Source organism: Eretmochelys imbricata, chromosome 5, assembly GCF_965152235.1.
Source record: "Eretmochelys imbricata isolate rEreImb1 chromosome 5, rEreImb1.hap1, whole genome shotgun sequence".
NCBI classification, from domain to species: domain Eukaryota; kingdom Metazoa; phylum Chordata; order Testudines; family Cheloniidae; genus Eretmochelys; species Eretmochelys imbricata.
This window is the reverse complement of record NC_135576.1, coordinates 37,058,678-37,310,163: the sequence shown is the minus strand read 5'-3', so window position 1 is coordinate 37,310,163 and position 251,486 is coordinate 37,058,678. Positions and strand designations below refer to the sequence as shown.

The 251,486-nt window shown below is 42.1% G+C and overlaps 1 protein-coding gene across 7 annotated transcripts; it reads right to left on the bottom strand.

Annotated features, from left to right (window-relative positions):
- Positions 1–9,099: 9,099 nt before the first annotated feature.
- Positions 9,100–197,398, bottom strand: RAB3C (RAB3C, member RAS oncogene family). 7 transcript variants are annotated; one of them, XM_077816882.1, is made up of 5 exons: positions 197,292–197,398; positions 182,166–182,393; positions 111,211–111,329; positions 25,960–26,084; positions 9,100–10,382 (listed from the first exon to the last, which is right to left on the bottom strand). In XM_077816882.1, exons 1-5 carry the CDS (start codon positions 197,313–197,315, stop codon positions 10,195–10,197), a joined length of 684 nt encoding a protein of 227 aa, XP_077673008.1. In that variant the 5' UTR covers positions 197,316–197,398; the 3' UTR covers positions 9,100–10,194. The 7 variants fall into 7 exon arrangements, with proteins under 7 accessions (XP_077673008.1, XP_077673003.1, XP_077673004.1 ...); XM_077816877.1 differs by lacking the exons at positions 9,100–10,382; positions 25,960–26,084; positions 182,166–182,393; positions 197,292–197,398 and adding exons at positions 96,985–97,560; positions 98,149–102,014; positions 112,513–112,805; XM_077816878.1 differs by lacking the exons at positions 9,100–10,382; positions 25,960–26,084; positions 182,166–182,393; positions 197,292–197,398 and adding exons at positions 96,985–97,560; positions 98,149–98,728; positions 112,513–112,805.
- Between the last annotated feature and the right edge of the window lie 54,088 nt (positions 197,399–251,486).

The window sequence follows — 251,486 nt, the reverse complement described above, 5'->3', positions numbered from 1 at the left end:
AAGCTATCCTTGAAATTACTAGTTTAAAAAATACTGTTTTAAAGCTTACTTCTTATTCTGCACCCATCACCATGGTATCTGAGTGTCTGATAGTTACCCTGCAAATTCCTGGCAGATGAGTAATAAACAGAATAAACAGATGACGCCTACTGCCTTTCCACAGAAAAGTTTAATAGATACAGGCCTCGTGGTTTGCTTTAAAGAGCTATTTTCTTTTGTCTGTGTCTTTGCAAAAACAACCTTATCCTTCTTTGGCTTGAGTATTTCTCAAAGGTTTAATGCTAAGATAGCAACTTGGTCTCACCCATGTACCTTATTGTGCCGGTTTTCTGTGCCTACATTAGAGAAGTGGCCAAATCTTAGCAAAAGTTCTACTGAATTCAGTAGGAGCACTATTAGGCCCATAGTTTGTGAAGCTCAGACATCAGAGTGAAGAATGTTACTGGCAGGATACTCAGCTACTGTACGTGTTGCATTACTACATACCGTTGGTCAAAACTGAAGACCACTTTAATAACTGCAAGGAATTAAACAAGCACCGGCAGGCTGCGGGAGGCACCTCACCACAACAGACAATTTCATGAATATAGTCTCTTGAATATTTATTAAAAAGAAAAGGAGGACTTGTGGCACCTTAGAGACTAACCAATTTATTTGAGCATAAGCTTTCGTATGCATCCAATGAAGTGAGCTGTAGCTCACAAAAGCTTATGCTCAAATAAATTGGTTAGCCTCTAAGGTGCCACAAGTCCTCCTGTTCTTTTTGTGAATACAGACTAACATGGCTGCTACTCTGAAACTTGAATATTTATTGTAATCTCAAAATTAATACCCCAAACAAAAATAAACAAAACAAAATCCACTTGTTATACAGAAGTCACATACAAACAGAATATCCAATGGAATACACACAGTCTTTATTTCCACATAGAATTAAAACTCTGCACATGGATAAAATGTGTACTTCACATCCAAACAAGAGCTCCTGTGGACATATGTTGAAGAGTCACAACATCTGTCACCCAGCAGCATTTTAAACTCACATTTTTGGAACCACAGTCACTGTATTGTAGTGGCAGTTAGAGGCGGAGGAAGAGTTGGATCCTAACCACCTCACAAATATCTTCTAAGCAAGTACTCCAACATCTCTTTAAGAACAATTCAGCAAGTAAAGTTAGTATGGGGAGCTAGAACAGCTACATGTTTTCAAAGTAGGCATTTGGGTTTGTTTTTTATGTACTCATACATGTATAGGGATAGTAAAAATACCAGGTCAAATTACCAGTCATGGTGACAAACCCTTGCAAACCCTCGAGCAGTCAGGTCACTTAACAGCAGTAGTAAAATATAGGCAATGCATCCTCAGTCTGTATATTTGTGTTTCAGTGGTATCTTAGCCTTACTGTGTCTGTTCCTTGGCTACAGGGATGTTTATATTTTTTCTTTCATTCTGCAGTTCCCAAATTTCCCCTATCACACGCTTTCATTTTCATGCAATTTTGCATAGTTTGGCAGATTGTTTCACAACAGAAGGTGGTATAAAACACAGGGAAGCGTTTGGGACAGATGCTTAGGCCTTTACTAGGATTGTCCTCTACTGTTTAATGTAATCTGACTACTTTGCTTATTCTCTAGCACTATGCGATGACATGGCAGAGGCGAAAGAAAGCAGAGCTATTGGTTTCCTGCATTATTTGGCTATTGCCTCTTTTTGATGAGAGCTAGCTTTTCTAAAATAGCTACGACATATGCTAAAACAGCCTTGTAAAATTGTCATGACAATGTATCAGACCAAGGCACAAAATCTACTAATGTACCTTTTACCATGATGCTAATGGGAAAACTGAATGTGATGTTAGTAACCCATGAAAAAATGTTACTCACCTTGGTCCTGATTCAGCAGTTCATCCTTATTCAGTAAAGGGCACGTTCCTCTAGACAACCAGCATATTGTACAATGGGGATGCAGCATAAGTTAATTAACAGCATTAACTTCTGCTCAGAGGTTTGCAATCACAGTAGGGGAACCACTGGCAGAACAGCCATCAAGTGGCTACAATGAAGCATGTGCTTAAATGCTTTACTGAATAAGGATGGGCTTAAGCAGGTGTTTAAATGTGCTGCCTCATTTGAGGTCCTTGAGTGAATGGCTGAGTACGACTGTGCAAGGCTAAAGTAAAAGGAAAAAATGATTTGATGTCGCCTTCTAATCTCTGGGCAAGATACTGTGCAAAATTCTGCTCTCACTTACACTGCTGATGGGTGCCAGGGGAGTTACTCAAAATTTACAGCAGTCTAAGAGACCAGAATTTGGCCTAGAATGTGCCTTCTATCTTACTTCAGTATCTGATTTAAAGTTAAAAATAGAAGCAGCAGAATGGGTTCATTTAGGGTTAACATTTTGCTTTGGACCACATTGGATGTGAGACACAAGCTCCTTCAAAAAACAAACTGAACTCAAGACACCAAACAGAAGATGCTAAGTACATTTCAACATGGTTGGAGACTCCTATTTAATATTCTAGGCTTAGTGTAATCATGAATGAACCATGCAATTATATAGATATTTTTTAAAAAGTGGCCACATGATATTATGCTGTACAGGCAGACAGAGCATGTAATTGACTCTTCAGATTAAAAAAACGAAGGCTTTTCCTTAAGAGCTGAGTTCCAAGACAGTCTCTTTTTCTGTTTCCAGAGAACATGCTTCTAAAATATTATGTGGGGTTTTTCTTTAGGAATGGCTAAAGGTATCTTTTGATTGAGAAAAGGTCTCCCCACTACTAGTGATATACCACAATCATTTTTTGGGAAAGGACACTCACAGTTCTAAAAGTAAAATTGACATGCACTTGTGGTAAAGGTACGAACGTCTGTTACTGTTGTCTCATATATGAAAAATAGTTTAAATGAATTAAGAATAGTTTATTCTTACACTACACTGATAAAGTATTTACTGTATAAATTTCACTACTAGACTCTTACAGCTACTAGACATCTTTTAAATAAGCCACACAGCCATCATCGACACCATATCACACATACATGACACTTCTCCCTTTCATACGAATTTATATACACTGAGTAAGTCATTAAATATTGCACTTATTGGCCCATGTTCCCTCAGTTCAGAGGTGTTCAAAAATAGAAAACAAATCTATTTTTATAACGTTTTTCATGCAACATTTAAGACACTTCAGTTCCACAAACACTAGTAAATAGTTTACACATTCTGACAGTCCAACTGAACCACAACACGGCTGACATTACCAACAATATATTAAACGGGATTACAGCACAAACAGTTTTCATTTAACACTAATTTGCAGGTACATGTCAGGATTACTCAAGTAAATTCATTACTGGAAGTGGTGAGCAATCCCTAACTTTTGTTTCCACATGTTATGCAAGAGCATGAAATTGTCAGAAGATTCGGACATGGTCTCTCCCCTCCCCACCCAAAACAGGTGTCTGTGTACAAGTGATGTGCCATCCGCTTCTGCCATCACCATGAACAGTAATCCTATGGCCTGTGGATTTAACCCAAGCAGTTTCTAGTGACAATGAGAATTTCTGGGTAAGTTCCACTGCAATAATAACAATAAAAAACACTGCACTAAAAATGAACAAATACCTGTGCAAACTGAACCAGTGTTCAGGATATATTTGTTTGTGTCTGAAAATTCTACACGTGCAGTAAAAATCTTTGCTTGGATGAACATTAAGGAAAAAATAAACAAAGTAAATAACTAAAAAAAGCTTAACAGACAGGGTGAAATGAATTTACTTGACCCATTTAATGACGAAACTAATCACATACTCAGACTATTCAGATGCTTTGCCTTTTGAATGGAGACTTTACACGTAGTGAACCTTGAAGAATCTAAGTTCCAATCGGTATTAAAAAAAAACCCACTCATGGATCAGCTCCTCAGCTGGTGAACACACAGCATAGTTCCATTGGTTTAAGGGAAGCTATGCTGATTTATACAAGATGAGGATTGGGCCCTGTGGATCCAAAGGATTAATGGTGGAACTCCACTCGAGTTACACCCAAGAGGAATTTGGTCCATTTGCTGTATATCAAGTCTGTCCATGAAATGGGTCGAGGAATCTTTCATAACATTCAAGCAACAGAGCAGTCATTTAGCTGTTGCCATTGAAAAGTGATAACAACAAACCATGCTCCTGAAAAATGAAGCCTGTAATTTTTTTTAAGTAGAAAGCATCATTGGCTTCTCTGCTATTGAAGGAACAATGGTAGCACTGGACGTAACATTTAGAATGCCATGCATTTCCTAGCAAAAGACAATTAAAACTCAAGCAATTCTGAAAGTTAGGAGCAAGCTCCAGCAGTGTTTGCACCATAAAATAGCACTTCATTCCTAAAATAACAAAAGGTGCAAGCAGCACAGCTGTACCTACAGAGCTGAGCAGCCTGGGAAGAAAACCGAATCTTTCAGACTGATGCTCTGGAAAGGCCACACAGATCTAGTTGCTCAGGTAGTTTCTCTATGCATTACATAAAGTATAGCACAAAGGAACAAACAGTTCCAGTTAACAGTCACGCACATTGCAGTTCAGAAAGAGAATGAGTTGGGTTTATATATATATATATATATATATATATGTATATGTGGAGAGAGAAAGAGAGAGAGAGAGAGAGAAAGACAGGCCAGCTCATAGTATTTCAGACACCAAAGAAATCGGTCTAAATAAACAAAATGAAATACAAACACAGTTACAAGTTAATTGATCTGTAAGGACAGGCACATTTATCACATCTGAAAATGAACTTTTGTCAGAATTAAGACCATGCAATTGCAGTTTCAACTCAAAAGGGCTTGCAAGCCATTGTGATCAATCCCATCGGTTCATGCATTTGAATACTGCAGGGCCCAGTCTCTTACATTTGTTCCACTTGTTTCCATTTGGAACGCTGCGTGACAGCTTGTCCATGCACTGAGACAGACAACTGTGACTCCATGACAAAGATGGTGTATTACCTATGTATGCAATTACTGTAGCACTAATGTTATTCTTGGTTGGCACTTTGGAAGGGTGGTGTCATGCAGTAGTTCAGGTGGCCCCACGGGCTCAGACCCCAGGCAATGGGGGCTTTGTCCACTTCAAGGTCTATTCTCCCATTAAACTGTGATAGAGGAGAAGGGTTTCTTTTTCCTCCTCGTAACAGCCATTAACTCGAGGTAATAAATGTCAGTAATAATACTATAGTATTTTACCCAGACAAATCCCCTCCAGAGCCCTCAATGAGAAATAAGACTGCAAAGCTCAAATTCCACCCCCCTCCATTACACATGCAGACTGAGTAGTTACATAGTCTGTGCCACAGTGAACATGGCAAGATTCTCTTTAAAATTCAGTGCTGATGATGGACTGAAAACACTGGAGGCTGATGTGCTCTCTGTATCCATAGAACAGATAGAACTGGCAGAGGCAGAGCAAGCTTTCTCTCCACTGCCCGACCTTACAAATGGGCCTAAACCCTGACCTCTGGGTGTGAGAAGGTCTGTGAGTTACCATGGGCCATTCAGTTCCCTAATTCTCTGCTGAGACTAGCAACAAAGGTACAAATTAGTGATGATTGGTCCTGGATTTTATGATGTGGCCACCAGGAACTGGACTGAGACTAGGCAGCTAGTTTTTCAAAATCTGTCCCCAAGTAGCCAGTTTAACAATGCTGCTGTTAAACGTTTTTAAAATACTTTTTGTGATTATTATTAGTCCTGACCCTCATATTGGTTTTGTGTGGCTGGACCTCTGCATCTATGCAACACTCTCCTTAAGTCCCGGGAGCACCCCACAAATTTATGGGTCACACACGTGGATCTGACTGATCCCTGCTCCTATCTTCTTCACCTTGCACATCCAATGACTATGTGTGTGTGAAGCCATTTGTGATGGGATTTGCCAAAGCACTCAGTGTTGGTTTCACTCTGTTCCCATTGCAGTCAATGGCATTTTTACTAGTAAAGTCAACAGAAGCAGAATTAGGCTGACACCGAGTGCTTTTGAAAATCCCACCTTAGAAATTAAATAGGGTGGGGCAACCTGATTTGAAGGAAAATTAAAAAACACAGTTGTGATGCTTCCCCCTATTGGAAAAAGGATGGTAAGTTTGAAAAGATCACTTTCCTTGTGTGTATCTCTGTAATAGCCTGATTCCAGCCAAGAACTGAAAGGCCAAGTTCTGAGCTAATATGCCACAAATGGTTTTTATGATGCTTCCTGGCCTGAAACCTCATGAGATTTCTAGCACAAGGCCATAGTCTTGGAGTTGGACTTGTGAGAGTAAAGGTCTACCTACACCCATCTGCTGAAAGGATCAGGATCTTTGCAGGTCTCAGGCTGTCTGGACTGTTCAGCTAAAGTCTGGCTAAGAATCCAGACTTTTGGGATGTGATCAGAAATGAAACTAAGAACACTTTAAAGTTCACCCAATACTAATTCTGACCACTATCTGGTGAGGGGCATATAATGTAAAGTTTGTATATAGCTACAAAGCAACTGGGAGTTCCCATCCAGGGATAGGGTTTTTTTTTGCTCCATCTCTCATACTAGTTTTCCTATATGCATATGTTTTCCTTATAAAGCACGGTCGGCCTCCTAAGGACAAGTTTGCTCTTGCACCCTGCTACCTTCCCATTGCTTATAATGTATTAAACAGGGGCGAGGCAGGGCAAGTGCTTCTTTTTACAATAGGAAGGAGACGAGAATCCCCCTGCAAAATCCCCCCATTCCATTTATTTTAATGTATTTAATTTAAATTGACAAAAAATATCATCTTTCACTCAACCTGCCTCACACTTCTTAATAAGTTAGGCTAGTGCTGCCAGCTGTCCTTCAGATCACAGCACTACGGAGTGTCTACATTGTCAACAGAGGATCAAAGGACTGGAATTAAAATCTAAGTGAGACGATCGTGATGGTACCTTCTGACCTTAAATTCTATGAGGGAAAACCAAGGCCTGGGTGCACTGAATGGGTGAGATAGCAAATTGCCTTCTCCTCTTCCTCCTCATGCTGCTGCATGGCTGCAGCCATGCTACAGCCCGTGTCCCTGAGCAAAGATTGGGGGAGCGCTAGGACTTGTGGTGTACTACACACTCCAGAGCGCATGTCTGAATTAGTGTGAGATGTGGCAATGTCCCCTGTCCCACCTGCCATGTACCAACAAACACCAGAAGGAGGCTGGTGGTGGGAGGCAGTCCAAGGTGCACGTTGTCTGAAGATGCTGTAAGAGCTACAGCCCAAAAACTGCCCCAGGAGGCATTACAGCACATATCATGCTGGAGAATGGCAGCAAGCCCTGTTTGGCAGCAATGCTTGGGACTCTGCACAGAAGTTACAAGGGACCTGGCTCACTGCAGTGGGAGGCATGCTCCCCTAGAGCATTGTACAAAGGGAAACACAGTGGAAGTTAGTTAACAGCATTAAAGATATAACATGATCCAAGGGCTGGAAGTTGAAGCTAGATAAATTCAAACTGGAAATAAGGCAGACACTTTTAACAGTGAGCGTAATTAAGCACAGGAACATTTTACCAAAGGTTGTGGTGGATTCTCCATCAGTGACAGTTTTTAAATCCAAGTTTGGATGTTTTTTCTAACAGCTATGCTCTAGAAATTATTTTGGGGAAGTTCTATGCCCTGTATTATAGAGAAGGTCAGACTAAATGATCACAGTGGTTCTTTCTGGCTTTGGAATCTATGCATTAATTTTTTGCTCTACAGCTTCTATTCTCTACCCTTCTACCAGGTCATCATCATCAAACATGCATAGTCTACTGAGGACCATGGTGCTAGCCAGAGTGACCACTGCTGATGACATCGCACCAGGCATTAAGTAGTGAAGTTCCCAGGGCTGGTTCAGTTGAGAGGACTGGTTGAAAATTTTCCTTCAAGACTGTTTTCCATAAAAAATTTAAAAAAAGAGGGGTGTGGGGGGGGAGGGAGGGGGCAGGTGGTGGTGATGGTTCAATAACACCAACATTTTCTGGGAAAGCATCTGTTTTCCTTAAAATGTTTCAATTTTTTTTGTTAATTGGAAAACCAATACAAATCTTTGGCCAAATACTTCTATCCTCAAAGTACCTTGGAGTGCATAGCCACAGCGGGAGGAGTACAACTATCAAGCTGGAGGCCTAGAAATGGGAGGGAGGGCCAGGAAGAGTAGTGACTGGCATGCCATGGGGATGCCAAGAGCTAGGCAAATTGGCTCTGCTCGATTACACTTTCTCTTCCCCTTCCTACTAATCTGCCCACAACAGGGATAAATGTAGGGCAGTGAATAGCCATAGAATCATAGAATATCAGGGTTGGAAGGGACCTCAGGAGGTCATCTAGTCCAACCCCCTGCTCAAAGCAGGACCAATCCCCTTTCCCTTTCCTCAGGTTTTTCCATGGAGCCAAATGATATGGCTCATTTTTCACTAAGAAAAACAGTGTAGGTGCTAGCTAGGAGTGTTAACTGATATGTGTAAGATCCTAGTGTAGTCAAGTCAATTTATAGTTTTAACAGAAGTTTACACTTGGGTTTACCTCAACCAACTAATGTGTTAATCTTGCCTAAACTAGGATTTTAACATACAATAGTTACAGTGTCTTAACTACACCTTTTTCTCTAGTGTAGACATGGCCTTAGTGTGTTTGATGAGATTATATAAATTACCTTACGAAAAAGGCAATGTGTTGCATAGGTATTGCCTTACAGTCAGGTATGGCATTAGCAGCTGCTCTAACACATTTTCCTATTTTTCTTCCCGTTTTTGTGTTATGTCTAGCTTGAGAAATGTCATCCTGGTACTGAAGCTGATCTGGTAAGAACAATAAAAAGTTAATGTTGCCTCAATGATGTCATTGAGGAATATCACTGTATTCTAGATAAGGCAACAGTGCAAAGTGCTTCCAATTAGTAGAGCAAGAGCTTATTAACATGGTGAGAAATGACAATTTTAAAAAATGCTTTAAAAAAAACCTGCAGTCATTCTGCTGTCTTCACAGCCTTTCGTGGATTTTCTAAGTGATTGACACAGTCTAGTGGAGGAACTCATTGGAGAACTTTTTATTTCTCTGTGAATTTTCCAAAAATGTTGCCAATTTCTTACTGTCACAAGAAAGCCCTCAGCAAGATATATCTAGATCAAACTATTTTTCAAATTGAACAGATCCATTTCTGTCCTCACAAACAAGTCCTGCTGACTTCAATAGGAGTGGCACTTCTGAGGAGAGAAATGGGCCTTTGCAATCAATACAGAGGAGATTCTCTCAGACTATAAAATTAATATATAGACACCATTTTCAAGAATGAAACATGAAATTCCTAAAGGCCAAAATAATGCAACCTCCGGAACCATATGGGTAGGTTATTTTTGGTTATGAATAAATGTACATAACAGATTTGGCTCTGCTGGGGTAATATCAAGAACTGTAGCATATTATCTAAACCAGGTAACTTAAAGAAGAATGACATTTCACAACTCTCTTCTATATCAGTATTGTAGTGAATTGGCTTGTGGATGGAAATGGAACACAGCCAGCCCCTATCCTGCCAGCAGCTAACAGAATTTCTCCTTATATCGAGGGGTAGGAGCCTGTGTTTTAGGTTAGGCAGCTGCTGTCACTCTGAATTTCGAAGTGGCCATGTTGTGTGGGGTAGAGGTAACTGAATTCTGGTGATGGACATGGATTTGCCAGAGCATTACCTTTAGGGAAGTGTGCCTCAGACAAATTATCTGGATAAGACAGGGAATAGACAGTATATTCAGATAATACTTTAAAATAGATTTTTCAGTCAATGAAAATTTAAATGGCATCAGAAAGCTTATTCCTAAATACCGTGATCATTACATCAAGGAGTAAATGGTATAATTTGAAACTGATTAAGTTAAAGTCAGTTGTAGACAACCTGTGTTCTGAGGTCACAGAACCAGCTGAAGCAAGTGTAATGTACGTAGGATAAAAAGAAAAGACAGACAATTAGCCACATGCAAAGATGCTTAGAAATGGGCAGACCTTACAAATTGTTTGCACACATTGTACCAGCCATTGACGTAAAATAAACACATTGTCCCCAAATAAATTAAAAAGACAGTATAAATAAAGGCTTATAGACCATCTGTAAATACTCTGTTGGCAATAGAACACACTGGAGCTGCCTCTGTTGATAACTGTATTAACAGCCGCAGTTGGGTTGCTGTGGAGGAGGGGTGTCCTTTAGTCTTGTGTTCTGTTTTCCAGCAGCGATGGCAGGATCCGTCTCCAGACTTTCTGACATTTTGTCGCAGATGATATCTACAAGCCGCTCGAATGTCTGCTTGACATTTATGTTGTCCTTGGCACTTGTTTCAAAAAATTCAAAACCTGGTAAAATAAAGAAAACACACGTTGGTCATTACATACTCTTAGATCCTTCGGTAACTATTAACTCCTCCTGAGGAAGGGAAAAAGCAGAGAGAAAGGTGGGCAGGACACAAGAAAGAGAGACAGCACATGCAAAATAGTGATATCATCAAGAGTATGAGCTAAATTTTGACCACTGTTGCATGGGTGTCAATCCAGAGTAACTACATAAAAGTCATTTTATTTACACCAAAGTAGTTGAAATAATCAATCTGATCTCTTCCATAAATCATATTCAAAGATGATTTAATCATAGTTGATTTTGTGCTATGCTAAAATTGAGAGCAGTATCATTTTAATAATGCCCCATATCATGGAACTACATCTGGCTCTTGTGAGGGGAATAACTCAGAATAACTCTCTTGGTCTTTTTCCAGCTCTAATTACTATGTTCCCATGAGCATTGCTCCACTGGTAACGGGCATTGCAGTTGGGCCGCTACTGCTGATGCCAGAACAGATGACTGAAATTGGAAGGAACCAAGAAGAAAGAAAACAAATCAAGAAAGGCTTTTACCAATTTGTTATGTAATCTGGGGATGGAAAACAAGTTTTGAAGCAAAAATATTTCTAAATGTAAGTTGTTTTCCTTCAAAAAATTGTGGGTGGGTACTGTAACCCTCTCATCCCATTGTGCAACGACTAAAGTAGCACTATGATCCATGAGGCAGAGTGCTTACACTGAAATTCTTTAATACAGCCAGCTCTCATGAGCACGTTCCTCTTGGTCATCTTTACCTCCAAGGCCCTCTCTTAGCTGGAAGTAGCGTAGCTGGAAGTAACCTGCTGGTCAGCCTGACACCTCACTGGGTTCACACCATCTGCTGGATTGTCCCATTCTCTCACCTGCCTGACCTCTCTCCTCCCTTCCCACTTTTCCCCTCTGCTCCAGCTTCCCCCCACAGCTACGACACTAGTCACCTGACTGCCCTTCATCAATTCACCAGCCTTTCTTTTACTGATTTCCCCCTTTCCAATTTGTGAACTGGAATGAAGTGGTTCACAAAACAACTAAATTCACTGGTAATATTATAAAAGTTAATTGGCATTCACAAAGCGTTCTTCGTCTTTTTGATTCACTTTGGTTAATGACATACACCTATCTCTGTGTTTTACTGTTAGGAACCCAATAACAAAATGTCTGTCATTTTACTCTTAACTAGTATCAAGGTTAACAGCTACTGAAGGGAAAGTATTTGGAGGTCTGGAAGAAAATTTAAAACAACATTCATCGTTATGTTTTGAAATATTTATGTTCGTGTTCTTTGTTGCCTTTACACTGCTCTGGGGCAGAGTAAGTAGACAGATTTGTTTCATATATAGTGTATTTTCTAATCAGGGAGTTAGTCTTTTTTTTTTTATATAAAAGGTTACATTTAAAGCAGCAATTCTAATAACTTGTTGAATGCACCAACTATTCAGGCCAATTAGTAATTTAGAGCTTACCTGTTCTTTTTTTTATAGGGCTAAGTGCCAGTGCAGACTTGCTGTGGACAGTCATCTTTAGCCTGGAGTGATGTCCCAGCATATGCTCGGCAAGCAATATCACTGCTACTTACTGTACAACAATGGAGGATCCAGGCTGTCTATAAGGGTAAGATGAGTCTATATTTTCCACTGACTGATTGTACGTTTCGTCTGGAATTGCCGGGACACATTCTTCCCTCCTGTACAGTACTGTAAATCTAGACTAATTCTACTGCCTTCACTGAACTTACTCCAGTTTTATAACGGTGCAAATAAAATTAGAAATTTGCCCAGGACTGGATTTTGTCCCGAGCGCTTTGGGACAAGGACGGCTATTTCATCTCTTTGGACAGTGCGTAGCACGATGGGGCCCTGACCTAGTTGAGGCTTCTAAGCATTACCATAATACACAACAATTAAGTCATATAAAACACTTATGACTATTCTAGTTGAACATTTGTATCATCTGCTTTCTTAGACTGTAAGATTGTCAGTGGAGAGACCAGGTTTTATATGACACTAAATACAATGTCAGTGCTCAGCAAATCATTCTTACTAATCATGTCAATGACCAATGTATTATTTTCAATGCTTAGATTTGTGAACCATTTCTCCCCCTCCCCCCGCAACTATGTCAAAGACAGAGGTGATGCTGCTGTAAGAATCTAAAGGGGCTGGTATCTGCACATTTCTTAAAGAAGTTCATAATTTAGGGTTGCTTTTGAATTCCCAGTTGGAACTTTGATTTTTCAGGTTTCCTCAGTAGACAAAAGTCCCTTTTCCCCCCCTCATCTGGATCTGGTAAGATGATGGTGACCATTTCTTCTTTGCAGACACAGCTACTGTTCTCCATGCTTTTGGTACCTCAAGCCTGGATTATGCAAGGTGTTCTATGTGGGGCTAGCTTTGAAGGTCAGTTGGTTGGTATGTGAGCCACAGAGAACATATTCATTTACTTCGGGATGCAATTATGGTGTTTGTCTTTGTACAACAAGCAATCTGGTTTGGATTCTGGCTACTGGAGAATCTGCCCCTCTCCATGGACTACCACATAGCTAAGATCAAACGGCCTATGTTTACAGATGGCCCCTAGATTTGAGTACCTGAGGCTGGAGTTAGGATGTTTCCTGTGGTGGGCCTTGGCTTTGTAGTTCACTTCGCCTAATGGATTATCAGATCCCAAGCCTGATGTTAACCTCTGGGTCACAAATGGCATCTACACTGCAGCGAGACACCCAGGGCTGCCCTGTGCCAGCTGACTTGGGCTCACAGGGCTTAGACTAAAGGGCTGTTTAACTGTGGTGTAGACGTTCAGGCTCAGGCTGGAGTCTGGGCTATAGGACCCTGTGAGGTGTGATGGTCCCAGAGCTCAAGCTGCAGCCCAAGACCATCTCTTTACTTAGGCTTTTGCCTGAGGCAAAAGGGGAGCTAAAGGTGATAAATAGTTTAAAGGAGCATGAGAATCTTAAAATATTGACATTGGACAACAAGTTGTTCCATGCCCTAAGACTGCCTTTATAGTCAGTTAAAAATAATTAACAAATAGGAATAGGCAGATTTCAGACAGTGCTTTACTGATATTATTCTTGGTTTTTCTTTTTATAAAAGCACCTTGCCACCATCAGTGTTTTCCTCCCATTCATGGTGAACAGCTTTTCATTTCCTGGATCTATATACAAATATGGTCACCTCAACTTCGGCTTTCCTGCTCCTTTTACCAATCTTGAGTGTGTTGATATTTACTCTGTCTTCCCAACTCAGTGCTATTCATTTTAGCCCCTTGTCTGCATGTTTGCCTGCTTTCCAGGTTGCAGAATCTGCTGTTTTATTTCCTCTGGATTCTGGCAGCTGAAGCTGGTTCTCTTTTCAACTTTGCTAGCAGATCCTTTTACAAGGCAATCCAAGCAGTTTGGGGGAGGTCTGTGTGCATCTGAAATTCTGTTTAACAGATGTCCACTTACTGCCAGGCTGATTAATACAACAGAATTAGGAAACCTTAATGGGACTGGGATTTTGTTAGCAACTAACAGGCATGGCTGAGCTCAAGGTTCACTGCACAATTTTTCAAATATTTAACATAAGTAAGAAACTCTCAACATAGACTTTTCCATTTATACAAGCAACCAGCACAGGGCCTTATTTGACAGGAAGTAAACATCTGCTGTCTCTTATGCTCTATTGACCACGAAAAGTAGCTGCAACCAGGGCCGGCTCCAGGCACCAGCGAAGGAAGCAGGTGCCTGGGCCGGCCAACAGAAAGGGGCGGCACTCTGTCCATGATTGGGGCAGCATGACCGCATCTTCGGCGGCAATTTGGCGACGGATCCTTCACTCCCTCTCTCCCTCTTCAGCGGCAATTCGGCGGCAGGTCCTGCTTCTTTTTTTTCTTTGCCGCTTGGGGCGGCAAAAAAGCTGGAGCCGGCCCTGGCTGCAACTGTATATTTTAGGATACTGAGCACAGCTGAAGATGTCATGATAATGGTAAAAAAAAGCTTGTTTGCAAAATCAGCATTGGATGCTGTGGGTTATGTTCAAGGAAGTAAAGGGTTTGTAGCAAGTTACTTAGCATCAGCACTACGACTGCATTAGTGCTGTGGCTCATTGATCTAAGAGAGTGGTTTTCAACCTGTGGTGTGCGGACCATTGGTAGTCTGCAGACTATGTCTAAGGGTTCTGCAGAAGGTGACTACAAAAATAAAAGTTTCAAATCCCAGAAAAAGCATTGTTTTTCTGATCAAAAGTATGCAAATACCTCCACCTACAGGTCAAAACCTGGATGTGCTGTTATTACCATAGAAGACCCTTTCTCATGCTGCATCAAATGCCGTGCTGAGCACATGCAACATTTATAGGTGAATTCTGTTCAGTCAGTTTTCAGTCTAAGACTTCTATGGTAGAGGGTCCGTGGACCACAGGTTGAATTTCCAAAGGGGTCTGCACCTCTATCTGAAATTTTTTAGGGGTCCACAAATGAAAAAAGGTTGAAAACCACTGATCTAAGACAGCTGACTCCCAGCAAGTCTATTAAACCAAGACAACTTTAAGGCAGTAAAAGAGAGAAAATAAGCAAGGAAGAGATCTTAATTAAACAACACTGTAGTGAAACAGCATTTCCTTCAACCTGTCTTTCAAGACTTAACCGTGGCAACCATGGTTGTTGATTCAGCTAATGCATTACATTAGGAAATTTAGAATGTCTTCAATACATTCTGCTCCCCGTTACATTGGCTACATCTATTGGAACTAAAATTTAACCAGGACTAGCTGACATAATGCTGGACACAATACATCCTCGTCTACAGACTGCAAAGTCATGGTCTGTATCATATTTAGTTAACTGTACTACTCACACTTGGGTTCTAACACAGGAACATTTTGTAGTGACAAAAGGCCTCCATTTAATACTCATACCATTGCAATCTGTTCTAACATATTTATGAATAGCACTGTGCTCTGCAGGAGTCAGAGCATGTTATAATTAGTCTTGTCTCAAGGTGTCAAAGGCATTGTGTGAAGAACTGGGTCAGGGTCTATTATCAAAAGAAAACGTCATACTCTTCTAGCCAAATGCAGATAAAAAAAGCCTGTTTGAATACTCCTGTCACCTGGGCATCCAGAAACAGACCATGTACTAACATGATACAATTCTGTAGTGGAGACAAAGCCTATCTGTGGTACTGCCACTGTTGAGATCATCAGAGTTGTTTGGGCTGACACTTCCTAGGTTAGATGACAGGGAACTGATGGCAGGCTGTCCACTGTGAAGACCCCTTGACTTTAGAATTCACTCTATCCCTGGTCTGCTTGGCCTAGATTGGTTAACTTTTGGGTACACTGCCAAGCCCAAGATTGTCCCCAGGCATATGGAAAGGTGATGGGTGGATGTGCTGAAATATATTGGGACATAATGGCAGGTGTATGATATTTTAATGGTAGTTCAGTAATTACTGTAAGAACGAGCTATGATGAATATTCTTAATATTTTAAATGTATATAAGGTGCTTAGTACCGAGAGAGATGGCACTAAAGCCTAAATTATTTAAATCTCTAGGAGTGAGGTTAGATATGTGACCCAGTCTTATGTTTGTTAATAGTGTAGGTTATGTAAGCTGAGGGGTACAATGTAGTGCACTGGAATCTAGCGATACAACTTCCATAATATCAACAAGAGATGTGTGGCTCTCATGCATTGATTTAAGTATTTTCCCTTCTTTCTTGAAAGCATCAAGACCATAATAAAAGGCACTGTATAAATAAATCATGCCTTAGGAGCTTATTTAATTTCTGATCTCCAAACAATTACTTAGCTCATAGGTGCCAACTTCCCCTCTGCCCGGTGGGTGCTCGACCCCTCTCTGCCCCGGCCCCGCCCCTGACCCACCTCTTCCCACCCCTGCAGTAACCTTGCCCTGCCCCCATTCCACCCCTTCCCCACTCCTGGGGCCAGGTCATACCCCCCTCCGGGAACCTCCCCTGGCTGCAGGAAGTTCTGTGGCTGCTGTCTGGAACCCAGCTCTAAAGGCAGTATCGCCACCAGCCACAGTGTAGAAATGAGGGTGGCATGGTTTGGCATTGCCACCTTACTTCTGTGCTGCTGGTGGGCAAGCAGTTGCCCTCCGGCTGCCCAGCTCTGAAGGCAGCAGCACAGAAGTAAGGGTGGCAATACCACAACCCTCACGATAGCCTTGCAAACCTCCCCCACAACCCCATTTTAGGTTGAGACCCGCCCCCACAGTTACAACACTGTGAGATTTTAGATTTAAATATCTGAAACCATGAAATTTAAGATTTTTAAAATCCTATTACTGTGAAACTTACCAAAATGGACATTGAATTTGGTAGGGCCCTAGATATCTCTTTTGATTAAATCTATTTGTTGTACTTTGTATCTGAACCAACCCAGTGCACTGATTCAAGGGAAGGATGCACTGAAGCCAGATAACAGGCTGCACTGTATTGTCTTTTCAAAAGAGCAACACATTTAACCTCTGTAAATGTTCCAGGAGAGGGCTGAACACTCCAGGGCAAATGGTTTGGGGAGAATTCAGGACTGGAAGGGTGTTGGAGTCACCCTACTAAGAGTAACTGGGCAGTGGAAGCCAGGATGTGACCTACATATTTGTAGGCTGGCTGTTGGCATCAGGGCTGTGAACCACCACAGCAGAGTACAGAAGGCCCCAGAGTCGCAGGGCAGGTGGTGACACAACCCCTTACTAGTCTGAGCTGAACCCCAAAAATCACAGTATATTTCCTCGCATGCTGGAAGCTTTCAATGTTCTCTGGCAGTCTCAAGCAGTGGATGACTGTTCAGCTCAGTTGGGGAGAGGGTGGAAAAGAAGATCCTCTACAGTTTCAGTACTATGTGCTGGAACTTAGCTGCAAGGTTTGCAGTGCAACCCTGGGCACTCCTGAGCATTGGGCCACTGGGAACCCATTAAAATAATTAATCTTTGCACAGTTACTACTGTCTGCTTTGCAGGAAGTTAGAAGGAGGAAGCCATTCCAAATAGGCTGCTCTGTTTGGAGGCCAGATTCTGATAAAATCAGGAACCACTCCAATGATTTCAGGGGAGTTATTCCATATTTACATTGGTGTAAATAAGACTGCAGTGGTATAGAAAAGCAGCATACCATTACTTTTTTGGGAGGCATGTAAGCAGTCTTGTCCACCCAAAAACCATCTCTGCCACCTCCCTTGATCCCTTGGGTAGTGTGGGAGCACGGCTTGTGTTGCTCTCAATCTACCTTTCTGCTCCTTTTCCCAGGAGCCAAACAGGCAAAGCTGAAAGCTGAATACCAGTCAGAGGGGTGCCTCACGCTCTGCTTATCATACCACAAAAGCGTTCTTTTGTTAGCTGCTCCTTTCCCTATGTCCATGTACTTCAGGCAGAACAAGAGGGGCTGATGAAAGAGAGGGGAGTTGGTGTGTGGTGAATAAGCAAGAGGAGGAGGAGAGGAAAAAGGACTGGAACATGAATGGTTGGGAAAGGACAGAATTTGGGAGAATGAAGCTGAAAGCATCTGGAAAGTTGGGGGTGGAGTGGGGTTCAGAGAAAAGAAGAGCATGATTGGGTGGGTCAGAGGTAGGACAGGAAAACTAGGGAGGGAAATACAGAACAAGAAAAAAGAAGGGTATAAGCTGTAGAGTGTAGATGAGGCAATGATGTGGGTGGATAAAATACCTTGAAACAGAGGAGCAGCAATGGGAAGGAAGAGAGTGATACAGAGCAAAGGGGAGAAAAAGGGGGGAAGAAATCCTCAGAGCTGGGAATGAGAGAACAGAGCAATTGGACCAAATTATATTCTGTTGCACTCAGCAATAATGCTATCAAAGACAAAATGGCTGCCTTGTTTCCACTGAAAATGTGAATTTTCACATAATTTTTAAGGCAGATGCCATCTTTATACAAAAAATGATCCCACTTACATTTGGAAATTGGCCCATTTTTGCTAGAAAAGTGTGTGGGGAGGTACCTTAACAAAAGGTTTCAAGAAGTGCAAACTCCTCAGTCCTGTTTGTTTTTCATTTCACTATGAATATTTTGCAGACATCTGTGCCACAGACCTCTCCTCCCCTACTGATTCCTGCTTGAAATATTTCATTAGGTGGGCCCAGAGACACTGCACTTCTGTACTTCAGTTCTATCTGCTTTGATCCCTTGTTTGGTATCTTTCCATTGCTGCTTGTTAACACAGAGAAAAGATTTTTCTGTGCAAGCAGGTGTCTGCGTGAGGCAGCTCCCTTGTGATTATAAAGACAGCAGAGGCTCACAGAACACCCTGTTCCCACCATCTGTGATGTTCTGTGCAGCAGAAGTGGAGGACACAATGCAGAGTAGAGCACGACATGACAAAGCCGGAGAGCAAGCAGGGTGCATTAAGTGGAATGGAACAGAAGCTGAAGGAATTGAGGAAACCTGTAATGTCAAAAGTGCTACCTGGGTGAGAATGTTGTGTTTGGATGATGCATCAGGATTTTCTCTCTTTCTGTCCCCCTCCTCCATTTCTCTCCGTCTCCTCTCCCTTTGCTGCCTCTCTTACACCTCTTGGTGACTCTCCCTGTTCCCCTTCAAGGTGGCCAAACATGTAGCTGCCACAAGGTGCCACACCCATGTCAACCCCAACAAGTGAGCATGCTAGTGTGATGTTTGTTACTCAGGCTCCAGGGCAGCGTGCTGTGTAATATGAGCTGCTTCGTACTGACAGAGCTCTGGCATGATAACTACTAGTCGTGCTAGCAGAACTGAGCTCTCTTCCCACTTTATTATACCCTGGCTAGGGCAAGCTTCAGGTTCTCCCCTCTTCCTCTTTAAGAAGAAACCTCCATGCACTCTTTCCTTACTGCTCTCCACAAATGCAACCAGCTCTGGACACAATCCCATGGGAGGAGGGTAGGAAAAGGAAATAACTCCCCCCCTCACAGCTGATATGACACAGCACTTTTGGAGGTCAGAAGGGAAAGTCACACACTGGACTTCAGACCTTACAGCCTTGGGGACCCAAAGTCCAGATGTACTGGCCCTTTTACCCTTCACCTGCCCTGTAACTTTCAGAGGGTGAAGAGCTGGTAAATCTCTCTCTCTGCCTTGCTGGTTCCAATCAGCAACATGTTTATTGTTTCACTACATTTAAAACTAGGCATGAGCAGCTGGAATACTCATTACAAAGCCTGGGACTCAGGAGCTGGGAGTACATTGTGAGAGTCCTGGCAAGCATAGATCTACCACGATTGTAAAGCTGTGCAAATGCTGGCCCAGAGACACAAACAACCTGAGCTGCTGCCTTCTCCCCCTTCTGCCTTTATTGGTTTTGCAGAGACTGGTTGGGATGCTCATTAACTTGTTTACCTGCACTTTCAAAAGAATAAAAAGAAGGGAGGAGGAGGGGGGAGGAAATGGCAAGTAAAGAGTTTATAGAAAGGGGCAGAACAGTCTCTAGAGGTTTGTCTTTGTGAGAAAATAAGTAGAACCCTGTACAGATACAAAATTTGTATCTGCATCCGGTCAGCGATCTGTAAACATGGTCCGGGCATATAAAGCAGATTTGCAGGGCTCTAACAATAAGATTGGGTTAGAACATGAGCTTAAGGAGTCATGCTAAGTATCATGATGTTGAACACAACTCTGCAGTTAGTGTAGATGGGAGCAAGTGGTGTTTAACATATCAGCTCATCAGGAGCAACTCTACAGTTTCAGTAGTGTTTACCCACAACCAGTTGATGTGATGTTAACACAGCTCATCCCAGTCTACACTGGTGGTGATGTGGCATTTTCTTAATATGACTTCTCAAGGTTGTGTTCTGTTCCAACCTAGCATTCTACTGAAGACAAGCCAGTGATCTGTCACAGCTCTTTGTTGGAGACCCGCAGAATAACATTTTGAGGAGTAGCGGGGGATTGGAGAGGTAGGTCTGTGAGAGACTTCCTCTCTTATGAGGCAGTGCACAACAGACAAAGCTTTACAGCCAGTGGGACAGAATCATTTAAAATGGTGGAGTGACTATCATCACCCTTCAAAGGGTCATCTACCCTGCAACTGGATCAGGGAGCTGATTACAACATGCTTCTGTTTTGTAGTGTACATGGGGCCTACACTAGCTGAACCATGCTAAAGACTGGGACAGGTCCAAGGGTTTGGATAAATTTAGGGACAAGAGTTAAAATACCATTCGATCTTATACGTTAGACTGCACTGACATTGAGTCAGGGAACAGCTATGCTGTAAGCAGCATCTGTCACATGGCAGCCATTGTAATGCAGGTTAATGCTAATCCTTCCCTTATGGTGGCCAATTTTTCAAAAAAAATAAAAGGGGACCCCTTGGTTATACCAGCATGCACAGGTTTGGGGTGCAGCTATCTAGTGAACCCCTCCTTCTCTACCCTCTCAGCACAGATGCCTTCCATAGATATTCTGGTTTCACTGATTTTGGTCGTGGCTTTGGGCTATCTTTGGAAAGTTTAAATACATTTAAAGAACGCCTCACGACAGGGCCTGAACAAAAGTGTCCTCTGCTTATCAGAGACATTCAGCAAACAAAGTCCCAGGTTCTGCTTTTTATCAAATGACTTTCATATAACACAGGTCTCTGAGTCCATGAAAGTAATGAGTCTGGCAAGTCTTTCTCCCCCAGAAAAGCATCATGTAGACAGGTGCTTTGGAGCTTTTTAATCATGCTGTCAATGGCCTGTTGTGTGTTGTGACTAAACGGTGTGACTGAAGAGTACTGGAGCACTCTCCAGTGCTGGCAATCTGGCTCCTTGCACAGGCATGATATTAACACTTAAAAATCATTAAAAGAGGCGTACAACAGAGTTCATCCGCAACCCAATTAATTTCACTTTTAAATGTGAAGTTAAATGCAGCTCTACATCAGCATTCTTAGAACTCATGACTAGACCAGCATCATCACTAAACCCCTCAGCCAGCTGTCGAAGCAAAATACGAGTGTGCTTATTTACACACTGCAGTATCCTCTCTTTCTCTAATTAGGGAAAATGACAGTGAGGTACTGCAGAATACATGGGGCCCTGGTTACAGGGCAGTGTACTGGACTACATACTGCATAAGCATATGATAGTGCCTAAAACTCTGCTTCAGGACCCATCTGGATTCTAAATGAGATTTCATTTGAAGACACCTCATCATCCCTAGTGGCATTCTTGTCTGTCTCTAGCAATCTCTCAGCACTGCCATCATGCACATTTTTGAGCCAAGAACAAAATTAAACAAAATAAGCAGGCTGTTTGTTTTGGGTTGGAGGAGATAAACTCCCTTCAATTCTCACCTATGGTAAAACGGATTTCCAGAGTACACATCAGAGGTAGGGGAGAACACACACAGTGAAGGAGGGTAAAGATGGAGGCAGAAAAATCAAAATGTACAGTAGGAAAGAAAAAATAGGGCAAAGGAAGGGAGGGGGAAAGGAGGAGGAACAAAACCAAGGGAGACATAGAAAGTTATGTATGATTTAATAAAAATTCAAGGACAAACTGCCTGGCTCTGGTATGGTTGCAGAAAGGAGGTGGTGGGGAATTGCTCAATAATACACTGAAAGGTGCCAGATCCTAGATACAGAGCTAGATCAGAGCCTCTACCCTACTTCTGCGCACCCCTCAGGAGACCAAGTTTCAGACAGACTCCCTTCTAGTGTGTGTGCGCGCGTGTGCACACGTGTGTGCACGTTGGGGGGGGGGGAACGACACTATGGCAGAGTTGACCAGACATGTGGGGTAGGATATGTAGTGCTGTCCTAATGAGCGGTGCAGTGTGAACACTTCAACTGAGTTTTGGGGGCATTCTGGGGGGCATTGCGTTCCCAGAGCAACCCTGGGGGCCTAGGCCTTAGTGGCACAATCTGTCCCAGATTGCCAACATTTGTAATACATTTATGATATACACAGAGAACCTGAGTTTTAAAGTGACACCTGCATAATTGTCTATGCAAAAAAAATGCATACAAAATTGTGTACTTAATTTGCATATGCAGTTACCTGGATTTTGCATGCTAATTGGGTAACTGTGCTTGCAACGGCTATAAGTGTGTTTAATTGGCCATTTGCATGTGCAATTACTTAGTTTGTGCATAGTAATGGTCACAACTCTCAACCTGTTGGATACAGTATATCACAAAGACCACAAATGAGGGAAACGGCAACTAAAACAAAAAATCGTGCAGAACACTTAAAATGCTGAGAGATTCTTTTGGTGTAAATAACTCTTAGCTCATGACTCTTGATTTCTGATGTAAATAATTTTAAACAGTATAAGCGAAGGGACACCAGTCCTGTGTAAAATGGGAGCTGTCCCTTTGTCAAGGTTCCTCCCCCACTCTGAACTCTAGGGTACAGATGTGGGGACCTGCATGAAAAACCTCCTAAGCTTATCTTTACCAGCTTAGGTCAAAACTTCCCCAAGGTACAAAATATTCCACCCATTGTCCTTGGACTGGCCGCTACCACCACCAAACTAATACTGGTTACTGGGGAAGAGCTGTTTGGACGCGTCCTTCCCCCCAAAATACTTCCCAAAACCTTGCACCCCACTTCCTGGACAAGGTTTGGTAAAAAGCCTCACCAATTTGCCTAGGTGACTAGGCAGACCCAGACCCTTGGATCTTAAGAACAATGAACAATCCTCCCAACACTTGCACCCCCCCTTTCCTGGGAAATGTTGGATAAAAAGCCTCACCAATTTGCATAGGTGACCACAGACCCAAACCCTTGGATCTGAGAACAATGAAAAAGCATTCAGTTTCTTACAAGACGACTTTTAATAAAAATAGAAATAAATAGAAATGAAGAAATCCCCCCTGTAAAATCAGGATGGTAGATATCTTGCAGGGTAATTAGATTCAAAAACATAGAGAACCCCTCTAGGCAAAACCTTAAGTTACAAAAAAGATACACAGACAGAAATAGTTATTCTATTCAGCACAATTCTTTTCTCAGCCATTTAAAGAAATCATAATCTAACACATACCTAGCTAGATTACTTACTAAAAGTTCTAAGACTCCATTCCTGGTCTATCCCTGGCAAAGACCAGCATATAGACAGACACAGACCCTTTGTTTCTCTCCCTCCTCCCAGCTTTTGAAAGTATCTTGTCTCCTCATTGGTCATTTTGGTCAGCTGCCAGCGAGGTTACCTTTAGCTTCTTAACCCTTTACAGGTGAGAGGAGCTTTCCCCTGGCCAGGAGGGATTTCAAAGGGGTTTACCCTTCCCTTTATATTTATGACACCCTTGAAATGAGAGACACATGACAACTATGGTTACAGCAACTATGTCACCAATTTAGGTATTTGAATATACATATGTTTTTGCATATACAATGGGGCATATGCAATTTTCAAAATTTTCCAAAATGTTTTACATGTCCCAGAATGTTTTAAGCATGTGCAAAAGTGTTGTCAGGATTGGGGCTTAAATGCGATTTTTCATTCATCAATGATGTAGAATTTAGATTAATATGAATGTTTTTAAAGCACTGATATTCCATACACAATATATTACGTTTAACAGCTCTTTTCTGTAAAAAAAAATTTTGTTGAAAAAAGCTGACAATAAATTGATGTGTAGTATTTTTGCTGTATGCAGAGTTTTATATGAACTGACTTGTTTGAATTCAATAGCTATTTTCACCACATCAATATTAACATGACATTAATTGGCTCCCTCTACTGGCCTATTTGCCACATTTATATATTTCCTTTGCCAGGTTATGTGTTCTGCAGTGAGCAAGCTGTGGTTGCATACCTAAAATTCCTTTTCATGTCAGCACGATAAAAAAAATTAAGTTGTTAGATTAATGTGTTAAACAAGCATGAAATAGCAGCTAAATAAGAAAAAGAAAATGGGACATTCTGCCTCACATACATCTCTGACTGTTGCCAAAGGACAGAGATGGTTGGAAAACTTCTGATGGAATCATTTTCCATTCGAAAAATGCAGTTCCATCAAAACTAAAATGCACTGCAAAATCATTTTTATTTTGCCAACATTTTGTTTCAAAGAAAAAAGGGTGGTAGTGGTGGGGGGAGAGAGGGGAGGGGAGTTCCAATAGTGTCAAAACCGCTTCTTGTGCAAAGGTGGTGAGCTGAAGTTTATCATGTGTTCACCAGGAATCAAAAAGTGCCCTGCCACAGCGAGTTTTAACGCATGGAAAAAATGTATCTTTTTATAGAAGTGACTGGTAAACCTCCAAAGGCTTAGGGGTTGGATTTTGGTAACCCCCTGAACATCTGGATACTTATCCAAAATATTGGGATCTGTGGAGTCTGCTAAATTGGGTAGGAAATCTTAACATCAGGTTCTTGTGAGATTCTGATATTTTCTGATTCTGGCTCAGTCAAAATACCACAAAGCTACTTTCATACCACAAGAAAAGCTACTTCCACTGTTCGGCAGAACAAAGGACAGATGCTCAAAGCTGCATAATAATTATCCTTGTGGTTAGGACTACCACCTAGAAATCAGAATCTGGCTAACAGATCCTGCCTCATTTACATCAGTGTACATGTAGAGTAACTCCACTGATTTCAGTGGGAGCTGAAGGCCTTTCTGGATGTTATAAATAATAATCCAAGTTTTCTGAATTTGCAAAAAAGTTTCAGTTGATGTTTTGGCTAAAGATGTGACTTTTTAAAAACTAGTTATATGTACAAAAGAGAATATTTAAGCAGTGAGTTTTTCCACTTTTACTGAAGAATGTATATGGGATTTTAGGAAAGTGGGTCTTATCACTGTATGAAACAAATATTAGCAGGGCTCTAATGGGAGGGACAAGAAAATTACAAACTCAGACACCCTGAACCCAGAGGAATTGCTGGTAGCTAGCTTGCAAGCCCCTTATAGTGTTGTTTTGGGCAAGTATACGCAGGTGGTTGGTAGAAGCACATCAACTTCAAAGGGATACACATGTGAGTAGCATGGTCTGTGGTCTCCAATTGCTGTGCTGACAATTCAGCAAGGAACTAAAGGGCAGACCTCCATCCTTACCCTAAGCCTAGAGTAGGAGCTTTAGAAGGTTAGAATGCCTCATAGTTAATTCATGCTGGAGAAGCTAATTTTACTGTGTTACTCTTAATCACTCACTGTTTTCTCATAACTGATTCTGCTTAGTTTTTTTATTTATTTTATTTCCTAGTTTGTGCGTAGTGTGTAATGTTATTTTCTGTATTTAGTAACCCTTACCATACTCTCTAAGGGATAGAATAAAGAACTGACTATGATGCTATACCAAACAAGTCTCTACTCTAAACTCAAGGGCTCCTTCAGGAAACTGTGCGGGTAGTAGTGTCCTGTCACAGCACTGAATAAACCCACCACAGGATGTAGCATTAACTGTGTACCCCATTCTACTGGTATTACAGACCTAATGATTCCAGTACAAGCAGCTCACATCTCAGCCAGCAAAAGTATAGAAGGCAGGTGTTGCATATCACTTGCTATTGATAGATTTCTTTATACTGGCAGGTGGATGAACTTTGTTAAAACTCTTGCAGCAATTAGTGATAGTACTCAGTGCAATGTTACAATCAATCACAGAACCTGCTTATCATTTCTCTTCTTACCAAGTTGCTCTGCTAAATGTTTGCCTCTCTCAGTGGAGATTACCCGCTCGTCCTCCATGTCACATTTATTACCGACCAAAATAACCTGGGCATTATCCCACGAGTATGTTTTGATTTGAGTTGACCTTAAAAAGATAGAGAGAAAAAGAGTTAAAGCAAATTAAACTGCCCCCAAAATCAAATTTAAACAGAATCATAACAAGACAAATGAGGACAAAACTGACATCTGGACTAAAATGGTTCTATGCAGTTCTGGTGTTCAAATAAGCATAGGGTTGTAGGACACAAAACATAGGAGTAATATTAGTATAGTCTACAATCCCCCTGGTCAGAAGGCAGAATCCTTTCAGGGTTTCTTCTGCCAGCAGCCTTCTTCCTTTATTACTGAAAAGGAACTGCCATGCTTCCCTCTCCTTAGCATAAAAATGATGTATTTTCACATTGTAACAAAAGACCTTCCAGAGTGTTTTTTAGGAAAAAAATGAACAGTTTATTCATATATTATCTTCCACCTTTCAAAATTAAATTTAACAGCAAAACTTCAAAGGCATTCTGGCTTCCTCCTCTTATTTCTTCCCAGCATATTGCCCTGGAGCCCTTTGTGCTAACAGGGTTATGTTATCCAAAAAAAGTATGTGTCACCACGATATTGTATTAGATAATTTTTCACACTATATCACAATCTTGTTTCCTGACTTTAGGCAGCAGCAAACCAGTCTTACCATGGTTCTGTTTCTTTTTTTAAAAATTTATTTATGATACATCCACAGAACTAAGTAGCTGCTGCTGCAGAGTTTGGTTCCATTGTCCAGGGAGGCCCTGGTTAGGCATAAGAGAGGATTAAATAGCATCATAATGCTGTTGCTCAGTTACTTTTGAAACTGTAAAGTTCTGGTTGTACACCCAGTAGTGACACTTTTTCACCACATAGCTATACTATGCATATATTTGGAAGTCCATAGGTTTTGTGCATACCTACCATGTTATACTTTACCTGGGTACCATGGCAGAGACACGATGTGGGAAATCCTCCACTCTGGTTGTACTCAGCGCAAGACCAGAGGATGGACATGTGCAAAAAATGACTGCCACCTTTGTAACCCCCTAGATCCTGTAGCCAATCTGCCTATGTCCAGACACCCAGCACAAGTTAGAGCAGTCTGTTGTAGCTTACAGTGCCAACACACAGCCCTCAAACGTTCATTCCAGTAGCTGGATATCACTGGAGCATGGAGGGGCTCAGCCACTCACGGCTCTCCCAATGACACATCACCTGCACTGAGGCCATAGGGTGAGTTGCACAGAATTTGCTACTGCAGCTCTACACCACCTGAGGATTTGCACTGCATGGGAATTTTCAAGGGGCTGGTTAGGCTGGCTTTAGGGTGGCTTTGCTCCACCATAGTAAGCAAAAGGCAGATGAAGTGGGTCTGAAGATCTAGACCTACATATTTGGCATTTGAAGTATTTAATGATGATATATGTGGTCTGAAGTATTTGTTTATACACTGTTCTCATTGGTCTGACATGCTTTTTCCAACATTAAAATGGGAATTCTACCTCACATTTTTGAAGGCAAGTTCTCAAATGGCTATTTTGTCATGGATATATTTTTAATAAAAGTCATAGACAGGTCACAGGCAATGAAGAAAAATTCATGGAAGCCTGTGACTTTTACTAAAAGTATCTGTGATAAAATGGGGAGCTGTGGGGTTCCCACACCTCCTGCGGCAGCTGTGAGGCCCTGGCTTGGAGCTTGGGGACCCTACTGCCCATGGGGCTCAGAGCTCCAGGGTCCCCTGGTGCCTGCAGCTTGGAGTTGTGGGGTTCCCCAGTGGCTTGGAGCTCTGGGAGCCCCCACTGGCCATGGTACCCTGGAGCCCCAGGGTACCCCCGCTGCTCTGGAGGGGCCCCTGCAGTTTCTGGGAGCTGTGGGGTACCCCCACCGCCTGCAGTGGCTTTGGAGCTCAGGAGGGGCGGCGGGGGGACCCTACAGCTCCCAGCCACTGCAAACTGAAGTCATGGAGGTCTTTGGAGGTCACAGACTCCATGACCTCTGTGACAAAAATCATAGTCTTAATCATCAGGTACTATAACTAGAGCAGTCTATAGAGGTCAGAATTTTATTAATATTCATAAAAAGAAAAGGAGTACTTGTGGCACCTTAGAGACTAACCAATTTATTTGAGCATGAGCTTTCGTGAGCTACAGCTCACTTCATCAGATGCATACCGTGGAAACTGCAGCAGACTTTATATATACACAGAGAATATGAAACAATACCTCCTCCCACCCCACTGTCCTGCTGGAAATAGCTTATCTAAAGTGATCATCAGGTTGGGCCATTTCCAGCAGGAGAGTGAGTTTGTGTGTGTATGGGGGTGGGGGGTGATGTGAGAAAACCTGGATTTGTGCTGGAAATGGCCCAACCTGATGATCACTTTAGATAAGCTATTACCAGCAGGACAGTGGGGTGGGAGGAGGTATTGTTTCATATTCTCTGTGTATATATAAAGTCTGCTGCAGTTTCCACGGTATGCATCTGATGAAGTGAGCTGTAGCTCACGAAAGCTCATGCTCAAATAAATTGGTTAGTCTCTAAGGTGCCACAGGTACTCCTTTTCTTTTTGCGAATACAGACTAACACGGCTGTTACTCTGAAACCTGTCATTAATATTTATATTCGCTTAAAGAGACTATCACTTAGAAAATAGGACACCATCAATTAGTTTTGGCAGAAATGTATTTTTGGAACCATGCTGAGTTCTTATGGAATTTGTGGTTAATCACAATATGGTTAATAGTTTTCACCAGAGCTACAGTGGTCACGGTGGTAAACTTGGAGATGGCAGTAACTCAAATCAACCCATTAGTGACTCTTATTTGTGATCAGTCATGAGTTCAAGCCCATTGGCATTCTATATTTCAGTGGAAAATGGAAGTTTTAAAAATAAAAGTGTAGTGAGAGTAAAATAAATAGTTCTAGTCAACGAGTAAGTTAGTCATGCATTTATATGCAAGGCTGAAATCCGAAATACAAAGGTTTTCACTGTAAAACGGTTTGTTTGGTTTACATGTGTATGCACCACACATACTGGTTTGGGTGTCTTTGAACATAAGAATTAGAAACACCCTTTATTAAAAAGTGTTGTTGTGCTTTCTAGTACTTGAGAACCTGAGCATACAAAACACAGCTCTTCCCACAAAAAAAAAAAAAATTAACAGTCTTTGATAATCTGACTGGTCTAGATCTCATTTTGAAGTTGTAGGGAGTTTCTTATTTCAGCTAAAAGTTAAGAGATCTTGTCCTTAATAAGGACAGAAGGAGAGTCAGAAAAAGAAAATTTGACCCCAAGTTCTCACTAGTCTTACATGATCTGCTTCTGTTCAGAGATGACTTTGCTGTGCAGAAATGCAAATGATTGTCTGTGGGAGCATTCAGTGCAAATTTCTCCCCATCCCCTCCTCACTACACTGTCACATCAATAGAAGAATGGATTCAAAGTAATTTAATAGGGCCACCACCATTATGTTTTCCTCTGACATACATTTCAACTAATGGCTTCTATAGATCTTTTCATCCACAAGTCACCACAAAAGCCAACACAAACATCTATTAAAAACACAATTTTTCCCCTTCCTTGCATATACGACTTTTAAAATGGCACAACCTTCTGACAGACCTAAACTATATAGTTTTGTCCTTGAAAAGAACTTTAGCCTCAGGAAAACTGAAGATATGAAAAGGCAAAGCGGATATTTGCAGCGAGTTGAATATAACAATTGTTGTCCAGTCTGACTGACCTACTGTATGGCAATAGTAATTTACCCTGCAAATCTTTCATATGCTAGTTCCATTGTAGGTATGCAATCCACAACATGCTTTAATTTTTTTTATTGAATGGGCACCACAGACACACGTTAATGCAGCAGTTCAATGATTCGTTCTTTCCAGTGATCAATTCAAGTCTTGCACTGCAATTCAGCCAGCCATATTGCTTGCAAGACAAGAGCATGTTGGTAAAATGCTGACTAAAGCAACACTGTCTTCTCACCATTCTGCAGTAGTGCCTCAAAGCACTACAATTCACACTAATGTTACTGTAGTGGTTTGGACCATTGCTTTAGAACACTGTCAATACTAGAGTCTTCCCCCCCCCGCCCCATTAGGTTTGATGGTGTTAGCCATTTGTGCGGAAGCTATTCTGTAGCAGGCAGCTACCTCTTCAGGAAGACAGCCTTTAAATGCTATTTTGTGTACAATAAAACTATAAACATTTAAAAACAAATAGTCCAGAAAGGCTCAGGTGCATGAACGCGAGCACACAGTTTTGCTCGAAGGCTCAAACCCTACCTATTTCTGCTGTAAAATAATTAAATTTAACTCTTATTACCTCTCAAAACAACAAGCAGGCTCTTTAGATTAATGGGGTGTGGCATGTTTTTATACGTTTCCTTACAGTACCATTTACAGAAGCAGGGAATAATATCACAGCATTGCCTAAACAGTCATTTTCTGTTACATCATCTCTTACAAACACAGAGCTTTCAAAGGGGGGAATTAGTGTGTCTTTTATGACCATACCATTGCAGGGATTGAATCAGAACACCATGGGACACTAGCACTGTGCATTCTGAACTACCCCACAGCTGCTAGAATGCCTGTATTTAACACTCCCTCCGATGGGAAATTACCAGCTATGGCCCAATATCCCGAGATCTTTATTCAGGTAAAACTCTCCCTGAGGTCAATGGAAGATTTACTTGAGTAAGAATCTGGCCTTTAGAAAACAGGACCACATTTTCAAAAGGCAGAAGACCTGGTCTGTGTGCAAAAGTGAACTCCTCCACAGCTGCACAACTTCAAATCCTTGTGCATGCAAATGGCTAATCATCTGCTCAGATAACCATTTGTGTAGGTATTTGTGTGTGCAAATATTGTGACCAAACAAGCATCTGGACAGGCATTCCCTGGGGATTCCATTTTTGAAAATGTACCCACAGAAGATCTATCCTTATCAAATGGAACAAATCCCTAAATACCTTATTACTGCACCCATGAAAATTCTCTAGAATAGTCTTATCCACTCATGGAGAGGTTTGCAAAGAGAAACATTTGGAAACCTGTGCATTAATAAGCCCTAAGACCCATCAATGCCTTAGTGTATCTCTCTCCTGTGGTAGGTATATTCTCATTCAGGGGGGTACTGAGGAGAACTATGGTTTTCCCTCCCCCCCCATCTTAAATGAGAAATTATTGAAACATAGTGCAGGTCTGAGCTGAAATAAAAATAAATCTTTGTGCCAAATAAGTCCAGTCTCTTGGCCTCTGTTTTTCAGCATGCCACTGACTTGCCCCGGCCTGTCCCTTTTATTAACAGGGGACATGACCAGTAATGCTGCTGGAAGCTGTGTTCACAGATATACTAACCCTTTTGCAGGGATGTAGTACTTCTTTTCCGCCTTCTTAGAAATAGGTGAAATCTGAGAGGGGGGTCTCCCACAGCAATTTGGCAAGCTTAAGGACCACTGGGTGGCCGGGTAGTTCGACCTGGGCTGGGGTGGAGGAGGAAATAATGTTGAAGAGGTCATCAGACTCCTCCGTGACCTCCTCAGTTTTGAAGTTCAAGTTGGCAGCCACCCTTAAGAAGGGCCTGGTGCTCCATGAAGTCGTTTGGGGGGGGGGGGGGTTGCCCATTTGGGAATTACTCACCACCCGTTTGTCTGGAGACGATGACGACAACTGCACCGCCTAGGGAGGGGCGGGTTTCCGTTCCTTCTCCGGGGACGGCTCCTGCGCTGCCCCCATATCGGATTTGGTACTGTGTTCTGACTCTGGTGCCGGCGGCGGTTAGTCTAAGGCAGTGAGGGAGGACTGGTGGGAATATGGGACTGGCATTATGGGCATGCCCCTGGGGTCCAATACGGCCACTGAGCGGGCCCCGTCCCTGCTGTCGCTACAGGTGCTGTGCCAGTTTCATGGGTCGGCGGTGAATCACCCCTCCTTAGCGAGGGGCTGAACTCCTGATCCAACTCTGACCATTGCCCTTCCGGGGGCCAAGGTGGAGCTGTCGAGGCCTGAGTTTGCCGACTGACCCTGGTCGGCGACCAGTGAGGTGAGCATTGGTTTTAAGGTGAGCATTTTTTAAGGCCAAGTAGCCTCCTACCCCCATGTCTTCAAGGAAGGGCAGAAGGCCTGGTCTTCCAGCAGCATGTTCAGGAGGCATCACTCTCCATTAGTGATTGGACAGATATGGGGCATCTCCCCTACTCTCTCTCCAGTGGGGAACATTTCCTCCTTTCTTTTCATCTGGGGGGGGGGGGGCGAGGAGGCTCTAGCATTCTTCTCAGCTCTGTTGGAGATGAGGCAGGTTTGGAGATTTTGCCACCCTACTGAATGTCCTCTATTCTCTAGTGAGTAACCCCAGGTACCCAGACTCCTCCTTTGTCTTCTAGACCTTTGTGATACCCAGTGTCTCTCTGGGTCCTCCCAGATCTCCCTTAATGTCCTTCAATCCCATGCATCCACCAGCTTTCTGTTTACCTTTCGGCCTTCTCTCTCCCCCACTCAGCCCCTGGGATGGGATAGGGGTAGGGGCACTACAGAACTATTCAGTGCTCAGACTGGGTGGTCATTTGGATTCTGCCTGCTCTCTGGCCGCTTTATATTTAGCTCTCACACCCTGCAGGGGGCAGAGCAGCTGAGTAAGGAGACAGAAAGCTGAGGTAGCCTCAGGCCTTCCACCTGTTACCCATGGCAACCCATTATGGCAGGACGATATCCATTTTTTTTTTTTCACATCAGCTGTTAGCTGAGCTGCCTGGGACAACAAAAACCTAGGATTGAGGTTAAAAACCTGGCCAGTCTGGGCCAAAATGGGATTGTTGGCAAGCACAATCCTGGGTAGCCTTTGCAGGCTCAGGTAAACATCCAATATTTGGATGCTTATTTGAATCTTGAACTTCTTATGGCTCGGATCATTTCGATATTCCTACTGTATTAAAAATATCCAAACATTCACCAGAATGCACCCAACCCAGTGGCAGCTCAGGACTGTACACAGCTGCAAGAAACAACTAGTTTGGAGAATTATCCCTGGAAAAAACAGTTTCCAGTTACTAACTAAGAAAACTTTAAGTTTTCAACTTTTGAACACCAGTTAGAATATCCAGGCTCAAACATCCTGTTTCTCCTGCCGCGGGCCGAGCTAACCGGAACCGCCATACAATTGAGAATAAAGGCTGGTATAAAACCGCTGTATCTCCATGCAAAGGTTTAAATAGTCATCACAAAGAGAAGACAATGACTTTGAGTGTGCCCTGCTCATAAGATTCAAAGGGGAGTGGGCATGTTAGAATCTCTTAACATGTTCCCTTTGGATCCCGTCACTGTTAGTTTAATGGCTGCTGATTTTAGTGCTGAGATGTTCATCTTTCTCACTCAACTATGCTGAGTGAATCTGCTCTGTCAGTCCCAATTCTACTCTATCTTGGAGGAGGAAATACTAGTGTGTTACAGACAGCAGACTAAGTCCCCCCGGTGGGATAGTGGACCAGCAGGGACAGGGGCAGAGGAGACTGAGTGCCAAGAACCAAAACAATTATAAGACATTTTTTCTTCAGCACCACAGAGTGGGAAGAAAATGGGAGCCACTGAGAAGTGGAGGGAGTAGTAGAAATGGGATATACCAAACATTCTGTTGTTGGTAAACTGATTTTGCCAGCAACAGGCCTTGATGCATAAATATTGACCAGGCTGGTCAAACAGCATTCCACAAACTCAATTCTTTCTGAATTAAAGGGCAAGTGTAGTTAAAAATGCACTTTAGTTGTGAAATAAACCTACGCTGACGGAAGCTGAAGAATATCAATGACTCAATACCTCCTACTGACAGACTTTATCTTCCTTGTGCAAGGTCCTGCTGTGTGCATCTTCCAACTACAGGCTAATTTTTTACCTTCCCTGGGAGGCAGATATATTGAACATGCAGAAGCTGTGTGACAGGTGTGACATTAATGAAGTTCTGGTTCATTTACTGCTAGCGGACTAGTTAAGAGAAAATGAGCATTACACGGAAAAATCACAGCTTTGCCCTACTCCAGTAGAAACTGGATCTACTGTAAGTCAAATTCCTTTATTTTTTACCAGTGAACAAGAGTGAAAGGAAACCTTATCAGGAAAATCTGCCATAAGCCTCTGTGGCAGCAAATTCATAAATTAACACCACAAGCCACATTCCAGTCCTCAGATAACAAGAATAAAAATATATTTATAAGCCTTTCAGGTGGTAGCAGTAAGCTTACCTCCTGATAGAATGCATTTATTTTGTTTTGGTAACACCACACTAGAAAATGTGACCCTAGTTTCTAACCTCTCAATTCAGAAAGAGTTTAGTGCCTTCAGAAAAAAAAAAAGGAGCTAAACATTAAAGTAAAAAGCTCACATCCTAAATGAAATCTATATTCATGCCAGTATATAAACGGCTCTGATTATCCCAATATGGTATGTGTATATGCTATATGCTAGCCCAGTAATGTCAGCTGTTGTGAATGATCTGCGTGTGCAATTAACACAACACAGGGGATGTGTAGGGGATGGCCAGGAGGTGGAGGAGAAATGGGTTAAAAGAGAACCCAGAGAAGGCACAGAGAAATTGGGAGGCTAATGATGGGGAAGAAAGAGGCCCAGGAAAGGGCTGAGAGACAGAGAAATATGAAGGCCAGAGAATGTGATGGGTTGGACCCATAATCCAGGATGACACTTGATATGTTGGGGGTCCCACTGGTTCCGCCTGTTCCACCAGCCTAGGTTTCCTCACCCTGTCCTAGCTGTGCCAGGCCCTCAAGCCTTCTCCAGCGCACAGATAGGGACCCACCCAGCTGCAAATGGACGCAGACACTGAGATCAGCTGTGTGTGAGAGGAATTAGCTCAAGGGTTCACCCAGCGCTCACGTGCACACCCCCTTTGGGGAATAACCCCAAATAATATTGTCTTGTGCTGTATAGAAAGATCTGCACAGTGCAAGCTCATTAAAATTCACCCTCTCCCTCAAAGGAGAGATATGCACAGGCTTTTTGCCCACCCCCAAATATGAATTGCACAAACTGGGTTTTGAAATGAACAAGAAATAAGTTTAACTACAAAGGGTAAATTTTAAGTGATTATAACAGATAGCAAACAGAAGAAGGAAGCTTACTGAGCAAATAAAACAAAACATGCAAACTAAGCTTAATACACTCAAGAAACAGGTTACAAAATGTAATCTCACCCCAAATGTTGTTTTAGGCAAGTTGCAGGGTTTCTGTAGCTTAGAGTTCCCGTTATTTCTCTTTCCAGGCTGAGAAAGGGGTCCAGTCTGTACTCAACCTTGCCTTTCTCTTCAGGTGTTTTTAGCAGTCTTTCTTCCTGGGCAGGCAATGGAGGAGAGTCTAGATTGCCTTGCTTCCTTGCCTTAAATAGAATTCACATAAGGCAGGAAGCCTTTGTTTCCAGTGGAAAAGTACCAGCAGTGTCCAAGGTGGTATTTTGTACCAGGTGACATTATCACATGACCTTGCAGTGTCAGGGCAACCATGAGACAGCTTATTTGCAAGGTCCACAGGAAGGAACTCCTGGGAAGATGGGGGATTCACATCTTCGAAGACTGATTGTCTTTTCCTAATGGCCCATTAAGGCTGATTGCTTACTGTCTGGTGGGCATTTCCTAAGCGCATACCCACACAGCTGTAATTGTTACATAGACAATATTCCTAACTTCAGATACAGAAATGATACATGCATACAAATTGGATAAACACATTCAGTAAATCATAACTAAAGCTATGATTTAGTCACAGGAATTTTTAGTAAAAGTCATGGACTGGTCATGGGCAATAAACAAGCATTCATGGCCCGTGACCTGTCCAAGACTTATACCTGTGTTTAAATGGGAGGGCGGGGGGCGCTAGGTGTGTGTGTGTGTGGGGGGGGCTGCTGGTGGATGGCTTGTCAGGTAGGTGCTGCTATATTTCACAGCTGTGCAGGATTGAAAGGGAAGTGGAAGTGTAGCCTCTAACTGTTTGGGTGACGTTAACAGTGCATTTCCTTGTATTCAAATGTTTGACTTTTTTTTTGGGTCCACTCTTACCTGGGAATTTCAAGTCTTTCAATTTTAAGAACAACTATATTATGTTAAGGCATTTCCCCCCAAAGTTAGTGACACAGAATGTTTTTCAATTTTAACTCTCACATAAGGCATTGTTTTCCTCCAGGAAATTATATGTCACTGCTTTTATGGACTACTTCTTTCCCACAGTGAATACTATTTTCGATTAGAATAAAATTTAATCTACTATAATACAAGCAATTTTGTTAAGATTTACAATTCAGTTTCAGTTTGCATCATGCCTGTATAATAGGTTTTTGAATAAATGTACTGAAAATCTGCAATATTCAGATGAGAAATCATTTGTGATACTCAAATGCTAACTCACAGGGTGGCTGATATATGCTACTGAAAAAGATCATTATGCTGAAAAAAAATTAATATGCATGTTTTATAGATGGAATTAGGACCAACAATTCAGCAGCCTGCCACCACACCTAATTTGCATAAAATGGATCATACTGCAGACGTTCTGATCTGCTGTATACTTGGAACACTCTTGTGCTTCCTGCCTTCTTCCCTGCCTTCTTCTACACGTGAAACTCTTTCCCCATCCAATATAGCACTAGCAAGAGCCTGTTGCGCACCACCAATACTAACACTTACCATTCAAAATGCTGTCACCATGCCTTACATTAGAAAAATGCCTATGCTCTAAGATAGGCCTATACGCCATTCTCTATGCCCCACTATAGATTTTGTGTCTGATGTCCATTTGTTTAGACTGGAAGAACATCAGGATAGGGACACAATTGTGTTCTTCTTCTTGTGTGAACAGCACTCTACAGCTGGCACTTAAACAAGACTAATACAGAGGCATGGGACTTTTACAGGTCCCAGCATGCAACACTTTGGTGTGATCTGAGTTTCCTTTCTGTGGACTCTATAGGCTGCTCCTCTATAACATAGAGGAAGGTGCCTATGAACTATAATACAAAACTCTGATCCCCTCAGGGTTATGTGGGCCTTGACCTCAGGTGTGAATCAACTCAGATGATAATGAGGAGTCCTTGTGGCACTTTAGAGACTAACAAATTTATCTGGGCATAAGCTTTCGTGGACTAAAACACTTTAGAGACTAATGCATCTGATGAAGTCGGTTTTAGCCCACGAAAGCTTATGCAAATTGTTTTTGCTGATACAGACTAACATGGCTACCACTCTGAACCTTGTCAGATGATAGTATAATTAAAAATAGTTAGTAAATTATCTGCCAAAGTCAACAGCATTTCATTCCTTTTCTGTTTTGCATATCTTTTCACCTCATTGGTTGGTAGACTGACTGTTTACATAGACATTTTGGAGAAAACAATGAATAATTTGCTCAGCATCAATGGGTAAGAGATGTCCAGTCTACTTCATATACACTGTGACAAAGTTCCTCCTCTGCCTTGGTGGGTCCTGCACTTTTTGGCAGATTTGCTCACCTCAGAGTTCACAGTAGCCCTCAGTTTGGCTGCTTCTGCTAGAGGCTCAAACCTGCCATTTACTCAGCTAACCTCATCACTGGCCAGCATAGGGGAAATGGAGAACAATCTCTACAGTCTCTGTTGTCCCACCTAGTGAGTCGGGGACAGGCCAGATCCTTTTCCAAATTAGACCTTCACTTCTGGCGTTGCTCACAGACCAGGTCAACTCCTCCTGTGTACAATCAGGAATTGAGGGCGGGGGGGGAGAAGAACCCAGACACACCCTCTACACCAGGTTCCAGCCCAGGGCCCTGTGGATAGTAGCTGCCTACATCTCCTGTATCAGCGGCATGACAGCTACAGCTGCCTACATCTCCTGTATCAGCGGCATGACAGCTACAGCTGCCTACATCTCCTGTATCAGCGGCATGACAGCTACAGCTGCCTGGGCTACTTCCCCATGGCCTCCCCCCAGCACCTTCTTTATCCTTACCACAGGATCTTCTTCCTGAAGCCCAATAATGCTTGTACTCCTCAGTCCTCCAGCAGCACAACTTCTCACTCCCTGCTCCTTGCATGCCCTCCACTAACTGATGGGAGGTCCTTTTTTAAACCAGGTGTCCTGATTAGTCTGCCTGCCATAATTGATTCTAGTATGTTCTTAATTTGCTCCAGGTGTCTTAATTAGCTTGCATGTCTTAATTGGTTCTAGCAGGTTCCTGATTGCTCTAGCGCAGTCCCTGCTCTGGTTACTCAGGGAACAGAAAACTATTCATCCAGTGGCCAGTATATTTGCCTTCTATCAGAGTTCTGTACCCCACTGGTCTGGGTCTGTCAAAATACCTTTTATATAGTGATAAAAATGTACCAATTAAAGTTATTAATATTTATCTGACTCAAAGAAGAAACACAAAATTCTATCTTGGAACAAGGTAAAGCAGTGGCCATAATCCGTAAGGATTACTTATGTGTCATCCAACTAATTTAACACATTTTTCACAGTGGGGCATAGTAACAATACATGTTAATGGAGAGTTTTCATGTCAAGCACAAGGCTGTGAGCTGTGTCACACCATGCAAACTGATTTAGCAATTCACTATAAGACCAAAAGGCTGCACGTTTTCATCTTCACCCTACTGAGAAACTTGCTGTTAAATTATGATCCTTCAAAGCTACTACTACACACGCACAGCATGCACAATCATCAAAGATTACGGTTTGGAAGGAGAGGGAATAGAAGTGTTTCTGATTAAAATAATATTCATGGAAAACATTGAGACTAAAATACAGTTTGTTCTTGCACATCTTTTGACTATCCCTGTTGTTTAGTTCTCCAGATGCCCCAATATAAATGATCCTGTTAATCATCAGTTTACACTGATTGCAGAGACTGTCTTTGGAAGTCTGAACAATACAACTGGAAAACACAGTAGTAAAGTAATGTCAAAAGGAGCCTTCTTGTATTTACCTAAGCAGTTGTTGTATCTGTTTTCAGTGTACACCTTCAAATATAAGGAACATACTACTGTCCATAGCAGATAGAGAAGATACACTCATTGTGTGCTCTCTCAGGAAGACTTTACTTTTGTTCTTTCATGGTGTGTTATTCTCTCAATATAAAACAAAGGTCATTCTGAAAGTATATGGTTTCTCTCTATGCATGGAAAACACATACTCGAATCAAAGCGTTTTGAGCAGGAAGCGGTTAAATATCACGCAGATCTGAGATTCAAGACTTGGATAAATTAACTAATGTTAAAATAACACTGCTGCTCTGAGGGGCCAGCAATTATACTAACATGAAGCATCAGTAGTGCATTGTGATTACAGCTCCTGGTTTGTAATAGTCAGTTATATAAAAGCCATGATCTGGTTATGAAAAACATATAGAAGTTGTGCATGTATAGTTTAAAAACTGCCCAAAACCATGGGACACATTTTAATCAAACTGTCCTCTCTTTTGAAATAAAAAACCTGTTTAAAACTATTCAATAACTGCACATTAGTTGTTTAAAGCCATTGTTCCAGTGTTGCAGGATAAACTCTGCGGCACAGAACACAGGAACTGTCAAAGCAGGTGCAACCAGTTGTCCATCTAGTCCAATATCCTGTGTAACCATGGCCAGTACCAGATACTTCAGAAAAAGGTGCAAGAAACCCCAGAGTAGACAAATATGGGGTAATTTGCCATTATGGGAAGTTTCTTACTAACCTGTCAGTCAGTGATTATGTCCTGATGCATGAAGGTTTATATCACTTAAAAATACAATTTATTTAATCCAATATTCACACCGTTCATATTACACCAAAATTTTCAAACTTGGATGCCTAAAATTAAACATCTAAATAAGCAGCCCGATTCTCAGAGGTGTTAAACACAGTGGGATGGGGCCATTTTGTAGTTCTGTTCGGCTCTGGCCCAAATCTCATTAAAACAGCTGATCCTGTGAGATTTTACCATTTGGGGCTGAAATCTCCTAAGAATAACTTTTATCATGTGGTGCCATCAACCCCTAACCCTAACTTTAGTTTTTATTTGGTCTGAAAGACTAAGCCTAACCTAGATCTGAACAGTATTACTTTGCCTCTTCTCTACCTCAGACGTGTTTGCAGAATGAAATTCACTCTGCCTTGCACAAAGCCCAAGGATGTAGGAATGTAACTTCTCTAGGATTTAGGATTTACACTGACTTTTTGCTGCCATATCATAAAAAATTCACCTCACATTTGCTGTCCCCTACTCTCATTAGGCCTGTTTTTGCCAGGAATGCTTTTCAAGTCTCTCCAACTTCTAGTATATCTGTGTTTTGGATTATATTTCCCCACATGTTTTAGCTTTCATTTTTCCAGGTTTAACCTAATTTTGCAATCGCCTCTACTATTTCTGATCTTGCCAGTTCCTTCTGTATTATTTCCCTATCACTTCTTCACTCCTCCCTATTTAGTTTCATCTGCAAATTTAACACATTCTGTAACTCCTTTCCCAATTCATTAACAAAGATGTTAGTAAAATTATATCGAACCTTAATCCCTGCAGAACCCCACTAGACATCTTAGTCCACCCTTGATATGGTACTATTTTGTTACATTTTGTTCATGATCCAGCCAGTTTACAATCTGTGTGACAAAGCTCTTATCTAAGTTAATTTGAATTTTGTTGGGAAGATTTTAATGACACAGACATGGTATCAAACGTTTTATTAAAATCAAGATAGATTACATCTATTGCATTCCATTACATGCTAATTTTGAAATTTGAGTCAACATTTTTCCATCATGATTTGATCTCTTAAAATCACAGTTACCTATTCTATTATCAGGCCAGGCTCAGTGCTTTGTTTGAACACTCCAAAATGTAGTATGGAACTTGCAGTTGTCACATTTCCTTGCACCAATACTAGTTTGGAAGTACAATTTCTCTGTTTGACTGTGCACTTTCTCCGGGCATAAATGAAGGCCCAAAGTTTTTGAAATGTTGACAACAGGTATTTGTGGATATTTCTTCTCTGCACATTCTTGCCATTATTTTGATATTTGAAATTAGATTTGCCAGATGGTGTTTCCCCTGATCACACTGTTAACTGATAAAGGCAATGGTGATATAGATTAGCATCAACCAGGGAAATAAGAGTTAAACAATTAAACAGTAATGTATTTGTTTTGGGTCCCTCTAGACAACCTCGGAGCTACTACAGCAGCACTTTGCTATGTGGGATATTGTTGGAATTGGCTCTCTTTGGGACAACAGCTGACACGAGGAGCAGGAAACTGCGGAGTAACACCAGTCTTTTTACTAAAAAGAAAAAGAGTACTTGTGGCACCTTAGAGACTAACAAATTTATTTGAGCATAAGCTTTCGTGAGCTACAGCTCACTTCATCGGATGAATTCAGTGGAAAATACAGTGGGGAGACTTATATACACAGAGAACATGAAACAATGGGTGTTACCATACACACTGTAAGAAGAGTGATCACTTAAGGTGAGCTATTACCAGCAGGAGAGCGGGGGGGTCGGGGTGGCATATCTGCCACTTTTAGGTTTGTAATAGAGTGACCAAAGAGATTGAAGTGTCCTCTGACTGGTTTTTGAATGTTATAATTCTTGACTCTGATTTGTGTCCATTTATTCTTTTACGTAGAGACTGTCCAGTTTGACCAATGTACATGGCAGCGGGGCATTGCTGGCACATGATGGCATATATCACATTGGTAGATGTGCAGGTGAACAAGCCTCTGATAGTGTGGCTGATGTGATTAGGTCCTATGATGGTGTCCCCTGAATAGATATGTGGACACAGTTGACAACGGGCTTTGTTGCAAGGACAGGTTCCTGGGTTAGTGGTTCTGTTGTGTGGTTGCTGGTGAGCATTTGCTTCAGGTTGGGGGGCTGTCTGTAAGCAAGGACTGGCCTGTCTCTCAAGATCTGTGAGAGTGATGGGTCGTCCTTCAGGATAGGTTTTAGATCCTTGATGATGCATTGGAGAGGTTTTAGTTGGGGGCTGAAGATGATGGCTAGTGGCGTTCTGTTATTTTCTTTGTTGGGCCTGTCCTGTAGTAGGTGACTTCTGGGTACTCTTCTGGCTCTGTCAATCTGTTTCTGCACTTCAGCAGGTGGGTACTGTAGTTGTAAGAATGCTTGATAGAGATCCTGTAGGTGTTTGTCTCTGTCTGAGGGGTTGGAACAAATGCGGTTGTATCATAGAGCTTGGCTGTAGACAATGGATCGTGTGGTGTGGTCTGGGTGAAAGCTGGAGGCATGCAGGTACGTATAGCAGTCAGTAGGTTTCCGGTATAGGGTGGTGTTTATGTGACCATCGCTTATGAGCACCATAGTGTCCAGGAAGTGAATCTCTTGTGTGGACTGGTCCAGGCTGAGGTTGATGGTGGGATGGAAATTGTTGAAATCATGGTGGAATTCCTCAAGGGCTTCTTTTCCATGGGTCCAGATGATGAATATGTCATCAATATAGCGCAAGTAGAGTAGGGGCATTAGGGGACGAGAGCTGAGGAAGCGTTGTTCTAAGTCAGCCATAAAAATGTTGGCATACTGTGGGGCCATGCAGGTACCCATAGAAGTGTCGCTGATTTGAAGGTATACATTGTCCCCAAATGTGAAATAGTTATGGGTGAGGACAAAGTCACGAAGTTCAGCCACCGGGTTTGCCGTGACATTGTCGGGGATACTGTTCCTGACGGCTTGTAGTCCATTTTTGTGTGGAATGTTGGTGTAGAGTGGCCAGGATGCTGTTTTCAGGAAGATCATCGATGGATTGTAGTTTCCTCAGGAAGTCAGTGGTGTCTCGAAGGTAGCTGGGAGTGCTGGTAGCGTAGGGCCTGAGGAGGGAGTCTACATAGCCAGACAATCCTGCTGTCAGGGTGCCGATGACTGAGATGATGGGGCATCCAGGATTTCCAGGTTTATGGATCTTGGGTAGCAGACAGAACACCCCAGTTCAGGGTTCCAGGGGTGTGTCTGTGCGGATTTGTTCTTGTGCTTTTTCAGGGAGTTTCTTGAGCAGATGGTGTAGTTTCTTTTGGTGACCCTCAGTGGGATCAGAGGGTAATGGCTTGTAGAAAGTGGTGTTGGAGAGCTGCCGAGCAGCCTCTTGTTCATATTCCGACCTATTCATGATGACAACAGCACCTCCTTTGTCAGCCTTTTTGATTATTATGTCAGAGTTGTTTCTGAGGCTGTGGATGGCATTGTGTACTGCACGGCTGAGGTTATGGGGCAAGTGATGCTGCTTTTCCACAATTTCAGCCCGTGCACATCGGCGGAAGCACTCTATGTAGAAGTCCAGTCTGTTGTTTCGACCTTCAGGAGGAGTCCACCCAGAAACCTTCCTTTTGTAGTCTTGGTAGCAAGGTCTCTGTGGGTTAGTATGTTGTTCAGAGGTGTGTTGGAAATATTCCTTGAGTCGGAGATGTCGAAAATAGGATTCTAGGTCACCACAGAACTGTATCATGTTCGTGGGGGTGTAGGGGCAGAAGGAGGGGCCCCGAGATAGGACAGATTTTTCTGCTGGGCTAAGAGTATAGTTGGATAGATTAACAATATTGCTGCGTGGGTTAAGGGAACCACTGTTGTGGCCCCTTGTGGCATGTAGTCGTTTAGATAGTTTAGTGTCCTTTTTCTTTTGTAGAGAAGCAAAGTGTGTGTTGTAAATGGCTTGTCTAGTTTTTGTAAAGTCCAGCCATGAGGAAGTTTGTGTGGAAGGTTGTTTTTTTATGAGAGTACGCAGTTTTGAGAGCTCATTCTTAATCTTTCCCTGTTTGCTGTAGAGGATGTTGATCAGGTGGTTCCGCAGTTTCTTTGAGAGCGTGTGGCACAAGCTGTCAGCATAGTCTGTGTGGTATGTAAACTGTAATGGATTTTTTACCTTCGGTCCTTTTGGTATGATGTCCATCTGTTTGCATTTGGAAAGGAAGATGATGTCCCTGTCCTCGCTCTCCTGCTGGTAATAGCTCACCTTAAGTGATCACTCTGGTTACAGTGTGTATGTAACACCCATTATTTCATGTTCTCTCTGTATATAAATCTCCCCACTGTATTTTCCACTGAATGCATCCGATGAAGTGAGCTGTAGCTCACGAAAGCTTATGCTCAGATAAATTTGTTAGTCTCTAAGGTGCCACAAGTACTCCTGTTCTTTTTGCGAATACAGACTAACAGGGCTGCTACTCAGAAACCAGTCTTTTTACTGTCATATTACTGCCTGCCATAGGGTGGCAGCATTGTCCTGTTGCCTCAACCTGTCAGCAGAAGGTGGAATTCTGCAGGAAGTTGCAAGTTAATTTCTGTTGACTCACTGGGGCAAGTGTTGTTTATTAAACATCCTGAATGTAAGCAGTAATGTCAACCCCAAGCATTCAAAAATCACATCAGACATCCCCCTCCCCCATGAATCATGAGATTTTTAAAAATAATACATTTTGGAGAGGTTTCATGTTTTTTGAGGCTTTAGGATTCATGTTTTCAACCTTTTTTTCTGCAATCATTAGGGCTAAAAACATTCCTGTGTGTCTGTAATTTAAGAAAACACTAAGGGAGAGGGAAGTGACATCACAGGAGCTGAATGGCTGTTTGGGCCTTTTGCTCTGTGTTAAAACTGGCACAATCCGCAGACATCACTGTTCTCTGCCCTCCACCCACCATGACTTCTCAAAAAGTCTCTCCTAATTCTTAGATAGATAGTTCACATAAAGAGACCAATCTGAACAATTATTTCCAGAAAAGGAATTCACACAGCAGTGAGACTGCATAGCAGGGTGAGCTGGAAAAATCCAAGATGGCAGGTCCTTCAGGGGAAGAAGGGAGCAGGAGAGAGGGCTCTCTGTCACTAAAGAAGATTTTGGTGAGCTAGTTTTCAATATTAGATCCCTAAAATCCCCCCAAACTGCCACAGTGGATGAAATTAAGACTGATCTCATTGAAACAGGTGGGAGTGACTGGTCTGGAAATAGGCCTGGGGGAGAGAGTGAAGGCAATGAGGTCTGCTGCAGAACGGAATTCAGATTCCAGAAAAAAGGAGAGCGAGATCTGGCAGAGAATGTGGCAGACATGGAGAAACGTGTGAGGAGAGGATTTAAGGATTAGGGGTCAACCTGAAGGAGTGAAGAAAGGGGATCCAGTGCAATTCCTAAACCAGGCAGTATATCTCTTCTTATACCCAGGAGAAGACAGAGAGATTGAGGCAGACAGAGTTCACAGAGCCCTGTGCTCTCCCCTCTTACATTCCAACAGACCAAGAGACATATTTTTGGTGACTGCACTATTTTGTGCAACAAGAGTAAATTTTAAGAAGAGCCAGAGATCTTCCTGTAATAATGCTAGGGGATCATAAAGTATTGATCTCCCAAGACTTAGCAGCCACCACTCTAACAAAACAAAACAAAAACAAAGCAAAAAAAGGAGAGCTAGCTGAAGTCATAGCAGCATTAAGGGAAGTTCATAAGCTACAGACTAGGTTCATTTTTAAGCACCTCTTCACCCTAAGGGACAGACATATGATATAAGAGGGGGAAAAGGAGACAGGATTAGGACCTTTGGAAAGGTAAAGCTAACAGAAGGCAGCCCAGACTCCCATGAAGACACAGACATTAAATCAGCAAGCCAGAATGATGATTGGCAATTAGTAAAACCTAGAAGAAAGAGATCACCAAAAATAGGAACAGTAAAGTCAAGAAATTGATTAATCAGGAGATGGACATCCAAGATGAATCTGAAAAAGAGTAAGGAAAGTAATAAGAGAGTGAAAAAACAAGTAGAGTATCCACTTGGCTTATAAAGAACTCTGAACCACCTAATAAGGATATTATTTAAATACCAGAATATAGTGGGGAATGGAAGCAAGAATTACAAAGATGTGTTAGCTGTCTGATTTGGTGGAGGAAGGCAGGCGTGTGCTGCATGCTAAAAAATAGGACTTAAATGGAGAAGGGGGCTGACATAGAACTTAGTGTCTTCCTCCCTGATATTGGTCATTCTAAAAGAGAACAGTGCCCCAGCTCCAAGTGTGGTGGATGTTGAGGTCCCCGCAATGGGAGTTCATTGTACTGGAGGACTGGGCAGGTTAGCTGGATCCATCTAGGATGTTGGTGAATCTCCACATTGTAAAAGGGGAAGGGTTTTTTGGTTTTTCTTTTTTTCCTGGTTTCTGGAGGCTTGAGGGATTTTTTGGCGGATGGGGGGAGAAGATGGGGAAGGGATTGGAGAAACTAAGACTAATGTTCTAATATTTAACTTGATATTTATGCAGAGTGTGTTAATTTTACATTACTGTAGAATGGAGGGAGGAGTGGACAGACTGGTTGGTACCTAGTCTCAAAGGAACAGGTGGAGGTGAGATAAAGTTAAAAAAATTATCACAGGAGAGAAAAGTTGTGTAAGGGTGATTACAATAAAAATCTTTAGATCCAAACAAAGTTTTATATTAGCAAATGAAAATGGATATTTCATGCTGAATAATATTTTTGGCTTAAGTAAGTGGAGAGACCTACCAGAGTCACACATACGCTTTCAGTTAAAAAATATTACTGTAAAAAAAATCAGATGGGTAAAAAAATCCAGTAATTAGAATTAGGGCTTTAGAGAATGTTTGGCTTTACTTTTTCTTCATACAATCTTATCTACCAGCTAACAATTTACATATCTTTTATTAAGGCTAATGCAATTACGTGCTATAGCATAAATACCAGTGGTCTTAATCGTGGTTTAAAAGGAAAAAAAGTTTTTCAAACTACCAAAGCTGAAGCCCCAGATGCATGCTTTCTACAAGAAGTGCACATTAAGAAGGAACATAATAAATACAAAAGGGAACTGGTTACATATTCCTAATATTTCTTCAGTAACATCAAATAACAGAGGAATAACATATATTTTTTCCAATTCAAGGATAAATATTTAGATAATGAAGGCAGATGTCTACTAGTTAGAGGCAGGGCTGGCTCTACACTTTTTGCAGCCCCAAGCAGCATGCCAAATTGCTGCCTGAAGAAGGGAGCTGCAGCCGAATTGCCGCGGGACTGTGAAGATACAAGCTGATGCCGAATTGCTGCGGTAGCGAAAAAACCCATGCTGTCCTAACGTCGCACGGACTGCCACCCCTTTAAGATTGCCGCCCCAGGCACCTGCTTGGAATGCTGGTGCCTGGAGCCGGCCCTGGTTAGAGGCACAATTGGTGACAGAATGCTAGCATTAGGAAGTATTTATACCCTTAATCGAGGTCAAAAGCCTTTTGCTAGAAAAATTCTCTCCGACATTATAAGATTTTAGAGATGGAGATATTATTGAGATGGGAGGCAATTATAATTGTGTTTGAAACCCAAGGTTAAATGGGTCAGAATAACAAAGGATAGAAAATCAGGCACAGAATTAATCTCTCTAATGATCAAGATTAGTGTGATTCCTGGAAGTATCTTAATCTAAAGGAAAGAGAATACTCCTTCTTTTCAATACTCCATATAACAATGTCTGCACAGCAAAGTTGCATCTCCTGGTCAGATGTACTAGTTTGGTTTTTTATTAGAAACTGGGAAGACACTCCTAAAACAAAAAGTTGGAGATTAAACATCCCATCTCTATATGACCAGAAAAGAGTTCAAAATATCAGAGAGGAAATTAAGAAATATTTAAGGAAAGAAAGGCTGACCATATTTTAATAAGCACTCTATGAGATCTCTTCAAAGCCGTGATTGGGGCAGTTTAATTAACAAAGAATCCTGTGTTCAAAAAGTTAGAAAAGGGGAAATGAAAACATTACTAAATGAAGTTGAAAAACTTAAAAGATTACATTGGACAAATCAATCGCATTACATGTATAAAGATAGGCGCCAGAAGCAAGTTAGATTTACTACAAACAGAAGAAGCTGAACAGGCAATCAGACACACAGAACAATTACATTATGAAAAAGGTAACAAAAAAGTGATAGATACGAGCTAAAAGATAGAAAAATTTAAAAGAAAATAAAACAACATCTCCAGTCTAGAAAGCGCCAAATGAATTTGCAACTGGCCTAAAAGATACATGTGACACTTTTGCAAATGTCTGTACTCCCCAGAGTCAGCCGACCATAAGTTAATAAAGGAATATTTAGCTAAAGCTGACATACCAAAACCAGATCACCCAAACCTAGAATTCCTTGAGGAAGATATTCAAGCAAAGGAAGTCCTGGAGGGTAAGTCCCTTAAAAACTGTAAATGTCCTGGCCCTGATGGATTTTCTCCAGATTTCTATACATTTTTAGGATGCAACTAATACAACAATTGACAAATCTCATCAATAAAATATCAAAAGAATAAAAGATCTCAGATACTTGGAGAGAAGTACAAATCATTGTTATTCCAAAATCTGGTAAGGACTCATCCAATGGTGTGTTTTACAGGACCATGTCCTTATTAAATCAAGATGAAAAACTTTATGCTGTTGTCTTAGCAAATAGCTTGAAAAAATATTACCTATATATAAAGAGAAGAGACAAGGTTTGTATCAAACAGGCTAATGGATAATGTTCAGCGTTTTGGATCTCATCTTATTTGCAGACTCCACCAAGCAGCCTCATCTATTTTGATCGCTAGATGCAGAAAAACCTTTTGACAGAGTGAACTGGCAGTTCTTAAAAGATACTCTATATGCAATTGGTAGGCCCTAAATTTCAAAATTGGATTTCAGTTTTATATTCCAATTTATATGCTGCTATAACAGTAAATGGATATGTATCAAAAAAATCCGGCCCTTTTATAGGCACATACTAAGGATACTCATTATTAACTCTTCATGGAGGATAGGTTCATCAATGGCTATTAGCCAAGTGGTCAGGGATGCAACCCCACGCTCTGGGTATCCCTAAGTCTCTGACTGCTGGAAGCTGGGAGTGGATGACTGGGGATGGATCACTTGATAATTGCCCTGTTCTGTTCATTTTCTTCAAAGCACCTGGCATTGGCCACTGTCGGAAGACAGGAACTGGGCTAAATGAACCATTGGTTTCATAGAATATCAGGGTTGGAAGGGACCTCAGGAGGTCATCTAGTCCAACCCCCTGCTCAAAGCAGGACCAATCCCTGACTAAATCATCCCAGCCAGGGCTTTGCCAAATCTGACCTGGAAAACCTCTAAGGAAGGAGATTCCACCACCTCCCTAGGTAACCCATTCCAGTGCTTCACCCCCTCCTAGTGAAAAAGTTGTTCCTGACATCCAACCTAAACCTCCCCCACTGCAACTTGAGACCATTGCTCCTTGTTCTGTCATCTGGTACCACTGAGAACAGTCTAGATCCATCCTCTTTGGAACCCCCTTTCAGCTAGTTGAAAGCAGCTATCAAATCCTCCCTCATTCTTCTCTTCTGCAGACTAAACAATCCCAGTTCCCTCAGCCTCTCCTCGTAAGTCATTTGCTCCAGCCCCTTAATCATTTTTGTTGCCCTCCGCTGGATGCTTTCCAATTTTTCCACATCCTTCTTGTAGTGTGGGGCCCAAAACTGGACACAGTACTCCAGATGTGGCCTCACCAATGTCGAATAGAGGGGAATGATCACGTCCCTCGATCTGCTGGCAATGCCCCTACTTATACAGCCCAAAATGCCGTTAGCCTTCTTGGCAACAAGGGCACACTGTTGACTCATATCCAGCTTCTCGTCCACTGTAACCCCACGGTCCTTTTCTGCAGAACTGCTGCCTAGCCATTCGGTCCCTAGACTGTAGCAGTGCATGGGATTCTTCCGTCCTAAGTGCAGGACTCTGCACTTGTCCTTGTTGAACCTCATCAGATTTCTTTTGGCCCAATCCTCTAATTTGTGTAGGTCCCTCTGTATCCTATCCCTACCCTTCAGCGTATCTACCACTCCTCCCAGTTTAGTGTCATCATTAGTTTATTTTGACCCAGTATGGCCGTTCTCATGTTCTCTTCTTTTTGCCCTGGTAATGGAATCATTTGCCCAATCACTCAGAAATAATCCTAATATAAATGGAATTACAGTAGGAAACAGGGAACACAAATTAGCCTTATATACAGACAATATCATCATATTTATTACGAATCCAGCTCACACACTATTAGAATTGCAAGAGGAAATATTAAATTTGGCAAAAAGTGTCAGGATTTAAGGTAAGTCAGAACTCCTGTACATAGGTTTGGGTTCTGACCTACAAAAAAAAAAATATAAAAGACAAATACAAATGGGTAACTACTTCAGGCATGTCTATACTACAGACTTAAGTTGACCTATATTAGGTTGACTTATAGCCACAGTAGTAATTACTGTGTTGGCTGATGTCCCCACTACCCTCCTTCTGTCAGTGGTGCTCATCCTCACCAGGAGCACTTCCACTGACTGAAGAGGGGCAGGGTGGGGCCAGTTTGGAGTGGGAAAGCTACCCAGGTTTCTTGCCTACCTGCTAGGAGTGGGGGCCAGCTCCCCTGGCCTTCCAGCTTCCCCGTTCCCCACCGGCAGTCGGGGGCAGCAGCCCGGGTTTCTTGGCTCCCTGACTGGGGAGCTGGTTGGGCACAGCCTGGTTGGGAGCGGGGAGTCGGGGGAAGCCGGGCTCCAGCTGCCAGCTTTCTTGTCAATTTCACGGCTCCAGCATGAAGCCCTGAAATTGACAAGACAGCAACCGCCAATGTAAGTAACGCAGTGTCTCCACAGACACTGTCACCCTAACTACACCAACATAAGTCCTACGCCTCTCGTGGAGGTGGAATTATTATGTCGGTGTAGTAGGGCACTTACATCGGTGGGACAAGGCTATCGTATGTAAACTGACATAACTAGGTTGACTTAAGATGCCTTATCTGGTGTAGACCAGGTCTTTAATAAAATACCTAGCAATATACATTTCTAAAAGTTGGTATGAGATATAACATTAATTATACTCCTTTGATTAAGAAAATCAAGACAGATCTTGAAAATTGGTCAAAATACAACATTTCATAGGCAAAATTGTGGCATTTAAAATTAATGTCTTACCCGGAATTAACTTCCTTTTCCAAACACTCTTGGTTTTAGTCCAAGGAAGTTTCTTAGATCAGTGGTGATCCATGATGAACAAATTAATTTGGGAAAATAAGAAACCCAGGGTTAACTAATCTACTTTACAAAGGCCATTGCAAGAGGGAGGATTGGCTTTAGCAACATTAAGCACTATTATCAAGATTGTTAGATCAGAAACCTAATGTACTAGATAACACAAAACATTAATAAGCAGAGCGTAGAGACAGAACAAGCTCATTGTTGTGAAATCAAACTCCACATGATCCCCCCTTGAAATCAAACTCCACATGATCCCCTGGATAAAGAAAACCTGTGGCCAAAAAAATCAATAGATAACCACCCTTTTATGAAAGCAATAAAAGAAACTTGGGATAGTTTATTTAGAAAGCTAAACGTATACCCATCTTTTCTAACACCCATAGTAGATTAGAATTTAATCCCAATAAAAGGCTGGGAAGTTTTGACATTCGGGACTTTACAGATATATCAAAATGTGGCCACTGTTTAGAGACAGTAAATTTAGATTACTTACTGATCCCTACTTAAGTTGTAAAACAAGTTTTATAAGATTTCGGTGATAAAAGAAAGGATCTATTAATAAATAAAATAATACAAAAGTAAAATTCTTATGTAATCACTCGATTCTAAGAGCTGAGGCTTTAAGAAAAAACACCAAATATCATGAGAGTTGGCAATACTGTATAATGGAAAAGATAAAATATACATTTTAAATGAATGAGCTAAAAACATTTTTGTATGCAGTGTAGCCGTGTCAGTGTCAGTCCCAGGATATTGGAGATACAAGTTGGGTGAGGTAATATCTTTTATTGGACCAACTTCTGTTGGTGAGAGAGGAATGCTTTGGAGTCACACAGAGCTCTTCTTCAGGTCTGGGAAAGGTAACAATGGAACCCTAATGACAACCATACACAAGAAATGCACACCTACCTTCACAGATTCAGCAACCACCCCAACCATACCAAGGAATCTGTTATCTACAGCCAGGCACTCAGATAACATAGAATATGCTCTGGGGAGAAAGTCCGGGATATAAATCTTAACACTCTTAAAACCACCTTCAGCAAACAAGGACACTCCATCAGAGAAGTAGATTGCATCATGGAACAGGCCACACAAATATCCAGAGAGAACTTGGTTCAATACAGAAATAAAACTCCCTCCAACTACACACCCCTAACTGTCACCTATCACCTCACACTGGAACTCATATGGGGTATCATCAAAGAACTACAACGCCTACTTGATGTGGACCTGAAAGAAATATTTCCTGAACCCACACTTCTGGCCTTCAAATAACCCCCTAGCCTCTCCAAGCTCATCATCAGGACCAAATTTCTCACACACTAGGACATACCAACTCAAAGCGGCACCAGTCCCTGCCAGAACAACAGATGCAAAACCTGCATACATCTCTTCACTGCTACAATGATCAATGACTCAATGATCAAGACTCCCCCACCCGCAATACACGTTTGAAGATCCATGGATCTTACATATGCCCATCACAATAGGTGAAACCAGATGACCACTACACTCTCGAATGAACTCACACAGGAACAGGATAAAAGACAAAAACACCTTGCCTTTCCTGGCGCTGCTGCCTACCTACTACCGGACAACTGGGCTGCGGTCCTCCCACTCCCTGAGACCTCCACTGCCTCCTCCACTGCACCTCCCACCCCAAGATCCCCGCTGCTCCCTGCGTTCCTCCTCCTTGGGATGGGGGAATGAGGAGCGATACGGAGACCCAGCGGCTGGTGGAGTGAGGAGGCTCCCTCGGGTGCTACTGGGGCCGGTGGCTCGGCGGGGGTGGGCCTTCAGGTGCGGGAGGAGCTGGCACTTGGGGAGGATACCTGCAGCTCTTGGCCCGACTCTGGCAGGGGGGAGAGGGCCATCATGGGAGGGGGTGCCGGCGGCTTGGCCTGGTGCTCGGGGAGGCTGCCGGCTCAGCCTGGCACGCGGGGGTGGCGGCTCGGTCTGGCGCTGGGGGTGGGCAGTGGGTCTGGGGGGCCAGCTTGGGCGGGCGGGCCAGGACTCCTCCAGTCCGAAGGGCCCCCTCAGAGCTTTTCCTTTTACGGTGCGGGGTGTGTGTGTGTGGACCTCTGGCATGTGAGGGAGGGACCTTGGGCAGAAAGGGTGGTGCCAGTGGGCTAGCCTCCAAAAGCCGGGGTTCGCCCGCCGCCCATGCTCTTGAGTACCTTTCCCAGACCTGAAGAAGAGCTCTGTGTGGCCCAAAAGCATGTCTCTCTCATCAACAGAAGTAGGCCCAATAAAAGATATTACCTCACCGACCTTGTCTCTCTAAAACATTTTAACTAATATATTTTAAAACCCTAATGGGTGATTTGTATTTTCATATGTTATCACTTAGGTTCTGCCTAAGGTTCACCTTGACCAGCTAACACATGTTAAAATACAACTCACCCTGTTTATACTGGGATTTTAAAATGTGTTAGTTAAAACATATTAGTGAACACATTTTAAAAATTACCCCTTCCATCCTAGTCGAGACAAGTACTAAGTGCTTGATAACACTCTTTTGGAATGTCAGGGGGAGAAAACAGTTTTCACACACTCCCCCACAAACACAAGGCCTGCGATTGCAAACCACCAAGGCTGAATTAAACAGCCCCTTAGTGTAAACTCTGTGAGCCTGTCAGCTGACCTGACCCAGCTGAGGGTTTTTAATTGTAGTGTAGATATACCCAATGAGTCTAACTCTAGTGGTTCTCAAACTTTTTGTATTGGCCACCCCTTTCAGACAGCAAGCTTCTGAGTATGACCCCCCCCTTATAAATTAAAAACACAATTTTATATTTCACACTATTTTAAATGGTAAATTTATAACCCTATTATTTAAAATGAATTTACTTTTTCACGCCACTTTTAAATTAAGACTAAAACACATTTTTATTGATTTATTATTATAAGAAGAAATTTTTTTAATATAGTTACTGTTTAATACTGGCAAGGGTGGGGGGCAAAGAAACTTTGTCAATATCACTTTTTATAGCAGACTTAGTACCACATTGCCATCCTTACTTCTTTGCTACTGCTGGCGGCAGGCACTGCATTCAGAGCTGGGCGGCTGGAAAGCAACAGCTGCTGGCCAGGCACCCAGATCTGAAGGCAGCACCGCTGCCAGCAGCAGCACAGAGCTGCAGAAGTAAGGGTAGCAATGCCATACCATGCCACCCTTATTACTGCGTAACGCTTCACCTTTGCGCTGGGAGGGGTGGCTATGGGAGGCCTAATGCAAATTTTGGGGTGGCTACAGTCGCTACAAATCTCCCCCCCCACCACAGTGCTGTCCCTGATTGTGTGTCTGACTGTTAAATTATAAATTACTTTCTTTTGCGATCTCAGTGTTCTGACAAGTCTGTGGTTTAATGCAGCTCTTCAGCTGTTGAACAATTAAGCCCTCTAATGTTGTCTCAGACCTTTTTAGTCTCAAGACAACAAACCTGTGCGCACAATACTACAGTCCCGAGAGTCCAATTTCCTTAAATATATTTTGTTTGGGAACAACAATTGCTGCATTATACATATACAATACTTTTTGAAGTAAATACGCTACACTGTGACGGAAAGGTGTGTTTAATTTTCTAAAACGCTAGATTTAAATTATATATTTTATAGCAGTTGCTCTCTGTTTCGTGCATGTTCTCATAACCCCCCTGTAATAACCTCGCCACCCCCTGAGGAGTTGCAACGCCCATTTTGAGAACCCCTCTGCTAAGCAATGAAGCAGCCATCACAGAGGCATGATCTTAGATGGCCTATCTTGTTTCCTAGGAAAAAACAGCTGTATATCTAACACTGCAAAAAAAAAGTTGTGTTCTTAACAAGAGTTACAATATCAGTGAAGACATAGCAACTGTGCTGGGATGAAGTTTTTAGGGATGCTACTGCGTAAGGGAAGAGCATGTGCTCAGAATAATACGTGGATTTCTATTTTGTTTGTTTGTTTTACAACAGTTATGTCACATGATAATGGGTACATTAGAAATAGAGTACATGGATTAAATCTGCTAGAGGTCAAGGCACTAACCCTGCCTTCTGGCGCCATCAGGGCTCTCACTGGGACAGTCTGTATCTGTCAGTAATCTGGCACTTTTTCTTTGAGGCTGTCATTTTGTTCTGCATAATCTCAGCTTTCTCTTTCTCTCTCATTTATTTTTTTAAAGGTAATTCTCTAGGCCACATGGCTGGGGAGTAAACCTTGAAAATATGAAGTAAACTGTGTGCAGGGTGCTGATTTGCATTTGCAAAGAGTCTGAAACATTGGCTCACAGGAGGAGAATGCCTGATTCATCTCAATGAGGTGTTAACTCAGATACCCCCATCAAAACATGTCACAAAAGGAGACAGGATCACAGATCTGTCCAATCTACTGTTAATGGCATCTCATTTTGTTGCCATGAATGGATGGCATTTCTGAGACATCACCCTGTTCTCCCCCCACCCCCCGAGTCTGATCAGTGAAGCCAAAAGGCTAGAGAAGAGGAGCGGAGCCCTACGGTGCAGCTGAGTCTCACCAAAAGGGAGTCAACCCCACAAAGCCCAGCAAAGTATTCATTTCCCTCTTTAGGGAAGTCAGTTTGAAATTTAGGAATGTTCCTAGATTCCTTGCTGTCAGCAAGTTCTTACATTGCAAGTGACATGCTCCGTCATCTACTGCTGACTAGGAGACTGTCCTGTCCTATGGAGGATGACCTGATTTCAATTATATGCACCTTTGTCAGCTCCCAGATGGATTACAGCAATGCAATCCACCTAGATGTAAAGCAACTGGCACTCAGAAAACTCTAACTAGTGCAGAACACAGCAGAATGTGTCCTCAGCAACATGGGCTAGCGTGAGCACCTCACACCAGTCCTCCACAGTCTCCTCTACCCATAGAATAGAGAGTCAAATGAAGTGGAATGCATGGTACCCTTCCCCTCCCCAACTGCCCATTGAAATTGAGTCCCTAGACAACTTGCAGGAGAATGCTGATTTGTTGAAATTGAAAGTGTTCGCAAACCAGGGTTGGGTTCATTGAATCTCCCAACTTAAAAAAAAAATGTCAAGAAAAACGTTTTGACATTTTGAAACAAAAAATTCCAATTTTCCAGGTTGAAACAAATTTTCATTTAGAAATTTTAAGCTAGAATGTTAAAAAAAAAGAGAGGTCAGAATCAAAGCAAAAGTTTTGAAATGATCAAACCAGAACGTTTCAATTAACCTGACATGGAAAACATTTTGATGTTTCCATTAGCAACGTTTTTTGAGACTTTGACTTTTTGTCCCAATTGAAGGTGGGGAAACAAAAATCAAACTCTCAAAAATATTCTTGGGACAGGACCATAGTTTCCAGCCCAACACTGCTTCCAGGCCACCAGGGAGAAGGGTGCTCATGTTGTGGAACTGGCACTTCCCAATTCCTTGGCACTTGAACTCGGACCTGCAGATTCGGTCTCCCTTCTACAAAAAGAAAAGGAGTACTTGTGGCACCTTAGAGATTAACCAATTTATTTGAGCATAAGCTTTCGTGAGCTACAGCTCACTTCATCGGATGCATCTGATGCCACAAGGTGCCACAAGTACTCCTTTTCTTTTTGCGAATACAGACTAACACGGCTGTTACTCTGAAACTGGTCTCCCTTCTGTGTACATAAAGCACAAAAGAGCTTTTGGCCCTTAAGGGTAAGAGTTACAGCATCCATTCAACACACTGATGAAAAAAACTAGGAAAGATACTATGTATGCAGTAAAAAAAACGAGGAGGACTTGTGGCACCTTGGAGACTAACAAATGTATTTGGGCATAAGCTTTCGTGGGCTATACCCCACTTCATCGGATGCATGCAGTGGAAAATACAGTAGGAAGATATATATATATATATATATATATATATATACATACACACACAGAGAACATGAAACAATGGGTTCATACCCATACCCACTGTAACGAGACCAATTAATTAAGGTTAGACCAACTTTCTCTCCAGTGAAAGATAGGTCACCCACCTTGTCTCTCTAATATCCTGTGACTGACATGGCTACAACACCACTGCATACATCGGTTTTTTTCCTGATATTTTCAACAGTGCATTGAACAGATCATCTGATACAAGGCATTTTAAAAACGATTGTAAAGACAGCTGGCAGAGGAAAGATTCAGGGTGGGGATATGGGAGTGGAAGGGAATGTGGCTGGGGGAGACACCGGTAATGAGTTATCCTAAGCAAGTCTAGTAATGCATACCTTGGTGGTCCAGGAGCAGGTGATAGGGGATAATACTGTGCCTGTTCCTAGCCTTTCTGATAATAATCTCTTAATGTTGAGGTGTTGCATTATCCTTAACCAGTTTAAAATGGTAAGGTAAATCAGATAACACATACAGAACATCAGACTTGAACAGAGGGTGACACAGAAGGTGCCATTAATATATTGTATATTATGCTGCATATTTATATACGGTATATCAGAGTGTGTGGGTAGGAAAAAAACAACATCTGTAACCTCAATAAAAACTACAACAAATGTGCAGTATTTTTGTTAAATGTATGATGATGGCTAAATCAGAAAAGCATTCTCCTCATCAATTTGTATATTCTTTAGCCTATGAAAGATTTTATTAAAATGCCTGAGCAGCATTAAGAAGCCCTCAGTGGATTCTGAACAATGGATATCTAAACAGAGATCTGACCAACATTTTCACAAAAAGGGAAATCCAAAGGCAAAATGCATCTGTCACTGATATAGATCTCTAATATAACCAGAACTCAGTTTGCTGATTTACTTCCTATTCATTCATTCATTCATTCATTCAATCATAGCAAAAAATACATATATATCTATATATAAAGAAAAACAAATTAAGAGCACCCTCCCAATTTGTGTGAAAAGAAGTTGAATATAGATAACTCACCTGGGCAGGAGAGATATGCAAGAAGGAAGTAGCTGCTATATTACAAACCAAAAAGGAGTTGGGCCTACAGCATATATATGCAATAAGCACAAAGCCATCTTTGGCTGTTTTCAGGAGAGAGGCAGGGGTGCTGCAGGAAGATGCCACAGAATCCTTATATGGAAAGAAGACAGTGTGGAGCAGCATGCAAAGCAGGATGAATTAAATGTGCGATTAAATGAACAGCTTGCTTTTTGTACTTCAGTTAAGTTCAAAGCTTTCCGACCAACCACTTTGAACAGACTTGGCAATGAAATAAATGACAACCTGGCTCATAAAACCCTCATGCAGCAAAGCAGCATGCAAGGTAAAATTGATCTTTTTATATCCCTCTCTCCTTCACTTTTGTTCATGGCTTGAAAAAAATTACTGGACACTATTATCTCGAGACAGATGCTAAAGATGTGGGACCTATAATGGTAATTAAGGGAAGCTCAGGGCACCCCAGACTAGGAGAGACCACAAATGGTATTTTCTAACAGGTCTACACCTGAGGTATGTGGAGGGGGTCTTGTTTTTTGTGTACATCTCAGAGAGTGAATTGTGGTATGGTAGAAAGTGTTATCTTAATGGTTAGAGTACGGGACTTGGAGGCAAGAAACATGTGCTCTAATTGTGGCTCTGATGCTGACTTGCTGTTATCCCTATGCAAACCCTTGGAAGACACTGCCGTTGCACCAGTGCCACTGAAAACATAATGCAAAGACAATGGTGTATACAGCATAATTTGGCCTACAGAAATAGTGATGATACACAAGAAGGAAAAAACAGAGCTTGACTTTCACATCCCAGACTGAGATTGCAAAACAGGAAAACTTTCTTTTTGTTTACTTATACTTTGTGGACATTTGATATGTCTACCACTGGGAGACAATAATGAAACCCCAGAGGTTATTTTTGCAGAGTCACTATACCCTGAAACAGCCAGAAGATTGACCCTTTCAAAATGACACACGTGGAAACCAAGGTTTTCAGAGAAAGGGTGCCTGAAGCTAGGACCTAAATCTAAACTTGGGCTCCTAAATAAGTGGTCTGATCTTCAAAGGTGCTGAGCACCCAGGCACTCCCACTGAAGTCACTGGGAACAGGTGGCTGTTCCAGGATTGCCAACCTAGCGCAGCAGCCTATTAAGCACCATACAGGTGCTCAGGGCTGCAGCTGGGAGAGATGCCTCTCCCCCAGCCCCGGACCTTCCGCGGACGGGAGAGGCGCCTCTCCTCACTGGCCCCAGCCCAGTCCCGGACCTGGCATGGCCAGGGGAAAGGTGCCTCTCCCCCAGCCCCAACCTAGCCCTGGACCTACCAGGGCCGGGGAAGAGGCACCTATCCCGTGGCCCAAACCCCGCAGCTGCTGCGATGGGGAGAAGTACCCCTTCCCCCTCAGTCCAAGTGCTGCTGCAGGGAGAGAGAGCTGGGGGGAGTCCTCTCTCCCTGCCGTAGCCCCGAGGCAGCTTGTACCCCGAGCCCCTCATCCCCGACCCCACCCCCGAGTCCGCTCCCCCTGCCAGAGCCCTCACTGCCCACACACCCCGACCCTTTGCCCCAGCCCTGAGCCCCTCATCTCCAGCCCCACCCCAGAGCCCGCACCTCCAGCTGGAGTCCACACATCACCTCCATATTGGTGTCCATAACAAAATTCATTCCACACATGGGTGGGAAAAACTAGAGGGAACACTGTTGCCAACCCCAGAGGTCCTAAAATCATGAGTCAGACACATCAAAATCATAAAATTGGCCCCCAAATAACGGGATTTTAAAATACATCTATTGTATTTTTGGTTTGATTTTGGAACTCCCCCTGCCCATCCCCATGACTATTAGTGTTGATCACTCTCCCAAATTTAGAGAGTATGGTGATGTTGGCCCCTGCTGAAGGAGCTCTCACCCTGATGGCTGCCTGTACCCTGCCCCCTCAATTTCCAAATCAATCCTGTACTCCCAGTCCCTATCCAGTCTTCCCCCACATCTTGGAAATTTCTGATGAATGCCTTTTTGTTTATATACTCTTGTGCAAAACACTTAACGCTTCTCCGAGGCTGTTCTGCGATCAGCTCCCACCTCTGAACTGCCAATGATGCCAGCCTGGATTGCCCATTTGTTAAACCGTCCAGCAAGCACCTTTGCGCTTTCTCCCATGCCGCCCTTATGAATGGGAGGAACTCCTTGTAAAAATCAGGAAGGCAACTAGCTTCCTTTAAATCTCTCCTTAAAGAGCAGCTGTGTAGTGATGCCTACACTTAACGATTAAATGACTGGGGTGGCATAACTACTGCTTATTACACTAATTGTAACTGTCTCACTGTTAGCTTGTTCTTGCTTTAGCTGCCTGATGTCTTCACTCTTATCCTTAGATTGTAAGCACTTTGAGGCAGGAACTTTTTGTTATATACATGTACGGTGCCTCGCACAGAGGAGCCCTGATCTTTGATTGTGGCCTCTAGGTTCTAGAGCCATTGTATAGTAAAGACAGCTGCAAATGAAGGAGGCTCCAAGCCAGTGAGTAGGGTTCATAGTAGGTCAGAGCTAAGTTTTTGGACTCATGGGTTTCCTGGTCGCAAACACAGGGGCTAGGATACTGGTTTTCAGTCCGTGCATTTTGGAGGCAGAAAAGCCCGGAGGAGGAGAGGTAGCGAAAGTAGAAAGACTGCGCTCGTATAGAGCTTGCAGGAGAGCACATGTGGGGGTTTCTGAGCAAGGAAACTGCCTACTATTTGTTCCTACTGTGTTCAGGGAAACAGGACTTTATGTGAATTCGTTGTAACTAAACAAAATTACTGCAAGATCATACACGATTTGTGTAATCTATTTTTAATCTTAACAAATAGCAAAACTCCACAAGCACCAGCCCAAAGGGACAAAAGTAATAATAATTATTCTGCTTTTGTATATATCATTTATATGTAACAGTGTTCTTCTTGTTATTTTTTATTGTATAGTACGATAAGGATGAAGGGCACTTTACCAATGTAATTAAAACTCCAGAACCATGCCTTAAAGAACTGATAATAAAAAGCATTCTGATGTTATGGCAATAAAATAAAAACAGAATGCTACATGCCAGACTGAGACATTGCTGTTTATTATATTTTGGAGGCAGTCTGTGTATTCCTACAAGGTCAAAGAAAATAAAATGTCCTATTCACATAATAAAAGGAATAAGTATACTCAGTCCAAACTTTGAAATTAAAATAATTGCTGAAGAAGGGTTTTCTGTAATGGCCAAGAACTGCTTTCTTTAACTGAAAATCAACCAGCTGATATAATTTATTTGGACTATCAAAAAGCCTTTGACAAGTTCTTTGCAAAAGGCTATTAAGGAAACGAAGTAATGATATGGTGAGATTTTAAGTATTGTCATGGATCAGAAACTGGCTTGGAGACACAAAACAGAGAGTGGGAACAAATAGTCAAATATTTAACATAGCAAAAACTTAAGACACCCCAGAATTCCATACTAGGACCAGTGTTCTTAACACAGGCATTAGTAAACTGAAAAGGGTGAATAGTGAGATGACAACATTTACAGATGACAAATTTCTTAGGGTAGTCAAGTCTAAAGATGACAGAGGAACTTAAGTGGGATCTAACATAGTTAAGGGAATGGGCAGTACAGTGCTGATGAAATTCAGTGTTGACAAATGCAAAATACTCCAGATTTGAAAGAATAATCTGAACTGCTCCTGCATCTTGACAGGCTCTAAATTAACTGTAACCACTCAGGAGTGTCACTGTGGCCAGCTCAATGAAAACCTCTGTTCAGTGTGCAGTGGCTGTCAAATAAGTAAATAAAATGTTGGACACATATAGAAGGGGATAGTAAATAATATTGAAAACACTGTTCCCTCTTTTGGCCTAAGTGGTTAGGGAATATTCGGGGTTGCAGGTTGTTTCTGATAGGAGGAGAAACTGATGATAGTCAAGTATTTCTTTGATGCAGTCCTGTTTATTTACAAAGAACATATACAACTGTTTCCCATATCACAGTAGGATCAAACAGCAGGAGGCAGCTTCTTTGCTCACAGTTCCAAGCTTTTTCCAGCCAGCACTCTGCCCTAAAAGCTCTCTCTATTTCCTTTCTCTCAGGGCCACATTTCTAGTGCTTCTCTAGCTGTCTAGTTGGCTTTTTTGGCTGCTTTTGTCTGCCTCTTCTTTGGCTGCTTCTGCACCCTGATACACACTCCTTCACTTAACGATACCCAGTGAAACCCCTCTTCACAAATAGCTCAGTTTCTGGCCAGCTTTGCATGTGCCAGCGTTTTGGGTGGCTGCTCCTACTGTTTCAGTCTACCTTACTCCAAACTGGAGCTTACGTGCTTCTTACATTTATCCTGCACGAAGGGTGGTTATCACACTCACCAGACTGAATGAGGTTTCACCCAGCCTCCATCATGACAATTCTATAATGCTGTTATATAAATCACTGGTACGTGCTCACTCGGTATACAGTGTTGAGTTCTGGTTACTCTTTCTCAAGGAAGATACAGCAGAAATAGAGGGGTTCAGAGAAAGGTTACAAAAACTTATGAGAGGCATGGAGAAACTTCTGTATGGGGAGATGTTGAAAAGACTGCAGCTCTTTATTTTAGGGGAGATGAATAAAGTGGGGCATGAGGGATTTACACAAACCGAACGATTGGAAGAAGGCAAATATAGTGCCCATATTTTAAAAAGGGAAGAAGGAGAACCCAGGGAACTACAGACCGGTCAGCCTCACTTCAGTCCCAGGCAAAATCATGGGGCAGGTCCTCAAGGAATCCATTTTGAAGCACTTGGAGGAGAGCAAGGTGATCAGGAACAGTCAGCATGGATTCACCAAGGGCAAGTCATGCCTCACCAACCTGATTGCCTTCTATGGTGAGATAACTGGCTCTGTGGATATGGGGAAAGCAGTGGATGTGATATACCTTGAATTTAGCAAATCTTTTGATACAGTCTCCCACAGTATTCTTGCCAGCAAGTTAAAAAAGTATGGATTGGATGAATGGACTATATGGTGGATAGAAAGCTAGCTAGATTGTCAGGCTCAACGGGTAGTGATCAACAGCTCCATGTCTAGTTGGCAGCCAGTATCAAACTGAGTGCCCCAGGGGTCGATCCTGGGGCTGGTTTTGTTCAACATCTTTATCAATTATCTGGATGACGGGATTAATTGCACCCTCAGCAAGTTTGTAGATGACACTAAACTGCGAGGAGAGGTAGATACGCTGGAGGGTAGGGATAGGGTCCAGAGTGACCTAGACAAATTGGAGGATTGGGCCAAAAGAAATCTGATGAGGTTCAACAAGGACAAGCGCAGAGTCCTGCACTTAGGACGGAAGAATCCCATGCACCGCTAAAGGCTGGGGACCGACTGGCTAAGCAGCAGTTCTAAGGACCTGGGGATTACAGTGGATGAGACGCAGGATATGAGTCAGCAGAGTGCCTTTGTTGCCAAGAAGGCCAACAGCATATTGGGCTGTATTAGTAGGAGCATTGCCAGTAGATCGAGGGAAGTGATTATTCCCCTCTATTCAGCATTGGTGAGGCCATACCTGGAGTATTGGTCCGATGAGATGGAGAGATGGAGATGAAGATGGCATGATAAGACTGTCCACAATGGCATGTAGCCCACATGACTGTAGCCCACATGACTGCCCACAATGGCATGTAGCCAATCTGTGAATGCTTTTAGCAAATATATCCAACTGCTGGTGATGGGACACTTGATGAGGAAGTCTCTGAGTTACTACAGATAATTCTTTCCCAGGTATCTGCCTGTTGGGTCTTGCCCACATGCTCAGGGTTTGACTGATCGCCGTATTTGGGGTCAAGAAGGAATATTCCCCAGGGTCAGATTGGCAAAGACCCTATGGGGTTTTCTCCTTCCTCTGCAGCATGGGGCATGGGTCATTTGCAGGTTTAAACTAGTGTAAATGGTGAATTCTCTGTAACTTTAAGTCTTTAAACCATGATTTGAGGACTTCAGTAACACAGCCATAGTTTAGAGGTCTATTACCAGGAGTGGGTGGGTGACGGCCTGCAATGTGAGGGATGTCAGATTAGATGATCATGATGGTCCCTTCTCACCTTTAAGTCTATGAGTCTAAGTAGAATAGGTGCAGGAACTGAGGAGAAACACAAGACTAACAGCAATTCACATTGGTTTGATGCCAATCCCTTTGAATGCTGGAGTGTCTGGTTCACATTGGCTACATAGATAGGACAATGCAGGATTCACCAAGGCCTGATTTTGCTATAATGTATTGCAGTTTTTACACTGAAAAGCTTTTGCTAATTATTAAACAAGTTGAAGTATAGACAAATGAATAAATAAAATAAACCTCCCCTTCCGGACTAAGATCACTTGAAATCAGGACTTTGATACAGCATATGTGATCCTTTCTCAGATATATTTTTGAAACTGCTCTCCAAAATGTAGGGAACCAAAGCAGACAGGCAGGCAGATTCTACAGAAATTAAGGCCCAAATTCTCATTTACACTAGATTGCCTTTCATCATTCTGGTACTATAAAGGAACTGTGGTGTAAAGGGACTTTAGTGTGTGTGACAGTCAGGCTCTAAAAGGTACAATACACAGAAAACAAAGTCAAAATAGATATATAGTTATATATAAATCAAACTTGGCCCTGTGAATTCAAGAAGCAATGTTCCTTCCATCTTCACTATCATAACAATGTCATTGTGATGGGTTCGGTCACAAAGACCCTCTTGGGACTGTAACCTGATGTGCTGAGATTACCTCTGAGCCCGTTTTCCCTGCCAGTTTGGGACTCCAGAACCCTGCCCTATTGAGCCAGACACACTAGCCTGCTGAAACACATACCCAGGTCTGGTCCATGCCCCCAAAGCTGAAGACTTTAACCAAAAACTGCTCAGCAGGTCACCCACCTCCAGTACCCAGACACCCAGTTCCCAATAGGATCCAAACCCCAAATAAATCCGTTTGAGTCTGTATAAAGCTTATACAGGGTAAACTCATAAATTGTCCACCCTCTATAACACTGATAGAGAGATATGCACAGCTGTTTGCTCCCCCAGGTATTAATCGCTTACCCTGGGTTTATCAATAAACAAAAGTGATTTTATTAAGTATAAAAATTAGGATTTAAGTGGTTCCAAGTAATAACAGACAGAACAAAGTAAGTTACCAAGCAAAATAAAACAGAACATGCAAGTCTAAGCCTAATACATTAAGAAACTGATTACAGACAAATCTCACTCTCAGAGATGTTCCAATAAGCTTCTTTCACAGACTAGACTCCTTCCTAGTCTGGGCCCAATCCTTTCCCCGGTACAGTCCTTGTTAGTTCCAGCAGACATCGTAGGTGGAAACTAGAGGTTTTCTCATGACTGGAAGCTCCCTTTGTTCTGTTCCACCCCCTTTTATATCTTTGGTACAAGGCAGGAAACTTTTGTCTCTCTGGGTTCCCACCACTCCTTCTAAATGGCAAAGCACCAGGTTTAAGATGGATTCCAGTTCAGATGACACGTTCACATGTCACTGTAAGACCTCATTCTCCATTCTTCCAGGGCTGGCCTGCACATACCCAGGAAGGTTTGCAAGTAAACAGAGCCATTTACAGGTCATTGATTCTGAAGCAGCCTTATAGCTTCCACTTAATATGTCTGCATCAGTAATACAAGTTTATATCTTATTCTCTTAACTCCAGATATAGAAATAATACATGCAAACAAATGGGATGAACACTCTCAGCAGATCATAAGCTTTGTAATGATACATTAAAAGAGACCTTTTGCATAAAGCATATTCCAATTACATCATATTCACACTTATAAACATATTTTTATAAAGCATATGGAGTGCAACATCACAGTCATACCAGGTAAGATCCTCAGCTATCTATCCTGCTGCTATCTTCCACCCAAAATCTTTCACATCTTTGTCAATAAGCAACCAGTAAACCAAAATAAAGCATCTTTTTTGCTAGCTGGCTAAATATAATATTTCATTTTAAATGTAAAAGTGAATTTTATATGACTTCCTAATGTAACAGTGAAGGCTCATAGTTACAAAACAATGTACAATAAGTGACTGAGTGTATGGGTTAACTAATGTGTTTAATATAACAGAAGGACAAGATAAAGTAATGAGCACTGATTAATGCTCAACACATACAGAAAGTGAACTGACTTTCTATCAAGGTTATGGATGATAGTCATCAAGAGAGGGGTAAAATTATTTTGTTGATTAGAAGTGAAAAGAGACAAAAGAGAATAAAAACAAGTTAGAGTGACAGAGCAATTATCAAGACAAATGCTTACTGGTGGGTTGCAAACAACCCCCCAAAGTGTGAATTTATTGAGCATGAAAGCATATATTTTGCAACCTCTCTGTTTGACCTGGATTGTAAGCAATTTTTCAAAATAACCTAACTGAGGACTCCCATTGGGAACATGTTGTCAACAACATTTTATACAAAGGTCCAGCCAGAATATTTGTATATCAGCACCTTTGGTAAGTGATGTGGCAAAATAAACCCACAGGGATACATCATTTTTTCCCATTGGCTTATGCAAAAATGTCCCACAAAGTGTGCTTTTTACATTGATCACTCCAAGAAAGAGGCTCTCAAAAAAAAAAACACAAAAAAAAACCACTCATCAGAACTTTCATAAAAGAAGAAACATGAGTGCATTTAATTGCTTCTTCCTGAACTCACCACCAGCTGGCTGGGATTCTGGAGAAGTTCCAGCATAATTGAAAATCCCCTCAAATACATTTCTGGGGGAAACATCAAGAAGATCAATCGTGTATGGAGAAGGAGTACTAGTGGCATCTTAGAGAGTCTCTAAGCTGCCACTAGTACTCCTTTTCTTTTTGCGAATATAGACTAACACAGCTGCTACTCTGAAACCAATCATGTATGGGCATTTACTGATTACAGTAGCTCTCTTTCTAGTAAGAGAACTCTGTGACATTAGAAAAGTAATTACAATGCCATCTTGAACTAAACAGAAGTTCCACCTGATCCTTGGATGGCAGTTCTAGCCATGAAATATAACTAGAGCTGAGTCAGACATCTGAACACCACTCTGGTTTCACTGGTACATAACTGAAAAGACTATTACAGAATCCTATCAATTGATCCCACTTATTCCTTTGAACTATTTAACCACTTTTTAGAAAGTGTGGTCCAGACTGTAGGGAAGTATATGAATAACTTAAGCATTGAAATTATGCAACTTTATAATTAATATTTGGGAGGATTATGATTAACAAGTAGTTAACTTTAGAGTTATCTTTCATAGGATTGTTATACTGATGATCACAGAGGTATGAATGCCGTTGATAAGGTCCTCTATTAAAGTGACCTATAGTTTCAATATATAATTGGACAATTGTCTTCTCAAAGGAGGCACTATTTAGTTCTGTTTTTATCTTCTTGTTTTATATTCTGTAATTTTACTTTTACTGATAGTACCATATAGGAAATTGAAAAAGAGCCTGTAATATCAATATTTTAGTAAAACAAACACAAATCAATAAACTTATAAAAGAAACAATTACTATGAAATATTGATAAAATATGAAATAGTTTTAATATAGTATCACTCTCATACTCTTTATTTACCAGTTAAAGAGGAAAGAATCATTTAAGGCTTTTCAGTGGTCACCACAGTAAGCCTTGTGTTCTACCTGTCCAGTGGAATACTGGTTGAATAGGAACAATCATTAAAGAGAAAAACAATAAGCATTTAAACCATTTCTAGGAAACAATGCACAGCTGTGTGCAAATGGTCAGCATACGCAGAGGAACGGCTCTGAAATAAAAATATGTCCTGCCTTTATGAGTAATTAGCAGAATGGCAGAGCAATCAACTAATAAAAACAAAAAAGATGGCAATCTACTCTAGAACATACAAACAAATCGGTGTTATTGAACACCATTAACCTGGTATTGACAGAGCCTTGTTACTCTTCCTAGAATCCAGTACCTCTTCTAGCTACCTAAAAGACAGAGTACAGAAGAAACTATTGTGAACTAATGAGCAGATACCCAGGAATCTATCCAAAATTAATCTATCTTTCCTATAAGATAGATTTTTTTGTTCAAGTGCTGGTTGTCATTTACAATAACTCTAAAAACGTGCTACCAAGACAGCTGCATTAAGCAGTTTAAATATTAACTACCTCATATTTACTTTTATTGCCTCTTTGTCCTGGTACAGGGAGAGCAGTATGTAAGTTCAGAGTTTATGGCAGAAAATGAAAAGAGCCATTCAGCTAAAGTGAAACAGGTGGAAGCATGGCAGAGATTTCTAAAGAATGGGATTGGTTACCTTGGAAACAGATTTGAATTGTTTCATCAAATAACAAGATGCTGAATGTTGACCTATTTTCCACCACAGTGCATGGATTTAAGGTGGAACTTTTGCAAAGTTTATGCAAAAGCTTTTCATGTTTATTTTTATCTTTTGTATTGCTTAATGGGGGGAGGGATAGCTCAGTGGTTTGAGCATTGGCCTGCAAAACGCAGGGTTGTGAGTTCAATCGTTGAGGGGGCCATTTAGGGATCTGGGGTTAAAAATTGGGGATTGATCCTGCTTTGAGCAGGGGGCTGGACTAGATGACCTTCTGAGGTCCCTTCCAACCCTGATATTCTATGAATTGCATTGCTTTATTACTTGTGGTGCCCTGGTGCTTTAAATGAGACAAAAAACTTCAAAACATCAGGGTAAAAGTGCAGATATGAGATAAATGTGTTCCCTACAAGGATCTGTATTCAATGTAGCGTTGTAAATATCTTTGAACATTCATAGCCCTTTGGCCCACATTTTATTATCTTAAAGAAAATACTGAATAAATGTAGTAAGCAACTGATCTATAGAAAGCAACTGATCTACCTGTATATATATAAAGAAGCTACTTTCCATCCATATCATAGACCTTGCAAACCTGAAATAAAGTCCTACCAGAACCTAAACCTGCCCTCTCACAGCCTCATATCACAAACATATGAAAAATAGATCACACCCTAGATACTTCTCTCTCCTTTTTTCCCTCTCTCTCGTTTTCCATGTGTGTGTGTGTGTGTGTGTGAGCATGTGTGCGCACATGTGCATAATGCCTGATTACGGCCTTTGGGTGCTACTGCAATAAAAATATTTAATCAAATAAAATAAAATGGTAACTGCACTTGAGTACATTAATCCATTTCCTATTTCTAAGCCCATTCCATTAGACATCAGAGCACATGGAAATAAAATATAGGAAGAGTCTCTCTCACTCTCTGTCTCTCTCTCTCTCACACACACACACACACTGGTGAAATGGGCAAGTGTAGGGGAAAAACCCCATTAAGTGGATTTCAATTGGACATGACCAAGGAAGAAAATGACTGAACAGTGATAGTGAGCACTATTGTGAAAGAAAGATTGCACTGTATGTCTATAGCAACATTGGTTGCACTACTGGTGAGCTCAATTAAAAAGTACCATTTAGGAAGAACAAAGTAAAGAAAAATATTGGTTCACTAGTGCTATGGGAAGTTTCTCATAAGAGGTGCCAAAAGATGTTAATGTTTACAATGTTACAGTTCCCTGTGATTTTATGGTGAGTCTTCTGGTATTTGGCATTTTTCTTAAAGCTCCAGCTCCTGAAATCATGTGATTACATCTGGCCTTTCATTTAAAAAAACCCAGCAGTATGTTTTTATCCCTCACAGATGTGGAAAAATACTGGAAAACACGAACTTTAAGGCTCAAAAACCAGAAGGCAAATAAGAACTCCGTTTTTGTTTTTTTAAATTATGTAATTTTTTAGCAAATCCTATGATTTTGCGGGGCCTGACTCATGACTTTTGAACAACTTGTGGTTGGCAATACTATGTTTAGCAAGAAGAAAAGGTGACTTACTGTACCTGAAAATCCCACCAGCTTGCACAGTGGTAATAGTATCACCAAAGAAACCTGAACACTGGAAATGCATGAAACAAGCCACCACCTTTCCTGTTCTGCAGGCCACTTTCTCTTCCCTGTATTTCTTCCGTATCTATTATATCCTAAACAGAGTCAACTACTTCTTTCTAACAGTTATTTTTCCTTATTTTATCCTTATTTTCCATCATGTGACCTCAGCTTTTACCTCAGGTTAGCAGTTCCAGTTCAACCCCAAGCTCCCCTCTAGGCTTTAGCTCAAGCTGCTAACCCAAGTTAAAAACTCAGTTACTGTTAAATTGGTTAGTCTCTAAGGTGCCACAAGTACTCCTTTTCTTTTTGCGAATACAGACTAACACGGCTGTTACTCTGAAACCTGTCATTATGCAAGGCACTGCATTTAGCCGTATGGAGTGGAAATCTATCAACTGCATGAAAAAACTTGCACAGATACAGACAGACATCATCTTCCTTTCCAAATGCAAACAGATGGACATCGTACCAAAAGGACTGAAGGTAAAAAATCCATTACAACCTACATACCACACAGACTATGCTGACAGCTTGTGCCACACGCTCTCAAAGAAACTGCGGAATCACCTGATATTACCAGCAGGACAGTGGGGTGGGAGGAGGTATTGTTTCATATTCTCTGTGTATATATAAAGTCTGCTGCAGTTTCCACGGTATGCATCTGATGAAGTGAGCTGTAGCTCACGAAAGCTCATGCTCAAATAAATTGGTTAGTCTCTAAGGTGCCACAAGTACTCCTTTTCTTTTTGTGTTTTCACTGCTATTTTAACCCAACTTAGCGAACTAGCAAAAACACCTTTTATCTGCAGTGTAGACATACTTACAATAACAGTTCAAAAACACATTGCATGAATCATTTATATTGACAAAATGTCAACAATGAGGCTATCATCTCTTTTGTAGTTCATAATACCCAAAAGTCCAATTTCCTTCTTTTCCTGTTATACCCATCTGTTGACATCTGAGCAGCAGGAATACATTTTACAGTCCTCATGTTCATGCCCATCCATTATTCTAATTAGCTCTCTCTATCAAGCTAAAGATTGTTTATAACATATCTTTGGATGGACAATTTGTTAACGATGCAAGATGCACAAGTTGCATTTTTTCTGGAGCAGAAATTTTTAACATTCACAGTAATGGCTCTTTTCTTCTTTGTAACAAACAGCTTTTGGTTATAGCTCAGTACAGAACAGCAGCATAAAAATCAGGTTCAAATACATATAGTAAGATTAATACAGGACAGGCTGCTGCAAGAGGTGCTTACTTTTTCAATAAAACAGCTGAACCCCAGTATTTCTTGATAACTTCAGTCTTTGAAAAATTGCATCATACTAGTAGCTTCACCAGGCATTCCTTTAACAGCCATATCCTTTTGAAAATATGGTAAATAACTCTGGATGCAGCATTTATGCGAGGTACAGCCAGAATATTTATACATCAGCACCTTTGATTTATAAATGACATACTTTGAGTCATATTTTACTCCTCTAGGAACAGCAATGTTCAGTTAGTCATCATCACAAGTGACACACAGGCTAAAGATGTTAGAGATTCCTTAGCACCAAACATCTCTTCCCTATTTAACGTGCTGCAGAACCTCTATATTCAGATAGTTTCTCTTTGATACAACAGTATTTTTGTATGTCTGATCTGAATTTGCCATCTAGCTGCCAAGTTAATTAAATACTATCAAACATTTAAATAGCATTACACTGAAATAAACAAATGCTATGAGTTAACTGATGAAATGAACGTAGCCACCCAACAAACTAAGATCCACCTGAAGGAAGAAACAGGCTTTATTTTATCCACTTTTATTTTCATTTTTACCTTGCCAGCATTACTGTAGCATTCCTAAGTTGATATGTATGTTAGAAAATTTAAATTCACATTAACTCTGTTTAAAAACTGGCTGGAAGACCAAGGTTAATTTCCTGTGCCCTGTGCCTTTAAGAAGTGGAGCTTTTCTGAAGATGTTGAAGGGGACACAGGTCTAGGTGGGGAGTGGGGTGTGGCCTACACAAAGTTTGGTGGTGTGCTCCCGTAAGACTCTCCAGCAGTGTGGGTTGTACCAAATTTGGGGTTTGGAGGATTCTAAATATAATAAAATGCTCCTGTGTTTTAAGGAGTCCTTGGCCTGGCAGCATTACTCTAGCACTGCTGGGGATTCTCTCTCACATTACTGGTGTGCTTGCTCAGAGTGTGCATTCCCAAAGATTGAGATAATGGAGGGCGTGGGTAGGCACAACACAAATGCTAGCAGTGCCATTTCTTTCTTCCCCACTTGTCCTTTAACAGAATGAAATCCCAGTAGTTTAACTTACTCCTACCCTTCTTAACAAGTGCACTTCATTAGCCAGATCTTCAAACCTTTCTTCTTTTGCCATTTGATTATAGGTGTCTCAGTTTGCAGTCTTATTCTGTTTTCCACCCTAATTAACATCTCAGACAAAAAAAAAAATCTCATTTACAACTTTAAAAAACCCAAAGCAGGAAAACAATTAATTGATTTTTGACTATTTAGTAGGAAGATTCTGACAACTGTTTTCTCTAATAATGATTGGTGCTTTGCTTCTTTTATCCCATTTGAAGGCCTAAGGAAATGTGAAATGGACTCATTGCTGACTGCCTGGCTATGATTCAGAGTAATACACTGTGACATACTGCCCCGATATAATATTTGAACCTCCTGTTACAGTTCAGGACAACACCACATGTGTTCCTCCTCTATGGTACACCACGGGCACTCTCACTCAGGCTTCCAGCTCCCAAGTCATTGCCTTTCTTGGGTGGAAACCCGCATCCCTCTTCCTTCTGACCAGGGTGTTTCTCAGCTGAACAATTCCCTGCCTTCACTGTGGTATTCTTAGCAAGAGATTTTGTCTGAGTGAGCAAGCGAGCTTACTTTCTCTTCAGACACTAATAACAGAGTACATAAGAATGGCTGTAGTGGATCAGACCAATGATCCATCTAGCCCAGTATCCTGTCTTCCGACTGGCCAATGCCAGGTGCTTCAGAGGGAATGAACAGAACGGGTAATCATCAAGTGATCCATCCCCTGTCGTCCCAGCTTCTGACATTGCTCACTGTTATAGTACTACACAGCACTTGCTAAGCAAGCCTATATTATTCTTAAGGTAAAAACACTACAGAGAAAACATCTAAAAACAATAAAAGAATGTACACACATAATAAGCTTACCAGAGATCAACCCAATCCTAACATGGGCTCTAGCAGGAGCAGTTCTTCAAAACCACACCAAAGGGATCTCTTTTGTGGGCCCAAGTTCATCACAGCTTCAGCTCAGAACTAGCACCTTCATGACATGTTTAGTCCACCCTTTATACAGTTCAGGACTCTTTGATCTGGAGTTTCCAGGAGCTCAATTGATTTATCCCCTCAGGGCATAGCTTCAAAAGGATGGATTCAAAGTGACCATTTGCATTCCGCTCACCCCCAAGTATTTCCTAAGAAATCCACTTTACATGGATTGTTCCAAAAAGTCCTTTGAAGTTCCTCATATCTCCCAGAGATCACATTAATCCTGTCTTCCTGATAAAGCAATCCATACAATTCCACAGTAGTACATACACATTTGCATTTTTAATACAATGGACGCAAAAGGTATTAAACCTAATTCAATTCAAGGTTTAACTTCATTCAATAAGGTTTGTCCAGCATATTGTCAGTCTGTCACACCTCCTTCCGAAAATTGCCTTTCCTTTCTGCTCAGTTTCCCAGTTTTTGATTATGGCAGTGTAAATCAAAAGACTGCTACAAAAATAATCAGGAAATGCTAATAAAAAAATTGCCATAAATTACTAGTTAATTGCAGAATGTTAAATAGGCTACACTCCAAGCATTCATATTTCTCACATGCTTAATTAGAGACCACTTGCTAAAGCCATCCTTGCTGAATTTGATAGACTTAACCATATTTGAAAAGAAGAAACAAAAGCCATTTAGGCTTGATTTTCAGAGGGTCTGAGCATCTCAACTCCCATTGACTTCAATAGGCTCTTCACGTCAATAGCTACAAAATGGGTAAAAAGTTCTGGAGTGCTGGGGGAAATCAACCCAACACTGTGATGCATCAATAGCTTTCAGTTGAGTATACCCAGAAAGACAACACAATTAACATCAGGGTTAAAAAGCCACAATAAAAACATGGTAAGGAAATCTACTGACAAAATGATGCTTACAAGTGAATCAAAACACTTTGTGTTTAAGAGCATTCTCTTCCCTAGATTTCACATATAGAATATTGGTCTTACTATTGTATTCAAGATTCATCACATGAGACAGGAACGCTGAATTTCCTGGGGTTTTTAATTAATGCTCTTATCAATTATCTCTAATAAAAACAGCTTTTAACAAAATTATATTCAAATATCTTACCAATTACTTTTTTACAATGTTTTCTTCCACCTGACTTTAGTTCTTCCACTATTAATTCATTCTTCGTTGTAATCTTGATTCCCAGTCAATCAAATTCAAAGTCTAGGGGAGACAGACTAATATCTGCTCTGTTATATGGCAGAGTGAAATGCAGAAGTGAATTGATAGCATGATTTGCAACCTAATGCACTAAATGATTTGGCTATACTACTAAATACAGTGCAACATCCCATAATTTCTCACTCGGTTGCACAGGATGTAAAGCTTCATTACATTCATTTGCTTTAACATCTGAATTTGAAAAAATAGTCAAGAAATAGGTGTCAGTGTACTATATTTTGTCATGATGGTTGCATATCATAAATATTATTATTTGGAATATACAGAACTACAGAAGTACATGCCAGTGAATAAAAACAAAGACAGAGGGTGTAATCTTGGCCCCACTGAAGCTAATTGGGGTTTTGTCACTGACTTCAAGGAACTTAAATCTCTGCTAATATGAAAACATCAGGAGAGGTGCAACAACATAGGGATACAATAAACCAGGGAGGGAACAGGCCCCCCCACATGATATTGATGCTTAAGCAAGATCACTGCAAAAATGGGAAAGAAAACATTGACAAGTATCACTGCAGACTACAATACTCAAAATGATGTCACAGAACTATTAGGGAAAGGAAAACAGTGCTACTGTAGCCATGCAGGGGGCCTTACAAAGGGATGCTATGCAGTTTAAATGAACAAACACACTACTGAATTAATGGAACAATGATTGGCACTCAATATCATAGGATACTATACCAGTGAAAGAAGGGATGTTATAACAGTATTTTAATGTAACATGTCCATTTATGTAATAGCTGCATTAAGGACCAACCCTGCAACACTTTGCTCTCCTGAGTATCTTTATTCTTTATTTCAACTCTCTGCTTGAAACCCTTCCTTTTGTATACTCAGGATCTTGCCAATCTCTTTAAGAGGATATGTGCCCCTCAACTATATCCTAGATTGTTCAGTATTTGCTAGGTGAGGCCATATTTTGTTTCTCTGAGTCAGCCCCACTACACTTTCCCCACAAGCTCCCTCAAGCACCTTGTTCTTCACCAGCCAGATGGAAGCCTAGCACTGTTTCTCCTCAGTGTGGCTCCAGTAGGCAAGGAAGGCTTTAGGCCAAGATTTTAAAAAGCGACTAGTAATTTTGAGTGCCCAACTTTACAACTTTAAATGGGCCAGAAGTTTGCTTGGGATTTTCCAAAAATCTGAGCTCTGTAAGATGTCTCAAGTTGGGCTCCCAAAAATGGAGATCGCAAAACCATTATCATATCACTCCCAGCAGATATTATATGGATTTCCCTAAGTTTCTACAAAAGATAAAAGAATTTTCTGATGATTCTATCAGACCTTTTACATTCTTTTTTAGACAGACTATAAAAACATTTCTGAAGATTGAACAAAATTGGTAGGCATCCCCATGTAACTACTGAAAGTTTAGGCTTTAAACTACATTTTAATTGTGCTAATACACATACCATAATAGATAAACCTAAAGAGAGAGTTTCAGATTCTTAACTAAATTTAAATTTATGCACATAAAGAAACACATATTTCAAGATAAAAGTATTTAAAATGCTTATTTCGCCTCAACATTTTTCTAGAGCTTAAATTCATACCATTTTAAAATAGGTTGCAATAATTTTTCCACGAACTGGAGAAATTGGAGTCCTGATGATCTTTCCTGTGACTCTCTCCACCTGCTCCAGTAGTGACTGATATTAAATACTGTATCAGAAGGTTTCTTCCCCAACCTTTTTATCTAGTTTATGTTTTATTCTTTCCTGTCCCTCCTTGTCTGACTCGAATACCTCTATGTCGGTTTTTATAATGGAGCCTCAACACTAATATCTGAGTGTCTCCTACTGACTTGCAACCAAAATTACAGGAGCCAGTGTTCTTTCCTTCTTCATGTCTTGATGTAGTCAGATTTACTCTTTTTCTCTTCCCATCCCCTTACTACTCCTAATACAAACAGACCAAAGTGTACAAATATTTAATTAAAATAAATTTCCCACACAATTTTGTCCTGTAGGATGGAAGAGAAGAAAAAAAATTCTCAAGTGACAGATTCCGGTCATGTTGCTTAATATACTTCTGGAAGGCATGCATTAAAAAGGGGGAGAGAAAATGAGTGAAGACGGTCAGCTAGATCTCAGCCTCTTTTAAATGTGGACCTGTCAGATTTGTGAAACTGGGCCTGAAATTGGTTTTGTAAGTCCTGTAGTACTCCATACCAATTTTCCTAATTTCTGTAGTATCTGGCTGGTGAATCTTGCCTATATGCTCAGGGTTTAGCTGATCGCCATATTTGGGGTCGGGAAGGAATTTTCCTCCAGGCCAGATTGGAAGAGGCCCTGGAGGTTTTTCGCCTTCCTCTATAGCATGGGGCACGGATCACTTGCTGGAGGATTCTCTGCTACTTGAAGTCTTTAAACCACGATTTGAGAACTTCAGTAGCTCAGACATAGGTGAGAGGTTTTTCACAAGAGTGGGTGGGTGAAATTCTGTGGCCTGCGTTGTGCAGAAGGTCAGACTAGATGAGCATAATGGTCCCTTCTGACCTTAGTATCTATGAATCTATGAATCTCTTTTCCTTGCTGTGCACAAAGCACAGTAAACAGAGATTTATTGTACATGTTGCAGGAGATATTTCAAGGTGTTATAATTTGATTTTTCACTCCCACTTTGAAAGTTTCTCTCTTATATAATGTTAACTATGGGCAAAGATGAGGTGAGTGCAAGGGAGGAGGAGCCTTAGCCTTGCCCTCCAGGCCCTGAGTCAAACACCAGCTCCATTTTTGGAAAACCCAAGGGACATAGCAAGAGATGAGGATGGAGTCTTCCCCCTCTTCCACACCAGTAGGAAGAGGTGGCATGTAGCAGTGTCTGCTTCTGTATGTGTTACTGGACAAAGTTTTCTGGAACTGCTGTCAGGTCTTTTAACTCTCCTCCCTATTCCTTACTCATCCCCCACCCCATCACATGCGCTAACTTAAAATTTACAACAGAAGCTAATACATTTGCATTGCAGGCTTTGACTATGCCAGAGTAAGATACCACTGTTAAATCCCTCATGCCCAGGAAATGACAAAGGAAATCACTGAACACTTGGGCTAGATGTGGCATTCACCGCGTAGCACAACATCTCCAGCCACTAGGCTGGTGCAGATTCTTCTCAGCCTCTCTCTGGGGGCCATTATTAGAGAGGGGACAGGCTATGGTTCCAATATCATCCTGGCTCCCTTTTGGGAGACTTGTTCTTGGAGTGGGTGCAAGCAGCAGGGTCAGGGTAGGCCCAAGGCCCACAATCCTATTTTCACGGTCAGTTTTGTAGGGCATAGGTGCTAGAACTAGGGGTGCTGCCGCACCTCCTGGCTTCCATATATTAAGTTGCTAGGCAGCAGCTGCTGTTGAGGCACAGTTCACTACAGGGCTCAGCTAACATTCATACAAAACATAAAAACAAAGAGGAAAGGGGCAGTTAATGGTTGTGTGGGAAAGCTCAGGCAAAAGCAGAGAAGAGGGCTGTCTTGCCATGTTTACACTCCAAAAAGAGGAGAGCTTTAACTTGGCTCTTTTTTATACCCCCAAGAAGGAAAGATCAGCTTTGGTTTCTGTTTCAGTTTTTTGCCCTGTGAGTTATTCTCTCTGTTGTGAGGTAAAGCTCACTCCAAGGGCTTGTCTACACGGGTAATACCTCAGAATAGCTATTGCAGAATAGCTCTTCTGTGAACAATCTTATTCTGCATTAAGTGTGACTTTGTACCATTTAGCTCAATCCACTCTTAATGCACAATGAGAGTTTCCACATGGAAAATTATTGCAGAATAGCTACTGCACTTGAAATTCTCACCCTAACTTATTCTGCCCTAACTTTGCCATGTATACAAGCCCTAGTTGTTGTTACAGAGCCCTAGAACTTTTAGATGAATCTAGAAATGGAACTCTAGCAGGGTGGTGACCCGCTCTGGGGCTGAAAGGGCTTGAAACCAGCCCTGCAAGAGGGCTGGGACTGCGAGAGGGCTGCTGCTGAGGAAAGCAGCAAGCCTTGGCTGACTTGGGAAGCAGCCACAGCTGGGCCATGCCCCAATCAGCGCGCAGCTGGACCCTATAAAAGGCTGGGAGCCAGGAGCTCAGGCAGTCTCTCTTTGATTGTAGCTGCCTGGGGACTGAGCAAGCTACTTGAGTAGAGCAGTGCTGGGGGAAGGCAAAAAGAGCTGGGGAGCTCCTGCCTGGAAACCCCCCCCGAAACCGGTTCTGGGTCTGTGAAGGGGCAGCAGGTCCTACCCCTTTTGCCTATGATGACTGGCTCTTATACTGCAGTCTGCCCCAGGGAGTGGGGGCTAGACGATGACTGGCAGTAGCCGCTGAAGCAAGGTGGGACTAGGGGGTTGGGAGTTCCCTGGAGAGAGGAGATCCTGAGAGTGAGGGGATACTCCTGGGCAGAATGCCTAGATAAAGGGGCACCAGGGTCTGGGAGGGACACTGGCAGAGAGTGCTCTGGAGCTGGTAAAAAGAGCTAATTCCCAGACAACCAGCAGGAGGCACTGCTGAGCGAGTCTCGTGCTGTTACAGGAACGTTTTCATCTGTCTACGGTGGAGATAGGCTGGAGTTGTGAAGTTTGAATCAGGATTCAAAGCCAAACTCCTCTAATGTCTTGAAGGAGTTTAGATCTGGGTTTCAATCTGGGACTTTCTCTGATCCATACAGAGATGGATATACTCTAGGTTATAATATCTGAGCCTATTTCACAAATTTCTCAAGTCACAGACATTTGTTTGCCTCTTCTATTCACATAAGAAAAATAGATTTCCTAATGGAAACTCTTTCTGAGACTAACTTGTTGTGGCAATTAGAGCAAATGTGGTGCTGCTTTGACAGGTCTGCTAGATTTGTACAAAACATAACATGTCCAGAAAATATGCATGTCCTTTGATTCCCTGAGAAACTGAAGTATACAGTATTTTCCACCATCTTGTAATCTGCTTTCTCTCTGCCAACAGGAATATGTCACCATATCAAGGCTATTGTCATTGTTCATGATTCCCCCAAGAGACAGAAATTCTGAAAGTCACATTTAGCTGTCAGTGCCAGGAAGTTCTTTGTGTGGATTTGGCATGAAACTGACAACATGAGACTACCTTTTTTATTTGGGGAGAGCACCTGTATCTTTGATTTTTACATTTTAAGTGTCTAGTATGTTGAATTCAATATGAATTTATCATTTTAATTACCAGAGTCTTGCAGTGTAGCAATAAGAGGCACTCCACAGGTCACTTTACTAGCGTGTCCATCAAAAGGTTGAGTTGGTCTTTGAAAACAAATGTGACTATACAGTATTAGGTCATATTGCTATATGTATCAATAAGACTCCAATGACCACTCTCTTGTTTCTGGATTAGAAGGCTATGAGTTCCACACTAGAGGCTTGGTGCCGTATTTAGTGCTGATGCTATACATCCCATTCTGTACAAGGCTATTGTAGTTCTGAGACCCTGTGTGGGGAATTCGCCAATCCTCAAAACTTGGATTTGGTTCAGGGCGTATAATTTTCCTCTAAGCTTAAGAAGTTCTAAGTTACAATGTGGAAACAACTAAATCTTCTAAAGTTTTCATATTTCAGTTGGCAGAGTTTGTTAATACAGATCAGTCAACAGTCACATGCCATATCTTGGTAGTCGAGATTTCAAATGCTGAGTGACAATGTAACTTTGTCAGCACACACACTCATGGGCTGATAGAGTGCATTTGTTATTATTCAGCCAATAAAAGCTATCATCAATCTCAAGACATTTTTTAAAGTGTTTTACTAAGAATAAATATTGAGACCGGACAATAACATTTAGATTTTTTGCCATTGGCTGTGATCCATAGTAGAATAAAATGGCAGACTAGATGGGCATATTGGAATCAGTATTTCATATGCTTTGACTAACAGATGTTATGCTTAATGCTAACATATTATTATGATTAAGTGTATCTGTTCTAGTAAAACCAGGCAGTCTACTATTAGTACCTATCCGTCATTTTGCCACTTCATCTTGTAGAAAAATAAAGGCAGGTCACTTAGCCTAGAAAACAAGTAAGATATCCAATCTCTCAAATAAATCAGTTTAATTTGGTTAGTGAAGATCAATTTAGCACAGCTGCATTTGAATGTTAATTCAAACTACTCAGATTTTGATCTCATTTACACCCATGTAAAACAACATACATCTGAGATAGTGCACCAGATTCTGATCTATCTATAAATATCCCTATTTAACAAGATGCATAGCTATATTGCCCCAGTAGTGTTATAATGAAATTCCAATACTTCAAATTCAGGAAAGCAGGATTATTTGCAAACTGACGCTCACTTTTGCAATATATTATTGATGCTCAGTTCACCTAACAGCTAAGAGACAGTGCATTACAAAATTGACTTGTCATGTTTCCTAACATGACATCATGAAGGTTAACATGCAGAAACGTTCATGAACTGTAAGATAATTCTACTTGAATTATCCCCATGAATTAATATTGAAGCTAGCTATAGTTAGATAGAATAGCTCTCTAGATGAACCTGTAAACACTTTTTGCCAGGTGCAGATGACAGTAAGAAATTCAATGAGATTAGGGGATCCTTTCTAAAATAAAGGAAATGTATGGCTCAAGCTCTCTCCCAGAATCTGTATTCCACTCCAAGCTCTAGGAAATAAAACTGTAACTTCCTTGGCCACCCTCCCAGATGTTTCTTTCCCACTTGCAAGCACACGAGTCCTTGGTAATATGAAATCACCAAAACCTGTTGTTTATGAAATATTAGCAAAACTCTAATAGGATATGAGAGGTGTGGCCAAACCCAGAGCTAATTAACTGCCCTGCAGGTTTAGGGCCAAGAACTCAATCTCCACCCACTTAAACTTCACTCACAAGCCTGACTGGATTCAATGGTAGTCAAGTGAGTGCTAGGAGGCAGCCCTTCCTGTCTGTCTGCTTTAGTCCAGAAGCACCAGGTCCTTCTGCACTCTGCAATGTTCCTACTGGTCCAATTCTATATAGTTAGGTCAGCCCCACTGCGACCAGTATGATCCTGCAGTCGGGTCAGCCACAATGCCATCAGACTGGTCCTGCAGAATCTACGTATCACAGGGTTCCATATCTCTAGACAGAAAACCCAGAGTACAACAGGACCCCAGACACACTCCTGGCTTTCTCCTCTGTGAGCCCCATAGACTTGTCCCTGCTCTGCACTGGCCCCTGGAGGAGAGGGTTGAAAACAAGGCAGAGGGATGATGTGAGAGTAAGAGCAAGAGAGTTCAGTAAACACTGAATGGGTGAAGGGATGGGTCAAGGAGAATGGTAGAGAGGTTGAAGTAAAAAGTGAGAAGCCACAGGGGTTGTCAGGAATTAGGGCCTGCAGCGGCTCCTGCCCACTCATGAGGCAACAAATAAGCACAGTTGGTCCACAGCAGAACCACCTGATTGAATAAGGCAGTCAGGTGGCTTACCTTTAACCCCACCAGCTGAAGAAGATCAGTGGCTGCTTAATACACACACACAGATTCTCTGTCTTCCCATGCTCACCTCACTCCAAGGACTGTTCCAGTCTAGACCATGCCCTGCACCCAGCCTTGCTCCAGCCAAAACCCAGCCATGCACATGGCCTTGTTCCAGTCCTGCTCCTGCCTTCCCTGACTGCAGTTAATCTGGTTCTGACCCTTGGCTCTGATTCCTGGCTCCGACTCTGTCTCAACCCTTGGCTCTGGCATTCAGACTCTGACCACTAGGTCTGACTCCTGCTCTGATTGCTAGGCCTGACTGCCTATGAGTTGGTCTCCTAACAGTCTGAACAGCCCCAACTAAAAGGAAGGAATAATTCAGGGAAATAGGGGTCTAGCTCCGTGGGCATGGATCCCAACAAGACCAGTGTCTCCCTGTTGATAGAATCTGCAGGCCCAGAATCTGTAAGCATAGATTGCTGCCCTGCAGGTGCAAAAACTGGTCCTGTAAGCCCTACTCACACCACCTGCCACCCCGACCCTGACCCCTCACAAACCAAAGATTCTGCTGCCAGATAAATTCAGCAGCAACCATACCAAATTCTGCAAGCTCCCAAGTCAGTGTCTGCTTCTACTATGTTGTCATGGGATAAGAGGGAAGATCCTTTTATGGATTGAGAACTGGTTAAAAGACAGGGAACAAAGGGTAGGAATAAATGGTAAATTCTCAGAATGGAGAGGGATAACTAGTGGTGTTCCCCAAGGGTCAGTCCTAGGACCAATCCTATTGAACTTATTCATAAATGATCTGGAGAAAGGGGTAAACAGTGAGGTGGCAAAGGTTGCCGATGATACTGAACTGCTCAAGAGAGCTAAGACCAAAGCAGACTGTGAAGAACTTCAAAAAGATCTCACAAAACTAACTGATTGGGCAACAAAATGGCAAATGAAATTTCATGTGGATAAATGTAAAGTAATGCACATTGGAAAAAATAACCCCAACTATACATACAATATGATGGGGGCTAATTTCGCTACCACTAATCAGAAGAAAGATCTTGGAGTCATTATGGATAGTTCTCTGAGGATGTTCACGCAGTGTGCAGCGGCAGTCAAAAAAGCAAACAGGATGTTAGGAATCATTAAAAAACGGATAGAGAATAAGATGGAGAATATCTTATTGGCCTTATATAAATCCATGGTACGCCCACATCTTGAATACTGTGTACAGATGTGGTCCCCCCATCTCAAAAAAGATATACTGGCATTAGAAAAGGTTCAGAAAAGGCAACTAAAATGATTAGGGGTTTGGAATGGGTCCCATATGAGGAAAGATTAAAGAGGCTAGGACTTTTCAGATTGGAAAAGAGGAGACTAAGGGGGGGATATGATATAGGTATATAAAGTCATGAGTGGTGTGGAGAAAGTGAATAAGGAAAAGTTATTTACTTGTTCCCATAATATAAGAACTAGGGGCCACCAAATGAAATTAATAGGTAGCAGGTTTAAAAGAAGTGAAAGGAAGTTCTTCTTCACTCAGCGCACAATCAATCTGTGGAACTCCTTGCCTGAGGAGGTTGTGAAGGCTCGGACTATAACAGGGTTTAAAAGAGAACTGGATAAATTCATGGAGGTTAAGTCCATTAATGGCTATTAGCCAGGATGGGTAAGGAATGGTGTCCCGGGCCTTTGTTTGTCAGGGGGTGGAGATGGATGGCAGGAGAGAGTTCAGTAGATCACTGCCTGTTAGGTTCCCTCCCTCTGGGGCACCTGGCATTGGCTGCTGTTGGTGGACAGGATGCTGGGCTGGATGGACCTTTGGTCTGACCCAGTATGGCCATTCTTATGTTCTTATGACCACAAGCCTTCCCCACTGATGAAGCCCAATAGAAGTTATTAACCTGCTGACCAGGAAGGCTTTGGCCTTGACTTCCCCACTCCTAGAGAAATCTAGCCTGCTCCTTGGCTAGTTGGAGAACTTTGGGTGCAAGCCATGGCAGTAATTTTTGATGACCTGAACTGTGCGCACTCAGCAGAGGCTGCCCTCTGAGAACTGTGGTAGAATTGCCAAACAGTTGCTCAGTATTTGGTAGCATTCCAATACCTAGTGACTGACACCAAGTGGCATGAGGCAGAGCAGCATTACCATTTCCAGCTTGCTCTCGGTGCGGAGATCAAGGACGAGCTGGCACTGGACATTTTCATCAAATTATGCATCAAATCAAGTGGTACATAAAATTAAGTGACCTCTGTGCCTGCATTAGAGGCTGCTTGTCTTCTCCAGCCCCTGCCCCCTCTACAACAACTGTGGTCCAATGCATCCATGGACTTTATTGTGGATCTGCCATGCTCTCAAGAGCATGCAATGATTTTAGTGGTGGTGGAACTGTTTACCAAATGGCATACTTTGTCCCGGACCCTGCCATCGCTACCATTCCAGAGACTCCCCATCTCTTCCTGAATACAGTTTTGGAAACACAGACTGCCAACTGATATCATGTCAGACCAAGACTTTCAGTTCATCTCCCATTTCTGGCAGGACTTTCTAATACTTCTGGGCATAGAAAGCTCCATCTCATCTGCGTACCACCCACACACTAATGGGAAAACAGAAAGGGTTAACCATGTCTTTGAGCAATATCTTTGCTGTTTTGTGAACTATCACCAAAACGACTGGGTTTCCTTTCTTCCCCATGTGGAATTTGCATATAATAATGGCACCCATGCCTCCACCTCTCAAAGTCCTTTTTTCTCCAACTACAGATTTCACCCAGACATCCACATGGGATCTCTGGTAGCCACTGTCACAGACTTAATTGCTCACCACCTTCAAGTACATCTAGAACTAAAGGAACACCCAGTGTCTACCAAGGAGGCATACAAGCATCACAACGATCAGAGCCGCCAAGCCACCCTTACTCTTGCCACTGGGAATCAGGTTTAGGTGTCCACCCAGAATCTTAAGTTGACTCACCTGTCGACTAAGTTAGACCACAAGTATCTGGACTTGTTTAGATTCTGGAATAAATCAGGTTAGTGGCATTCTAGTTGCAGTTACCTGAATCCCTCAGGATCCACCCTATGTTCCATGTCTCCCTCCCAAAGCTGTTCACCGAGAAGACACTCCCATCCTGCTCCACTCCATTGCTCCTGCCTATCACCCTTCAGGGACAAGAAGAGTACTTTGCTTGACAGACCTGGACTCTCAATGGATTAGGGGGCAACTCCAGTACTTAGTAGACTGAGAAGGTTATAGCCCTGATGAAAAATCTTGAGAACCAGTGGAAAATATTCACACCCCAGATCTGCTACAAAATTTTCACCAAACCTACCCTTAGAAACTAGGCCGTGGGGCACCTGAGATGCCATCAAAGGGGTGAGGGGTACTGTCAGAATGATGGCCTGCAGCTGAAGCAGTCAATGAGCTCAGTGGGACCACTACAGAAACACCTAATTGACTAAGGCAATCAGGTGGCTTGTCCTTAAGCCCAGCAGCTGCAGAGAATGACCAGCTTTTCAGTGCACACACCCACAGATTCTTTGCCTCCCTGTGCTTGCCTCAGCCTTGATCCTGCCCTGCTCTAGCCTAGACCCTGCCTTACTCCTGCCTTGGAACCAGCCCTGTTCTTGCCTTCCCTGACTCCAGGTCATCTGGTTCTGATCCTTGACCCTTGGCTCTGGCATTCAGATTCCAACAAGTAGGCCTGACTCCTGCTCCACCACAAGGCCTGTCTGCCTATTATCTGGTCTCCTGACAGGGTGGAGTAAAGAAGGAAAAGGCATGGGGAGAGGAAGAAGGTGGAGAGAAGAAGGAGATGGAAAAAGCTTCATTCAAAAAATTGTCGGGCTGTTGGGAGCTGGGGGACGGATGAGGAAAAGAAAGGAGAAGACAGCTTGATAGACAGTCAAAAGGATACAATCAGATGTTGAGGTTGTAGATATAGAACAATGAGGCGGCAACTATGAGCAAAGAAGATGGCTGGCAGTACTGAAGAGGAACAGGACACATTTATAGTTCAGGAAGTTCAGGTATGACCTGGATTTTCTTCAGAAGTGTCCTGGTGCCAGGAGAACATAAGTGGAAGGAGTAAGCTAAAACTGAGGGTCTTTGGGAAAAGTGGAGTAATCAAAGAGAGGAACAAGAGAGTCAAGTTTGAAGGAGAGTGTGGAATGGAGAAAGTTGGTGCCGGAATTAAAAAGGTGGGGGCTCAGAGCTGCGGAGAAGTCAGAGATATCAGTAGACTACCAGCCATGAAAGGACTATTTTACATGCCAAGTTTTGGAGGGAATGGGAGCCAGAAGGGAGAGAGGAATGGTTACAAGAATAAGAACAAAGACTCTTCTCCTCCCATGATTCTGTGGTCTGAGAATTAAATGCCATAGGAATAAAGTTGCTCAAATTAAAATGTATTATATATAAGGTTTTCATTATTTGTATATCTATACAGATATAGATGCAGCGCCTCTGGGCTGAGACCAAGTACAGACAATTTCAGTCCTGCAAGTGATTTTTTTCCTATAATTTATGTGAGTAAAAAACAAGAGATAACGAAAATTGTCTTGCAAACTTAACAATAGCAGTCACTACTACTAGACTGCTATGAAGCCTTAATAGCTATATTGAGTGTAAATTATTTGAAAACATTTTTCTATGCAGTTCAAAACTTTTAATCAAAGGTTTATTATTTCCAAGACAAAAACAGTCAAATAAGGATTTGCATAAATTTCCATTTGTAATATGCATATTTAAATTCAGGATTAACAAAAAGAAAAAGATAAGGAAATATCTTCATCATAGCAGTTCGGTCCAAGCTACTGTGTTGCTTAAGACAAATATCAGATATAGCAACCGACAGAGCCCCTCAGAAGCTAACAGGAAAACACTACTGTTCCATAACTCACTAAGAGTCATCTTCAAGGCAAGCCTATAGCCATCCATTTTAGCAAAGCTACAAATTTCAAAGATGTTTTTATTTCACCTGGATTATCTTCCTGGCATATCCAAGATTTTAATTTATACTGACTTAATTTTTCTGTGGTTATTAGTAACTGTTCTGTGTTAAAAGTTACGGAAGCCATCAATTAAAAATGGAAATCAATTTTTCTTGGCAACATTTTCCTTTGTATGAACAGGATGTTCATGCTGAGAGGCAGTTACAGTGTGTGCTACCCCACACATCTTTTGTGATATACCTCACCCTTGTCCTGTAACATCCTGGCTACATCAATTCTGGCCATTCCTTGAGAAAGAGATTTCCAGTTGTGCCAGACTCTGTGGTGGATCTCTGAAACTGACAAGTGTGCCTGTATCGGGAACTGAAACCAACTCATCACTTATGACCTACACAAAGCCAGGCCTTTTGACGGAAAGGCTAATATATCAGCCTAGAGCAGCACATTTATTAATAAGCAGTTTACAATTTCTAGCATTCAACCCAAAATAAGGTGAAAAGCTGCTAAGCGCACACTTAAATTATAAAAAAGTCTGTATTCTAACAGATTTGTTCCATCAAGTTCTTAATTTATAAAAAGCTTCCTCATAATATTTTGTTGAGTTTTGATGAGAGAGAATATACTTTTCAAAAGGTGTCACTCGTCTGCCAGGGGACTTACACTATGAAAAGCGTTAACTTCAGCAGAATGCTGTGCTCCAGTCTGGTTCAATTAATCTCACATCAAGTTAGTTGACATACAACTATACTTAACCATGTGCATTGTAACTGGAACGATTTCACCCCACCGGTACCCTGGCTCCCTATGTTAAGCAATATCACTCATTCACACATCCATTGTGAGGATGCTACTGCCAGAATGGTTGAGAAGATCAGGGCAAACCTGAGCCTACCACTGTACACAAACTCCTCAAACATGCAAAAGCAGGCTTGTCATTGAGGCACCTGTTATGGGCTGACTTCTCTGCCTTGTCAATGTGGCATGAAGAATGGTCTGCAGCTGATGTCAGAAACCAGTCTCTTGTAACTGACCTGACCAGGTGTGTACCCAGGTTTGATCTGCCACATTGGCCCTGGGCCCTTCTGAACCGATTTCAAATGGGCCAGGGTCAATGTGCAGTCAGCCTTCACACTTAGCGTCAATGAGAGGATCCCATATCCTGCTGTGGCCAAAACCAGACAGTCACACATCACTGATGACCACCCTCTGACCAGATGTGATGGTGGACTGAGGGCTCTGCACTTTGCTGATAAGGCTACTCCAAATTGGTTTGGCAAGCTCCACATCTGATAAGAAGATAGTAAGAAGAGGCCAATGGAATAAATCTTTTTACAGGTTCGTGAAGCAGCAGTGGTATCTTTAGTTTTGTGATAAAAGGCTGTTTAATTTTATAGTTTTAAATGGTACAAATGCCTTTTTATATGCATCTATTATAAAAACAACACAGCCTGAAAAAAATAGATACTTAATTGAAATTCCTTTGAAAACTCAGCCCTTAATGCTTCTTTTTGCTTTTACAGTATATTAGCTGTGCAGTGATCCTCTGACATTTTAATTTTTAAAATCACAGGATTGAAATAAAACAACCAGCTTCAAATGTGCAGCTTATTGTAGCTGTTTGTGTGCAAAATGGAACCATGCAGAGAAACTGAGGTATCTGTTTAAATCCGCTCCTCTGTATCAAGCCCAGGTAAACAGGTATGGGGCAGGCATGTTCCACAAGAGACAGAATCTTCTCCCAGACTGCTCCACAGTTTTTGTTGCTCCCTCAAGCTGCAGTAGCCTTCGTGACAACTCCCCTATGCCTCGTGTCTGGGGTGGATTTGTGTACTCAAATTGGCCACAGCTCTGACGCGATCCAGCTCACCTCCACAACAACTCCCAAAGCTGCCCTGGATACAGCCCCACAGAGCACAGCTCCATGTCACACAGGAGGTACGGATAGCCTGCACAAGGCTCTCTGGGCGGCATAACTGCCCGAGTTATACTGCCTATCAGGCCTTACATGCTTGAGGACTGGGGAGGAGAGGGGGTGTTTGCCCACAAGGGTATACCTCTTCAACGCACAACAAAATGATCGTATTTCTCTTAAATGATGGAACTGCTCTATATCAAGAGGTAAAAGAAAAAACATCCTATTTGTAGATCAAACACCTGCTGCCTGTTAGCATTCAACTGCAAATTAAACTGACAGGCAGAAGCAAAGAGAATGGTAAAACATATACTCTGCAGCAGTGCATGTAGCAAGAGAGAAGCTCGCCTAATGGTCTTAATCATTGTGCAGCTTTTCTATTAATATACTAACCTCATTTCTAATTTTCTTTCATCTATTGACAACAATTCAAAAGATACCACTGCATCCCTTCCTAAGGGATGCAATGTGAAAGCCATTGTTGATGGGTGAAGAGCTATTTCCAGCACAGATATTATTATTGGTGTGGCCAGAGTAGCTAAAGTTTTGGCTCAATTGGATCTGTTCTCTATGCATTCACATCCAATATGTCCACAAGAGCAACACACCCAGCATCCAGCTAGCAGATGCAGACTCTGAGCCCAATCCAGCTCTCACTGAAGTCTGTAGGAGTCTTTCCATTAACTTCACTCAGCGCTCAATCAGGTCCACAGCTAAATTAGATAAGTTCATTCTAGTGTCTGCCTGTCAGTTGACGGACAACAAGGAATGCTAGCGGTTCTGAAAAACGCTTCTTGTATGACATTTAGGATACATCTGCTCTACAATGAAACACCTGTGGCTTGCCTGTATCAGCTGACATGGGGCTCGGGCTACAGGGCTGTTTAATTGTACTGCAGATGTTCAGGCCTGGGCTGGAGACTGAGCTCTGGGACCCCATGAGAGGGGAAGGTCTTTTCAACCTTTTTTCTTTCAATTTTTTCAAACTTCATAGAACGCACAGTCAATGCGTGGAACTCTTTGGCAGGGGATGTTGTAAAGGCCAAAACTATAAACAGCATTCAAAAAAGAACTAGATAAGTTCCTGGAGGATAGGTCCATCAATGGCTATTAGCCAGGATGTGGAGGGATGCAACACCATGCTCTGAGAGTCCCTATCCTCTGTTTGCCAGAAGCTGGCGTAACCGACAGACGCTGGTAATCGGGATTGAACCTGGGACCTCTAGAGCTTAGTGCATGAGCTAAAAGCCACATGGCTGTTAGCGAAGGCTATAGAGCAGACTCATTTATCTCTCTCTAAGTTGTCTTGGTGCCACTAGATGGGATAGAACACCACACTCAGGAGATGTGTGGGTTACATACTTCTCCTAGCTGAGGAAACGCGTCCCGAGCTTCAGAGACTTCCCAGTTAAAATACCAGATGAGTCCCCACTTGTAACACCAACAAACCCCGGTCACTGGCGGCCAGGATTGAACTGGGGACCTCTGGAGCTTAGTGCATGAGCCTCTACTGCATGAGCTAAAACCCATACGGCTCTTAGCTAAGGCTGTAGAGCGGACTCATTAATCTCTAAGTGGTCTCGATACCACTAGATGGGACAGAACACCACACACCCAGAAGGTGTGTGGGTTACACTAGGAGTAGATGAAAGGAGATGGATCACTTGATGATTGTTTGTTCTGTTCATTCTCTCTGAAGCACCTGGCATTGGCCACCGTCGGAAGACAGGATACTGGGCTAGACAGACCATTGGTCTGACCCTGTATGGCCGTTCTTATATTTTTATAATAAATGTAGGCAAAGAAGACATTAGCTGAACTTTGACCAGATTTCCAGTGACCAAAGTTGGTAAACACTAGTTTGAGTCTGTTTTTAAGATGCAGAATAGTGGGTTATCTGCTTCAAACAGCAAGATAGCTTGTCAAATAAAAAAAACTCCTAACCATATCAAGTTTTATCTTTATGTTTCCCACCAATAAACGGCAAAATAGGTACTCTTACCCCTTTTAGCTCAGGGCTCTGGGGATGTTCCAGTTGGATGTAGAAACTGATGGAGTCTTTTATTTATTAATATAACCTTGATTATTTATAATGGATGAACTGTCAGGCAATAGGGATGAGAGTGGTTTAAACTAATGCTCAAAGCAGACATCAGATCTAGTACTTGGATCAGGCATCAGGAACCAAGTGTTGGGATCAGAGGCGAGGGTCAACCAGGAGTCAGTTAGAATCCAAAAGCACAGGTCAAGCTGGAGGGCAGGAATTGGAGCGAGCAAGGTAACAGCTAAGGAAGGGTGCAAGGCTGGGAGCAAGGCAGGAGCAGCAGGAACAAAGTAACACAGAAGCAATCACAGTGGGGGACTTGAGCATTAAGCAGTCAGCAAGCAGTTTCTGCTGATGGCTTAAGAGCTGCCCTGTTGGGTCCTCCAGCCAAGCAGGAGGTGTGGCCAATCAGGCAACCTGCTGCAGGCCAGCTGTACGATGAGATTTATAGAACCATAGCAATTTAGGACTAGAAAGGACCTCGAGAGATCATCTAGTCGCATCCCCTGCACTGAGGCAGGACTAAGTATTAAGACCATCCCTGACAGGTGTTTATCTAACCCAGGGGTTCCAAAATTTGGTTCACGACTTGTTCAGGGTAAGCCCCTGGCGGGCCACCGCACCACTTCCCGCAGCTCCCATTGGCCGGGAACGGCGACCCACGGCCACTGGGAGCTGCGAGTGGCTGTACCCACGGACACTCAGGTAAACGAAGCATCTCATGGCCCACCAGGGGCTTACCCTGAACAAGCCACGAACCAAGTTTGGGAATGCCTGGTCTAACTTGTTCTTAAAAACCTCCCTAGGTAATTTGTTCCAGTGCTTAACCACCCTGACAGTTAGGAAGTTTTTCCTAATGTTTAACCTAAATCTCCCTTGCTGCAATTTAAGCCCATTACTTCTTGTCCTGTCCTCAGTTGCAAAGGAGAACAATTTATCACCGACCTCTTCATAACAATCTTTTATGTACTTGAAGACTTTTATGTCCACCCTCCGTCGTCTTTTCTCCAGACTAAACAAACCCAATTTTTTCAATCTTTCCTTGTAGGTCCTGTTTTCTAGATCTTTAATCATTTTTGTTGCTCTTCTCTTGACTTTCTCCCGAAGTGTGGTGCCCAGAACTGGATACAATACTCCAGCTGGGGCCTTATCAGTGCTGAGTAGAGTTAAAGAAGGTTGCCTGGAGACTAGTGCTGTTGCAGGCCCTGATTCCTGACATGTACAAAGTCCTGTGTTTCTGAATGCAGAAGAAGAAGAGGCGCCATTTCTTAGATTACAGCCCCCCAGCCTCTTTAGCCAACACCAGACCCAGAGGGTCTCACTATCTTTTTCCAGGGTCACACTGTGCTTATATGCTTCTGCTTACCTTTCTTGCCTCTCCCTCTCTTTCTATTTTTGTCTATGCTAAATTTCTATGTGATCGCCCTTCCCACCCTATCCCACACACCCACCCAAAACTGCATTCAGCCAAATTCTCCTGGGCAGGTTCTCACCTTTTGTTTTAAGAGGGAGCTTATCCTTACAGTTATATTAATTGATGGGTGAGTTCACACCCATCAATCTCAATGGGAGTTTTAACTCAATCCATAACAAAATTTCATCTAGCTGATAACAGTACTGTAACATCATGGATATCCAACTGGGAAAGATGAGGCCACATTGTTTTACAATCCAAAAATCCTTTAATACAACCAGAGTTCTCATTCAGAAGTACTTGTTCCCCTCAAGCTGGCTACAGGTAGAACCACATCAACAATGCTTAAATTCATTGTCCATTCCCACCAGCCTCTCTGAAACACACACCTGCAACCCAGGTAGTTGGGGAGGGGAACCAATTGCAGTAGATTACATCTGTACTGAAAAGCAAACAAACAAAACTATGGCAGCTAGTCTCAGAGCCCCGATCAACTGATTCAAGCTCACAGGGCTTGTGCTTTAGGGCTGAAAATAGTATTGTAGACATTTCTGCTCGGGCTCTGAAACCTGGCGAGAGGGGTGGGCTCAGCTCTAGTCTCAGCAGGAATAGCTACCCTGATATTTTTAGCTCTGTAGCATGAGACCCATGAGCCTGAGTCAGTTGACCCAGGCTCTGAGCCCCACACCTGCAGGTCTTTTTTTTTTTTCTTGCACAGTGTAGACATACCCTAAGAATCTAGATGCTTTTTTTTATTTTAGATTAAAGACAACAACAACAACAAAAAGGAGGAAAGAAATGTTAAATCCCTGTGAGAGAAAAAGGTGAGACTCTCTTTCTCTCTCTCACTCTGAAAGTTCCTTTATATGGAACCCCCTCACAGTCAGTCCCACGTACACTCAGAAAGTATCCATTTACAATGAAGTTTTTAGTGGTTTAACTTCTAATATTTTTGCATGCACAGCAGAGCTCTATATTCAGCCTAGTCTCACATGAAGACTAGAGTCTAATTGCTATTGCCTTTGTCCAGCTCCTATTCTTAGTACCCATCTCCTGTGTCACACGGACAAGTATAAAAGGACACAGTGATTAGATGTAGGCTGCCTTGACCTTGATTTCGCCTTCACTGAGGGTATGTCTACACTACGGAATAAGGTCGAATTTATAGAAGTCGTTTTTTTAGAAATCGGTTTTATATACTCGAGTGTGTGTGTCCCCACAGAAAATGCTCTAAGTGCATTAAGTGCATTAACTCGGCGGAGCGCTTCCACAGTACTGAGGCTAGTGTCGACTTCCGGAGTGTTTCACTGTGGGTGGCTATCCCACAGTTCCCGCAGTCTCCGCTGCCCATTGGAATTCTGGGTTGAGATCCCAATGCCTGATGGGGCTAAAACATTGTCGCGGGTGGTTCTGAGTACATATCGTCAGGCCCCTGTTCCCTCCCTCCCTCCGTGAAAGCAAGGGCAGACAATCGTTTCGCGCCTTTTTTCCTGAGTTACCTGTGCAGATGCCATACCACGGCAAGCATGGAGCCCGCTCAGGTAACCGTCACAGTATGTCTCCTGGGTGCTGACAGACACGGTACTGCATTGCTACACAGTAGCAGCAACCCATTGCCTTCTCGCAGCAGACGGTGCAATATGACTGGTAGCCGTCATTGTCACGTCCGAGGTGCTCCTGGCCATGTCGGCCGGGAGCGCCTGGGTAGACATGGGCGCAGGGACTAAGTTTGGAGTGACTTGACCAGGTCATTCTCTTTAGTCCTGCAGTCAGTCCTATTGAACTGTCTTATGGTGAGCAGGCAGGCAATACAGATTGCTAGCAGTCATACTGTACCATCTTCCGCCGGGCAGGCAAGAGATGAGGATGGCTAGCAGTCCTACTGCATCGTCTTCTGCCGGGCAGCCATGAGATGTGGATGGCATGCAGTCCTTCTGCACCGTTTGCTGCCAGCCAAAGATGTAAAAGATAGATGGAGTGGATCAAAACAAGAAATAGACCAGATTTGTTTTGTACTCATTTGCTTCCCCCACTCCCCTGTCTAGGGGACTCATTCTTCTAGGTCACACTGCAGTCACTCACAGAGAAGGTGCAGCAAGGTAAATCTAGCCATGTATCAATCAGAGGCCAGACTAACCTCGTTGTTCCAATAAGAACAATAACTTAGGTGCACCATTTCTTATTGGAACCCTCCGTGAAGTCCTGCCTGAAATACTCCTTGATGTAAAGCCACCCCCTTTGTTGATTTTAGCTCCCTGAAGCCAACCCTGTAAGCTGTGTCCTCAGTCACCCCTCCCTGCGTCAGAGCAACGGCAAACAATCGTGCATCTGAGTTGAGAGTACTGTCCAGAGCAGTCACAATGGAGCACTCTGATGGGGCTAAAGCATTGTCGCGGGTGGTTCTAGGTACATATCGTCAAGCCCCCGTTCCCTCCCTCCCTCCGTGAAAGCAAGGGCAGACAATCGTTTCGCGCCTTTTTTCCTGAGTTACCTGTGCAGATGCCATACCATGGCAAGCATGGAGCCCGCTCAGGTAACCGTAACCCTATGTCTCCTGGGTGCTGGCAGACGTGGTACTGCATTGCTACACAGTAGCAGCAACCCATTGCCTTGTGGCAGCAGACGGTACAGTACAACTGGTAGCCGTCCTCGTCATGTCTGAGGTGCTCCTGGCCACGTCGGCCAGGAGCGCCTGGGCAGACATGGGCGCAGGGACTAAATTTGGAGTGACTCGACCAGGTCATTCTCTTTAGTCCTGCAGTCAGTCCTATTGAACCGTCTTATGGTGAGCAGGCAGGCAATACGGATAGCTAGCAGTCCTATTGCATCATCTTCTGCCGGGCAGCCATGAGATGTGGATGGCATGCAGTCCTTCTGCACCGTCTGCTGCCAGCCAAAGATGTAAAAGATAGATGGAGTGGATCAAAACAAGAAATAGACCAGATTTGTTTTGTACTCATTTGCTTCCCCCCTCCCCCGTCTAGGGGACTCATTCCTCTAGGTCACACTGCAGTCACTCACAGAGAAGGTGCAGCAAGGTAAATCTAGCCATGTATCAATCGGAGGCCAGACTAACCTCCTTGTTCCAATAAGAACAATAACTTAGGTGCACCATTTCTTATTGGAACCCTCCGTGAAGTCCTGCCTGAAATACTCCTTGATGTAAAGCCACCCCCTTTGTTGATTTTAGCTCCCTGAAGCCAACCCTGTAAGCCGTGTCGTCAGTCGCCCCTCCCTCCGTCAGAGCAACGGCAGACAATCGTTCCGTGCCTTTTTTCTGTGCGGACGCCATACCAATGCAACATGGAGGCCGCTCAGCTCACTTTGGCAATTAGGAGCACATTAAACACCACACGCATTATCCAGCAGTATATGCAGCACCAGAACCTGGCAAAGCGATACCGGGCGAGGAGGTGACGTCAGCGCGGTCATGTGAGTGATCAGGACATGGACACAGATTTCTCTGAAAGCATGGGCCCTGCCAATGCATGCATCATGGTGCTAATGGGGCAGGTTCATGCTGTGAAACGCCGATTCTGGGCTCGGGAAACAAGCACAGACTGGTGGGACCGCATAGTGTTGCGGGTCTGGGACGATTCCCAGTGGCTGCGAAACTTTCGCATGCGCAGGGGCACTTTCATGGAACTTTGTGACTTGCTTTCCCCTGCCCTGAAGCGCATGAATACCAAGATGAGAGCAGCCCTCACAGTTGAGAAGCGAGTGGCGATAGCCCTGTGGAAGCTTGCAACGCCAGACAGCTACCGGTCAGTTGGGAATCAATTTGGAGTGGGCAAATCTACTGTGGGGGCTGCTGTGATGCAAGTAGCCCACGCAATCAAAGATCTGCTGATATCAAGGGTAGTGACCCTGGGAAATGTGCAGGTCATAGTGGATGGCTTTGCTGCAATGGGATTCCCTAACTGTGGTGGGGCCATAGACGGAACCCATATCCCTATCTTGGCACCGGAGCACCAACCCGGCGAGTACATAAACCGCAAGGGGTACTTTTCAGTAGTGCTGCAAGCTCTGGTGGATCACAAGGGACGTTTCACCAACGTCAACGTGGGATGGCCGGGAAAGGTACATGACGCTCGCATCTTCAGGAACTCTGGTCTGTTTCAAAAGCTGCAGGAAGGGACTTTATTCCCAGACCAGAAAATAACTGTTGGGGATGTTGAAATGCCTATATGTATCCTTGGGGACCCAGCCTACCCCTTAATGCCATGGCTCATGAAGCCGTACACAGGCAGCCTGGACAGTAGTCAGGAGCTGTTCAACTGCAGGCTGAGCAAGTGCAGAATGGTGGTAGAATGTGCATTTGGATGTTTAAAGGCGTGCTGGCGCAGTTTACTGACTCGCTTAGACCTCAGCGAAACCAATATTCCCACTGTTATTACTGCTTGCTGTGTGCTCCACAATATCTGTGAGAGTAAGGGGGAGACGTTTATGGTGGGGTGGGAGGTTGAGGCAAATCGCCTGGCTGCTGGTTATGTGCAGCCAGACACCAGGGCAGTTAGAAGAGCACAGGAGGGTGCGGTACGCATCAGAGAAGCTTTGAAAACCAGTTTCATGACTGACCAGGCTACGGTGTGAAAGTTCTCTTTGCTTCTCCTTGATGAAACCCCCCGCCCCTTGGTTCACTCTACTTCCCTGCAAGCTAACCACCCTCCCCTCCTCCCTTTAATCATTGCTTGCAGAGGCAATAAAGTCATTGTTGCTTCACATTCATGCATTCTTTATTCATTCATCACACAAATAGGGGGATGACTACCAAGGTAGCCCAGGAGGGGTGGTGGAGGAGGGAAGGAAAATGTCACACAGCACTTTAAAAGTTTACAACTTTAAAATTTATTGAATGACAGCCTTCTTTTTTTTGGGCAATCCTCTGTGGCGGAGTGGCTGGTTGGCCGCTGGCCCCCCCACAGCGTTCTTGGGTGTCTGGGTGTGGAGGCTATGGAACTTGGGGAGGAGGGCGATTGGTTACACAGGGGCTGTAGTGGCAGTCTGTGCTCCAGTTGCCTTTGCTGCAGCTCAACCATACACTGGAGCATACTGGTTTGGTCCTCCAGCAGCCTCAGCATTGAATCCTGCCTCCTCTCATCACGCTGTTGCCACATTTGAGCTTCAGCCCTGTCTTCAGCCCGCCACTTACTCTCAGCCCACCACTTACTCTCTTCAGCCCGCCACCTCTCCTCCCGGTCATTTTGTGCTTTCCTGCACTCTGACATTATTTGCCTCCACACATTCGTCTGTGCTCTGTCAGTGTGGGAGGACAGCATGAGCTCAGAGAACATTTCATCACGAGTGCGTTTTTTTTTCTTTCTAATCTTCACTAGCCTCTGGGAAGGAGAAGATCCTGTGATCATTGAAACACATGCAGCTGGTGGAGAAAAAAAAAGGGACAGCGGTATTTAAAAAGACACATTTTATAAAATAGTGGCTACACTCTTTCAGGGTAAACCTTGCTGTTAATATTACATACATAGCACATGTGCTTTCGTTACAAGGTCGCATTTTGCCTCCCCCTACCGCATGGCTACCCCCTCAACCCTCCCCCCTCCCCGTGGCTAACAGCAGGGAACATTTCTGTTCAGCCACAGGTAAACAGCCCAGCAGGAACGGGCTCCTCTGAGTGTCCCCTGAAGAAAAGCACCCTATTTCAACCAGGTGACCATGAATGATATCTCACTCTCCTGAGGATAACACAGAGAGATAAAGAACGGATGTTGTTTGAACGCCAGCAAACATACACTGCAATGCTTTGTTGTACAATGATTCCCGAGTACGTGTTACTGGCCTGGAGTGGTAAAGTGTCCTACCATGGAGGACGCAATAAGGCTGCCCTCCCCAGAAACCTTTTGCAAAGGCTTTGGGAGTACATCCAGGAGAGCCGCGAATGCCAGGGCAAAGTAATCCTTTCACATGCTTGCTTTTAAACCATGTATAGTATTTTAAAAGGTACACTCACCGGAGGTCTCTTCTCCGCCTGCCAAGTCCAGGAAGCACCCTTGGGTGGGTTCGGGGGGTACTGGCTCCAGGTCCAGGGTGAGAAACAGTTCCTGGCTGTCGGGAAAACTGGTTTCTCTGCTTGCTTGCTGTGAGCTATCTACAACCTCATCATCATCATCATCATCTTCTTCGTCCCCAAAACCTGCTTCCGTGTTGCCTCCATCTCCATTGAAGGAGTCAAACAACACGGCTGGGGTAGTGGTGGCTAAACCCCCTAAAATGGCATGCAGCTTATCATAGAAGCGGCATGTTTGGGGCTCTGACCCGGAGCGGCCGTTCGTCTCTCTGGTTTTCTGGTAGGCTTGCCTCAGCTCCTTAAGTTTCACGCGGCACTGCTTCGGGTCCCTGTTATGGCCTCTGTCCTTCATGCCCTGGGAGATTTTGACAAAGGTTTTGGCATTTTGAAAACTGGAACAGAGTTCTGATAGCACGGATTCCTCTCCCCATACAGCGATCAGATCCTGTACCTCCCGTTCAGTCCATGCTGGAGCTCTTTTGCGATTCTGGGACTCCATCATGGTCACCTGCAGCTTGCCACGCTGGCCAAACAGGAAATGAGATTCAAAAGTTCGCGGTTCTTTTCCTGTCTACCTGGCCAGTGCATCTGAGTTGAGAGTGCTGTCCAGAGCGGTCACAATGGAGCACTCTGGGATGGCTCCCGGAGGCCAATACCGTTGAATTGTGTCCACAGTACCCCAAATTCGACACGGCAAGGCTGATTTAAGCGCTAATCCACTTGTCAGGGGTGGAGTAAGGAAATCGATTTTAAGAGCCCTTTAAGTCGAAATAAAGGGCTTTATCGTGTGGATGGGTGCAGGTTTACATCGATTTAACGCTACTAAATTCGACCTAAAGTCCTAGTGTAGACCAGGGCTTTACCTCATCTAAGGGTAAAGCACCTTTTACTGTGTAGCATATTAGGACTAAATTCTGCAGCAAGACTCACGGAAATATGCAATAAGAGTATAAGACCCAGAACAGACCAGCAGCAGCCTGCTGTCGCAAGCTTCCCACCTCTTCATAAGCCAGCCTAGACCATCTCCTAAAGCCCCCACACTCTGCTTGCTGTTTCCTGCCCTTCCCAGGGGACATGGGGTAGCAGATAGGAAGGATTACTTCTGGAAGAAGTAGTCTCCTAAGAATCAGAACAGGATGTGTGAGGCTTCAGAAGGAGGCTGCAGATTGCGAGCTGTTAAAACAGAGCGGGAAGAGGAGCTGGAGCAAGAGGTGCTGTCTTTGCAAGAACTTCTGAACTGTTGTCTTTAGGGTAATGCAGCAAGGGAGAGGCAGTGGCAGAAGTCCTCCATTCAAAGTCATTAAACACACAGACTAACACCCTATCTGGGCTGAAACCTTTATGGGGAAAAAAACCCCACTCAATTCTATTGATGTCCATTAAAAACGTAGTGTTAACTAGAGCTGTCCAGAAAATAGAATTTCTATCCTACGAAGAAGTTTTGTCCCAATTCAAGTCAAAAATTTAAAAATCTCAAAATTTTTCATAAATTCTAAAAAATTCTATTTTAGAAGAACTGACACAGAATTTTTCAAATTGCTGTCTGCCCTCAGGAAAGACTACTGTCAAATTCATTTTCATTCTTGATTATTATTAATTATTATTATTATTATTATTGTAAAAAGGCATTTTCCACCAGAAAATCATTTCGATGGAAAATTCCTGACTAGCTCCAGTGTTAACATGATTTGGCAGAAATGTTCAAACTCTGAGATGGGAGTTAAAATATCTGAGTTGTCATAGTTTTCTATGGAAGGAATTGCTTCTGACTGCTGCAAGCTGGTGCAAAACAGCATGCAAATATACATACTGTCTGACAACATAAAAGAGAGAACAAATGCAATCACTGTAATCTTATAACTAAGGCCATGTCTACAATAGCACTTAAGTCGGCAAAACTTTTGTCACTCAGGGGTGCGAAAAAACACCCCGCCAAACGACATACATTTTGCCGGCATTAGCACTAGTGTGCACAGCACTATGTCGGCATGAGATGCTCTCCTGCCGACACAGCCACTGCCGCTCGTTGAGCTGGTTTTATTATGTCAACGGGAGAATTCTCTCCCGACAACATAATGCAACTACATGAGCGCTCTCACAGAGGCACGGCCGTGTCAGTACACCCATGCCGCTGTAAGCTTGTAAGTGTAGCCATGGATTCTCATACTTCATTGCACTGTGGCCTCCTTCTAACAACAAAAATTACTATATGACCCCAGGAGGGGACACCGAAGCCTGAATCTGCCCAAGCTCTGCCACACTGCGTGGGGGGGCCAAAGTCCAAGTACTTCCCCATAGGCAGGGGGAACAAAGCAGAAGCCCAAGGGCTTGAACCCCGGGCTCCAGCAAGCCTAAGCCAGACCTGGCAACCCCATTAAACTGTGGTCACAACCCACTTTGTGGTTGCGACCTGAAGTTTTAGAACCACTGGCCTAAGCTATTCAGACAACATGCACTCAGAGAGCATGATACTGCTCTCCGCATTCTCTTATATCTTGTTCAAATTTAGTAAAATTAATTAAAGAAAATCAAATTCCACTAAGCCAATTACATCGATCATGTGGACCTTGTCAAAAGAGTTCAGCTAAACGGTTGTTTTTCAGTTTAGACTGTAGGCTCGACACAGACAAATTAAAATGACTTACAAGCTGTTTTTCCATTCACAGGAAATAGATCCACCCCACTGGCACAAGGCCATGCCAACCGCAAACCCTTCACTTGCAAGGACAGCTGTGCTAGAGGGGAGAAATCACCTACAGGGGAGAACAGCTTAAAAATCCAGCCAGAGCTCCAGAGGAGATCCTCTGGCAGAGGCTTCTTAGGAGATCTGCTGAATCAAATTGTTTTTGCTTTGCAATTTCTACTCATGGGCAGATTTTCAGAAGTGCTCAGCACTCAGCTGCAATCATTGAGAAAAATGGGAGTGTCTGGGTGATAAGCACTTCACTGCAGGAAGACAGCGTGTCTAACAAAGCGCCCAGTACTTACATATTTGTTTTCCATAAAAGAAAAGCATTCCCAGCTGACCTGGCCCCGCTCCCTTTCCAGTGGGCTGGCTACTTCAGGCTCACCTGAGGAGAGGGAATTATAGATGTACTTTCTGCAGCCAGGAGCAGAAGCTAGCAGAATCCAACGACAGGATCTGGCCCCTTCACTCTGACCTGAGCAGTCTTAACTCTGTTTCAAGGACTGTCATTTCTGACTGAGAAAGAAAAGTGGTAACCTCCATTTTGCTAAGGCCCATGACAAATTTGGAGCTTTACAGGTCACATTCTGATTCCTTCCCTTTACGGAAAGTGTGAAAGTACTGAATGTTTTTACCAAATTTATGCACAAACAGTTGCATCCTGCTCTCTATTAAGTAGAGCTCACAAAAAACAAACAAACACTGTTAGCTACAATTCAGATTCTAGCAGTTCAAAATGTTTGAGAGTCAGAGCAATAAAATCAATATTTTACCTCTTCTTTACTGCTTTAATTTGTATTAGCAATACATCCAGTCCCTAAAATAACTGAAAAAATAATCAGACAAAAGTCTATTAAGAGAGTGGTTATTGGACGCATAAGCAATGGAAATAGAAGAGGGATGATTTCTTTGTGGGACAGTTAGTCAAGAGATAATTTTTAATCTTTAAAACTAACATTTATATATATCATGATACATATTACACCAAATAAAAACTAGCTATTTTGATCAATCTCAAAAGGTAATTGGAAATGGGGAATCATCAATCAATGACAGTGTTTCTTGTGGAGTCCTGCAGGGATCTGTTCTTGGCCCAGTGCTATTCAATATCTTTATCAACGTTCTGGAAGAAATAAAATAATTGTGGCTAAAGTTTGCAGATGACAGAAACACTGGTGGAGTGGTAAACAATGATAAGGTCAGTTATATAGGCCAGTTTGGAACACTTGATTAACTGGAGCAATGTGTGTTTTAGAATAGCAAAAAGAATTACCATACCCTAGAAACAAAGAATGGAAGTCACATATGCAGCGATTGGAAAGCAACAACTCTGAAAAGAATTTAGGAGTTGTTGTGAACAAATAACTGAACATGTACTCTCACTCAGGGTGATGCTAAGAAAGCCAATGTGATCACTGCTCAGCTAATGCAGAGGAGTAGGGAGGTGGGATTACCTCCGTATACTGCACTTTAGTGAGACCATTACTGGAGTACTGTGTTTAGAAGAGCCTCAAAAAATGCTGACTAATTGGAAAGGGTTCAGACAAGAGCTACAATTATTCAAGATGTGGAAGGCCTAATACAGAGAGACTAAAGAAGCTCATTCTATTTAGTTTACCCAAGAGAAGATTAAGTGGTGACTTGATCGTAGTCTACAAGTACCTACATGGGGAGAAGATTTTTGACAGTAGAATTGTCTTTACTTAGCATACAACAAGATCCAATGGCTGGAAGCTGAACCTTGACAAACTGAGATTAGAAATTTTAGCAGCGAGGTAATTAGTCACTGGAAAACTGACATAGGGATGAGTTGGCTTTTCCATTATTTGAAATATTTAAATCAAGATTAGATTTATTTATTTTCTAAATATCTCTAGCAATTATTGCAGGAATTACTGGGTGAAATTCTCAGGCCTGTGTTAGGCAAGAGACTAGACTAGGTAATCACAAGAGTTCCTTCTGGACTTAAAAAAAAAAGTATGAATACCAAAAAAGTCAACACAAATACTTTAATTTGGGTGATTTGTATTTGGTGGCTGTTATTTTTATGTAACAGATATAATTTGACCATAGAGTCAGCCAGTAGCTAAAATGCTAAAAACGGGGGGGGGGCAAAAATGGAACAACTGAGGTATTCTGATACCACTGTAATGAACACAGTATTATTATTAGTAGTACATATAGTTATGGATTGGGATCCCGTTGTGTTAGGTGCTGTACAAACACAGAACAAAAAAATGGTCCCTGCGACAAAGAGCTTACAAGAAATAAATGTAGGTATAAATGCCTACATAGCTAAAAGAGTGGAGAGCTAATAAGTTGTTTTCAATGTTTTTATGAATCTGGAAAAGATGTTCTGTTTGGCTTCTGACTAGATGAACTAAACAAAACTAGTTTGGAATACGGTAAAGTGGTTGTATAGATTTTATAGATAGGATATACTGGTTGCCATTAAAAAAAAACACTTATCAACAGCTTCAGTACTACACGGTATAGGAAATAAATGTAGTAACTTTGAAACCATAGTCTTCTGGCTATTGGCAAATGTTGAATATTTAATGCCATCCGCTGTATTTGTGCATCTCCATGTCCTTTTACATATCCACCCATGTCTCTTTTTTTAAATAAGGTATTAACTAAATAACTGAAAAAAGCAAACAGTTGTCAACGCTTTTCTTGAGAATTAAACTAGATATATGAGGACCGCTCTGAACAAAACAAGAATTGACCTAACCCTCCTCCCAAACCTCTACCAAACTTTCTGACCCTCCAAATAGATTCTAGTTAGGTTAAAAAAAACTTTTGCTATTCTCCTTAGTTTTCATGTACCTCTATCTGATTCAATTTGGGAAAGGAGGGTAAATACATACATTCTTGGCGTGGGTGTGTGATCCAGCTGAAATTTACATTTCTTATGAGATTTCTAGCTAAACTCGCAGTCCAAAAATGTTCCACGTGTTGTATGGTATTAGATTACAAGACATCAGTTGTGAAGACGATCCCATCTCTAAAAAAATAAAACTCTCTCTGTCCTAGGGATTGCATCTGTTGGGGTACAGCGGTCGGTCTGTTGTTATAAAGGAGAAGGTTCAAACAGACTTTCAGGTGAGAGGAAAAACAGCATCTTACCAGAGTACATCAGCCTCAGAACAGATTGCTCATAAGACAGCATCATCTAGGTCCAAATTTTACACGGAACTCCTTTATCAAACGCTGAAGAGCTCAGGCACAGACGGTGTCCTTAGTGTATTGACTTTTCTATTTAAAATCATGAGGTCAGTGGCATTTGTGCCTGAGCAAGGACTGCGGAAGGCCTGCAGAACCCCTACGAAGTGGCAGTACTGCCGCTGGAGCTCGTCCCCCTCCCTGGAAAGCGTTTACAAAGTTCAACGAGCCTTGACCGGTTTCTTTGTTTAGCTTCTTGCACTTTGTTACTGCAGCACTGAACCCAGCGCCGTCTCTAATTTTCCTGACTGACAGGAGCATGCTGCAGTTTTATGAGTGCGGGAGCCGGGGCTAATCAACAATAATTATCAGCTGTGAAATGGAAGCAATCACGCTGAGATCAGGAGCAGCAGGACAGCAGCTATACTCACAAAAGAAAGAAGACAAACCAGCCCATACCACCTCCTGACAAGCGAGATGCTTTGGTAGTCTGCCACGGTATCACCACCCAGACCATGGACCAGCCCTTCCAAGCTCCTTATCATGCTCACCCCACATGCCCACCGAGTGTCTACAGTTGCTGCCAACAGTTTGGAGAGAGACTGGCTAAGAAACAATGAAAAATGTGTTCCACAAACACCTTAAACTCTGCAGCTTTTAACTTATTTTCTAGCTGCATTCTACAGCGATTTATCTTGTCTTTCAGTGGCATGCTTGGGTATTGCTATCTTAGAAGTGGCAGAGTGCCAAACACCAGATGCAGAAGGTGGGAAAACATTCAGGCAGGGAAATATATAAATAATAAATAATTTATTCTGTTCACTTACTGTATAAATAGCTTTCTATTTGGGGAACTCAGATAAGCGTTCTCCCCTAACTGCTTTGAATCAGAGAGGTTCTCCTTCTATCTGGGGATCTCAAAGCACTTTACACATATTAGTGATTTAAGCTTCATATCACCCCAAGAGATAGGCAAATCCTGTATTTCCATGTAACACATGGTAAAACCAAAGCACAGAAAAATACAGCGCATATAATCAGCTGGGCAGCACCCTTCTGCAGGTACAAGACTGTTTGTTAAAAACTGGAATAATCACATTTCTATCTACAATTTCTCTGCAGGCACAAAAACAGACATAAGTTTTATGTCTGCAAAATTACATCTTCAAAAGGGGAGTTGGACCTTAGCCTAGCTGCACATAAACTACAAAGTGACTGGCTCAAGGTCAACAGGAAGTTGTTGCAGACCTAGGAATATGACCTAAATCCCTTGACTTTCAGTCTTGTGTCTTAACCATAAGGCCATGCTTCCTCCCCTTGATGTGCAAGGCAGTATGGAAATGGAAGGAGGCAGAGCAAGGAGAAGCCAAGAGGGATATGGCATAAAGGTAAAATAAGATTTGAGCATGCTTAGTGATTGATGTTTACATTCTGTCACCTGTACAGCATCATACTGGTGCATAGCACTTTACAGACAATTAAAAATAGTAGATCCCTTAAGAGTCTGTGGAACAGCATTTACAGCATGTCATGTAGGGCAAAGTGATTCACAGATTACAGATAACCCATAGCACTACTTATCCTTCACCAAATACAATTATACCACTACCACCAAGATGCTCAGTGCTTGGCTGAGATCAGCTCATGGATGAAGAACAGCTGGTTGAAGCTGAATCTGAGAAAAAGAGAAGTTATGCTGGTGAGCAGAGGAAGGCACTCTAAGGAGTTTGCAGCCACGGTGAGTCTCCTTTGGCTGAAGGTACATACCCACAATTGGTCAATTCAGTCTACAATTTAAAAGTGCTCCTAGACTCCTTGCTGATACTAAGCTCTTGTCTACCAGCATCCATGTCTGAATATTTTCTACCATTTCTGATTGGCTAGGAGACTCCATTCTATCTTGGTGGGCAATGGCCTTGTCTCAGTTATACATTCCTTTCTCACCTCCCATCTGAACGACAGCAGTGCAATATACATGGGTACGAAGCCCTCAGCCTTTAAGAACACTTAAGTACAAAACACCGTGGAGTTTCTGTTGTATGGATGTTGATCTCAAAGTCCCAAAGAGTTAAAGGTGTTTAATGTTGGACAATGAACATTTATAAATAGTGAGAGCTAAGTTCCAGGTTCTTTTAAACAGAGGCCTTGGTTTTATGGTTACTGGGGAAACACCCAAAAACATTCATTCAAATGAAAAGTTTATTGACTAAATAAAAGAAAGAACAAGAAATCAAAACAGGCATTTATATTGAAACTGTGGTTGAGTGATTATGCAAAACAAACGTAGTCATAACCATTAAAGCCTTTCTCCTTTGGGAGGCAAAATGTCAATCTAATTTTCCAGAACAACCTTTCTTTGATGAAAAGGAAAGGGTTGATTTTACTGTGCTGTACAGTGGGCATTTACTTATCCTGTTCTTAATGGACGGACAGACAAACACAAAGTGGAGGAGAGACAGGATGGAACAGATGGTTGAAATATGGATTTTGTTGATGTTTTTTAGGACACTGGACTGCTGATTAGTTATAAGTGGTTTCTTTTGGCTGGCAAGTCGACCATGACACCTACTACTTGGATCCTGGTTTACAATCTGGTCAGGGATGTCATCTGATTGGATCTTTTCTTCTTAGTGGCAGTGACATAGTGCATCTGGCGAAGACACATGACATTGATGGGAGAGAGCTCTCCTGTCGACATAATTACTCTATCTCAATGAGCGGCAGAAGCTATGTTGGCGGGAGAGCGTCTCCCACCATCATAGCATGGTGTAGACACCGCTTTAAGTCAATGTAACTTACGTTGCTCAAGGGGGTGGTTTTTTCCATACCACTGAGCAATGTAACTTATATCGACTTAAGTGGTAGTGTGTAGACAAGGCAGGCTTGGATGACTACAGCATAGTTGACTTCAGTATTTGATTGAAAGCTAGGGAAGTGAGAGAGGACAGAAGGAAAGAAAATTGAGGGTGGAAGGGATATAACACAATAAGGGAAGGGAAGACAGTGAGGATCTTATGTGCCTTTTCAGTGCTGGCAGTTAGATAACCCCATTCATGGGCTGAGGATTGGATGTCTTAATAATATGATGACTTCAGCATTTCAGGTAAAAACAAAGTTCTTTAAACAAGATTAAGGCCAGATGGCCTTCCCTTCAGGTAAAAAGTCCTTTAAATGTGTCGAGGTGAGTTGCAGTGCTGGCAGTTTGGGGGATGCGTTGGGATGCAAGGTGGGATAGGAGATATGAGAGAGAGAGTTGATCTGAATTAATCTGAACAGAATTGATGATGTCCTTTTTCAAAGTCTCTTTTTAAGGAACCCCAAATGGGGAAAAGTGGGCATAACAGTTTATCTCGCTCATTATTTTGTCTACCAATTAGGCCTAATATGCATCAGACCAGTTTTGCTCTATTAACTTCCAATTCCACATCTTCTGTTTTTACCAGCCATAATTTCAACAGTCTTTGGATTATATCAACATGGCCTTTTTGGTTTAGACTAATCCAGCTTCTTTTGTCTGGTTCTTTTGCGCTTGTTACAACATTCAATCTTGTAAACAACATGACCTATTTTTCATGGTTATTGTAATATCTGATAAATTTTCACATACTTTTTACATTTGAGCTTACAACAGAGGTACACTTTGCAGGCTCAGTTGTCACAACAATGTCCCCTCAACAACACAGGCTACCATGAGCACATCACACCTGTCCTTCACTCTATGCTGGCTTCCTGTAGAATATCTAATCATAGAATCATAGAATATCAGGGTTGGAAGGAACCTCAGGAGGTCATCTAGTCCAACCCCCTGATCAAAGCAGGACCAATCCCCAGTTTTTGCCCCTGATCCCTAAATGGCCCCCTCAAGGATTGAACTCACAACCCTGGGTTTAGCAGGCCAATGCTCAAACCACTGAGATCAAGTTAAAGAGCTCAGTTCTTACCTTCAACGTGCTCACTGGCCTGCGCCGAGCACCTCTAAAAGATAAACTAAAGCTCTGGGACAAAGACTGTGACTGACAACTCCACTACTCAGGCACTATGGAACTTTCTGACATAAAGGTAAAGTTTGCCTGTGTGACAGACAGAGCTTTCTCTGTGAAACAAACTCTCCCAGAAACTCAGGGCCATCACAAATCACTCACTGCCTACCACTGCAAGTGCTAGAGGCTCTTCTTTGACCTTGCCTTCTGTAAAATAAATAGTTTCAGAGTAGCAGCCGTGTTAGTCTGTATCCGCAAAAAGAACAGGAGTACTTGTGGCACCTTAGAGACTAACAAATTAATATATTAGAGCATAAGCTTTCATGGGCTACAGCCCACTACATCGGATGCATAGAATGGAACATTATATATACACACACACAGATAAGTTGGAAGTTACCATACGAACTGTGAGAGGCTAATTAGTTAAGATGAGCTATTATCAGCAGGAGAAAAAAACTTTTGTAGTGATAATCAAGATGGCCCATTTAGACAGTTGACAAGTTAAGTATCCTCACACCTTCACAAGTTTCAGAGTAACAGCCCTGTTAGTCTGTATTCGCAAAAAGAAAAGGAGTACTTGTGGCACCTTAGAGACTAACCAATTTATTTGAGCATAAGCTTTCGTGAGCTACAGCTCACTTCATCGCAGGCATAGTGTGGAAAGTGTAGAAGATCTTTTTATATACACACAAAGCATGAAAAAATACCTCCTCCCACCCCACTCTCCTGCAGCTAATAGCTTATCTAAAGTGATCACTCTCCTTACAATGTGTATGATAATCAAGGTGGGCCATTTCCAGCACAAATCCAGGGTTTAACAAGAACGTCTGAGGAGGAGGGCGGGGAGGTAGGTTACCTTGCATAATGACTTAGCCACTCCCAGTCTCTATTCAAGCCTAAATTAATTGTATCCAATTTGCAAATGAATTCCAATTCAACAATTTCTCGCTGGAGTCTGGATTTGAAGTTTTTTTGTTGTAATATCACAACTTTCATGTCTGTAATCTCGTGACCAGAGAGATTGAAGTGTTCTCTGACTGGTTTATGAATGTTATAATTCTTGACATCTGATTTGTGTCCATTTATTCTTTTACGTAGAGACTGTCCAGTTTGACCAATGTACATGGCAGAGGAGCATTGCTGGCACATGATGGCATATATCACATTGGTGGATGTGCAGGTGAACGAGCCTCTGATAGTGTGGCTGATGTTATTAGGCCCTGTGATGGTGTCCCCTGAATAGATATGTGGGCACAGTTGGCAACGGGCTTTGTTGCAAGGATAGGTTCCTGGGTTAGTGGTTCTGTTGTGAGGTATGTGGTTGCTGGTGAGTATTTGCTTCAGGTTGGGGGGCTGTCTGTAGGCAAGGACTGGCCTGTCTCCCAAGGTTTGTGAAAGTGTTGGGTCATCCTTCAGGATAGGTTGTAGATCCTTAATAATGCGTTGGAGGGGTTTTAGTTGGGGGCTGAAGGTGACGGCTAGTGGTGTTCTGTTATTTTCAACACCACTTTCTACAAGCCATTACCCTCTGATCCCACTGAGAGTAACCAAAAGAAACTACAGCATGAAGTGAGCTGTAGCTCACGAAAGCTTATGCTCAAATAAATTGGTTAGTCTCTAAGGTGCCACAAGTACTCCTTTTCTTTTTGCGAATACAGACTAACACGGCTGTTACTCTGAAACCTGTCAGAAGATGAAATGACCATGATGCTGATTGTAATTTGCTTTAGTTTTTTAGAACTCAGAGGATTTAAAGTGGATAACCAGAGGTACAATTTTCATGAGGGAGCTGAAGGAGATTCTTTCCCCATAATGCCCCTAGAGGTGATTTACACAAATTTCCCATTACAATCCAATAACAAAAGGTATGAATGTTCAAGAAAAAGCCAGAGATATCCTGACATGTTGTAGATATGATTATTGATGGGGAACAGGATAGATTCTTGGTTCAGACTACAAAATGTTTGATAATCATAAGCCCAATTCTACTTTGAATTACACCCCATTGAAATGCCACAGAAATTGCCTAACATTGATGGTACCATAACTAATAGAAAATTTTGCTTGTCCTGTTCCTTCTTCAGACATAACACTAGGACAGCAGTGTTGAGTAAATGAGGTTAACAGAACACTGATAGAAAAATAAATCAGAAGACAAGCTTCACAACTGGTGTCACCGTTTTCTTCAGAGCATTCACATTGCAGAACGTCCGAGTGCTGCCCTTACCAGCTAGCCTACACGCTAATACACTATTTCACATAGTTCTATAAATAGACTATGGAAAGCAAAGGTGCAAGTGTTAAAATATTAATCAACCCCCCAGAAAACGTAGTGATTGTGATAAATTATATGTAGGACTCCATATCTGTCACCGAAGTCGCGCAAGTCATGGATTCTGTGACTTTCCGCAGCCCCCGGGGCCAGCCGCACCGGCAGCTGCTTGGGCGGCTAACCCCAGGGACTGTCCAAGCAGTGGCCAGTGCGGCTGGGTCTGGGGACCACCCAAGCAGCAGTCCCAGGGCGGTGGGAGCAGCCACAGATCGGTAGCCTCCCAGCGGCAGTCGCGGGTGTGGCTGGAGCAGCAGTGGGTGGGCAGCCCCTGGCAGCTGGCCTTGGTGGTATTAACAGAACATTGATAGAAAAATAAATCAGAAGACAAGCTCCACAAAATTAAGGCTATGATTTAGTCAGGAGTATTTATAGTACAAGTCATGGACAGGTCACGGGCCGTGAATTTTTGTTCATTGCCCATGACCTGTCCATGATTTTTACTAAAAATACCCATGACTAAATCATAGCCTTAATTTTACCCAACAGGTCCTACAGCATCCATTGTGTTTTCTCAAAACAGAAAACTAAAAGCTATCTTTTGGGCAAAGGAAATGACAAGTCTGAAAAACAGAAGGCAATGCTTCACTTAAGTAATAAATACAAGCCTCCTCCTCTCCGACCCCCAAATCATTCATGGGCCAGTTTCTGCAATGTGACTCGAGAAACCTCAAAATCAAATCCATATTGACAAGATGTAAATTAGTATTTGAGTTGACTGGGCTTGGAGAATTGTTTCCTGAAATGGTTCACATCATAACAGCAAGCAGCAGGAATAAAGTGGTAATCAAATACTCTGTCTCTCACCTTAGTTCTAGTGCTTAGTTCCAAGTTTTACTTACCAGTCTTGCACAGCATTGAAGGATTCTTCATTCGTGATGTCATACATTAAAATGAAGCCCATTGCACCCCGGTAATAGGCTGTGGTAATTGTCCTATATCTTTCCTGACCTGCCGTGTCCTAAAACAACAAAAATAATCTTTTATATAAATGTTACCTTGTCAAGTGATTTGTATCTTTCTGAAAATCAGAAGTGAACTTTGAAAAATTTTCATCTTCACACCTTTGAAATTCCATTCAAGTCACTGGGCAGCTTTTCATTCTCTTTTTTTAAAGAGATGAAGGATTGTCCTGTGGTTAAGGCACTAGACTGGGACTTAGGAGATCTTGGTACTATTCCTAGCTTTCCCAGTCAATTCATCTCTGTGTCTCAGTCTCCCACCTGTAAAATGGGGATAATAATACTTCCATTCACACACAGCCTTTGTCTATCTTGTCCATTTACATTGCAAGCTCTTTGGGACAGGGACCGTCACTTATTATGTTAATATAGAGTACCCGATTTTGGTTAAGGTTTTAAGGTTCTAGTTTAATAAAAATGTTAACAATAATAATTAAAATATATTACAGGAAATAATATAATCATTCTGTTTCAAAATAACACTTATTTGGATTTTTAAAGACCCCAAAGGTATCCTTAAATCTTGCACAAATAGAACATTTCACTGAAATTCCATCAAGCAACGTCTAGTATGAACTTTTACTACACCTACTGTACCATTGACTGCAGAGGTCTTAAGTTAATTCTGGTTTGTTTTTTAAACAAATGCTGTAAGGGAATTATATCATCGCAAAATTTTAATAGTACAAAAATTTATTTTTGCTAGAACATGGAAAGGACTACTTCAGCTGTTCCCTAGTAGAAGAAACTGACAAAAATGACAAATGTATTAATTGGAATATTTTCTAAAATAATTCTTATGGTACAAGTAGTACCACCTCATTAGAGAAAATATATTTAAATGAGTGTTCTTTTCTGCATGTACATCAATCATCCTACAAATAAAGAAGAAATTAAATTCCACCCACTTCATAAATCAATTATAAGAAGATCATTTTTTTAAAAATGTAACAGATCTGATTACCATACACAAACAATTTCTTAGGCAGAACACTAGGAGGGAATTCAGGTCAAATTACAGTCACTACAGTCTAGGTTTAATTTTAATGACCTTGCACGGAAAACAAGCATAGAAAGCTAGAGCCTGATATACCTCTTATTTACCTAGATTTACACTAGAGTAACCCCACAACTTCAGTAGAGTTACTCCTGATTTACACCAGTATGAGAGGAGAATCAGACCTTTGATGTAGACATACAATTTCCCATGATACTTCATTGTTCTAGACATACCAGCGGGCTTCATGCACTAGAATTTATCGATCATAGGCTAGCAGTGTCCATAGAGCACAGTCCTTACTAGCTCCCATGGTGTACATCGCAACAGGAAAAGTATGCCACTGAGAAGTACACCAGCATAAATCAGGAGCCAGGCTGGCTCTAGGCACCGGCAAAACAAGCAGGTGCTTGGGGCGGCACATTTCTAGGGGCGGCATTCTGGCGCTGGCCATGCCGCCCCTAGAAATGTGCCCCCATCGCCCCAGCTCGCCTCCGCTCCACCCCCGCCTACTCCCCTGAGCGCGCTGCCGCCGCTCCGCTTCTCCCCCCTCCCTTCCAGGCTTGCCACACGCCAAACAGCTGATAAGCCTGGGAGGGAGGGAGAAACCGGCGTGCTCGGGGGGGGAGGCGGTGGTGGTGGAGTGGAGGTGATCTGGGACGGGGAGCGGTTCCTGTAACCCCCCCCCCCATTACTTCCTGTGCTCCCCCCCACCCTTGCTCCTCTCTGCTCCGCCTGCTCCCTTGAACACGCTGCCTCTCCCTCGCCTGAGAGGGAGGGGGGAGAAGTGGAGCAGCAGTGTGTTCAGGGGAGCGGGCAGAGCGGAGGGGAGCTAGGGTGGCGGTTGCGGGGGGGGAGAGTCACAGGAAGCAATGGGGGGGAATGCGGCACGCCCGGGGGAGGAGGCGGGGCCGGGGATTTGGGGAAGGGGCGGAGTTGTGGTGGAGCCAGGGGCAGGAGGACACAAAAAAAAAGGCGGGGGCGACCAAAATTTTTTTTGCTTGGGGGGCAAAAATCCTAGAGCTGGCCCTGATCAGGAGTACCTCCAGTGAGGTCTGAACAGTGTGTAAAATTGCAATTCCTGGAGTTTTGGGTTTGTTCTCAAAGTTCAGAGATGAACTCATGGGTTTGGGAACTCATGAGAACTGAATTTAATACAAGGTTTGCATGAACTGCCACAAACAAAAACTATGGAGTTTCATGGAGCTCTGTTTTATAGCTCTACTGATATTTGTATTCATTTGTCACACAATCAAACACAATGCTTTACCATTCCCACATTAGCCCAATGAAACTTTTCATGGTTCCTAAAGAGTTGTAAGATTCAACAGAAATGAGAATACTATTAAGAGGGCCATATGTAAGCATCTGAAAACTAGAAAATTCAGTTTTTTTTATGGTCACCCATCTTTACCATACGTTGAAAACTCATTTTAGAAATATTGCTTTCTGAACACGTTGTTAGGATACAGATATTCAGGCCTGTCGGTAAAGGCCTGTACTCTAAGAATTTAGGTGTATTCTTATCACTTGGCTAGTTATAGAGGTATAAAAGAAAGAATCAAAAATCACTGTCTGCCGGTGTAAGGTCCTTCTCTTACTGGGACAGTCTGAGGCCCTGTCCTTACGCTAAGGCCTTTGGCTAAGCAGCAGAGGCAGCCATAAGCTGGGAAGCGACTGGTCACAGCCTCACATTCCAAACTAGTCACATTGAAAGAAGGTGCTATTGGGCTGTTAGGAATACAATCCTGTCCTGATAATGCCTATCACCTCCAGAGAAAGGGAAGTGCCTACAAAATGTAAAAGGAAACTTCGTTTGATAGCATCCTGTCTGGCAAGAACTCACTTATCAATAGTTGTGATGTGAAATCCTCCCTTCTGCATTGTTTTGTCATTATAGTTCCCACTTTGTTATTGTTTGTCTGTATAATCTCTGTCTGGTTCTGTGATTGTTTCCATCTGCTGTATAATTAATTTTGCTGGGTGTAAACTAATTAAGGTGGTGGGATATAATTGGTTACATAATCATGTTAAAAGAAAAGGGGTACTTGTGGCACCTTAGAGACTAACCAATTTATTTGAGCATAAGCTTTCGTGAGCTACAGCTCACTTCATCGGATTGAAGTGAGCTGTAGCTCACGAAAGCTTATGCTCAAATAAATTGGTTAGTCTCTAAGGTGCCCCAAGTACTCCTTTTCTTTTTGCAAATACAGACTAACACGGCTGTTACGCTGAAAATAATCATGTTACAATATGTTAGGATTGGTTCGTTAAATTTCAGGAAAATGATTGGTTAAGGTAAAGCTAAGCAGCACTCAAGTTTTACTATATAGTCTGCAGTCAATCAGGAAGTGAGTGGGGGGTGGGTGGGAATGGGAACAGGGAATGGGGGCGGGGAAATTGGAATCATGTTTTGCTAAAGGGGGAAATGGGAACAGGGAATGGGGGTAAGGAAATTGGAATCATGTTTGGCTAAGGGCAGGAATGGGAACAGAGACACATGTGTAAGACCTGGGTGTCAGAGCTGGGAAGGAGGACACTAAGGAAGGAAACTGGAATCATGCTTGCTGGAAGTTCACCCCAATAAACATTGAATTGTTTGTACCTTTGAACTTCGGGTATTGTTGCTCTCTGTTCATGCGAGAAGGACCAAGGAAGTAAGTGGGTGAAGGAATAAGCCCCCTAACACACGTCAATGTAAAATTAGAGATAGGTCCATGTCAAAGACTCAGATCTGACAACTCCCAAACACTGGGCCACTTCTGATCTTCATGAACTTTTGCAACTGGTTCCTATATCTATAAATGACTAAACAAAAAAGTCCAGATCCAAAACAGCATCCTCTACCTTAAATCTGGCAAAGCTTCAATCCAGATCTGCAGCTGAGGCCCATCTTTACATAAAATTAATTATCTACAAACTTTAGTCCACTTGTTTCTCTCCCTTTTTTCTTTTACACATATTTCAGTTTTGACATAGCTGAGAAAGCCTAAACCAATGAACAGAAAGGCTCTAAAATACTGGCTATGAAGTTATCAAAATCTTGGATATAGAGCTTACTGTCTTGGTGACTTATCACTAGAATTTTTCACTGTATGATCTGCAGACAGGTTTTAGTGTGAATCACCTGAAGCAAAATAATATTTTCTCCTGCTTATCAGACTAATATATTTCCCCCTATACAAATCTCAGGTTAACAGACAAATACACAGTCACTGTCAAAAAGTGTCTGGATTCCATATCTATTCTGGACAGTAATACTGTAGACTTGCTATAGGGCAGGCTTTTACTCTAACAGTAAAGAAAGGGTATTAAGCCAATAAAACTATGGGAAATTAAAACTTTTTCTATGAAAAAAATATAAGGAAACTGCTTAAACATGAAGGAAATAAGGTGATATTCCTTCCTCTAATAATGATGGATCCACTGGCTTTCTTGCTTGGCTGAGGAATACAATTATACCTTCATACTTTTTATTTAACAGGCACATGTTGAGAAAACTAGCTGGCTTATGAGACCTTTAGAAAGTACAAGAACCCAACACAATCAAGTCCCAGTCCAAACTGGAGATTACCATAAAATATATATTTGCTGCTATTACTAATAAGTAGCAAATAGTAGTAGTGAATACTAGTAAATAAAGTAGACTCCCATAATTTCCTCAGTCTAAATTCTTGAAAGCAAAGAGGTCTCCTCTTCCTGTAGCCTCATTATGTGTAGGCAATTTACTTTTAAGTGTATATGACGTATAACGAAACCACAGTTGGCTTTGGAAATTGACATTGGTACCTCCTTGATCAGAAGAGGCATGGAATAAGATTTGGAGGAATATTTACACTGCAATTTGGTTGTCTCTCTTCTCCAATCTTCCTCCTTTACTATGGTGGAATGTACTCTGGATTCTAATTCAGATGCACAAAACTGCCCTACCAATGACTCTTTCTGATTATATTATGTGATAACTGGTACTGTTATGCACATCATGTTACAGCATCCTTCTACCTATTTATTCTGCAACCAAGATAATTTAGTCTTCTAACAGATAATTCATTTAACACTAGTTAGAAGAATGTCATTGCTCATTTCCAAATCAGAAATTTATAGTATTTGCACATACAGTATTTATACTGGAAAGGTTTTTAATATGCTATTAACTTTAGCCATTATAAAAATTCTGCAATACTGGAAGGCTTATATACAACCTCTATACTTCTTTAGAACTATTGAAACAGTTCACTTCATACTTGATTTGTTTCCTATAGTCCCTGACAAAAAGGGCCTACCTGGTGCAAAGGGGCTGAGGGGGAAACGGCCCAGGGAGAGAGATGGACAAAGGGAGAGAAGGAGGGCAGGCAGGAAGGCTGCCGCCAAAGGGTCCCTGGGTCAGGACCCAGAGTAGAGGGCGGGCCTGGGTACCCCCCTTGCACTTCCACCTGGCCGTTAGGAGTGGCCATCATGGACTGCACCAGACCTTTGCCAAAAGGGGTTAGACTTTTGAGTGTGGTTGGCCACTGTGGCTGGGGTTAAGAGAAAGACTGCTGATAACACCAAACCCCTGGAAGGGGGTGAGACCAGAGTAGTGGGCACTGCCAGAGGGCAGCGTCCTGAAGAGGATGCCATGATCTGGGAGAAACGCAGGTTGAGACGCCAATCTAGGGTGAAAGACGGACGGGACACCACCGGCAGAGGGCACTCCGCATGAACTGAGCTAATTCCCAGAGTCAACAGCAGGAGGCGCTGTGGTGGTGAGTCCCAACCCTGTCACACAACCTTTACTACAGGCATCACTACCAGTATCAGCAGTAACATAATTAAAATTCATATTAATATGAAATCCAATCAGAAACATGTTATATGTTAAAGACATGGTCATGTGGAATGAATATGATATTTACAAAGAGAGGGAGGTTACAAAGAATTTTCTATTTAAATAGAAGAGTTAAACATACCAGTGTTACCTGGGGTCCAATGCATTCAGAAACCTCTTATTTTATTCTGCCTACGATTTAGGAGCTTCTTGAATATACAGAGAAAGTTACAGCTGTGTGATTGTTAAAATACTCAAAATAATCTGAGTTATCAAAGATAAATGGCATATTTGAAGTATCAAACATCTTAATGTGAAATGTTATATTTTAGTACAGTTTGCTATGATTGAATTTACTTGGAACAGTTAATTCCATCAACACAATGAAACTTCCAGCCCTTGTTTTTATTATGCTTTGTTTTTGAGAAAAGATTGAGCATATTTCATCACATCTGCATCTTAAAAGCAGTCCCAATTTTTATACTAATGTACTGATGTGCACCTGCACCCAAAGACAATCCTTGTATCAGTTCAAACATGGCTACTGACTGATGTTACTTGGTCGGATTCCTTCATTCATGAGTACTGGATTGCTCAGAAGATCATCTCTTGTTTTGTTTAAACTGTGAAATGCTGAAGTCTGCATTTTATACTGGTGTCTTTTTTCTAAGCAAAAATGTAATAAAGTAGGCCTGAGGAAAAATTATAAAACTTGACCTATTATTCCATTACCGTGTTACCATGGCAATTCATCTTCCTGGGAGAGCAGAGAAACTAGATATATAGATCTTCTATGGTGCCATTTCAGTTCTCTTGTGATAGACTATAAAAGTAATGTCTGTTGTATCTTATCAGATCTGACAATGATCTTCATTAAAGAACTAGAGTAGAGGAACAGCAGGGAATGAATGACGGTGAGTGAGTGCTCAGTCAAAAGTTCAATATTGTGAAGACTAATAAAAAGGGCACTTTAAAAATGTTTAACAAAAGATTTTAACTGCTAACTGACCAAAAATGTCAATGTAAAACTCACATTTCCAAATTCTACTCTCATACTCATGTAATCTCATGGCTTTAGTCCGACTGGCTGGTTGGCCCAACTATGCTTAATCTGCAAACTCGGAGATCCAGTGAAGGCAAGGTTCAAGCAATCACCCAGCTTCTGTGCATTGCACATTAACTGGCAGAACCTCTGCTGACATCCCAAATCAAGATCAATAGGATTTGCAACACATAAAGGAGTTAATCCCTTCTCCTATATGTGGACTGAAGCATATGCAGTCATCCAAACAGGCTGGATGCTGTTGTATATGTTTGCATATTGTAGAGGTTCTTTTTGCCAGTTGGACAGTGTATCCACCCTGCCCATTAAGAATTCCCGAGTGGTGTATGTACATATGTTGATGCATGTGGGCTGAGAAGAGGGGCAGAGGAAACACATAATAAGTATAAAAAAATCACCTGTTCCCATGTCTAGGTGAAAGGAAGTATTTTAGTTCCCCTTTATTAGGCTAGTTGACCTTCCTACCCATCTGCTCAGGGTTAGCAATTTCCCTTCAACCCACTCAAATCCTTGTCAGTTATCCTTTTATGAAAACCTGGCCAAAGAGAATAATCTTGTATTGGGCCCTGAGCTCAAACTCAGGCTCTTTTTAACCAAAGAGGAGGCAAATTCCAGAGCTGAGGGTACGTCTCCGGAAATACCCTGAAATAACCACTAACATTTCATCGAGTTGCCTATCACCATAATCTCAGTTTTACCTGGGTTGAGTTCAAGCCACCTCAAAAGACCGAGAAAGACGAACTCGAGCACTAGAATACCTCTCTATTTAAGGAAAGACTCCCAGGACATGGAAAGAGAAGGAGGGGGGACAGGGAGTGAAAAAGACATGATCAAAGCAATGGAACTAGAGAATTTTACTTTTCTGGAGGTTCAGTTGGATTTTTCAAGTGCCTGTGAATCTGGAAGTCAAGGCAAACCTAATGGCGGTATGGAAAAAGCTTCAAAATGAAGGGAACCTGCTAGTCCACATTTATGGTGACCATGTGAGCCAGGTTTCATTCACACACCTCTCCTGTGGGACTATCACTTGAACAATGCTTTAGGCAAAGGGAAGGGCATGGAGATTTGCCCAAGATCATTTATCATGTCTTTGGAAGGAACCGCATATAGCTTCACAAGTCCCAGACATAAGAACATAAAAATGGCCATACTGGGTCAGACCAAAGGTCCATCCAGCCCAGCATCCTGTCCACCAACAGCAGCCAATGCCAGGTGCCCCAAAGTGAGTGAACCTAACGGGTAATGATCAAGTGATCTCTCTCGTGCAATCCATCTCCACCTTCTGACAAACAAAGGCCCGGGACACCATTCCTTACCCATCCTGGCTAATAGCCATTAATGGACTTAACCTCCATGAATTTATCCAGTTCTCTTTTAAACCCTGTTATAGTCCTAGCCTTCACAAACTCCTCAGGCAAGGACTTCCACAGGCTGACTGTGCGCTGTGTGAAGAACTTCCTTTTATTTGTTTTAAATGCTGCTGCCCATTAATTTAATGTGGTGGCCCCTAGTTCTTATATTATGGGAACAAGCAAATAACTTTTCCTTATTCACTTTCTCCACACCACTCATGATTTTATATACCTCTATCATATCCCCCCTTAGTCTCCTCTTTTCCAAGCTGAAAAGTCCTAGCCTCTTTAATCTCTCCTCATATGGGACCCGTTCCAAACCCCTGATCATTTTAGTTGCCCTTCTCTGAACCTTTTCTAACGCCATATATCTTTTTTGAGATGGAGACCACAGCTGTACGCAGTATTCAAGATGTGGGCGTACCATGGATTTATAGTCCTGTGCTTTAATGATATTTCTTCTCTAATATTTATAGTATACTTTGAGAGCTTGGAAATCTTTCCCCTTCAAAATACCAAATTTCAGCATGCAACATATTTTTAGATAAGCTATAAATCTCTGAAAATTAAACTTTATAGTGAAAATCCTAATAGATGTTTAATGGCATACAATGCCATCAAGTATAATATTGCAATATTACTCCATGCTTTAAAAAAACCCCAAAAGTCTAGCATAGGTTATTAAAACATTTTTTAACTAAAAATGGCCTCTTTAAAAAAGCATGTAACATTGTTTTTACAGATTATGAACACCCACTTCCCTACCCCAAACAACTTGCTTTTAGATTCAGACCTGGTGCACAAGCAAAAAAAGCTGAAACATCTCATTACACACACCACATAAGGAAAAAAGGTGTGGATGGTTTAATGCAAAGAAAGAGAGGAGGCAAAAGAGTGGGGGGGAAATACATATGTGCTCATGCATGGCATTTGGAAACTCAAGAAGAATAACAAGCAGGGTCAAAAAATTCTATCATGTGTACCATTGTCAGCCTCCAAGCCCTTACTGAAGCATGAAATAAAGCACTGGTCTCGTTTCTTAATAGCCAAAAGAAGGGGACTAATACTGAAATAGCCAATATTTATAACAGTTAGCATTTTCAAAGTACCTGCAAATACTGGGACTGGGGCTGACAAAAACTTAGTGCAGCTCAAGATAAATGGGTGGAGGCACAAAGATGTCCTTTGCACTCCCCTGAACCTGGCCCATCTGGTCTCTGCTCCAGCCACAGTGTAAAGTGGAGCAGCTGGGGCCATAATGGCATCCAGAGATGTCCCGACCATGTCCTAGGTTCCTTCTGTCACAGACTGTCTAGTGGCCAATGAGAACAGCTGTAGTAGATTCTACAGTGACCCTACATCACTCAAGGAGTCTCCAGTGGAAAACTAGTTAGCTTCACAGTTGCTCTGCAGCAGTGATATAAATAGGGCCCTACCAAATTCACTGCCATGAAAAACATGTCACGGACTGTGGAATCTGGTCTCCCACCATGAAATATGGTCTCTTGTGTGCTTTTACCCTATACTATACAGATTTCACGGGGAAGACCAGCGTTTTTCAAATTGGCATCCTGACCCAAAATGGAGTTGCAAGGGGCCCCAAGGTTATTTTAGGGGGGTCGTGGTATTGCCACCCTTACTTCTGCACTGTCTTCAGAGCGGGGTAGCCAGAGAGTGGTGGCTGTTGGCCTGGAGCCTAGCTCGGAAGGCAGAACCCTGCCAGCAGCAGCACAGAAGTAAGGGTGGCAATACAACACCAAAATGTTGACCAGAAGTGGACCGTGAATTTGGTACAGCCCTAGAAATAAAGCAACCCTGACACAGCCAAAGATTACACCACATTTTGTTCCTTAGCCAAATAAATATTACCAGAAATTTTGCAGCTGTAGCTCATTAAGGACTAGCGTGTGGACCTGATCAAATTTAGATCCAAACTTTATATAACATCACAGTTGTTGTTGGGTTTTTTTTGTTTTGTTTTTTTTTGTATTGTGACCATACCTAGAAGCTCAAAAAAAATCAGTTCCCCATTTTACTAGTCACTGGTTAAACACAGAGGAAGGGCCAGTCCTGAAGGCCTTACAATTTACTGACAAAGGGTGAGAAAATCATCTCCATTTTATAATGGGAGAACTGAGGCACAGAGAGATTAAACAAATATTAAATTAGACATCATTAGAGATGGACCTGAGCTAGTGCCTGGCTCCATCAGAGTCACAAAGTAGGGTCCTGTTAGGGTCAGTCCTGCATCCAGTACTAGTCAATGATTTAATTAATGACTTTGATAATGGAGTGGAGAGAATGCTTCTAGTATTTGCAAATTATACCAAGCTAGGAAGGGTTTCTAGTACTTTGGAGGACAGGACTGGAATTCAAAATGACCTTTGAAAATTAGAGAATTGGTCTGAAATCAACGAGATGAAATTCAATAAAGTGTAAAGAACAAAGGGAAAAAATCAAATGCACACTTACAAAATGGGAAATATCTGGCTTTGTGATAGTACTGCTTAAAAGTTATAGTGGATTAAAAATTGAATACAGGTCAATAACACGATGTAATTGCAAAAAAGGCTAATATCATTCTAGGGTATATCAACAGTATAGAAGACATGAAAGGCAACTGTCCCATTCTACTCCGCACTGGTGAGGCCTCAGCTAGAGTATTGTGCCTATTTCTGCGTGACAGATTTTAGGAAAGATGTGGATAAATTGGAGAGAACCAGAGGAGAGCAACAAAAATGATAACCGGTTTAGAAAACCTGACTTATGAGGAAAGGTTAAAAAAACTGTCCATGTTTAGTCTGGAGAAAAGATGATTAAGGGGGGAACCTGATAAGTCTTCAAGTATGTTAAAGGCTACTATAAAGACGACACTGATCAATTTTTCTGTAGTCACAGAATAGGACAAGTAATGAATTTAATGTGCAGCAAGGGAGATTTAGATAAGATATTTGGAAAACCTTTCTAACTATGGCTATGTCTACACTACCGAGTATGATGGCAAAACTAATGTTACTGAGAGGTGTGACTATTCCACCCTCCTGAGCGACGTAAGTGCTCGTGTGCACAGTGTTATGTAGACGGGAAAGTTTCTCCCATCGACATACCTTATGCCGTTTATGGGGGTGGGATTTTTATGCTGACAGGAGAGCTCTCTCCTGTTAGCATGGAGCATCTTCACTAGATGCGCTGCAGCGGTACGTGTAGTCATGGCCTATAAGGGTAGCTAAGCTCAGGAATAGGCTTCCAAGGGAGGTTGTGGAATCCCCATTATTGGGGGTTTTTAATAATAGGTTAGACAAACTCCTGTCAGGGATGGTCTAAGTTTTCTTGGGCCTGACTCAGCACAGAGGGCTGGACTTGATGACCTCTTAAAGTTCTTTACAGACCTACATTTCTATGATCCTATTAGAAAAATAAGAAACAGTTAGAATGAATCCTTTTAGTTTCTAGTGGAACCAGACTCTAAACAATGCATCTCTCTTACACTTGGCTCTGGTGACCTCTAAGGGTACTTGCAATCTAATGGAGTTTCTAAAACTGGCTGTTCTGCCCACAGAGCAATTTATAACCTAAAAATAGATGTGTTCTTGCTCTGTCAGACCTGTATTTGGTTTAAAGTTGTGATAAACCTTTCATTTCTTTGACTGACTTCTCACCTTCCCCTCAAAGGCTTTTGACTTTCATTTGGCAGACTTAACTGTTTTCTCCATGCAAATTAGGAGCACGAGGCTGGATGTCTGCTGACTGCCCAGATAATTAGATGAGAACTTGAAGGTGCTTCCTAGTTATGAGGTAACAGTAATGCATTGAACTAAAGTATTAACCCAGAGACTGAAAGTCAAGGTCATTATTACCAAATAAAAGAGGGAGCATCAAGATATTATAGAGGCTGAAATATCCCATCCTCTCATTCTTGCTCTATGATTATCTATGATAAATCTTTGATTAACTACCATACTTCTCTCCAGAACTCGTACTGCATATCCTCATAATATAGGACAGTTTCTGAATCTCTCCTCACTTTGTCACCCCACTTTACCTCATTCTTCTCAATACCTCCTCTCCTGCTTCCTGAAGCCAGATTCCCCCACTAATATTAAATTTCCTTTTTAATTAACTTGTCATTTTTCAGAGTTCAGTGGGCTGATAATACGGTGAGAAATTAAGGCTGCCATGCTAATGCGGAGTTCTATGGTAGTAGCCTATCAGACTGCATGGCTTTGCATTATATTGTATAGGTTAATGAAAAATGACTGTATAGTCATTAGGCAAAAGAGAACCCCACAGCCAGTTATACAATCCCTTCATTTTGAATAAGAAATAAATGTACAGTTATGGATGAGTAAGTGAATGGGATACCTGGGCTGAGTGGTTGAGACAATTCAATTTAAGTATAATTTTATTTGTAACACACCCTTCCTCCTCCTTGTAACAAAGTGAAGAGGGCAGAACAACTGGATTCTATTTCTGGCTCTGCCTTTGACCAGGTGTGTGATTTTGAGCAAATAATTTCGCCTAGGTGTTCCATTTTCATTGACTGTAGAAAGGAGATAAATGATACCCACATACCTTTGTAAAGCACTTTGAGATGTACAGATCGAAAATCCTATAGAAAAGTATTTTTAAAAACTTTAATGGGTTCGTCATGGAAAGGAATTGGAGGAAGCTAATATATAAGGGGCCAGCAATGGTCAAAAAATACCTTTAAAAATAACTTTATTAAAGTAACAATTAAAAATGAAGAGGAAGGCCTGCAAACGAGAATATGGGGGTCTGAGCACCACACCCTGATACCACTACAGAAGTAAGATCTACTGATGGTTTCAGGTGTGACCGTGAGATCCCTTTAAAGTAGACCATGTCTGAAGATCCAACTGCCAGTAAAGTCAGTGGAAGTACTCCCAATGTTTCCATTGACTTCAGTGGGATCAGGCTCTCAAAGAGTCTTGAATGTAATCATACCTATACTGTAAAGTACAAGAGTTGTTTTAAGTCCCCACAGGACCAATCTGCCATTTTACAGACAGCAAGCTTAAAGCAGGCCAGAAGAGTATAATATGTCCAGCTGCTAAAAATCAGTGAGCAAACAGACTCCTGAATTATGAACCAGCTGCAAGCACCAGGCAAGTCCTGAAGGAAGCCTTCAGTGAAAGAGAAGCCTTCAAGACAGATGCACTAATGATCAGTTACTAATGAGTCTGTTACAGTTTATATCAGGTGCGTTGTTGCTAGCTGACTGTTTTTAATTAATGTCAAGGCATGGACACAAATTACATATTTTTATTACTCCTTATGCTTATGGATTATATTAGGTTACATTCTCCTTTCAGTCCTTTAAACTTCATAAAAAAAAATAAGTCCTTAGGAATCTCCCTGGCCTACTTTGTTTCACAATGATGTGACCATTATTTTAGGTTGATACCGGGCTTTAGGAATGTTTTACATTGTTATTCATACTGTATTTAATGTGTTGCTGGCTTATGAAAACCATGTATTATACATTTAATTGCATACTCAGATTTTGTCTGTCTTTATGCAAACTGATTTAAGCAAAACAAAGTCTTTTCTCAACAGCTAAGGTCTTGTCAGTCACATGTGCAAAACTGTAAACATAACCTGTCTCAAAACATTAAAAAATAGTCAGATTTGGTTAAGAAAGAACAGGGTTTGGTAGAGAACGCTAAATTTAGGAGAAAGGTGTGAACTGGTACATGTATCTCTTTGCTTAGTTTATGGCTTAAAACAGATGTTCTCTATACAAACACCTTGGTTTTTTAAACCCCAGCTAAGTTTCTCTCATTTGGAACAAAGTCTAGGAATGTTCATATTAAATACCAACTACTGTTACAAACACTTCAAGAATTAAAAAAAGAATTAAGTGTTCTTCAGCAGAATACTGAACTTAGAAAACATTTTTGAAGGTTCAAATTTCTGGTCAACTTCTGCTATTAATTTAAAGATGAAAACATGTTCCTATTCCTAATTATTTAAATATAAGCCTTGTCATCTGAAGCTTTAAAGAGAAGGAAGTTCTCTCTCCTTTCCTCAGCTCTGTCTAGGCTCCCTTACCCAACTGTACCTGACAGCAGTCAGTCAGGGTGACCCCAGGCACATTCAGTGTCTTGTCCTTTTATTTTCCAACAAAGCCAACTGCCCCCACATTCAAAACTTAACTGAATTTCAACCATGTGCCCCATACTGTCAAACTGAGGCCAGGCCCATTCAGTCCATTCCTCTTGCTTTCCACTAGATCCTCCCTCGACAGTGAAGACTCTAAGCATCTTCAGTTCTTAAGCAGCTCTGGGCTGCTCTTCCCCATTTCCCCAACAGGTGAGAGTACTGGATGGTGAGGACTCCATCAAGCCTCTTAGATATCCTGGCCACTATGGATGTAGAAGCCCTCTACACCAACATTCCACACAAAGATGGACTACAAGCTATCAGGAACAGTATCCCCGATAATGTCACGGCAAACTGGTGGCTGACCTTTGTGACTTTGTCCTCACCCACAACTATTTCACATTTGCGGACAGTATATACCTTCAAGTCAGCGGCATTGCTATGGGTACCTGCATGGCCCCAAGTATGCCAACATTTTTATGGCTGACTTAGAACAACGCTTCCTTAGCTCTCGTCCCCTAACGCCCCTACTCTACTTGCGTTACATTGAGGACGACATCATCTGGACCCATGGAAAAGAAGCCCTTGAGGAATTCCACCACAGTTTCAACAATTTCCATCCCACCATCAACCTCAGCCTAGACCAATCCACATAAGCGGTCCATTTCCTGGACACTGCTGTGCTAATAAGTGATGATCACATAAACACCACCCTATACTGGAAACTTACTGACCACTATACTTACATGCCTCCAGCTTCCATCCAGGATACACCACGCAATCCATTGTCTACAGCCAAGCTCTTTGATACAACCACATTTGCTCCAATCCCTCAGACAGAGACAAACACCTACAAGATCTCTATCAAGCATTCTTAAAACTACAATACCCACCTGCTGAAGTGAAAAAACAGATTGACAGAGCCAGAAGAGTACCCAGAAGTCACCTACTACAGGAGAGGCCCAACAAAGAAAATAACGGAACGCCACTAACTGTCACCTTCAGCCCCCAACTAAAACCTCTCCAGCGCATCATCAAAGATTTACAACCTATCCTGAAAAATGATCCCTCACTCTCAGGGATCTTGGGAGACAGATCAGTCCTCGCTTACAGAAAGCCCCCCATACTGAAGCAAATACTCTCCAGCAACCACACAACAAAAACACTAACCCAGGAACTTATCCTTGCAACAAAGCCCGATACCAATGCTGTCCACATATTTATTCAAGTGACACCATCACAGGACCTAATCACATTAGCCACGCCATCAGGGGCTCATTCATCTGCACATCTACCAATGTGAAATATGCCATCATCTGCCAGCAGTGTCCCTCTGCCATGTACATTGGCCAACCCGCACTGTCTCTACGCAAAAGAATAAATGGACACAAATCTCACATCAGGAATCATAACATTCAAAAACCGGTACAGAGAACACTTCAACCCCTCTGGCCACTCAGTAAAAGATTTAAGGGTGGCAATTTTGCAACAGAAAAGCTTCAAAAACTGACTCCAACGAGAAACTGCTGAGCTTGAATTAATATGCAAACTAGATACCATTAACTTGGGTTTGAATAGAGATTGGGAGTGGCTGGGTCATTACACATATTGAATCTATTTCCTTAACTTAAGTATCCTCACACCTTCTTGTCAACTGTCTAAGTGGGCCATCTTGATTATCACTACAAAAGTCTTTTTTTTTCTCCTGCTGATAATAGCTCATCTTAACTAATTAGCCTCTTAAAGTTTGTGTGCAACTTCCACCTTCTCTGTGTGTGTGTGTGTATATATAGATCTTCTTATATGTTCCATTCTGCGCATCCGATGAAGTGGGCTGTAGCCCGTGAAAGCTTATGCTCAAATAAATTTGTTAGTCTCTAAGGTGACACAAGTACTCCTGTTCTTTTTGCGGATACAGACTAACACGGCTCTGAAAGATATCCATGATCTCTCACTAAGAGCTGACCAGTGTCAGCTTCAAAGCAGCAGCTTGGTGGCAATGGATGGCAAAAAGCAGCTGCAGCAGCTCCAAGGAGACAGACGCATTTTTTTGTTTGTTTTTGTTTATCTCCCAGATCTATGTAACTATACCAAAACTAGGGCCGAATCATCAGCTAATGTAAATGGCAAAGCCCCACTGAAACCATAGGAGCTGTGCCTAATTACACCATTGCAGCCAAACTTTCAGCCAAGAGTCTCTGTGCACATGAACCTAGGGACACCCATCTCTAGCCAAGATTTTCAAAATGGGTGCCTAAAGTTAGGGCCTGATTTTTCAAATCAGTGAGTGCACAAAGATTCCCATTACCTTCAGTGGGATCTGCTGGGTTCTCTGCCCTTTTGAAAATAGTCATTTATTTAGGCAATTAAAGGATTTTAGTTGAATAACTGTGGACACTTACTTCTGAAAATCTTGGCCTCTGTGCACGAAGTCACATATGGGCAAGCATATAGTAGAACTGGCACCTGCAAAATTTCTGTCCCAATGGGTTTCATGTGCAAATTCTAAGCACTTGTTTGCACAAGTGTTTGAATATACAAAGTCTGGGTGCCTAGTGTACACATGCAAATTTCTGTGCATGCACAAAGTGGAGGTGATATACTGAAGTTTAACCCATAAGATATAAGCCATACATCATATAAAATCCAAGATGAAGGGAGCTCAGAATCCAAACCTAGTCAAATCTGAACAGAAGTCCCTTTTTCAGAGAGAGGATGACAATATTGTTTCTTGAAAAGTGCTGGCCTGCTTTTGACTACAGCTTAAGAAAGCAGGTCCTTTAATTTGAAAGTTCTCCACAGAACTGGAGCATTATGAGGATCTAAGATCTTTGCCAAAGAAAGAATGACGCTCATTCTCCGAGAGGGCATATGCATTTTTTTATACAGCAATTGTCTTGTGAGATGCATCAGGCTGCTGTGACTAGCAGTCCTTTAGACTGCAGCAGCATCTCTTGACATTTGTAAATTCTTAAATATAACATGGCCTGGCCATTTCTTATCCATCAGACAAGATTTCTCCATGTTACAGGGCTTGGTTTGAGGATCTGCACAGCAAGGTTGAACTATATAAAGTTCTAAATGGTATCCCTACTGCTGTGGGAATTCCGTGCCAAAATAAAATTTATGTGAACAATATTTTAAAATTCTGCCTATTTTATTTGTCAAAATAACAAAATAACATGCCAATTTCAATTGTTTTTGTAATTTATTTCAAAATACAAAATGTCTCTAACAATATAGACAACAAAAAAGATTCAGCAAATGTTTTTTGACAAATAGGTTCCTTACTAGGCATATTAATACAGAATTCTGAATAATTTAAACTACAATATGGAAACATGTTTACCGCATCCTTCAGAAACCGTGCAAAGGCTTGGGGGAGTCAGGGGTAATGAAGGAGCTGAGGGAGAGGGAAGCCATTGCTGAGAGAGAGCTTAGGTGTGAACTTGGAGGGCCGTTAAGTGCATGTTGGAGAAGTATGGAACAGTTTTATTTTGGGGCAGGTAGGGATTGTAAGAGCCTCCCCCATGAGGACCCTGGCTAACACCTAGCCTCTCTCGTTCAGTCAGGCACATCTGCCCTGTCCCCATATGTCCCTGCAACCCCACTCAGCCCCCCCCCCATAGTCCCATCCCCAAGTGTCCCTGCACTCCCTCCCCCTGTCTCCATGTGGCCCTTCATGCCCATTCAGCCACTTCCTCCCCCTGTTCCCATGTATCCCTGCACCCCCACTCAGCCACTCTCCTCTATTTGGCCCTGCACCCCCTCCCGCATCCCCCTGTTCCCGTGTGTCCCTGCACCCCATTCCCATTCAGCCCCTGCCCCAGTCTGTCCCCCCATTAGCCCTTCTGAACCTCAGTCTGTGGACCCCAGCAGCCTCATGTGCCCCACGCTGTCCATCCCCCATATCCAATTCCTCTTGACCTGGCCCCACAAGCAGGGCGCTGAGAGGAAGGCAGCTTTTTTCTCTTCCCTATCCATAGCTGGGGCTTGCTCTCACTCAAGAGAGGCTGCTCTGTTCTGACATCACAGTGGCCCCTGGTGGGCAAAAGGCATAACTGTAGCATCTTTTCGGCAAAATGTATTTTCTGTGTGGGGGGAAAAAAATCAGTGCGGCACATGAATTCTGCACGTACACAGTGGTGCAGAATTCCCCCAGGAGTAGTATCTTTATGACATTAGCATACGTTAAAACTGTGGAAACATGTCAAGAGGCATTGACAAAAATCAGTATATATGGACACGATCATGCAAAGTCCTCAGCCTGTGCACTTAAACATGTTTAACTTAAACCACTGACTTGTGCTGAAATTCTTTGCTGGATCAGGGTCAAAGTGCTCAGTGCCTTGCAGGATTGATCTCTAAATGAACAAACAAATAAAATCCTTCTCATACCTGTAGGAAAACTGCCCAGTGAGGCGGAGGCAATGAAAGAGATAAGGGAAGATAACAGTTTAGATGATAAAGGACTTTGAGCTACAGGAGCACAAAGTGAGCATGTAAAACTGCTAATATCCTAAAATGTATAAATGCCGACATATTTTTAATTGTGTGTTTTCACGAATGACCAACAGTTTTCTGACTACTCATGAATATGATCCAGGAATCATATCAAAGTAAACTATTGCTTTTATGCACTAACATATTTATGATTTTGTTTTTCCTTTTTACTATTGAATCAGCTTTAGATGCAAGAAAACATGCACCAGTACAGATTAGAAAATTAGAAAACTAAAGTGGAATTCGGTGGAGGGGATTATACATGCAGTGCTAACCCATCTCCATTCCAACATAAAATTGGGTTTGAACATTCTCCAGTTGGGAGGATGGGTGTACTTCCTGTCCTTTTGCTATCAATGGTGCTCTGTGGACTATTATGCAACAAGTAAGTCATTTTCACCCAAACACTGCTAGCTCCCTCACCTGAGGATATGCCCCAGGTGCAAATATTTTCCTTCCACAAATGTGCCAGTGCACTGGTGGGCCTGAAACCAAAAGATCCAATACCTCTTTCAATTTAGCTCTGCTGAACTATAGGGCTCAGCACTAAAAAGATATGATTTTACTCAATTTTGAAGATTTTTTTTCCCCTCTCCTATAACTACAGAAGGCCCTTTCAGAAAGCAAGTGGGAACATCTCTCAGTCCTAGTTCCCTCTTACCAAAGACCTTAATTTTACAGTATTGTTGCATTTCTTATCAGACAATCAGTGGACTAGTAGATTATGGGATACAAATCGCACAGAAACATCAAGCAGAAGACAATTAGAGAGGATTTCATGGCTCTGTAGCTCTGATAATTGTGTTATATCCAGGCCTGTTTCCCCATTATACCAAAATGTATTTTAACAAATAACTGAGTCCAAGGACCTATAATTAAGAAATAACCCAATCTTTTACAAGGATCCAAAAGCATAAATGTTGATCAACAGAATTCTTACTGTTCTTAATCATGACATTCATAAAAGATCACACTGATTGGGTAGCAAAGAAGTGCTATATGAAAAGATTTTTGAGAAATTACAGGAAGTAGGAAGGCCTGACTTTAAGCACTTTTTGCTGCCAAGAACAATCTAACCTCACATATTTTATACATTCACCAAAGATTACCAGATGTTTTTTACAAGTTTTGAACAAATGAGAGAGTATTTCAATGATATTTATTGGTTGCAGCTTGATTGTTTACAATTTTTGAAGCCAGCATTTAGATGTAAGACTGCATCTGTCACAATAATTACTGTTATCCGTTAGCTGTGACTTTGAAACTACAGGTATTTTCAAGTAATCAAACTTTCCCATTACTTTATGATGTGGCAAACTATAATCTAATGCAAACAGAAAAATGACCAACTGTAAGCTCCAACAGAAGCATGGCTATAATCAGAGCTGGATAAAAGCATTAGGCACTATAGGCCCACGCCAAGGAGTCCAGCTCCTGGATGAGATCAGAATCTCAACTTCTGGGCTTTTTTTGTTTTTAAATAGGTTTCTAGCCCTCATGTATTAAAGAGAAGCTTAAAAACATTTTTTTAAAAAAAGCCTGTCTGAGTGCTTGTCTAGACAGAGTTGCACTGGTTTAACCAAAGGTGTTACTTTAAACAGATTTAGTTGGTGTAAGAGGCTTTTTTACAGTTTAAACCATTATTTCAGTTTATTTTAAATGGATTAGGAACAGATTTAAACTGAAGTGGAATAAGCTACACTTAAATTGAAATAAGCGTCTACACAGAAGTTCGTATGGTTTAAGTAAATAGGTTTGTTTAATCCAATGCAAGTTTTTGTACAGATTAGGCTTTAGTTTGCAGGCACCATGAAACAATAGCTCTAAAAAGGTATGAACTGCCCAGTAATCTGAATTTTGGAACCTGAGGCCACCCCATTAAGGGTCAGGGGACAGGTCTATGGCAGGAGGTGGGTGCATAGGGGTGCTATGCCTGGGACATTATAGTATTTTAATTTGGCCCTAATTGTAATAGGTGTTATGTTAATACTTCAGCTGATTTTTTTATAACTATTTCTGTAAGAAGTTTTAACAGATTTACAAATCATTGCCACATAAGTGTCCGAAACAAACTGATAACCAGAACTGTGAGCTCATATTTTGATTCAGAGAAACATGCTTACTTTTATATTGCTGTAAAGTTTCTTTGCTAAACCTGAAAATTTAGCTTCATTAAAGCTAAATACAGAGTCCTGCAGGCCTCCATTTTCCATTGGTAATACTGCCTGTGGGAACTCCCCTCCTTGTTCCCAGCTTTATAACTTCAATATATATTTGTTTTGAATAATAGCAATAAAAAAAACCCTGTGATTTTATATAAAGACCACTTCCCTCATATTACTACTGTTTTGTCTACAGTAATAGTTCATGTTATGTTCCTTTTTTCTTGAAAGCATTTTCTTCTGTGAATGTTCATCTACCTATCTCATCAGGCCAAAGAAAGAGATGTACTCTGTCATTTTGAAGATCCCCACGCATAATCTCAGAGTATTGGTTGATCTCTTCCGAGAACCCGAGGAACAAAATTCAGACATACTACCAGTTCATATATACTAACATTTGTATTTTATAGACATGCATACACAATTGCTGATGAAATATAAACAAGACAAAAAAACTCCATTTAAAATGGAGTTTAGCCTGAGAGTATGTATCAGAAATGAAAGGGTAAAATAAGTTATAGGGATGTCATAAATATCCACAAACCAAGCATTATTAATCCAGGACATTCAGGGTTAAAAAGAAATCCAACCATGTTAAGGCATAGAAAACAAGTACCATTAGTGGTTCCAGCTTAGATTCAACTAAAGTTTAAGGGCACATTAGTGAATCTGAGGGAGGTGTGGGGGGAACTACAGAGTGGAGTTAAGGTTGTTTGAGTGCCCTACTGTGCATTTCCATACTTCAACATGGTACAAAAGCGCTATTATAGAGGCACGTGTGTTTATTTCCCCTGCATGACTTTATTTTCTAGTCACTGAATAGGATTCGTACTTGTTTTTTCAGTGGACATAATATAGACCAGCATATTAACGAGTAATTGCATTATGTGACACTCAGCCGTGTGCTCTTTGAGCCTAGATAAAAATTAAGGACCATTTCTATTATGATTTGATTAAGGTGTGGGACATGTTCTTTTGTCTGGTAAACATAACTGAATCATCATCCCACAGCTCACAAAATGTGACTGTGTATGAAAGACTGATAGCCAAAGGGAAATCTTGACCAGAAGAGCATAACCAGGATTTAGCCACAGAAAGGGGCCTTTATCTAACATGCTTTCCAGAGATACCACAAAAAAAGTGAAATTCTGATAGTGAATTTTAGTCACTACACATACAACCTCACTCACTCACTGACTGCTCTAGAGAGAAGAAAGGAGACGAATTTGCTGGAATTATTTATGGACATCTCCATATAGACTCCAGAGATGCTTGCTTAAAACAGCAGCATAAGTACAGACCACGTATTTGTGAAATCCACCTGACTTTAATCAAACAATGCCTTTTTGCAGAAACCTGCTATCACAAATGTGAAGGTAATGCTGGATCTGGGGATGCATATGTTTTGGAGTATGCCAGAATACTAGCAATTCAAAAGTTAAGCCTGGAGACTGTGTTCAGTCCCTTAAACATTGAAATCTACCCTAATTTTCAGACTTTTAATATTGATCTAAGAGGATAAATGAGCTTTAAATGTGGGACATTTTATGGCCGTGCCAATTTCTTCCTTTGTCCTAAACCACTTTTATGGTGAAATTCTAGGCTAATGAAAAATATGGTTTGTGATGTAAATTCATATGCAACATTTACTGAAGTGATGCTACTGGGTTGCTTTGTTTCAAAAATATTTATTTGGTACTGAGCACCTGAAGCTTTCATTAACTTCAGGTGGTAGTTACAGGTTCTCAAAGTTTGAGGATGGAAAAAAATCAATTCCCTTCTATTTAGGTGCATATACACAAATTTAGAAGCCCAACCTTAGGTACCCAGATTTGAAAATTTTGCACATAGATTGTAAGCTCTTCAGAACAGGGCCTGTCTTTACATTTGGGTATTGTATGATGCTGAGTACTGTGTTGGTACTAAACAAATTATGACTAGTGCTACTTTATAAATAAAATGTGTGGGGCCAAATTCTGCTCTAAATTACATCTGTAACACCACAAATGTCACTAAAAGTGAACATTTTGTCCCATGAAAGCTAGGCTTATTCAAACAATGAGATCCAGGCACTAAACTACCAAAAGAAAGCCCTTGATGTTTTATTGCTGCTGGTATCCGCCCCACCGTAATGCCTGCATTCGCAAGAGAGAACAGCTGTTTTGTTTGTCCTACAGATCACAACATATGCGTATTTCTGTGTTTCTCTCACCTTAGTTTTAGTACTCTTTCCAAAAGAGTTCAAAGCAGGTTTTAAATGGGTGTTTGGCTTTTTCCAAATCAGCAATGCCTGAAGCCATGACAATTTAAGGATTTACGGAAAGATTACACAAGCAAAATTACTGTTAACACACTGCACTAGAGGTTTAAGTGGCTTGAATTTGGGAGCCTCCTAATGAAGGATCACAGAATTCAACAGCATAAAAATACAGGTAAATACAAGAGTAGCTCAATAATTAATTACGAATTTATTTCACAAATAATGCCATGTATACCACACTCAATTCAGTCTTTCCAAACATCCATGCACTGACTCCCATCTCCCAGTAGAGTTTAATTTAACTTTGAGCAAAATCACTAACCTCAGAATGATTGTGGATTCTAACTTTTCTTTTATTAAGACTTTGCACATGCTTATCTAAAATAGAACAACTGGAACTTCATAGGTACCCATTTTTATAATATGCTGTAAATGAACAAGTCTTTTGCTGGGAACATGAGATGGCCATTTGACTAATAAGCTAGATAATAATAATTCCTCTGAAGAATGATTGATTCTGCAGCTATACTGTCATCTCTCTCAAAAATATATATATTTTGAACAGGCTCAAACACAAAAACTGGCACCCTAGTTTTTATATCTGAACATTAAACTTAAACCAAGAGAGAGAAAAAAAAAAAGGGGTGGAGGAATTTCTCAGGATTGGTAGATAGAATACGGTGTCCTGACTGATCATGGAAAATGGCTTTATAACTCTCAATCGCCCATGAAAATCTCTCAATGTACAATTCATAAGATTTGGAATTTTAAAATTCCAAATAAAAAATGTCACAAAGAAGGCAAAATGTAGAAAAATAATGCAGGGGGAAATCCAACAAGGCACAAAGGGTGAAATTCACTGCAATATAGAATATCACTTAAGTCCTTAAAAGGCTCATGACTTCTTAGTTCAATGCTGTTGTTTTAGCATTAGGCTACATATACTACATTCCTTTTCCTCATTCTAACAAACTGAACTGGAATTTTTGGGTGCATAGGAATGCGAGCCTTACTCTTTGACAAAAGGCACCAGTACTTAAGTCTCTCTTCCTTTCCGTCTCAGTGTTGAATACTAAAATAATTAATAATGATGCAATTCTTTCCATCATAAGCATGATACAAGGCCCAGGAAAGTCAATGGGAATCTCTCTCTTTCTCCTCCCTCTGAGAGACTCTTAAAGCACTTTGTCATCATTAATGAATAAGACTGAGTCTTTCATGGAGGTCATGGAAGTCATGGATTCTGTGACTTTCCGGGACCTCTGTAACTTCCGCAGCTGCAGTGGCTGGTGCAACTGATCCCAGGGCTGCCCAAGCAGTTTGGGCCAGCTGCACTGTCTGCTCCTCTGGTGGCCCCAGGCAACTGGTCACAGAAACTATCCCAGGCCACCCCCACCTGGAGGAGCAGCAGCGGCGGGGCCCTGAGCCGCCCTCCCTCAGCACTTAAGATTTAGTTAGGGGTATTTTTAGTAAAAGTCACAGACAGGTCACTGTCCGTGACTTTTACTAAAAATACCCGTGACTAAATCGTAGGCTTATTAATGAACCAAGCCTCGCAACAGCCCTGTTAAGTAGTCAAGTGTTGTTATTCCCATCTCACAGATGCAATAAACGAGAGAGAAAAATTAAGTGATTTTCTCATATACAGTGGCACAGAAGGGAATAAAACTCAGATTTCCTGAATCCGAGGCCTGTATTTTAACAAGACCATCCTCTTCTTTTCTTTCAAACTCAGTCATCATCTCAGTTACATTGAGGGTTTACACAGAGGGTTGGGGTTATACATGAGGTTCATAAAATCAAACAGAATTCATAAATTTTACATAGAAAGATCCCTCAAATCATCACAGCATTTTTCCTGAGTGAGGACAGGAATCAGGCTTGTCGCATGTTTCAATTAGCAAATGATGAAAATCCAAGAGACCACCTCTACTAAAGGTGTTGAAAATTTAAGGACAACCCATTTAGTAAAACTATCAGGTTTCAGATGGCATGCTTGTAACCCACTGGTGAGGATGCACTACAGGTCCCCTTCTGTGCACATCTGCAGAGGAGGTGAGTTTGCTAGAAACCTGGCGAGAGAGCTTTAGCTCAAGTTGTAACAATTCATGCTTTTAGCTCTTCAAGTCCTCAGTTCAATCCCCAGTGCATGAGCCAAGATGGCTGTCACCCCACACTCATGATGAACATGCAAGTAAATTCTTAAGATAAACTGGCATTTTGCCAGTCAGAATCCACTAGACACTATTAGCATGACACTGCAGCTCTGCTGCAGCTGGGACTGCACTGGGAAGAGAGCTGCTTCCTTGCACCAAGTGTCACACTGACACAAGAGGCAGGCTGAGGTCACCAACCACCACAGCTCTGACTCGTCTCCACCACCAACCAGGGATGCATCAGGGTGAGAATTTGTGTTGCCTTCCATCTCCTTTGCTCCTCCAAAGCTACCTACCTCACTCACACAATCAACTCCATGCCTTCTTCTGTGAAGTCCTCTATGCATGGCATGAGCGCACCTGCAAGGCCATGCCATGTTCGCAAGTCCACCTGAACGACCCACTTCTGCCATACTGCCTATAGTGAATCTTATTGATTTGTATATACTTTGCATGTAGTGTTATTCCCATTCCTTCTCCCTTGACCATAGACTGCACACTTCTGAGGGAAGGGATTGTTTAAACGTTTGGAAAGCACCTAGAACATAGCGGGCACTACTGCAAATGGATAATAATACCGTTACTGTGATTCAGTCTTTTTACACAAAATATCATGAGCAATATAGAGTGGTGCTCTGGTAATGAATATAACTGTAGAATTTTACAACATTCCCAACCTCTGCAGAACTCTCAGAAGCCAATCTATAAATTATATTAACATAAGGAACGTCATTTGAACCAGTGACAGTTGTTTGACTGAACACAAGAAACAGGACCTCATATGATGCAGGGAACTCAGTTTAGATTCAATTTTCTGTTCTACATATTTAATATGACCAGACTATGCAGATCATAAATGTTTGGCTTACTTCATTTCCCTCTGATAAATAATAAAGCAATTACTTATTAACACTTAGCTCTAGTACAGTATTTGGTACAGTATCTTCAAAACCCTGTATAAACACAACACCTATGTATGATAAATAGATTTCTCTACTTCAAAAGAGGTCTGATAGCTAGGCTCCTGGGCAAAGTGTCAGTATTCACATTAAGGACTCGATCCTACAAGGTACTAAACACTACTCCAATATAGCAAAATACTGAAGCATATGCTTAAAGTTAAGCACGTGAATCGTCCTAATGAAGCCAGCAGAACTAAAGCTAAATACATTCTTAAGTGATTTGCTGGCTTGGGCTGAGTTCCGCGCCTTGTAGAATTGGGCCCTAAATTCATTCTTTCTGTCACAAGTAATGAATTTAGGGTGATAGAGAGGAAAGTCATTTCACCCACAAGGAATTGTGACTACTGGAGACTATACACTTGTGTCGATGCTCAGGCATCACCTGACAACAATACAAAAAATGATAGAAGCTACTGCTATATTGATATTTATCGTTTATCCACTTAGCATTTGTAATACTTATCCTGGATTGTGGGACTGATCCAAAGCCCACTGAGGACAATGGGGTGTTTCTGTTGACTTCCATGGGGTTTGGATCAGGTGTTTTATTGTTGTTATAATTCAAAGATGACTCTTAAAATCTACACAGTAGAATCTGGAATGTGAGCAAAAGCATCGTAAATCAGATACTGTAGAAGATCCAGATACTGATTTAATATAATGAGGGTAAATTAACCAATGATAGTGTCAGATGGTCCCTTTCAAAATCTTTGAATGCAGCGGTTTTTACTTCTGCTATAACAGGGGTGGCCAACCTGTGGCTCCAGAGCCACATGCAGCTCTTCAGAAGTGAATATGCGGCTCCTTGTATAGGCACCGACTCTGGGGCTGGAGCTACAGGTGCCAACTTTCCAATGTGCCAGGGCGTGCTCACTGCTCAACCCCTGGCTCTGCCACAGGCCCTGCCCCCACTCCACCCCTTCCTGCCCCCTCTCCTGAGCCTGCCATCTCCTCCCCCCCATCCCCTGAGCCTCCTGCACGCCACAAAACAGCTGATTGGGAGGTGCGGGGAGGGAAGGGGAGGCGCTGATTGGCGGGGCTGCCGGTGGGCGGGAGGCGCTGGGAGTGGGGGGGAGAGGGTGCTAATGGGGGGCTGCTGACATATTACTGTGGCTCTTTGGTAATGTACATTGGTAAACTCTGGCCCCTTCTCAGGCTCAAGTTGGTCACCCCTGTGCTATAAGATCATGCTATGAAATAACAAGCTTACTGACAGCTTTATACACAAATATGAGCTATAGCCTATTTTTTTTAAAAAAGGAAAGACATTGCATTTCACAGAAAGGTCATTTTTCATTCTCTCTGCACAAAAAATGTGTCTGAACCAAAACCCAAAATAAACCCCCCTGAAGTTTGAGTAAATTCAGATCCACATACATGTCCAAAAGCTTAGTAGCTACACAACTGTAGCAGGGACAAGGAACTACTAACACAGAACACCAGTCTATCTGAATTTTGGAGAGTGATTAAAAACTGTGTGGGTGAATATGCTTATTTGAAGACAAATAGTAAACAAAGTAATAAGAAATCGCTTCTGCAATAGACAACATAATGAATTTGTGGCAGGACAATCACTGACTTATAGATAGCTTACTTTGTCTTACAAAAAAAGTATACTACAAAATATCATACTATGAACCATACTACTAAATACGTACTATGAACCATGAAATACAGAGGAAAAGGGAGAAAAGATTTAATGCTAATACAACTGCTACCCTCTGAATGAAAAATATAGCAATGGCTACACGATATATGTATAATTAACAATGCAGGAGTTGTGCAGAATTTATATTTTATATCCAATATAACACACTGCTCTTTTTCAAATGCCTTTGGCAAGTTTGCATATTTTGCTGCTATCTCAAGGTCAGGAATTCTTGACTCTCACAGTCACTAGTTGCCAAATCATTATAGTATTAGATCTATATTATTGGACAAGAACATAAATATAAGGATGGGGAAAGATTTCTTTGGAGCTAAATCATTTATATGGATTTGCATTCAAGTCTCTGCACCTAATTTCATTACCCACAACTGTTAAAACAAATAATTCAACTAAGACTGGAAATTTGTGTAACATTTATTAACTATAAAGCAATTCTGTTAAACCCCCCAAAAATCAACATGAGTAATTGAATTTGACTATGATTCTGGTAAAATGAGACCAACGTGATATTTTGTTAGTGAGAATAGGTCAAATCAGGATTGTAAGATTTAAATGATTTAGTTCCGTTTTAGTCTTTCACGAATGAGTGACTGACTCTGTCAAGCATCAGAGGGGGTAGCTGTGGTAGTCTGGATCTGTAAAAGTGGTAAAGAGTCCTGTGGCAACTTATAGACTAACAGACATATTGGAGAATAAACGTTCGTGGGTGAATACCCACTTCGTTAGATGCATGTCTGGATGCATCCGACGAAGTGGGTATTCACCCACGAACACTTCTGCTCCAATACGTCTGTTAGTCTATAAGGTGCCACAGGACTCTTTCCCGCTACAACAGGGACAGTCTAGGAGTACTTGGCCCTGTCTCAGCATAGGGGGAGGGGCTAGATGACGTACTGAGATCCCTTCCAGTCCCAAATTTCTATGATTCTATGAAAAAGAAACAGTTGATATTCTGTTTTATTTATAGTGTATTTGTTTCCTGTGGGGTTTTAAAGAAAAAATTATGCATCAGACTCACAAAATTAATAAATATTAGGGAACTGAGGACAGAATCCACACTGGCCCATTTCTTTTGTTATTCATGACTCTCTAAGCTGTTTTTCTATAGTCTAAATGTGACAGGTTTCACGATCCATCATTCACACATGAATGTATTTTATTCTTCACTGGTGTAGATATGAAAGTGGCAGCCACATATACTTTTAATTTACACACAGAGTTCTCAAATGATAAGGCTGCAATTCAATTATGAGAAGAGATTCTGCTGACACTGTGAACTCCTAAAACACTGATCTTAGCATACCATATAATCTTGCTTAAAAAAAAATTACCTCGTATTCTGTCCAGCAAACAGTTCTCCCTTCCAGTGAAGTGGAAAAAATATCACTAGAACTAAACTGTGCTGATAGGTTCACATTTGATTTTAGACATTTAGATAATATTTCATAGAATCATAGAATATCAGGGTTGGAAGGGACCTCAGGAGGTCATCTAGTCCAACCCCCTGCTCAAAGCAGGACCAATCCCCAATTAAATCATCCCAGCCAGGGCTTTCTCAAGCCTGACCTTAAAAACCTCTATGGAAGGAGATTCCACCACCTCCCTAGGTAATGCATTCCAGTGTTTCACCACCCTCCTAGTGAAAAAGTTGTTCCTAACATCCAACCTAAACCTCCCTACTGCAACTTGAGACCATTACTCCTTGTTCTGTCATCAGCTACCACTGAGAACAGTCTAGATCCATCCTCTTTGGAACCCCCTTTCAGGTAGTTGAAAGCACCTATCAAATCCCCCCTCATTCTTCTCTTCTGCAGTCTAAACAATCCCAGTTCCCTCAGCCTCTCCTCATAAGTCATGTGTTCCAGTCCCCTAATCATTTTTGTTGCCCTCCGCTGGACACTTTCCAAATTTTTCCACATCCTTTTTGTAGTGTGGGGCCCAAAACTGGACACAGTACTCCAGATGAGGCCTCACCAATGTCGAATAGAGGGGAACGATCACGTCCCTCAATCTGCTGGCAATGCCCCTACCTATACATCCCAAAATGCCATTGGCCTTCTTGGCAACAAGAGCACACTATTGACTCATATCCAGCTTCTCGTCCACTGTAACCCCTAGGTTCTTTTCTGCAGAACTGCTGCCGAGCCATTCGGTCTCTAGTCTGTAGCAGTGCATGGGATTCTTCCGTCCTAAGTGCAGGACTCTGCACTTGTCCTTGTTGAACCTCATCAGATTTCTTTTGGGCCAATCCTCCAATTTGTCTAGGGCCCTCTGTATCCTATCCCTACCCTCCAGCGTATCTACTTCTCCTCCCAGTTTAGTGTCATCTGCAAACTTGCTGAGGGTGCAATCCACACCACCCTCCAGATCATTTATGAAGATATTGAACAAAACCGGCCCCAGGACTGACCCTTGGGGCACTCCACTTGATACCAGCTGCCAACTAGACATGGAGCCATTGATCACTACCCGTTGAGCCCGACAATCAAGCCAACTTTCTATACACCTTAGAGTCCGTTCATCCAGCCCATACTTCTTTAACTTGCTGGCAAGAATACTGTGGGAGACCATGTCAAAAGCTTTGCTAAAGTCAAGGAACAACACGTCCACTGCTTTCCCCTCATCCACAGAGCCAGTTATCTTGTCATAGAAGGCAATTAGATTAGTCAGGCATGACTTGCCCTTGATGAATCCATTCTGACTGTTCCTGATCACTTTCCTCTCCTCTAAGCGCTTCAGAATTGATTCCTTGAGGACCTGCTCCATGACTTTTCCAGGGACTGAGGTGAGGCTGACTGGCCTGTAGTTCTCAGGATCCTCCTTCTTCCCTTTTTTAAAGATGGGCACTACATTAGCCTTTTTCCAGTCTTCCGGGACTTTCCCCGATCGCCATGAGTTTTCAGAGATAATGGCCAATGACTCTGCAATCACATCCACCAATTCCTTTAGCACCCTCGGATGCAGCGCATCCGGCCCCATGGATTTGTGCTCTCCAGCTTTTCTAAATAGTCCCGAACCACTTCTTTCTCCACAGAGGGCTGGCCACCTCCTCCCCGTGCTGTGCTGCGCAGTGCAGTAGTCTGGGAGCTGACCTTGTTCGTGAAGACAGAGGCAAAAAAAAGCATTGAGTACATTATCTTTTTCCACATCCTCTGTCACTAGGTTGCCTCCCTCATTCCGTAAGGGGCCCACACTTTCCTTGACTTTCTTCTTGTTGCTAACATACCTGAAGAAACCCTTCTTGTTACTCTTAACATCTCTTGCTAGCTGCAACTCCAAGTGTGATTTGGCCTTCCTGAATTCACTCCTGCATGCCCTAGCAATATTTTTATACTCCTCCCTGGTCATTTGTCCAATCTTCCACTTCTTATAAGCTTCTTTTTTGTGTTTAAGATCAGCAAGGATTTCACTGTTAAGCCAAGCTGGTCGCCTGCCATATTTATTATTCTTTGTACACATCGGGATGGTTTGTCCCTGTAATCTCAATAAGGATTCTTTAAAATATAGCCAACTCTCCTGGACTCCTTTCCCCCTCATGTTATTCTCCCAGGGGATCCTGCCCATCAGTTCCCTGAGGGAGTCAAAGTCTGCTGTTCTGAGGTCCAGGGTCCATATTCTGCTGCTCTCCTTTTTTCCTTGTGTCAGGATCCTGAACTCGACCATCTCATGGTCACTGCCTCCCAGGTTCCCATCCACTTTTGCTTCCCCTACTAATTCTTATAGCATAGTCAATCAGTAACAGTGATAAAAATGTGTTAGCTCAGTTCTTTTAAGTTTAGGGTTTTTTGCCCTTTTTTGGGGTAGGTTTCGTTATCCTAAATTACATTTTTACCCCTTGCCTAAGCTTGCAAAAACTCCATTGGATTAGCTAATCTGCCTCTGTAAATATCCTCTCCCATGAGCCCCCCTCCCTCCATGTATCCAATGTCTCAAAGCAGTGTCCCCAAACTTCAGCTATGTAATCAACCTTCCCCATGCTGCCAGTTGGCTTGTTAAATTGCATCATTTTGTAGGCGGACACTCTGAGAATCCTTGCATTAACTCCAGGGAGCCACCTAAGGGGTAGGGGAAAAGTTCAGATTGCAAATGAACTCAGGACTCTGTAGCTTTAGCTTGGACCTACTCAGTGCTAAATTTCATCATTATGTAGCAGTGAGCATGAAGTGAATACATGCTTTAGAGAGAGCAAAATTTACAAAGATTTTTTAAATATTTTGTCCAGATTCTCTAGTGAAGTGTGACTCCTTTGCACAGTATCACCAGTGCAATCTGGCCCTAGATAAACGTAGTGCAATAAGACCATGGTGAATCACCCCTGTGCAAGGGTGATCCTCCTGCAGCTTAGAGGTTCTTAGGCCACTTCCAGTCTCTGCTGCTGGTAGCCAGATTTTTGTGCACCCCAATTCTAACTGTGGGTTTTGGACTTTGGTGTCATTTTTGACTAGCATAGATTAGAGCAGCCCTGGTACCTGGAGCTCAACCCCAGTCAAGAGGCAGCACCAGATCTGGGGGAGTGCAAAAGTGAGTTTTGCACACACCCATTCCTAATCTGTGTTCTGTGAAGATCAGCTTTTCCCCGGCATCTGGCCCGTATCATTTACCGGGTTTGAGAAGCAGAACCAGAGTCACCCTTAAAACCTGCTCAAGTGCCTTAGGTAACTATGCCACATGAAATCAACATTTGCTGTACTCCAGGAAGGACGGTCTAGTGGGTAGAGCACACACCTGTGCTGTAGAGGGCCTGGGTTTAACTCTTGCTCTGCTACAGAACATCCTAGGTGACCCTGGACAAGTCACTTGCTCTCTCTGTGCCTCAGTTCCCCATCCGTATAATGGGGATATTAGCACTTCCCTACCTCACAGGGATGCTGTGAGAACAAACACATTAAAGAGGTAAGTCCTAAAATAGATATTATCTAGAACAGATACAGGGAATACAGAAAATACTGAAGTAACTTTCCTTTTTAAGGTTAGGATCCAAGATGTAAGGTAGTGCTAAAGTCTAGTTAACATTCCTTCTTCAGGATTTTGGTTGTAGACTGGAGAGATTCTCTGCAAAAAGTTTTGGTTTTGGTTGGGTTTCTTTGTTTGAAGAAGAACAGTGAAATCAATTCCTCTGAAGGAGGAGTTAATTTCCGTTACCTTGCTCTTACCCTTCGTTTGGTTACAGAGAAAAATATGTCCACATCTTGATGGCTTTATTAAAGAGTAAATGTGGAGGTTCCTTTGTTATTTTTTATTATTATATTCACTTTTGTAGGGGAGGGAGAAGAAGTGAGTTTTCAGGTAGTTATATGTATATTTTTTGACTGTGGAGATTTTGCAGCATTTTCTATTTATACTGACTTCAGTGGGACTACTTTTCAAACCTCATAATTAGAGACAGGTCTTCCTGTAAGGTTGCAGGGTCAAGCTCACAACATCTTCAGAGAAATGCAGACTATGAAAGATTCCCAATGTTACCGCAATTCCTCTGTATTGCTGTATTTCCTTACTTATAACTGTAAAATTTCCTACTGTATTTCTTACTTATTTTATAAACAAGTTTTTTTTACAAATAAATCATACACATGCAGCTTCTTTAGCAGCACATTGGAATGCCCGTTATCTCAATTTTTTTATTTCCTTAGTGGAAAGAGAGCTACATAGCAGCAATTGTTTTAATATGATGCAAAGGATTTTCTCTTCATTTAGCTATGGTGTTCTTTTCTATTTCCCTTTGGATGGAATCACTGTACAAATCATCTTGACACCAAACAGTCAGAGAAGCAGATTTTCAGATTCTCCAGGCGTTAGCTACAGTAGATCAGATTTCAGAGAAATCAGAGGCATTTACACCAAACTCCTAAAATATCAATTATGAAAGAAATGTACCCCACACTCTCTGTTACTAACTCAATAAAGGTACATGTCTCATTGTACAGCCTTCGTGATATTAGGCTGTACAGAGTCTGGCAGTCTTTTATAGGACAGGCTCTGTTCTAGAAATTCTTCAGGTGACCACAGTAAAGGACCGATTTCTTGACAATACAATATACCTAGCTACAGCTTCCTACTGCTGGGGAGGCCGGGGGGGGGGGGTGGTAGGGAGGAGAAGTGTCCTAGACAGCCTCCACTGAACAATAACTGATTTATTGCAAATCAGCGCCTCCACAAAAACTCTTAATTAAAAACCTAGGAGACATTTAGATTTCCTGGAAAAAACATCCATATAGATTTTCAGCTTAAAAGTCACGTTTATTCCATTAAAAAGTTAGGTTACTATGCTGATGGTGGTTTCCAGTCTACATATGACCCCTAGCAGGGTAGACCAATAGTGGTTTATTTTGGAAAGATGGCCCTGAAGATCACTTTGAATTTTATTTCTATGTTGAAAAAGATGTTTCTGCATCTGGCACAACCCAGAGACAGGAAAAGTGGCAAACAGAAAGGAGCATTTTGCTCTTTCCTAATCCTAGGGCTTTCTGAGTGCTGGGGAAGTAGATCAGTATTTAGTGTAAAGGCTACTTCAGTCAGAAATACTCTAAGAAACAGTTTTAATATGACCGACAACTTTTCTGGCAGGACTAAGCTGCCTGGATAGCTACCCGCTTGTTACAAATGACTGGGTAGATTTATAGTCAAAGTTGAATTTGATAATTTTGTCTACTTTAGCTTGCAACACAACAGTTTCAACTGAATTTCTCTTTGCAGTTAGGTGCTAGTTCAAAATTAAAACTCAAAGGAGAAACTCCGCAGGTAAGAACCCACCTGAAAGAAAACCTGAGACAAGGTTTGTGCAAATCCTCTTGAGTCCGGAACACAAGATTATAATGGAAAAACAGACAACTCTAGAAGGCTCGCTACAATACACACAGAAAAGGCTTAAAGAGGGTATGTGAATAATTCATAACTGTATACATTGAAATGGAACTCCTCTAGCAGATTTGCTCTGCTTTCTTCTTGCTCTATTTTTACTTGTTTTAACTTCCTTTGATTTCTAACTCAATCACTTAAGTGCCTCCTGGAGTTGGGAATGGAAATTCCTAATACTAACTAGCAACAAAAATGATATTAGCTCTTGTAGATGGGAAATCCTGAACTGTAATGGTTAGGGGCATATTTTGCAGCCTGAAAAGTGTCAGGATTTGTTCTTGAGAGAGGTTCTTTTTTATTACAGGCACAAAATAAGGACACTTTGGAAGAGAACATCACTTCCCATTATCAACTGATAATCAATCATGCAGTCATCATACAGGGACATTTGAGTGCCACATATTGGTGTCCTAAAAATGTCTAACATTATTGCTCTTTAAAAAGAAGGAAAATCAGACAGTAGCTCATAGTGCCTAGGTCCCACGTTTAAAGGAAAGGGTGCAACATCCTCCCTTTTGCACTTATGCTAGGGGGGACGGGGGGGCTAAAATTTTTACTAGGGACAGAATTTTCACCCCAGAAAAATCAATGGCAAAATTCTCATTGACTTGAATAGGATCAGGATTTCCCCCCTATTGTTTGTTTCCCTGAGCACAGGGTATGCAGAAGCGGTGCTATCATCAACAATGTTCCAAAGGGGATGAAAGGGACTCCTTTATAAGGCAGGATTTGATCTAATGCCAAGGTTTGATCTAATGCCAGCTGTGGTCAATGGAACTCTACTGAACTTAGTATGCACTGGATCAGGCCCTACATGTTTAAGTGAGCTTGATTTAATTTTGTGTATAGAATCTCAGAAAGGTAGGGCTAGAAGGAACCTCGAGAGGTCATGAAGGTCAAGTTCCCAGCGCTGAGACAGGATCAAGTAAGCCTAGACCATCCCTGACAGGGGTTTGTCCAACCTGTTCTTACAAACCTCCAACGATGGGGATTTCATAACCTCCTAAGAAAGCTCTGGAATAGGCATAACTACCTTCATAGTTAGAAAGTTTTCCCTAATGTCTAACCTAAATCTCCCCTGCTTCAGATTAAGCCCATGATTTCTTGTCCTACCTTCAGTGGACACAGAGAACAACTGATCACTGTCCTCTTTATAACAGCCCTTAACATATTTGAATACCATTATCAGGTCCCCCCACCCTCAAGTTTTCTTTTCTCAAGACTCTTTTTTCCACATAGGTCAGGTTTTCTAAACCATTTATCATTTCTGCTGCTCTCCTCTGGACACTCCTCAATTTATCCACATCTTTCCTAAAGTGTGGTGCCTAAAGAACTGGACACAATACTCCAGCTGAGGCTTCATCAATAGGACAGGACAGTTATCTTCCATGTCTTACATACTACACTCCTGTGAATGATATTGACAATTAACCCTGTTGCTATACTTTGACAGTGCATCTCTGCCTGTTGTTTCCTCTCCTTGTTGACTGCATCATATTGTTGATTCATATTCAATTTGTGATCCACTATACCCCCCAGATCCTTTTCAGCAGTACAGCCACCATGAAGCATCACAACAAGAAAACACAAAGATGGGGAGAGACAAAAAGAGCGAAAGTGTGAGCATGCACACAAGAATAAACAATTTCAGGATGATCAATCATAAGCAGAATTATTGCATTTGTGCTTATGATCCTATTTTTCTTAAACTAGGCACGTCATTATACAATCAATAAATTAGAGTGTAAATCAATTACATGTATAGATGAAAAGCACTCTAAGAAATAGGTATTATTGTTATTCTCCTGGAGAACATGGTGCTGCAACTACCATTCTAGCTTTACAGCCACTTGATCAGTGTGATTTTCAGTAATTCTGGTCACAGTTAACTAGAATCCCAAAGGCTTGTAATTAATACACTTGAAATCCATTTAAAAATCATATTTTCTTAAAATCCGCTCACTTCTCATGCTAAGGAAATAAGACAGCTGGTTAATGTATTCATATACAAAGTAATCCATGCATCACTACAAACATTTTTCTGCAATTGCTTAACTGTTTAAGATTTCTGATGTCCAGATCTGTCTATCAGTCCAACAATGTCATAACACTTCACACCAGCCATGATTCATAGATGGAAAATTAGACTAAGCAGACCTAAGATAACAGAAGATCCCTGAGAAAAGAGAGGACCAGCCAACATCATCTGAAAGATGTCAGGGGAAGGGGAGGAAGACCACCAGGCTGTTTTCACCAGAAATCCACTAAGGGAATGTGTGGGTGTGAGGGGAGCCTGTGGCCTGTTAGACACAGAAGAGCCTACAGGGTTTGTAGCAGCATGGTTAGGAATTTCCCCCCCCTGCATCTCTGCCTAGGAAAGGGTATTGGATTTGGAAGACTTATATCCCCTATACCCGTTAAAAAACAAGGCTTCTTTTCCAGAAGATTAGTCTCCCTCATCTTCTAATTAAGTCCACTGGGTGGGAGTGGGGATACTCTTTCCCCTCCCTCACATGACAAGGAGGGAAACAACAGGCAGAGATGCACTGTCAGAAGATGGCAACAGGACTAATAGGCAAACATTGGTAATATTGGATCATCCAAATGATAGGAACCCCAGAATAAGATAAACCTCTGAACCTCGGTCTGTTCACTTACTCCATTTTGGTACATTTCTGCTTCTTTGTGACATTAGATCAAGTGACTCACGTCATCACCGTAACCTGTATTCTCAGGTATCAGAGGCAGCTTCAATAACCACTGCTTCCCATTCACTGCACCCACACAGAATGTGAATTACTTTTAGCTTCCTCTCTGCTAGAACCAGGCCAATATTTTTTGCAAGCTCACCATGCACAGAGAGATTTGTTCTGCTAAAATCACTACTGTTTTCCCGTTGAAAAGAAATAACATCAGTTCAGACTGGCTGTGACTGTATGAAATGTAGGACCGTGGCTCTGGATGTGAGAACAGAACATAAACATATTTATACAATATTAAAAAAACCACTTTCCTTAATTGTTAGCTGCTGGGGAGCAAAGCTGAGACAACAGTGGGAAAATTTACTCATGAACGAGTTCTTGAATTCTGAATTTTAATTTGATTGCTTTTGTACCTCTTTCCCTCACTTTTCCATAAATATCCATGCTAGCAGCCTTTGAGGTAGACACATAAGTGTGTGGGCAAATTAGTGTATTCAAGTATGACCAAGTATATTTATGCCAGAAGTGTTTGCTCAGCCTCAACACACTAACTGGTCTGAGAAAAATGACCTGTGATCAACATGTGTCAATAAAAAGTGTAGCTGAGCCAATGTGGAACACAGTATAGCTGCAAATATAGAGAAAGGTAAACCATGTTGAACAAAGCTTCAGAAACATAGGTTAAAAATTCCTTTCACTTAAGTACCATAAACAGGGAACGCATTTTAAAAGTAGAATCACAGAATCGTAGGACTCGATGAGACCTTGAGAGGTCTTCTAGCCCAGTCCCCTGCACTCAAGGCAGGATTAACTATTATCTAGACTACCCCTGACTGGTGATTGTCTAACTTGTTCCTAAAAAACCTCCTGTGACGGAGACTCCACAACCTCCTCAGGCAATTTATTCCAGTGCTTAACTACCTTGATAGTTAGGAAGTTTTTCCTAATGTCCAACCTAAATCTCTCTTGCTGCAATTTAAAACTCCCATTGCTTCCTGTCCTATCCTCAGAGGTTAAGAAGAACATTTTTTTCTCCCTCCTCCTTATAACAACTTTTATGTACTTGAAAACTGTTATCATGCCCCTCTCCCCCAGTCTTCTCTTCTCTCCTCTGGACTTTCTCCAATTTGTCCACATCTTTCCTGAAATATGGTGCTCACAACTGGATACAATATTCCAGCTGAGGCCATATCAGCACAGAGTAGAGTCTTGCTTTCAACACTCCTGCTAATACATCCCAGAATGAGGTTTGCTTTTTTTGCAACAGTGTTACACTCTTGACTCATATTTAGCTTGTGATCCACTATGACCCCTCCAGATGCCTTTTCGCAGTACTCCTTCCCTAGGTAGTCATTTCCCATTTTGCAATTCCCATGTGTACAACTGATTGTTCCTTCCTAAGTGGAGTACTTTGCATTTATCCTTATTGAATTTTATCCTATTTACTTCAGACCATTTCTCCAGTTTGTCCAGAACATTTTGAATTTTAATCCTATCTTCCGAAGCACTTGAAACACCTCCCAGCTTGGTATCATCCACAAATTTTATAAGTGTACTCTTTATGCCATTATCTAAATCATTCATGAAGATACTGAACAGAACTGAACCCAGAACCTATCTCTGTGGGACCCAACTTGATATGCACTTTTAGCTTGACTATGAACCACTGACAACAACTCTCTGGGAATGGTTTTCCAACCAGTTATGCACCCACCTAAAAAAAGCAACATCTAGGCTGTATTTTCCTAGTTTGTTTATGAGAAGGTCATGTGAGATAGTATCAAAAGCCTTACTAATGTTAAGATATACCACACCTACTGCTTCCCCCCATCCACAAGGCTTTTCCATATTTTCTGCTATTGTTATTGTTTTTATTGTTATGCTGTCAAAGAAAGCTATTAGGTTGGTTTGATACAACATGTTCTTGACAAGTCCATGCTGACTGTAACTTATCACCTTATTATCTACCAGGTGTTCGCAAATTGCTTGCTTGATTTGCTCCATTATCTTTCTGGATACTGAAGTTAAACTGACTGGTCTGTAGTTCCACAGGTTGTCCTTATTCCCCTTTTTTTAGATTGACACTATATATGCTCTGTTCCAGTCCTCTGGAATTTCTCCTGTCTACCATGACTTTTTGAAGATAATCGCTAATGGCTCGGATAGCTCCTCAGTCAGCTCCTTTGAGTATTCTAGGATGTATTTCATCAGACCCTGGAGATTAGAAGACATCTAACTTCTTAAGTAATTTTGAATTTGTTCTTTCCCTTTTTTCGCCTCAGATCCTACCTTATTTTCAATGGTATTTGTAGCAGGAAGAGGGCCTGAAACATAAACCCTTGTATTAGAGGCCTGAAGCCTAAACTAAAATAATGGTCAAAGCTTTGCTGCTATAAAGCGAAGTTAAGTTGTGAGCAAAAGGCAGGGCCTGCTCACAGACTTTGGCAAGAACGGGGCTGATATTGCAGAAACACATATTCCATATGCTGAACAGCCTGGGGCTTCATATTATGCATACATAATCATGTAAACAAACAATGCACACTCTTTAAAGGTAAGACTTCTGGTTGAGACTTCTAGTCCAATACAATCAAATTACATTAGTTTTTGAAAGAACAGCACATTTAGCATTCCACCCAACTAGAGATGTCAGGGAAAATTTGCTAAGAAGGTTTCACGAACTATCAGTTTCACCTCTCCTTTCCTTATGCCTCAGCTCCTTCTCCCAGATATTCAGCATCCCCCAGCATGGCTCCTGGACCTTCATCTCTTACTGTAAGGCCAGCATATCTGCCAAACCTCAGGCTTTTGACCACAGACTCTGGCCTCCTTTGAGGATTTCTCAGATAAGGCCATCCTCAAAGAAGGCTCTGAATTGCTGCAGCTGTGAAGGTGACACTGAAAAGAACAGAACAACAGGTAGATCGGTCCTGTTTATGCAAGCTAAAAATATGACTTCTCAAGCTCTTGTGACCAGCCATTGTTCAGAGCTGCTTAAAGCAGAGGAATACATTATTTTCCTAATTTTAAAACAAATATTTTACGTCAACTTATTTAGTTTTATGGCAAATGGAAACCTTGGGAGCAGTGGTTGAGAGAGAAACCAAGAAAACAAACTTAACACCAATTCAGGAAGGACTAGTGTCATCAAGCTATGAGTTGTTGCCCTCAATTATATGGGTGCAACTTTCAAGGACATCAATGGGAGCCTCATCTATGTATCAATGGGCAAAAGTGGACTCTGAGTGATTCCTTGCTTGGCTTATATTTCCCTCAGAAAATTGCGGCTCTGAATGAGTCACTAACATACCGGAAAAAGATAGCTTCTAAAAGGAAAGGCAGCTGTGGTTCATTTGCGGCTTTCTAACAGGAGCAGATTTTAATGAGTCAGATTGCATAAATAGTGTCAGGACACGGGCAAGGCAATAACATTCAGTGCTTCCAATATTAGCCTGCTCCCGTGACAGCAACTTGCTTTAGAGCAGCAAAACAACTGATTGTCCAAGGCAATACATGCCAGATCATCCAGTTAAAGTGATTCTTCCTAAAGTGTCCCTTGGCATAGTGCTGTAGCATATTAAAGCATGCAGAATCAGCCATGAAGAATGATTGTCACAAACAATACAGCTAATATAAACAATATATTATCATCTCATCTTAATATACCAGATTAGGCCTTTAACTTGAAACAGTTGTGCTTAAATTACATATATGATCCTTTTTAGGAAATTCAGACTTGTGGCTTGAAGGCTGCAGGCACATGAAATCCTTGCATTGTGAAGTTAGTCAACTGCACTTAACCTGATGACTGAAAACATTAATAAATACTAAACTCCTGCAGGATGAACAATGTGAAATTATGTGCATGGCGTGATATTTTTCAAGAGGTCATAACTAGGTAGACTTACTACATTTTTGTAGTGTTTGTTAGCTAATATAAGTTATTTGAAGTGGGCAATTGTTTTCATCTGCTACCCGTGTATTCCCTTTTCTCAGGTCAATTTACTACGTCTTAAATTAAGTCAGCCCTTGGGAAATTCCATTTGTCTCTGAAGCGGTCATTTGGCTAAATGATAAAATTGTACCTGTGCAATGTCTATTGTACCAAGTTTCTGGATAAAGTTGTTGTATCAGAATAAAGTGCCAACTTTCACATTCATAGTTTTTGAGATTCCTCAGGGCTTATCCAGAATGAGGAGAGATGTGTTCCAAGCTTGTTAGCTAATTTGCTAAACAGGTACCAGGCCAGATCCCCTACTGGTGTGAACCAGAACAACAGCATTGCAATCAATGGAGCAACAAAGATTTCTACCAGCTGAAGCTCTAGCCCACTGCTCAACAAGTGTGTGCTCAGCTGGATTGACTCACCTGTGAATAACAAAGTACCACAGATCTGCTTTATAGAATAGATGACTCTGCACTCTGCCAGTTGACAGAGAAACTTGCTAACATAAAGAGAAAATTGGCATAGTTACAAAATGCCTCTGGTAAAGAGATCTGTATGGCCTGGCAAAGTTTGCTTGGGAGCTTTTAGTGTAATTACTCCCAAACTGTTTACACCACAGTTTACAGCTCTGGATTGATACAGAATCCAAGTGTATACATTGATCTATTTTGGCAGAAAAGCATCAATACCCTATTCTGTTGGAAAGAACTTGTAAATTTATGCTTATTCTGTCAAAGGAAATGTACATCAGTGATTATATTGCACCAAGAGACCAACTAAAACGTAAGGGTCCTTGAAATGTTGCCAACTGGTATTTTCATATTCCTGCTACAGCTCTAGGAGTTTATTTTTCTAGCTGATTTGGTTACGTAGTTGTATTTCTTTTCACATGCCATTGGGTTCCATTTTGAGCCCTATAACTTTGTTGAACATCTCTGTACCACTGTTTGGTCAGGGGCTACATTAACCATGAGATTTACATGTGCAGGTTGCCATTAACATTTTCCTTTCCTATGGTAATCCCCTCTACAATTATTTCCTGTAGTCAGTTCAGCAGACCAATTCTTTTATTGATGCTCTGAAATGTGGAGAGAACCTTTGATCTTCCCAGTTCAACCCCAGCTTTCAACCCAGAGAGGCGGGTTCCTTGTCCAGGCCCCAGGAAAACATTTCTGAGCAAGGCACTTAAGAATGCGTGTAAGTGCTCTGCTGAATCAGGGCCCACATGCTGGAAGTTCCTTCTGTTAATTAGATTTTCTGGCTGATATCATGCACCTTCCCAAACATGTTCCTTACTGAAACTCTTATTTTAAAAGCGGGGTTGTGGAAATGCTATACACTTTCATAGTGATGATCGCCAGCATTCAGTTCTGAAGCCTTTAAAAATCAGTGGATATAAAAAAGTGTCACAGACTGGGGCCAGGAAAGATTTCAATAGCCAGTGATTCAGCAGTATCTGGACAAAACAAAGGCACTGGTAATCTTGGTTAGTTCTTGCTTTGTGATCAGAAATCTTATTTCTCTGTTTTACTGCTGATTTATTTACACTGCCTTCAATCTGACTTTAAGGGCTAAATTCAGCCCTTGGGTAAGAGGGTAGCGTTCCCCTTACGCCAGAGGAATTACACCTGATTACAACAGTGCTGAATCTACCCCTACATGTCAGTCCACTTAATCTTCTCCCATATCAATTACTCTGCTTGCTATCTTCATATTGCAGAGACTACAACATGAAATATGTAGAATACCTTAGCACAGGGGTAGTCAATAGGTGGACCACAGGCCAAATCCGGACCACCAGCCACTTTTGATCGTAAAATCTTTTTATTTACTTATTATTATTATTGCGGTTTGAAAAAATGTTCCTCTAGAGTCTGGACCTTGACTATACCTTGAGCAAGATATTTGGACCTTGACAAAAAAATTATTGACTACCCCTGCTTAGCACCAAGGGTCACTGCTGTCATTGCTTTCTCTGCCTGAATTGCAAGGTACCAACCCTTTCAGTCAGAAACAAGAATGTTGAGGGCTCAAAATAAAACTAGTCATATGTCTGTTCAACAATATATGGCAATGGTCTTCAGTGATTCTGGCCCTTGTTAAAGATTTGTTCTTTTTTTTTTTTTAATTTTTAGGAGTTATCCTCATACTAAAACTATAAATACTTTATTCTAAGCTCTGCTGGAACAGAGAAATCAGTTATTCTGTTAGGCAGGGTAGGAATAAACATCCTCCATTGTGAGAATATGTTCCTGTGTAATGGGCCAAGTGGACAATTTGGTGAATTCTTTGCTAACATTTGAGATTTACACCACTCTTATAAACAAACAGATTTACTCACTTTGGGCAATACTCATCACGAGCAGAGGGACAACTCAACACCTATGCCCCAGTTAAGTCCCACTTAGTTCCTGTCACTATGAAGTTCACCCTTTAAGAATAAAGCAAGAGCGATGAGAAACTCCCATAATTGCCTCATAATTAAAAATGGAACTAAACAAAAACACTGTGCACTTACTACAGCGTCTCAATGGTAGAAAGTAACAGCACAAAACAAGCCTCAGACACACCTTCCAATTTTCCAAAAAACACGACCCATTTTGAGGGTGAAGTATTTCTGTTTCTCTACATCCTCTACAGCAAACAGGGAAAGATTAAGAATGAGCTCTCAAAAATGGATACTCTCATAAAAAACCAACCTTCCACACAAACTTCCTCGTGGCTGGACTTTACTAAAACTAGACAAGCCATTTACAACACACACTTTGCTTCTCTACAAAAGAAAAAGGACACTAAACTTTCTAAACTACTACATGCCACAAGGGGCCACAGCAATGGTTCCCTCAACCCACCCAGCAATATTGTTAACCTATCCAACTATACTCTCAGCCCAGCAGAAGCAGCTGTCCTATCTCGGGGCCTCTCCTTCTGCCCCTCCACCCCCACGAACATGATACAGTTCTGTGGTGACCTAGAATCCTATTTTCGACGTCTCCAACTCAAGGAATATTTCCAACATACCTCTGAACAACATACTAATCCACAGAGACCTCCCTACCAACACTACAAAAAGAAGGATTCTAGATGGACTCCTCCTGAAGGTCGAAACAGCAGACTGGACTTCTACATAGAGTACTTCCGCTGACATGCACGGGCTGAAATTGTGGAAAAGCAGCATCACTTGCCCCCATAACCTCAGCCATGCGGAACACAATGCCATCCAGAGCCTCAGAAACAACTCTGACATCATAATAAAAAAGGCTGAAAAAGGAGGTGCTGTTGTCATCATGAATAGGTCGGAATATGAACAAGAGGCTGCTTGGCAGCTCTCCAACACCACTTTCTACAAGCCATTACCCTCTGATCCCACTGAGGGTTACCAAAAGAAACTACACCATTTGCTCAAGAAACTTCCTGAAAAAGCACAAGAACAAATCTGCACAGACACACCCCTGGAACCCCGACCTGGGATATTCTATCTACTACCCAAGATCCATAAACCTGGAAATCCTGGGCGCCCCATCATCTCAGGCATTGGCACCCTGACAGCAGGATTGTCTGGCTATGTAGACTCCCTCCTCAGGCCCTACGCTACCAGCACTCCCAGCTACCTTCGAGACACCACTGACTTCCTGAGGAAACTACAATCCATCGGAGATCTTCCTGATAACACCATCCTGGCCACTATGGATGTAGAAGCCCTCTACACCAACATTCCACACAAAGATGGACTACAAGCCGTCAAGAACACTATCCCCAATAATGTCACGGCTAACCTGGTGGCTGAACTTTGTGACTTTGTCCTCACCCATAACTATTTTACATTTGGGGACAATGTATACCTTCAGATCAGCGGCACTGCTATGGGTACCCGAATGGCCCCACAGTATGCCAACATTTTTATGGCTGACTTAGAACAACGCTTCCTCAGCTCTCGTCCCCTAACGCCCCTGCTCTACTTACGCTATATTGATGACATCTTCATCATCTGGACCCATGGAAAAAAAGCCCTTGATGAATTCCACCAGGATTTGAACAATTTCCATCCCAACATCAACCTCAGCCTGGTCCAGTCCACACAAGAGATCCACTTCCTGGACACTACAGTGCTAATAAACGATGGTCACATAAACACCACCCTATACCGGAAACCTACTGACCGCTATTCCTACCTGCATGCCTCCAGCTTTCACCCTGACCACACCACACGATCCATTGTCTACAGCCAAGCTCTGCGATACAACCGCATTTGCTCCAACCCCTCAGACAGAGAGAAACACCTACAAGAGCTCTATCAAGCATTCTTACAACTACAATACCCACCTGCGGAAGTGAAGAAACAGATTGATAGAGCCAGAAGAGTTCCCAGAAGTCACCTACTACAGGACAGGCCTAACAAAGAAAATAACAGAACGCCACTAGCCGTCACCTTCAGCCCCCAACTAAAACCCCTCCAACGCATTATTAAGGATCTACAACCTATCCTGAAGGATGACCCAACACTCTCACAAATCTTGGGAGACAGGCCAGTCCTTGCCTACAGACAGCCCCCCAACCTGAAGCAAATACTCACCAGCAATCGCATACCACACAACAGAACCACTAACCCTGGAACCTATCCTTGCAACAAAGCCCGTTGCCAACTGTGCCCACATATCTATTCAGGGGATACCATCACAGGGCCTAATAACATCAGCCACACTATCAGAGGCTCGTTCACCTGCACATCCACCAATGTGATATATGCCATCATGTGCCAGCAATGCCCCTCTGCCATGTACATTGGTCAAACTGGACAGTCTCTACATAAAAGAATAAATGGACACAAATCAGATGTCAAGAATTATAACATTCATAAACCAGTCGGAGAACACTTCAATCTCTCTGGTCACACGATTACAGACATGAAAGTTGCAATTCTTCAACAAAAAAACTTCAAATCCAGACTCCAGCGAGAAACTGTTGAATTGGAATTCATTTGCAAATTGGATACAATTAACTTAGGCTTCAATAGAGACTGGGAGTGGCTAAGTCATTATGCAAGGTAACCTATTTCCCCTTGTTTTTTCCTCCCCCCCCCCAGACGTTCCTGTTAAACCCTGGATTTGTGCTGGAAATGGCCCACCTTGATTATCATACACATTGTAAGGGGAGTGGTCACTTTAGATAAGCTATTACCAGCAGGAGAGTGGGGTGGGAGGAGGTATTTTTTCATGCTTTGTGTGTATAAAAAGATCTTCTACACTTTCCACAGTATGTATCCGATGAAATGAGCTGTAGCTCACGAAAGCTTATGCTCAAATTGGTTAGTCTCTAAGGTGCCACAATACTCCTTTTCTTTTTGCGAATACAGACTAACACGGCTGTTACTCTGAAACCTATTTCTGTTTCGTGTACTGGCATCTTTCTAAGGAACTAAGACATTTGTAGGAATTTGTTTTTTTACTGTATCTTGGTGAAAACTACAGGAAAAACATTCAGTAGTTTTTGCTGTGCTACTTTAAACTCCTTGGAAGTTTAGCTACAGATAGAAGAAAATGAGCCACTTGACTAATTAAACCTATATTGAGCTGCTTTGTTATAACCAAAATGTAAATTCAGACCTATATAGAGGACCAGCACAAAGACTATGCACTACTTGAGGCCCATTTAAATTTATCATGAGCCTTGCAATATTTAGGGTTTTTCTTAAAGCCCCAGCTCCTGGAGTCATGTGATTACATGAAAATCTCAGTTTTCATTTTACAAATATTTTTAAAAAATTAAGTTCCTAGCCCGCATGATTATGGAGAAAAGCTTTGAAAACACAACTCAAGTATACCCTAAAGACTTTAAACCCAATTGAAAAAACTAAAACAAACATGATTTTTAAGCCAGTCTCATGATTTTTGAAATCCTGGGTTAGCAATAGTGGGCTTGAATTAGTAGTGCATAGTCTTTGTGCTGGCCTTCTGCAGAGGCGTGAATTTCAGCTTGAGTGAAAGGCTATGCAGTTTTCTGCCCTAGCGAGGGCGTTACAGCACTCCCAGACAAGCGAAGGCTGGATGTACCTCTACAATCACCATTTTCAATTCAGACTGAAAAGTTTTCACACTGCAAAAGTTATTAGGCTGCAGTATTTTATGAAGTGCTTGCAGCTAATTAAAAGCCCTGCCTAATGTAAATCGAAATCACACAGAATTGTAATTTTGTCTTGCAGTTTTTAATAAGCTCATTAGCAATTACACAGGAAAGCCATATGGTGATTACTTCACAGAGTCATAGTGCTATGTTGTCTCCTTTCATTGCTATTAATTCCACAGTGTGTGAAGGAAGAGAGTAGGCTGGAAAGTGAGAGTTTCTCTGTAATCCTAGGCAAACCATTCAGTCTTTCTGTGCCCTAGTCTGCTCAACCGTAGGGTAAGGAAGATTCATCGATTCCAAGGCCACTGTGGTCATTGGATCTGACCTCCTGTCTAATCCAGGCTACAGAACAATTCCTTTTGAGCTACTGCATATCTCAGAAACCATCCAACCTAGATTTAAAAAGCTGTCGGTGACGGAGAATCCAACACAACCCTTGGTAAATCGTTAAAATGGTTAATTACCCTCACTGTTTATAATACCTGTCTTGTTCCCAGTCCGAATTTGTCTAGTTTCAACTTCCAGCCATTGGATGGTGTTAGATCTTTGTCTGCTAGACTGAAAAGCCCATTATCAAACATATGTTCCCCAGGTAGGCACCTATGGATTGTAATCAAGTGAGCCCTTAACCTTCCCTTTAAGTGTGACGTTTTGAGGATCACCCAGAACAGTAACAGGTTCTATCACTGCCTACCCTGTAACTTTGGAAACCTTAAATCTATGCTGCTACGGCTCAGAGCCCTGATGCCAGTAGCCAGCCCACAAGCACAAAGGTCCCACCCTGGCTTCCACCAGCCTAGTTACTTCTTTCAGTGTGATGCCAACAACTCTTCCGGTCCTGAGTCTCCCCAAATCTGTCCACCCCAAGCTCTTAACTACCAGACACTTGGATTTTCCCCCTCTGGTTTGACACCTCTGAAGGTGTGAAACAAGCCCCCCCCAGACATCAGCTTGCTTTGGCACACACACTCCACAGTCTGCATGCCAGAGAACTGCTTGGGAGTAAAAATAAACAAACAAGTTTATCTGATGGAAAAACCACAGATTTAAAGATGAAATAGCAAGGGAAGCAAACATACAGAAGTTACACAGAAAATACACATAACACCACCACCTCAGGCTTCACACTTTCAAATGAGGTAACAATCCCTTTTCTAAGACAACTTATCTGTTGCCTTTAAACCATTTCCCAGGATGCCCCCTAACAGCATTTCACAGATAGCTTCTCACTTAGATGCTGTCCCTCAGTTTCCAGATATATTTCTCTTCAAACTGCTTTTCCTCTTCAAAAGTGTTTTTTTCCATTTTGTTTTTTTCCCCACCTTCTCAGAATATGTTGACAAATGGTGATTCAGGACAGGTGCAATTCCCTCTCAACTTCATAGCCAGGATGTCTCAATATATTCCCATTAACTGGAATGGTTTTCCCAACATTTGTCTTTTCCTAGGTTGTGCAATGCTAGGTGCTTGGAGCTAATCTCATCTGGGTGGGGAGGCAGCCCCTCCCTGCCTGACTGCCCACCACCCTGCTGTGATGTGAAGCTGAATGTTGCAGCACAAATTATGAGCTGGTTTTTATATACACAAATACATAAATTCATAGCCACAGTCTGTATACATATCTCATAATGACCATCAAGCTTTCAAAAAAGATCTTACTTGATATAATTTTATAATATGACAACATTGTATACAATCATTTGATTTAATTGCTTATTCTTTGGGTTTCATGCCCCCTGTTTTCTTGTTGGGGTATCTAGAACCTGACTGTCACATTAAGCTAAGTAGACTGAGCTCCTTGAGTCTATCACTATAAGGCATGTCTTCTAATTCTTTAATCATTCTCATAGCTCTTCTCTGAACCCTCTCCAATTTATCAACATCCTTCTTGAATTGTGAACACCAGAATGGAACACAGTATTCCAGCAGTGGTTGTACCAGTGCTAAATACAGGAGGTGAAATAACCTCTCGCTCCTACTTGAAAGTCCCCTCTTTATGCATCCAAAGATCGCATCAATACTTTTAGTCATAGCATCACATTGGGAGCTCATGTTCAGCTGATTATCTGCCAGGATCCCAAAGTCTATTTCAGTCACTGCTTCCCAAGATAGTGTCCCCCATACTGTAAGTATGGCTCATGTTCTTTGTTCCTAGATGTATACATTTAGTCATATTAAACAATATATTGTTTGCTTGCACCCAGCTTATCAAGTGATCCATATCACTCTGTATCAATAACCTGAACTTTTTATTATTTACCATATTATATATGGGCCTTATTTGAGCATCCCCAGCTGCTGCTGCTGCTTCCTGTCCCAATATCCGTCTTCCCATCTGAGACAGCCCTTCCTTGTACTCCCTCTCATCAACCCTCAACTGACAGCATACCCTGTCACTCCTCTTCACCCCAGTCAACCTGTCATAACTCATGGAAACATTAACCAATTTTATAAAATAACATGTCATTTTGGTTATAAGTGAGGGGGGAGGATGAACAATTACCTCTAGAATTCCAAACAAGTTGCTCTTCCTGGGGCCCAAATGGGCTGGAATCAATTTTGTTTGTATAAGAGGAAGGATGGTCTTGTAGTTGAAGTCCATGGGCCAAATACTTCACTGGCAGAAGTGGACTAGCTCTATTGATTTAATTCAATCCCATGAGTAGGAGTCAATAGTAGCACAAATTAAAAAAATCAGAATGTCCACCCCATGTGAAATTCTAATATTTTGACATTTGTCTTGGTACCAAATCAGGATGCAAAGTCAAAATACTGAAATATTTTGTGGAAAGAAAAGTTCACGAAATTTTTGATTCAGAAACACTGAAGTGTTTACTTTTGTCATTCCCTAATCAAAACACTTCATTTCAGGTTGGGGCAATGGGTATCTAATGGGAGTTATAGTTCTGAGTTCAACATGCTCCAATTCTCCTCAACTGGAATACATTCCCCATGATGCACAGCTGCATCTCCTTGGGGCTTAGCTTAGTGTATTGGTCTGCATATGAAAAATTAAAACAAGGTTAGAAAATTTCAAGAGCCTCTCCCCTCTCTCTCCTCCCAACTTTTTAGGCAGGTACCTAGCTAGAAGGAAATATTTGATGATAATGAAACTGATGGAAAAACAAGAATAAAGATACTGAGATTTACCTCCTTTTTTCAAACTAGCTGTACTCACAGTCTCTGTGCACAGTTTCTAAACCCTTAGGCTTTTGTCATATTTTCTGTATATAGCCAGACATTCCAGGTTTATAGTGCTAATGGTTTCAAAAACAGAGGGAAATAGGAATGAAGAGGGAACTTCAAGAAAACTACCATATTTCATGCAAACGGTAATAATGTCACAAATTCTTCTTTTAGGGAAGATGACCATAAGTAATGCACATAAGCAAGTAAAACAGAAATCTAAATTTGTTTCTACAGAAAGAAGGGACCAACTATATAGTGCAAAAAAAATTGGATTTCAATATAAAAGAGGAAAAGTCCTGTTTGTGAGATTTCTTATGTTCCCTTGTACCTTACACTAATGAAAATAGGTTCGTTTGTCAATAGTTCATCTGCTCCTGCTGATTATTCCCCACATGAACTCAGTCATGTAAGTAACATCAGAGGACATGCAAACTAAATTTTGTAATTCATCACAGGTAGCCCTCTATGAAACTAGAGGAGGATTCTGTGCTACCCTCACTGATCATAACAACATTGCCAAGTCCTGTGTCATAATTAATTGCATGTGTCATAATCACACATGTACATAATGTTATTTGAGAAAGGCAGCTGCCACAAGTAATTAATTGTTGAAGAGGTAGAAATGCATTTAGATCTGCCTCTAAAGAGACACATTGATGGCAAAATCTGGATTTGTAATACTAATTTGAAGCTGACTGATTGCAGATGCTGAGCTCATAGATTCAAAGCCAGCAAGGACTATGTGATCATCTGGTCTGACCTCCCGTATAACACAGGCCATAGAACTTCCCCACAATAATTCCAAAGAGGTGTATAGTGAGGAACCTGTCCTCCAACCATTACTTATGTAACCCTCATTCACTGAACCAGTCCCAGTGTCTTCACTGAGATGATTCACCTGACTGAAGCTAACACATGCAAAGGTCACAGAATTGTGACCCATGTATATAAATTAGGGCTTTCACTTGCAACAGATTTTTATTGCTAGAAGCACCTAACACAAAAATAGAAGATTTACCTGTAAATATTAGCATGACATGGAAAACCCCAAAACCATTTAATGCAGCTCCTAACATCTGTTCCCACTGATGTCAGGGTTGAGCTTGTTGGGACTAGGGATGCCAACTTTATAATCACACAAAACCGAAAGCCCTTGCCCAGCCCCTTCTTTGAAGCCTTGCCCCTGCCCCACCCCTTCTTTGAGGCTCCAACCCCCCTCACTCCACCCAACCCCTCTGTTGCTCGCTCTCACTCTCTTTCACCAGGCAGAGTGTTGGGGTGTGGGAGGGGGTGTGGGCTCCAGCTGGGGCGCAGACTCCGGGGTGGGGCCAGAAATGAGGGGTTCAGGATGCAGGAGTGGGCTCAGGTCTGGGGCAGGGATGCAGGAGGGGATGCAGGCTCTGAGAGGGACTTAGGGTGTGGGATGGGTGTTCCGACCTGGAGCAGCGGGTTGGGGTGTAGGAGGGGGTTCAGGATGTGGGGTCCTGCCGGGTGGCACTTACCTCAGGCGGCTCCCAGTTGGTGGCGCAATGGCATTAAGGCAGGCTCCCTGCCTGCCCTGGCTTCGCACGGCTCCTGGAAGTGGCTGGCATGTCTGGCGCCTAGGTGGAGGGGCCAGGGGGCTCTGTGCACTGCCTGCGCTCGCAGGTGCTGCCCACGCAGCTCCCAGTGGCTGCAGTTCCTGGCCATTGGGAGCTGTGGAGCCAGTGCTCAGGGACGGGGCAGCATGTGGAGCCCCTGTGGCCACCCCAGCACTAGGAGCATGCCATTCCGGCCGCTTCCAGGAGCTGTGTGAAGCCAGGGCAGGCAAGGAACCTGCCATAGTGCCACTGCGCTGCTAACTGGACTTTTGGTGGCCTGGTCAGCAGCGTCCCTTTTCGACCAGGCGTTCCTAGTTGGAACTCAGGAAAAAAGTTGTTTTTATGAGGAATCAGAAAAACAATATCTGTAACCTTTCAAATTTGAAACAGACTTTATAATCATTTAGGAAAGAGGCAGCAAAAAAGGTAGACTAACCAAGGTCTGTTAAACATATTGAAAAAGAGAAACTTTAAATAATTAGTATCACCTGCAGATCATTTTCTGAAGTCTTAAATTATATGGGATATCAAGTTGTTGTACAATCCTGGCTAGCACTCAAGAAAAATGAATGGCTTTTAGAAAAAAAAATTACTGTTAAATCTTAAATATATTAAATCTTAATGAATGTAAAATATATATATATATATAATATATAAAAATAAAAGAGACAATTGAATTACGGGTCAGCTAATTAACAAAGAAAAGAACAGCAGCAGGCATTACACAGTGTTCTCTGACAAATATAAACAAATCAGACAGAAAACAGATTGGTGAGCAGAATACACCACTGAGGGAGTTAATTATATATCTTTTTCCTAAACCGTGGTTATAGAATAGATTCCTATTCACTTCCAAAGAAAACAAGGAAGCTCTTGCCAGTTCGTTTCACAGTTTCCTCCTCCAGTTATTGCCTGGAGATTCTTTAGGCAGATGTGATATAAGTGATTCTCATACCTCATTTAAAAATCCCATTTGGTCCTTTACCAAGCATAATCTAAACACATTTCCAAAAAGCTGAGGAGGCAGGAGACATCCCTTCATCAAAACCTTGTAAATGTTTTAGACCACTTAAAAAGAAGCAAGAAAAAAAAGCTATGAAAAAGCATATATTTAATCCAATTTGCAAGTGCCTTAACAGACACTAGGTTCTTGACTGTAACAAAAAGCAGATCCCGAGTCTGGTTCTGAAAACAAAACAAAACTGGATAATCTGGCAAGTCTACAGACAATGCAGGAAGGAGCCAATGCTCCCCATTGATATTTTTGACATACAGGTGTTGGGAAGCAAACGGCTTGGATAACATCTTTGGGCACGATTAACAAGCTATATGTTATCTTAAATGTATCAACCTGCAATAGGAAATTAATAGTAATGCCCTGTCCATAGTGGAGAATGTACTCTTCACTCAAAACCAATCTTCACCAGGACCATTCAGATCTCTTTCCCAGAATGTGTATATATAACTTTCAGGGAAAGTGCCAGTAATAATTAATTTATAGGGTTTACTAAAGTTATGAAGGCTCCCTTGAGTTTTCTGTTCCACAAACCCTACTAAAAAAGACTAAACAGATTTTTCATTGAGTGATAATGGTCCCGAATTTACAATCAGATTCCTGTGAGTTGACCCTGGTACCTATGTTGGCCCAATGACTCATGTGGGTCTCATGAGGTACCACAGGGCATTCTTTTTAAGCAAAGGTTGTCTGACCACCTACAGGAAACTACCCACACGCATGGCAGGATCAGGGCCTGTATTTGGATAAGGATATATTAAGCCCCTTCTCCCTTCCTCCCCCACAAAAAAGGAGCATCTTGAAGCAGGCTGTATTTATGATGTTGGTTTTGATGCTGTCATAGTTAGCATGACCGCGATGCTTAGGGAGGGATCTGACCCGTCACTGAATTGCTTTGACAGAGACCTTTTCCTCATGAGAGGATGGAAATCAGGGTTAGAACACAGGAGCCTGTGTCTAATTAAAAAATTGCCATAATGTCATTAGCTATTGGCATCATCTCGACAGTGGCACCAAGCAACAAGAGGCTTCTGAACAGATGATACTGTTCTATCATGGGGCATCTTCCATTTAATATCATTTTCAGAGTAACAGCCGTGTTAGTCTGTATTCGCAAAAAGAAAAGGAGTACTTGGGGCACCTTAGAGACTAACCAATTTATTTGAGCATGAGCTTTCGTGAGCTACAGCTCACTTCATCGGATGCATACCGTGGAAACTGCAGCAGACTTTATATACACACAGAGAATATGAAACAATACCTCCTCCCACCCCACTGTCCTGCTGGTAATAGCTTATCTAAAGTGATCATCAAGTTGGGCCATTTCCAGCACAAATCCAGGTTTTCTCACCCTCCACACCCCCCCCCCCCACAAATTCACTCTCCTGCTGGTGATAGCCCATCCAAAGTGACAACTCTCTACACAATGTGCATGATAATCAAGTTGGGCCATTTCCTGCACAAATCCAGGTTCTCTCACCCCCTCACCCCCCCTCCCAAAAACCACACACACAAACTCACTATCCTGCTGGTAATAGCTCATCCAAAGTGACCACTCTCCCTACAATGTGCATGATAATCAAGGTGGGCCATTTCCAGCACAAATCCAGGTTTTCTCACCCCGCCACCCCCATACACACACAAACTCACTCTCCTGCTGGTATTCTCTGTGTGTATATAAAGTCTGCTGCAGTTTCCACGGTATGGATCCGATGAAGTGAGCTGTAGCTCACGAAAGCTTATGCTCAAATAAATTGGTTAGTCTCTAAGGTGCCACAAGTACTCCTTTTCTTTTTGTTAATATCATTTGTGCTACTTCAGCCCTGCTCCAAGTGCTCTGATGGCCATTAATTCTAGAGTCTATAGATTTTTAGACAAGTGATGAAAGAAAATAGAAAACATACAGCCCATGTTAAAAGCAACAGCTGTCTCTCGTCCTCTCACCCTTCTGTATCTCAGTCATGTGTGCCCCTTTCAGGGGCATTATTTGTTCTGGGGCAGGGGGAGCAGCCCACCCTCCCCCCCTCCCTGCAAGACTTTGGTTTTCCCCCATCACCAGATTTTTCATAGATCTATGTGCTCTATTATGTCTTCCACTGCTCCCCTCCCGCTGCGTCTCAGACTTCAGACATGGCCATTAGGAAAGCAAACTTTGCTCCTCCCACAGAATTTTTCTGAAATGACATCCCTGGTCTCTTTGCTCCCAACTCACAAAATTTATGGTCCACCTCTCCATTACACTCTGCCCCCTGTTTTCCCATTGAGAGATCCATAGCTGATGTAAATCAGCATAGTCCCACTGGCAATGAATGACACGGATTTATACCAGCTGAGGCTCTGGTCCTGAATATTAGTTATTTACAATTTAATAGACACAGAAATCAGTACAGTTATTATTATGTACTTTTCTGATGTCCCTTTCATGGCATGATTAATGATGAGCAAACCATAGGTCGAGAAGTTCAGTGTGAATGTGGGACACAGTCCCTTGCGTTTACAAAAATCTGTTCAGGCCATGATCAGAGTACATCCCTTCGTTTAATTATATAGGAGAGAAGGAAATGTCTTCTGCTGTAGTACTCCAAGCTTGTCTTTCCTACTACAGTGTTGCTGCTGACTGGTCATATCACCTGATAAATGGAAGGCTTTTCACTTTATGCAGGGTTGTCCAACTACCGTTACACTTGGAGATAAATCTAACATCTCTCCCAAGTTGTTACACTTCTTGCTTATTTTTAGAATTTCTGATGTTATTTCAGTGCAAGACACGCAGATGACAGAGTGATTGTTTGTTTGCATGCACAGGCAATTAAATAACATTGCCAATCAAATTCACCTTAAATTAAGGCCTTCAGGAGGTGAGTGATGTTTAATGTAAAAAACAAACTACATATGTGCACTCCACACTCAAAGCCACCCTTCCAGAAAAGGTCTCCAAAATGCCAAAAGTCTGGCACCCCTGGAAATATTATATTATTTGGGTCCCAGGAAGATGGGTCACAGTGAGCAAGAAGCAGTTCCTTTATTCTTTTAGGTTGTTTCTAAGGGAGCAGTGAGGGTTCAGTTACAAAGAAGAATTAAATCGGATTGAAAACAAGGAGTCAGCTGCCCACATTTAAAAACACTGTTGAGGTGCCACTGATCAAACCTATGATATGGGCATGAACTGTCAGACTGCCATAAAAGCCCCAGATTAGCCAGCTTTTGTAGAACTGGCACAGTGGTTATCTTTAATGAGACAAAAGAAGCAGAAGATGTTGTTCCTGAAGTACTTTTTAAATTACTATATGTGACTTTTTTTTAATTGCTGTATGTAGCAAGACAAAAATAATGTCCAATGTTTTAAAAGGTAGGCAACATATGCTCTATGGGCCTCGTTCACCAATAAGCTAAACCAGATTTCCTTGTGGTGCTGGAGTATACTGGTGAATTTGGCCTATTTATATTCCATACTAAGCAGCTCTATTAAAAGAACATTGTTAAGGCTGTAAAGTCAAGCTCTCAAAAAGCAGAAAATGCGAGAATTATGGTTACCCCCATGCAATTTTAATTCAGTACCTCAGAGTCCATGCATGGACTCTGACTCCCTCTGGTGAGATCAGGAAGATTCAGCCAGGGAAGTGTAAAACTTCTGTGCAGCCACCCCAAGTTCTGCCACCCACATAGTGCACAGAGGAACTGCACTATTCCACTGCTTGGAAGCCCTCTGTACAGAGCTATGGGCTGGTTTTGTCCAAAAGGAGTTAAAAGGAGACAGAGTTTAGCTGGAAATGTTTGAGTATTAAAAATAAATGAAAATATTTCTTTTTACCCACCTACCTCTGACTCAGGCATACCTGCTGTGGTATGGCCTTGCTGCAAGACAGGGAAATAAATGAAGGCAGAGGGAAAAAAACCTAAAAACCCTAAAACTTAAAAAAATGATCTCTGAGAAAGAAAGGAGAAACAAGGCTTAGAAAAAATATACTGCTTCCCTCTGCTGTGCTTTAACTGTCGTGTCATGCTCCTGTGTCTTTGCCTTGAGTTTGTAACCACACCTATGGTGGTTCACTTTTTGCTGCAACCTCCGCTTTGCACAGGAACAGTACTTTATTGCTTGGGGTGAGGGCCAGAAATGTATTTGATAACCTTACAAAATCATAATCACTAGAGGGAAAAGAGAGCAGCTGGGCTCAGATACTTCTAAATATCATCCTTTGCCATCCCCAACAGTTTCTCCAGCATCTACTCAGTATATCCAAAATATACACACCTCCTTATCCAAAACCAATCCAAACAGTTGTCCTCAAAGATCTTCTGCCATCCACTTATTTATCACAAAGTTGGCAGAATGAACACAGCCAGATACGTCATTCCTCATTTTTAATTATTCATTAGTCTTTGATATTAAATGAGGTTACTGCGTTAAGTTATTATTTAGTACTTACGTAAAGCACATGCAAAACACTTCCACTGTGATTTATAAATGGCTACATGAGATGGTAGGCAGATGGAGAATCAAACCCTGAGGGCTCTAGTCTCTTGACTGCTGCCATGCCATTTCAGAACACTATATTCAGAAAGACAGAAAAAATGAGGCAGGCTTTGTGGAGAATGGACATTGCTGACGAGAGCCAGCCATCAGATTGGGTCCACGTGTAGTGCAGGATATGAGTAAGTCCTATTGACTTTATATGCTGTGGTGAGAGAATGGGGCCCTGTAGAGAGATCAGTAATATTTACACTAAATACTGTAATGCATGAGCCTATGATTTACAAGCCTGTCATTTTAGAGGGATAAGAGACCATAAAGATACTTCACAGCTTATTACAAGCAAGTGCAGGAAAGCATTCAGCCTGTAGCTGTGAGATATGTGTATACCTGCTAAGTCATGTTGAAATTCTTTGAGAACTAGAGACACAGCACCAAGACAGGCACCTTAAGCTTGTCCCAGAATGGGTCAGATACCTTTCTCAGAGACACCATTTCCTTCAGTATGCATGAGAGTAGAAAAGTTCTATTCCAGACACACCTCACCTTCAGCTCCTTCATGCCTGTTTGTGCCGTCACCCGGAGATAGCTCTCAAAAAAATGCTGTTGTGAGGGGCCATGCAGTCAAAACGTTCTTATTTCCTGTGATTCTACTGTTTTCTAAGGATTATGGCTCGTTCACAGGTGCCCATGGTCCTGACTTTGAAAGCTACAGTGGTCTCATTTCCTCGGTCCTGGAGGAAGGGAGCTTTTCCCAGAAGGCAGCAAGGACATATCATATTTGACTGGTGAAAAGATAGTTCAGATATTATTTGAAAGTCAATTAAAAGATAGCGTTACAGAAATCAAGTACCAAATTTGTTTCTAACGGTGTCTTTTTTCTGCATTCCCACACTAGGTCAGCACTTGGTTTGACTATACTCTGGGGCATCTTGCTTTGCCATTATCTCAGCTCAATACCAAAGCACCTCTACAATTTCTTCCCATGGCACACACACAAAAAAAGTAAACCTACAAACATCTAATGCAAGGGCACCTAAGACAAGCAATGGGCTATGGGAGAGATTGCCCTCAGCTGCTGTACATTAGCACTGACAGCAACAGATCTATGTGGCCCTCTCTCTGTATTACTTTCCTCCTCTCAATTCTCCCAGCATGAGAGATACTTCTCTACCATTAAAAAAAAAAAAAACTAAATGCACAATTAGGTCATGAAACTAATATTGTCCCTATACTCTCCATGCTGATTAAACAAAAGCAACTCAGTTTAACAACCATATGTAGATTTCAGCAATAAGTCATGGCAGGGGGTGAGTTGCACTGTATTAATTCATGCTCAGTGTATTGCTAAACAATAAAATACAGCACTGTAGGCTTTTTCTCTAATCTTTATTAGAATCTCTGCACTGCTACATATTCCTGCCTATTTAATTTTCCAATAAAAGTCTGGCTGAGACCTTCCTTCCCCACCTACAACACAGGTCTCCTGATCTTCCCTTACCTCATGGCATCTGATTGACCTGTATCCCACCTAACACTCTTCCACTTGCTGCATGGTTAGAAAGTGAGTGGATAGATTCTGCCCCCAGCCTCTCTCTTCATGAGGCTAGCAAGTTGACCCCACTCTACCTCCCATCCTTCAGAAATATCTCCGAGGTGGTGACAGGCTGCCCACCCCATATTCAGCAATAGCAGGACTATCATACACTTCTTTGCTTCTGCTGTTGTTGGAAGCCTTTACTTCATTCAGGATTTAATGAGCTCCTAATGCATGGCACTAGCAGGAAACCTAACATAGGTTGACTTAAATTTATAGTGTAGACATGCCCTGAGAAACAAATAAAATTATAAACAAGTTCAGTCTAGCCAGAAACTGTGGAGAAAAATCAAAAAGGTGCTAATAAGCAGCAAATACAGTAACAATTGTATTGGGTTAAAAAGCAAGTCATCCCTGCCTTTCTATTTACTTGCCTTTATTGCTGGATTGGTAAAATGGCACAATATTATTATTCAGAGCAGTCAAGCCAGTGCAAATTATCTTCTCTTGCAGCAGAAACAGGCAATAAACAATTCTTTATTAGGAACAGGTGCAGTGCTCACAAACCTCATATTTTCACTGATATTTCTTAAGTAACCCCTAATCAATCAGGAGATGTAATGGTCTAGATACAAAGCTAAATCTAGAGTATGGCTGCTTTGCACTAGTCCTTCATTGTGCTTGGGTTCATAAAAGCTAAATGCCTGGCCCAAGGAGGATCAGCTAGTGTAAGGATTATCCTGAAGTGGCACAGAGCTCTTATAGGTTTCAGAGCACCAGCCGTGTTAGTCTGTATTCGCAAAAAAGAAAAGGAGTACTTGTGGCACCTCAGAGACTAACAAATATATTTGAGCATAAGCTTTCGAGAGCTACAGCTCACTTCATCAGATGCATTCAGTGGCTCATATACCATGCACCCTGGCCTGTTTGCAGAATAGTAGAGAAAAGGGGGCATGGTTAGATAAAAGGGGGTGCTCTTATGCCACACTAATCCTGGCTTGTAGTTAAGGTCACTTGTGCCCCTTTCAACCCAGTTTCATTTAAAGCTGACCTCAAACTGCTCTGACACAGCTGCACCAGAAAGCAAAGGACAGCTTTAAACAACCCTTACACACCACCCTGACTCATGCTCTGCAAATATTCACCCCACCCAAAGTTCTGGACCTTAATTTTTAAACTGAGAACTGAAGAAGCCTCTATGCCAAACAATACCCACAGGAAATGATTCTTCAAATAGTTCTCTACATATATAATGAGAGAGAGAGAAATGCTCTGTTCTAGTTGTGCACCACAAATCTTATTAGCATACAGTTATGGATTTTCCTTCCCTTTGCAGATGATCCATTCATTGCAGCAGTACAGGTATCTTAAATATACGTCAATTACCTTGCTGAAATATAACCAACTAATTACAATATTTCTATTCATATTAAGCTCTAGATACATTCCCTGTTCCTCCCTGCTGCCACATTTTTTTCAAAGAGCATGTGCAGTGTTCTCCTGATAGTTGTGTACATGAATAGTACAAGCTAGAAAGTTACTGGAGGCAGAGTTACTGGTACATGATGGTTCTTCCATTGGCTTCCCCAAAGGGGTGTAGGTTGAGGGTGGGGTCATGGCAAAGCTGGGGCAGGTTGGGCAGGAGTCATGACACAGTGAATGCTAAAACTGCAATTGGACAACTGCAGCTGACCCGTCCCTGCTGACTTGGGCTTACAGTGCTCAGGCTAAGGGTCTATTTAATTGTGGTATAGATGTTTGGGCTCCAGCCTGAACCCTGGGACCCTCCTGCCTCGCAGGGTCCTAGAGCCCAGGCTCCAGCCCAAGTCCAAACATCTACATTCCAATTAAACAGCCCCTGAGCCTAAGCCAACTGGCACTGGCCAGCAGCAGGATTTTAATTGCAGTGTAGACATCCCCTAAAATTCTGGCAGAGCTACCCCTGATTCCCAGAAATCCAGTGAGGAAATCTGGCTGAGTCTTACTGCAGCATGGACCCTTTTAGCTCTTGTCATAAATATAAAGGGAAGGATAAATACCTTTAAAATCCCTCCTGGCCAGAGGAAAAACCCTTTCACCTGTAAAGGGTTAAGAAGCTAGGATAACCTCACTGGCACCTGACCACAATGACCAATGAGGAGACAAGATACTTTCAAAGCTGGAGGGGGGGAAAAAACAAAGGGTCTGGGTCTGTCTGGGTGATGCTTTTGCCAGGGATAGAACAGGAATGGAGTCTTAGAACTTAGTAAGTAATCTAGCTAAATATGCGTTAGATTATGACTTCTTTAAATGGCTGAGGAAATAAGCTGTGCTGAATGGAATGGATATTCCTGTCTTTGTGTCTTTTTGTAACTTAAGGTTTTGCCTAGAGGGATTCTCTATGTTTTGAATCTAATTAACCTGTAAGGTATTTACCATCCTGATTTTACAGAGGTGATTCTTTTTTTTTACTTCTATTAAAATTCGTCTTGTAAGAAACTCAACACTTTTTTTCATTGTTCTTAAGATCCAAGGGTTTGGGTCTGTGGTCACCTATGCAAATTGGTGAGGATTTTTACCAAACCTTCCCCAGGAAGGGGGGTGCAAGGGTTGGGAGGATTTTGGGAGGAAAGACATTTCCAAACAACTCTTCCCCAGTAACCCGGTTAAATGTATGGTGGTGGCAGTGAAAGTCCAATGGCAAAGGGTAAAATAGTTTGTAGCTTGGAGAAGTTTTAACCTAAGCTGATAAAAGTAAGCTTAGGAGGTTTTCATGCAGGTCCCCACATCAGTACCCTAGAGTTCAGAGTGGGAAAGGAACCTTGACAGCTCTACATTCAGAGGCACTGACTTTCCACTTTCCTCTGGGGCGCTCGACCCCCAATTCCGCCCCAGGCCCCACCCCCACTCCATCCCTTCCCCCAAGGCCCCACCCCATCTCTTCCCTCTCCTGCCCCACCCCTTCCCACCTCCTCCCCCAAGCGCGTCCCACCCTTGCTCCACCCCCTCCCACCCAACACCTCTTGCTTGCCGCTGAACAGCTGATCATGGTAGGCAGGAGGCATTGGGACGGAGGGGGAGGCGTTGTTTGGTGGGGCCCGCCAGTGGAAAGGACGCACTGATGGGGAAGAACTGATCATTGAGGCTGCCGGTGGGTGCTAAGCACCCACTATTTTTTTCCCCGTGGGTGCTCCAGCCTCGGCGCACCCACAGAGTCAGTGCCTATGCCTACATTTATGACCACGTTATGCCTTTAAATTAGTAAAGTTTCTATTGAAGAACCCCCATGGACACTTTCACTTAAACAGCAAGTTTAAGATGACCTATGTCTCTGCGCCTTAATGAGATGTTTAGTTATGCTAAGCACTGCCTTCTATTTCACATTAGTCCTGGCCTCTGAATACAGACTTCTCCCTTTGTTGATGATGAAGGGCTCTATCATGGAGTATAAGAAGCGCAGCTATGATATACAGCATGACACAATCACAGGAGAACTGAAACACATGTGATGCATCTAGAACTACGCAGCAGATGAGGAAAATTTCTTCCACACAAGAATTTCAAAATCCATTAAAACACTAATGAATAGGGACAAGAAGTGGGACTTAGTACTTGTGAAAGCTGCTGGCTTGATGTTTATCTACAGAATAGCAGCAGCATCTTCACACTCCAACTCCAAAGTGTCTTAGGCCACAATCCTTCAAACGCTTATACATATGCTTAACTTTAAGCACGTGGCTAACACTAACGAAATCAGTGGCCTGCTTACATGATTAAAGTTAAGCATGTGCAATAGGTGTTTGCAAGATCAGGGCTTTAGTACCAGTTGTGGAAGCTGGTGTTTGCAGTGTGGACACATGTTGACTGGATTGAGACCACCAAACCAGCCATCAGGTGGACACAACTCTTGATTACTACTAGCCTGGGCTGATTTAAACCAGCACCCTAGAGCTGAGAGGGTCTGTACTTATTACCAATCCCTGAAGCCACACAACTCCCTAGCAACACAACTTCAGCTGGAGTAACGGATGGTCCAGCTGGAAGACAATCAGAAGTTTCAGTATGTATCTACACAAATAAGAATATTCTGAAGGTAAAGCAGGAAGAATGGAAAGATATGAAAACAAAAATAACCATGCTCTTTATAGCTACATAAAGCAGAAAATGAACATTCTGAAGCTTGTCTTCCAATAGACTTTAGACAACCAAGTAGCTTTACACGTCTTACCATTTTGCACATCAGGAGAGTCAATGTGTCTCAGTCTCAGGAAAAGTTGATAGTGAGAGAGAAGAAATGTCAGGGAAATGTAAACAGTGTTAACTTTACACTACAAAAGGCAGTTTCAGCAGCAAAAGCTAGAACTATTCTAGTGCTGAAACCATTTCTTCTAGTGCTAGCCTTAGTGAAGATGTACGGAATGTTAAAGACATAGGCATTTTATTCTAATAAAGAGATTTTAAAGCAATACAAATATTGGAATAGCCAGAATCATTCTTAAATGCAGACGGATAATTTGTGTCTCTTGTGTTGGTGCAGACTTTGAAAGATGCTAAGGCTCTCCTGCAGGTGCCAAGTACACTCTCTTCCCACTAAGCTCCTCACAAGTTGATAGTGTTCTGCACCTCACCAAGGATATAAGGCCCTGAATCTACACGCATAAAACACTAGCCTTGTGTTCTTGGAAACAACATGTGGTCTGTGGATAGTGGATTTGTGTATACTTTACCCCCAAAACAGGGCACATTTTGACATTTCTTCCACAGGCAAACTGTACAGACTTCTGTTTTGTCTCTATCTGGATTGCAGGGACACACCCATAATCTCTTCTTCAGTGTGATTTGCACAAAGACAGATTTGCACGGATTATTTGTTGTCAAAAGGAAAATTTAGCACGTGCACGCTCCCACATTTTCTTAGCTAATGGTATCCGCTCTGATCACCTGCTTAAGAATTGGTTAGTCTCTAAGGTGCCACAAGTACTCCTTTTCTTTTTAAGAACATAAGAATCTCCCTAACATCCTCAGCCGTGAAGACTGAAGCAAAGAATTCATTTAGTTTCTCTGCGATGACTTTATCGTCTTTAAGTGCTCCTTTTGTATCTCGATCGCCCAGGGGCCCCACTGGTTGTTTAGCAGGCTTCCTGCTTCTGATGTACTTAAAAAACATTTTATTACCTTTTGAGTTTTTGGCTAGCTGTTCCTCAAACTCCTTTTTGGCCCTTCTTATTACATTTTTACCTTTAATTTGGCAGTGTTTATGCTCCTTTCTATTTATCTCACTATGATTTGACTTCCACTTTTTAAAAGATGCCTTTTTATCTCTCACTGCTTCTTTTACAGGATTGTTAAGCCACGGTGGCTCTTTTTTAGTTATTTTACTGTGTTTTTTAATTGGGGTATACATTTAAGTTGAGCCTCTATTATGGTGTCTTTGAAAAGTGTCCATGCAGCTTTCAGGGATTTCACTCTAGTCACTGTACCTTTTAATTTCTGTTTAACTAACCTCCTCATTTTTGCATAGTTCCCCTTTCTCAAATTAAATGCCACAGTGTTGGGCTGTTGAGGTGTTCATCCCACGACAGGAATGTTAAATGTTATTATATTATGGTCACTATTTCCAAGCGGTCCTGTTATAGTTACCTCTTTGACCAGATCCTGCGCTCCACTCAGGACTAGATCGAGAGTTGCCTCTCCCCTTGTGGGTTCCTGTACCAGTTGCTCTGAGAATCAGTCATTTAAAGTATCAAGAAATTTTGTCTCTGCATTTCGTCCTGAGGTGACATGTACCCAGTCAATATGGGGATAATTGAAATCCCACACTATTACTGAGTTTTTTATTTTGATAGCCTCTCTAATTTCCCTTAGCATTTCATTGTCACTACCACTGTCCTGGTCAGGTGGTCGATAATAGATCCCTACTGTTATATTCTTATTAGAGCATGGAATTACTATCCATAGAGATTCTATGGAACATGTGGATTCATTTAAGATTTTTATTTCATTTGATTCTACATTTTCTTTCACATATAGCGCCACTCCCCTGCCCGCACGACCTGTTCTGTCCTTCCGATATATTTTGTACCCCGGAATGATTGTGTCCCATTGACTGTCCTCACTCCACCAGGTTTCTGTGATGTCTATTATATCAATATTGTCCTTTAACACGAGGCACTCTAGTTCACCCATCTTATTATTTAGATTTCTAGCATTTGTGTACAAGCACTTTAAAAACCTGTCACTGTTTATTTGTCTGCCTGTTTCTGATGTGTCAGATTCTTTATGTGAATCTTTCTCATCTGATTTGGCCCATACTTTATCCTCTTCCATCTCCTCCTCCTGACTAAAACCTGGAGAATCTCTATCAATAGACTCTCCTCTAAGAGAAGTCTCTGTCCGATCCACATGCGCCTCTGCAGCAGTCGGCTTTCCCCCATCTCTTAGTTTAAACTAGAGATGGGAGAAAGCCATCCTCTTCTTCCTCAAACTTCTCTGTTCTTTCTCCCATGCCACCCCATCCCCCATTGTAATCCCCTTTTAAATGCACACTTACACCTACCTCTGCTGGGATGCCTGTCAATCGCTACCATGTGGTGTCGAATGGCTAGCTGAAGCTTCTATTTTACTGATAAACTGTTCATTTGTTACCTCATCTTCTCACCCACCCCACATTCGACAGTCTCTCTTTCCCATCTATTGCCTCCTCTCTGACATGTCGATGGGGAGTACCCTTGGGGAAGGACTAACTTCTTTGCTATTTGTCTGTACAGGCCCTAGCACAGTGGGTCCCTGAGTTTGATTATAGTGTTCCAGGTGCTACTGTAATAGAAATAAAATAAAAGAAGATGGGCAAGGGGCAAATTCTGGAACAGGCAGGTGGAAAATGAGGACTTCTGTCTTAATTAAATGAAATAGACGATTTCTGGAAGTTACTGAAATCCCCCATGCTACATTTGGATGAAATATTCCCTGGAGATTATAATGACAGTTCTCTGTGTAACATAAAAGCATAATATTTATCTGTTTAGGGATATCTTATTAGCATGCAATGTGCAAGCTAATGGGCTTTTCTTCCCTGTGTGAATTCTTAGCATCTGTTGTTGAAAACCCCAAACATCTCAAACACGATCTATAAAAACAGCTTGGAAAAACAATGATTCATGAACACAAATATCACTGAGAAATCCACTATGCCAAAATGAAAGACCCTTAAGTGACTTGCACTTAGATGGAGGAGCTCAGGACAATGCCTAGGGAGCACAACATGGAATAGCATGACAGTGTGTCCAAAAGGCCCAACTCTACAAGCCTTACTCAAGCTAGTAGTCCCACTGATTTAGATTCACTGCCCTGCAGTAGCAGGGGCAGCTGGGCCCCAGAGGAGATTCACCCACAGCAAAGGCAAGTTGTGATGGCACTGCTGCCCTCCCACAATGATTCCACCAAACAGAGGGCTGCTTTAAATTATGACTGGGGTTTCATAGTAGCAGCTCATGCTACAGCTGCACAGGTGAGGCACTAGATGAATATATCGTCTGGCCATCATGGTCATGTTTTTCACCAACCAGCACTGCCCACTAATGGGGTTGCATTGGCTCCTTCTGGGATTTGTGGCTGAGCAGGAATTGCGAGCACCTTAAACCTGATGCCTTGCACCCAGCAAGGCCAGCCATAATACAGGGCAGAATCTAGCCAGAGGACAATTTGTTTTTACCAAATGTGAGGTGGCTTGCATCAGATGTTTGTAAGAAAAGGGACTTATTTTTTTCCTAAGTGTTATTCATGTTTTGATAAGAAAGGGATTTTTTTTCTAAGTGTTAATCATACCCTTAAAGGATTTCTTATCCTTTTTTGCCATGTCTTAGCACAAGAAATAAATTTGTCCCAGAAACTTCAAATGAAGTTTCTCAATAATTAATAGTTTTTTGTTAATTTGTTTATGTGTTTTGTTTATTGACTACAGCATTATATGGATTTTACCACCAAGTTACTAATATGCACTTGACATTTTACCTCTAGTTTAATGTAAGTTGGTGTTTTCTGTGGTGTTGGGGTTTTTTTATCGTTGGAAATTTACAGTCTGTTTCATTTAGAACACTGAGGAGTAGATTCGTTAAAAAGGATTCTGAGCACTGATAGACTGGGTAAAAGAGAGGCATACAAACCTACCGGCACCAGAGAACATTGATGGAATATAGGGAAGACAATTAGGCTCTGTTAAGGCAACTGTTCAGCAAAGTATTCACGCATGTGCCTAACTTTAAGCATGTGACTAGTCCCACTTACATCAAGTCAATATTCTAGTTCCATTGACTGCAATGGGACTTCTAACGTGCTTAAAGTTAGACACGTGTAAGCAGCTTAAGGAACTAAGGCCTAAACATGTCAAAATGAATGGTTAAAGCACAATAAATGAGAACATATGGGACAAATGACATCTCCAAGAAGGGACTTTGGTGGCTCTAGTGACTTGTATAACATTTTAGATCCCCGCAAGAACAGCATAGTGCAACTCCATGTGCTACTCATTGCAAAGTATTTTAGTCTCCATCTCATTGTTCAGAACCAATACTTAAAAATTGCTTTTAGTTTCCAATTTGGTTTATTTGGTCAAAATAAGTGAGATTTGCCAGCACACTTTGATTTCATATAGTTAAAGTCAGTGTTTTGCCACTGATGTCCAAGGAAGCATTAGTAGGCCACTACATGTATCTACCTAGAAAGAACATCTGATCAGGTTTGGTCTGATTCACCCAGCTCCATGCTTCATGTAGTCAACACAAAGTTACTAACATGCCATTTGAAACTGAATTGAATGGTGCAGGAATACCATTCATTTCAAAAAGACATTCTGTAGTCAAATGAAAGTAACAAAGTACAATACAGTATGATGCTACATATCTAGATAGTGCATACCAAGAATAGTATGGCTGTCAATACAGTTTATGAGAGGAGGTAAAATAATCCATTTATTTAAAATGTTTCTCCCTGGAATATTCCAAAACTATTCCAGGGAGCAACATTTTAAATAAATGGATTATTTTTACCTCCTCTCATAAACTGTATTGACAGCCATACTATTCTTGGTGTGTATATATATTATTTATGAGGGTTTCAGGGGCTCAACAGCCATACAGTTTTACTCTAGCATACCCCAGGGCAACACAAATGATATACTGCAAAACACTAAATCTAAAATAGCAGACACTATATTAGTTCAATGTGCAGTGACAAGGTTTTCTAAGATACGGTATTAAAAGTTTCATACAACCAAATGATGAGAGGCAGCATGGTCTAGTGAAGAGAGCCCTAGAGTAGGCATCAGAAGATCTAAGTTCTATGGCTCTGCCACTGTGTGACCTTGGGCATGTCATTTCCCCTCGGTTTCCTGTCCCACCCTTTGGGTGGCTTGTCCATTTAGATTACAAGCTTTTGGAGCAGGGGCTATCTCATATGGTGTATTCACAGAGTGCTGAGCACAATGGTGGCCCCTATCTCAGTATAGTGGCCTTTAGAGGATACTGTAATGCAAACCACCACAACAATGGAGGTGCCTCTTTTGATAGAACAGGAGGCTTATTCTAGGTGGCTAGAGTGCATCTCCAAAAGCCAGCTTCTGTATGTCACTTTGTAGCTCATTTAGATTAATAGACTCCTTTAAACCAAGTACATATTCATAGTCTACGCTGAAGAAGTATGATGAGAAATATGTTGGTGTCAAACTATACACATTACTATAATGTTGTAAACAAATGTTGCTGCTTTTGCTCGGAGAGACATGACCAATTATTTCTATTGTAGAGGCCACTTTGTGATTTAAAAAAAAAAAAAAAAATCAAGGAGAACTGTATAAAGACTACAATGGAAATGCAATTTTACTGCTCTATTATCAGGAGATAATGAGGTGGTGTCAACATGAATTACCGTGTAATCACCATAGTTTCCAAAGGTGCTGCTGTGAACTTGCCATGTCATTACTGTGAAAGAGCATGCACTGCAAGCAATTAACTAATGTCAGCACTGTATGTTATAATCATGTTAAGGATATGACCTAAATTGATAAAAGCAAGGAAATTAAGAGACAAAGATGATGTGGCCCTGTCTCAGGGGGACCACAGAACAATGGGTGGCTTTATTCACCATTTCTACCCAGGGATTTTCATCATGTTAGAAAACCTATTAATACACTTTATCTACAATGATGTCAAAAATGTGTTAGCTGGTCAGGTCATAGTTAACCCTGGGGCACTGCAGGGTTAGCGATGATCAGCTAACATGATTTTAAACATGACTTGTCCTTGTCCATCCTAAAGGTGAAATCAAGTTTAATACCATGTTAGTTAATGTGTTCTAACATGAGGCATTTTTCTTGTATAGACAAGGCCTCAATGCTCCTCTCAGTAGAGCCTGACTTACTAGGGAGGGTTCATGGAGGAGACCTGGGGCAAGGTTTTAAACTCCTCAGATCACCGTGAACTACATGGAAAGGAAGCATTAATGCTAAGGGGATGTCCAGACATTTTTCCCCAGCCTTGGCAATATGGATCCTTAGGAGCTCTGCTAACATTGTCTCCTCTGCTTGGGCAATGCAAATCTCTGCAAAGGGACTGGAGCAGGACTTAATGTAACTATGAGCATCAGCAACTTCTGCTTAAAAAGCCACTGGAATATCCTTGGGGGGTCTGAGAGAAGCTTGCCATAGAGAACACCTGCCCCCTGGCATCAGACTTCCCTGTTTCTGACATACTTCCTCCCATTCCTGAACTGCACAATCCCATCTACACAGAGGGGTGTCTGCAAGCTCCCAGGCAGCAGAACTGTCAAATGGTCTCTTCTATTTTTCCACACGTTTGCTCCTTTCCAGCCAGGTAAGTGGAAAGAAAATTCTTTCCATAGACCCTCTACTGTAGCTCCTGGATTCAGAATTTCCTTCGTTTTGTGGGAAGGGCAGACCTTTACTGGTATTTCAGGATAGTCCTCAGTATTTACTGTACATCTAAGATAGTTCATTTGTACACACATGAATATGCCATGAATGTCTCCTGTTGTATTTCCCAGGGGATCTACTACAGAATGGGAATTCTGCTGCATTTGAGCAAAAAAATAACCACACGTTTTAATATATTAGTCAATTGGATAATGCAGAGCTCTAGGGCCAGATTTATAAAGGTATTTAGGTTTAGATTACAGTGGGAGTTAGCCCTTAATAAATCTGGCCCTTAGTGCTTTTCAGTACTATGCCAGACATATTAATATTACTATACAGAGTACTAGAAATAATCTACATCAGAGAACATGGAAAGAAGCATACTCTGAGGTAGAACAATAGCTGTATACTATGTCACGACTACACACAACATTCAGAGGACATATGTTTTTCAGCTTACCCAAATCTGTAGCTTAATCCTTTTTTCATTTTTGAAAACAGTTTTGACTTTGAAATCGATCCCGACCGTGCTTACAAATGCAGATGTAAAGGAATCGTCAGCATAACGGAACAAAAAGGAGGTTTTCCCGACACTGCTGTTGCCAATGATGAGCAATTTGAACATGTAATCAAAGTTCTGGTCAGACGTGTCTTTCTGGCCATATCTGGAATCTTGAGCAGATGCCATCTGTAAATCAAAATAAAAAGGATTTTTTATGGTCTTTTGTACTTTATAAATCAGAGACCTTTATATTTTATTGGATTCCTCGGCAATAGATATCAATGAATTCAAGGACAAGTTCACAGAGACCCTAAGTCTTTCTTATGATGCTGGTATCCATGGTAATAATTCCCACTGCAAAAGATAATGGCAAAAAACTTACAGTATCAGGAAGATGGTACATCAGGGCTAAATATAACTGTTGATCAGTATCAAGAAAACAAAACAAAACGAAAAGAAAAGAAAAGAAACCCCAACAAAAGGACCAGGTCAATTTCTGAATATAGTACAAAAAAAAAAAAACAACAACAACTCTTTTCACAGAATGTTAAGAATGTGACAACATATTACCATAAAAATACAGAAATTAATCCTGGAGAAAAGTACTATATGTTTCTGTATATAAGAGGGGAAAATAAGGAAGCAATTTGTGGTTTTTTTGGTGTGTAACTATGCAACGTAGAACACAGGGGTATAGTCACTCCTTAATTTTGCAATCCTTGCTTGTGTCATTTTGTGCCATAATCTTAATCTATTTTAGATCCGAAGAAACTGCAGAACCCATTTGATGTAGAAAGGTCACAGTCTTTCGTAATAGCTAGATTCCTACCCAAAGCATTTTGCCACTACCCTTTTCATTATCACAGTGTCTCTCACCCACTTGGTAAATACTTTTGACAAAGTGTCTCTTCCTTTTGTTCCCTTTCAGTCTCTTCTTCTATTTGCAGTAATAGAATTTTGGACACAATATTAATGAAGTACAGTGTTCATACAGTACAATATTACAGGTGACAAGGGCCTATGTTTTCAAAGAGGGGTCCCTAAAATTAGGCTCATAAATCCACATTTAGACAACTGAATAAATGGGAGTTACAGACCATCAGCACCTCTGAAAATCAGTCCACTTTTATTGATGAGCCTAATTATAGATTTAGGAACCTACAATTAGGCATCCAGGTTTGAAAAATTTTGGCTTACATGACCATTCAGACAAACTCAAAATCTTAAATCTTTAGTTAAGAATGTGAATGAATTACTTACACATTAAGAAGCAACCACATAGTCCATTGTATTATCAGCAGAAAGTCTAAACTAAATTGTTTATTTGCAGCACCTTTACAAAAATATTACAGCATTTTACAGTAATAGTTCAGTACTCTACAGTTTCCAAATGTGCCACTGTAGTGTTCTGGAAATGTTCTGTAAAATAAATTCAGCAAATAGTAATTCTTTCGACAGAGGAATCAAAAGATATTTCAGATATTACTGACCTGACCTTGAAAGGGACACTGTCAGGCTTCCTGACTTCCAAACTTACTTGTTTGAAAAGTTGTTTTCAATATAGTGGTTTGAATGTGACAGGATTGCTAATGCTACAGAACACACTTTCAATAATCACTACTCTGATGCCTCGCATCAGTCTCCCACTGACATCTTTGCCCACATTCTAGAACACAAGTGATGTACATATTCACAGGTTTGCACGTGGGTCATGTAAGACTTCAGAATTATCTTTACTCCTGTTCTTAACTTCCCACTGAAATGACTGACTGGAAAAAGGAAAAATCCTCCTTGGCTTTTAATGTATCAGCCTGAATGTGTGTTTGCACCAGTGCCCTCTACTGGACAGAATCAGAATTACTTAAAAACTTGTAAAAAGAAAAGGAGTACTTGTGGCACCTTAGAGACTAACCAATTTATTTGAGCATGAGCTTTCGTGAGCTACAGCTCACTTCATCAGATGCATACCGTGGAAACTGCAGCAGACTTTATATATACACAGAGAATATGAAACAATACCTCCTCCCACCCCACTGTAATTGTCACCCCCTTTATTGGATGGCCTAAAGAGAGGATATAGAAAACTCTAATGATTTTATCAAAAGTCTTGAGTCTTTCTCTTAAGGCCCCAAGTCCTGGAGTTAGGTGATTACATGAGAATCCAGCTTTCATATATAAAGAGGTACACTTCTGGAAAAACATGATCAGAGTGTAGCCTAGAGGCTCTAACACCAAAAAGCAAAGAAAAACACTGTTATACATTTATCATTATTTACAGGGCTTAAATTCAACCGCAGCTGTCTGGAGGGGAGCTCTGGTAAATATTTTCAAATCCCCTGTAGTTTTCATAGCATATTGGAAGTGGGGAGGGGAGAAGAGGGACCCCCAGGAAATACTCTATGAGAGTTTAAGCCCTGATTATTTAGAATCTGATGAGTTTTAAGCCAATCACATTATTCTGGGGGCCAGGTATGATTTTTGAATGCTTGGATATGGCAATACAAATTACAGTATACATACATTGTGATTTCAGACAGGAAGGAAAGTCAGCAAACCCTGATGTTGACTGTTTATGGCAAATTTAAAGACACAAGTCAAAATTCACAAACTTGTGTGCCTAGCGTTAGGCACCTGAATCCACATGTAGACACTTCTGTAGGATGGCTGGATCCATAACCTTGCCTAAAGATGCAGGGCTCTCTGTTGACCCACCCTGTTAGCAGAAGTCAGATACCTGCACAAAGCTGCTGAGAAAATTCTGCTGACTCACTTTGAAAAGTATGCCTTGTCAACTTCACCAGGGTATTAAAGAGGGAACCCGGGCACCGGGGCTACGGTTTCCTGTAGGATCTTCTACTAACCAGGCTTTGGGAGAAAACAGAACATGAATTTCAGCCTAAGTTATCACTAAAAAAAACTCCAGCAAAGGGACCTTACATAGCATGTGTAGATCTGTCGCACAGTGGGAATGCCACTGGCTCACAGGTACCTAACTGCCTGATTTTCAGAGCAGCTGAGCACCCGCTGCTCCCATTAACCAAGGTTCTTGACTAAATGTAAATGTCAGTACCTAACTTTAGGCATGTAAGTTTGAAAATACTGGCTTTAAAACTTATAAAACTTAGTTTGCAGGTGTGTCATAATGAGACTTAATTAGGTAATGTTTAATGACGTTAAGATGAAAAGCAGTAATTATGACTAACAGCACACATCAATAATCTTTCTGATTTCTTTAATAAACACAAACAAAACCTTTACACTTTCATGCCTCCACCTTATCTTAAATGACTAGATTTCTTAGTAAACATATGCAAAAAAGGAAAATCAGATGTGTTTATCTATTTAATTATAGCTTTATGCTCATTTACAGCTTTTAGCTGTACGTAGTTTACAAGAAAATCAAGCCATCACCATTGAAAAAACCATCTGACAAAGCATAAGATATGGCCTGTATGATGTCAATTCACCTTAGGTACTCTGTTCCACACAAAATCCAAAAAAAGCATCACATCTGGCTCCATCTATCGCTGGAATACCAATTGGAATAAATCTGAACCCAATGGTCACTAATTCTAGATCCACGGAAGAGGCATTTTCTTTCTTGACTTTATCACCTGAGAGTTGTCGTCCCCATCCCCACTTAAAGGTATACAGATGTGTTGAGTTGCTCAGTATCGGGGCCGAAGGTCAGGGATCAATCTGAGGCCAGGCCAGGTGAAACTGCAGAGTCAGAGTCCATTAACAAATTGAGAGCAAGAGGCGAGAACTGGGGTCAAGCTGGGACAGGGTCTTTCACTGGTATCAGCAATGGTTTTAAGCCAGAGACAGTAAACCAGGATCAGGAGCCAAGCCTAGGTTCAGAGTCAGGGATCAAGGCAAGTTGCAGCAAGGAACAGCAAGCAGGGTGTAAGGCAGAAGCACACCGGAGGTCTGCATTACTGAGACAACTCCCAGGAATGGTTTCCTGGTTTATATACAGTGTGCCAGCTAATCAGGGAATCACGGAGGGCTGTTGCTCATGCCCCTTTGCATGGGATTTTTTGGACAGCTTAGTCTCTCAATTCCTTTTGGTGGCAATCATACCTGGGTCCCTGGAAGGAAGCAGAGCTGCCATCAAACCCTCCAGACCCCAGTTCTCAGCCCATGGGTTCTTACAGTGGTTGAGTAATAGAAGTTCTGGAGGAGCGACATTCCACTAGAGAATCAGAAGCCTGGAGCATGGGTGGCAGGTGGAGCCCTACTCTGGGAAGGCTAGCCCTCAGCTTCGCCCCTTACATCCATGGCCTCAGCCACGAGACCCCCTGTGCCCCCGATACACACACATGGCCAGAGAGCCCCCCTCCCCGGCCGGGGTGGCCAAAGCCCCGAGCGGAGGAGCCTGGGGCTGGCTGCAGCTATGCCTCCCCTCCCCGGACCCAACCTGCCCTTCCACCCAAGGGAAAAGCATCTGTAGAAGACGCTTTTTGATATGCCCCATGCAGGTTCCAGGGTGGCTGAGGAGGTAGTATTTGCCTCCTCAGCTGCCCCAGAACCTGCATGGGGCATAATAAAGTGAAAACTTCACCGCCAAACCTCGCAACTGGGGGTCCAGCGACCATGGCAGCACGGGGAGAGGCAGAGCCTCCCCTGGCCTATTATACCTACCACCCATGGCCTGGAGTACAAGTACTATATATCAGACAGAGTACTGGGCAAACTGGACATATCCATACTAGAATTACACCCCTCTTTTTATTTCTGGAGATTAAGCATATGCATACTTATTCTAGCTATGCATGTGGAAGGCAAAAGAAATGACTGATTTCCTACTTCTGAGCTTGGCAAATTTGTGGGAAGCATGGGAGGATTACAGAGAATGATACACAGTGCTCCCCTTAATTAACTGCATACTGCTGGGAATTTATGCTCCCAAAAATCTCTGAAGTACAAAATATCCCATTTCTCGAAGTACGACTACACCCCATGAAATACATTTTCTCTCTCCTAGAATTGGTTCCCTTGCTGTTAGGGTTCAGACACATTAGTAGAGGCATTTGAAGGCATAGCTACTGCCTGTGTTGCTCATGGGGCACTGTTCTGTGGATAATCAAAGAACTTCCATTTCCAGGGATGTTTAGTCAGTGCCAAATACACCAACAGGAAGAAAAAAAGACAAAGAAGATAGTGGCTGTAGCAAATTTGTCTGTTTTCAAAACCTCAACATGCCAAACAGCCTAATGCATTGGTGGGCAACCTGCAGCCCGCAGGCCACATGCGGCCCATCAGGGTCATCTGATTGCAGGCCGCGAGACATTTTGCTGATGTTAACGATCTGCAGGCATGGCCCCCCACAGCTCCCAGTGGCCACGGTTCACCGTTCTCAGCCAATGGGAGCTGCAGGAAGCAGTGGGCCGCAGGGACGTGGTACCTTTAGGTACATCTCTTCCTAGAGTATGGGCTTAGACCATTCAAAGGATGTCAGACATCAGATAAATTTTACTTTTAGCAACACATAAAGAGCTTCTCATGATCACAAGTCGACACTTGGTTATTCACAACAACTATGTACAAAATAAGTTATTTCCTATAGGGTTCTGTGATGGGGCGGTTGTCCCTCACTGGTATGTAAGGGGTTAAAGCCACCCTGGGAAGGCTGCGCGGGAGGCAGCCAATGAAGAAAAGGCTTATAGTACCAGCCAATCAGGAGAAGCTTTATTGGAACAGCCAATCAGGGCCAGGCTGGCCCATATAAGAAGGGGATGCTGAGCAGAGGAGGGGGCAGTCATTCCCTAAAGGGGGAGGGAGGAGGACTGACTGCTTAGAAGGCCAGAGTTCCATGGACAGAGTAGTGCTGGCAAGGGGAGGGTCAGCAGCGTAGGAGAAAGCTCTAGGCTGAGGCCCTGGTACAAGGGCGGAGAAGGTGCTAGGATTGTGGGAAAGTGGCCCAGGGAAGGAGATGGCAGAGTTGGAGGAGGCGCAGTATGTGGCTGCTAGCTATAGGGTCCCTGGGTCAGGACCTGGAGTAGGGGGTAGGCCCGGGTTCCCCTTGCCCCCACTTGCCACTAAGGGGAGTGGCTAGTGAATGGACTGCAGTTCGCTACTAAAACAAGCGGCTAGAATCAGGACTGCAGTTTGCCAGTGACGCAAGCAATTGGACTAAAGACGTCAGTCCCTCGGAAGAGGGGAAAGGACCGACTGGGACACCACTGGAGGCCTGTATCCAGAAGAGGATGCCATGGTCCAGGAAGAGATGTGGGTCCTAGAGGTGGATGTGAGCGTGACAATGGGCAAGACACCACTAGACAAAGGCACTCCAGTGAAATGAGAGCTAATTCCCAGGACGGCCAGCAGGAGGTGCCGTGGTGGTGAGTTCTGCCCTGTCACAGGTTCCATTAACTGTTCACTGAACAGTTTAATATTCAGCAGATACTTTTAGATCCACCAGAGTAAGAAGCACATGAATAAAAAAGGTCCCTTCATATGCTTCCCTTTCTGTAAAAGAGTGAAAATCTGCTACTTTCTCTTTTGCACTTAGATGGCACCTTCCATCTAAGCTTCTCAATTTTTAAAAATATTGAAATACTAATGGCATAACGGTGCTTGAGCACTAGGTACTTTTTTGGTCCAACAGGGCTAAACCCCCTGATAATCAACTGGCTCCGGCCCTTAGGCAGGAATAGGGACTCCCAGGAGTCCATAGGCTGCCCCAGGCTAAGGGCCAGAGAGCAGCCAACAGTCTATAGTCCCTAGGCCCTTTAAACAGGGGCTGAGTAAACCCAGTAGTCTATGGGTCCTCGACTCTTTAAGCAGGGGCACAGCAAACTCTGGAGCCAATCAGCTCTGAAGCCTGTAGAACAAGGGCAGAACAAACCCAGGAGTCAGTTAGCTCTGAGTTCTGAATGCAGAGGCAGAGCAAACACCCACAAGTCATTTCGGCTCCAAGTCCTTGATGCGGGGACAGAGCAAACACCCAGGAGTCAACTGGCTCTGAGTCTTTGATGCAGGAACAGAGCAAACACAATAGTCAATTAGCTCTGGACGCAGAGGCAGAACAAATCCAGCAGTCAATTAGCCCTGGGCCCTTGGTGCAGGCATAGCACAAAAGCCCCAGGGGTCAGGCGTCCTAGCTCCGGCGGACAGCTGACGAACACAGGCCTCTTCGCCTGGTGAGGGGCAGTTGCCACCCCAGGGGTGGGGTGGAGCCTGGGCTCACCCTACTCCACCGGGCCCCAACCCAGGGCCATAACAGTGGCAGAGTGGTCCATCAACAGGGATCCATCTGCAACACGCCGACCATGCTTCAGGGAGTGCTACAGCTAGACTGAAGTCGGCTGTCCCTGAGCACCTCCTCCCCTCCCCTCCAGGTGTACCTGGAACCATGGGGCATCTTCCATCTCAGGTAGGTGGCCAGCGGCAGTCCTGGCGGGTCCGCGAAAGACACCATGTTCCCCATCAGGTAGGGTGTCGCTGGGCTTGGCAGCAGTGTCAGCAGCCGGGAGCTAGCAGAATCCATCTGCCTCCCTGATGTCTCAGCCCCAACTGAGCTGGAGGCCCTGCCCTTTATATTTCCTGTTACCCACTTCCGGTGGGAGGGGCAACACAGGTCTGGCTAGGCCCACTTGGGCAGAGAGGGTGGTTCCTCCCCTCTGGCTTGAAGGGAGGCCACAATCTCAGTATACAGGGCATAAGAAAGCATAAACAGTAGGCATAATCCTATGCACTGCATGGAAGTAAGTCTCAAATCATATGGGCATCTGTTTTCTTATGCATATTGTTTGCTTGTGCCCAGCACACCAAGCAATCTAGATCATGCTGTACAAATGACCTGTCCTCTTCATTATTTACCACTTCCCAAATTTTTGTCATCTGCAAACTTTATCAGTGATGATTTTATGTTCTCTTCCAGGTCTCTGATAAAAATGTTAAATAATATAGGGTCAAGAACCAATCCCTGAATGAGGGTGCTTGAAGAGATGGATTTACGTGCGACACTCACTATGCTAACGAGGTACTTAGTCATGTTCCTTTGTTTGGCCTTACAGGACCCTACTCCTAGACAAAATTGATGGCTGTGCAACAATGTTCTCATTAAGGCAGGACTGAGTTTGCCTGAACTCTTTGTGATGCTTAACACTTCATCTAACCTTTATATGCACAGAACACTCTGCACTTGTGCCATACAGAATGAAGCCCCCATGCAAAATAGGATGAAAAGGGCAACATTGCTGATTGGCCAGGACATGTCTGGGCTCATTCCTTTATATATTTTACAAATATTTTCTTTTATATAATTATAAAAAATAATATTTTCTTAAGAGAAAAGCAAAGCCTACTATTGTGAGTAGGAAGAATCCCGTTTCTCCCCCTCGCAAGGACAGACACTAGTTGGTTTCTTCAGTTATGATTTATAGAATGTTTCAAAGAACAGCATTTCCTTTCTATGTGTATATATATATAATGACACCCTATGATTCAAGAATTACTACTACTATTTACTACAAAGAAACAGCCTCCCACTCACCCATTGACATGATAATTCCTCACACCTGAAAGCATGTGGTGGTTCCTTTACTTTTTCTATTAATAGTCAGGCATATTCATAGTTAGAACAATGGTAAAAACAGTTTCAGCAATGAGAAATAATCGGCCAAGTTCAGACATGACTTACAGTCTGGGCGGTCCCAGTCTAATGGGAATATATGGAATGTAAATCACTGCTCAATCTGGCGTTGATGTGCAAGCTCCATCTCTTTTCTAAAATGGCTAAAATGTGACCAAGAGACTCATACACAAGATCCCTTCATGCCCTCTATGGCGGGCTGGCATAATCATGATGAGAAGGATGGTCTTGTGTTTAAAGCATAGACCTGGAAATCAGGAGTTCTGGGTTCTATCCTCACTCTAACACAGACTGCCTATGTGACCTTAACCTCTTTGTGGCTTTGCTTCCCCAGGGGTCAAATGGAGATAACAATACTTAGCAATATTAGAGGATGCTTACCTGCCTCTGAGGTGTTTTGGGGTTTCATTCATTAATGTAGGTACAGCACAGTGACCGCTATAGATGGAAGGCGCTATTAGAACTGCGAAGTACTATTAGACGGGTGACCTTAATATACGTTTTCTCCAGCAAAGCAGCCAAGTTTGCAAGTACCTGCCTCCGTTTGCACCTCCTGTCAACAAATCATGGGGGGCAGCCTCACAATCTTTGTAAGAGGCTCCACTAATGTTGTTTAAGACAGACACATTCTGAGGAGCAGTCTAGTCCATAGCACAGAAATGCATGCCTGCATCCTCAGCGAGAAACCTACCCTTGCAACTAAACATTCTGTGTACAATATGTGAACATACCCCTAGCCAGTCAGGCAGTCAAGATCCCACAATGTCATTTAAAATGTGTGGAAAATTTTACATGTATCTCTCCAGGAACAACATTTCCTGTGTTAACAGAAAGTTAAATAAATTTGGAAGGATCAGATAATTTTGCTGAATGCTAAGAGACATGTGGCCATGTTAACTGCTGTACTTTTATGGCTTTTGTTTGGCTTTATTCATCACAGTTTTGTAGCAGCCTCAAAAGAGCGTGGAAATAGCATTTCCTTTCCCCTCCTGCTGTTGTCCTTCTCCATTTTATTTTGATGTATTTCTAATGCAGTAGAAGCCAGCATAGCCTTGTTCTGTTTGCTTTTGTATGAGTACAGCCATCACTGGTGGCAGCAGGATGTGAAAAGCTCTGAGGAAAATATGCTTATTTCCTTCCTTAGTAGAGATAAACTCACACATTGCTTTTACTGACTCCCTCTTAACCCCCTTCTCTCTGCAGCTCAACCAGCTTCAATAGGTCCATTGTTCTGATCGCATGACCTGCCATGTCCCTGGTAAGGACTCGGCAGATCTGGCATTCCCTGTTAAGCCAACTGCCATCTTCTGATCTCACTTGCTCTGAGGCCTCCTGAGGTCAGGTATGCCCCAGAATGCATTGCATGCCTCTAATTCCAGCAGGGTGCAGGATTGTATAAGTAGGGGCATAGCGAGCAGATCGAGGGACGTGATCGTCCCCCTCTATTCGACGTTGGTGAGGCCTCATCTGGAGTACTGTGTCCAGTTTTGGGCCCCACACTACAAGAAGGATGTGGATAAATTGGAAAGAGTCCAGCGAAGGGCAACAAAAATGATTAGGGGTCTGGAACACATGACTTATGAGGAGAGGCTGTGGGAACTGGGATTGTTTAGTCTGTGGAAGAGAAAAATGAGGGGGGATTTGATAGCTGCTTTCAACTACCTGAGAGGTGATTCCAGAGAGGATGGCTCTAGACTATTCTCGGTGGTGGAAGAGGACAGGACAAGGAGTAATGGTCTCAAGTTGCAGTGGGGGAGGTTTAGGTTGGATATTAGGAAAAACTTTTCACTAGGAGGGTGGTGAAACACTGGAATGCGTTGCCTAGGGAGGTGGTGGAATCTCCTTCCTTAGAAGTTTTTAAGGTCAGGCTTGACAAAGCCCTGGCTGGGATGATTTAATTGGGGATTGGTCCTGCTTTTGAGCAGGGGGTTGGACTAGATGACCTCCTGAGGTCCTTTCCAACCCTGATATTCTATGATTCTATGATCATACAAACCCTGAATGCAGCAGCCTAAACTATTGAGACCTTCCAGTTGAATTTGCAGAATATCAGGAAAGCTAGAGAAAACTGTTGGGAGATACGAGGAAAATACTTTAGTAGGGCTTTTGATACTGTCTCGCATGAACTGCTCATAAAAAAACCCAGGGAAATACAACCTATATGGAGCTACTATAAGGTGGGTGCATAAATGGTTGCAAAATCATTCCCAGAGAGTGGTTATCAGTGATTCAGTCATGCTGGAAGGGCATAATGAGTGGGGTCCTGCACGGATCAGTTCTGGGTCCGGTTCTGTTCAATGTCTTCATGAATGATTTAGATAATGGCATAGAGAGAACACTTATAAAGTTTGCAGATGGCATGAAGCTGGGAGGGGTTGCAAGTGCTTTGAAAGATAGGATTAAAATTCAGAATGATCTGGAGAAATGGTCAGAAGTAAATAGGATGAAATTCAATAAGGACAGATGCAAAGTACTCCGCTTAGGAAGGTACACATACAAAATGGGGAAATGACTGCCTAGGAAGGAGTACTGTGGAAAGTGATCTGGGTGTCATAGTGGATCACAAGTTAAATATGAGTCAACAGTGTAACTCTGTTGCAAAAAAAGCAAACATCATTCTGGGATGTATTAGCAGGAGTATAGTAAGCAAGACATGAAAAGTAATTCTTCTGCTCTACTCCACACTGATTAGGCCTCAACTGGAATATTGTGTCCAGTTCTGGGTGCCACATTTCAGGAAAGATGTGAGGGAAGATTGAAAAAACTGGGTTTGTTTAGTCTGGAGAAGAGAAGATGGAGAGGGGACATAACAGTTTTCAAGTACATAAAAGGTTGTTACAAGGAGGAGGGAGAAAAATTGTTGTTAATATCTGAGGATAGGGCAAGAAGCAATGGGCTTAAATTGCAGCAAGGGCAGTTTAGGTTGGACATCAGGAAAAAGTTCCTGTCAGAGTGGTTAAGCACTGGAATAAACTGCCTAGGGAGATGGTGGAATCTCCACCATTGGGGATTTTTAAGAGCAGGGACAAAGACCTGTCAGGGATGGTCTACATAATACTTAGTCCTCCCTTGAGTGCAGGGGACTGGACTAGATGACCTCTCAAGGTCCCTTCCAGTTCTATGATATTTGAAAAGAGGTTAGCACTTCTATTTCTTCCAAATCTGTTTATTCATCACTAATATAACAGTCTACCCCTTGCATCACATTCCCAAATCTCAGCCAGTATGATTCTAACCAGGCAAAACTGCTTTTCAAGCCTTTATTCCCACTCCTTAACCAGCTATTTAAATCGGGATTGAACAATGTATGCTTATTCACCTCCTACAATCCATGTCTGCATGCATACAGCCACCTCACATGCCAGCCACACTGCTTTTATGTGGCACAGTGAACAGAATTCAGCACTATTGCTTCCAAAACCACAATCCTCCACCTAGCTGTTAGTAATATTAAGACATCTATTTTCTTTTTAAACTTGTGACAAAAATGGTAATAAAAAAATCATCACAAACTCCTGAGTACATCTGATTCCATCTGGCAGAGGGCAGTGATGTATGTGCCCATAGGTATATTGCATATAATTTTATACACAAGCATTGAGAATCCTTCCTCTCCAGGCATCTTAGACCTCGTTGGCCCAAAGATAAATAGACTGTGTTTGGGATTTAAACAAGGATCTTGTGCATGCAAAAAAGATCAGTACCACTGAGATGGCCCATTATCTCATCTTTTATTATATTTTCAGATTTATGTTTTTAATTATTAGTTGATTTGTAAAGGAAAAACTAGTTCTTATGCTGCCTGGTGACTTGGTTTTCTTCTTGATCAATAGACACAATTCATCTTTCTTCCTGTTTCTTTGAAACTGAGATATTTTAGCAATAGAGAATTACATTTACTCTATAACAGACTGTTTTATAAAACTGTGGAGCTTAAATAAAGAGAGATATCATGTGCTTAAGACAAAACCTGGTAACAAAGTCTTCCTTTACAGATAAAATAAGTAAAGCGGGCAATTAGTTCAGTCAATCCAAAATCTCATTTGGACAAGGACTGTGAACTGTACTAAATTAGAGTTAGAAAAAGAAATGTCTCTTAGAAGAAGACCCCACAGCAGAACTGTATTTTGCTTGAAGATTTAATAAAAATAGTTTTTAGACGTTGTGGTGGTGGAAGGAAGCATTTGAATTGAAGCCTCTAAAGGGAAATGACAACTAATCTGAATTAATCTGCCTGATTGCATTTTCATATCTTGGAGAAACCCAGATGCTGTGCAATTATAGTTTTGGATGAGATATGCTGAAATATACATTATTTGCCCTTTCACCAACCTTTAAGAAAAAAAATTACCCTTGTTTATAGCTCCTTTTTGTCATTTTTATACAAAGGCACTCTTTTCCACTCATTTTGATAACAATGGACAATTATAATTTGCAGTAACAATCTCATATTTGCCTGCTCATATAAAAATCGAGATGTGATTTTAACATAATATGACAAATATATGTTTATAGATCCTGGATTTTTATTTCTTTATAATTGTCTTTAGTTAGTTTTGTACAATCATTTTGTTTCTATATTTTTAACAAGCTTTTGCCCAATAAATCCAATATCTGTGATACATAACTAATCCAATAGGAACCTAACATTCACTTTCTTCCACTGACAAGCAAAATCTTCTATTTTCATTGTAATATACAAACCTATTTTTCTGCAAAAGGATCTCCAAAATCATTTAATTCAAAATATTATTTTAATATGTAAATATACTTAAGAGTAAAGAACACAGTGAAAATACTCATGTACCAACCAAACAGAACTCTGTATTTTAAACAGCATCTTAACCAACTCTGCTCTCTACCCAGAAAACTGATAGAAATGCTTACAGCAGATTGGCTTATTTTAATGTGCCTCTTTGGCTGAAAGATTTCAGCATGTGACATATAAACAGTTGATCTAACAAGGGTTTATAGGTTTATTATTCACTTTTCAAAGTCAAATAAATCCAGCTTCAATTGTGGGATTCAGAGCAGTGTTACCCAGTATTTTAGCTGTCTTTTTGTACATTTATATTAAAAGGATTCATATTTCACCCCCTTCATGTTGAAGTTCTTCTACTGTTACAGAAGCTACACAAGATAATAGCAACAATACCATAAATACTGAAAGAGAACATATACTGCCATGGCTGCACTTCAAAACATAACTTACAGCACAACTGTAAAGAGGTTAGTTAAATTATATAACATCAATATGATTCATTGCTACTAATGTAAACATGATTGATTTTCCATTAAAAATCCTATGTTCAGATGTACACTATGGAGTTCTGGTCCATGACTCAAGCTCCTACGTGCTATGGCAATATAAATAAATAATACAAATAACTAAAATAAATTAAGTAATTTAATGTATATGGATTTGAAACAACAACTACCCTGAGGCTATCAAAACAACAGTGCATGACAATGTCAATTAATAATATCTGAATATCCATCTCTTTCTCCTGTGCAAAGAGTTAGATTTTTCCCTACACAAAAACAATTAAGAAAGGGGTATCCTATTCTTATCTCAAATTCTATCAACAAGACATCATCCTTTGATGCAGATGGATAACTGCCTATTTGATAAACAGATAGCCATTTCCAGTTAACTTGCTTTGCATGCAGCGAAGAACACATTGCATATTTCTCCCCCACACACCCCACCAAAAAGAAAAAAAAAACCCAACTTATAATTAATTAACTTGCAGAGGAGTTTAGATTCATTCACAAAGGAGCTTAATAACTGAAGAGATAGATGCGCTTCCTAATGCAGCACACATATCTGATCATAAATCTTAAAAAGTAACACAAGCACGGGGGGCGGCTGAATATCGAGGGCTTTCCCGTGCCCTACCCCCGCGTGCGAGTGGCACAAAAGGACATCAGTGCCTGCCAGGGTGCTAGAAGGCGTACAGCTGCCCCCTGCCTCTCCAGCAGCGAGCGCCGTCTGAGGGGGGAAATGGCACTGGCAGCGAGCAGGCGTCTCTTTGAGTTCAGCGCCTCTAGGCACGGGAATTATTTGCAGTCAGTCGTCACCCCCCCCCCCCCCCACAAGCTGTGCAAAGCCTGGCTGGGCGCGGGTTGCCCTTAGGCGAGCGGGCCACTAACCCAGGCAACTGCCAAGCACTGGGCAGGCAGGCAGAGCCGTCCGAAGGGGCGATGTGGGGTGTGCGGTGCCTTCCACCGCAGAGGAACTCAGAAGCGACACTCACTCGCTCCCAGGCGCGGAGCCCAAGCCCCCGGCGGCGTTCACAAGACCAGGGCTCGGTCCCCGCTCTGCGCAGCAGCGCAAGGTGAGCGAACGCTAACGCCATTGCTCGGCTGCGGCTGGCCTAAGCGGCCCCCCCGAGACCGCCCGCCGCCCCCCCGTGTGTGTCCTTAGCGCCGGGGCGGCAGCGTGCGGCTGCTCGCTCTCCACTCGCTCCCCTTCAGCGAGGTACCTGCATGGGAGCTTCGTGCCTCATCCTCGGCCCGCGCCCTTCAGCTGCCTCCCGTGCCGGGTGGGTCCCGCCGAGCAGCGAGCGCGGCCACAGCACGCCCCGCGCGCTCCCCCGGCGTCTGCTCACAAAACCGGCGGCGGGATCAGCACCGGAGCTGTCCCTCCGGCCGCTCCCACGGCTGGCCGGGCGCGCCCTGCCCGCCCATGGGAGCTGTAGTCCGCGCTGCTCCCTTCAGCGGCAGGGAGCAAAGGCGACCTGGGAAGGGCAAGAACTACAACTCCCAGAAAGCTCCGCGCGGTCCCCGCCTACCTCCTCCTCCTCCTCCTCCTCCTCCAGCCCCGCGTGCTGAGGCGCTGGGGAAGCCGGCGCGGGTGTCGCCCAGTCCAGCGGCTGGGCAGAGAGGCGCTGGGGCTGCGCACCCAGCCGAGCGGAGCGCTGCAAACTCCGCTCCCAGCTGGCTCGCTGGAAGGGGCCGAGTGGGACGAGTAGCCCCGCTGCAGCAGCCCCACAGAGCAGCCGGGGGGTCTCCAGCAGTGCCGGGGACCTAGCGCAACACTTGACACCTGGGTTTTACACCCCCCCCCCCAGCCCCGCCCAAACCAACCCGAACGCCTCATCTCCCTACAAGCCACCGTGTTACCAGTTCAGCCCGGAGCGTTTATACATTGTTTCCCAAGGTGACCGCATTTCAGATGGCTGAGGGGATTGAGGTCTAACCGCCCCTCGCCCCCGCTTCTAGCTTGTCAAACAAAGCTCCGTTATTTGGGTGGACACTTTGCTTGGCAAGACAACAGAGGGCCAGACTGGCTAAGGAGCGAGACGCTGAATGGGTGGGGAGGGGCTGCCCCCTCTGCCTTACCTTTCCGTACAGTTCCATTGGCAACGCCAGAGAAGGTGGTTCCCAAGGGCAGCCCGCAAGGGGTGCAGGGCAGAACGGGCAGAGGGAGTGGGCCAGGCGTGACTCGGTGGAGAAAGTGCTGGCTGGGGCTGAGGGGCTGTGGTCAGGGTGTAGATGGAGGACTTTCACTCAGGCAGGCAGCAGCGATGGAAGGAAGTGGCAGCAGCAGCAAGCGTCTCCTAGGAAGCTCAGCAGCAAAATTCGCATTAGCCCAACCCCCCAGGTCCAACCTCCAGGCACCTCTTCCATTCATTAACTCAGAGCCACCAACCAGCACGGGAAGGGAAAGGCCACAGGGTTAGTTACACAACGCAAGTTACATAAAATGCAGGCATTAATCACCATAACAAAATACAGCCATAGAATCAGGGAAATAATTACATCCTAGTCTCACCCTCTGCCTCTGCAATACAGGTCCCTATAGTATTCTCCAATGCTTCTACCACCCTAGTATCAATGGCTCAAGTGTTGGGGTTGGTGGGCTGAATTTGAAAAAGGAGAACACTATTTCCTTGTTGTTCTTCCTAGTTGCTTGATACTAAATGTAACCAATTTCTTTAATTAATAAGGTACTGACTTTATCTATAAAGTTCAGAATACCAACGTCCTGGACTGGCAATTATTGTTGCACTTAAAACTCCACTACTTTTTGTAATTTCTTACTTTTAGGTTCATGCCTTCTCAGTTTTACCATTGCACTTGCACTAGCATTAGTTTTTGCATTTGATATGTTTTTCTATATGCAAGTGCATTTATATTTTGTAAGTCAGCAGAGAAATAGCTGAACAACAATTCAATACAGGTTTTCTTCCCTGTTCTGCTTTTTTCCCCAAGTGTTTTATATATTGAACTCTGCAGTATTTCTCTACTGTTATTCTCGTGTGGAAGGTAAGTGGTTGTTCTCAACCAACTCTTGAACAACTAGATGACTCTTGGGGCTTCTGAGAAACATTTTTCTGTTTGTAAATACTAGTCTCGCAGTCCTGGGAAGCTGTGTTTCCACATGATCTCAGGCCCTAAGTTAGTAAGGTACTTAAGCACACAACTTCAAGCATGCACAAAAAAGCAATGACTTCAGTGGGACTACTCCCTTTGTGAATCATGGCCTTAATCTGGGAAATTGATATAAATACTTTAAATGTCCTGGAATCACCGTATGAATACTCTAACCTAGTGCAAGAAAATTTCTAGAATCCTATAGGACCCTGAGTGGAATTTAACATTAAAAGTCTGATATACATCTTAAGAGACAGCATGTCCAGTGAATAAGGTTCTATTCCTGCCTCTGACACTGACCTGCTGTGGCAACTCCTTTCGCCTCAGTCCCCCAATCCTCCTTTTTTCTCTTTTCTGTTTTAAGCTATTTGGGATAGGGCCTGTCTCTTACCATGTGTTTGTATAATGGACCTGACCCCAGATGGGGTCTTATGGCACTACTGTAGACAAATAATAAAATTGCAATCTTCCCCAGATTTTCCATTTGTCTTTCTTTGATCCTTTCCTTTTACTGAAAGTCCATTCCTTTAACCTTTTTACCCACTTTCCTTTCCCATTGTAATATTGGCATGCACATACATGCACACACAGAGTGAATGAGAGAGACTATGACAGTGGGTTATAAAGGTCTTTACAGCATGTGTTTGGAATTACTCATGAGTGGTGAAACTCAGTCACAAATGATTTACGTAGGTTATCCCACATGAAGGCTAATAAACCCTGTATGTTACACAAACCATCATGTATTTTGCATATGCCTCATATGTTACAGAAAAAATATTTTTCTTATTTTAGAGGTCATTTAAAACATTTTTATGGGCATTGTTTTTCAGAGCCTGCAGCCTCTAAAGCCCGTAACCCTTCATTATCTTGGGTCTAAATAATCAGTTCTCTGCTGGAGAGGAAAATATACCTAATTTTAGAAACTTTTGAAAGTCATCTAATCAGCTTCACTATACATACGAATGTCACAATTTTAAGAGTTGGTATATATTGAAGGTGAGAAACAAAACAGATATATCATTGGAAAAGGCAACAGTGTGAAGGTGCTAAAAAGTTTGGAAAGCTAGACGTTGTTGCATAGAGATGGAGAAAGTATATGAATACAGCAATTTATCACACAGATCTCACTATCTACAAATATGGTATATTATACACTACAGATGTGGTCAATACCTATAGACAAATGGTTTAAATACAGAACATAGTGACAAAAATATCTGAGCCTGCGAGATTTCATTTCAACCCTGTACAGCTCCTTTAAAATTCTTCCCTGACTGACCAAAGCAGCTTCACTATCTTGGGATGTAAATAGGAGTGAAGTGTTTTTATCAAGGGCATGATAGAGCGGTGTATTTGTGTATTTGATTATTTCTTTCTGCATGAACCACTTCACATTTGTCTTTCAGTCACTTGAAGCATGAGGAGAATAAATGCAATCTGTAATATGTGCAATATTGGCCCCATTCAATACTTAAATTTAAAAGTGGAGGGGGGGATCCAAGTCTGTAATGTTTGTGATTTAAATTCGTTATTGATTCAAGGTAAATGCCTAACAAGAAAGAAGATAGAGCAAGCCAGTTTTCTGTCAAAAAAAGGTATATTATATTTGTGCTCAACTGCAACGGGAGAAAACAGAGATTTTAACACTGGTGGCTCCTTTAAGATTCTTTTACAGGTTTGTCTGGGAAAGAACAAAAGAGCGGCCATACTGGGTCAGACCAAAGGTCCATCTAGCGCAGTATCCTGTCTACCAACAGTGGCCAATGCCAGGTGCCCCAGAGGGAATGAACAGAACAGGTAATCATCAAGTGATCCTTTCCCTGTTGCTCATTCCCAGCTTCTGACAAACAGAGGCGAGGGACACCATCACTGCCCATCCTGGCTAATAGCCATTGATGGACTTATCCTCCATGAACTTATCTAGTTTTTTTTTAACTCTTTTATAGTCTTGGCCTTCACAACATCCTCTGGCAAAGAGTTCCACAGGTTGACTGTGTGTTGTTTGAAGATGATGTCACAAGGATCTTAAACTGATTGCACTTTCTTTCTTTCTTTCTTTCTTTCTTTCTTTTTGTAAAACATTGCTCATTTGGGCATGGTTATACTTTTAAGTCTTAAACATATTTGAAACAGACTGCATGCTCAGAGATTTGATTCTAGAATTTCTTATGAAATAGGTACTCTGAATTCACCATATAGACATTATACTGGAGAATTAAAGGGTTAAAGTTTTGATAGATTCCTGGATTTAGCCTAACAGAGACTTTCTTAATATGTTAATACTTACTTCAGAGTTTACAGACTCACAACAATCTGTTAGCTGAGAGTTTTCTCTAAAGGGGTTATATCAATAGAATATGAAGTAGGATGTTTTGGTCTTTATATTTTGTGCGTGTGATCTTTCATTAAGATTTTAGGTTTTCCAATAAACAGTAACATAAGGACCCTCACTGCATCCTGAGCAACAAAAATGGTATCTCAGCATAAACAACTTTTTTCATGTATTTGTTCTGCTTCCTTCCTTCCTTTCTTTCTTTAAGAGGCATACAAATTTTTAGGAACAATAATGAGGTATTATCCTTTGTACTGCTGGGCCAAAGAAATTTGCATAGGGCAAATTGGTGGGATTTGCCACTTAGTATTGTTTATTATATGTTTCCAACAGGCACCTTCATGTTCTGCTTTATGTTGCTCACTTTTTGTTCATGAACTTGTGTGGATGGAATGAGAAAGTCTGCAGGCATGGGATAACTTAAATAACCCAATGATAGTCATAACCAACAGCTAAACATTTGAACTGTAGGCCAGCCAGCTGAACTGGTGGTAAGCTATTGACAGCACTCCAGTCTCGAAAACAAAGCATTGCCCCAGAAGGTGATCTGACACTACAACATTTAACCAATCACTGGTTAACAATGCAGTAATGTTTCTGGAACATACTGTCTCTGAAGCTCCCTTTAGCGTAGAAGGTTGTTATGAATTGGCTGGCTTCATACTGTGTGCCATCATCTGAGGGAATCAGGCTGCAGTATATAAGCCCTTTAAGCAGTTGCTACAGCTGGGCAAATGCGACAAAACTGTCATGAATATGCACTCACATTCTGAGTGACTGGTTGCTTTATGACCACACCCCTTTTGATTTGCTATTTGCAAGTATTCATATGAATGACTTATTTGTTCATACCAATGTTTGGGAAATGGCTGTTCTCTGTGCAGATAGGAACAGTCACATACAAGCAAGGGTCTCTGCTATGTATTATTTACTATTCATTATTCTCCTGTTTTAAAAGTTCCAGTCATGCAATAACAGAAGAAGAGCAGAAGCAATACCACATGATTTAGGTAAGGGTAAGCAATGGCACACCACCCATAATGAATAGCAAATAGTCAAAGGGATCCATTAATAGATTTCTCAAAGCCTGAAGTTTGTTTATAAATTTGATCCACATGTTTACAGAAAGTGAGCAAGTTCTTAGAAATTCAAACATGTTTGTGAACAGATGAAAATAGACTAAATTTGGCAAATAAAATATTAATGACAAATAGCACAAGTCTTTTCATCTGGAAATGTGTATCTAATTTCAATGATGAAGGCTGCAGCCTGCATTGCTGCGGAACAGCTGTTTGAAGGCAGTCAGGCAGTAGAAACTGTCAGCCACAGAATTAGTGACTGATCTCCCTGATAGCTGCTGTTATACAGGAAGCAGTAAGAAGAGCTCAGCTTCCAGAGTTTCCAAAAATCCAGAGAAGGAAGTTATCTGTGGGTTGGGGAGAAAGGTGGAGACATTTATAGCAATTGGCAAGGTTAGATATGTCAGCTAAAGGGGGGCTGGAAGCGGAGAGCATATTGCAAATATATTTGGGGCTAGACTGTACAACCCTTACTCGCCTGGTTAAGTACTTTCTTACACAAAGAAACATGCTATTGGCTGTGTGGCTACTCCTGTGTGCAACCATTATTCAGTCTAGCCCTTGATGAATATATCACCAGAAAAGCTAATCTAATATTTGCACTTTATCCTTCAGATAGAATTGTAAGTTCTGATTATCTGAATGTATAGCAGTTAGATCTTAGGAAAACAGATTTTCACCCTCTATAATGCAGTTTATTTGCCTACATGAATTGTCCAAGGTGACACTACACAGGAAATCTGCAGCAAAGCTGGGAATAGAACCCCAGCTTTTTGACTATTCCCTGATTTATCTATTGGACATGCCACCATGCTGCTGGTGATCATAATAAATACTAAAGAGATACAAATCTGATGTGCTTTTACTCCACAGGCTAAATAGAAGCACTCAAGACACAATAAGATCAATTTCAAATGTATTTTAAAACATTAAAATTAAAGATTACCCTCTAAAAGCAACAAATAAGGGAAGACCACAGAAAAGAGAAAAGCAAAAGTAAAAGGCAGAGGGAAGGAAGACAAATACATTTAAATAAAGATCACTATTCCCCTTTCTCTCTCAGAATATAGTTTGATCAACATATGCATCCTTTCAAGTTTGCTGTTTCAGGAAAAAGTAAATTAACTCTCCTTTTGTGTATACAACAACAGTTATTTTGAAACACCCATGTATTCTGACAACGTTTTCTCCAGTGCAATCTTCCTTAATGTTATTTTTTTCTGTGACCTTTTAGAACACAGTATTCTCTCTTATCTCTCACTTTTGTTTGCCATTTGACTCATTCTGGAATTGGGCTTTGGAGAGAAAATAATCATAAGAGATAAATGTCTTTCACCTAGGTACAATCTTTATCTTTGTAACTGTCTTTTACCCGCATAGCTCTATTTATTTAAATATATTTGTTTATTAGGCCCTGCTTCATTTGGCTTTATTTTTAAAGTTATTTTTGTTTATAATAGGTAACAAAAACACTTAGGATGCAGAGTTCCCAACAAGTTGTGATGTTATTGCTAGTCTAACAAAATAGCAGATAAAGATATCAAGGATGGTTTCTTTTTAGTGGTCAGTCTCTTGCCATATAATCACTAGACTCATCGAGAACAATATCAAATTGCCAGATACAGCTCTGAAATACAGTCACTGCCTCTTCTGACAGTGGATCTGGAATTGAAACTTGACAAAGCTTAGGTTTTGTCAAGCATGAATCCCAGCATGCTAGACACACATCCACTGAGAAGGACCCCGAGACTATACCCAGAACTACCCAAACTAGAACCCAGCCAACTGAACAAAATTCTGGCATGGATATTAGCCAATTGATGCATTTTTGTCAATGGTCTATCTATGCAGCATTTAGGTCATCTTGTGGGAGTTGCAAAGAAACTTGACCACGTTCAGGGCCTTATTTTTTGTGCCTGTTTAGCTATGGAGCCAATAAAGCAGTAATGTAGCACAATGCTCTGGATTCCATGGACAGGAAAGGACAGTGTAAATTATTGGAGTCCTGCTTCTGACTGAAACAAGCATTGGAGTAATTTGTCATAACACTGTAGTTGCCATGGCTACTGGGTCACAGCACTTAGAGATGCAGCTACATTTCCTGGCTGCTCCCATAGCACATGTGATGGTTTACCCAGTGTGTAAGGAAAAAGGAACACCTGGACATTGGTTTTCACTCTCTGGATATGTGCACCTGAGCCCAGGAGTGCTAGAATAATTTGTATAGTAGGGGTGTTGAGAGCCATTAAACCAAACTGTAAACCCTGTATATGACAGGTTTCAGAGTAGCAGCCGTGTTAGTCTGTATTTGCAAAAAGAAAAGGAGTACTTGTGGCACCTTAGAGACTAACAAATCTAAGGTGCCACAAGTACTCCTTTTCTTCCTGTATATGATGTAAACCACTTAAAGCCAGGGGATGCGGCAGCACACTTAGTTCTAGCCCCTATGTCTGAGCCATGCAGCACTGGCTGCAGCTTGTGTATTGGAGCTTGATGGAGTGGTTCACAAGTGCATAGGTGTATTCACCAACACTGGGATTGCTGAGGCCTTTAACTAGTGAGTCCTACCCACAGCAATGCTTGAATACTTCCACCCGTATGAATCTCTATTCCTGGTATATATCTGAAAGAGGATATGGAGAATGGAGTGCACTTTGGCTCCTGCTTAGCGGCAAGGGTCTTTCGCCTTCCTCTGCAGCATTTGTCACAGGTTACTTGGAGGTTTAAACTAGTGTAAATGGTGGATTCTTTGTCACTCCAAGTCTTTAAACCGTGATTTGAGGCCTTCAGTAACTCAGCCGGAGGTTAGGGGTCTATTACACGTGTGGGTGGGTGAGGTTCTGTGGCCTGCAATGTGCAAGAGGTCAGACAAGATGATCATGATGGTCCCTTCTGACCTTAAAGTCTGAGTCTATTCTGAGGAAGGGTAAGACCCCAATTCAACAAGGTACTTACATTCAGAACCAATAGGACTGCTCCCGTGCTTAATGTTAGACAAGTACTTAATCATGCAAGTAGCTTAAATGGGACTAGTGACGTTGTTAGAGTTACATCAATTACGTTGGTGAACGGGCAGCTTGGTGATTAAATTTGCATACAGTTTGGGACTAGGGCCTAAGCAGTGTATCCTCCCCATGAAGTAGAGGCCATTAGCATTATGGGAGTTATGCAACAAAAATCCCACAATTTGAATTGTGCATGTAGCTTTAAGGATGTATGGCAGGAGTAAGGAAATCCACAAATTAAAAAGAGTACTTAAAATAAAGCTTACATTTATTGCTTATGGAAGTCTCCTAACAAGCCCTCTGCTTATGCTAGACTGTTTCAGAGGGGGGCAATCTCACAATACCTTCTGCTGGCCAACTGTGGCGCACCAGGCCAGAGCCATGACTAGACAACCTCACCCCAGATGTCTCAGCAATGACTCCACTAACACCTTTTTCCACATAGAAAGCAACCCTGTGGCAGATTTATTTATATTCCAGATAACACTGCCCACAGTCCTGAAGCAAGCCTTAATGCCCCAACTTAAAATTCTCAGACAAGCCCTCCTTCTCCACCCCAGGTTCTTCAGATACTCCACCGCCATTTCCTTAGGCCCTCAGTGTTCCTTCAGAAATGAAATAGTTGGCCAGAATGATAGCCTGGGATAGGAGGATATCACAGTCTTTTTATATTCCTCAGCTGTCCACCCTGGGCTTACCTTCTTCCCCTATGTTCCAAGCAACCTTCCAGTTACTCTTTCTGGCAACCATCCCAGGGTATGCTCTACAGGAGCGAGCTCGCTCAGGGCCTGCCCTGCCCTGTCTGGGGCTATGCTTCTACAACTTTCTCCATCCCATCTGGCACTGTGCGGCTCTCTTCTTATCCTCTAACTCAGGTGTCACCCAGCCTCTCCTTAGGCCAAACCTGGATGCACCTGCCTAGTCATCAGCCGAGCTGGACCTGCTTGACTTAAATGGGCCAGCCACTCTGTAATACAGAGCGCTAGTCCTCTAAACCTAAAGCATCTGTTTAAAAAATGAATGGGTACTTCTACTGTCCATGCTTTCTCCACACCACTCAGCCTAAAATCAGTCCTAATCTAGAGGGACCACTTCCAAGTATGAAAAAGTAGATTGTGCCTCATGTTCACTCATAGCTTTCTCAGCCATGTGTGATGGTGTTTGTGATGTGGGTTGGTATGATGTGAAGGGCAGTGAGCCTTTGCCAAATCATTTGACATGGTCTTGGACAGCCATCATATGAGTCACTACCGACCTGAACCATATTCAGTCAGATTACCTAGAGGTGGAAGGCTCCATTGCCCACCAGTCCTCACAACCACCCAGTTCCCCTTATCAAATCCTTTGTGCATCAGCATCATTATTAGTATGGGACCACAGCAGAAATCCACTGATGTGGGCTCAGCTGTGTTAACTTCTGCAGAAGAGCCAAGAGAGGGAGAACTAAACACTGGGTTTTAGGGGCTCCTACCCACAGTGACTATTATTTACTTTTTCCTTAATGGTAGATTGGTCAGTAAAAAAGAACCCTAGAGAGTTTGTCAAATATCCATGCAATAAATGGGAGTTGCCTGGATGCCTTTAAAGGCAGATTTTGCCCCTCAGGGTTCTATTCTGCAGCTCCCAATAATGAATAAAAGTTACTTTGCACACAGAATAAATCCCCTTTAGATCAAATACTGCTACAGAAAGTCACTAGTTTTCCTGCTAGAGATTCAATGTTCCCCCTCCAGGAGCTACACTGAGGTAAAGAAAGAAGAAGAGTTAGAAAAATAAAATAAAATTGTGGCTTTAAACAAAAATGCATTTGACCAGACAGCAGATTTCAGTTAAAAAGTGAATGACAAGGAAAGATATTCACATTCAAAGCTAATATAATTGAATTCTGCTTGCTGTTTCTCATTTAATACACACTTTAAGACTGAAATACCGTTACTGCTAGTGGAGTGATTTTACCAAGCACTTCCAAATGAATGCTGTGCAGCTGTGTTAGAAGAGTCTGTTGTGGCAGGAAGCGACCTAATAGCTATTTTAGGGATCCTCAGCTATGGATGACTCAGGAAGAAAAGAAAAAGAAAAAAAGCATCACTACTCAGTTTTCTATTCGATCTAGATATTTACAAACAAATCACCATGGCTACTCAGATGTTAGTCCTGTTTCATTGCAGACATCAAGAGTAGGCTTTTTTGGTGCTAAATTTAAGGGTCCTATGCTGTGAGATGCTGAGCCCCCTTAAATCTTATTAATTTTCACCTGGAGTTACAGGTGCTCAGAATCTTAGGCTGAAATTCAGACTCAAGCAGAGGGCCCAAACCTGGCCTTATGCACCAGGTAACACCAATGGTAATGACACGTCTCTAAAATCCCATCATATTTTTCACAATAGTAGAGATCTTATATGTACTTTAAATGTTTGCTCAGATCCCAATTTGATTAATTATCTGTTGTCTACTTTAAGTTTGCTCCACAGTTTCAACTGGAACACACACTCACACACGCTGTAGCGGGGAGCTGGTAGTGGCCACTATAGTTAGATTTCAGAGTAGCAGCCATGTTAGTCTGTATCCGCAAAAAGAACAGGAGGACTTGTGGCACCTTAGAGACTAACCAATTTATTGGATCATAAGCTTTTGTGGGCTACAGCCCACTTCATCGGATGTATGCAGTGGAAAATACAGTAGGAAGATTTTATATACAAAGAGAACATGAAACAATGGGTGTTACCATACACACTATAACGAGAGTAATCAGTTAAGGTGAGCTATTACCAGCAGGAGAGAAAAAAACAACAACTACAGTTAGGTTGTCTACATTTTTTCCATTATAAAAAGAGAGTCTTGTGACCTTTTTACAGAATCTGTAATTCCTCCACTGCAACAGGCCTTTGAAATTTGGCAGGGAGAAAGCAGTAAGGACAAAAAAGTGCTTTTTTTTCTCCCAAGAAAATCCATTCAGATGTGACCGAGTCAGAAATCAGAAAATCTCCTTTTCCACTCTGTTGCTTTTGGTCACAGCAAAATTCTGGCAAAGTGCCAAAATAACCGAACATGGACATTTTCATATAAGGATGGGTCCACATCACTACTAAAGCATTAGCAACCGCACACTTTGTACAAAGAAAAGGAGTACTTGTGGCACCTTAAAGACTAACAAATTTATTTGAGCATAAGCTTTCGTGAGCTACAGCTCACTTCATTGGATGTATGCAGTGTATTTGCTGTAGCCCACGAAAGCTTATGCTCAAATAAATTGGTTAGTCTCTAAGGTGCCACAAGTCCTCCTGTTCTTTTTGCGGATACAGACTAACACAGCTGCTACTCTGAAACCTGGCACTTTGTACAGGAACCCTAGGAGCAGACAGCCTGCTTTAGAATACAGGATGGACAGTGCTCAGTGAATGAAACAGGGCTGTGTAGTGAATGACACTGTTTGTAGGTGCCTGCCTTGCACTCTAGAAATTGGAAGGTGCGCAGAGATCAGGGCAAATGAAGGCAAGAAAAGATGGATAGGCTGCAGCTAAGGAATATGAATGCCATTCAGGAAACCCCAGTTCTGCCTCTGTCACAGTCGTCCGCTGAGATGCTAAGCAAGTCATTTAAACCAAAAATGTGGCAGGTGGCCACTAGTTCTATGGTCCACATTTTCTGGGTGCCCAGCTCGAAATATCAGGGCCTGGTTTGCAGAAATGCTGAACACTCACAAGGGCAACTGAAGTGTCAGGCACTGCAGTGTGCTTTGGAAGAATGAGCACAGGGTTTGGAAGTTCGGTTGAGTAACTCCCTGGCTTTGCTACTAATGGCCTCCAGGAAGTCTTTGTCTCAGCTTCCCCTTCTGTAAATGAGGAATAATAATGCTCTTATCTCACAGGAGAGAACTGATGAATGTTTGTGAGGCACTCCTATGACAGTGAGGAGCTCTCTAGAAAAAGACCACGAGGAAATTAATAATTCTATTGTAAGCAGAGTCAGGATGAGCTCCACCCTGACATCTGGTGGTGAGGTGTGGCAAATTGTGGAAAAGAACTTCAGGGGCTGATCTCATTTGCATAGGCACACCCACCCCGCCTAGAATGAGGCCATAACTGCCCAAATGGTCACTTTGGCTGTTGTGGGATCCTCAGTGTCTCTGTTATTGGGGCTGGAAGAATAAATTGTTATTACCCTGATTATGGGAACTGTGCTTGGCCTTTTGTTATGATGGAGGGACTCACCATCAACTAAGTAGCACTCGCTAGGCAAGGGACATGGGTTCCAAAACTCTGTGAATTGAGAGAGGCTTGAGACAGGTATTAGTACCTGGTGGTGTGGGCCTGAAACACCAATTGCACCTCTGTCTCTCTCTACTGTGGAATGTCAGAGCTAATTTTGGGTCTATTAAGAGTCTTGCTACAGGTACTGTGCTGACTTCACTTTGGCCTTATGGTGCACCAGCACTAAGGCTCCTACTACTATGAGCTGAAATCAGTGAGCACTGTGTCAAGTAGTGGGGAGTTGGAAGATTTAGAGTGCAGTGGTGCTGTTTGTGGATAGGCTGGCGGAGCGTTCGTGAGATGGCGAGGCGAGCTGTGCAGAGCGGAGCCGTTCATGAGACGGCGAGGCGAGCTGTGCAGAGCGGAGCTGTCTGTGAGACGGCGAGCTGTGCAGAGCGGAGCTGTCTGTGAGACGGCGAGCTGTGCAGAGCGGAGCCCTGTGGGGCAGTCAGCTTCAGGACACGTAAGGTGCCCCTTACCTCTTTCCCCACACACAGGCACATTTTAGCCAGACTGGGGAGTAACACTATGCAGATGAATTTTTGAACTCTGGGGCTGGACTTTTTGGACTTTGGGTGATTTGTGGATTGCTGGACTCAAGAGACGTTTGGGTTCTGGGACTCAAGAACCCAAGGGAAAGGATGTGGCCCAATTTGCTGGGGTGGGTCTTTGCTCATGGTTTGGTTAATGAACACTAGTTGTGGTGTTTCCCCAATTTAATGCTGATGTCGTTTACCTCATGTTATTAAAGATTCTCTGCTCCTCCAAGACTCTGTGCTTGCGAGAGGGGAAGTATTGCCTCTTTGAGGCGCCCGGGGTGCGTGTAAGATATTCCCAGGTCACTGGGTGGGGACTCGAGCCAATTTTGCATTTGCTTTGATGAGAGGGAACCTCTGTGTACTGAACCCGGCCCTTGCTGCTATCAACTTGGCCTGGCAGAAGTTCATTGAAGAGGCGATGGATAGTGTGTACTAAATGAGATTGAGGGGAACTGATTAAGTAATGGGGAGAAAAATATTGAATAGCTGCCTCCTTCTCTGAGCACCATGCATCCTGTGCACTGAATGAGGCAAAAATAATGGAAAACATAGTATGTGATCATGTAATAAAGACTGTATAATAATGCATAGGGATAAGGGGACAGAATTAGGGTTGCATGGAAAACCTAAATTCTTGTGTTTCCTAGCTTTCTAGTATACGACTTTGCAAACTTATTTTTGTAGGGAACACACAAAGCATGGTGTTATTAGTATAAATTAATTACTTCAAAGCATAATATTTGCTCATGGAAATTCAAGATGCTAGAAAACAATATTTTATGTTACATTATGTTTCTTAATACATATTAAGTCATTGCCATTAATCTTTCATAACAAAGGCAAAGCAAAGCCATCCATGACACACTCAGATATGACATTGACTAGAATATTCTGTTTTACTTGAATCAGCATTGTGTTGGTTTATATTAAAAACTTTTTCCAGTTTATGAATTATTCTTTGTGTACACATGAGACAGGATTTGCTTCAAGCAATATCAGTTTCCTCAGATTTTAGTATATTATTATTCATAGCTGGTTGTAAATGTAAAACAAGGTGATCTGGATCCAGTTTCAAAAATATGAAGTATAGATTTGCGGCAGTTAATCATTTGTCACTAAGATTTCCTTCACAATTATTCACTAGTCAGACATGAACATTTGAAACATATGTTTTGAACTGTAATTCAGTGGGTCACTCAAACTGCACCTCACTTGGTAAATGGGGGTAGTAATGTCAACTGTATGTGCAGGACATAGTGGGTGGGAATAGATGTTCCTACCTCATGGTGTGGACTCTGTTTAGAGATACTAGATTCCATTTGACCCTCCTCATGTAGTGCTTAGAAACATAGGTGATTAAGAAGAAACAAGTCTGAAGAAATTGAGTCTAGCGATCACTAGAGCTGAAATCACTGATAAGTTAGTCTAAGTAAGGGGTTGAGCCCCCAGGACTTGACATGGGGACAGGGTTGTGGTGAAAGGCAATGCAGAGGCTGCAGCAGTGAGGTTCCTGGTGACCACTGAAGTCAGTAAGAACTGGATCAAGTGGTGGAACCTCAGAACAAAGCAATGCTGCTGGAGGCCGCAGCAAGCAGAGATGGCAGTGACAATGGTGAGCAACAATGGAGGCATTGCTCAGCCCCCCGTTCTCCAACGCATCCCTAGATTCTGGGACTTCCCTGGCCTCAAGCAACCAACAGTGAGTGGGTTGCAGCAGAGGGAAAAGGTTAGTTGTTGGTTAAAGAGACACTCATCCATCAGACTTTCACACAGCAAGGGGGGAAACTGAGGCAAAGGACTGCTGCCCAAGATAGTGTGGGGTGGGTGTTTACTTTTGACTCATTGTTGCAGTGTTTCCCCCCACTTAATGCTGTGTTCCCTCCTCTTTTAATCAGTATATCCTGTTATGGGTCTATTACAGGAGCGGGTGGGTGAGGTTCTGTGGCCTGCAATGTGCAGGAGGTCAGACTAGATGATTATGATGGTCCCTTCTTGCCTAAAAGTCTATGGATCTAGGGGGATGTCTTCACAGGAAAGAAAAGCCCGTGACTGGCCTGTGCCAGCCGAATCAGGCACTCAGGCTGCAGGGCTGTTTCATTGCTATGCAGATTTCCAGACTTGGGCTGGAGCCCAAAATGTGGGACCCTCCCACCTTGCGGGACCCTAGAGCACCCTCTCCAGCCCAAGTCTAGAAGTCTACACAGCAATGAAACAGCCCTGCAGCCCAAGCCACGTGAGCCTGAGTTGGCTAGCATGGGCCAGCTGTGGGTTTTTCTTTGCTGTTTAGACATAGCCTAGGGGACTCTGTGCTTTTGAATGAGGAAGTATTGCTTCTCAGAAGCACCCAGATGTGGTGTGTAGTTTTCCAAGGTTTCTGTTTGGGGACTTGAACCTGTTCTAGTCTGTATATTAAGAGGAAATTGTAGGTATTGAAACCAGCCCTTGGTGCTACCAACACCACCTGGCAGAAGGGTTGCATTTTGGATACTCTGGAAGGTAGGCCTTACTCTCATTATTCCCTCCCAGTCAGCCCTTTCCTGGAATCCTGCTAAGGGCTGATGTCACATTGGGGCTGACTAATATAGTGATGCATCTCTTTAATGTCACCATAATGTAATTTGAGAAACTACCCCCAGCATTGTTTTCAGAAAACACTGCAAACAGATGAGTTAAAGTTGAGTTCACTTACTTTACTGTGGGTGCTGGAAAAACCAGAAAGCATTATCTTCAGTGTTTTTCCTGGAAAAGAAGTGAAGCAGCAGCAGTGCAGAGATAGGAAAGGTGCATCAGCTGTAAGGCCTCTTCCTAAAAGGCTTTCTGTCAGTAGGAAATGAGAAGCAACAGCTTATTATTGTGACTCATGAGCACTGTGAGATTTGTATGAATTTGCATTGCACTAAACTTCACCAAGCTAAAGAGTGAGGACATTATTATTTCTCTGCCAACAACTCAGTATTTTGTATTTCGGATACACTTCTCATGGGTAACTTTTCCCAGGATATGTTTTGAAATAGAGCACTTTCTATGGACCATGTCCTCAGTTCAGCCTCATGATCTGAACCTCTTTTAGGTGACCCTGTGGTGCTAGTTTGAGGACAACTAATTGGATCATGCAACAGGAAAATAAGAGAAGCTGGGGGCAGATGCAAATTGAATCAGTTCCACTAAAGTCAGTAGAGAATTTGGCCTGCTATATATTCTTTCTAGAATTTGCTCTTATAAATGTAAGAAAGTTTAATCTTATCCCTCTAGTCAATGGTGATCCTCTTCTGTCTCTTCTTTTGCTAAGATGCTGAGTTTCCTCTTGGGCTGCTGTACAGTGCTTTCTTCCAGTGCAGACTTTGGCACTTTATTCCAGATACCTCCTGAGTAAAGGAAATCTGCCTGGACTGCTTTAAAACTAACCTGTTCTTCATTTTCAGCCTATGTTCCTTTTTCAAGTTAGTATGCTGCACCAGTTGTGGTCAGCAATCTGTACCTTTTTCTTTTAAGACCTTGTATACTATCCTGTACTTTCAGGAGATCAATATCTTTGCCTCTTATGGCATAAGCTAAATGGACCAATTCTTTCTTTCTTTCTTTTTTTATTTTAAAGAAAAGAAATTGCACTTCCCAAACTCACACTAAGCTGGTTGCCCTTTGACCAGCGATGGCTCCTCTGGGCAGGTAGGGTAGAAATTGTTCTGAATCAGATATGGTATGATCTTTAACTTAGCTGAAAATTGGTTCTGAGGATGTCTGTCCTTTTTTGCCTTCATAAAGCGCTTTCAGATATTATGAGCTTCAACTGTTTTTGACATACTTTTTCTAGTGCATCAGGGTCATTCCCATAATATGGGAAATTAAACTGTACATGAAATTCTGAAAATCTTTTTACTAATGCTTGAAACAGTGAGAAAGCTACCTCTGTCACTTAATATGCAATGAAAACCCTATAGCAGCGGTTCTCAAACTGTGGGTCGGGACCCCAAAGTAGATCATGACCCCATTTTAATGGGGTTGCCAGGGCTGGCATTAGGCTTGCTGGGGACTGGGCCTGAAGCTGAAGCCACAGTCACCCCGCCCTCAGGTTACAGGCCCTCCACCTGGGGCTGAAGCCTTTGCCTCCATCCCCACCTGGGGTAGTGGGGCTAAGGCTTTGACTTTGGTTCCCCTGCCCAGGGTGGTGGGGCTCAGGCAGGCTCAGCCATCAGTCCCCACTCCTAGGGTCTGGAGTAATTTTTGTTGTCACAGGGGGTTGCGGTGCAGTGAAGTTTGAGAACTACTGCTCTATAGTCTTAGGGTGAAATCCTGGCTCCACTGAGGTCAATAGGAGCTTTACCATTGACTTCAGCTGAGCCAGGATTTCACCCCTACTTAGGGTTGTCAACTTTCTGATTGCAGAAAACCTAAGACCTTGCCCCACCCCTTCCCTGAGGCCCCACCCCACCACACCCCTTCTCCAAGGCTCCCCACATGCCATCCACCCTTCCTCTGTCACTCGCTCTCCCTCACCCTCATTCACTTGCTCATCTTCACTGGGCTGGGGCAGGGGGTTGGGGATACAGGAGCGGGGTGAGGGCTCCAGCTGGGGTTGTAGGATTTGGAGTGGTGCAGGGGATGACAGATTTGGGGTGCAGGAGGGGGCTCCAGGCTGGGGAATGGGGCCGAGGAATTTGGAGTGGGAAGGGGGCTCAGGGCTAGGGCAGGGGGTTGGGGTGTGGGAAGGGTTTCGGGGTGCACGCTCTGGGTGGCACTTACCTCAGGTGGCTCCCAGAAGCGGTGACATGTCTCTCCGGCTCCTAGGCGTAGGCACAGCCTCGGCACACTGCCTCACCCACAGGCACCTCCCCTGCAGCTCCCATTGGCTCTGGTTCCCAGGCAATGGGAGCTACGGAGCTGGCGCTCGGGGAAGGGCCATTGTCTGGAGCCCCTATGGCAGCCCCTGTGCCTAGGAGATGGAGGGACATGTCACGACTTCTGGGAGCCGTGTGGAACCAGGTAGGGAGCCTGTCAGACTTACGCCAACCGGACTTGTAATCTGTGCTGACTGGAGCCAGCAGGGTCCGTTTTTGACTGGGTGTTCTGGTTGAAAACTGGATGCCTGGCAACCTTACCCCTACTGTAGAGGGCCTCAGTACACACACCTGTGACTTGTTTTCTCTCTCACTTCTGAGCAACACTGACAAGGATTTTAGAGTTAGCCTTTCTTTGCCCTTACATTGTTTGTCCTTTGAAGCTATAGGGACCTTTTTACAAGGGATTATTCTACATATCTAACTCTTACAGTGGTTTAGTAGGAGTTAGCTAGTGCATATAAATCCCTGTATACATAGAAGGGAGAATAAGCATTCCCCATAGTCTGACTATATTTGGCTCATAGTCTCATTACCTAACTTGTTTACACTGCACTGAATTAATCACTTACTACACCAAAAGCCTAATCTTGCCAAAACAATTTTAATGTATTTGCTCTGTTTCACTGTATATCCCTAGCTAATTAGCAAATATATTTTCTTTTGACAATGTAGCGTCTTCAAAGTCATTGAGTTCCAATGTAAGTTAAACAGATCAACTTTTGCAGCATCTCATGTGTTTGCTGCATGTTTACACCCAGAAATGTGCCCTTGTTTGACGGACATAATTTTAATGCTAATTCTGAATCATTTATAATGATTTCCTGCAGACTATTTCAGGACAGCATCAGTGTTCGTGTTGTACATCAAAAGGTTTGAACTCTGAATACACTGGGCTAGAGCTTCGACTGGTGGAAACTGATATAGCTGCATTGCCTTCAGCAGAGCTTTGCTATTGACACTGGCTGAGGATCTGGCATCTGATGTCTACCATCTTTGACTAGAAATACATTGACTTCAGTGGGGTTACTTGTTCTGCTAGAATGTTTTCAGGATTAGGCCAAATCATTTACTCAGATAATTCAGGAAGTTTTGTTAGATATTTTCTTCCATGTCTAGAATCCAGGCATACTGACCCTTACCTATCTTTCTTTGTAGTTAAGCATTTCATACCGAAGCTACGGTACATTCCTCATTGACAGAGATTTCCTATTGCCTCTTACTTTATAAAGTACAATAAATCTCTTAATTGTATAATATTTTGTTGTTAATCAGCATGCTTTATCTTTGCATTGTAGTCCAGTGGGCTAGCTTGCCTTTATTATATTCACTGCTTTGCATTATATTCCGCTTTTATTATATTCAGCAGTAATGCAAGGAACCTACAGGCCTGTATCCTGTAAGACATTAGCTTCACCTAATTAGCATAAGGCTTGAGGCCTATGAACTTTGAACAGATAAACTTTGAACAGATAAATGGCCCACTGGAAAACCCCAAGTACTGGGGAGCTGAAAATAGAGTGTTTAAGGGGAATTTCTGACTACAGAAACATGACCAAACCCCAAGAGTGTCATGACAACGAACTGGTGTGCATAACAGGTACATGAGCTACATCCACAAATTCCTAACCACAAGAGGGCCAAGGTAATGAATTGACGTATATAATAATAAGTTGAAATCACTGATATACTAACCTATAGAAGAAAGATACTCCAACAGTAGTAAGGTGAGGGAATACAAATAAGGAAAAGGGGAAATACCCCTACTGAATATGCATCAAACATAGTGGTGTCAGTGTATCATATTATAAAAGTTGCATTCCAGCTGAGGGACAGTAGGAGAAGGAGATGCAGTCCGTAGGAAGTGCCAGAATGATGGCCACTCGTGATTAGGGAGAGGGTGATGGTGATGAAGATGAAGAAAATGATGACTAACATTTCAGGTTGTTCTGCAAGGGACGGTGTGAGTATGTGGATGTGCAGAGATACAATCTGTTGTATCTCTATCTACCTTACTGAGCTGGGTGTTTGTGACTGTGTTAAATGTATTAATAAACTATTTGTAAATATAGAAGAGTTTCTATAGCGTGAATTGTTGCAACTGTGCATATCGGGGTTCCCAACCAGGGCGCCAGAACAAGGGGAGCCAGGGGACCACAACTCCCCACTTTTTAGTGGCCATAAGGGTGAGCAACGGGGGGAGGGGGCAGAGAGGAGCAAGCACGGGGCAGGGTCTTGGGGGGAAGAGGTGGCATGGGAACGAGGCCTTGGGGGAAGAGGCGATGCAGTGCGGGGAGGCAGGGCCACAGTTTGGGCACCTGGGATCCCCCCACTTTTAGGGCATTTCCACTGCTCCTGTTCCCAATTATATAATAATTTGAATAATACTGGACCTTATCTTGGGACAAGCACCTGTCAACCCTCAAAGTGATAACTGGGGATTCTTAAGTAATCAATATAATTAATATATAATCTATAAATCAGGCTACAGCATATACAGTCATTGTCTTCCATTTCCTTTGGTTCCCTCATTCTGATTTATCTTACTCAAGTTATAGTGTGGGTTTGTTGGTTTTTTGTTTGTTTTTTGTTTTGCTTTTCTCTTTTAACTTCCATTTTCATTTTAATACTGATTATAAAAAGATGGTGATTACAAATTCCCTCAATCTTCTACCTTTGCAAGGTATATTCAATCATTATCTGTTTGTGTGACCATGCCATGTTTAGCTTTTTTGGCTCCCTTAACAGTTGATGCACATATCCAATTTAAAGGCAGCCCTGTACCTGATTGACAAATACAGTTCTAACCTATTTTGTTTGCACAGTCATTTCGCATTCCAGTTCTTTCTGGTCAAATGGCCAATATAGTTTGGACTGTGAAATTTCACTGTAAAATATTCTTAGCTCATATTGACCCTTGTCAAGACCTTATTCATTTCTGCTAAATCACTTTTTCCATAGTGTAAAGAATCCAATTTCACTAATAGGACAGTTCTTATTTAAAAGAAGACATTGCTGCTTACAGGGTCAAATCAGACTATGAGGTTTCAAATAATTTCAAGCTACATTGAAAGTTCTCTTTATGGGGGCTTTTGGGAGAGAGATGGTGTAGAGGAGAACTACTTAGGGAAGGGGGGTGAGGCATTTAAACTCACTTCTAATGGTCTGTAAGGTTTAATTAGTTACTCCCGTTTGTCTTTGTTTTATTTTGTTTTTAAATAACCACAAAGGGAGCCTAGAGCTTATGAGAGCCACTTTACTTATCCATCTGTTTGTAGAAATCCAAATAACTAATGATCATTTCCAGCTAACTTTTAATTGTCATTAATCATGCTTTTCTTTACTTTCAACTTCATGAAAAAACTCATACAGATACAGACAGACATCATCTTCCTTTCCAAATGCAAACAGATGGACATCGTACCAAAAGGGCTGAAGGTAAGAAATCCATTACAATCTACATACCACACAGACTATGCTGACAGCTTGTGCCACATGCTCTCAAAGAAACTGCGGAACCACCTGATCAACATCCTCTGCAGCAAACAGGGAAAGATTAAGAATGAGCTCTCAAAACTGGATACTCTCATAAAAAACCAACGTTCCACACAAACTTCCTCATGGCTGGACTTTACAAAAACTAGACAAGCCATTTACAACACACACTTTGCTTCTCTACAAAAGAAAAAGGACACTAAACTATCTAAACGACTACATGCCACAACAGTGGTTCCCTTAACCCTCCCAGCAATATTATTAATCTATCCATTTATGCTCTTAGCCCAGCAGAAGAATCTGTCCTTTCTCAGGGCCTCTCCTTCTACCCCTCCATCCCCACGAACATGATACAGTTCTGTGGTGACCTAGAATCCTATTTTTGACATCTCCGACTCAAGGAATATTTCCAACACACCTCTGAACAACATACTAACCCACAGAGACCTTCCTACCAAGACTACAAAAAGAAGGATTCTGGGTGGACTCCTCCTGAAGGTCGAAACAACAGACTGGACTTCTACATAGAGTGCTTCCGCCGATGTGCATGGGCTGAAATTGTGGAAAAGTAGCATCACTTGCCCCATAACCTCAGCTGTGCAGAACACAATGCCATCCACAGCCTCAGAAACAACTCTGACATAATAATCAAAAATTGCTGACAAAGGAGGTGCTGTTGTCGTCATGAATAGGTCGGAATATGAACAAGAGGCTGCTACGCAGCTCTCCAACACCACTTTCTACAGGCCATTACCCTCTGATCCCATTGCGGGTTACCAAAAGAAACTACACCATCTGCTCAAGAAACTCCCTGAAAAAGCACAAGAACAAATCCACACAGACACACCCCTGGAACCCCGACCAGGAGTATTCTGTCTGCTACCCAAGATTCATAAACCTGGAAATCCTGGACGCCCCATCATCTCAGGCACCGGCTCCCTGACAGCAGGATCGTCTGGCTATGTAGACTCCCGCCTCAGGCCCTACACTCCCAGCACTCCCAGCTATCTTCAAGACACCACTGACTTCCTGAGGAAACTACAATCCATCAGTGATCTTCCTGAAAACATCATCCTAGCCACTATGGATGTAGAAGTCCTCTACACCAACATTCCACACAAAGATGGACTACAAGCTGTCAGGAACAGTATCCCCGATAATGTCACGGCAAACCTGGTGGCTGAACTTTGTGACTTTGTCCTCACCCATAACTATTTCACATTTGAGGACAATGTATACCTTCAAATCAGCGGCACTGCTATGGGTACCCACATGGCTGACTTAGAACAACGCTTCCTCAGCTCTCGTCCCCTAATGCCCCTACTCTACTTGCGCTACATTGATGACATCTTCATCATCTGGACCCATGGAAAAGAAGCCCTTGAGGAATTCCACCATGATTTCAACAATTTCCATCCCAACATCAACCTCAACCTGGACCAGTCCACACAAGAGATCCACTTCCTGGACACTACTGTGCTAATAAGCGATGGTCACATAAACACTACCCTATATCGGAAACCTACTGACCACTGTGCCTACCTACATGCCTCCAGCTTTCATCCAGACCACATCACACGATCCATTGTCTACAGCCAAGCTCTATGATACAACCGCATTTGCTCCAACCCCTCAGACAGAGACAAACACCTACAAGATCTCTATCAAGCGTTCTTACAACTACAATACCCACCTGCTGAAGTGAAGAAACAGATTGACAGAGCCAGAAGAGTACCCAGAAGTTGCCTACTACAGGACAGGCCCAACAAAGAAAATAACAGAACGCCACTAGACATCCCCTTTAGCTCCCACCTAAAACCTCTCTAATGCATCATCAAAGGTCTACAACCTATCCTGAAGGGCAACCCATCACTTTCTCACAGATCTTGGGAGACAGGCCAGTCCTTGCTTATAGACAGCACCCCAACCTGAAGCAAATACTCTCCAGCAAACACACACCACACAACAAAACCACTTATGCAGGAACCTATCCTTGCAACAAAGCCCGTTGCCAACTGTGTCCACATATCTATTCAGGGGACACCATCATAGGGCCTAATCACATCAGCCACATTATCAGAGGCTTGTTCATCTGCGCATCTACCAATGTGATATATGCCATCATGTGCCAGTAATGCCCCTCTGCCATGTACATTGGCCAAACTGGACAGTGTCTACGTAAAAGAATAAATGGACACAAATCAGACGTCAAGAATTATAACATTCAAAAACCAGTCGGAGAACACTTCAATCTCTTTGGTCACTTGAATACAGACCTAAAAGTGGCAATTCTTCAACAAAAAACCTTCAAAAACAGACTCCAAGGAGAGACTGCTGAATTGGAATTAATTTGCAAACTGGATACAATTAACTTAGGCTTGAATAAAGACTGGGAGCGGATGTGTCATTACACAAAGTAAAACTATTTCTCCATGTTTATTCCCCCCCGCCCTCCCTCCGGCTACTGTTCCTCACATGTTCTTGTCAACTGCTGGAAATGGCCTACCTTGATTATCACTACAAAAGGTTCCCCTCCGCCCTGCTCTCCTGCTGGTAATAGCTCACCTTACCTGATCACTCTTGTTACAGTGTGTATGGTAACACCCACTGTTTCATGTTCTCTGTGTATATAAATCTCCGAACTGTATTTTCCTCTGCATGCATCCAATGAAGTGAGCTGTAGCTCACGAAAGCTTATGCTCATATAAATTTGTTAGTCTCGAAGGTGCCACAAGTACTCCTTTTCTTTTTACTTTCATTGATACTGTTTAAATAAAAGTTTGCCACTTTTTTTTGTATTTATCTAATACATTTTAATAACCCTCTCCCACTCCCCCCAAGCAATCATAGAAATTAGAGACAGACATATTAGATTACATTACCATCCTCCGATGAAGTGAGCTGTAGCTCATGAAAGCTTATGCTCAAATAAATTGGTTAGTCTCTAAGGTGCCACAAGTCCTCCTTTTCTTTTTGCGAATACAGACTAACACGGCTGTTACTCTGAAACCTTCCTGTAGAAGGTTTTTCCCTATGTTTTATTTGCTGACAACAATTCTTCCACTACCTCCATAGACACTAATAGATCTCTTACCATTTTAGAGAAGCCCTAACTCCTAGGAAATATTTCTTAACAGGGTAAGGGTGACATTTTCAAAAAGTGTCTAAGTGAGGTTGAAGCCAATAGGACTTGGGCACCTTAGTCACACAGGGAATGAGACCTAGTCTTCTAATTCATGTCAGTGCATTTGCAAATCCTACCCTGTATCTTCCTTTTTTTCAATCTATTTTGATTACTTTGTTTTTATGACCTTATAGCAGCCTAAAAAAAATCCTCCACCCCTTTGTTGTTTTCATACTTTTGGAGCCTTAGTCTCACTTACACTCATGAGACTTTACTCATGACTACTCTGATAGAGTAAAGTGGCCTTGAAGTGAGCACAGATACAATTTATTCCCATGTAAGGCTACCACTTACATTGACAGACAGGTATAAAGAACAAGGCCCTTGGTGTTTATTCACCCTTTAGATACTGGATAAACATATGTGTAGTTTAGTCAAGTGTAACAAGCTGTACAAGCCCACTTCATTGCCCTCTTGGCTATTGCATTCCCTGCCTCAGCTTTCAGTAGTGGCAGCAGAGGGCCAACAGAGAATCATGGTACCAGCTCCTGCTCCCAGGGAAGCTGTGCAATTCTGTTAAATTCTATGTTAAATCCATCGAAAGCACCACACAGGCATGCTTGTTTCCTGGATGATGTTGCAGTCCCCTCACCCTCATCCCTGATGCCCTATTTTACAAGAGTCAGCTAGCTAATTAAGGCCCACTTCTTTCCTGAGGTGCAGGTGGGGGGGCTAGTCAGGCAGCCAGCCCAGCTCCAGGCCTCTGCCCCCAGAGGAGTGTTATCCTTCTCTCCTCAACAGGCAGATAGTTTGGGAATGCAGCCATCTATTGGCCTTTGTTTCTGCCATCACATTAGGTGACAAGCTGATTATCTAGCTTGCTTTCCATATCATTCCTTTTGTAAGAGGTTCATGTCATAGCTGCTGCTTTCCAAGTATCACTGTGCTATTGAGTATTGATGTGATAGATTATTTTTCACAGATGTATTAGCACATCTTTTCCAGATTTATTCTGCTCCTACTTCCTTTTCCCATTTAACATTTACTGTTCCCCTTTCATATTTCTGTCCTCCCAACATCTTGCAGGTCAGTATCTTCTGCACATTTACTCCATCTTCCAGCTCAGTAATAAAGATGCTAAATTAAATTGGGTTTAACTCTGATCCTTGCAGGAGTCCAGTAAACCCATCCCCATGCCACTTCCACATATTACTTTACACCATTGCCATTTGGTTAGAGTCCTGCTGGCAGTTTCTTTTCATTTACCAGTGCCTTTAGCTAAAGCAAGTTTAATTAATTTTTCCAGTAAGATTTTGCAAGGCACTGAACAAACACTATTCAAGTCCAGACAGCACGGACTGCAGTCCCTTCATACACTACTTCTGGAGTCTGATCAAATTTGTCTGGCACAATTTCTTTGAAGGAATCTTCTTCTCTGTGCCTGGAAGCTGGAGGAGTTGCGGGGGGGAAAGGGAGAGGGGGAGGGGGAGGGGAGAAGAGAGGAACAGAGTATCCAACCTCTTATACCTTTACTACTGCAACTTCTTTGTTGTTTTCCCTCCTTCCCATCTCACTCCCTACTAGCTGATTCAGAACACAGGGGCTGAAATCAATTTCTTGCCCTAATGCTTAATCCATGTTATCTTCCTCCACTTTGAAGCCCTCTGGCTTTCCAGTTCAAGATCAGGATTCTTGTCCTCACCAACAACTGTGGCCCTGGCTACATCTCAGATCTTACGTCTTATTACTCTCCCAACAGCCACCTTTTCTGTGCCAATGAACCCCACCTCTGTTTTTCCTTCATCACTGTGGTGTTGCTCTCCATAATGTTTTATGGAAATATGCTTATGAGCGTGAATATGATATAACTAGCATATGCTTTATGCAAAAGGTCTCTTGTAAGGTATCACTACAAAGCTTATAATCTACTGAGTGTGTTCATACATGCATACAAATAGTATCATTCTTTATCTGAAGCTAGAAATATTAAGTATAACTCTGAGGTCCTATTGTAACTATGCAAAGTGTGGGCCATTAATGGTGGTTTAGAATCTTGATGGCTCCCATTGACTAGGATGTAAATGGCACTGTTTACTTGCAAACCTTCCTGGGTATGTGTGGGCCAACCCTGGAAGAATGGGGACTGGGGTCTCACAGGACATGTGAACATGGCACCTGATACTGGAATCCATCTTAAACCTGGTGCTTTTCCATTTAGAAGGAGGGATGTGGACCCAGAGAGACAAAAGGTTCCCGCATCATGCCAAAGCTATAAAAGGGGGTAGAACAGAATAAAAGGGGGCTACCAGCCATGAGAAAGTTTCCACCTAAGATGTCTGCTGAAACTAACAAGGAGTGTACCAGGGGAAAGGATTAGGCCCAGACTAGGAAGGAGTCTAGTCTGTGATCAGTTTCTTAATGTATTAGGCTTAGAGTTGCATGTTTTTGCTTGGTGACTTACTTTGTTCTGTCTGGTTTCAGAGTGGAAGCTGTGTTAGTCTGTATCAGCAAAAAGACGAGGAGTACTTGTGGCACCTTAGAGACTAACAAATTTATTGAGCATAAGCTTTCGTGGGCTAAAATCCACTTCCACGGATGCATGCAGTGGAAAATACAGTAGGAAGATGTGTATATATACACACAGAGAACATGAAAAAATGGGTGTTGCCATACCCACCATAATGAGAGTAATCAGTTAAGGTGGGCTATTATCAGCAGGAGAGGGAAAAAAAACAAAAAACCACTTCAATCCTACTTTTTATTCTTAATAAAATCACTTTTGTTTATTATTGAACCCAGAGTAAGTGATTAATACCTGGAGGAGCAAACAGCTGTACATCTCTATATCAGTGGTATAGAGGGTGAACATTTTATGTTTACCCTGTATAAGCTTTATACAGAGTAAAATGGATGTATTTGGGGTTTGGAGATAGGTGACCTGCTGAGCAGTTTTTGGTTAAAGTCTGCAGTTTTGGGGGTGGAGCCCAGACCCTGGGTCTGTGTTGTAGCAGGCTAGTGTGTCTGGCTCAACAAGGCAGGGTTCTGGAGTCCCAAGCTGGCAGGGAAAACTGGTTCAGAGGTAATTCCAGCATGTCAGGTAAACAGTCCCAAGAAAGCTGTTCCTGCACTTCTCTGGTGGACACATCCAGTTTTGCTGTATTTAAAATAAGTGTTTCTAACCCTTATGGCAATACAAGGCACAAAATAACGCAACCTGCCCCCCACAAAAAAAAACCCCACATCCCCTTCCCCCAAACCTCTGCAATATGAGCTAATGCACAACTGTCTGAGCTTGCATTAGACTGATGGAATGGTTCATTGTACACAAGCATACTCCACTTGAGCTGCCATGGTCTCATGGAGATGTGAGCTGCCTCTAGGCACCTCAATTATGAAACTTAATCTTGGAAAGCTCCTCTTTTAGTGTGGATAATTTTCTCACACACCCAGCTAAAATGCTTTGACAGCATTGTTTGCAGTGGTGTTGTAGGTGTGTCCATCCCAATATATTAGAGAGACAAAATGTGGGAGGTAATATCTTTTATTGGACCAACTTCTGTTGGTGAGAGACAAGCTTTTGAGCTTACACAGAGCTTAGTTGAAAGTACTCTCTCACAGAGACGTACCAGGAACAGATTGCTTAGCATAAGTAGTTAACACATTTCAAGGGACCAATCAAGGTGAAGTGACCTGTTAACACCCCTTCAAGCACAAGGGGGGAAAAGGAAAGGGGTGGGGAAGCCATCAGGATGGGTTGTTAGTGGGTTATATATTGTGATAAACTATAAATTCAGTGTGTCTATTCAGTCCCAGATTTTTAGTGTCTAGCTTATGAATGTAAGCTCCCAGGGTCATCTTTTGAAGGTGTTGTGAAGGTTTCCTTTGAGGATGAGGATTGAGAGGTCACATAGACTGATCACTTTGAGAGAAGTGTTCACTTGTTTATCAAATTTTAGATTCCAAAAGCCTATTAGGTCATGTAGTCAATCCCTTCCACTCCACTCTTTCATTTGTTGCATCCAGTTGTGAGTGACTGAGAATAAGCCTTCTACTACTTCCCTTGGGAAACAACTCTGTGGTCTAAGAGCTCACGGGGCAGATAAGCATCTGGACCAAAGTCTCCTTAGATCATCAATTCTCTTTCCTGTGCCTGTAACATACTACTTTACTCACCAGCTAAAATATTCCTTCATTTTAGGCAACTGAACTTGCTCAGAGTGGAAAATAGTAAGTACATAGACCAGCTCCTAATACCCAATTCTAGCAAGTCAGACTCAGAAGATTCAGATATTCCAGCCAAGCAAGAAGTTTTTTTAAAAAGGTTGTATGACATGGGTTTTTATTAATAAGCAGCAGCTGTTTTCTCCAGTCTGCTTCCTGGCAACAGCAAACAGCACTTCATTTACTTAACAGGTACTGTTGGTCATTAGGGACTTTGTGCTCTTTCACTGTTCATTAAATATAATTCTTGAAGGTCCATTCAATTCAAATGGGTACAGTATTATTGACAAAGATTAATCAGAGCATTATGTCTGAGTGCAAGAATAGGGTATTTGTCAAAACTGTTCTAATTAGAATAGCTTTATACAGAGGAGGAGGAAAAAATGAAACAGCCACAACCAAGTGATAAAAAGATGCTTTAAAAACAAATAGGTAGAGATGAGCTACCCTTTCTGAAAGATCAGGAAACTTAATTTGTGGAGGTTAATATAAAGCTAGTCAAAACTTGTATTAGCAAGTTTTGGGAGGTCAAGATTGGAAATTTGAAATAAAACCTTCCCTTCATGAGTAGCCAAGGATTTCTCAAATGGCACTACATTTAAAAATATCAACCAATTACACAGAAATCTTGCAGCCCATGCTAAAAGCAAAATCAACCTTCTAAGATCAGAGTCTGGAAATTTTGATATTAAAAAAGAAATTGCGAACAGTCCCTCCCTCACTTTCTTGGAAAGTTCTGATACACTGGTAAGTGTTGCACAGCTTTCATAGGTTAAGACCCTGTTTTTAGTAGCTTAGAACTTTGCTAAATTTTAACTATTTGAGCTGAAGTTTTCCAGGTCAGGCATCTGCCTCAGGTTGAAATTTGTTTTGAATCCAAAACTGTTCAGTGTTTGAGAACAAGGTTAGAGTAAAATATAATTTTGTCCTTCGTTAAAAATTCTGGTGACCTTTTGAAATGCTCCAACACCCCACGCTTTGGAGGGCAGCAACTGAAATTTGATAGACGGGAAGCCTTTATTTCAGGTATGTTCCTTTTGCCATGTCTGTAAAAGTTTGGCTGGATTATTAAAATAATCCCAGTTTGCACATGTTCTAGCAAGCTTCTATTGAGCATCACAGCAAAATTTCTTAAAGTTTCTCTTCGCTGGGCATGCTCCAGCACAAAGCTGATCAGGACTTCCCCTGCAATTGTAGCAGTATGCTGGGGTCTGCTCCAGTTCCATGTATTGGAGTGGAAAGCAAGGACCCTGTCTCTATGCTGAGGCTACATGGAGGACGAAGGTACCCACTTCAAAATGCAGAGGGGATGGGAGCCTGGGAGTGGAGGCCAGTGGTCGGGAGAGGGAAATGGGGACTGGTATCTGGGATGGGCAAGTAGATTGGAACTTGGAGTTGTGGGAGGGAGACTGGCTGGAGAAAAAGAATGGGACTGGGAGCCAGGTGAGGGTGACTAGGACATGAGTGAGTGGCTAGATTAGGACTGGGCTAAGAAGCTTGAGGACTGGAGACTGGGACTGGCCAGGTGAGGAGAATGGAACTAGGACAAGAAGCAGGACTGGGATAGGGACAGTGCAAAAAAAAAAAAAAAAAAAAGGGGGGGTCAAGTTTGGGGGAAATGGGCAGAAGGTTGATGACCATTAGAATACACTGCCCTCCAGATCCTGGAATGGAACTGAAGAATCCTGAGTGTCTTGATTCTTTGCTTTCAGCAAATACCTATAAAACTGGCAAAGGGTCCCAGCTCCCTAGAGTTTTAATCCACACTGAAGACAACCTGCAATTATCAGTTACTCTGTTAGCTCATGTGGGAGAGATCTGTAATGGATTTAAAAGGTTCCAACCCTGCTGATGACCCATGTGAATGTCAATCGGATTCCACATGCTGGGATTTGTTTTCAGTTTTCCTTGCTTTTATTTAAATTAAATAAGCAATCGCATACAATGTGAAGAAAATTAAGGCTGTAAAGTCAAGCACTCAAAAGCTGGGAAATACTAAAATTAAGGTTTCAGAGTAACAGCTGTGTTAGTCTGTATTCGCAAAAAGAAAAGGAGTACTTGTGGCACCTTAGAGACTAACCAATTTATTTGAGCATGAGCTTTTGTGAGCTACAGCTCACTTCAGATGCATACCGTGGAAACTGCAGCAGACTTTATATATACACAGAGAATATGAAACAATACCTCCTCCCACCCCACTGTCCTGCTGGTAATAGCTTATCTAAAGTAATCATCAGGTTAGGCCATTTCCAGCACAAATCCAGGTTCTCTCACCCTCCACCCCCCCCACACAAATTCACTCTCCTGCTGGTGATAGCCCATCCAAAGTGACAACTCTTTACACAATGTGCATGATAATCAAGTTAAGGTTGCCTGTAAAAACTTTACTTTTCCCCTCTTGTGCATTTGATACAGCCATGTAATTAAAGACTATCATAATGCATACACAATGGGACCAAATTAAGATTGCATAGGCAAGCTTAATTATGCCATTTCCTAATTTGACTGCTTGACTTTAACCTTAATAGCTTTTTTTAAAAACAGCTGTGCTTAGTTTACATATGATTATAGATTCTAGAATAATCCAAAATACTGTAACAGCATTATTGTAATCCATAATATCATTAGAGTGGCATAATGCAATGTTTTTATTGCAAGGGTTAATAATGCATATCTTAAACACAAAAGCAACAGTAAATTCATACACAGCATATACATGTAGGTGAATTATTGGTGGACATTCTCTGCTATGCTGAGCGTCTCATCATAGCATGGGATAGAAGTTTTGGGAAATAGACTATGCCTTCCTGATTCTCAGGTTGTATCTCCACCATCTGGGCCCCAGCATAAATTAGAGAAGTCAGGTCTGATGGTCCCTAAGGGACTACATGCCAGCTGAACAGAGCCAGCATGTAGCCTCCACTGTCCCCCATGCACTGTGCTTTGCCATGGCTGAGAGAGGAACACAGGGGGTAGCTATGCCAGCTCTGAGCAGCTGCAGATTCCCCCCACAGATCTGGCTGCTTTTCATCCTTTTTGCTCTCTAAAGGAAGAGGTTTGACACAACTGAACATCAGGCCTATTGTTCATATTTGATGGAGTAGAATTGTCTGTAGTTAAATTTTTCTCCTGAACCAATGCAATTGTAAATTAATGGTCAATATTAAAAGAAAAAAGTTCCTAGTTACTGCACAGATATCACTATTACCTAAGGAGGAGGAAAGGTCTGGCATGCCAGATACAGTTGAGTTTGAACAGTTGGCAGATGGTTACTTTTTAAATGGCAGCCACTGTGTTTATTTTTATTTCTAATGAGTTCATTACAATAGTTTCTCTGGAATCTCTCTTAAATAAGAACTGGTTTTTAAGTCCTATTGAGTTTTGTCATAATAAATACTTGCAGTATTTAGATTTGTTTTTGTTACAAAATTGTCTTGGAGAGTTGCAAAGTATTTGACGCTTCAAAACTGTTTTGGTCAACAGAAGTGAGTACTTGTGTGCTGGGCACGATTGCAGTCTCCATGGGGAAAGTATTCTTGTCCAGGTATTACTTGAGGTACCTGTAGACTTTCCTCAGTGTGGATCTGCAGGCCATGTGATTTTTCCTTGACTTCTCACCAGCTTCTTGTTCCTCCCTTTGATAATGGTTGTGAAGACACCTGAGGCTACTTCTGAGTCTGATATAGAAGAAATATGAATAGAAATCATTAGGCTACAATGGAAGGGCAGTAGTCTATGCTCCTCCAGAAAGCAACACTGGTGTTAGAGGGGAAAAAGTGGAACTCCCCATAAATGATCTTGAGACAATCATTCATGCATCTCCTTGAATTTGGAGAGTTTCCTTCAGGGAAACAGCATAAAGATGGTTGGGAAAAATGCTACAGGTTAGTGAAATAATCGCAGCTAAATCCTCTCCAAGAGAGGTGGGTTTTTTGTTTTTACAGTAAGAGAAGGCACAGGTAGTTTTTAAACTACAAAGTAGGTAAGCAAGATCAATGCTGTATACCCAATTTATGTTTGACCTTGCTGAGATGCACTATAGTCTCATGTATGGAACTCATTTGGAGGGAGCTAAAGCAAGATGTGTCATTCCACACAATGACTTTTTAGTGCCCATACTTCCCTGTATAACGATGCTGTACCACTACTAAAGACTGAGGGCTCAGTGACAGCATGGACCTCTATCCATCAGTTTGGTCTCCTGTATGTGTGGAAGCCAGTCATGGTCTGCTTTTTTAGGGCCATAGGTGCCTTTGGGCAAGGTCATAGCCTTACCGGCTTTCTCTTTGTCTTTCCAGGGTAAAGATTTTGTCTTCCACACCGTTCTCCCAGCACACTTACATCATGGTCACCATCAGAGTGCAAAGGAGGGGCAGCAGAGGTCACTCTGGGGGAGAAGGAGAAGAGCTACATATCAAATTGAATGTGCTGAGGGGGTTTATTTTCAAAAACATTTTGTTAGTTTAAATGCCCAAATTCTAAAGCTTTTTCAGGTTAAACAGTAAAATTGAGATAACAATGGTAATCAGTTATTAAAAGGTTAAGATAATTCATAACTGACTCAATTTAGAATAGAAAAATACATACCATCTCTCAGATAGTACTCCAGTATCTGGTGCAAGTGTTGACTTTTAAATGTCAAGCAACCAACCTAAAGGAACAAGAGTTTATCAAAACCACAAAGCAAAAATAAAATAATCTGTCAGCCACCAGGCTCCTTCACACTGTTTTATTGGTATTAAGGAATTTAATTGGTATGAAATTCAGACTCTACCATAATAGGGGTGGAGCTATAAAAGTGGTCATGGAAAAAGATCAAGGAGTTAGTAGGAAAGCTATGTTTCACTGATTCTGAAAAGAAAATTCCTAAACATTGCTCCTGTAGTTGCTATAGCCTCAGGATACCTGCTGGAATATTTGAGGTTTCCAGAGTTGCCTGTGTGTTTGAATTCCTCCATAAGTCACACTACACCTAGGAAACTGAGTTTTGAATATTATGTATCCCTAAGGAGGAATGTCACTACATCCACTTGCCGAAAGTGGTCTTTCTGCATTCTTGGGATTTAGGTTAAGTCATCCCGGGCTCATGTTAGTAGTTTCTTTTGCTGTTTACACAGACATTTGAGGGAGCCACACAGGTATAGTGAGGCCCAATCAACAAATAATGTTTACTGAAACAGGGCCTTGCTACACACTTGCTTAGCATGGGTTCTGGCAGCTTCTAAAAGTGATGCAGCAAACACAAAATATTTAAAGGGATACTCCCCTATTCCTATACATTAAACATAGGCATCTGAGATTGCATTGATAAAGATATAGGCATTCTTCCATTCTGTCTTGTTGATGAGATTCCTTGATATTTTTCTGTTGGATTAGACAATATTCAAGATTTCTTGAAAGGATTATTTCTTCCAGATTTGCCCCTTAGCAAGGAGAGAACTGACTTCTCTCCTTGCTAAGGGGCAAATCTGGAAGTCCTTCCTTCAGTGGCCAAAATATGAAGTGTACTAGTGGTCCTAGTCACACTGAAGTAGTAAAATTTTAGGATTCACAATAAAGTAGTCTTTTTTTTTAAAAGAGGATTGAGCTATTACCAGTTACCATTACTCACAGTATTGTGTCTGTTTTTGGCTAGCAGCATGAAGGGACTAGAATCCTGGTGGGAATGGCTCCAAGGGACAATCCCTAGCACAATGCAAGTGCTGGCAGTATTGTCCCCCCTGTCATAACTCCCTTGTGACCTCTGGTGTAAGGGATGTGCTGGAAGCATGATAGGTGTGGGAGATTTAATACAGCAGCTTCTCAGAGGGTATGTAGTAAGCCTATGTATAGGGTAGTGTCTAGGAAATTAGAAACCTTTACTTTCAGATAGTGCTTGATGAGAGAGGAGAATACATGTGGAGGAAGGAACGAAGCCTGAATGGTGCACTGCCTTGGCTCAGTCTCTTATGCTTGAGCACTGAGCAGGAGACAGTGTGGCTGAAGACCACTGCACTTTGGTAACCCTTGGCTGGCATAACAAGCACTGATAAGGCCCTGGCTGGCTAGAATGTGGGAGTGAAACTCAGCCAGAATGGAGAATCTGGTTCAATATGGCCACCATTTCCCCACCAATGTGCCTCAACTCTGAGCAGGAGGGCTTATTCTTAGCAGCAATGTCTATCTCACCCCTAAAATGGCCAGTTGTACCAGTTTTCATTATGTGGAGTCTCTATGCTGGGAGCTAGTATGAAGCTGGTGTGTGTTTGACTGGTGTTACACAGCTGGGTGAAAAAGGAGAGTTTCCCCCATCCCACATAGTTTTTAGTATCTGATATTAAAACACCCTCCTCACATCAGACCAAGCTTTATTCTGCCAGGTCAGCTCACTCCCTGGGGTAACCCTCATCTGAGTTTCTCTGGATTCCTTGAGAAGCAATCTTCAGCAGGGGTAGTTTCTTTAACTGAGCCATTTTAATGAACACAATCCCACCCCTCAGACTCCTACTTCAATCTGTGCAAGCATAACAGTCCCTTCTCCAGATCAGCCTCTCAAGCCAGTCCTTCCCATAGCAAGATTTCCTGGCTCTTACCACAGAGACTCAGCTTCCAGGGCTCCCCAAATAGTCTCCCCTCTTGTCCATTTGGTTTTCTGGAGTAGTTCCTTTCAGCAGTAACTCCAGGGGCAGTCTATTGAGAGCACCACCCAAGCACTTCCTGGAGATCATCATAGTCCCCTCTCATCCATTGCTGCTACTCTCTTTTATAAGAGTATGCTAATTAAGGGCCACCTCTTTCCTCAGGTGCCGGGTGGGCTAATCAGGCAGCCAGGCCAGCTCCAGACCCAGAGGTGTGTTATCCCTTATTCATTCACAGTACTGTCAGCTGATTGTCTACATTCTCCCTTCTTTGCTTTAATCTTCAGCACACAGCACTATAATCTCTAGCTGAAATAAGAGGTTTCCCTCACCACTGTTTGCTCAAGATTTGGGAGCCAAGCAGCTTGCATGGCTCTGCTTATTAAAAGGAGTTTATCTCACTGTCAGTCTCTGGAGCTTGATGAAACTCATTCCTCCCCTCCCCCCCCCCCCCCCCACAAAAGAGTAACAGACTGGGGTTTTAGACAGGAAGAGCAATACAAACTGAAACAAGTGCTCCAAGGTGAGCACAAGTACATCAGAAAGACAGTTCATCGCAATTACAACTTAGAGAGCCAGTAGGTTGTTTAACTACCACTAGCCCAGCCAAAGTGGAAGTGTACTAATTACAGTGTAAACACCTACAGTCAAAGTATGCAAATAAGCCCTCTGTTCAGTCTTCATTTGTACATTTCTACATCAAATAAACTCATTTATGTCAGGTTTCAGAGTAACAGCCGTGTTAGTCTGTATTCGCAAAAAGAAATGGAGTACTTGTGGCACCTTAGAGACTAACCAATTTATTTGAGCATGAGCTTTCGTGAGCTACAGCTCACTTCATCAGATGCATACTGTGGAAACTGCAGCAGACTTTATATATACACACAGAGAATATGAAACTGCTGAATTGGAATTCATTTGCAAATTGGATACTATTAATTTAGGCTTAAATAGAGACTGGGAGTGGCTAAGTCATTATGCAAGGTAGCCTATTTCCTCTTGTTTTTTCCTACCCCCCCCCCAGATGTTCTGGTTTAACTTGGATTTAAACTTGGAGAGTGGTCAGTTTGGACGAGCTATTACCAGCAGGAGAGTGAGTCTCTGTGTGTATGGGGGTGGGTTTTTGGAGGGGGGTGAGGGAGTGAGAGAACCTGGATTTGTGCAGGAAATGGCCTAACTTCATTATCATGCACATTGTGTAAAGAGTTGTCACTTTGGATGGGCTATCACCAGCAGGAGAGTGAATTTGTGTGTGGGGGGGTGGAGGGTGAGAAAACCTGGATTTGTGCTGGAAATGGCCTAACCTGACGATTACTTTAGATAAGCTATTACCAGCAGGACAGTGGGGTGGGAGGAGGTATTGTTTCATATTCTCTGTGTATATATAAAGTCTGCTGCAGTTTCCACAGTAGGCATCTGATGAAGTGAGCTGTAGCTCACGAAAGCTCATGCTCAAATAAATTGGTTAGTCTCTAAGGTGCCACAAGTACTCCATTTCATTTATGTCATTTAGCTGAATACCAAAAAAAGTACCATCTGTATAGGCAAATGTACAGAAGCTTGGGGAAATGTGTAAACTTCAATACAGGCAAATTATCTGTGAGTTCTTTATAATATTACCATCTCTGGTCTATAGACCTAATAATATTGAACAACTTAAATGGCATTGATCTTACCTAGTGCTAGTAAACTTCTTCGATAAGGTATCAAAACACGTATTTAGCCATCTGTGGTCAGAGGCAAAGGGGATGTGGCTTACACCAGGCAGCAGCAATTGTTATTCTAGCTCCAGGGTAAGACAAGCAACACTAAATCTGATGAGGAATCTAGGTCTTTACTGGGCTTAGTATGAAATCCCAAAGGAAATATCAAAAGCGAATGTTTAATATTCTCCTCTAATTATGTTTAATCATATAGTCATTGATCACTTCAAAGCAATCTGAGACTAGGAATTTGCCCCTGAACAAACAGCTGAGCCACCACAAGCCACAAAGTTCTGTTATCAAGAGTCCATCTTGTAGCATTATAGCCATTGATTCATGTAGGTGCTGCATTCCACTGCAAATAGTTTTGTCCTTGTCACCAGGACGTAGACTTTTTACATTAATTGGTGGTTTTCTTTAAGAAAGCCTTTTTTTAAAAGAATAGAGCTTTCCTGTAAGCCAATGCATGTGGCGGTTTAAAAAACAGTTTTCGGGGAACTTCCAGTGCCCCAAGAATAGTGATGACACATCTACAAAGACTAATTGGTGCAGCAAAGTTTGCTTAGAAATAGATAAACTGTTCTTGGTTTACACAAGATTTATTGGGTTAATCCAGTAATCACATTCAAAATCAAATAAAAGATTCCATTAAAAATAAGATTGCACTGGGAGAAAACTAAGCAGTCTCCATTCATGCTGAAATATTTTTCGGCACCCTCTTGAATACCTGTCTCACTGTATTCTCATTACCTGGATAGCTTTCCTGTGATGGTGTTAAAGACTTTGTTTGTAGGAGTAGTGTTATCTAAGAAAATAAGATCAGCCATATTGGGTCAGACCAATAGTCCATCTAGCACAGTATCTTGTCTTCTGACAGTGGCTGGTGCCAAATGCTTCACAAGGCCTGAACAGAGTGCAATTTATTGAGTGGTCCATCCCCTGTTGTCTAGTCCCAGCTACTAGCAGTCAAAGAATTCTCCAGTCCTCCATTTTCAGGAGACAATGACTTTAGATCAGTGGTGGGCAGCCTGTGGCCTATCAGGGTAATCCCCTGGCAGGCTGCCAGACAGTTTGTTTACATTTGCATGGCTGCCCACAGCTCCCAGTGGCCACGGTTTGCCATTCCCGGCCAATGGGAGCTGCGGGAAGCAGTGTGGGCTGCAGGGATATGCTGGTTGCAGCTTCCCACAGCTCCCATTGGCCGGGAACGGCAAATTGCAGCCACTGGGAGCTACAGGCGGCTGTGCACATGTAAACAAACTGTCTGGTGGCCTGCCAGTGGATTACCTTGGCGGGCTGCAGATTGCCCACCAATGGTTTAGATCCATTATCAGTATTGGAATCTTAACTTTAACATGATTTTACTTCCGAGTGCATAACTACAACCTTAATATAAACACAGTTTATGGAGTTTTAGGTTAAGGTTTTTTTAAAAATAAAGAGAAAGTTTGGACCCACTGGAATGCCATTCCTCAGATAACACATGAAGTCCATAGAGGGATACCCTCAGAATAGGAGTTCCTTCAGAGATAGTTTTTCCTATAAAATTATCTTTCAGTACCCAGTTCAAAGCACTGAAGCATCATTCTTAAAGGTAAGCACATGCTTCAGTGCTTTGCTGAATAGGAATGGACTTAAGCATAGGTTTAAATGCTTTTGCTAAACTGGCGTCTTAAGGCAGATTCAGCTCGCACTTTAGTCAATGACAGTCTTCCCATTGACTTCCTTACAGAAGCGGAGTTTCTCAACTGAAAAAATTAGAGATAACAAAGCAAGTGGAGAGAGTCTGCGCTTGTTAAAGATTCTAGAGAGTCCAATTTCTGTCTATTCGAAAATCCATTGGAAACACGGACACTTGTGAAATCTAACAAAGTATAAACAAAGACTAGGCCAACTGTCCAATATGCCCAATGTCCATAAATGTGAATCTGTCTGATGCAGTGCTGTTGTAGCTATGTTGGGAATGATGTGTGCCAGGAGCTTACTTTACCCACCTTGTCTCTCTAATTTGTGTCAGTGATTCTGCAGAGCAGGCTGGATAAATCAAAGGCTTTTTGCAATGTAATGTTTTTAAGCAAAACATCTGATGCTTCTATCAAAAAGGGAGCATAAAAACCATTATTTTTATCACTAAAAAGTTCAGTTTTTCTGGCTTGCAGTCCAAATATATTTATTCTCCCTATTGCAGTATCTCTTGTTCTTGCCACAAGTGACAAAGGTTAAAACTGTTGGGCTGAGTTTTTACCATATGCCAAAACAGAGATAAAACAAAGTCTTATGTACTGGGCTTACTAGAAAATGCATCACCTAACGTATACAGTGTAGTGATTATACACAGTTGCAAAGACTAATGCATTAGCTCCCCCAACACCTCTGAGATAGGGAAGTATTCTCGCTTACAAGTGGGGAACTGAGGCCCATATTTTTAAAAATGGACTACTAATTTTGGGTGCTTTGATTTGAGAGCCTGGCCTGAGACACCTAGGACCTCATTTTCAAAGATACTGAACACCCACAACTCACTGAGTAAGTATGACTTATGGAAGTCTCAGCATCTCTGAAAAATCAAACTCTAAACTAGGTGTCTCAAGTTTGGCACCCAAAATCTGTGGATCTGGGTAACGTACTCAAGACCATAGAGGAAGCATGTAGTAGAGCCTGGAGCAGAACCCAGCTCACCTGAGTCATCGTATATTCATTCATATCTGTAAAGCACTTCCAGGCTTTCAAATGGACATGGTTATAGAAATATAAATATGAAATTACAGGGCCAGATCCTCAGCTGGTATAAATCAGCATAGCTCTATTGAGATTTTTGCTCAAAATCAGGTTCTTGGCATGCTAGTGACTTCCATAAAGCTATGCCAATTGATACGAGGTGAGAATCTGACAAAATATTTACCACTGTAATACTGTAGGTTTGGATGAAACAGTCACAAACTCAGTTGCAAGCATGATACTTTACCCATCTACTCAGGTGGTACCTGCTAACGTGGATTTTCATTTTAGCTTTGTAACTTCCCCTCTTCCTGAGATCTAGCTCAAAGTGCCTAGCTTTACAGAAAGCAATGGAAAAGTTACCTGAAATTTTAAAATAGATTTTTCTTTGGGTGGGGACGGGGGCCAGAGAGGGTGCAGGTTGCTTGAAAATGAGTTCCCCTTTTGCTCCTCAGACCCCCCCCCCAACCCTCACCCCCAATTGTTGATGCTACCATCTTTTTGTCTGAGAAAGACTTGTCAAGGTTCATCAGCACTAGCCCTTGACTGGCTGGAAGGAATCGCTGTCCAGACACTTAAGGCCCAGTCCAATTGGGAATGGGAGCCGGATTAGGCCCTTAGAACTATATTCTGTAGCAACTCTGTACACAGAACTCCCATTCTTGGAATGAAATTGCTTCCAGATCAGGTCCTATCGTTTACAGTGCTCCCATTCTCTGCCATAGAGAATGTAAAGGAGTTGAGAAACTGAACTTAGGTCTTTTCCCTAATAGTGAAGGGCACTTAACACTAAGGTCCTGTTTGAAACAGGACTGCATCAACACAAACTAGGTACCTTTTAGTTTGTGCCATAAGTTAGAGAGCAACATATTTGAGTGCTCTACAATTCACTCCCCTCTAGGTCACAGTGCAGCACCATGTAGACAAGCACTAAGTCACCAGAGTAGCCTTTGAAAGAGATTTTTATATTATAGCACTTATTACTAATATTTGTTCCTCACTGATTTTGCTTTCTCTCTGGTGGGTTTCCAGTTGTGTAATTAAGCTTTAAGTAGATTACTTCAACAAACTGAAGATATCAAATGAAAACCAGGTTTCCAATTGTATTTTTCATTCCTGTTCCATCGCCTAATGGTCTGTATTGAGTAAACAGTGTGCTTGGCTCTGTACAGACATGAGACAAGGTCCCTGCCCCATTGATCTTACAATCAGCTTCAGAGACAAACATAAATTTTATGCTGACTATAATTAAAAAGCTTCACCCATAAAAGCTCAATTCTATGACGTGCTGAGCATTCTACCCTTGATCCAGTAAAGCACTTTGTGACATGATTAAGGTGGGCCCCATCCAGTGCGGTGTGAGTGCACCTGCCTCTCTCAGGGAATAGGGGCAGACACACGAGTCTTACATGCCTATTTCCCCCAACGCAAGTCCACACATCTTGGCTTAGCTGCAGGGTAGAGATGCCCAATGGCCAGAGTTCATAGGATCACCCCTAGTGGCTGGAGGTCAAACGTATTCCTACTGTCAGGGCAGCACAGCCCAATGGAGTCCATACAAATATTCCTCCCACTCAGGGTAGTACAGCCTCGTGGCCAGAGTCCATGAAATACACCCCTACTGCCAGGGCAGTGTGGCCCAATGGCCAGAGCCCACCCAACTCCACCAGGCCCCAACCCAGGGCCCTAGTAGCAGTGGAACAACCAGCTACCAGCTCAGCAAGGAGTCCCACCACAACATGCCAAGCTTATCTTGGTGGAAGATACCACTCCAACACCACCCCTGGGTCACTTCCTACCACAGTCTCGGGCGCTGTAGTCCAGGAGACATTGGGATCTCTTAGTTCCCCAGCACCAGCTGCTCCCTGGGGCTCAAGGCTGTGATCCACATCTCCACTCTCCTCTGGCACAGGCTGGAGGCTATCCACAGCAGGAGCTCCTGGCACACATCATTCCCAACTGGCATCTCCTCCTGACTGAGCTGGGCTACTCTCTTTTATACTGGTAAGCCTGGAGCATGCCCAGTAAAGAGAAGGGGGCATGGCTTCCTCAGCCCACAATGTGGCATTAACCCCTTCCCGTTCGGTGCGGGGCAAGTGCACCCCATCACACGCTTACATACTTGCTTAACTACAAGACCCTGGATAGTTCCATTAATAATTATTTTTCTGGGAGCTAGGTACACCAAGCAATGATTGAGGCCCCACTGTGCTAGGTACTATACAGACAAGTAACAAAGAAGACAGTCTGTGCACCAAAGAGCTAAATCAACACATCAAATAGAACAAAATAGGTGGATGAAAGAGACAGAGGAGGTTTGGTGGAAAAATGAATTAACAATGCAATGAATAGAGTTTAGCAGAAAACCAGACGTCAGCCTGCCACTTTCACAAGACTCCGCTTCCCTGACAAAGGGTTTAATCAGGGAGGGTAAGACATGGACCTGTATCTGGCAAGAACTCAAATCAACATAAACTTACTTCCTTTGTAGAAGAGCTAGAGACAGTGCAATTCACATTAGGCCCAGTTCTTCACTCTCTGTGCACATATAAACTCCCTTTAGAGGCATAGGACCTTTTGTGCCCAAGGACTGTGCAATCAAGCTCATCAGAGTCCCCAAAAGAAAAGCATACAATTGGCTTAAAATAATTTCTGTTTGTTTTTAGATATTTTAATCTTCTTTAAAAAAGAAAAGGAGTACTTGTGGCACCTTAGAGACTAACCAATTTATTTGAGCATAAGCTTTCGTGAGCTACAGCTTCAGTGAGCTGTAGCTCACGAAAGCTTATGCTCAAATAAATTGGTTAGTCTCTAAGGTGCCACTAGTACTCCTTTTCTTTTTGCAAATACAGACTAACACGGCTGCTACTCTGAAACCTGTAATCTTCTTTAGTTACATATACTTTTATTTGCATAGGACCTCACAGTATCCTTTCTGCGCATTCATTGTAAACCCTTACTGCTGCCTCAGTGTCTGCTTCCAATTATGTGCTGAATTGCAAAGTGTAACAACTCCCCCTGGTCTCTACCTATGACACGGGGGGATGTCAGCAGCATGCGCGCTAACATCAACCTGCTCCTGGCACACTTCTCTGAAGATTCCCCATCAGACCCAGTAGGTTGGGCCTTACTCCTGTGCAGAGTGCAAAATGGGTGTGAAGATCAGAAGGGCAGAATTTACACACCCACTTTGTACTCACTTTGCCCATTGCCCCCTGAAATGGAAAGGATTTAGAGGGTCCATGAGCTGGGCGGTCTGAGGACATGTGGCACTGCATGGGATGAGAATGTGTGCCCCTTTGTGTGACTCTGCTTTCTCCCTCCCTCTGGCAGCATGGTTCTTGCAGAGCCTGTGCTATCCTTGGCAGGTACCCATCTCACAAGCTGCTGTGAAGGGGACCCAAGGAATTAATACAGCTCCATACTGATAGAATTCTGTGTGGAAACCCAGAGGGTCAGCAGAGGACAGTACTGTGGGGAACAGCTGGTTTCATGCACCTTCGAAATGTGGGTCAGGATCTCAGTTTTGTGGCTGTGGCCCAGGTCTAACTTCTAACAGAGCAATACGTAGTTCAAATTATCCTATTTCTTCTATACCTTCTTCTTGCCATCTACACAACAAACCCTAATGAAAGAACAGTTTGATTAGTCACAAATGAGTCACAACTCTGACTTCTTAAAGCAATATGTGCTTGGATATTCTGTGTCTTTGATCTTCTTCAGGGACGATCCCTAACCTGGGAGGCCTAAAATGTAGAGCTTTCACCTGAGTACCTTCAGCTCATTCCACAGAAGCAAAGCTAAAGCCACAGCTGTAATCTCTCTTTGTCCATACCACAAAGCCTCTGCTTGTGGTATTAAAAGAAAGATCTTAATTCCATAGTCCTTCTGGAGAGCAGTAGTCTTTATAGCTAACACTTTGATCTATGTCCCTTGGACTAGTCTGAATAAAACATGTGAGGGGTGACTCACCACAGTTGAGGATGGTCTTATGATTTTCTCCTTTATATTTGGCTATGTGGTGAACTCTCATTTGCACCTGGGGCCAGATATGAATTGGGTATGAATATGAAACAAAGCCCTACATTTAAAGTCCATAAAGGAAACTGGTTTCTTATACCAGTAGGAGATATGATCAGGCTGTATCTTATCTTTAAATCTCTTGGAAATGTCCTAGCACCTCTATTGCAGCAGCAAATTCTTTTGGAATAATCATTAATATAACAAAAATACATATTTCTCAGTATGCTTTACCCAATGTGTTAGCAAATATGAAAGAAATAAAAGGCACAGAACAATAACATTGTGAATATGGCCATCCTCTCTATCTAAGGGGTGTGAGTCATCTTAGTTTGGAAAGACACAAAAGTAAGGGCTATCAATCATATCTGTCGTGAGAAACACAGCACTGCACAGCAAGTAGTGGGGCAGGATTTGGATAATGACATTCTACCTACCTAAGATTCTTTCTGTAGTTTCACGCAGCTCAGGGGATTGATACTGGTAACTGGAAGATAGGATGCTGTTCACCTAAAAGTTGCTACTTCAAATCAGGCCAAATCATTTGTGTCTGAAAATTGCTATCATCTGATTGCTATTCGTTGACTTATCTGAGACATGTTTGATCTCAGATTAGTTTTCTAATGGACATCAGAATCACTGCTAAAGTTAATAACCTTTGCAGTATTCTCAGTAGATATTTCTGTTCAACCTTTCACTTACCTTCTAACTTCTGTAGTCACATTTGGTACATCCAGGTGCTATTTGGAACTACTACCCTGAAAAAACTTAGGTGGGTAGAGATTCTGGTGCCTAGAAGGTCATATACTGTGATAATGCATGAGTTAGCTTAGATCCAGGTTTGAGCTGAGGCATGCTGGTGAGGAAACTTGTATTGCTTCTACCCATTTTGTATCTATTGTATCAGTCTCCAAGGCTGAAGTTTTTATTAGCAGTATAGGTGAGTCGCATCATACACGCATTAAACTTATGCAAATTCAACTATATGTGCTTGGCAAAAAAAAATAAAAATAACAAGATACCTGTAAATAGTGCAGGTGATTCCGCCTACCATTCCACTCAATTAGCGTATGCCCCGGAGTGAGCGTGAGATGGGAGACATAAATCTGCTGTTCCCTCAGTCGGTCTCAGTTCCCGCATGCCTCTCATAGTGTGAGCATCTCGCCGCGCTGAGTGTGATTCTAGTGTTTAAAGATACATATTTTTCATACAACATGGCCCCTGAATGCAAGCCAACTACTTCATCTGGTGCTCAGTTGAAGAAACAGTGATCTGTTCCAACGCTGGAGGAAAAACTGTCTGTGTTGGACTTACTAAGAGATGGTATATCGGTCTCCAACGTGGCACGTAAATATGGCCACAAAGAATCTAGCATCCATGCCATCAAGATTCGAGAGAGAGAAATTCGTCAAGCCGTGGCATCAAGTGCTCCAATAACTGCTAAGGCGATGAGCCAGGTGTGTGATAAGACTTTAATGAAGACTGAAAAGGCATTAAACTTGTGGCTGGAAGACATGAACCATAAACGTGTGCCTATCGATGGCAACACATTGAGAGAAAAGGCTCTTAGCCTCTACGCGCTGTTCAAACCTCCCACTGAAGAGGGACAGCCTTCTAATGAGAAGGAATTCAAAGCCAGCCAAGGTTGGCTTAACAGTTTTAGGAACTGCTTCAACGTCAGAAATGTGCAGACTACTGGTGAAGCTGCATCTGCTAATGAAGAGGCAGCAAAAGCCTACCCCGAACAATTAAAGAAAATCATAGAAGAAAAGGGCTATCTTCCAGAACAAGTTCTTAATGCTGACGAGACCGGGCTCTTCTGGAAAAAATGCCCAACCGCACTTACATTTCGAAATCAGAAAGACAAGCCCCTGGCTTCAAAGCAACTAAAGACCGTGTGACTGTGTTGTTTTGCGGCAATGCGGCTGGGTGTTTAATAAAGCTGAGCTTGCTCTACAGGGCTGCAAATTCCCGTGCCCTAAAGGCAAGACTTTACTTGACCTTAAAGTGTTGCTGATTGTAGACAAGGCTCCTGGCCACCCTGCGGCACTCCGGTTTGCGCATAACGACGTTGAAGTCGTCTTTCTCCCCCCCCCCCCCAAATACTACTTCCATCCTCCAACCTCTCGACCAAGGTGTGATTCGCTGTTTCAACGCCAAGTACATGAGGCTTACGTTCTCACGGATACATAGCTCTATGGATGCTGATCCCAATCTTAATGTGATGGAGTGCTGGAAGTCCTTCGACGTTGCCGATTGCATCACTTATATTAAACAGGCAATGGATGCAATCAAGCCTGAAATAGTCAATGCATGTTGGAGAAATCTATGGAAAGAATGTGTGAATGATTAAGGGTTTCCCGACCATTGACAAAGAAGTGAAATGCATTGTTCAGGTGGCCAGGCAAGTGGGTGGTGATGGCTTCGTCAACATCCTTGAGGAAGAAATTGAAGAATTAATTGAGAGCCATAGAGAAACACTGACTAACAAAGAGTTAGAGGAACTGATAAAATTGTCTACAGAAGACGAAGATGTTGACGACGAACAGGAAGAGCCAGCAAGTTGGAATCTTCATAAATTTGCTGAAGTGTTCCAAGCAGCGAAACACTTGAATGATTTAATTTCTGAATACGATCCCTCTATGGAACGAAGCCTCAAAATCACACGTAGTATTACGGACGATTTGAGACCGTATCAAGAAATGTTTGAGCAGCTCAAGAGACAACAGCGACAGTTGCCGATCACCATGTTTTTCAAGGAAAACCAACCAGCAGCAGATGAGCCTACGCAATCAACTTCTCGAGCTGAACCAGAGCCAACCACTTCGTCTACGACTCGCTCTCCGTCACCCAAGCTCTCCGTCACCTCCGGCTCCTGAATCGACATCAAGCCCTGATGACTCCATGTAATAACCCCCCGTAATTAAAAATACAGTACAGTAAAATTATATTTTGCATATGTACTCTTTATTATATACTGTACATTACTGTATACATTATACATTTATACATATTACTGTACAGGGTTGTATACACAAAACCATGTACAGTATACTATACTTTATGGGCAATTTAAGGGATTTTCAAGGGTAATTTAGACTATACACAATTTTTGCTTTACGCGCTGACTTTAGAACCTAACCCCCGCGTAAGATGCGACTCCACTATAAATACTTAAAGGAAAAGATCCAAAGTTAAACCTGCAAAATATGAACATGCACATAGCAATGGGAAACCAGCAGAAAACCAAGACACTTGAGTATAACAGTATGATATCAGTGAACCCACAGAGAGCACTTCTGCAGCAGTGCTCTGAAGTCAAAATGTCACAGAAATTGAATAGGCACACTGACTCTATTACTTTAATGCTTATATAAAACAAACCCTCTTACTGTAAATACATGGATTTATCATTCTGCATTTAAAAGAGTAGAAGATTGATTGCTTTTATGCAGAGAGCAAATAGGGTCTGTTATAGGCATTGTAGTTCTGCAGTGCTGTCATAATTGGTTTTCCCTGAACGTGCTGTAAATTACAGAAAGTGTCTGGAAAAATCTTTTCCTCATTTTGTTAATGTATAATCTTTTGGTTTATCCTGTTCTGTTCCTAATTTACTAAGAGCAACGTACAGGGCTTGGTACTACATGGAGCTTGTGCAACTCCAAGGGACTGCCATTATCAGGAAGATGGCCTGCTGCTGTAAAGTGCTGCTTGAACAATTGAGTTTGATCATTTCAGATTGTGGTTAATCACAGCTGGAGAGGAAAGAGCTGAGTAAACAGCCTGGAGAATGTTATTTTAAAAATGCAGATATTGAACAATGCCAGGTACAAAATGAAAACCAATCTGACTGCCACAGATATTAGTGCATATCTTGCAACAACAAATTCTTATCTCTGTGTTACTGCTCAAGCAATGGACTATTTTTAACATGCATGTGGTAAACATTCAGGGCCTGGTTATCTCTTCCGCCTCAGTCCTCTTTCACTATACAAGCAAAGGAAACTGCCACCCCTCCTCCCTCCAGCATATGAAACTGAGGTTTAGAAGCACAGGTGCTTGAGCTCTCCAAACCCTAAATTGCACAAAATTGGATGTGATGCATGAGGCCTAATTCTGTACCGGTTTCTACCCTAGGAAGTCAGTGCGGTTGCACGTGTAGATCAAAGTGCACTCACAAACTGTAAGTGCAGGTGAGCAGGATCCACACGGACAGTTTGATTACATCTATACTTGGAGCTGGGCATGTGATTTGTTGCGTGAGTACACATATGTGCACTAGCTCTCATCAAGCTTCCCCAAATGCACTGAGCTCTCCCCTTTAACTCCTCCCGGAGCCTGATACACCCTCCAGGTGTAACGAAGTGGGGCTAACAGAGCTCTCAGGCTCCAGTTAACCCCTGCTCATCTGGTGTGGGGGTTTATACACCCCCTCACATTTGAAAGGTACCACAGCATTTAAAAGCACAGTGCTATTAGCCTTTTCCATCTCAAACTTCTGTGATCCTACATGCGTGATCAAAGACTGAAGATATTTAAAGGAATATTTGTATGTTCCTTTTCATAAGCTACCTCCTTGAAGGTATTACAGTGCCAGGCATTTACATGAATGTCATCCACCAATTGTGTAACATGTTTAATGACATTCCAAACCAGCCACAATATGAACATTTACTTAGGAGTCATTATTAAGAAAAATAAGCTTGCATTGTGAAACAGGCAAAATGGTACATTTTGTTTCTTATTTAACTGGAAATATATGAAAAGCAATGACTAGACAGTGATACTCTAGATGATAGTGTATTGTTTTCCCTTTCCCTATTGGCTGCCATCACATTTGGAAGAGGTTGGCTGAGATGAGATGAGATGAGATATGAACTTAAATTATTTTCTTTTGTTGAAAAATATTAATGTTCCTCAATAACTATCTGTTGTACTTTTCATCTGTATTTTTTCTTGTTTAATTTCTTGAAATCTATTCAGCACTTACTTAAGAAAGTAATAGGTACTTTATAAATACCTAAAATGGACAGAATATGTTTTTGCTTGCAAAGGACAAGAATGTGAAAAGAATATTCTGATTCAAAAGCAAAAAGGAATGGGAAAAGATAAAGGCTTCAACAATCATCTTTTGCAGTATCATATTTCTTAGTTTCTTTGTTTTTCCTCCAAAAGTGACTTTACCAACAATTGTTGAAGTTTTACATGCTGACAATGGTTATTGGAAAACTATGTCTTGAATTTTCAGGGAGACGAACTTAATTTTGTACATCGTTTCCATCTTCACCTACTATGATCCAATATCTATGTTACAAAAGTGTAATAAAATGTATTCATTTCTGAAAGTTATCTCCTCCAGAGTGGAGCCCATTTGAACTAGAGAGTAAGATACATCGATTCATTTTCAGGGGGATGGGAATTAACAGGAACCCTTAAATTGTAAATTGTAATTGTAATTGGATGATGATTCATTGCCTTAAAAACGATCTTTAAACTTGAAAAAAGAAAAGGAGTACTTGTGGTTAGTCTCTAAGGTGCCACAAGTACTCCTTTTCTTTTTGCGAATACAGACTAACACGGCTGCTACTCTGAAACCTTAAACTTGAACTGAGTTTCAATTTCATATATCGATTCTTCTATGTCTCTTTCATCATTAGAGTCCAAGAGACCAGTGGTCACATTTGCATAGTGTCTGTTACAGAAGTTATTTGCTTGCTGAGCACCCTCTTCAATAAAGGTCATGCTGCACAGTTATGCTTTATCTGCAATGTCTTGCCCTACGATTATACATGTAAGATTTGTATGTGTTGACTCAGGTGGTTCACTGATATCATGGATATCTTTTTTTCATATGAAATACACTCAGTGAACTTGAGTTGACTGAGGAGAAACAACTCCACCACCCCAGCAGTCCCATTTCACCAAGCAGTAAGATTAACAGGATGCTGACACCCATGAAGACTCCTGTAAAGCTTGTTTCACAGGCTTTATATTGTGTTGCAATACTTGTATTCCCTCATTTAGCTACTGTGATCCAGTTGCTTTGCTTTAGATCTCTATTTAACAGTTCACATCTGGAATCTAGTGTTACATTTTCTAAAGCTTTGTTCAGGAGTGATAGTGGGAGCTTTGCAAGGTTATTATTTTCAAGGTAAAGGCTTTTAAGAACCTTGATATTATGAAGGAAATTATCTGGTAACACTTGTAACTTATTGTGGGAGAGATCTAAGACTTGAAGCTTAGGTGTTTGAGTACCTGCATAGTTTATTGCCTCAATGTTACAATTGTTAAGATACAAACCTGTTATATGGGATGCAAAATTCTTCCAAATGACTGTGCTTTCACATTCAATACAAATGACACACGATGCTTTTTACTTTTTGTTTGTAGTTCTCTCTTAGAAACAGAAAGGAGCAGATAGTGTAGCAGGAAAAACAAAAGGAAGGAAGCTGAATGACCTACCATCATGTACACGTGGAAAACAGCAGAATGACATTATATATGCCTTTCCAAATTTCTCTTTATACATTCCCTCTTTTAAATATTCTCTGTAACAGGAAGGCTCATTAAATTAATACTCTGAAATCTTTTGTGCACCACATGGACCCAGATTCCATACTTCTCTCTGAGTGTGGTCCTAATCCTGCCTTGGGGTCTGTATGTTGCACTCATGCAGATTACCATTTAATTTCCAATTCCCATTATGAGGTGAAATTCTGCCCTGTGCATAGGGCTAACACAGCACCTATGCACCAGTCAAGTCTCACTTATGCCCCATTTAGACCATGCTGACCCTTTGAGTAAGGGTATGTTTTATTTTTCAAGTGGAATGGTCCTCCATTAGAAAAAAAAATAGGTAAAACACCAGCTGGATGGATTCTTGTTTTTCTACCTTGACTTTAGTAGGTCTGAAATGCTGGTATGATACCTCTGAAAACAAAGGGAACCAGTAAGGAAAGTAGGCCCAGATCCTCAAAAGGTATTTAGGTACCTAATTCCCATTCATTTCAGGGGGAATTAAGTTCCTAAATACCTTTGAGGATCTGGGCCATATTCCTTGAGCCAAACAGGGATCTTCTAGAATATTGAAAATAATGTATTTTTAAAGTATTGTGAAACTTGTTTAATACATTATTCAGCAACACTGACTCATCCAGCTGTTCTCAAAACATAGGGGAAACTCCCATTGGCTTGCCTGTTAGTTCTTTTGGTTCTTCAAAAGCAATTTTGCTGGGTGACAGGATCAGGGTGCATTTCACATCTACTAAAACCTCCAATAATTCAGTGCTATCAGAAGTTTTAGCTATGTTTTTAAAAAGCCACATTAGAAACGTATTAGCCATTTAAATGGCTAGGTTAAACAGGACACTACTAAGACTAGTTTGGCTCCCCCCCAGGCTAAAGCTCACATGGAAGCTGTGAAGTAGGGGAAGGGACCCAGGTAAAACCAGTTCTATTAAATGCAGAATAATTTTGAATGAAGATGCTAATAATGAGCCAAATTCTTCCCCTTTCCATCTGCTGACACAGAGGGCCCTGGATGGGGCCAATTGATGCAGCGGTACTATGTAAAGTGGTGGGGAGGGGATGGGCAGCAGTCTTGGAGCCTGCCCAGGGTGCCTGCCTGCACCACAGATCGCTGCTCCATATGGGCAGTCGGAACCTCATTGTGCAGTGGCTTTGGGGGCAGGGTATGCTGATGTAGGAACACAGCTGTGAACAGTGCATCCACCAGCCTTTCCTACCCGAGGAGAGGGAGCTCAGCAGTCCCATGGGCTATTGCAGTCCAGAGCATGCAGTAGGTGCTATGGGGCAACATTGCTGGCCCAGGGGAGTACTCCTTCACTCCTGACTTGGTGTGGGGCTGCCTTGCACACAGGGCTGTGTGCCGGAGTCAGGATATGACCCAAAAGGCTGAATTTATATGAGTACATTTGACTCAGATTTAAAACGACATGCATTATTAATAAAAAATGCAACTCCACTGTAACCCATTGCTGTTGAAATTTTAAGGAGACATGTTGGCCACCTTTGCAATCCACATGCTCCCAAGTTGTCCAGGGGCATGCCCACTCCCCAGCATAAATTAGAACAACCTAAAGGTCAACATATGTTCAGTTGCAATGGCCACCTCCCAGCTGAGAGGCACTGGAGCACAACACATTGCAGCCAAGCCTCCTCCCTCCCTCCTCCTACATGCCTTTCTTTTCCATTGCCCTAAGCCCTCTTACTTGTCTGTGCTGGCTAGAGAAAGCCCTTATACAAGAGGAGTTTCAGAGGGGCCATTTCCGTCTGGTTTATGGCCCCTATAGATCACTAGAGTTGCATAAAGAGGCTGTAGGGCAACCCAGAATCAGATTTTTTTCCTCTAGGCTAAAACTTTGCTTAACAGCCATGAGAATATAAAGGTGATCTATGGCTCTTGGAGGGAGACCTTCAGGAGTTAAACCAAAGTCTGTAACCTTTCCCATTCCTTGGTTCATACCAAAATGCATATGCATGCAAATCACATTGTAATAACTGCATATTTTGCTCCTTTGCTCTTAGTCACAAAAGCTTTTTATGATCTTACATATTCTCAAATTAGTCCATGAAACTGTTACAGAAGCACGTTTCTGTTGCCGCTTGTGGAATTTTTAATGCCTTTTTAAAAGGTGAAATAAAATAAAACCTCAACTGACCATCACAAAGTGTACTGATACCTATTAGAGAACTGACTACATTTGATGTGTAAGATGAAGGAAGTCTTACCTTATATCTAAATTGAAAAAGTTTGCCATCTGATATTCAGTCAAATATCTAAGGCTGCCCAAGTATTCAGCTCAGCAGATTATGGACAGAAACTAATTAGTTTTAGTTGCTAATAGATGGTGCCTTTCTATTTTTATAATGGCTAAGCATTCTTTAAATATCAAGCAAATCAAAAATCTGGTTGGACCATATGTTTTACACCACTACCTTTTCTGCAGTTAAGGTTAGCAGATGCAAAAGCATTTGTGCTTCTTAGATACGTTGTCAGATAAGGAGATCCCTATGTGACTACAAGTTGAAATATATTCACAGGTTTAGTCCTATTGATTGGATTAAAATGCTTTACTAACCACAGTTTTTAATTAAAAATTCCCATTACTGGAATGACAGTATTTTAAAAGAAAAAATTCCCCTATTAACAGTCATACAAAACTATCCATAATAAAAGCACTAAATACATACATACAAGGTGGGCAAGGTAATATCTTTTACTGGACCGACTTCTCTTGTCTCTTCACCCATAGAAGTTGGTCCAATAAAAAGACATGACCTCACCCACCTTGTCTCTCTAGTGTCCTGGGACTGACACAGCTACAACAACACTACAAATAACACTAAACAGTGTCAAATTGTAAAAAAGTAAGGAAACTGCAAAACCAAAGTCTGCTACACAGCCTCACCCCACAGTGCCTCCCTAGCAACCTCATGTAGCCCTCACTTGTACATTTGTGCTTAACTTTAGATAAAAGAATTTGCCCCATATCACATGAAATTCTTCAATGTTGTCTTTACTCTTCTAAATAAACTGTTCACATGAAGCAGTTTCTGCCACGTCAATGTACTCTACCAGTCTTGAAATCGGTCTTGAGAGCTTTTCCATCAAACAATAAAATAACAACAAGAATACAGGTAAATAGTGCTAAGGGGAATTCCTGATCCATAAAATGGGCAATGACGTGAAGAGGTTTGGTTTTTTTCACTTTGGAAGGTTTACGTAATACTGAACATATTATTCTCAAAGCTGTTTATTTACATGAGGAGAGCAGAGTAAGTTCAGTCCTGCCATTTTTAGTTCGTCAGAATTACTGTTGATTGTACTGGGAGCTTTACATGAGTAAGGACTGCAGGATCAGGACAAAGAGTCTCACTGATACATTATTTTAAAGCCTATTTAAGAAATGACCTGTGTAGGTTGTGCATCCCTTGAGTATTGAGCACTTACATGTGCAAAGCCTTTTTCAGGTCTGTAGGTGCCACAATCTAGCCATAACTGAATAATCCTCAAAGAGGTATAATCACTTGTAAGACAGCCTTTAAAAATAAAAGAACCTGCTCTGGAGTTTTCTGAGTGCATCTTGTTCAGGGAGCTCTGTTATTCTGCAGTTCCCTAATGTGGTGACATCAGTTACTGGAGGCATTATGTGTCTACTAAGAGTGTATCTCAGTATAAATGAACTCACAAGGATGTAGAAGTGGTGGCTTGCTTTATGGCTTAAAGGTGAACTGCAAATTGCTTTTTCATCACCTGTAGCAAAATATGCAAACTGTTCTCAATAGTCAGGCTAAGAAGAACATTCATTCCATTATTCTTTTCTTCTGTATGAGCACT

Excerpts from the sequence above, each read along its gene's own strand:
- RAB3C (XM_077816876.1), bottom strand. Across the intron at positions 97,561-98,148 it reads AGGCGGAGAAGAGACCTCCG|CTGCATGTGTTTCAATGATC; the intron begins GTGAGTGTACCT and ends TTTCTCCACCAG.